The sequence below is a fragment of the Hippocampus guttulatus genome, chromosome 1 (assembly GCF_054856545.1).
Source record: "Hippocampus guttulatus isolate MCC_2025c chromosome 1, RoL_Hgut_1.0, whole genome shotgun sequence".
NCBI lineage: Eukaryota > Metazoa > Chordata > Actinopteri > Syngnathiformes > Syngnathidae > Hippocampus > Hippocampus guttulatus.
The window spans coordinates 35920882-36209239 of NC_141261.1; the positions used below are offsets into that span (position 1 = coordinate 35920882).

Here is a 288358-nt window from a genome sequence, read left to right on the forward strand (position 1 = left end):
GATATTATGGACTGTAGATGATGAAATCCCTAAATTCCTTGCAATTGTACATTGAGGAACATTGTCCTTACACTGTTCAACTATTTTCTCAAATAGTTGCTGACACAGAGGTGACTCTCACCCCATCTTTGCTCATGAATGAAAATCTCCTTTAATACCCATTCGTGGCACCCACCTGTTCCAATTAATCTGTTCACTTGTGGGACGATCCGAACAGGTGTTTGATGAGCATTCCTCAACTTTCTCCATTTTTCTTCTTTTTTTTTGCCATCTGTTCGAGAGCTTTTTGGGAATGTGTTGCAGCCATAAAATTTGAAGCTTGTGATTACTTGCTAAAAACAAGAAAAGCTTATCTGTTTGAACATGAAATATCTTGTCTTTTGTAGTAAATTCAATTTAATATAGGTTGAATATGATTTGCAAATCATTGTATTCTGTTTAAATGTATGTTTAACGCAACAAGCCAACTTCATTGGAATTGGGTTTGTGGAGGGGGACATTCTTTTGTGATTGAGTGAGCATCAACTTCAATAAATATTCTCTACTAACCATGCATGGTCATTCCTGCATATTGAACACTTGTTTTTTTAAGCACAAAGTCCAAACAGAAGTACAATGACCTTGTAAATATGTGAAAGTCGAGCCTCGTTTAGTAGCATTTTTTTCTTATTTGTTGTTCAATTTTAATTTCCGCAAGTGTTGGTACTTAATGGGCTATACCTCTTTGTTATATAAGGGTGAAATGTGTGTTATGACAGTAAAATTCCTTGAGTCCTTGAATGCACTTTTCATCCGTAACAAAAACCCAAGCTGGCCAAATCCCCCACCGGTTTTAAACAAAACTTCCCCACTGAGCATCTCATCATCCCCTAACAGGGCTGTTGAGTGATCCGTCCATGCATGCAAACTGGGTGTGCACTGGCAGTGTTGACCAGGATGACTATTCACATGACTTGTCAGGTGATTCATGCTGCCGGCTACCTGCCGTGCAGCTGGAGACTGTCTTGGACATAACGGTCTGGCGCAGGAGGTGAAAAAAAAAAACCTCTGGTTTTTGTACCGCAGAATGTAGTCAGATATCTCCAGACAGAACGCCCAAGGAGACTCTCAGGCTGGATTTATGCCTTTGGTGTTCATGCATGAATCTGAGTGAGTGTCTGTATAATTTTTGACTGTCGATATAGTTTACTTACCTTTCAAACAGCCCATATTATGGACCGTTGTGCTTACAGTACATTTAATGATCATACATTTCATTATAAGAACATTTCTGGGTACTTGAGGACACGGTAAAAAAGCATAGCCTAAATAGCAGATGATCAACAATGATAAACCAAGTATCCGAGCGTCTATTGATTTGAATATTGCTGCTGTAGATTGCGAATTTCTCCATTGTGAGACAAATAAAGGTGTTCTTATTCTATTTCTTAAGAGTGGGGAGTTACCACAGCGTTACCACATAGTCACCCAAATTTGTATTCAAGTGACATTCAACATGTCATAGTCCAGGGGTGGCCAACCCGCGGCTCACGAGCCGCATGCGGCTCTTTGGCTGGTTTAATGCGGCTCCCGGGCTCTCACACGACAAGCCTCAAAAACGCCTCGGCAGTGGCGATGCCATTCAAACAAGGCGCTAACTTCACAGAACGTACTCCGTCAGCCTATCATCAATCCCGTTACTTGATTGACATAGAGAGCAACCAATAAGATGACTGCATCACCGCTCATGCGCAAACAAGGCCGCTAAGCGTTAAGCTAGTCAGCGAATTACCTCTGATTTTAAGGCAGGGGTGCCCAATACGTCGATCAGAATCGACCGGGAGCCAGCGAACTGGTCCCAAGTCGACCGCAAGGGGTGGGAGGAGGAAATGCGTGGGAAAAAAAGATTTGTTTGTTTGTATCTTGAGTTTTCATTCATTTTCGGCCCGTTCCGACTGTTGCTCATTGTGGTGTGCGTGCATATGTGCGCGAGTGCACTGGTGGGCACCCGCATGAGTGCGTGCGTGCGAGCGCGCGCGCGCGTGTATACTTACACGTGCGCGTCGTTCGTGAGAAGTTGGTCGCTTCAAAAGTCGATCTTTGGCCAAAAAAGTATGTGTGTGTGTGTGTGTGTGTGTGTGCGCGTGTGTGTGTGTGTGCGCGTGCGTGTGTGTGTGTGTGTGTGTGCGCGTGCGTGTGTGTGTGTGTGCGCGCGTGCGTGCGTGTGTGTGCACGCGCGTGCGTGCGCGAGGAAGGGTATGATGTGGCTCTTTGCAGTAACACAGTACAAAAAATTGTCTCTTCGTCTCTGACTGATTGGCCACCCTTGCCATAGTCGATCCAAACCTTCACCAAGTCAAACTAAATATTTTTGTGAAAAAACACTTCAAGGCCATACATCTAAAACAATCAAATGGAAAACAGTATGTAGAGCGGTATCTGAGCCTAGTGGCTTGTGCTGCATGACGACATATCCTTACACTGGCGTACAACCTCGCTCATTCATCACTGTTCATAACCTCATTATAAACCGATGGCCCCCTGTAGCAAGGTACAAAAAATGTTGCTACCTAGAGACTTTACACGACTCTCTCTTATGCACCTGTAGAATTGCACCTGAGTCACTTTGCCGAGACTTTAGCCCAAGTATATGAGCTAAACCATCAGCCCCCCACTCCACCCCCAAAAAACAGCCAACTTGTTCTGTGAAAGGGAGATGTATTACTTGGGTTGCATGAGTCTGTGTTTTAGTCACGTGTGAATATACATCACAGCTCACACATGGTGCAGCTGGTCAAGGAATTGTGTGTGTGGGCCCCAAGACTTGGACAGTACGGAAATTAATGTGAATGACTTAATGTGAAGTCTGTCATGAGCGCACTGTTGATTCGACGGCATCAGCTGTGCCTCATCAAGGAAACCTTCACCGCCAGGCATTCCCTCTTCCGTCATGGCTGAACTCCGCCACTTGTATTCCAAGCGTTCCCTTGTGATCCTCTTGAAACTCATTTATCTCTATTTCAGCCACAACTCTATGCCGCTTTCTTTAATTCTTTTGCGATTGTTTCATTTCTATTCCATATTTGTTTTTTGTTTTTTTGCCTTTCTTTGGCTTCCCATCATTTCCTAGATTGCTTATCCTGTTCTGATTCACAGGAAAGCTGGAGCCTTTCTTACCTGGCTAAAGGTGACAGGTCAAGTACACCCTGTACTGATCACAGGTTGACACATAGAACCCGACTCCCATTCAGACATACATTCCTACCGATAGTATATTTTGAGTGTCCAAGTAATCTAGCATACATAATTTTGGACTGTGAGAGGAAAATGGAGAAACAGGAGAGAACCCACACCAGCACAGGCGGTACCAGACCCGTAACAGGTACAAACCGATGATTTTAAAACATGAAAACAGACACAGACTGTGTTTATTTTGCTTTCTCTTCACTCATCAGTTTGACTGGTGGTCTGAGATGCAATATGATACAGTTCATACAGCGGTGTTTTTGATTTTCTGTAAACATGACCTTGGTCTCTTTTGGCCATGAATTTTCTCACACAGCATTCCAGACACCCATTTTCCGAACCGCTTGATCCTCACTAGGGTCGCGGGGGTGCTGGAGCCTATCCCAGCCATCTTCGGGCAGTAGGCGGGGGACACCCTGAATCAGTTGCCAGCGAATCGCAGGGCACACAGAGACGAACAACCATCCACACCCACACTCACACCGAGGGACAATTTAGAGCGTCCAATCAGCCTGCCATGCATGTTTTTGGAATGTGGGAGGAAACCGGAGCACCCGGAGAAAACCCACGCAGGCCCGGGGAGAACATGCAAACTCCACACAGGGAGGGCGGAGCTGGAATCGAACCCGGTACCTCTGCACTGTGAAGCCGACGTGCTAACCACTGGACTACCGGGCCGCCCGCATTCCAGACAGATATTTCTTTTTCTTTATCTCCACATTGTGTTCTTTCCTGTCTGTCTTCCTTTCCTCTGTGAAGCCTGTGTATCATATAATCACAATCACTGGCTGTTAAATACAGTCAGTGAAACCTTGTGCAATCAGGATAGCTTAGTTAAAGTTAATAATAGGCAGGCAGCTGATGGGGGCCTGACCCTCACACAACATCATCCCGAATCAGATATTGATGTGGAAAAGGTAAATTAACACTTCCTCAGGGGAGAGGACCATTTGAAGGCTGTGGACAGCCCATTACCTGCAGTTTAATATTCATTTGTCACGTTAGAAGATAACCAACGTTTAAATGTGCCATTTTTTCCAGGATTACGAGGTGGTACTATTGTGTTGACAGAAATGTGTCGACTTAGGTGTTCTGTGTCAGGGGCTTCATTAAAACCCATGCATGGCATGCATAATTTTTTTTTTTTTGCAACACAATGCATGTCAAGTGTACATGATGTGTACCTGCATGGCACAAGGGTTTAAAGTCTATTTGGACAGCATTTTGCATTTATTTGTATTTTAATCAAGCGACTCAACTTCCTCTATACTTTCCATCCCTTCTGCCTTTGCTGTGTGTCTGCTGCTGCAGTGTGTTGTGGCAAACAGGCCCATGTATCATGCAATCCATTTCTCTTACCCAATTAAAGACACATTAGGCAGTCGTTTTGGGTAATTATTGCAAATGTTCCCGCCAAAAATAAAAACTGAAATTTAAAACTTAACTCCCCAGAACTTGCATCCATCCATCCATTCTACGATCCGCTTTATCCTCACAAGGGTTGTGGGCATGCTGGAGCCTATCCCAGCTTTCTTGGGGCAGTAGGCGGGGTACACGTAGATGAACAACCATGCACGCTGACACTGAGGAAAATTTTGAGTGTTCCGTTAACCTTCCATGCATGTTTTTGGAATGGGGAGGAAGCGCCAGTACCTGGAAAAACCCACACAGGCTCGGGGAGAACATGCAAACTCCACACAGGAAGGCCGGGTGTTCGAGTGGTTAGCGTGTCGACCTCACAGTGCAGAGGTACCGAGTTCGATTCCAGCTCTGGCCTTCCTGTGTGGAGTTTGCATGTTTCTTTGGGTACTCCGCTTTCCTCCCACATTCCAAAAACATGCATGGCAGGCTGATGAAACACTCTAAATTGTCCTGAGGTGTGAGTGTGAGTGTGGATGGTTGTTAGTCTCTTTCTGCCCTGCAATTGCCTGGCAACCTGTTGACGGTGCCCCTGGCCTGCGGCCCAAAAGGCAGCTGGAATAGGATTCAGGACGACCCGTGACCCTTGTGAGGATGAAGCGGATCAGAAAATGGATGAATGGATGTATGATGAAATAAAAGTCTTAAACTCACCAAGTCCCATTCAGCAATTGGTATCTCACCAAAGTAAGGACAGGTTGCAAAACACAGAAAAATAATTCCTTCTCAAAATAGGACTAAATAGTGAGGCTTCCCTATATTTTTCTCTTTTGTCTCACGGTCACACTAACATTTTGTCTTCATCAGCAAGAACAAAATAAAGAAAAAAGCTACTTGCCCTTCAAAAAAAAGTGCAAATGATTTAACTTGTGCACAGACCAAGCACTGAGTGGGATGGGGCACCTACTGGCAGAGCCCAGTCGTGAGCATGAGGACCCAAAGCCAGTTATAAACTATTATAACATTCCCTGTCAGTACAGCAAAACGTCAGAGGAGCATTAACCTGATGAACAATCTAAGGTCAGACAAAGGGGCTGTCCTTAACATATCCAACTTATTGATGATTTGTATCAACGGCCCTCCAACTCAAAATATACAAAGTGTTAGGGAGGGGCCAGTCAGGCAGCCTCTTCAGCCAGGGTGCTCTGCACCTCACACCTGATACTCGTCAGCTCATCACCCACCTGTTGCCAATCTGCTCGTTTGGACGGGTATAAATTGGCTCCCAAACCATTCCTCAGTGCAAGTTCGTGCTGTCACCACCTGTCGTGAGCTCTGTTGGCATCACCTAGTGATGGGTCCATAAGGCCTCATGAGGCGTGTCGACACAATGACACACTTTGTTGATACTGTGCTGATACTGTGTCGCTGACCACTGCCACCTGCTGGACCTTCAAAATCCCTGCAGCCAACCCACTTGACAGACTGAACAGACTGATTTGATGATGAAGTGTATACAATGCACTACCTCACTCTACCCACAATAGCCACAAGCGCCATTGTTTTTGTTGTTGTTTATGCTGTTTATATTGTCTATACTGTTCAGATTACATGTCTTTTTTATACAGTGTAGCTTCTATCCTTTCTTAGCTGTGTGTGTTTAATGCACAGCATGTTTGCATGCATATATGCACTGAGGATTGAGAGGAAGAAATTTCATCTATGCTGCATGTCATACATAAAGCATATTTGACAATAAAGATGACATTGACCCTTGACAATATCATTCACATCCATGCATTCATATTGTATCATTCAATGTGTTTCAATAATGTGAAAATCATGTGAATGAGGATGCTTGTGGGCTTTGTCTTCACAAATTTTGATTTAGAAAAATAAGATGCTCCAGTGTTTTAAATGTCAGTCTATTGCGTTGAATGCATGCTATTTCCCCTGTTGTGGAGAACACACACACACAATGGAATAAGACATGTCAAAAATCCGAGAGGCACTTGGTGAGACAAGGAGATTTTAATAAATACCTTATTCTCCAAAAGGAGATCAAAATGGCTCTACACGGCGGACAATTTGTGTTTGTCCGGAAGCTGCTCCATAATTGCACATACTGTAGCAACGTCACTCGAGTGAAGCGTGGCTCAGCAGTCGATAGTCTGCTGCTCTCTGCTGTGCGCGCGTGAGCGCGAGCACGTACTCGCGACGCCGACCCAACCCACGCCACATATTAAGCTTTGAACTACGACAACAGCTGAGCTAGCCTAGCCGATGTAATGATGGTCAGCAGACAAGGTTTACGTTTTATGTGACTTTTAATAACAACGTGGCAGAGTCATCAAACATGCGGTGTACTACTTGCAGTCGCTTTCTGGAACTCCCCCGTATAGGCGGGACCTCTCAATCAACTGGAGTATGACGTACAGTACAAACGTTCATAAAGCACTTCTCATATAATAATAGCCTATTATATGAAAGCCGACATGACGCTCGAAGTCAGACGGACACATTTTTTCTGATCATCAGTGTGTTTTCCGTATTGCCCAACATATACTTTTATTCGAGCGAGGGTGAGGTCTGGCTTGTTTCGGCAGTCGGCATCGTGTCGCCAGACGCACTTCCTTAGATACACTGTGCGGGCTTTTGCTGCGTCAACGCCCCCTGCACTGAGTTGACGCCCCCTGGGCTAAGTGGCGCAGCCTGGACTGTGTCGACGCAGCCGATGTAGTCTAAATGATTTGGTTCAATGATTTGTTGTTTACGATGATACTAATGCAGCGTGTTATACCGGAGACAAATTCCTTGTGTGTTCTACATACTTGGCCAATAAAGATGATTCTGATTCTGATGATTCTGATTCTGATTCTGATTCTAAACTGCGGCGGTGCAGTTCACGTGTCAATCACGTGACGTAATGAAGCAGCACATGCACCAACACGTGGTTTGCTCTGTGAGCCCGGCGCATGCGTCAACGCATCGGGGTCGCTGGACCCATCACTAGCATCACCTGCAGTTTTCGTTTCCTGTGTGGGCATTTCCCTGTGGACTCCTCGTGCTTCCCCCTGAACTTTTAAGTAAGTCCCAGGTTTTTCCCTGAGTGAGGTTTTAGGTTCTTGTGTCGACATTTCCCTGTGGATTCTTCGTGCTTCTCCCTGAGTGACATTGCACAGACTCTAATAAACCACGCCAAGTGTTGGCTTCCACCATACCTGCCTGTTGTCGTGCAATTAGAGTCACATACAAACCCTGACAAGTTTTGCTAATCCAGCTGCAGGGCTGTGCACCTTTTGGATCTCAAAGGGTCCAACAAACCGGGGATTGAGTTTCTTGGCACCTGACTGAAGCGGAAGATCCTTGAAAGACAGCCACACTTTCTGCCCTGGTTGGTACACCGGTGCTGGACAGCGACGACGGTTGGCACCTTGATTGGAATGTTCCGTCGCTCGGAGGAGGGCGGTTCGGTCGACCTCCCAGACACTGCGACAGCGGTCCAGGTGGCTTTGCACTGAAGGAACTGCCACTTCAGACTCCTGTGTAGAGAACATGGGTGGCTGGTAACCCAGAGAAATCTCGAAAGGTGAGAGCCCAGTGGCGGAGCAGACCAGGGAGTTGACTGCATATTCGACCCAGGGGAGAAACCGGCACCAGGAGGCAGGCTTTTTCGCAGCGACACAACGGAGGGCAGACTACATGCTCTGGTTCATCCTCTCAGTTTGCCCGTTAGCCTGGGGGTGATATGCTGGGGAGAGACTAACAGAAGCGCCCAACCCCTTGCAAAATGCCTGCCACACACGGGAGAGGAATTGAGGTCCTCAATCCAAGACAATGTCCCTGGGAAGGCCATGCAGGCGGAACACATGGGCCATAAGGAGCTCAGCAGTCTCGGAGGCTGATGGGAGTTTAGGCAGTGTCACTAGCTGAACTCCCTTGCTGAAACGGTAAACCACCGTTAGGATCACAGTGTTACCCTGAGAAGGAGGAAGTCCAGACACAAAGTCCAATGCCACATGGGACCAGGTCCAAGCGGGTGTAAGAAGGGGCTGCAGGGGCCTGGTGAGAAGCCTTACTGCGCAGACTGTGCAGGCCCTGACAAACTCCTTAACATCTTTCCTCATGGTGGGCCACCAGAACCTCCAAGCCAGGAAGGTGAAGGTACGTACGATGGACACCTGGGTGGAAAGCAAATCGGCTAGCGTGGCCCCACTGGAGTACCCGAGAGCGAACAGGGTTCGGAACAAACAGCCGGCGAGGAGGGACGTTGCCTTACGCTCCAATCCAGCTCCAAGCAACTCAGCACTGACAGAATGCCCTTGTCTGTCAAAAAGCATAATGGCAGCTTGAAGGCGGGAAAAAAAGAAGTCGCATCACAGTTACATCATTTGGGAAATGTGTATTGGTTAGCGACAAATATCAAAATTAATTGGTTGTGGGTACTTTTCCAAAAATATTTGGATTTTGTGGCAGGGGTTGGGAGGTGGGGGAGTTTGCAGGAAGCGTGTGTGTGTGTGTGTTTTACAGTATTCTGAATAAGAGAGGAGGGTTTAGCTCATTTCCTACCATAGCCCGGTCCCTACCTTAGATTATATTGGTGATTTCCACATTATTAAAGACGACAGTCCTCTTTTTGTTTTATTCTTCATTTAAAAATAGAGCACTTATCTTCATGCGGGTTGTGGGTGTTGATGGATCCTACCCCAGCTGGCTTTGGGCAGCTGATGGGGTACACCCTCAACTGATTGCCATCAAATCGTAAGCTTAAGGGAAGTTGTACTTGAATTGTTGATTTCATAGTTTGTCTAGTCTGGCCCCTGCTATCCGTTGTGGCGTGACACTTGTCAGAGCTTTTCTTGCAGCCTTGCCATCAACTTCCCTCAGTGGTCCATTCCCTGTCTGTCCAAGGATTGTTTTTATGGCATATGATTCGTGATTCTCGCTTCTGATGACCTCCTCTGGTTCAATTTCGTTCGAAACATTGGTCCCAGTGAATAGGTCTATGGCTGCATTGAGGTTGGGGATTTGCACCCGCTATAGATGAGGCCATCTGTCAATGTCCTTTTGATGTGGAACATATCTCTCAGTAACCGAGAAAGCTTCTTGCAATAACACTTCAGGTTATCCTATGAAGTTGCAGCTCTCCAGGTGGCTAAATTTGCTATGACATATCTGGAAACTGTCCTTTGGCCTCCCGTGGTTGTAAGAAGAATGTCAAATTTTCTTCGATGCAGACTGAGCTCATCCATAAGATTCTCTATTCAAAAAGTCTCTGTGCTGTCCGGATCTAGCAACGCATATGAAGCAAACACCTTGTTCCTCTCTTGGCTTTTTTTTGGACTGGAACAATGACAAAGATGTGGTTTGTAATGCAGGGCCCACTGTCGCCCTTGCTTACTTTTGGAATTACCCTAATCAGTAGAAGCCAGGACACCCAACATCTACACCCGCATTCATCCTTATTTGCATACCTCATCTAAACATAATGTACTGAGACTTAATGTACTGTATATTTTTGCAAAACTGAGATTTAGGGTTGTTGGGAGAAGTCATGTGATTTGTGATATTAGTACAATCTAAATCATGAATTTATTATAAACGCATCACTTTTCTACACTCATTCCTTCAATTCCCTCTTAGGCTAATCTATGAAGCACGAAGAGGACACCACACCATTCCCACTACCCTTAGTTTCAGTCATGTGACCGAGGGTGCACATTTGCAAGTTCTACCACAGTTTGAAGCAGACTACAGCTGCAGCTATTGGATATTTTGGTATTAGGATATCCTGCTGACATATTTATCAAATAATTGGGTATTCAAATAAAACCTTTTTTTTTGTCCTGGTTAAATTACCGAAGACAAAAAAACAAAAACAACAACAACAACAAAAATCTCTTGATAATGGAGGCTGGTCCAACTGGTTTTCATTTTTAGGTATTCAACATTTTACACTTAAATGTAAACTGTGCATAGCACCACACTATTTTACTCTGAAGAAACATGAGATTGTTGACAAATCACTCCCCATTGTTTTTGGTCTATTATTGCCACTTTTCCATCGCCCCAAACAGCCCCACACCACTCCGCGATGCCAGGCACCACACCAAACGGCCTTCAGTTTTTTTCCATTATAACAGGCACTCGGTGGGATGGGGCCGGGATCAACTGAACAGTGCAAGCTTGCGTGGCTGTTTATGGAACAGTTGAGAGCGAAAAGAAGAATCTCAAATGTAATGAGCATAAGGAACGAGTACCACAAATAAAGCCATCTCCGCAGTGCGACTCCCGTCTCTCTGTTGTTTGTTTGGCAACTGACTCCCATGATTGCTGGCAATGGACGACAGCTGTGGACTTACATATAATGGGCTGTCACTTGTCTAGCGCTTTTCAACCTCGGGTACTCAAAACGCTTCATATTGTTACTTTTGTGACTGACTGACACAGCATCAAGAGCAAGTGGGGGTTTAGTATCTTGCTCAAGGACACTTCAACCTGGTTACAAAGGTGGGGGATGGAACCACCAACCCAAAAATAGAAAAGTGGAAGACCATATGACAGAGAGGCAGAGCAGGCAGAACGGCGCTGACCAAAAAAAGTCCTGTCTGCCATTGTCAGTCCGTCATTTTTTTCAAGCCTAATCAAACTGTAATCGTCAATCGGTCAATCCATCGTGTTATTTTAACTGCGATTCCATCATTGCTTCCACCAGTCCTATTGTCAGTCGTCAGTAAAATGGGGGCCCAACGTGACGCACTGAGAGGTCAGTCAGAGTTGACTCGGTTAGTGTCGATTACATTGATGGATGAAAACCCACTTCCGTCAGTGCCCCGTCCATCTTTTTTTTTTTGTCATAACTTGTCATTCATCAGAAAACAGGGCGGCCATCAGTGGCAGAGTGACAGAACTTATGTCAGTCCGACAGAATGCCCACCTCTGAACTTGAATGTTTTAAACCAAACTTCCCGCTCAAAACAGTATTTTTAATCTCATTGATCATCTGCTACTCATTGACCTTGTCCTTAAGGATCCTTCAAAGGTTCTCAATAGAGTTGATGGTCACGGGAGGATCGGGGCCACACACAGACACACACACACACACACACACAGACACACACACACACACACATTTCTCTCCTTTTATGTTCATAGCAGCCCATGATGCAGACGAATTTCTTGCGGCATAAGCTAAATAAGCTGAACCATCATACGTAAAGAAGACTTTGTTTGGCAAAGGTCTGTTCCTAATTTTCTACCATGGAAGACATGAGTCAGAAACGCCACATACAGTTTCGAGGTTATTTTCACACATTCAGGGTCTCGAAAGGGGCCAACCAGTTCTTTCCCCTGCCTGATTCTGGCTCAAAACCTGACTCTGCTACCTCCCTGCTGATGTTGCAACCCTGTTGAGACATGGTGGCCCCCATTGGCTATGCAGTCTCCCATCCATCTTGACCATCCAGGTTTGCATGGCGCCCATCAGTGGATAATCTCATGCTGCAATGAATACCTCTGCATCTTTGGCTGGCAAGGGGTGAAAGTCATTGTGTGGCCCCATCCTCTCCTGACCTCAAACCCTATTCACAACCATTTGAGCATCATCAGGCAAAGATGTGTGATAATGTGTGTTGAGTTTATTACATCTCTTAAAAGGCGGACGACTGATGTGATGTGCACTGCCAGCCAGACGGGCATCCTTCAGAGACTTGCTTGCAGAAGCAGCGCCTCATCTTTAGGTGTCTTGTTCACATTTAAAGGCTGCAACCAGAAATGCAGTTCAGTACAGACCTTCACAGATCAAACGTGGGGGATCTGCTGTCTTCCTTCATGCGTTTCTGGCCTCCACAGGGAAAAACATGCTGGGAAACATTGGTGAATATTGACATCAAAAGCATTCTTTTTTTTCCAATCAATGTAATTTATACAATATCCACATTGAAAATTTAAATGTTAAGTAAATGCCTGATAAGTTATCACATTAACAATAATCATGACATTCATAGTTGTGATTCGGCTGTGTGTATTAAGGGTGTGGAAAATAATCGATATTAATCGATGCATCGATGCGCACGTGCGCGATGCGAGTGCATCGGCTCATTCACTGGGTATGACGCAATTGACGGGTGAAATCTAGATTCATCACGATGCATTGGTGGGTATCGGTAAAATCCGATTCAAGCACCGTTTTATTCATGTTAAACGTCACCTATCTGCCCTTTCCTAGGCGCAATGAATGCACCATCATTATTTTGCATTTTGTGTTGAATACGGACGGAAGCCGTGAGTCACATACGGTGCAGTACACTACTAGCGAAACACTATGGAAGTTCGCGCAAGCAGCAGCGAGGAAACTACTATATTTAATGCACCCGCAACATTCAGATCTTATGTTAGGAAATACTACGGCTTCGAAAAGAAAGACGGAAAGCTTGATAAAAACCTCCGTAATTTGCAAAGAATGTCACACTACGAAGCCATACAACGGCAGCACCACAAATATGCAGACCACTTAAAACAGTGGTCACCAAACTACGGCCCGCGGGCCGGATCTGGCCCCCCTGAACAATACCAGAGAGTCTTTTGATTTATTTTTCATCTATGTATATTTGTATTTTATCATAAAATTTGGCTTTTGCAATAAAATATTCCTTAGTTATGAACTATTTTCATGATTAACTATTAGCTAGTAACAATTTCATAAACACTTATAGCGTGACATTTGTTCCATCCTTCTGCGGTCTGTGCCGTTATCTGGCAACCCCAGAAAAAAAAATCCTAAACCCGTCCCTCTCAAAGAGAATGTAATCATGGCGAAAAGGTGAGGTAAGAGAAAAAAAATTATTCAGAATACAGGGAATTTAACCCAAAATGGAGAAACTATTTTTTTTTTCAATGCAAAGAAACGATTGTCTGTCTCATCTGTCGGTGGCGGTATTCAAAGAATACAATCTGCGGAGACACTATGAATCCCGTCACAACAACAAGTACGATTTTTTGCATGGGCAAATGAGAGCAGACAAACTGTCAACGCTAAAAAGAGGAACGTTAGCTCAGCAAAATACATTTGTACGCCAAGCTCAGCTGAACCAGCCATCTGTTCGGGCTAGCTTTCGGTTTGCTCAACTGATAGCAAGCAGCGGTAAGGAGAGTTTGTCAAGAAATGCATGAAGGCTGTCGCGGAGGTGGTGTGTCCCGAGAAGAAAGACGTCTTTAATACCGCGAGTGTATCAAAAAAGTTATTTGATTTTGTCTGGGTTTCTGGGAAACAATACATTTTTACGTCTAGGTACTCTTGCAGTCACACTTTTGCTGTTACAAACTGACCCCGGCCCCCCCATCAGAGAAGCGAAAAGTTATGTGGCCCTCACAGGAAAAAGTTTGGGGACCACTGACTTAAAACGATGGCACCACATCACCGACAAGTTTCCCGCCCCCTCCCCACCTCCCTGTCCAGTTCCTCGTTGGACACCGGAGAAACTCTTGGCAAACCAGGTCAGGATCAGAAAAAAATCGCCTCTTATTTTGGGGGGCCCCTTGCAGCTCACTGTGACCGCGCAAGGAAAAACTATATATGGATGACTCTTTTGGACATTTCATTTTGACACTCAGTGAGAGTGGTCTGTGTACGCTACAATACACACAGCAGCTTTGAGGCTGTGACTGCCACATTGTTTCAATTGTATTTTTTTTTCTGTCCTATGGAGATGGATATTTCATATAAGACACTCAGTGAGAGTAGTCTGTTTGTGTTTACACTACAGCAACAGCTGTGAGTCTCAGGTGCCAAATTGTTTACATTTTCTTTGCACAAAACCCAATTGTGAAAGGGCTTAAATAAGTTGTTTTACACGTTCTACTGTTTATAAGGAATAAAGTGGTATACTTTTTGCAATACCATACTGAATTCCATCTTTTTTAAACTTTTTTTCTTTGCGTATTTGCATCATGTTTAATTGCACAATATCACAACAAATTGCATTGTATCATATCGGATCGCATTGATTTGAACTGAATGTGTATCGCGTCGTATCACATCGTGAAGACAGTGAAACGTATCGCATCGTGTCGCCAGAAAATTCCATGTATCGTTTAAGTATCGCATCGCTGGTAGTGCATCGAGATGTGTATCGAATCGTCCTCAGTGCTGAGATTCACATCCCTGGTGTGTATAGATGTTAATAATGGAAATATCAATGCTATCTGATTCTCTGAAGAAAAAAAAGCCGGTGAAGTGACAAACTAATGACTTGCGGATCTATGGCGTAGCATGTGCTGTAACATGGCTTTGTTATAAAAATGCCATATGGCGTTGTTAAGTATTTCCATAATATTGATAATACTTTCACCCATTTCAGGTTTTATATTCTTCCGTCATGAAAAAAAAAGACATTTACAGTGGCAGTGGCTGGTGAATGCGAGCCACCTAAATAAGTCTAGGAAAAGCTCTCCGGCCGAACTCAGATCAAATTTCTGTTCACATGTATACATATGACCTAAATCATATTTTGAAAATATTTGAAGGAAAGTCGCAATATTTTTTTTGTTTATGAACGGGAGCCGGCTCCCAACGGTGACTCTTCATAGGCAATGATTTACGATGATTCTGATTCTGATTCTGATTCACAGATTGAAGCTAATGCTAACTAGTGTTCGTATCTTGTCACGTTGACAGCATCTCTGTGGCCAACTAAACTTTTACCATATGACCAGTTCATTGCAACATTCACTCATTCATCCATTGCATCAGTGCTACAACAAAACAGAGTTTGTTTTGTGACAGAACAAAACAACTTACTCTAATTTTGTTAGCGGTATCCTCCTTGTTGCAGTCCGGGGATGACTGCCCAGTGTGTTTGGCGTGATCCTAGATTAATAATAATAATAATACATTTTTATTTGTAAGAAACTTTCACAGCACTCAAGGACACTTTACAACCAAGAGCAAACAATAAAACCACAGATAATATTATAAATAAAAGAAGAGATAGATTTAAGTCATATATGCAAGTCTGAATAAGTGGGTTTTGAGCTGGGTGTGACCGTATCCTTTCGACTTACCAAAGCAGTAAAATTGTCCTTCAGCCATGAGTCTCATTTCTTTGTCCTTCCCTCACCCATTAACCATTTTTGGTCGGAAAATGTTGCACGCTTCTCTTTTTTTCTCGTTTGTTTGTTTGTGATTCCTTATTCTTTTTGTTTATTCTTTTGGTGTGTGTGTGTGTGTGTGTCTGTGTGTGATTTGCATTTCAGGGCCAACGTAGTTTGGGGTTAATGGTAAAGCGGCATAGTAAGGGTAGATGTTAAATATCTGCAAAACGGTTTAGCTCCTATCTTAGTGAGATGTTTGGGACAAGAGTCACATGTATGTACAGCAACAGCAAAAACACTTGTGACTTCTACTGGTGACTTCTTCGACTACAAATTGTCGTTTCTACAGGTAGAAACAGGTAAGTGGTTAACTTTGCTTCAACTATCAATATGTTTTCCGCACCTACATCATTTTTGCTACAAATAAAAATTTACAAAGTACTTTTTTTGCTGATAAAAGTTATTTCAACAGCGACAAATGTAATTTTTTTCATACAAGTGCTGTTTGCTACAGCTGCTAAATTATGTGTTGCTACAACTAAAAATGTATTACATTTCCATTGTACAAGAACAAGTTGGCATGAACTTCATATCCAGCTGGGTTATACGAAAAGCCAGCAAACATGTTTTGAAAATTATACCTGTCCAAACAACTTAAGAAAGGTTTTTGCCAAACACGTCCTCATGATCAAATTTTATGTTAGCAAACAAATGTTTCAAGTGTAGACATTGCAAGGCGCAATAGGAAGTGGGGTGTGGATTACTGGTACTGTATAATCACATGCAAAAAGACTTTTTTTTCCTGTAAATGATTTCAGAAAAGTGGATAGAAAGTAATCCATTTCATTGACGCGCAACCTTAGAGGCTCACTGGGACTCAACAGGCACACAAAACCGGTATGTTTAATATAAGGATTGGCAGTTAAGTTTGCTTTATTACATTTATAATAATCACATGGGAAATGATCTCGGGAAAGAAATGTCTTGAAGAATGTGATCATGTACAGTATGTAATCTTAAGAAAATGTTTTAACTTGTTCCAAGAAAGAGATTTGATTTCACAGAGCAAGTAACAGAAGAAATGTCAAATATTGAGAAATGTCACAAAATCAATACCGGTATTTAATTGGACCTTTTATTGCCTTGTTTTTTCATTCTAGCGCTATCTAAAGATATAATGATTACACATTTCTATTATTGAAATCAACCAGCAATCTGAGGCTGTTACATTTACTGTTGAAGTTTCAATGGAAATAAAATGCCCAAATGAATGGTGTCAGATTTTAGCTGAAAGTAGAATTGGACAGTCACTTTGGTTAAAAACAATACTGAATATAACGTAAGGGTCATGGAAGGGATCATTCCTAAAATGTCGATGAAGAACCATCAGGAGCAAATACAGTCACTGCTGCACCACAAGCCTCAGGGGCGTTGAGTACCGTGTGCATGATTTAGCGATTCTTGTTTTAACTGAATTATATATATTTAATTGATGAAAGATGAAGTTGGATCCAGCCATGAATTTTAACTTGGGCCCCCCAAAAATTATATGGCACATTAAGGACTGACAACTTCATGTTTCAACATACGGTATTTTATGGCATTACATTCGAATGTAAAATACTGCTTCTTCACAGATGCTGACTTTAAGAGGGTTTTGTCAGATTTTCAAAGATTAGTTTTACTTTTTTTTTCATAATGCCCACCATTGTTGTAAAGATACTAATTACAAGGTCCATAAAAGCAAACAGTGGTGTTGCAGGCTTTGCCTGGTCTCCATCACACACTGTGGCACAGCACATTTACAGGAGCCACATATTTGTCCGTGCAAAACAATGATGAACTGCATCTTAATGTTGGGTTTTTATATGTCTCCTGGGGGAAGCCTCATGCAGTATGTACAATTGAATAAACTTGTAGCAGACGTGTGCACATTTTCAGCATGACGTCTCTGATCCACTGGTGAAAGGACACTTTGATCCTCTCCTCTTTCATCTATAAACTGCTTCAGACAACAAGTGTATGCAGAAAAGTGGTGAAGATTGCACGACTGTCTGTGTCCTATGTGTTGTGTTGTGTTATTTTTGTTATTTTGACTTCAAAATGGCGCCGCGAGAGTGGCTGCCTTTCCAGCAGCTCCTATATTTTGTTGTTCTACTTCTTCCTTTGATAACTTTGCTACTGTGAATTGGGAATTTCTCCATTGCGAGACTAATAAAGGTTTTCTTATCTTATCTTATGAGACTTTGCTGGACTTTCGACAAAACTTGTTGTGTATTGGAGATTGTTGTGGATATTTTTCTGCACAGAGGTATGTGTAAGTGAACTGTATTCTTCTCTTATATAAATTGATTGGGAACTTGATGTTGATCATTGGAATTTAGGTTTACTACCAAAGTTCTAATTGTACTGGGTGCGCCCTAAATCTCAAAAGAATTTCATTGAATTTACCCTTGGCCAAAAATTGATTATGAGAGTGGAAAGAATTTTACTTTTGTCTCTTTGTTGTGTGTGTGTAATGCTGTTTACTATTTTTCTTTCTAAAATTGCAATATAATTCAATTTGTCTTAGTTTCTCATTGGAACTCTCCACAAAACTTTTGCAGACAAACCTACTGTTCCAATGAGGTGCCTTATGATAAATAATTATAGATTACCCTTATGTGTCGCAAAAGTATTTTTCATGCTGATTTCATAAATTGCTTTACTTTTTTTGTAGCACATAAGGTTTTTGAGATAATTCCTTTTTGTTGTTTGCTTGTGCGTGTGTTTTTGAAGTTTGACCTGTAACAGCTTGCGGAATACGGTTTTACCCTCGGTTGTAATTGATATAGCTATGACGTTTCAGGGGAAGAAAATCCACCTGTTGCTGGATCTAACTCTTAATGTTATTGTAATCGCTCCATTTCTGCCTAAAAAAATTCACAGTTGGCAGTATCACGTGTAAACAACCGCTCGGGTCTTTGACGGCGGTCGTGACGTCCTGTTCTTTCTGGCAGCGTACGCGCGTCACTACTGGAGCAAACCATTTGGTTGCTAGGACTCGGGGGAACCAACCTGCCGTGTCCAACTCCATGGTGCACGCAGAGGTAAACTAAAATAATGTCCATTTATCCGTATTTATATCTCGCTTTCTTGGAGCTCTTAAGCATAACGTCAAATGAGTCAACTAAGGAACACATATGATTTTGCCCTGTACATTACGTTTCAGTTTGGTTTCGACGAGAGGATGGTGAACCTGTTACGCGCGTGTTTGCCCGTCCGTTTTATTTAGGTTAGTGAGGACGGTACCATGTGCTTTTTTTCACATATACTGAATACATAATATATTAAGCGGCCGTAATTGTGGTTGTTTTAAATTGCAAATTGAGTTGTCCATGTTCAACTGAAACTGAAATATTCATTTTGAATCATTCTATGTCAAAGCTTCAAACGGAATCAAAAAGACCAAAGCTTGGCAAATAAAGGGACATGAACTCATATGGCATGATCTTCATTCGTATACTATAGCTTTTTTGTACACTGCCGAAAGATGTTTGTGCATCAGGTGCACAATATTGATAAAGCACACGTGCCCGATGCGGTGAGTCCTTGGGGAAAGCACATCTTAGGTCAGTTTGGCAGCCAAAGCAAGGATTAGAAATGACATTGTCATTTCATCATTCATACAATGAAGATTTGTGTGCATTAGGCTCGTCTTTGAAATTGGAAATTTTGTATTGACAAACCGCACCGAAAAAAAATGGAGTGATGTTTACTCGGAAAGTCAAATTTGCAATCAATTTTTTTCGGTATGTTGTACTTGCAAAGTATGAGTTTATTAAAAAAAAGGTGGAGGTTGGAAACCCACAAAGTCCAAGTTGGGGGACTGAATCACCTGAGTCAGGTGGGAGGAGGAAATGGGTGGGGAAAAAGAGATTTGTTTGTTTGTATCTTTAGCTTTCATTCATTTTCGGCCCGTTCCGACTGTTGCTCATCGTGGTGTGCGTGCATATGTGCGCGATTGCACTGGTGGGCACCTGCGGGGGTGCGCGCGTGCGAGCGCGCGCGCCCGTGTGTATGCTTGCGTGTATACTTACACGTGCGCATCGTTCGTGAGTTGGTCGCTTCAAAAGTCGATCTTTGGCCAAAAAAGTGTGTGTGTGTGTGTGTGTGCGCGAGGAAGGGTATGATGTGGCTCTTTGCAGTAACACAGTAAATAAATTGGCTCTTCGTCTCTGACTGGTTGGTCACCCCTGCCGTATATGTTTAATCACCTCCATATATTACATACACAGCGCACAACTGTCACGTTTGCGGGTGGTGGTGGACCCCAAAAAGCAGGCAGAAGGGAGGAGCAGGGTGTACTTGAAGAAGTGTATTGATAAAACACAGAGAAAACTAAATCCAAAAACAATCATAGTCCAAAGTAGCAAACAAAAATGGCAACTGAAGCTAAAACAGAACCGTGACCAAAACATTACCGAAACAAACCTTACAGCAGCAAAGGAACAGGAAACAAACGAACATGACAGAAGCAAAGAGCAAACAATGACCCAACAATGAGTGGTCTGGCTGGGAGTCCTTTTAAAGCACTAATTACCTAATGATCAACAGGTGTGCAGCTGCAGGGGGAGCCCTACAGTGCCACCTGTTGGTCCCAAACCGAATCATGACAACAACAAATCAATGGATGACTCGTTTTAAAATCAGAAGTCAAGAATAATGACTGTTATTGTGGATTACATACTGTATGACAATTTGAAATTCTGGTTCAGACTTTAGCAAGCATCATGGAACTTGACATGTTTGATTTGCTTTCGCTGGCCACATAAAATGATGTGGCAGGCCAGATCTGGCTCACGGGCATTGACTTTGACACCTATGATTGAGAGTATTCCATTAACCTGCCACGCATGTTTTTGGAATATCCTCCTGACTACCAGTAGTTCAAATTTGTCCTCTGTAGAGGACATTTGTGAACCTAAATATCTCCCACCCAGTGCATCCAATCGCATTAACTCCTTGTGTTACTCTAAAGTGGACATTCAGTGCTTTCCAATGATATCAAATTTGTAGGGGTTAGAAAAAGTAAGAAAATGGCTTCCCTCAGTGCAAGCACTTTTTATGGGAAGAGGAAAAGTAATACTTTTTATCAAACACATTTTGTCTTGAAATGTTGTTGTTATTTTAACTATAAGACTCTTATGAACACGTTAAAGTGTTGTTTGAGTTGTTTTAAGTGTATTTGAGCCTGTTTAAAAAATGTAGTGGAATTTCAAAAATTTCTTTTGGAGTAGTCCAATTACTTCACATAGATTGGGGAATTTCAAAATAAATGTGATTGGACAACATTTTTTTTCCTGGTAGTCAGGAGGTTAAGGGAGGAAACCCACGCAGGCACAGCAAGAACATGCAAACACCACACAAGAAAGCCGAAGCCAGAATTGAACCCTGCACCTTTGCACTGTGAGGCCGATGCGCTAACCAGTTGCCCAAGGTACCGCCCTGGCTGTGGAAATGCTAAGTCAAATTTGGATACTATATTAAAGGGCAACAGATGAGAAATCAACATTTTATTTTTTTATTGTTTACACCAGATGTGTTTCTTCATCTGCTCCACACCAAGATTATTTTAATTAAATATTAAAGTTTCACAAAAGTAATGGAACAGATCAACTTGAAATAGATTCAAATAAATAAGACTTAAGTTTGCTTGCAATAACGGCATTATGTCATTTATTTATGTAGGTCACATTCACAGAAGAGAGATGGCCATTTTGTTTTGAAAAGACCAATCATGAGTGCATCTTGCACTTGCCTTCTGTCTGCAAAAAAATTGCCAGTCATGGCTACAACAGTGTCCTTGTTGTTTTTTTTCTTTATCTCTGAACGAAGGGTCTCTCTTATCTTTTCAGGTGTCTCCAGACACACCAACTGTAACGTTCTATATCAGCTCTTGTTTACGGAGAAGCACATGACCTTAGCTGATGAAAAAGGCCTGTCACAGCTTACTGCCACCTTCTGCTCTGGAGAGGTCTTGTACAGTGAAACTCCTCTACAACAAAATCATGTTTGCAGCAAGAAATTTTTCACATCAGGGGGTTTTTCACTGTCGTAAATTTGATCTCAGATGTAAACACACACACACACACACAATCGTACAGTATGTGTACTCTAATTTTATTCCAATAGTGCATAAGTATGAGCACACACTGATTTGACATTTCATATAGTTAGTGTAGAAAGAAAAAAAGGAAAGAAATTGCGAAATTTACGATCAGCATTCACTTTCACTTACTTCAATTTCTTGGATAATGTCTTTTATTTAGCTTCCTCCATCTTTCATTTTGATCACTTTTATTCTCTCTTCTTGTCTTGGCTGCTTGACATCCAAAGGTCCGTTATGCAGCCATTTTAGCAATGCAACGTTCTTGCTGCGTCTGAAACTAACAATCATAAATACTTCCTGGACTACCGCGCATGTGTAAACCAATAAGATAAGATAAGATAAGAAAGCCTTTATTAGTCTCTCAATGGAGAAATTCCCAATTCACAGCAGCAAAGTTATGAAAGGAAGAAGTAGAACAACAAAATATAGGAGCTGTTGCCATTTCCGAACGAAGCAGTAGAGCTCGCTGTTGGATAAGACTTCGTTGTAGTGAATCTCGTCACAAAGCAAGAGCAGTGAAAACGATTTCGTATAACACAACAGGGTTTTTTTTCGTTGTATGGGGGGCAGGAAAGTGGGAATGGTGTTAATGCATGAAGATTTTTTCACACTAGGGGGTATTTTCGCCCATGTTGGTTTCGATGTAGAGGAGTTTCACTGTATCTCGAATTCATATCCAAACCCATGCAGTCGTGTTGACAGAAAGCAATCATGTAGTTTTGAGGATTTCACCTGTCATGTTAAAACTAATCATTCAAAATGTTAATCAGTAAGCATGAATGAATATAGCAGGAGGCTTGGGTTGATAAAACAGACACACGTGTTGTCTCCCATGAGATGACACTGGAGTTAAGACTTAAGGAAATTTTTTCATTCAGACAGACTAAAGGTCAAACAAAATAAGATGAAAATAAAGAATAAATGAGAGAAAATAAAATCCAACAAGATAAAATAAATAAATAAATGAATAATAAATGGTGGCCCGGTGGGGGTGTCGGGTTCACAGTTCTGACGTGCAGGGTTCGATTCCGGCTCCGGCCTTCCTGTTTGGAGTTTTCATGTTTTCCCCATGCTTGTGGGGAAAAAAAACATGCGTGGCAGGTTAATGGAACACTCCCAATTGCAGGACAGTGTTTTACTGCTCCTTTATTCAGCTTCTTCCACATGAATCTATTAATAATCAGATGTGGGCATTTAACAAAATGAAAAACAAACACATCCAGGCTCCCCCTCAGAGATAAGGTGAGAATCTTGGTCATCGGGGGGTGGGGGGGAGAGGGGTCTCAGAGTCGAGCCACTTCTCCTCCACGTTGAGAGAAGCCAAATGAGGTGGCTCGGGCATCTGATGCCTCGTGGACACCTACGTGGTGAGGTGTTCTGGGCATGTCCCACCGGTAGGATGACCAGGACACGCTGGAGAGACAATGTCTCCCGGCTGGCCTGGGAACGCCTTGTGAGGGCTGGAAGAGGTGACTTGGGAGAGGGAAGTCTTGGCTTCCTGACTAAAACTGTTGCCCCCGCAATTCGACCCCAGATAAGCAGTAGAGAAGGGATGGATGGATATCCGGTCCGTCATTCGTCATCTGTCAGCAGCCTGGATACCATCCGTCATCGTCAGTCTGTCATCTTTTTCAAGCGATACTGCAATCGTCAGTCAGTCCGTCAGAAAATAAATAATGTCATAGTCCGACTAATGGAAAATCTAATGTGATTAAATTGTTGTGTGGCGTCATGGCACTATGAGTTAATGTATCAGCCCAAATACACACATAACTCATACATTTCACATACACTTATTTGCCAAACACTTTAAATGGTGGCTGCCTGCTTGTAAAACCCCCCAAAGTTTTAATTTAAAGTTTAAAATGGCTTTCCTGAACCTGACTTCAGCTCCGTATTGTGGCCAAGGATTAAATCCAGTCGAAGTAGCCTGAAAACCTACTCCCTTCCGTCTGTTCTCATCCTCTCGCTTGCTTCTGCTTCTTCTTCTTCTTCTTCTTTTTATTCTTCTTGGCTGTTGATTTGTGTGAATGCCAGTTTGATACACTCATCTGAAATAATTCAGTGTTCAAATTGCATTTACCGGTAATCAGGTTATTATTTTGTGTCATTATTTGGGCTTGTTAAAATAAATTAATAAATAAAATCAGCTAAACCAACCACCAAAATTGTTTGCCATCAAAATTCCTGCCTCAAAACGGGGTGGGGGCAATTACCCGAGTAGTTGATCAGACAATCTATTCTAAAAAGATTCATGAGTGACAGCTCTAGTCATCGACAGTAATTCATGACGTTCATTTCTATGAAGACAGCGCCCATGTTCATAACTTCTCACCTAAATTGTGAAACATCAATTCCAATATGCAGCACTTTATTTCTATAAATCTCTACAGTTTATATTTTCAAATGATCATTTATACAATGTTCCTAGAAAATCACAATACCCAATGAATGGGGAAGTATTTTTGGAACAGGCCTGCGGGCTACTCGTGGTCCATGGGGGCTACCTGGTGCCCGTCCACGTTTGTGACTCCTGATCTAGATGATCAATCAGTGAATCTTTTTTTTTTTTTTTTTTTTTTGGGGGAGAAAAAAAAAAGCAATGTAATTTCCCGTGCAGACTGAGTGTGAAGCTGGTAGCGCACTTTCCATGCGGTCGTGCTGCCAAGAGTACAGTCATCAGAGAGGCTGACCAAAAAGAAAAGAGAAAGCATGTAAACAGTTTGCGGACAAGCTGGAGGGCACAAGTGCAGCCTGTGGCAGAGCTGCATGATGGACTTAGATGGACGGATGATGCAGCAAAACTTGCTGACGTGCCCACTCCTGGTCATGTGGTGGTAAAGAGCCGACCTTACAGTCCTCCTTCGCCTGTGCTCTACGGCGAGGCGCCGTGGTTGGCTTACAAATAAGTAAGCAAAAAGCACCTGGAGAATGGTTCTAACCAACACAATTTTGTGGGCATCCATGTTGTGTCTCATGAAAACACAAATGCGCATGAAAAGTCAGAGCATTTTTGTAGCAGGATGACGCTGTAAATCTCCGGTTACGACTGTCCACACCAAGTGCGGTTCAGGAGGTATCTATAAATCCCCACTTTGGCCGGAGTTTTCAGAAACCTTCATTTTTTAAAAAAGAAACTCTGGGGATCACAGGACAAACTGCAGACAAATAGCTCCCGTTTGCAAAATACCCAGCTGCATGTAGTTAAAGCACAAAACCTTTTCGTTTTTTTTTCTTTCAAGGGGCTGTGTATGTAACCAGCGATGACGTCCCAGTCGCTGCCACAGGAAGGGGAGATATTGCTGGACAACGTTCAAAAAGGAATACCCCCGAGCCAGACAACAACAGAAATCAACAAAGTTGGCCTGCATGCCAGGGGCCAATGGGCCAGCAAGACTGAGTTCCTTCTGGCCGTGGCAGGCCAGATCATTGGCTTGGGCAACGTGTGGAGGTTCCCTTACTTGTGCTACAAGAATGGAGGAGGTAAAATAAATGCTGGGAAACGATGCAGGAGTGAAGAGATGTAGAAAGTAAATTAGCTTCTTCTGCTCACCCATCATGCCTTAGCTCTTAGTCGCAAATGCTTTGATAGCTTTCATGGGGTTTATTGTGTTATTGGTGTGTCCAGGTGTGTTCTTTGTACCTTACCTTTTGTTCCTGGTGCTGTGCGGTGTTCCCCTGTTCCTCCTGGAGACTTCGCTGGGCCAGTACACAAGCCTAGGCGGGGTCAGCGCCTGGAGAACCATGTGCCCAATATTTGGAGGTAATTTTGTACTTTATATTTATCTGACACAGACGCACAATCGGGGGTGCAAGGCCATCTCCAATTGCCCACGCCCTATACACGTCCAACTACATCACCTTGCAGTCCTAATTGTGATGCAAATGTGTGGTCCTGCTAGGATTGGCCGGGAAAAGATTGCCGTATTTTCACAACCATACAACGCACCACATTGAAAGGCATAGTGTCAGTTACGAGTGCCATTTCTGTATTTCACACATACACAAGGGGCACATTGTATTATTGGACGCTGGCATGGAAAAACAGCAGCCCAAGCTGTCTCCCAGTCTTAGTAAAGCTGTGTTCGCCATCGCTCCCACACTGCTTGCAACTTCACTGTCTCTGGCTGCAATCTTTTCTTTCGGCTTAAAAGTGAATAAAATATTTTGTCACACAACAGCTGCTTTAACAGCTCTTTTTATGGAATCAAAACAGAGCAATATAACATTATAAAGTGCACATCTAAGGTAAACTAGTACTCAGCCTATAGTGGATTTAAGCCATGGTTGCATACTTCGTTTTTCTCAAGTTTGCTTTGAACATAGCAGCCAGGCTATGTTGATTCTGTTGGTCCTTCTTGCGCGGAAGTTTCTCTACAGTTTTGTGTAGACATCATTTCGGATGACTACACTTGGTTCGATGACAACACTGAAGACGTTTTATTTTTGCTAGGTCGCTACCACTGCACCGCTGAACTTCACCGTCACTGTCAGACGAACACAGAGAAGCTCCACCCGCTCGATTTATATGGACACGGAACACTGTAACCTTCCACACAAAATAGTTCCAAACAAGTAACAATCGCGTCAGGGGCATACATCGTATACCTGTGTGATACAGGTAACTTTGGTCTTGTCAGTGGAACAATCTGGTAACTGTTTAAAAGTAAACTTTCCATTCATAAACTCTTTAAGTATCAGTTTTCGGTGCCGTGGCTGGCAAAACAAACGTGCATGGACCTATGCAGTGCGGTAGTTGTTTTGTTTCTGGTTTATTTATAGACGTAACATCCGCTGTGACGTGTGCCGCGTTAATCATCGCGAGAAAAGATTTAATCCCATTAAAATTCATTCAAATTAATGCCAATAAAAACGCGCTAAACTGACAGCTCTAATATATATATATACAGGTATATATATACAGTATATATATATATACAGTATATATATATATATATATATATATATAGAGAGAGAGAGAGAGAGAGAGAGAGAGAGAGAGAGAGAGAAATACCAAGGGCTCAGAGAGGAGCTGGAGAGAGCCTGGAAGGTAAAGGTGACAGTCGTGCCTGTGGTGGTCGGAGCACTCGGGGCAGTGACCCCCAAACTAGATGAGTGGTTGCAACAGATCCCGGGAACAACATCGGACATCTCATTCCAGAAATGTGCAGTGCTGGGAATAGCAAGGATACTGCGCAGAACCCTCAAGCTTCCTGGCCTCTGGTAGAGGACCCGAGCTGAATGAGGGACGGACACCACCCGAGGGGGGGTGAGACGAGGAATTTTCATTTTTTTATATATGCGGTTGGTAAGGCATCGATTTGGCGTACGGGAGACGATGGTTCGAATCCCGCTTGGGGCAAATGAGCACATAACACCATCCAGTGTGGGTTCTTGGGCAAGATCCTTCACGCTAATGCCTACCTCATAAAATGATGAGAGACAATAAAACGAATGACATCGCCCGGCCAAACAAAGTCAAACAAACAAACAAAGTCTGCGTCAGGTGCTGGGTAACCAGAGCACCTTGATGAAAAATGGGCTACTGGAACAAAGCGGCTACTGGAACGATGGGCGAGATGTGATAACATGGCTCTGTTGGAATGCTACTACTCAAGCAACCCTAGTCAGAGGGGTTACATGCAGAGAATGTGGACTAAATGGTTACTTCGAAACCCACAGTCACGGTTGACCATGAAACAACTAGTAGCTCAGTGTTCCAACATCCACAAACGGCAACTGCTGTCACAACTTGAGATTGATGAGGTAAAACGCAGGTTCCATGGTGAAGGGCCCCAGGTTGCCAGATCAGAGGAGGAGGTAAGCCCCAATGAATGCTGATGATGAGATTGGGAGGCCAGCCCCAATGAATGAAATGCTGAGCGAGGCAGCAACTGACCTGAAAGTTAAGATCATAGAAACGGATTACAACGGCTATGTGAAGTAATAATCATAATACATTTTATTTATAAGCGCCTTTCAAGACAACCCAAGGACACTTGACGGAGGCCCAGAGAGGTGTGATGAAAAGGCCGATACCCATGAGGTACATCTAGATCACCATACCTGAAGCACTCGAAACTGCCAAACAAAGGCTCCAAGCCTTGTCCAGCCGCCTAAAGCGTTACACGAAAGAGAATGAGGCCAGACGAATAAACAGGCTGTTCGCAACACAACCTGCAAAAGTGTACGCTCAGTGGCAGGGTCCTAACAACAGAGCTGACCCACCAAGACTGGAAACTGAAAGGTACTGGAAAGGCATATGGGAGAAGGAGGTTGCACATAACAGCAGTGCACAATGGCTGGTGACCCTGAGAGAGGAGCACAGCAACCTCCCTGAACAGAACCCAGTTTCCATAACAGTGGCAGACATACAGGAAAGAGCCTCAGATATGAAGAACTCGACAGCACATCCACACCTACTGGCTAAAGAAACTCACAGCACTCAATGAGCGCCTCGCATCACAAATGAACCAGCTACTGAGGGATGGGACTCACCCAGGATGGCTAACCGAAGGGCGAACGATCCTAATCACGAAGGATCCCTCAAAGGGTGCAGACCCATCCAACTATCGGCCAATAACCTGTCTCTCCACAACATGGAAGCTCATGTCAGGCATCATTGCGGCAAAGATAAGTGGACACATGGATCAATACATGAGCGAAGCACAGAAGGGCATTGGTAGAGATACCAGAGGAGCCAAACATCAGCTCCTGGTTGACAGAACAGTCGCACAAGACTGCAGGTCCCGACATACCAACCTGTGCAGAGCCTGGATTGATTACAAGAAAGCCTGTGACTCGATCCCACATACATGGATCACTGAATGCTTGGAGTTGTATAAGGTGAACAGTACAATAAGAGCCTTCGTTGCAAACTCGATGAGGATGTGGAAAACCACACTTGAAGCCAATGGCAAGCCACTTACCCAAGTGTCCATCAAATGTGGCATATACCAAGGTGATGCACTCTCCCCACTGCTGTTCTGCATAGGACTGAACCCCCTAAGCCAAGTAATCACCAAGACAGGCTATGGATACCGCCTCAGAAATGGAGCTACGATCAGTCACCTCCTCTACATGGATGACATAAAGCTGTATACTCAGAGCAAAAGGGACATAGACTTCCTGATCCACACAACCAGGATCTACAGCAGCGACATCGGGATGTCATTCGGGCTTGAGAAATGTAGTCGGATAGTGACTAAGAAGGGCAAGGTAGTCCGCACTGAAGGGGTCTCACTCCCTGAAGGAACAATAGCAGACATTGAGGACGGCTACAAGTACCTCGGTATACCACAAGCCAATGGCAACCTCGGACTGGCAACAAGGAAAGCGGCTATGCCTCACTCCAGTGAGTGAGGCAAGTCCTACGAAGCCAGCTCAATGGCAAGAATAAGACCCAGGCAATAAACAGCTATGCCCTGCCAGTGATCAGATACCCTGCAGGAATAATAAGGCCAAAGGAAGAGATTCAGACCACGGACGTTAAGACCCGAAAGCTCCTAACCATGCACGGAGGGTTCGATCCCAAATCCAGCACCCTGAGACTGTACGCAAGCCGAAAGGAAGGTGGCCGGGGACTAGTGAGTGTGAGAGCCATTGTCCAGGATGAAACATCCAAGCTCCATGAATACATCAAGGAGAAGGCTCCAACGGATGACGTACTCAGAGAATGTCTCAGACAATGGGAAACAGAGGATGAGGCACTGGAAGAGGGACCATCATGGGAGGACAAGCCCCTACACGGGATGTACCACCGGACCATAACTGAAGTGGCTGATCTCAAGAAGTCCTATCAGTGGCTAGAGAGGGCTGGCCTGAAGGAGAGCACAGAGGCACTCATCCTGGCTGCTCAGGAGCAGGCCCTGAGCACCAAAGCCATTGAGGCTCAGATATACCACACCAGACAAGACCCAAGGTGTAAGTTGTGCCTACACCTCGTGTTCCAGAAAGAAGGAACATGAGAAACTCGAGAAATACCAAGGGCTCAGAGAGGAGCTGGAGAGAGCCTGGAAGGTAAAGGTGACAGTCGTGCCTGTGGTGGTCGGCGCACTCGGGGCAGTGACCCCCAAACTAGATGAGTGGTTGCAACAGATCCCGGGAACAACATCGGACATCTCAGTCCAGAAATGTGCAGTGCTGGGACTGAGAGCTGAGTTAGCCTGAAGCTGTGTATGCAGCACAAGCACGGGAACACCACATGACTAACGTTATCCTAATTTTCAATATTAATATCTTGAATGTTCATATGTCAATGATGATACGAGAACAAGATATAGCCCTAGCCCTACCAGAGAATAACGGTGGCACTGCGTGAGGAAGTCTGGAGTGGCAGGGAGTTCTGTTAAAATAGCACAGGACATGTATGAGGGTAGCAGAACAGCGGTGGGGTGTGCTGTAGGTGCGACAGGAAGTTGAATGTGGATGTGAGCCTGCATCAGGGATCAGCTCGAAGCCCCTTCCTGTTTATAGCAAGGCTCGAAATAAGTGGTCTCACATCGCTGTTTACGATGTAAAATGTGTATTTTCAAACAAACCTATGGAAATGCTTCTTTGTTTGTTTATTGAACATACAGTTTAAAACACACAGTCCAACAACAAATTGACAGAAGTGAAGGCAAGCAAAAATTGTAAAAAGGAAAAGAAAAAACAGTCATCATCACAATTTTATGTTCAAAGGAGTAGGAAGAAGTAAGAAACTTATCTAGTCCTACCCCTTGTTGTTAATAATCAACATATCATCAAATGTTTTTATCCTTATGTGTATTGTACTTATCTATTTACTGTACTTATCTATTTACTGTACTTATCTATTTATACAACTTTCGGTTTGTATATACAGTACATGCTCACTCTTGCACATTTTTATATCAATTTTCTCATATTCATAATAAATATTACATTTCATTAATACATTTAATAAGTTGATCAATGTAATTCTGACGTATTACTATATTTTATAAATATATGAAATTTATCAGCTTAACTCTGATTTGTGTAGGTTTTTTTTTACTAATCTTTTGAATTTGTTTTTGAACTCGACAAGCGATTTACTCATTTTCAGGTCTGTTTCAAAATTATTCCACAGATTGACACCTATTACTGATACACTGCTAAATTGCGAGTGGGCCAACATTTATGTGGCAAAATGCAGAGCTGCCAAAAAAGTTACAGAATCACTGAGTGAACGCTAACTTATACCATCACAAATTGTGATAGTCCCAACTATTTAAAAAGTTAAATCATCAGAGAGCGCGCCACTTGCCAGTGCTTGTTTGGCCTATGGCTCCTCACCCTATGATTTTTTTCCTCTACCCCTTTGTGTGTCACTCCGAACCCGTCTCATGTGAGCCTGCCACTAAACACATGATCTTTAACTGGTTTGCTCGGCTCTGTTCAGTTTGCACATGCTATTTCTTGACATACAGTATATGCGTAGTGATGTTGTCGTTTACACACTTGAAAATGGTGATTACCAGAGGTTGTCTATGATGGGAAAACTTGTTTCAAGCCATTTTTAATTTCTTTTTATGAAACCGTTGCTTCAATAAGTGTTAAAACAATCGGAACTACTGTGCTCAATAGATGAATGAACTCTATCTTGATATATCACGTGATGTTTACATTGATCTGCATGTTACAGCGATGTAAAAGGAGCTACTACTTTTCGGCTCTGATGAACAAAGGGTGACTTCAGTCAGAATGAACGGGAAAAAAAGTCTTCATGTAAAGCCAGTGAATCGTGTAATTTCGAGCACTTTGTCTTGCTTTTGAAATCACTTACAACTATCTGTCGATGATCTTTAAATTATCTCTGTGAGCTGACGAGTATTTATCACAAATGATTTTTAATATTCATGTTACGACCGATAGCCCCACGGACTGGTCCCAAGTCGATCATGAGGGGTGTAGGGGGCAATCCATCCATTTTCTCATCCGCTTATCCTCACAAGGGCCACGGATGTGCTGGAGCCTATCCCAGCTGTCTTTGGCTGCTTTGGGGACACCCTGAACTGGTTGCCAGCCAATCGCAGGGCACAAAGAGACAAACATGAAGGGAAACTTTCTCTCTCGCGCATCAACATGAAACAACACGTCTTTCCACAACATGAATGCCCATGTGGCTATATTTTGTTCTTTTCTTTTCTTTTTTTTTTTTATATATTTTTTTTATGAATACTGTATTTTGGAAAAACCCCGCCAAGCACTAAATTGGCAAAACGAGAAGTTTGTTCATGTGATCAGATGGACCATCGACTGTAATTGCGTAAAATAGCAATGTGCTTCCACCTCCGTCATTCTTCTTGACCTTTGTCAGCTTTTATAGATGAGCCACAAATGGTGAATATAGAATTACAAACTATTAGTCAAATTTTCAAACACAAGCATCTATTACATTACACGAGCAATCCAGAAATGATCCACACACTTTCACATACACAGAAAACAAGTGTCTTGAGTTTTCAGCGAGGCATCCCTTAATAGTTCAAGACGCAGCCAGGTATAAGCATATTGGATTGGATTGGATTGGATAAACTTTATTGTCAAATGTACTGTATGTAAAACATACAGCACAGATGAAATTTCTTCCCTCTCAACACAAAACAAGAGGAGCCGCTGCGGGTGGGGTTTACAACAGTATCCATCCATCCATCCATTTTCCGAACCGCTTAATCCTCACTAGGGTCACGGGGGGTGCTGGAGCCTATCCCAGCCGTCTTCGGGCAGTAGGCAGGGGACACCCTGAACCGGTTGCCAGCCAATCGCAGGGCACACAGAGACAAACAACCATGCGCGCTCACACTCACACCTAGAGACAATTTTAGTGTATTCAATCAGCCTGCCATGCATGTTTTTGGAACGTGGGAGGAAACCGGAGCACCCGGAGAAAACCCATGCAGGCCCGGGGAGAAACTCCACATAGGGAGGCCGGAGCTGGAATTGAACCCGGTACCTCTGCACTGTGAAGTCGATGTGCTAACCACTGGACTTTACAACAGTACTTAAAAGTATTTATAATTCCACATGTCACTGTGGATGAAATAAATAAGCGTCCCCTCTCCATCACCAAAATTCATCGAGCAGATATGAAGTCAGTCAGCGATTGAGGAAGCTGGCTCAAAAATGCAAGGGGCGGAGCTAAGCACGTGCCTACCATTACTGTAGTAGTAAAAGTAGTGTCTTTGTGATTGTCCTGCCAACAGTCCAGTCCTGTCTCCCGTTGAAAACGTATGGAGTGCAAAATTTGTCAACGAAGCACCCAGACTGTTGAGCAACTGAAGTTGTAAATCAAGCTAGAATGCAAAAGAATTCCCCCGATAAAGCTTCAACAATTTGTGTCCTTAGTTCCAAACCAGATATTGAGTGTTATTAAAAGGAAAGGTGATGTAACCCAGTGGTAGACATGCCCTTGTCCCAGGTGCCAGCTTTTTTGGAACGAGCTGCATCAATTTCAAAATAAATATATAATTTTCCAAAACAATAATGTTTAGCAGTTTGAACATTAACTACAGTATTTTGTTTTTGCAGAGCATTCAATTGAATATAGTTTGGAAAGGATTTGCAAATCTTTGTATTCTGTTTTTATTTACATCCCATCTTCATTTGAATTGCGTTTTATAGTTATGGGTCACCATCGCTCACCAGATCGCAATAAGATGTTCTTTTTCTTGTCTGTCTGCAGGTCTGGGTTATGCCAGCCAGATAATGATCCTGCATGGATGTGTGTACTACATTGTCATACTGGCTTGGGCTCTGCTCTATCTGTCCTACAGTTTTCAGACTGCACTGCCCTGGTCACACTGTAACAACTCTTGGAACACTGGTCAGTCAGTGAGGTAGCCGCAGGCAATTCCACATTGAAAGCTGTGTGATGTCGAATGGGTATTTGTCTGCTTCCCTCCAGATGCTTGTTTCATGTTTGATCACCACAAGCAGACATCCAATGTGAGCAGCCTGCCTCACAACGCCACTTCCCCTATTATGGAGTTTTGGGAGTGAGTGTCTCCTCAGTTATTTTTATTTGTATTTTTTAATTGGAATAACTGTCTGTATACTGTATGGTGCAGGCGAGAAGTGCTCCACCTCTCTGATAGTTTAGACGAGCTTGGTCCTATCAGCTGGAAATTGGCATTGTGTCTTGCTCTAGTGTGGCTCGTCTGTTATTTCTGCGTGTGGAAGGGCATTAAATCCACAGGAAAGGTGAGTATAAAATGCCTTCACTTGCCCGAAATGTATTTAATAGCAGCAGGTATTCCCCGAGACTTGTCCGACCGGTTCCACCTCATTTTGCAGAGTTTTTCTGTTGCTTTCAATGCTCATTCTTGCCAATTCCTTTGCACTGTGTACTTTCTAGGTGGTGTATTTCACCGCGACCTTTCCATATGTTATGCTCTTTGTGCTGCTGGTGCGTGGTGCCACTCTACCCGGAGCAGCCCAGGGAATCATCTACTACCTTAAACCGAACCACACTCGCTTGGGTGACCCACAGGTAGAGACAGACAATCGCGGCCTCGTGGTCCAGATTTCAAAAACTTCAACTGCAGATTCTATCAAATGATACATCGGCAGGATATGAACGTTTGGTAACAAAGGCCCGTAGCTTGTACAGAGTGCCTTATCTTGACTGTCTCCCCTCTTTGTAGGTATGGATGGATGCAGGTACCCAGATATTTTTCTCTTATGGAATCTGTTTGGGGAGTCTCACAGCCCTTGGCAGTTACAACAAATACAACAACAATTGTTACAAGTGAGACACTTTGTCATACCGTCATACACGCCGCCACACAAATCAGCCAGTCATTTCGAGACCATAAAATGAAATGGTAGAAGCTAATGGTCAGACGGCTTTCAGAAAGAATGAAAGGAATGGCCCGGGGAAACACGTTTGGAGACAGCCACACCTTGAAGACAAGCCTCAGCTACCCAATTTCCCACACTTCACTCAGTCATGCTCAAAAACAGCCAAGCACTCTTAGCTTTGGGCTTCTTTTCACAGCTAGACTACAATGCAAGGCCACCAACTCAGTAGATACTGTCGCCAAGTACACTTGAATATACAGTGTACAGTGCTCCCTCACTTTTCGCGAATGATACATTCCACGGAAGCAGAAGATTACCCTAGTCATGGCACGGCACATTAATCCATCATGATTGTACTTTTGGCTACTATGCGGTGTGGGATTCTGGGTTAAGATTCAAAAGAAACAACCTCGTGATGAAGATGACATTTTGTCGTATTCAAGCGCTGCTGAGGTGCGGAGTGGGACTTCATTGAAATTCATTGATGAGCGCAACTCTTTACTCTCCTTGTACAGCATTGCCTGCCTTGGGGCACTCCGAACAACTGAACGGCACATTTGAACAACTTTCTGAGTTTCCGAAAGGTCTGATGACGCAGCGCGCTCGGGAGCGTATTTCCCCACGCACCCACAATGCGCGAACGTGACTTTGCGGGAAATGTGCTAATATTCATGGTCTCGGTTTTTGTAAAACAATTCCCCATTAAAAATATATACAGTATATCTACATTTTTTTTGACTTCAGTAGATGAACCAACGGTCACAAAAATCTGTGATGGAGTGAATCCTTAATAACTAAACCGTAAAGTAGTCAGGGAACACTGTACTCTCGGGGTGCTCAAAATTCTTGGACCTAAAATCTACTTTTCGATCAACCAACCTCCTACGATCGACCTGTTACCACGCACGCGTGTATACGGACGCATTTGCCCTGATTAGCAACAGCCATCAATGGCCCATAAGATGTATGAGATAGAAAAATAAAGTCGACACAAGAGTTTGGGAGTTTGTGAAAAGGATTTCCTGCCGACCTGAGTGGAAGACCTGACGCGGATGCATGCGACGCACTTGTACAGCCTGCTAACTACTATCGAAGCTCACGCGTACCGTTTTAAAATTCTTCTCCCAACCCAAATTGCCATTCTTTGCCTGTGCCCTTGGTGAATTGTACACGAAACAAACTCTGAATAAGGATAATGATAATGATAAAAGATATAGCGCAACAGCTACGATCACAAGCTGCAATTGCAGACTGCTGAGCGCGAACAACTTCCGGTGACGCTGGTCACATGCCACCGTAAGTTAAAGGTGACCTGCTTTATTTTTGTTTATTTTTTAAATACTTTTTGTGAAAGTGAGACTGATAGGATGGTTCGGGTGCCGTGTGCATCAAAACAAAAAGTATATTACTAACATGCAGAGACATACAAATGTTTGGGGGGGGGGGGTTCCTCTACACCCCTCGCGATCAACTTGGGACCATTCCGCGAGCTACCGGTCGCTCGCGATCGGCGTAAGCGTCACCCCTGCTGTACTCTAGTTTGTGTTAAAAGTTGACATCCAAGATTTCCTTCATTGCGTGTGCATGTGGCTGTGTGCAGGGACTCGTTCCTTCTGTGCCTCTTGAACAGTGCCACCAGTTTCCTGGCAGGGTTCGCCATCTTCTCAGTGCTTGGCTTCATGGCGGAGGAGCAAGGAGTGGACATCGCCACTGTGGCTCAGTCAGGTGAAAGCAGGACATCAAATACAAATTAACCAAGTATCTTGTTACCACACTAGTGCCCCCTAGTAGGATACTTTTCGTTCTGCTTTATGTTTAGTGAGTAGAACAAAGGTCCGTTTGCCCCAAAGGAAACGATTTTCACAGTCGGAACTCTCATCATATTTCACAGCCGCATATCACATGAGCCGTTAGTGCACCTCAGCAGACCTCATTTCAGTCACCTTCAGAGAATCGACTCGTGACTCGTTGCAGCTTTAGATTTATTTTAAAGTTCGATATGTTCTCGTTATTTGTGTCATCACAGGGCCCGGCCTGGCCTTCATCGCTTTCCCCAGAGCTGTAGCCATGATGCCTCTTCCCCAACTCTGGGCCATCTGCTTCTTCCTTATGATCATCATGCTGGGGCTGGACACACAAGTGGGTGGCGCACACACACACACACACACACACACACACACACACACACACACACACGCGCGCACACACTATGATATACAGGCATGTTATGTGAAGCTCCTTCAGCAAAATATTGTCTGAAATCTTCTTTCTGAGGTGTAGTTTGTGAGTCTGGAGGCGCTGATGACATCTGTGACCGACTTGTACCCCCATCTGATCAGACGCGGCTACCGCAGAGAGTTGCTGCTGCTCTTTATCTGCCTCGTATGCTTCTTGATCGGGCTGATTATGGTGACGCCGGTAACATGACCTCTGTGTGAACGCGTTGAACTAACCTGGCACTTTAAATTTCATGATATTGAGTAGTCCACTTTGTGTGTGTGCGTGCGTGCGTGCATGTGCCTTTGTCTTCCTGCCGGCGATGCAGGGTGGTCTGTATGTGTTCCAGATATATGATCATTTCTCCTGCAGTGGAGCCAGCCTACTGCTTCTCTCCATCTTCCAGTCTATTGCAATTGGCTGGATCTACGGTAGGAAACACAGTCACGTGTTTTGTGCGCTCATGCGTTTTAAGTCCGGATTGTTGAAAATTCAACCTAAAACATGTGGCAGAGCAGGGAGCAGAATGACATAAAATCTGTTTTTGCGATTAAATTATTCACACACTCGAGCTTTCCACTTCCTCCCTTCCATGGACATTCCACTCAAGAGTCAGTAGACCGAACATGGCCGTAGCTTCCCCTCTGGTGCAAGGAGACTGGCTCAAAGCCAGGCTCTTGTCTGTCTCCTCCGGACCTTCAATCAGCCCTTGCACTCGCCCCCTCGCCTTCACAGTCTAGTGGCCCCAGGGAACTTTTTTTTAAAAAACAACTCTGACATGATGGAATCAATCATTTAGATACCAAATGTGCAAGAACATGCTCTGCTGTGTCAGTTCAGGCTGAAATTAAAAGAGAAGTGCCCTAGCAGGGGATACTGATTAAGAGCAATGTTAGGAGTGTATGCTTTTTGTTTTCCAACGCTCTCAGCAGTAGGTGAAACGTAGTCCTGGCGTTGAGCAGAAAAAGTTTGAGGGGGAATTCCATCGCAATTTTACCTCCATGACGTTGTTTGACTTAGTTGGCTGTGACAGTCACGACAATAAAACGTCTGGTGAATTTCTCGTCACTGTCAGGGGAGCTTTAGCTTGGGGCCGTGTGAGGAGAGCAAAAAAAAGTTGTGAAGCTATGTCACTCAGCGGGGGTGGTTCATCACTAGCCAGAGCTCAGTGCTTTCTTCAGTGCTTACAGAAAATACACGTCTTGATTTTAATTTCACACACAAGTACACAACTTTTCCCACTCATGATAGTGTTAAAATATAATGCAACTAATCTCCACACCACAACCACTCCTCTTTTTTTTCTCTTTTTTTTTTTTTTTGCACCCAGGTGCCGAGCGCTTTTGTTCAAACATCAAGGACATGACCGGCCACAAGCCCCTGCTTCTCTTCAAGCTGTGTTGGAAATACTTGACGCCAGCCGTGTGCACTGTAAGTGACCTGCCGTGAATCACAATGTCCATCCATCTTATGAAGGTATTTGTTCCCCTTCATCCATTGATGTCAAATCTTCCGTTGTGTGACATGTAGGCTACCTTCCTGTTCTCTTTGGTCTGTTGGTCTCCGTTGAGCTTGGGGAAAGGCTTGGTCGCCCCAGATTGGGCAACAGCACTCGGCTGGCTCCTCACCCTGTCCTCTGTGTCTCTGCTCCCCATCTGGGCCATCTACGCACTCGCCATTACGCCTGGCACCCTCACACAGGTTCTAACTGGTCCTTCGGTAGCTTGCGCTCCTTGGGCCCAAATGTTCTTGACGCATATTTAACTTTTGTGTACTTCCGCCATCCCATAGCGCTTCCACAGGCTGTGCAAACCCACCACAAACTCGTCGCAACCCTTCCAGCACCATCCCGACAACTCCGCCACCTACAGCCTTGCTTGTCCCTTCAGCGAGAAGCCAAGAGAAGTAATTGGCCACATCATTGAGGATCACGTGGCATAGCGGCGGTTCCTGATGCGCTGAAGCCATGCAGATACAGTATGATTAAAGTGGGTGCGGTCTGGCGATTGATTAGTTGAGAATCAACAATGAAACTTCTTCAAAGCCGTTTGCGTTTCTTGTTAGGGGGGAATGGGAGAATGTTAGCACATATGTTATTTGCCCGAATGGGTAAGACTCTTGCACCAGGTATGACTTACATAGCACAATGCAGTTATTGCCATACTTGCTGAAAATTCAGCAACTGAGAAGCAGGTCAGTGGTTTTGGGACATGAGAATGAAACATATCGCTGTCTTTTCTTTACCTTTATAGCATCTTCACATGACAAAGTATCAAGTCAAGTATCAAGTACAACTTTATTGTCAAATGTACACGGATGAAATTTCTACCCTCTCAAGACAACATACAATAAGAGGAGCCGCTGCGGGTGCCCGCGCCGCCATCAAAAGAAAAGTTAACATAAACAGACAAAATAATACAAGACAACACATTAGACACAGACAATCGTGCAATCTTAACCACTTTCCTGCATACACTTTGTTGTCTGAAGCATACATTGTTTATGAGTTCTTTGGGTTCATTTCTACAAATTTGGTGATGAAGTTGGACATTTTGCTGCCGACAAATGCCCGACGTCACGCATCACCAGTCGACTGACTGGACCATGAAGGTCACTTCTGTGAAGCCTGAATGTGTCTAATGGGAAAACCTTTTTTTTCCCCCCTCCATTATATCTTCTGTCTCCCTTTTTACATTCAGTTGAATTGAAGGTATGCCAAGAAGTTTTGGATCCTACTTTATTTGGCCACGTCCTGCTTTAAATGCCTTATTTTGTGCTGTAGGTTTTGTATCTGCCTCATGCGATGGTTGCCCAAGTATGAAGTGCTTCACTCACCGCCCTTTTTCATTTATTTATTTTTACTCGCTTTGAATCAAAACTTCGATGTGCGATTTCTGCAAAGCTCAAACAAATGTGAGGTTAAGAAGCCAACCATTAATCGAACAATATCCCACCACTCCATTGACATGAAAGGTTGTTTTGATGTGTGATGGAAAGACTGCCAGATTTGTTGTTTTTTGTGTTGCTGTATTACAAAAAGGTCTTCCTGACACTTCTCGTATTCTACTGTGTTGTTGTACTCTAAAACTGACTAGAATGTTTAAATCGCCATTAACTACTGTGATTGTGACTCCAAATGTGAAGGAATATTGGAAATCGATATAAACAGGCAATAATTGCTGAACTATTGTGATGTTATAATATATGACACAGAAATTTTGTGTGCCGTTTTTTCAGCTCTTCCTTATTTGCGTATAGAATCAATTGCATATACATGAATAAAAGAGTGCATGTCATGTTCTTCATTTGAAGTGTGTGTCCTCGATTTGAGATGCAAGAAGACCTGAGACAGTGACTAGAAATGCAGCCTACAGTCCCACCCTCGCTGTCCAATGCCAAGTGAACAGAGGCTTGGAACAGCAAGAGAAGATGTGTCAACTCAGTTGAGCCATTCTTCTGTAAGTGTAGTGCCCCTCATACAATTTTCATCCTTATGCAAATTATGGTTTTAGCAATCATGAAAGCAGGTTGGAGAGAGTGCATGTGTTTATTTCAGAATAGCTGGAGCGGGTAAGGGAGTTCTGACAGCACCACTTACAAACAGAGCTTGGCGGTTATGTAAAAGGATCGGCTTGTCAATGAGCCGTATTGGATTCTCTCCTTTTTCAGTCCCGGTAAGTGGCGGGCTGCTTCCATACACGTGGCATGGCACGTGGAGGCCCTCGATAGTTGTTTCGGCGATGTGCTGTGTGCAGCCAGCGGGTTAATGTGTGTGTGTGGGAGGGGGCCTGGGGGGGTAACATTGACGGTTTATGTCCATATGGTTGCTTTGGCATACAATCTCCGTCTCAGATGATTGGGATTAGATGTCATCCAATGGGTGAGTGTGAAATACTAATGGAGGGAGCGAGCGACCATTGTAGGGATTCGAGCCAAAGTGTGTTTGTGTATAGCACCTCTCCACATGTACACACACACACACACACACATCTGCCTGTCATCATAGCAACCTGATCAAACGTCCTCAATCGCACAAAGCTCCTATTTGCTTTGGCTTTACAAACGACTTTTACTGCAGCTAATACACTTGACAGTTTGATGTGATGATCAAGCATCAGGCAGCGGGGGACTCGAGACAAGACCGGAGGACAAAACAGAGATGGATAATGGGGGCGGCAGGATTGCCGTTGAGGGGTAGATTGCGTAACAGCTCAGTGAATTGGACATGCCTTTTACCTTGATACTGGAACCACTGCGGTGGCCAAGAGCTGAATAAAATCAGAGCAAAAACACAGTGAGCCCCAATTGTAACATGTCATATAAACGTGTCTATCTGCGTGCATGAGATTAGGTTGCTGCTGCTACAGCTACACATATCCAAAGGTTAACAACATCACAACTTTAAAAGAGTATTGATGCAAAGACTCCACGCATGCCACGGTTTTTGGACAGAGGCAGAATGCTTTCTCTGACGTTTTGTATGCGGTCGGCAAAGCTTGCAGTGGCACCACGCGGTGTTCCGTGTTTGACTGCGCTTGCTGCTCGCACCCTGGCCCTGAAACTTTCCAGTCAGACATGCACAGGTTGGGCTGCAGATTAGGATGCCAATCTACACGGGCTCTCATCGCTTAATTCAACACAGAGGTAAGGTCATACAGGCACTGGAAGTCGTGATGCTCCCGACTGAAGCCTCATTCTGCATGTTGCAGGCCTCCATTGGTGACTCAGCAAATGAGCAGCAGCGCAGCTCTTTTCAACTCAACTCAACTGTATTTATAGAGCACTTTCAAACAGCCATCGCTGCATACAAAGTGCTTTTTCAAGTTTTCAAGGAGACATTTAATGGGAAATTGACTTTTTAAATTGTATAAAAATAATTGGGCCATAAGAGCAGCTGCTGTGTGCAATTTGAGCATGTCACACACGTGTTAAGACCCCTGGAAAATGCTTCAAATTGTCCCCCCCCCCCCTCCCAAAAAGCAGGGGGCAATTGCTTTGTGTGTCCTTTAAAGTGATTAAGAAAGTCCACACTCAAGCTCCTAATTTGTAAGTGGGGGACTTAATCTCCAGTGAGGCATGTACAGCTAATGCTCTGTGACCACACAGCGCGTCTCACATCATCCCAACTGGCACCACGTCACCAGTTTTCCTAATTCAGAGCATTTCCAGGCTCCGTCACACACCTGCACAAGCCACATATAAACCCACACCTGTTTTGTCACGTTTTCGAGTGCAACAGGATGGCTACTATTGAATGCACATTCACAGACTGCCTTCCTCTCGGACATTGGCCTCTGTGCCGTTAACATCTCCCACGGGAACGATAACTTCTTATTCATGGAACAACCATAAATTATCTAACTAGCTTTCTGGTTTCCTGAAATTGGCCACTTAAGTCGCATTGGAACATCTTGAATTATTTAAAAAGTCGAGCTGCGAAGGTTAAAAATAACAGGGACATTTTTATTTAGTTGCGTTAAAACGGCGTCGTGAGATGGCTGTGTAAGTTGAGGGGTTCGTTGTTTTTCAGTGGATGGCTCTTCTTTACGAATGACAGATGGAGAGATGGAATCCTTTAATGCAGTTTATTAAGATAAGATAAGAAAACCTTTATTAGTCTCGCAATGGAGAAATTCCCAATTCACAGCAGCAAAGTTATAAAAGGAAGAAGTAGAACAACAAAACATAGGAGCTGCTGGAAAGGCAGCCACTCTCGCGGCGCCATTTTGAAGTCAAAATAACAAAAATAACACAACACAACACATAGGACACAGACAGTCGTGCAATCTTCACCACTTTTCTGCATACATTTTGTTGTCTGAAGCAGTTCTAGATGAAAGAGGAGAGGATCAAAGTGTCCTTTCACCAGTGGATCAGAGACGTCATGCTGAAGGAGAAAACGAGAAAGAAAAAAACCTCCGAACGGATGAACGAGAGCACAACTCTCGTAAGTAAAATCACTTCCTGCTTTAACAGCCAATCAGAACCTATCAACATAAAAACATGTCTGAGCAATTATTTAAACAACAGAATATAATTTAGGTATGCTTAACATGAAATAATATGATGCTCAAACATAAAATGATCATTAATAATATGACATAAGCTTACAGCTGTTTTGCTGAGCACGATGATGCTGTTACGCCCCAAACCAGATGGTGAAAAACATTCATTCATCAGTTCGTCATTTATCAAGTGTTTGGGTGACACTTGCGCCGCTGGGGACTGAGAGTCCCTGTGAGGGATACTGGAAGCCCGAGACGTCGGTCCTCCGGTCGGAGCATTGTTCGGACTCCTCTCCACTCTCTCTCCTCTCAGCACTTGAGTGATTTGAGGAAGAGAGCTCGAGCGAAAGGGGGTGGGGGTGGAGGAGTGGTGATTGAGCGCAAAGGGGGCAGGACTTTTCAGCCGTGTCCTATTAAGAGCAAACTTTGTGATGTTGTTCTCCCAAGTTCAGCCCAGCCTGCGCGGAGTTCGTGCTCCGACATTCCCTCTCCATCCCTGCTCCTATCACCGCTTGTGTTGACGCCGTTTTACAGGACATGGGCAGGATGGGCGTTTTGGACCAGCAAATAAGTTGCCTCCTCAGCTTGTCCGCGGAACGTTCCTAAGTCGGACAAGGTCGATGCCGCACTGTGTGGAATGAACAATGGTGAGGCTCCTTGGCGCTGCGGCCGACGGCCTGCTTTGGTTCCGTCTGCTGTTGCTGGGCGTGCTGTTGGAGTTGGAACCCGGTGCCGGGGTCTCCGTTTTCCAAGGTTTCTATCTCCCACCTGCGAACGACTCGCTGCTCACACCGGCCAGGAGGACAGATGGGGTCGTGCGAACTGTTGACCGGATCTATAACGGAGGGGGGAAGGCGGGTTATCTGATCTACCTGGACGGGAGTCGCTTTCAACTGGACATGGAGCGCGATGAGTCGGCGCTGTCGCATCACTTGAGCCCCCGGTATGTCCTCGCTATGATGGGAGGCAGCGCGGAGTCTTTGCAGCGGGACTGCGTCTACCGCGGAACTGTCAACACCAACCCCGAGTCCCTGGCCGTCTTCAACCTCTGCGGCGGAGGTCTGGAAGGCTTCTTCGCCATGCACGGCGTGCGCTACGCCGTCACGCCGATCGTCCGGGCCAAGGGACGCGAGCACGACGCGCGCGCTCTGCAGGACAAGGACGCGGAACACGCCCTCCACGTGTTCACGCGCGAGAGCTTCACGTTTGAAGCCGCGCGCGACGCCCGAGAGAGCTGCGGGACGCGCGACGGGCGCCGAGGACGCAGGGACGCGGCGGGGAAAAGGCGGCTCAAAAGTCGCGACGGGAGGACCAGGCCGGCCAGAGAGAGGCTCTCTGTGGATGATCTGGGCGCGCACAGGCGAGGATGGTTGAGCCGGCTTGTTCGACTTGCGGCTGCCGACAGCTTCATGCGGCGCAGGAGGTCGGTCTCCCGCGCCAGACACGTGGAGCTGCTTCTGGTGGCGGATGAAACCATGACGAAGAAGTACGGCAAGGACTTAAACCACTATCTCCTCACGCTGGCCTCCATCGCCTCCAAGCTGTACGGGCACGCCAGCATTGAAAACCCCATCCGGCTGTCCGTGGTGAAAGTCACCACGGTCACCGACAAAGACAAAGGGCTGGACGTGTCCAAGAACGCGGCGGCAACTCTCAAGAGCTTCTGCAAGTGGCAGAACCAGCAAAACCCGCTCGACGACGACCACCAACACCACCACGACGCCGCCATCCTCTTCACTAGGCAGGTAAACAAACTTCCTTCGCTTGGCATCGCGTCTCGCGGCGCCGGGCCGCTTGTCCTCCAGCCCGCGCGGCAGCTTAGCGCCCAGGTGCGATGCCAAGGCAACGGAGTGACGCCATCCCATGGCTTGTTTTGATTTCGATGGCAGGCAGCTGCTTCTGCTTCCCCGCCGCGTGACACGTTGCGCATTTGCACAAACATGAAAGTTGCTGACGCGTCCCCTTCGTTTCCTTGTGACTCGATGCGTAAGGGACACACATGGAGACCAAAGCTAGTGATCGCGTTGACGATGAGCTGTCATATTAGTTGACCCTTTGAGTCCCAGTCTGGAGAACCTGCTTCCAACGTGCCCCGTCACCCCTTCCAGTCTTCCTCTGTGTGGTGAATTTTGTGTGCTTTACGTTGCTCAGCATCTGTGCACCAGCCATAAAACTGTATTTCCTGCGTGCGGTGTTTTTCTGGGCAGACTCCTCTGTCTCTAGCCTACCCTCCCAGTCCCCTGACACCATTCAAGCCTCGGGGACTGAGACCAGAGGCATTTGCACGCAGGCTTTGCAGACAAAAAAAATTCCCAGGAATTTTAAAATTAGCTGCAGGGTGCCAGAAACCTCCCTAAACAATCCACAGAGACTTAATGAGGCAGTCTCCCCAGCCTTGTATAATCTTCTCATCACTCCAGTTTGCACATTTTTCCCGGTTACTTTTACAGCATCTGTCAGCTGAGGCTGTCAGAAAAACAAACACAGACTGTGTGGAGACCGCGCTAATTTACCCCTTTCTTTCACGCAACGTCTCCCACACAGCCACACCTTCCTGCTCTTGAAGTAAGCATCCAGAGTGGGACTTTGGATTTGTAACGGGTGCGTGTGTTGGGTTGGTGCCGTCATTAATTGGCAAGGGTGTCGAAAGTCGGTTTTGATAAAGAGTCCGAGTGCCTGCGTGCCAACCGCCGACAAGCGGTGTTGACGCTCCGCCTGCTTGGGCAAGCCCGCGTAGGTGTTTGTAGGCGGGGGCCCTTTGCCACAGAAAAAGAGATGAAGCGATGCCTTCAAGGCATCAGAACACACCACGGCCCTAAAAGTCCTGCTGCCATTGCGCTATTATCCATGAAAAAAAACGAGCAACATTGGTCTGATTTTTGTCCCTCCAGCGCATGTCTGGATGTCAAGTTTCAACACCTGTAAATTTCTATGGAACCTTTTCAGTTTCTTCACAGCTGAATCCCAAGAAGCAGGTGAACCCCCTAGATGTCCTGGAACGCAGAACACTGTTGTGATCAAATGCATGTCTTTCGCCGCCGCAATTTTGGGCCATGCCCTTCAAAAGTCCCCAAAAAGCATTCACCAATTTACTTGAACTTTGACCTTTGACCTGTTTACCTCAAAAAGCCCATCCTGATGAATTCTCGTCTGTCGTCTGAGCACTAAAATTGTCGTCACTTTAGCCTGTCAATCAACATGATGGGCAGACCTGCACATCTCGACGCTGCAGGAAAGTCATGAGTCAAACGGGAATGCACAAGCACAAGGTTACTGTTTCCCTTGAAAGAGCACTGCCAGGAAATAACTGCATTTGGCTCAGGTGTCTTGTGGCCAGCTGCATTGTGGGTGAAAAAAGAAATCAAATAATTTCAGCATGTGAGAGAGGACATTTGAACCATTTCTCAATAGTCTCCCTGCGGCCGTTTCATTTTTCCTGTAGATTTTGGCTGGGGTGTCGTCTACTGTTTCAAACGAGTTAAAAAAAAAAAAAAAATAGCGAGTAAAACAGAGGCCTACATGTGAAAGAATACAATCAATACATTTTAAATGATGAATGTTGGGTTCATTGAGCAGACTAAATTGCGCATAGGTGTGTCCACATGGGCCCTGCAAATGGCCGCTGACCAGTTCTTACCCCAGCGCATCCCCCAAAGTCAGTTGAAATCGGCTCCAGCTCGCCCACCACTCTAATGAAAATGAAAACTGAAGAATGTGGACAGAGATGAACGTCGCTCCTGTTTTCTTTCACATATCGCTCCGATATTTGGATGGACGTTGCCTGCGTGTGCTTGCAATCATCCCGAGACGGGTCAGAGTCCGGTCACTTGTGAGATGTTATCTCAAGAGTCACGAACAGACCCCAAAAAATCGGGACGTCTTTGGGATCAACTGTGACATGGCAGTAAAAGCCAAAAGGCCGTGCGATATTATGGGATGCCCCGGGTGCATACCGATCCCTAAATGTACAAAGTCTGACCCTGCCTTGCACGCCTGCTGGCTTTAGCCACATAGTTATGTCATTTAACCTTTTACATGGAATTTGCACGTGCGGCGGTGACTCCTCCCTTTCCTGTGCACTTGACAAACCCGCAACCCACCACGTCCGTGAGTTTTTGTCTCCATCACAGTGTACATTTCCCAGCTCTTGCCGCCGTCGCAGACGGCCCCTCTATTTGTTTTAGCTGTTCTTGATATTTCACACGTTATACTTCGTCTGGCATCTGTTGACGACCTGCAGACAGCGCCTGGAGCCCGAAGCCTCGAGCCTGGCCGGCGGGCACACCGCATGGACCTCGCCCTCAGCTCACCGTGATGCATCAGTGAATTTTAGCTACGCTTCTTTCCAAAGTTCGTCGAGCCGCGCAGTTTGACTTGCGCTCAAAGCGTTTCGGTGCATCCTTTATATGGAGTTAGTCGATAGCCTTCGCTGAGGAGGTTTTCTCCTTTTGTTTGTTCGCCAAGAAAAACAACTTCTCTCCTCCAACGTCCACTCCCCTTGAAGGAAGTGCAGCACGTATATTGTTGCGCGCAGCCAAATGGTTAAAGTTCAACTTTGGCGGTGGTCTCCACTCGATGGAGTCATGACATCAGTAGCTTACTCAGACTTTTAACATGTGCGTCTGGTTGGCTGTTTGTTTAACTCAAATCTCAGTCCGGCTCTCACGCGTCGGCACACGACCCGCCCGACTTTCTCATCCAGCCTGCCACCTGCTCCCCTGTTATTTCTGCCAATCCCTCCGTAACTCTATGCCGCTATCCACCCACCAACCCGGTACCTCTCTTTCATTTCCGGCATCTCCCCAACCCCATTCCTTGGTCAACTTCCTTTCATTTGTTTCTCTTTGATGACCATTTTGCTTTTCTCCCTTGTCTATTTCCAAAGGGAAAACATTCTTGGGAGTAAAAACAAGCCACGTTTCTATTTTTCTTGTTTTGATCCACACTTGGTTCTGAAAACACAAGCTTTCACCCCGTGGTCTTGGATGGCTTCGGTGAGGAAACAAATGGAAAAGTAATGGGGTGAAGGAGTGTCAGAAACTTTCTCTACTCTCCCACCGTTAGATTCAAAACAAGCACTGTGCTTGGCTGCACATAATGAGAGGAGAGGGCACTCGGTGGCCAGAGTTTCCCTTCATTGGCCATGTGTGTGTCCAGCAGGTACTTGTCAAACACGGTTTCCATTTTGCTGGATTGCACATGTTCATTTCCTGTAAGCACATGTACTGTATTTGTTTGCATGAACAGAAGTCATGTACATCTGTGTGTGTGTGTGTGCGCGCCGTGGTCCCACCCAGTCAGTCAAGTGTGAGTTCATAACACAAGGCAGTTTGTTCCCAACTGGTCCACCCGGAACGGGTAAACACCCTCCCCGTAGAGCCTCCGTGCTGCTACCCAGCAGGCCTGTCAGCACCACTTAACACAATGGTTCATCTTCACGGGACACACCTGTTTTTTATCCCCCCCCCCCCACACACACACACACTTTTTGAGCTCATGCAAGGATGTCTGCTTCCATTCAAGTGTGCACACATACCATTTCCTCTCTGACATGATGGGGCGGGGTTAGCCGTCAGTACACCGATCGATCCTCTGCATGGGCGTGTGAGAATCGATGTCACACTGTGGGACTGGCAAAGGACGGCTGAAGAAACCAACATTGAAGGGCCACTCAAGGCCCTGGGCTGCTTAAAATTCTTTGTGTACCATCTTCGCAGGACCTCTGCGGCCATCACTCCTGTGACACCCTGGGAATGGCAGACGTCGGCACTATCTGCTCTCCAGAGAGAAGCTGCGCCGTCATTGAGGATGACGGGCTTCACGCCGCGTTCACAGTGGCGCATGAGATCGGTAAGCATGGCTACAGTTGTTAAGACACGAACAGAGATGCAGACAAGCTTGGGCTTGCTCATCTGTCAGCAGCTCTGCGGCTGTTGAATGAAAATCACCTGAGTATCACCCGAGGGCTCGTTGCCTTTTCTTTTCTCATTCTTGCCGCGTGTGCAAACCTGTGGCATAATTTCTTGCTTCCGTCGAGCGTGAACAACATTTCCATTCCTTTCCCCGCTTCCGCCTCAGGCCATTTGCTGGGTTTGTCCCACGACGACTCCAAATTCTGCGAGGAGCGTTTTGGCGTGAACAGCGACAAGAGGCTCATGTCCTCCATCCTCACCTCCATTGATGCGTCCAAACCTTGGAGCCGCTGTACCTCGGCCACCGTCACGGACTTCTTTGACGATGGCAATGGTGAGGATGTTCAAGAATCTTCTCGGGTGAACAGAAGCACACATCTGGAGTTATTTTGAAAGTGAAAACTCCCGGGAACCTATAAGATATGTCTGGACTTTCCGCAACTTCCATCCATGTCGGTATCTCTCACTGAGCAAGGAATGTGTAATAGCTCAGCCAAAGATCATATAACCTATTTCAGCGTGGCTATAATGTACAGCGGGAAGACACAGACAAGGCAGAAAAGCAAAGTAACGCTCCGCCGGCATCATCTTATGCTTGACGTTCCGCCTTGTTGCAGCCGAGTGCCTTCTTGACTCGCCGCGTCAGCCCCTGCTGGGTCCCGAAGAGCTCCCGGGGCAGAGCTACGACGCCGTGCGCCAGTGCCGCCTGGCTTTTGGACCAGAATACACCGTGTGTCCCGGTATGGACGTGTGCTCTCGGCTGTGGTGTGCGGTCATTCGCCAGGGACAGATGGTGTGTCTGACCAAGAAGTTGCCGGCCGTGGAGGGAACACCCTGCGGGAAGGGACGCATCTGCTTGCAGGGCAAGTGTGTGGACAAAACGCGCAAGAGGCATTACTCGGTAGGGAGTGACTGCGCTTGAAAGTTTCTGCCATGCGAGGGAAGCGGAGAATGCTTGATAAGACCGAGCCTTTCCTCTCTCCTCTGTGCCCCAGTCGTCCAACCATGGCAGCTGGAGCTCTTGGGGCTCTTGGGGCTCATGTACCAGAACGTGTGGCGGCGGAGTGCAATTTGCCCAGCGGCTGTGCAACAACCCTCCACCGCGCAACAACGGGCGTTACTGCACCGGGAAGAGAGCCATCTACCGGTCGTGCAATGTCACACCATGCCCACCATCGAGTGAGTGCAGCATTCGGTATTTGGATAGGAGTTAACCACGCGAGCAGACCTAACGTTTCTTTTTATGCTGTCGTCCTCTAGATAAGAGTTTTCGGCAGGAGCAATGTGAGGTGCGCAACGGCCCGCAAACAGATCCCAAAGGGGTGAAAACCTTTGTTGAGTGGGTGCCCAAATATGCTGGAGTTCTCCCGAAAGATGTGTGTAAACTCACCTGCAGGGCGAAAGGAACCGGTTACTACGTGGTGTTCTCGCACAGGGTGAGCTTTCGGCCAAAGGAAAATGGTGCTGGGGGATATTAGTCAAACAAAACATTTTTAGGGAGGTGTTAAGGAAACTCTCCGTTTTCAGGTGATAGACGGGACCGAATGCCGTCCTTACAGCAGCTCGGTGTGTGTGAAGGGGAAGTGCGTGCGAACGGGCTGCGATGGCATCATAGGCTCCAAACTTCAATTTGACAAATGTGGCGTGTGTGGCGGCGACAGCACGGGATGCATCCGGGTTGTGGGCAACTTCACCAAGAAAAGGTAAGAGCACAGAAAATTCCGGACCCGCGGCAAAAAAAACATTGAGTTTGGCATACGCACTTGCAGTTGGTGCATCGCAATTGAGCAGACAAATGCGGACCGTAATGTGGCATGAAAGTTAGAAAGAACAAAAAGCGGAAGAAACCCAATGGGAGGCCATGCTTTCAAAGTCACCCATCCTCCGCCACTTTTAACACAGGTTGTGCTTGGATTTCATGTCGATTTTGTACAGTTACTTGAGATGACCAACGCGAGCCCATCAAGTTTTCTTTGCCGACTTCCGTACGCCTGCCTGTTGTGTGCTTATATCACCACCGAGACTTTCGTCTGCATAGTCATATCCGTTTGCCGCCGAGCTCACCCAATGTCCACTTTCACCCTGACAAACAGTAAGGGCTACACCGATGTGGTGAAGATCCCCGCAGGCTCCACCCACATCAAGGTCCGTCAGCACAAGCCAAAAGACCAGACCCGCTACACCGCCTACCTCGCCCTCCGGAAACCCAGTGGGCATTACCTCCTCAATGGCAAGTTTATGATCTCCACCTCCGAGACGATCGTTCCGCTCAACGGCTCTGTGCTCAACTACAGCGGCTGGAGTCAAAGGGATGAATGGCTCCACAGCATGGGCCCCGGGGCCCTTCAAGAAGCCTTGGTCGTCCAGATCCTAGCGACAGATGCTAAAAAGCCCCTGGACGTTCGTTACAGCTTCTTCATGCCGCGCCGAACAACTCCGCAGCAGCCGCCAGCGCTGCTTGTCCCGAGCTTGAATTTGGCCCACGTACGGGGCACGACAACCGACGCAACGAGAACCACCCGCAGTAGCGCCACGACATCTTCCCCCAACCCCACTATCCTGGTTCCTACGGCAACGGCAGCTTCCTTTCTGTCCACACCGCCGACTGGACCCCAATGGGTGACAGGAGTTTGGATGAGCTGCTCCAGGACTTGTGACACTGGTTGGCAGAGCAGGACTGTTCAGTGTAAGGACCAGGGTGGGAAACTGTCCAAGGGATGTTTGCTGGATTCTCGTCCCTCTGCTTTTAAACACTGTCTTGTGAGAAAATGTTAAAATGGTAGCGGGGAGGGGAACAAGACTTTGGAGGACAACGTAAAGTGGATCAAGAAAAGTAGCAAGCGCTGCGTGTTGGAATCATGGACCGATGATTTGAAGACATAATCTACAACCTTAATCAGGGCTGTGAATGTTGGAGCAAGTCTCACAGAGACTCTGCTTGAAGAATGTCTCAGAATCACAGTTGCGGAGCACAAGTTAAGTGTGGACCCTTTTTGTGTGTGTGTTGGTGACTCAACTTTGTTTCAGCATCCAAATGTATTTTGTCCGATGTTGTGTCTTTGTCGATGTGTGTGGATGTGTGTATGTTTGCGCATGTGCGTTCAAGTGCTATATCCTCCCAAGTAAGGGAGACGCACGTCATTCGCCCTGCGGCTTTACTTTAACGCTTTGACCATCCAGTTGAGCCGACGTTGACCAACAATGGACGGGGAAACCCAGACATCCGGTGTTTATATGTGGTGCTTTACACTCTGTCCATCCTGCACAATCATACGACAAAAAGCCGGGGAATCAGCTATACTGTGGTCGAGACTTGCTCAGGTTCTCGAAGTTCCTTCGCTCTGCAATAGCTCAGGAAGAATCTTCTTCCTTACGACACGAGTGTTGACGTCCGAGGGGGTTAAAGTAACAACTGGCAGATTGACATTCTTGGAGGTGAAACGCACATTGCTTATTTTGCTTCATTTTTGAAGTGTGCGCAAAAATGCAAACAAAGACAATACACTGGGAAATTTCCATTGGTGTGCACTGCCTTTTAGCGGGGCGTACACATACCGGTAACGGGAGCAAATATTTTCCGCCACTTCTAATCAAAGTCAGCGAAAGCCCAGTTTTCGGATCTCACTGAGAGATTATCCTGACCAGCGGAGAAATGGTTGTGCGTGCGCTGTGCTGTGTCGATGATCTCAAGTACGATGCATATGAGAATGGAAGACACGCCATGATATCTTTCCGCATCCTGTGGCGTCGCTCATATTTTTAAAAAATGGTCAGGATGTTTATAATCAGTATGCGTGTACCCCCGCTTCACCCATTGCGACTCATCAACTCAATGTAAACCTTCTTGAACGGCGGATGATCTCTACGTACGTGTTGGTATTCCAAGCAATTTGCAGAGCCGTGTGCAACATCGCGTCACCTCATTGCAACACACGCCTTCTTCCTTTGAGGAAAGCCCTCTCGCTGAACAGCAAAAAAACAGCACTGAGCTTGTAATTTATTCTTTGTACATCTGCTATGTGTGAATAACGAAGCAACGAAATGAGGTTTATTTATTGTAGTAATTTTGTACCAGATTACTATTTAACTTTAGGACTATGCAGAATTCTCAGTGTAAGGATATAGTGTTTTTTTCTTGTCGTGGGATGTACATAAAATATCTATATTTAAACATCTTGCGTCTTCTTGTGTTTGTGGGTGTGGGTGCGGGTATGTTTTTAATATGTATTAACCAATACAAACACTTGACAAAGTAAGACAAAATCCACTCGGTTTACTCTGTGAATGGGAAGCCAAAATATATTTGGTTGCGACAGTTCCCATGTGGTGAAAGTCCAATTATGTCCGACATGTATGTGGATTCGAGAGGTAAATGTTAGAGATGAATGTGCATGCACACAAACTACAATGTTTATTTGTCATTTTGTTATTGTTCTCTCCGTTGTACCTCACCTTGTTTGAGTTTAAAAGTAATGAACAGCAGCTACCTGCCAGCACAGTGGTCCATGAACACATCTGCAGTCGAGAGTTCCAGAGTTCGGATCTCGGCTGTGGCTTCCCCAATCGGCATGTGGATGTGCTCTTCTGAACTCAGACTTCCTCCTGCATTCCAAAACATGCATGTTAGGTTCAAATAAGACGAAATTGTCCACGGGTGTGAATGTGAGTTTGAATACTTGTGTGACCTGCTGGCGACCAGTCCAGGATGTGCCCAAACCTCTTGCCTAAGAGTCAGCGGGGACAGGCTCCAACTCACTCATGACCATAACATAGGACAAGTGCTATAGAACACGGATGGATGACAGTTGTTATCCATGTCCTGAAAATTGTTAATTTACTTCGAATAATTGATCATCGTTCATCTATCTATGCCAGCTGCATGTACTGACAGGCAAAACAATGACATGCTCTTCCACAAGATGGCAGAAGGTACAATGAATATGTTAATGTGCCTTTTGCCCTCCATACAACACAACAGTCTTGTCTAAAGTGCACGGGAGCAAAACTTTGGTAGATGTTCAAGTCATCTTGTAGAACAGGGGTGTCAAACTCGTTTTGGGCCACTTTGTAGTTACGGCTTCGCTCAGTGACATTGTAACGAAATGAATGTTTTCTCGTCTCATATTATTATGGATTACTGGTTTTGAAATCAGAAGTCACGGATAATAGTTTGTTCAATAATTGTTCAAGTTACTGCAAAAAGGGTGATTAAAAAAAAAACAAGTGAAATCTCAACATTACTTATTACAGGTGATGATTTGAAATGTTAGTTTTAGCAAGAATCGTGGAAGCTGGCGTGATTCGCTTTTGTGGGCCACATAAAATGATGTGGCGGGCCGGATCTGGCCCCCGGACCTTGAGTTTGACACCTGTGTCGTAGAATATTACTGAAAGTAAACTCTTAAAGTATCTAGCGTTTGCAATACTTGAGTATCGTCAATCGTCAAACGTCATTTGATTATATTCAATGTATTGGATTTTTTTAAGTCGGTGATAAGAACTTTGATCATGTTTAATTGTATTTCATTTACTTTACTGGCATAGAGTAGTAACATATCTGTGAGTTTGCTCATGAGCAAAGTTAGCAAATGGAGCAACAGAGAGAGAGAGAGAGAGAGACACTAGCAGTGCACACATACTGTATGAAAGTGCCTTTTTGGAAAACCAAACCTCCTAACCTTTACACCACATTTCCTTAACCTTGGTTGAAAATGTCATCGGGTGGAGGAGAGATGAACAGCTGCCTCCTTTCAAACACAGGAAAAGACAGCACTGTTTAAATTTAATTCGAATCCACTTTTCCTAACCCACATGACAGCGGGCAGCTGACCCAAGGCTCCAACGTGAAACCGCTATTTTCCAAAGATGGACTACACAAAGCGTTTCTTGGATCCATGCGTGCCTGTCATATTGTGCTCAGTCAGGTTGTCACCGACATGGAGAATCACTTAAGCGGCCGAACGTGTCACAGGAGTGGGCTTTGTGGTTTTGGGGTGCAGAAAAAAGTGGACAACATCAAGTGCAACAATCAGGGAGGCAAAGTACATGTACGATAATGTCAGCTTGAGTAGATTGCACGCTTCTAGCTAACAATAGTTATCCCTACCACAACACAAACCCACAACAGAAGCCAATAATATTGAAGTATTTATATAGCCTAGTGGGTTGCTGAAAACTTGTGTATTCCACTCAACTACTCTTTGCTAGCTTTAAAATAGGAATATGTAATGCATAGAATACATAGCTTCAACTAATGTGCAGTTTCACTCACTGCATGGTGAGGCTTTAAAATATGCATTGACTAAATGTGTTTCTGCGTGCGTGCACGCATGTGCAACTATTCAACTAGCCCTGCCCCCCATGTGAAATTGGTCTGGAACTGTCCTTGACTTTAACCGTTTCAGGGACAGCGGTTACTACAGTGGACAGGGATAATTTTGAGTGTTCCATTAACCTGCCATGCATGTTTTTAAAATTTGGGAGGAAGCCGGAGTACTTGGAGAAAACCTGCAGAGGCATGAGGAGAAGATGCAAACTCCACACAGGAAGGCCGGAGGCTGGAATCGAACCCTGCACACCTGCATTGTGAGGTGGACGTGCTAACCAGTCAACCACCCTTATTAATTCCATTACTATGCCAATGTAAATATGTTCTATCACATCAATGTAATTTTTAATGTAGGTGAAGTAATCGCTTATGATAATATATAATACATAAGAGGGCGTGCCTCCCCTGCAGGAGGCCGCCTTCATCTTTAAATGATCAGCGAGCAAAGCATTGTTACTCGACCTGCTGCCATCTTTTGCTACAGACACCTGAAGTAGACAAACTTAGCACACGTAAGTTCCTCAACAGCTGGCATTGCTGTGTAGAGTTCGCATGTTCTGCCTATGTGGGTTTTCTCCAGGTACTCCGGTTTCTTTCCACATTCCAAAGTCATGCATGGTCGGTTAATCGAACACTAAATTGTTCCTGGTTGCGATTGTGAGTGTGAATGGTTGTTTGTCTGTGTCTGCCCTGTCATTGGCTGGCAACCCGTTCAGGGTGTACCGTCTTCGTCCCCGAAGACAGCTTGGATCGGCTTCAGCATGCCCGCGACCCTCGTGACGATAAATGGCTCAGATAGTGGATGGATGGATGGACACATTTTAAGCCACCAAAATAATGCCTTTGTGTCCAGTAGCCCCATTTGTGAGTAAATGGAGACAAAACCATCAATATTTAAGTATGAGTAGTTTTTCTGACAATTTGGTTTGGTCGTGTGCCGCTACATTATATATGTGCCTTGGCTCAATAATGGAATGAATCATGGTTCCGGTCCTTATGTGTGGAGTTTGCATGTTCTCCCTGTGCTTACGTGGGGTTTCTCCAATGAGTCGTCTTTCCTTCCACAGTCCAAAAACATACGTTAACTTATTGATGACACTACATTTACCATAGGTCACATTGAGTGTGAAAATTTGTGTTCTGTGATTGCCTGTGGACCATTCCTTAGTGCACCCAGTCTCTCATCCTAAATTTGCTGGGGGAGGCTGCAGCTCACCTATCACACGAATGAGGACAAACGGTGAAGAAAATGGAAGGATGCATCATGGCAATTCTCTCTCTCTCTGATGCCACTTGACTGACGCAAGAGCAGTAATTTTTTTTCTCGATCCTCCACTGTAATACAACACCGCCATCTTTGAAACTAAACTGGGAATTGCTGGAAACAACGTTTGTGCATTCTTTAGGTCGTTGCTGACATCTAGTGGATATATGTTGCATTGCAGTCCCTTTTTTTCTATGTTGTTGTTGTTAAGGTGGAAGATTTAAAGGGAATTTGATTCAGCGTTTCAAATGTAGTTTTACAAAAGCTGTGCTACGATGACTATCAAGAAGCGAATATAGTGAGAATAAGTGGTACCGAAAATGGATGGATGGACTATGTACCACTGCTATTCGTTCGATTATTCATTATCATCAGAACAATCTTTATTGACCAAGTATGTCCAACCCAGAAGGAATTTGTTTCCGGTAGTCTGGGAAACACTTGTATCGCAATAACCAGCAACTACGATAAACAAAGACATGACACATGAGTATCGAAAGACTTTTTTAAAGCATTTCTATGACCCAAGCGATTTAATGTTGTTCTTGTTTTTATAAAGACGGGGTAGTTGTTTCTAACAGTTTACATGCATTTCTTATTTGAAGCTAATAAAGTGGAAGTGAGATTTTCTTCAGAATGGTGTGGCACTTATTTAAGTAAAACCCCAGGCTACTTTATTCACGGGCTGTGCAGAGGAGACCAAGTACCGGCGGGAGGGGGAAGAGATCCGCGGACGGGGGCTGAATATGTACGTGGTCCAATGCAGGAGCTGCTTCAGCTGAATTAGCGTTCCACCTTAAGACCTCAGCGGCCCCTCTCTGCTCCCTCTCTCCGAGAAGTTTGCGTTCGGTCGCCGGCTGGCTGTGGCTCAACACAGTCGACTTGGCTCGGAGAAGCCGAGCACGCCACTCGGCGCCCTGCCGAGTGCGACGCGATTTCCAATTCTTGACCTGGTGATCCTTTCTGTTCCCGAGCACACTGCAGCGTACAATGATTATGAACGCACCTCGTAAATGCTACTTTAAAAAAAGTCTCAAATACTGGGGATTTATGGGGCGCAGTCCACACAAGGGAAATAAACAGTGTGTTTATATTTAGGATCAAAACAAACGTCATTCCGGTACTCCACGGGGGAAATGGTCCTCTGTCCTAAACTCCGGTTGTTGTTGTTGTTGTTTTTGAACGATGATTATTATGACAACCTGAAACGTTTTGATTGCGCACAGGACTTGGCCCCTCTCAGATCAAAGGGTCCACAAAAGGGGGTGGGGACACCCGGCCGGGGCGTATTTAAAGTCGGACAATTCTGACTGCCAGTCAAAAAGCAGCGATCCATCTGGGGGTCAGCACAACGAAAGAGCAACGCTGCACCTTCAAGACAAAACCAGACGCTGACATCTCAGTTTTGGAAGAGCAGGGAGTGCGAAAGACCCTTTGGATTTACTACTGAGATCCAGCCTTTTCATTGACTCGGCTAGGCTTTTTGTCAGTGTGACTGTTCACTTCAAATAGTATTTGCACTGGATTTGGGCTCTTTTTAGACTCGTGTGCGCAGTGTGGAAAGTGCTTTGTGGAAGTTGTATGTTTTAAGTTAGTAGGACTTTACTTACGTCACCGCATCAACGTTTCCATCGTTTCCATCTGCTTGTTGGATTGCAGTTCTCCGTGATGTGGCTTATCTGTGTTTCTATTGGTTTCATGGCTGGTCTGTGCGCCGGCGCGACGCAAAGCGCTTGGGAAGAGAGTACCGTGGTGCCTGTCAGGCTCGACCCAACGGTCCGACCGGCGAGTGACAGCCAACCGGATCGAACCCTCTCCCCTGAAGAAAGGCAGAAAGTGTCGGAGATGAGGGTGTACAGGCTGGACGTGTTCGGTAAAGAGATGATCTTGCAGTTGGAGCCGGATCAGACATTTTTGTCCCCGGGGTTCGTCCTCCACATTGTGGCCACTCCCGAATCCGAACCGAGCCGGGAACCCAAGGGCGCAGATGAGTCCGATTGTTTCTTTTCGGGCACGGTGAACGGAGAAGAGCAATCTGCCGCTGCGCTAAACCTGTGCCAGGGACTGAGTGGTGGATTTTACTTTCACGGCCAAGAGTATTTCATCAAACCGCTCAACTCAAGTGACTTCCCCGGTCAAGAGGAAAAGGAGGAGGAGGTCCACCTCATCCGCCGGAGGACTCGGCCAGAGACCGGTGAGGGCAGCGCCAAGTGTGGGGTCAATGAGGACGAAGAGAGGGTGCCAACAAATCTGGAGAAGAAGCCTGAACTCGAAGCCGCCGCTAAATCAGGTCAGACAGGTACGGTTTTACAGTACACCCACATCATATACAGTATATATGTGTGTGTGTGTGTGTGTGTGTGTATACACTGTGTGTATGTGTATATATATATATATGTATATATATATATATACACTGTATATATATAATTCATTCTAAAACGAAATACTTTGTGTGTGGAATGGCAGTTGTATGCAAAAACCCAAACAGTCACATTGTATACTATGTCCAATACCGTAAATTTCCGCGCGCATGTGTGAGTCTATGTGTGTGTGTGTGTGTGTGCGCGCGCGCAGATTTTATTGCCGACGCAGCAACAATTTGACAGCGCCGTCCACCCCGTGCCAACAGGGGCGGAGTATGGATAGGAGTGGGTGGCACAGGCTTTACACCCCTGAGGGGAAATAGGGAGGGAGGAGGGGGAGTCAGGGGTTTAAGCAAGCCACTTGCAGCCCGGCAGTGCTGAAACGTGCTAACTCGCCTCCTGGTACAGAAATGTGTCCCCCTATAAAGGATTTCCCCTCTACAAACTATGGCAGAATTTTCCAGCAGAAAAGGTCATTTTTAGAACAAAGAAGTGGGAGGAGGCGCAATGATGCTGAGTCATGGCGTCCTGCCTCCATCACACACGCAGCGTTCTTTGGAACTCAATATCCATTCAGCCATCTGCTTTTATCAGCAACTTTAAATTTTGTTGATGTGAACGTGTGTGTTTTGGAATGTGAGAGGAAGTTGGAGTACTGTACCTGGAGAAACCCCACACAAGCATATGTTTTCATATTCTTCAACTTTTTTCTGTCCCTGCTCATTTTCACACTTGGACACTGTTTTAGCTGGTCAGAAAAAGTGTAATGACGAATAACTTTTTGAAAAATGGCAGGAGTAACACATTGAGAGATGAGTTGTAATACATTTTCTCAAACCCCCCACCCCATCCCCTCAGCCCACCACAGGACCAGGCGCTTTGTTTCCACTCCTCGCTACCTGGAGATAATGCTCGTGGCTGACCAGTCCATGGCTGAATTCCACGGTGCTGGGCTCAAGGCTTACCTCCTCACCATCATGGCCGTGGCATCCCGCCTGTACCGCCACCCTAGCATCCACAACTCAATCACCTTGGCTGTGGTCAAGCTGCTGGTGGTCTACGAGGAAGAGAGAGGCCCTCAAGTGTCATCGAATGCTGCCATGACCCTCCGCAACTTCTGCCAGTGGCAGCGCCAGCACAACCCCCCCAGTGACCGCCACCCTGAGCACTATGACACAGCCATGCTCTTCACCAGGACGGTAAGTTGGCGGGAGAAGAGAAGAATTGTGAGCGATAAAGATGAGGAAAAGGACTACAGAGCATGTTTGACCTCCTTCATCTGCTCCTTTAGGACCTGTGTGGTGCCTATTCGTGTGACACTCTCGGAATGGCTGATGTTGGGACAGTGTGTGACCCAGACAGAAGCTGCTCAATCATCGAAGATGACGGACTGCAAGCTGCATTCACCGTGGCACATGAACTCGGTGAGTAAGCAAAAAAGTGGCATGTCCTGATGTGTGATAATGATGCTTTGCGTGCACTGCTAAGTGTCGTTTTGTTGTCCTGTCCTGCAGGCCATGTCTTCAACATGCCTCATGATGATGCCCAGCTGTGCTCTGGGGTGAATGGCCCCCACTGGGGCTCCCACATGATGGCCTCTACCTTGTCCAATCTTGACCAGCAGCAGCCATGGTCACCCTGTTCCGCCCTCATGGTCACCACTTTTCTCGACAATGGCTACGGTCAGTGTCTGCTTGATAAGCCGGTCAAGCCTCAACCGCTCCCCCAGCCCCTCCCCGGGACAGTCTACGATGCGGACCATCAGTGTCGGCTGACTTTCGGTGATGACTCCCAACACTGCCCTGACCTGAGCACCACATGTGCTGCTCTGTGGTGCACCGTTACAACATCCAATGGTTTGCTGGTGTGCCAGACCAAGAACTCCCCATGGGCTGATGGAACCCCCTGTGGGCACGACAGCTACTGCTTGGCCGGGCACTGTCTCACAAGGAGCCAAGCTTCCAAACACCAGGTAGGAACTTTACTCCATATTTTAGTATCATGCCTCGGCTTTGACTCAGACTGTAACCTATGCTTGTGTAACATTTGCAGACTCCTGTCAATGGTGGCTGGGGAGTGTGGGGTCCCTGGGGTGACTGCTCTCGGACATGCGGGGGAGGGGTGCAGTATTCCTTCCGTTCATGTGATAACCCTTTGCCAAAGAACGGAGGAAAGTACTGTGAGGGCAAGAGAGTCCAGTACCGCTCCTGCAACATAGAGGCCTGCCCCGAGGCCAATGGTAAGTCAGCATTGACATCACAGAGAAATACTCACCTAAGTGGGATGTATGAAAAACTTGCACGCTTTGATTGATCCGTCAACATTTGCGGAGAGAAAAAAGGAAACAAATCTGACCACCGAAACGTCTCATTGCTCTTTAGGCTTGTCATTTCGGGAGGAACAGTGTCTGGCTCACAATGACATGTCAGCCCAAGTGTCTCTTGGATCCGGGGAGGGTGTTGAGTGGGTGCCCAAATATGCCGGCGTTTCACCCAAAGACCGGTGCAAGCTTGTGTGCAGAGCCAAGGGAACAGGATACTTCTTTGTTCTCAAATCTAAGGTAAGGATTTTTGAAAATATGTTACATTACGTTTCGATTGTCTTGACAACTCTTGGTCACCCTTATGCCGACATGCAAGCCAAATGATCTGGTTTTGTCTTCCAGCACCTTGAATTATAACTTTTTTTTTTTAAGGTTGTTTTCAAACATGCATAAAAATAATACTACAGTACAATACAATAGCTTGTCAAAAGAAATCTGTGAAATGATAAAAGAAAGAAAGAAAAACATAAAATAAATTACGTTACTTGATCCAATATTCCAATTTATAATTCACTTTGTGTCAAAATACCACATTTAACCACAAATATGTAGTTATCTATAATACTGTATTCATTGTCAACGTGTCATTGACCTATCAATATTATACTGTAGTCATTTTACTCAACAATACACTTGCAACCCTCATTTTCTAAGAACAGTGGACTAGCAATTCCCAATATTACAAAACCATATCTTGCCTCAACCATCAAAGTAATAGTAATATGTACGGTCAGTCATTCTGCAGCTAATTCCAACGCCTGTGTTTAACCGCACCCCAATACCTTTCCAAAATATGTTTTAAAAAGTAATTTTACAACTTTTGAACTCGTCGGTCATAGTTGAAGTTCAAAAGTTAATCTATTCTATATTTACACACCACAGATGTAAACACAAAAACATTTCATAGTTATTCTTCACTAGTTTGTTTTTAAATGTTCTTTCAATTACTGCTTTGTTCTTTCGTGTGTGTGTGTGTGTGCTTTGACAATGGGAAAATGCTCTGAAGAGTTTGCAGCAAATACAGTAAAGGCTTTCAATAAAAATACTTCATCCTGTTTTGAAGTACAGTAACTCATTCAAAGCAGGATTTTCATTCCAGTCTGTTCTTGTGTTGCCCCCAGGTGGTGGATGGAACACCCTGCAGCCCCGATTCCACCTCAGTTTGTGTTCAAGGCCAGTGTGTCAAGGCTGGATGTGATCGTGTTATTGGCTCCAACCAGCGTTACGATAAATGTGGTGTGTGTGGAGGGGATGGCTCCACCTGCAAGAAAGTGTCAGGCTCACTGGAGCGTGCCAGGTAATATGCAGGGCATTCTTTTGTTCTGCACATCAAGAAAGACAGACATTTATTTACGGCAAGGCCAAATCAGATTTCAAATGTTGGTTGGATTGTCTTGTTATGGCGTTTGGATTTGCTTTATTATGAAAACTGTCCATAGTTGTGAATGGTTGTTTTTCTCCATGCTCCTTGTGATTGACTCGCAGTCCATCGTACATACCACCACTCACCCAAAGTCAGCGGTAATAGACTCCTGTTACCCACGACCCCGCTAAGGACTAGCACTCTAAAAACGGATGAATAAATAAGCTGCGCTTGCAAAACATTCGAGTCATGGCCTGGCTAAACTAACCAATTGCTGTCTTTGTTCCAGGCCTGGGTACCAAGATGTGGTGACAATCCCAGCTGGTGCCACCCATCTTGATGTCAAACAGCGTGCGCCTGGCAATGGTCGTCATGACAACAGTTACTTGGCAGTGCGTCGACAGGACGGTACCTACCTGTTGAATGGCGATTATAAGCTCATGACCATAGAGTCGGACATTACTGTGCGAGGGGCACTGCTGCGATACAGCGGTTCTTCTGCCAGTCTTGAGCGGCTCCGCAGCTTTTCCCCCCTCCCCGAGGCTCTCACTATTCAGGTACTGTCTGTGGGGGAAGCCCCAAGGCCCAGAGTGAAGTACAGCTACTTTGCTCCCAGACCCAACACTGCTGCTTCTACCAACATCAGCGGAGGTCGTCGGCATTCGATCAACGCCATCCGAGAGTTGGGTGTTGCTGAGTGGGTTCTGATGGAGTGGGGTCCCTGCTCCCAGACCTGCGGAGGTGGTATGCAACAGAGAGAGGTCGTGTGTCTGGATCCCCAAGGCCGTCCATCCAAGGAGTGCCCAGAGGAGCTGCGACCTTTGGCATCACGATCATGTGCCTCTCAGCCTTGCCCCTCCTGGCTTCTTGGAGAATGGTCCGTATGCTCAAAGACCTGCGGCAGAGGTTTCCGAAAACGCCAGCTTCGCTGCATTGGCTATGATGGCCACACACTGAGCCACGACAGCTGTGACTTCAAAGACCGACCGCGACCCCTGCTGGAGCTGTGCTATCAAGGTGCCTGCTAAGGACTGTTTTGACAATCTGACCTCTTTTTTTCTTTTTTCTTTTTTTTTTTAAACCAGTTCATGAATTCCCCATGACTGCATCTATATTTTCCACACCTACACACATTGCCGGAAAGCACATTGACAGTGTCACACACCTGGAGCAACAAAGTCTGCCACCTGTTTTTGGAGTGCAGCAGTGTCACGTCATGACACAAGTGGACGTTCATGAATTTGAGCATGCTGTTTACAATTCCAATGGTATGCTTGTTTGTGAGAGTATGTAAAGGTTTGAGGCATATATTTTGTTTGTCCAAGCTGGGCTGGACAGTTTATTAGTAGTGGAGATCGTTTATATATATATATATATATATATATATATATATATATATATATATATATATATATATATATATATATATATATATATATATATACATATTTCATATTCTACTTAGTCATCCCATCAGGTATGGAAATTGAGTTTTATTCTGAACTATTAGTTAACACTTATTTATCACAAACCTGTAGCACTTCACTTTTGTTTTTTCCAGCGGCACATTGTTACACTCATTTTCTCTCTCTATGAATGCCTCGTATTTTGTCATTTAGCCATATCTCGAAAACCAAAGAACATGTGTGTGCGTGAAAGTGTGTTAAAGTGTGTGTGTGTGTGTGTGTGTGTTGGGTTACATGGGTATATGTGTGTGGAGACTTAACGAGGGACTTGTCTCCTGCTACTACTTCATAAGTAAGTCTCTCTTGCCTTCTGCGAAGGCATCTGTTTGTGCAGTTTTTCCTCTTTTGTACAAATTATCCAAACATATTTATTTTTGTACAGCCTGTTAAATATAATCATGTGGCAATTTTAATATTATTTTTATTTGCTATTGAGATCACAGAAGGAAGTATAGAATATAAAGAGTATTTATGCAATGTTTTATATACTGTATGTATATATATATATTTGGTTCTTGGTTCATGAATAAAATATTGACTCTGGAAAAGTTTGTCCTTTGAAAGTTATGTTACATATCCAACATTTGACACACTCCTGCAATCACACACGTTTCACATTCCTAGTGGCAACAGAAAAATAAAGCTGTCACCCAGAAGCTGAATAACAATGCACATAGACGTATCCCCTTTTTCTCATTTTGAGTCTGACAAAGAAAAACACAGATTTGCCACTCAGGGAGAGACCTACATTTTACCTGCTTGTTTTTTAATGCCTCAGCATCATTACTGCTTGAAAGAAACATCCGGAAGGCATTTCGGATCATTGCTGCAACATGTGGGTCGTAGAGTTGAATGACTGTATTCACCCACGTATACAGAATCTGACATTAACGGTGTCCTGACGGCCTGGGACCAGTCTGGTGCTGTGACGGGGTACATAACTTACAGACAGTGGCCAGTATGAGTTTAATTAATAAAAGGAAATCGCCATAGTCTTGTAAAAAAAATAATAAAACAGGTTACATTGACAACTCTTCTCCCTACTTTCCACTCTCAGGTACTAACGTAGAGTGCTAAGTGTGATGCTATTTTGCAGAAGTGGGCATTTCCTCTGGACAGACGGATGGTCCTTCACTCCGTGGCGGACGCTCGTTTTCCCGATGATGTGGGGAACTTTAAAAAAAATGACAGACTAAGCACTGACGTAGGTGGATTTCTGTCTGGCAACGTAATCGTCACTGACCGGGTCAAAGACCAGTCTGTTAGAAACACACCCCACCTGTCTTGTGTGTTTGTTTGCTTGGCTGACCACAAGCAGTGTTGCTTTCATTGAGTACCTGTATACATGTAAATGCTTTGTGCTTCTGTACAGTAGGTGGCGGTATACACCATCCATCCATCCATTTTACGATCCGCTTATCCTCACAAGGGTGGTGGTGGTGGTAAGTTGTTATCTTTCACTGGATGAAAAAAAACACACGGACGCGAGTCCTATCTCCCTATTTTCCTCTCCTTACTTCCCTGAGCCGGTGACTGATAAGGTTTTGGCCTTGCAGCTGCAGGTGCAATGTCAAAGTCTTTGCTTGTATTCATGTTAAGTCTTGAGAATTGTTGTACTGTGTTTTTAAATGTACGCTACATGAGCTGAGTTTTTTTTTTCTCTGACTCAAACCATCCTCCTGTTGAGGAGAATGGTTGGAGTCTATCTGTTTTTTTCCCCTCCTCTTCCCGACTGTTTCCTTTCACATGTAAGATATCGGGGCGCTTAACACTGACCCGCAAGGCTTCTCGTTCTGTCTCCCCCATGTTGGTTATTGTTATCTTGTCTATGATCCTCTGAACGGGTTGTAACTGGGAAGTAAATTCCTTGCGTGTTTCTTGCATAATTCTGATTCAGATTGAACTCATGTCACACAATTACCCCACGATTGTAAGTATTCACATTAACTGCAGAGACATTTTCAAGGCAGAGTATTACATTTTATGCTACCTGTGGATTGATAAGGAGAGGACACGGGGTTACCATGTTTTTCATGTGTGGACTCGTTGATTCTGAGCCTCTGCAAGAGCAGAGGCAAATGCCTGGACACCATTTAGCAAACATCTGCAACCTTGAACAAACCCTGACGAGAAAGCAACATTCACGACCTTTGAAAAATTGTTCGCAGCTCAGTGGGATGGGAGCTTTACCCAAGTGTAGATGACCGGTTACAGATGACAGACGATAGAGAATGGATAAATGGTAGAGGGGAGTTTTTTGAGATTTTATTTTGGTCATGAACTGTACCAAACAAAGCAAGCTTGCAATGTCCTCTACTAACCTTGTTTACTGTTAAAATGTGGGTGTTTATAATAAAAACATGTTCATTTTCTTTGCTCTGGCCCAGCATTTATTAACATGTAGCATCTCAGTGTCAACTCCTTGTCACACATTTCCAGCTTCAACTGCAACCAACTGTACCGCTATTTGTGTCACTGATAATAACCATAAATCATATTGAGACATCCTTTCTCCTTTTTTTGAAAGCTTCTCTCTGACAAATTTGACCTGGTACTGAACAAACATTGCGCATATTTCCATATTGACACAAAAACCATGGCAATATGAACAATGCAGACACACTATTTTCTCAGTTTACCAGTGCGTTTCCAGCCTCTCAAACAAAAGAGCGCTTGAGCCCAAAAAATGTTTTTCATCTACAAATAACTTTTCCGCAAACTCAAAGTGTCTGATTAATAGTAAAGTCCTTGTAGCATGTGTAGAATGTGAACAATACTATCACTTGTATTTTGTCATTGGCCTGTCTCTACTTGACGGGCCCATATTGGGAAGGCTCGTGCGCGATTTGGCTCCTACGCAAGGATACAAATCTCAGAGTTTACTGCTCTTTCCCACACCCACTCCTCCGCCTTCTCCCTCTTTTTTCTCGGGTAGGAGAACGAAAAGCTCAGCAGGTTTAGAGTAGAGGTGTGGGAGAGACATGGGGGCAACTAACGGTGCGGCTTCCAAGCATTGTTTTCTGTTTTGATGAGTTTGGGTGATACGTTTTGGGGAATAATGATGCAGAATTCAACCATGTGACTACTGCGAAGCGTCGCAAAAGGAATTGTTTGAAGACTAAAGAAAGGAGGAGATTCATGGAAAACCCCTGGAGGGAGGACACAGGCAATGAGATGGAAAAGACTGAGAAAACTCATTTTTACTTGTTTCATTGGTGATGGGTTTTTTTGGGGTGAGGGGGTGTCTAATGGTATTGTCCGGTGGTTTACTGGTTAGTGCGTCGGCCTCATACTGCAGAGGTGCAGGGTTCGATTCCGGCTCCGGCCTTCCTGTGTGGAGTTTGCATGGGCTTCCCGTGTCTGTGTGGGTTTTCTCCGGGTACTCCAGTTTCTTCCCATATTCCAAAAACATGCACCATAGGTTAATGGAACACACAAATTGTCCCTAGGTGTGACTGTGAGTGTGAATGGTTGTTTGTCTATTTGTGCCCTGCAATTTGGCTGGCAGCAGGTTCACGGCGTACCCCACCTACTGCCCGAAGACAGCTGGGATAGGCTCCAGCATGCCCCGCGACCCTTGTGAGCATAAGCGGATCAGAAAATGGATGGATGGATATTGTCCCTCAATTTAGGTTATGAACTAAAATACTATTACTATGGAACTGCTTTTGTGACCAATGTGTTGGTTAAAAGCCAAACCTTGTGTTTAGTGTGTGCGCGCGTGCGTTCCGGCCTGATGAGCTGACGCTGCAGTTGGCCACATTGACCGACGTCAGATTGGTGTGTAGAAGCCTAGAAAAAGGGGTGGGGTTGAGGGGACCCCGAGAGCCTATTTCTAGTGCTTGTTGAGCCAAGGCGTGCAAGGACCACCCAGGAAGCTCTCTTGCTGACAATCACATGAAAGTATGTTAGAGGAATCTATGAGCAAAATTGTATCATGTTTAAAGTTTCATTTAATCTGGGCACATCTAAACGTTTGGGTGCGTATCCAGCACCCCCAAATTCCTGTGCACAAAGCCGGAGGGCTGTTGAAGTAGACAATTAGCACGTCAATACAGGTGGGCGATCACAGGGGAGAGGGCGAAACTCGGTCACAAAAGGGGAATGAATAATTCGGGAACAGCGGTTGAACAACAAAAGACGAGTTGAGAACACCCGTCGCGCCCAGGCGACATTGGCCATTCGCAAAGTCTGCAACATGCTAATTCGATGTAGACCAGCCAGAAAAGGCGCCAATGTACTGGTGGTTCAAGTTGGAAAAACAGGTAATCAATCACTACCGAGGAGCCGGACCGGGGGTGCGGCATGCAAATATCGGGGGCAGTGTTTTTCTTGTATTTTGCATATGTTACAATAAAATGTCGAACTCGCGGTGGCGGGACTTTGAGTGTGATCGCGGAGCAACTAACCGTCGTTCGCTCTCAGAGATCCGCTTCCGCCGATATTGAAGACAATTTTCCTGTGTGCCGAGTCATTTCTTTAACTTTGTCCGAGAAAATCTCTGACAAAGTACCACACAGATTTCATGCTCTGAGTTGAATAAAAAAATGTCCTTCATGTGACCCTTTAAAGCCGTATCTCAACAAGTGTTGGTTTACAAGTGTTACAAACAAATGTTGGTTTTTCCATCAGTGTTCGTTCACTGTTGCAAATGGTCGTAATGAAAACAGTTTTTCTTGTCAAAGAAATTTGACATGTTCAAAATTTGATGGTGATAATAAAATCTATTTACAACAAAACTGTTTGGGGGTGTCTGGTGAACACTGTTTGCAACACTGAATGAACCCTGACAAAAAACAGAATGCTATGTGCATGCACTCAGTGAGATACAGACTATTTAGGAAAATAATAGGTTGCGAATGTCAGTGTAACATTTGACATTCTAAAACTGCATACCCTCTCGACTTTTTTGTTGTCATAGCCACAAAATAAATCCAGAGGCAGAGGGAGGCTACCTTCTCGTCCACCGGTGTGAACCCCAAAGTACAGCCACTGAGCTCTTCCCTGCAAGAGAGGTGACATTCCGTGTCCCTCAAGCTAGCTTTTGGAGCCGGGGATCAGACCGCCAAGGTGCCTTTGGCCGCCGCCTAGTTCAATTCACACCTGACCCTTTTGGCCCCTCCCATAGGTGGTGAGCCCATGGGAGGGGGGGACCCACGTTGGCTCTTCGGGCTGAGCCCGGCAGGGCCCCATGGGTGTAGGCCTGGCCACTAGGGGCTCACCAGTGAGCCCCACCTCCAGGTCTGGCTCCAAAGCGAGGCCCTGGTGACCTACGTCCGGGCAAGGGAAAACGCTATCCAATTTTTTCATTCCATTATAAGGGGTCGATGAGCTGCGCTTTGTCTGGTCCCTCACCGAAGATCTGTTTGCCATGAGAGACCCTGCCTAGGGCATAAAGCCCCAGACAACTTAGCTCGTAGGATCATTGGGACACACAAACCCCTCCACCACGGTAAGGTGACAGCTCACGTAGGGGTGTCATGGGACATGGAGCTTATCCCAGTTGACTATGGTAATCTGGACTGGTTGACAGTCAGTCACAGAGCACTTACAGAGACACACCACAGTCACCAAATGGGAAGTGAACCCACTCTGCCTTCAACGAAGTCAGGCAAACATACTACTCCACCATCTGTGACTTCTTCTGTCAGTTTCAGCTAATTTCATGAGAGGTTGTCTTCCTCTTTTTCTGATGGAGAATAATTTTAGCCATTTGTGAAAGGTGCCATACAAAAACAGTGGCATTTCCTCTTCTTGCAAACTCATAATGCCAAACATAATACTGTAGAGTGATTAATAAGTCAAGGATGTCAATTGCTTAAATTACTGTTGTTAAAATGCATGCACTGTATTGTGGTGGCTCCATTATAAACTGCATGCATGGTGTGTTGCAGGTGGTAGCGAAGCCCAGTGCCACGGCTGTCCTGAGTATTTCTGCGAAAGGCCCACCACCTTTGCGCTGCTCCGAGCTCAATTATGTAGGCGGCATGCTCTTATGCAACGTGAAACGGTTGATTTCAGGAAAAAGTGGGTTTAAGTTTTGAGTGAAACCGCTAGCTCACTTAACAACTGTCTTTTAATTTACCAGAACTTGACTTTGCTGACATGCATTTGTGTGGTGACTCAAGTACTTCTCTCCACTATCACTCCCAACGCTGACTCTTTTAGGCCTTCTTCACAAATTTTCTTCAATTTGTAGCCCGCACTAAGGCTACATGCTGACTTATTTTGACATTGACAACACGATTCACAGGCACCAGAATTGCCCTGTTCGTGCTCACGCCCACGTCACACCGCTGACTTATATCAGAAGATGCAGTCGGTCACTGTGGCAACAACCTAAAAGTGTTTGTTTGATATTGCTTCCTCCTGCTCATGTGTGACTGTTTGTGTGTTCCAGGGGCACTGCCATTTCTGGCAATGTGTTCAGTGTGGTCTTTCTACTGGACGCAATGGCAGTCTTGTTGCTGTGCGTGTGCATGTACATGAAAAATGGACATGGTGCCAGGATCGGTGTGTTCAGCACATCATGCATCAACACTGTGACACAGGTTTGTCCCCACTCAAATTACAAATCTCCTTCTGTATCAGGTTCCATTGAAATGCTCAATGCATGCTGCAGTGTTATATTCCATAATCTCTATTTTTGCTTCATTAGTCCTTTTTCCTGTCTCCTTAATGCAGGGGTTGGCAACCCAAAATGTTGAAAGAGTCGTATTGGACCAAGATAAACAAAAAACAAATATGTCTGGAGCCGCAAAAAATAAAAAGCCTTATAATGAAGGCAACACATGCTGTATGTATCTATATGAGCTGTATTAGCCTGCTATCAACATGACTAAGTTGGCTACAAATACACAATGAGCGTTCATGATTAAAAGTTTTTTTCCCCCTGCAGTTCATCCTGTAGAGGAGGGGTGCCCAAACTTTTTTGACGGAAGATCTACTTTTCGAACAAACAACCTCCCGCAATCAACCTGTTACCGCGCACGCGCGCATACGCACAAACTTACACACGCATGCCGTAATGAGCAACAGCTATAACGGCCGCTAAGATGAACGAGGCACGGGACGCACCTTTGCAGCGTGCTAACTATCGTAGCTCACGTGTACCGTTTAAAAAGGTTTCTCTTGGCCGCCCAGATTCCCATTCTTAGCAAGTACCCTCTGTGAATTGTACATGAAAGGCAGCTGTTTTTATTTATTTATTTATGTGTTTTTTTTTACAACAGCCCCCTGACTGACATCCCGCCCTGCTAATAGAAACGTGTGTCGCAGGCTATGATGCAAATATTCGAAATGTTGACATTTAATATTTATTCGACACATTTTTACAGCATTGGAGAACGTTAATAATATTTGCGTCATGTTTGTCCTCCGACAGAAACCATTTTAAAACAAAAAAAGATATACTTCCCTCCCATCTTTTTCCATTTTTAAACATTTTTGAAAAAGCTCGAGGGAGCCACGGAGAGGGGGGGATAAAGAGACGCATGCGGCTCAAGAGCCGCGTGTTGCTGACCCCCGCCTTAATGTGACCAACAGCCACATGCTGAGAAGTAAATTCACTCCCCTCCATTTAAGTCTAACACGTATAACATATTAACAATTGTTTGAAATCATAGAGAGATTTTCATACACAATACAATGTTAACACTTGAGTGAATGAACTGCACAAGCGATGGGGCATGAACTACTTCCTAGTTATTTGGCCGTTTTGTAACAGTTTGTTATCACCAGCTGTCCAAACTACAGACATGGGTCAGTTGCATTTTTTTTAAAGTCTGACGTGTAGTGCTACATGCTGAGCCCTTTCATGCAGACAGTGAGGGTTCAATTCCTCGTCAGTGCCCCTGTTGCAAAAAAAGCTTTGACTCCCCTTATTGTAATTTGTGACCGTAAGGGGTGGTGTTGCCTATGGCATGCACTTTAGGAGTTTGACAGCAAAAGGAAAGAAGAGTGCTTAAGTTAAAAGTAGGGGTGTGCATCTCTCTACAAAAGACAATTTGATGTGGTTTATTAGGCATGTGGTGTGAAACGATGCAAGGACTGTTCTATTTGAAAGTGCAAAGATTCGATTCGGTTCAACTCAGTGGGATTACGATTCGGTTTGGGAAAGTAGGTGAGAGTGAATGATGCAATTACTTTTTTGTTTTCGTTTTATATACATTTGAGTAAAATTGTCAGGACTGTATATGTGCCACTTCCTCCTAAGTCAAAGATATATCTGTCCAATAAAATACAATTTTGTACGTATCTCAATAGTATTGTATTGTACATTTGTGGAACAAGTGGAACGATTCGATTCAGTTTGATTCAATACACTCGCATCTTTTACATTTTCTGGTTCAAATCAGTTTTTGTTACACCGCTAGTTAAAAGTGTAAATTAGGCTTTGTCAAAATGTGATGGTAAGGACTTGGATTGGGGATAGGTGTAAGCACAGATTTAACAGCTCACTGTATCGCTTCTGGGATCACAAATTCTGACAACTCGTTCACTTTTTTTTTCCCCCTGTAACGCTCCAAAGCTCGGCCATAGCCAGTCCCATGATTATTTAAAAAAGAAATGGTGGATTGGATCAGGATGGCAAGGAAATCGATGGCGTAGAAATTGTGCCAAACAATGAGGCACAATTTTTCAGTACAATAAATGCATCCTCTGTGAAGCTTATCTGCTTTCCCCAGGTAGATGGCAAGATACAAAAGGAAGCATGATATTGGATCCACCTGAGTTTCAGGCACAACTGTTTAGCTACAGTAAGTGGTAAAATACTGGTTTGAAATATTTTCACTCTCGCCAATTAATGGTGACCAGTGTCCAGAAAAGCACCATGTAAAAGCATGATTATTATTATTATTATTATCCCTCGCTGTGTGAGGAACCACAAAGCTGCTCTTTTCTTATCCTGAAAATACTTCTTCAACCACCCCCATACCGGCATGTTTTGTGCTGGAGTGGGGGGGGGGGGGGACTACGACTCAGCAGCAGTGTTTGCAAGTCAGCTTGCAGGCACATCGTCTGCATGTTCATCATTTATTTATCACCTTTCATTCTGCCTTCTTGCAAGACCGGACTGACAATTTGGCTCTGCCATGCATGCCTGTGATCATGTTTCGCACACATTAACAAACTGGTGTTACAGAGTCAGACACTTAGATGGGGGTGGGGTGGGGGGGGGGGGGGGTCTGCAGCTCATTAAGTGGTTAGAAGAATGAAAAATGCACCCCACCTTGGATTTCTTTTGGAAACTAGAAGTCAAGATCATATTTTCAAAGATCCTTGCCTGGCATTTTTAATTTCAACTGCCAGGGGGCTGGACTGCCGGTGTTAAGAAAAACGTGACTTCCAGGAAGGCTTCAAGTTGGAGCTGGGGTTGACAAACTCCTTTTCCTTTCGTCTCAGCTCCTGTGATATTTCAGTGGATAATTGAAAGCAACCGTGCCGGGATTACGTGTATCATATGCGGCTGTACTGTTTGACCGCTAGAGGACAGAAAAGTCTCATTAAATGAGGCGCAGCATTGTAGGGGTTTATTCCAGAATATTTGACATTAAATGTACAAAAGAAAAGATCATTTTGGTGACGTGAAAGTTAACTTGCTTTAACTAAATCTGAGAGACAAAGGTTCCTTATTTAGGAATCGGATGAATTTATAATTTATTAAAAAGGTTTTTAATAAAACACTGATAAAATAAGATAAGAAAACCTTTATTAGTCTCGCAATGGAGAAATTCCCAATTCACAGCAGCAAAGTTATGAAAGGAAGAAGTAGAACAACAAAATATAGGAGCTGCTGGAAAGGCAGCCACTCTCGCGGCGCCATTTTGAAGTCAAAATAACAAAAATAACACAACACAACACATAGGACACAGACAGTCGTGCAATCTTCACCACTTTTCTGCATACATTTTGTTGTCTGAAGCAGTTATAGATGAAAGAGGAGAGGATCAAAGTGTCCTTTCACCAGTGGGTCAGAGACGTCATGCTGAAAATGTGCACACGTCTGCTACAAGCTAAGTTTTGAAAGCAAACACGAAGCTGTAGCGTCCATTGACGAAAAGAGATTCGTTCACTTCTCCTGTCCCACGTAATCCGCTTCAAACTCCAAGCCGCGACTCCCAGTTCCAAATCCGCATCGGCGCTCCGCGCTAACATTTATCCGCGCATCTCTACCTTTTAGCATCGATAATGTTTCCTATTATTTTCCTTTAGCTCAGGCTCCTGCAGTGTCACACAACAAATCTTTTTTTTTCTTACTGGCATCAGTCTCCTGAACATGACCATAGCCCTAACATTAGTTACTTCTCCATTATTTGTGAACGTGTTTCGTTCTGATTAATATCGGTTTCACAGTTTCATCCATCAATTCATTTTCTATACCGCTTTCTTATCCTTGCGGGACTGTTTTGAAATGGAAAACCAACCACAGCAACCCGAGGTAACGGTTATGTAATGTCGGCTGACGGTGCAACATAACGCAATCTTTACGTCTATTACAAGAAGCAACATATTGATGTGATCACGGACATAGTTTAACTAAATATTTGAGCAAAAGCTATCCGTACTTTTTTTTGTATTCTACCCAGGTCCGCCACCTCCATACACCTGCGACGTTGAGATGCACCGTCCACCTTTCACATCGATTCAGTCAGGGCCGGCCAGCAACTCCCCTCCTCCTCGTTACTCGAGGTGCACGAACAAATGATTGCATGGATCTTCAACGAGTGGCTGAAATGAAGCTCTCGTGGCCTGGTTATGGAAGCAAGAGAATGACCTCAGGTGTGTTGAGCAGGGCTCAGTGCAATAATGATTCAGCACTGAGGTTAGCTGAGCGATGAACTGTTCGCTGAGTAGATGAAAAACGACCATGGCGTTGAAGAAATTAATAATAATTTAATACGATGTCGGAAAGGACAATGAGGCACTGCAACTTGCTGTGCTAGCCTGCAGCCATAACCAAACGCTTATTAGGCTCTGGCTGTGCACTTCAAAGGGTCTGAGCTGCCTTTTTTAAAATTGAGGGGAAATGGGTGAATGGACTACTTTTCCAAGCATGAACACCAGGAAGAAAATCGTCACAGTCTAAGAAATCGTTTTTTTTAAATGAATTTTTTAATTCTTTCATCAGTCCTTGTTTCTGGAATGTAACCAGGTGGAAAATGCATTTCTGAACAAAGCAAGGCAGGGTAGAAAATGATATTTCTTTTCCCACTTTTACTTGAAACAATGTGAAAAGAATGAGGGTGAATTGAGGTCACATGCTGAGTCATTCTGAAACTTCAATATTGTGAAACATTTATCACATGAAGTGCAGTAGTGCTGATTCAAACTGCTGTTTTAATAACGTGATTGCACCGTGACTCTGAATGGTGGATGGGACGTAACCGTTTTTAGTGCAGAAATGACTGCCTTGCTTGGCTTTAATTATTGGTATTGTGAATTCAAGATGCAACAAAATGTGGCAGTAATAGTCAACTGGGCTTCTTTCTCAGCTTCTTCCTGTTTTTTCATTGCCAACATGAATGTGTGCTGTTTACCCTAAAAGGTCAAATTGACCCATTTTGAAATGCAAAACTCAGAAAAGAACATTTAATTACTCAATAAAAATGAAGACTTCTTCTAAAATATGTTTTTACCCTGGTATATTAAATAGAAAAAAAGTGTTTGTTCTTTTATGATTATTGCAACCATTCTTCTTTGTTACACACACACACACACACACACACACACACACACACACACACACACACACACACACACACACACACACAGAATGGTGGTGACAACAGAACACTTCTCAGTATATTTTCTGGCTGATGATTTGGTCACTTTTCAATACGTACTGGCAGTGCTTCCAATCAAGGGGTAGCATGAGACAGAGTCTTCAACCAACACAAGTGGCTCAGGTGGTGCAGTTCAAACAGGAGGGTACATCAATTGCTGTGTCTGTCAGCGTTGTGTCCAGAGCATGGAGCTCTACCAGGAAACAGGCCAGTACATTACGAGATGTGGAGAAGGCTCTAAGAGGGCAACAACCCAGCAGCAGGACTGCTACCTCTGCCTTTATTCCAAGGAGGAATAGGAATAGGAGGAGCACTGCGAGAGCCCTTCAAAATTACCTCCAGCCGGCCACAAGTGTGCATGTCTCTACTCAAACGGTCAGAAACAGACTCCATGAGGGCGGTCAGAAACAGACTATGAGGGTGGTATGAGGGCCTCAGGTGGTGGTTGTGCTTACAGCTCAACACCGTGCAGGATGTTTGACATTTGCCAGAGAACACCAAGATTGGCAAATTTGCCACTGGCACCCTTTGCTCTTTACAGATGAAAGCAGGTTCACACTGAGCACATGTGACAGAGTCCGTGGAGAACATTATGCTGCCTGCAACATCCTCCAGCATGACCGGTTTGGCAATGGGTCAGTAATGGTGTGGGATGGCATTTCTTTGGGGGTGGGGGGGGGGGGGGGGTGCTCACAGGCCTCCATCTACTCACTAGAGGTAGCCTGACTTCCATTAGGTACGGAGATGAGATCATCACACCCCTTGTGAGACCATATGCTGGTGCGGTTGGCCCTGGGGTTCTCCTAATGCAAGACCTCATGTGGATGGAGTGTGTCAGCAGTTCCTGCAAGACAAAGGCATTTATGCTATGGACTGGCCTGCCTGTTCTGCAGACCTGAATACAATTGAGCACATCTGGAACATAATGTCTCACTCTGTCCACCAATGCCACATTGCACCACAGACTGTCCAGGAGTTGGCGGATCCTTTAGTCCAGGTCTGGGAGGAGATCCCTCAGGAGACCGTCCGCCATATCATCAGGACCATGCCTAGGCATTGTTGGGAGGTCATACAAGCATGTGGAGGTTCACACTTCTGAGCTTCATTTTGACTTGTTTTAAGAGTATTACATCAAAGTTGGATCAGCCTGTAGTGTGTTTTTCCAATATAATTTTGTGTTTGACTCCAAATCCAGACCCGGGTGAATTTTTTTTCTATTGATAATTTTTGTGTGATTTTTTTCAGCACATTTAACTATGTAACGAACAAGGTATTTAATAAGAATATTTCATTCATTCAGATTTAAGATGCGTTTTTAGTGTTACCTTTATTTTTTCGAGGTGTGTGCGCGTGCATGCCAACTACCAGCAGTTCTCACAGTTTTCCCGCAAGAGTTGAATTTGAATCCTTTCATGTGTTTGGAAACATTTGGAAAGAATAGAACTATCTTGATTAGGAATTATTTCCAAATGTTTGCTTTTTTCTGACCGAAAGACAGACTTAGACAAGTGGATACCTGCGTGAACGCGCGCGGCTCGATGACGACAGCTGGGATGTGCGCGCTTATCCCACTCCTCCGTGGTCACGTGATCCGACACGGAGCAGCTGTGCAGCTCAGGTCTCGAGCCTAGTCTGACAACGGGAGACGTTGCAGGCGCTGAACGTACGTAGTCGCGCACCCACGAAACCTGTAACTGTTCGGAGAACTAGTGCCCACAGGAGCGTTGTGTCCACGAAACGACATGGGGGATCGAGTGGCTTTAATGCTGCTGGCCATTGCGGCGGTGACTCTGGCTGCCGAGGTAAGAAGCTGTTTTCATTCCGTTACAATGCGGCTGTCATTGGAACTAAACCCGCTAATGTTAGCCACAGCCGGACCGGAACCTCTACGTCCAAGCCTTTCACAACATCTGAATCTTATCATCAAGGAAGCCCCCAACGGGCTGCTAATGACCATTGGCTGGCAAACGGTAGAAACTACAGTCTTATAACATTTGGTCACGTAGACCCTTATATATCAAAGCTAGGCCATAACATACAATTTTGGAGATGATGGCCGTTTTAACTGTAAAAGAACCGGAAGTGTACCTTAGGCATTGGCTTCTCCAACACCGAAATTGACTTTGATATTTGGCCAAGCACAAACCGCATTCAAATTGTTATCAAGCGATAAATATGAGAGATGCGGATGCCCCGTAATGCAATCATGTTGTGTGACCACATGAGTTTCTTTTTTATTGTGGTGAAAGCCTCAGGTCAAACCTGTGGCTGCAGCCCCCTGCCCCTTCCGACCATTCGAATTTATGTTTTGATTTTTAACCTCGGAGAAGTAGCTTACGTTTGACCGCAGTGTCAGTGAATTTATACCCTGTCACGTTTATCTTGTTACGACTAAACGTGACAGAGTGCCTTTTCCGTTGTTTACAAATAATGTTCCGGTTATTAAGTGAAAATGTTGTACCCTTGTCTAGGAACCGAATACTAATTTTAGGCGAGTGGGCGTGTTTTGGAGTGAAATGAGGCGACACGACTAACGCATTAAGTGTTAAAGATCCCCACGGCGTTAAGACGCCAAGCAAAGCGACCGTGTAGACGCGACAAAATGAACAATGTGACTGACAAAGCGAGGCATTTCAGTCGTTTGATGGAGAAAAGCGAAGTAAGATGGCGGCGGTGCACTGCAGCATTAGGGTCGAAAGAGCTCAAGAGCTGGGAAGCCACGGACGCTATTGTTGCATTCCTGCCCTTATTTTCTGTTTAAGATACTGCCAAATTGTGTTCACGTACTTGACCACGTAGCTTGCAAAATGCAATTTCCTTGTAAGATGTCAAAGAAAAAAAAGCACATTTCTTCTTTCTTGACGCACACTTAAAAATGAAGCACGTGTACGTAGGTCGGAACGCGCATGAGTCCTTCATCACCCAACTCGTACGCAGTATTAATGTCATAATTCGGGCAAACATTTCAAAGAACATTTTTAGACCAAAGCATACACATTCCGAACAGTAAGTGCAGCGGTAGCATGGCAATACTTTCTCATGGGCCCCGTGACGCCGTTGTGCTGAAAATGACGAATAAGGGAGTCGTCGTATACCGAGGACCCGCTGTAGTTCAGCCATTGAGATTTTTAGTCTCCCCTTTTATTCAGACTGTATGTAGCCAGCATGCATTACTAACAGAGATAAGTGCATAAAAAAAGACTCAATTGATGACCTTTGTCTAGAAGGCTACAAGAGTTTGCCATTTGACACACACTTAAATTAGTTTGCAGGATTTTGCAAAACGACAAAGAAACCATTGTAGAGGGTCGAGGAAGGACACAATGTCAGTGCATATCCTGGTACAGGTGTACATGGTGGAAATATTAATTGCGAGCCTTCAAGACTTCAAAGACTTCATGAGATAACATGCATTTTATGCAAAATAGGTGATTGACTGTAATGTCATAATTCGGGTGATGTATTGGCATCAGTCAGATCTGCAAAATAAGATTTCACAGCAAACACAACCTCGTTCATTCTGGGGTCTGTGTGTGTGTGTGTGTGTCATTTATTTAATTTTAACATCTCTTGAATTCTAAATTGCTTTCATTATCTGAACGCAGATTCAGCCATTCACGGATGCAATCAAGAGGCAGGCGTGTTGTTTGAACTAACCCGGAAATAGCGTAGCTGTTGACAGACATAGAAAATGTTTGCTTAACCAAGGATATGAGATAAACTGCGTTCGTGACGAACGTGATTTGAGCCATGCTCACAACCCAATACATATCAAGTCAATCCAGTTTTTGAATCTGTCCAGCTGAATTTCAGTCAAATGATTCTAAGAATGTGCTTACTATGTCACATACGGCAGGTAAAAAATGGACAAACAATTCAGGAGAAAATAGTACAATATAGCCAGCTTTCAATATGAGCGGAAAAAAAGCAGGCTAGTACTTGGTGTAGATGCTAAGTGTATAGACCTGAATGGCTAGCGATGTTCATGCTTTTACTTTTCATTCGTGAAATTATGTGAACATGTCGACATAATGTAATATATATCTCATAATATAAATGTTATATTTAATGTTAATTAGGTTTTTAAAATAGTTTTTTTTGGGGGGGGGGGGTTAATGATCATTTTATTCCAATGCATTTTCGCTATGGCTGTTGATTAAATATACAAATTGTTTGATGTAGTCACTGTTGTTTTATTCGGTTTGCCCATGCCGCATGTTGCCGCTGATGCTCGAAGGTCACCACAGAAATTCTGGCAATTGATATGCCCCATGGCTTGACACACATTGTGTTTGGTGGCTCACATTTTCTTGATTATTTGTACTTTTTGTACTTCTTTCCATTTGCTTCAGCAGCTGCTTCTATGACTTTTAATGTTTGGCCTTGGCAGAGTGAATGGTGAATGGGGTTGGGCATTGTTTGAATTTGAACATGTCCGATTCTGGTCCCTTTTTGGGTCAGGTGATGTACGATATCCCAAAACAATCATTGCCTGTTTAGCTGTGTGTGTCGGATTATTTTGCATAATTTTCTCGCCTGACGCTTGTTACACTTCTTTGCTGTTCAAAATTGGACGCACAAAGCGCTTCCACCAAGACCTCTTGTCGAGTGTGCTAAGTCACGCAAAGCACTTAATTTCAGTCTTTTACTATAACATCTTTCCCTCTGTTAATTACTCCTTATAATCCTTTTGTGATTATTCACCGCCATGGAGGCTGTAATTACTGATTTAAGAGCAAAACTGCAATGTTTTTATGCGCAGTCGTAGCCAGCTGTAGCTCATTGCTAGCTAGCTGCTACGACAGCTGCTGATGTCATCTCGACCTGCCGACTAGAAGACAGCAGGGATAGGCGCCATTATGCCCGCGACCCTCGTGAGGAATAGCGGATTAGAAAATGGATGGATGGATAAGCGATAAAGAAAATAGTATATTGAAGACATATATTACTAATGTGATTTTTTTTTTCCATACGAGTCCTGAGTTTTGATTAGACTTTTCAAGTCTGCACAATAAATGTTCTCAAAATTACATCACAGTACAGAAACATTTTTGTATGCCTCCTGTTTACAGTGATGGCGACATTTGGATAAAAATATGACGGCGATCGTGCTTCTCTTTACATTTGATCATTTTATTTTGCAGCACCACTGGATGCATTTCTCTTTTGATACAGGTCTATTTTATGTCATTTCAAAATAAAGTGAGAAAATGTAACCAGTCATAGTATGCTGTATGATATTTATTTATTTAATAGAATAAGTGAAAATGTATATTGTGGTTTGTCTGTATGGTGTTAGGAAATGGCCTATGTTGTGATAGATGTTTTTTTCGTATCACCCAGCTCCATTTTGAACATTTCTCCACTTCCATATCCCTGCGTCTACACGCCCCTTGTAAACAGTTCCCGTGGAATGAATCATTTGGGCTGCACCTAAAGCAGGGCAGTGTCTTTGTTCCTAATCCTTCGCTTACATGACGCATGAACACTCTTTACTCTCTGAGCCCGGAAAAAACCTCAAGGATCGAAATAATGAGAGAATCACAATTAAACCCAACTCGAAAAGACGTGTCGTTCTTAAAAAGCATGTTTAGGCTTGTTTGTGCCCTGAGAAAAACGCACAGCCCCAGGAAGTTGCTTTCCCCGGTGGACACACCTTACGTACGTTGTGGTCATGGACATCTTAGGAGTTGGATGCCTGCATTTGTGTGTGTCAAAATCATCCATCCATCCATTTTCCGAACCGCTTGATCCTCACAAGGGTCGCGGGGGGTGCTGGAGCCTATCCCAGCCATCTCCGGGCAGTAGGCGGGGGACACCCTGAATCAGTTGCCAGCCAATCGCAGGGCACACAGAGACGAACAACCATCCACGCCCACACTCACACCTAGGGACAATTTAGAGCGTCCAATCAGCCTGACATGCACGTTTTTTGGAATGTGGGAAGAAACCGGAGCACCCGGAGAAAACCCACGCAGGGCCGGGGAGAACATGCAAACTCCACACAGGGAGGCCGGAGCTGGAATCGAACCCGGTACCTCTGCACTGTGAAGCCGACGTGCTAACCACTGGACTACCGGGCCGCCCGTGTCAAAATCACAGGAAACTAATTTAGTTTGAAACTTTTCCATCATACCTTTTGACAACAACATGAATTTTGTCCCAGGTCAACAACAGGTCAAAACTATGTCAAGACATTATTGCTCTTGTTTATAAATGAAGTTACGGGTAATTGTTTGAACATTTCAAAGTGAATCGTGTTTGCATCAATGTGAGCAGGTTAATTTTCCTGTGATATGCCACAATGATAGTGTAATGTGGAAATGGTTCTCGATTTAAAAAGTGACAGCGACAATAACATTTATTTCTGTCGGGCTGATCACATGTCGTGCCTCTCATTAAGTTTTGATGTCTGGTAGCTTGCTTACCGTACTTAGCCTCTGTATATTGCCTATCGGTTGAAGACATTGACAAAAGAAATGTGGTCAAGAAATTTTGAATTTTATTCCCATCTTTTTTGTCCGTCTGTATCTTTTTCTGTTTGGAAATTGTGACCAACTATTTACAATGCTTTGTAATAGTGTTATTTATTTATTTACTTACTGTACTTACTTACACTAACGTTCAAGCCTGTAAAATCCATGAGAGCAGCTAAGCATGGCACAAATTGCACCTGCTGTTTTGTCACGAGGCCTAAAGCCTTTTAAAACAATTCCTGCAAGCTTGAAGGTGTACTATTAGGCATGCACCTATCCACTGTCATTAGTAACATTTCTTTTTTTTTTCACCTCGATTCTTATGCGTCCGCAGAGGATATCTTGTTTACATTTGATTTGAGTAAAGAAATACACATTGACCATAAACAGATGACCATAATTAGAAAGTCCACTTGATCTGAACAAAGAAATATATGGAAACAATTTGAATTAAAAAAAAAAAAGTGAAATGAATCACAGCTGTTGTTTACTTTTTTCCGGCGTGGATACGATGAGGGCCGATGAGATCGTCCATTTGTACATCAAAATGCTTTAGTTTCGTGATGATTTTAACACACTCAAAATCTGATTCCAATGGTTAATTTGGAAAAGTTGTACTCCAGCCTGTCTTCCTTTTTTTTCTTTTTGACACGAATTAGTGGGACTAATATCAAGCAAGAAGCCTCAATAATGTGCTCTACTGGGCCCAAAATGTCCATTACATCCTGCTTCTTGTCCGCCAGTAGCGTCATTCATCACTTTCAGAGTGTGTCAACCACCTGTAAATGTCAGCAGTGTGCTGCCCGAGCATGCCCTTCATTTCCCAGCTGGCGAGTAGGCAGCTGTTAGTGCCAGATGTTATTAATAATTGTGAAGTGAGTTGTACCGATCTGCCTCCTTACTCAGCACAGACGGCGGCTGTGCGCGCTTCAGCCTGTCTGCCCTTTCACGTCCAGATGATGGTGCGGCCATGCCTTTATAGTGCAGAGATGAAAGTCCTCTGGATTTTCCTGGAATTCCGGTTTTTCAAATTTTTATGAAAATTTCTCCGGAGAATTGAAGAAAAATTGCCTAAAATTAATCCGGATATTAGCTGACAACATTGAACAAACGCGCGTTTGAGTTCGTTGTTTGGCTTTCACGAGCGAAGCCATGTTGAGGCACTACCACTAGTAACAGTGAATAGATTTTCGTCTCTTTATAAACACACTTGGTAAACCCCAGTGGAGCGAATAAAAGACACTGTGGACAAGACAGTTGTTGTCGTAAAAAATATATTTGGACAAAAAGGAAAACACACAGATTGGCAGAAAAAATGTGTCCGTCCGACTTTGAGTGTCGTCTCGGCTAGCTTAGCTTAGCTGTTGTCGTGTGTGACGTCGGTTGCGTCGGCGCTGATTGGTTGAAATCAAAAGACGCGCTTGCGTACATGTTCGCGCTGACGCACGCACAGCAGAGAGCAGCGGACTATCTACTGCTGAGGCGCGCTTTGCTTGAGTGGCGTCGCCACAACAGTAATACCCTCGCCTTGCCAAATCTCGGAGATTTCGAAATTTTGGCGAGAACGGAAGCTACAAAGGGTGCATGTGTGCACACAAAAGGAAGATTAATCATTGAATGTCGAGTATTTGAATAGCGTTTTGTGTAAACTAATTCATACGTGATCGGCCAGGTGTGTGTGTGTGTGTGTGTGTGTGTATATATATTTATGTATATACTGTATATAAAGAGATTTTTTTTCCCCTGAATTTTCAGGAAAGTCCACTTTCATCTCTGATAGTATTGATGCTTGGCTCTAGGGTTGGACAATTAATATCAGTTTGAATTCCATCCATTCTCCGAACCGCTTTACCCTCACAAGGGTTGCGAGGGGTGCTGGAGTCTATCCCAGTTTTCTTTGGGCAGTAGGCGGGGGACACCCTGAACCGGTTGGCAGCCAATCGCAGGGCACACACAGACGAGCAACCATTTGCGCTCACACTCACACCTAACGACAATTCGGAGTGTTCAATCAGCCTGCTATGCATGCATGCTTTTGGAATGTGGGAGGAAACTAGAGTACCCGGAGAAAACCCACACAGGCCCGGGGAGAACATGTAAACTCCACACAGGAAGGCCTGAGCCGGGATCAAACCCACGACCTCCGCACTGTGAGGTCAACACGCTAACCACTGGACCATCGGAACACCCTCAGTTTGAATTGTAGTTTCGATTTTGGTTTCTCTCGATTTCTCAAACGTTATAATAGATGAAAAACGATGCAGAACGGCATGGTTCGTTTCCAAGTCCACCTTCTATCCAAGTTACAGACTTAACGTGAGAATTGCATCTTAGAAGGGAACACATTGCAAGCCCACTCCCGACTCATGTAGCAGGATGGTTGGATGACATCACAGAGAGGCCAGTCACAAGGTGCAGTCACATGTTTAGCTACTCTCCGAACTTTGTCGCTTCAGACACGAGGCAAGGAGCAAGTGCAAATGCTCTGAGGCGTATCAGGATCTCCACAGTGATAAAGTTGATTGCATTTTGTTAAGAGGTTGAGCACAGTCTTATTCGTAGTGGCACAAGCCAAACAACAGAATTGCCACTGCATGGTAACCATATGATCAGGACGCGGGATATAAACTGGCACCTGGCGAATCTTCTCTGATGGTTTGTCGCAATGCAAGCATTTGAGCACAAAATTCAGTGTGCTCGTTGAGCAGTGTTCTTTGTCCACAATATGAAAAGGAGCACAGGTACAACGTTGAGATGGTCTTTTCAAACAAAGACTGTCAGATTAATTCTGTGATCCTGGGGCTGGAAACTAGCGATTGTCACAACACTTTCTACTCGTCCGCGGTGCCAATTCAAAACATTGCTCTTGTAGTCACGGACTCAACTTTTTCCCATTTGTGCTTGGTTACAAAAGACACAGTTACCTGTAAGAAAAGCTACCATTCTTCTTCTCCCTTGTTGATCCATGCCGCTTTTTCCGAACTACCGGTACTCTAGGAGCGACTTCAAACTGTTTTACAGCCTCCACTCTGAAGTAATAAAGTTAAAAATGGCGCTGGTCAGATAATAGTTGTCATAATGTCAAAACTTATCGAGCAATTTTATATGCAGGAAAAAAATGTGGTGGCTATTTATGACAAATATCGTATGTGTTGTCACAAACTGTATCATGACTGAGCCTCTGGCGAAAGATCCCACAAATTTGGTCGGGCATTCAATTGCAACATCCCAATAACCATTCATTCATTCATTCATTCATTCATTCATTTATTTATTTATTTGGAATCATAAAGCTTGCTCTCACATGGCTACACAAATAATATACACAGCCAGAACAATGACAAATTCCTTGACTAGACTCTCTGTTCCCTAAATGTTGCAGGATTGTTCCTCTGGTATTCCAGATGGTTTATGATTGCCTTACTAGACCTGTTTTAGAACGGTCTGAAGTGTTTCCATATGTATCAAGTATGGTACCACTGCCAGTTTGAGATTCCCACCCATGCTGAATTGACAGGTTTGATCTGGTTTGAAATACCATCCATCATTTTCTGTACCACATATCTTTTTCATGATCACGGGGCAGCTTCAGCCTTCCATCTGAGGTCTGGGCAAGAGGCTGGAGGTACACAGACTCATTTCCTGTTTTTGTGTGTTATTTTTAAACACATTTTTACAACATGTACAGTGCTTTGTATGCACTCACGGTTGTTTAAAAATGCTCTATAAATAAAGTTGAGTTGAGTCGTGCGTTCATCCCCCTCATTTATTCATTTTCACTAACTATCAGATGCTGACCGCGGTTGGCTGCCAACCGGTTCAGGGTGGACCCCACCTACTGCCCAAAGACAGCTGGGATAGGCTCCAGCACGCCCTTGACCCTTGTGAAGAAAAAGCGGTTCAGAAAATGAATGGATGAATGTTCGATGCTGAGTCATGCTGAAACAAAAGCCGTAGAATAAAAATGTGTTTTAAAAGTAGACAGAGAGGGGTTTTGCTTAATGTTTAGCGGAAGGTCATTTCAAAGAGAGGGACCAGCAAGACTTGAGCGGAGTTTTAAAATGGGAAGTCTGATTCTTTACAGAGAGTCCTAAATGCAACACATAATTGAGTGCCCTTGTCTTTTTGTGAGCCAGTGTGTTTACATGCACAGCCACAGTACCGTACATTTGCAGCTCAATCGACACATCAAGTGTTACCTGAACAACCTGATTGTGAGCGAATAATCGGCTGCGTCTGTGTATCTGTGTTAAACTGTTTGCTTGAAGTGATCTGGTGCCGTACAGATTACACAGACACACAATGATGAAATTCATGCTCCCAGGTGACGTGAGTAAAGGTGTTGCCTCGGTTGCCACAGTGACGATGGCAGACAGAATTGTCGGTTTCCCACTGGTGGGGTGGGGGGGATGAGTTTAGCTTCAGGCTCAGTCTCTATGGTAATTATGATGAACGGAACATGGAGTGCCTCCATCCAGATACACTTGAAAATGGATTTCAATCGTGTGTGTGTGTGTGTGTGTGTGTACATATATTGGAGAAGTAAAGACAGCCAGTGGGAGGGACATTGTGGTAGTTTTCACAGGAAGCTAGCATCATAGTCAAATTGATAATTGAGCATTTTGCTTGGCAATAGGGATGGACATGCGTTTAACACGGGTAATTTAACAGACCACCTGAACCCCCCCCCCCCCAAAAAAAAGAAAAATCGTTTAAATGTCTCACTTTTGTTAAAAAAAACAAACAAACAATTTCCCCCTCTTTAATACATTGCCGAAATTAGGGATTGGTACTTATCAGTATCATGAGATCCTCAAAATCAGGTGTCTCAGACTTGGGCGCAAAAAATATATATATATAAAATCGATCGGGACATCGCTAGTGTCTAATTAATTTCATGTTCTGAGTTCAGAAAGAACTGCTATCACATTTCCTGCCAACAAATTATTGTATGAGGCTCTTAACTTACAGGGCTTTCTTAATTTATGTGTGCATGAGGGAGCCTCATGCATTGCAAAGCTGCAAACGTTTATTTTCCAATTCTGTGCGTGTGTGTATGTCCGTCATCGGTGGCCACTCAGGGTGTGCATCTCTGCACAAAAGATGATTTAATACAATTCTTGATACTTGGTACAATACGATTCAGGAATGAAACAATTGTGGAGTGATTTGACTCAGTGATGGGTTGATGAGGCGTCATGAAGAGTGTTGACACAACGACATACTGTGTCGACGCTGTGTTGAGACATCAAAATGGTCCCACATGGCAGACAAATTTCCATTTCTGGGCCCGTTCCGTGATCGGCAAACACATCAAGCACCCGTGAGTTTTGACTCGTTTCAGCAGTTGCATCGCCTTGACAGATGCGCTTCCTTATAAACACAGTTTGGTGGGTTTTTGCCAAGTCGACGCAGTTCATGCATCGGTCACATGATCGTCTTAAAGCGGTACGGGCATTGCTCTGTGATCTCGGCGCATTGGTTGCTGGACCCATCACCGTTTGTTTGTTTATTTTTATTGAACAAATAAAACACAATACAACAATAAATTGACAAAAGTGAAAGCAAGCAAAAATTGTAAAAAGGAAAAGGAAAAAAACTGTCATCATCACAATTCTATGTTCAAAGGAGGAGGAGGAAGTAAGAAACGTATCTAGTCCTACCCCTTGTTCTGTAGCAATATATGAGTTGATCGTTTTTCAATACAAAAATAAAAGAAAAATCAACATATCATCAATGCTTTTATCCTTATGTGTACTGTACGAATGTCTCTATACAGCTCTCGGTTCATATATACATACTCACTCTTGCATATTTTTATATCAATTTTCTCATATTCATAATAAATACTACATTTCATTCACACATTTAATAAGTTGATCAATGTAATTCTGATGTATGACAACGTGATTTTCACCTCATCATCATCGGTCACGGCTCAAGCCACCAGTCAAGGTTTCCTTTGATATAGGGGCATTTTTACAGTGCGGTGCATCAAGATATGGTTCCACAGCAACCAACGCCCAACTCGGGAACGACCTCCGAGCGGTGTTGGGCGTGCCTTCGGGCTACGAACAGTTCCCAGTCAACGGCCGACAACTGGGTCTGCAGGATACCCGGGTTGCTGCAGCTTTAGGAGCCGCTTTGGGACCCAGTTGGAGGTCGCTCAACAACAACAACAACAGCAACCAACAAGGGGCTACACACATGACGCATCTTCTTTCTCACACGTAGGCCTTGAAAGGCTTTCATGCATTTTTTGGCACGATAAGAACGCCCTTAGCGAACACTCAGTGTCATAAACCCACTTTATGATTCAATTTGATCTTGCACGGCTATAGCTTTTGTCATGTTTTATTAATATGGAACATGTAAAAGCTGTCAAAAGGCCCAAATTCTCAAAGTTAAATTCAAGGAGCAACAAATCATCAGCTACGTCAACCCGATTTCTATCTTGCATACATCTCTCCGAAAAGACGATTCTCTGTGATGCACTAACGTGCTTCAGATGCATTAATTACAACTCACTTCCACATTCCAAAAACATGCATGGCAGGTTCATGAAACTCTTGAGATTGTCCTTGGATCTTTGGTGGGACAAGAAATACCACAGATGGTATGCCTGCACTTGATGTAGTCTGCCTCCCCCACCCCACCCTGCTCCCCACAGCAGGCATGGGCCACACTGATAAGGCTGCATAATTAATAGTGGAGCAAGACGGACGGACAGCCAGAATTGTGGGGGGCGGGGGGGACACTTCATAGAATGAGTGTTCGCTAAGGGTGTTCTTATCGTGCCAAAAAATGCATGAAAGCCTTTCAAGGCCTACGTGTGAGAAAGAAGATGCGTCGTGTGTAGCCCCTTGTTGGTTGCTGCTGTTGTTGTTGTTGAGTGACCTCCAACTGGGTCCCAAAGCGGCTCCCAAAGCAGCAGTGACCCGAGTACCTGCAGAGCCAGTTGTCGGCCGTTGACTGGGAACTGTTCGTAGCCCGAAGGCACGCCCAACACCGCTCAGAGGTCGTTCCCGAGTTGGGCCTTGGTTGCTGTGGAACCATACCTTGATGCACCGCACTGTAAAAATGCCCCTATATCAAAGGAAACCTTGACTGGTGGCTTGAGCCGTGACCGATGATGATGAGGTGAAAATCACGTTGCATGCATTTCATGATTTTACTTTCCTGCTATTTGCAGTTTGTCTTTATAAACTGCATAACAAAATGGGTCAAATTGTCTTCGCGTTATCGACCCAGAATCATAAATAAGATAACTTAAGTCCTCCAACAGCTGCAACGTACAGTATGTCTTGCTTTCATGTTTTGGATTGGATTGGATTGGATCCCTTTGGCTTTTTCATTTTTAAGAGACCAAGGGCACCATTTACGAAAGATATGTGTGTGCAAAAATAGGGCATCAACTTGATTGCGCATGCAAACCAATGCAGAAGTTGATCTACTCCCTTCTCTCCTGAATAAAAACTGCTCAGTCGTCCCAGGAGAGTGTGCGTGTTGCTTATCTGAAGCGCTACCTGAAGTCACCACGAAAGGAGGAAAAAAATAAGACTGTTGTGCTGTAGTTTGCTTGGGGGATATCAACTATGAACTTGAGTCTCGAATCAGCTCCCACACCAGCTCCCACACCAACCTGGTGCCCCCACCGACCGCATGGGTCTGTTCTTAAAATAGCTCATCAGTCTGTCTTGTGTCAGCACGCAATTTAGAGCGCGCTGTTTGGGATCTTAGTAGATCAGGCCTCAGTTGTTGCATGCAAAGCTTAAGCCACTTGAATTTCGGCCATGCAGTGTAATTCTGTGATCCAGGTTGGTTGAATGGCCACTGCCTGCATTTTGTGTTTGGAAATCAGTAAACAGGCAGCTTTGTTCTCCGCGAAAAATGTGCCTAATTGCATTGTGTTCTCCGTGAGTCGTCACCTTACCGTGGTGGAGGGGTTTGTGTGTCCCAATGATCCTAGGAGCTAAGTTGTCTGGGGCTTTATGCCCCTGGCAGGGTCACCCATGGCAAACAGGTTCTAGGTGAGGGGCCAGACAAAGCACGGCTCAAAGAACCCTTATGATGACAAAAATATATGGACCAAGGTTTCCCTTGCCCGGACGCGGGTCACCGGGGCCCCCCTCTGGAGCCAGGCCTGGAGGTGGGGCTCGTTGGCAAGCGCCTGGTGGCCGGGCCTACACCCATGGGGCCCGGCCGGGCACAGCCCGAAGAGGCAACGTGGGTCCCCCTTCCCATGGGCTCACCACCCATGAGAGGGGCCAAAGGGGTCGGGTGCAATGTGAGCTGGGCGGCAGCCAAAGGCGGGGACCCTGGCGGTCCGATCCTCGGCTGCAGAAGCTAGCTCTTGGGACATGGAATGTCACCTCTCTGGCAGGGAAGGAGCCCGAGCTGGTGTGTGAGGCAGAGAATTTCCGACTGGATATAGTCGGACTTGCCTCCACACACAGCCTGGGTTCTGGTACCAGTTCTCTCGAGAGGGGTTGGACTCTCTTCCACTCTGGAGTTGCTCAAGGTGAGAGGCGCAGAGCAGGTGTGGGCATACTCATTGCCCCCCGGCTCAGTGCCTGTACATTGGGGTTCACACCGGTAGACAAGAGGGTTGCCTCCCTCCGCCTTCGGGTGGGCGGACGGGTCCTGACTGTTGTTTGTGCATATGCACCAAACAGCAGCTCAGCATACCCACCCTTTTTGGAGTCCTTGGAGGGTGTGCTGGAGAGTACTCCTGCTGGGGACTCCCTTGTTCTGCTGGGGGACTTCAATGCTCACGTGGGCAATGACAGTGAGACCTGGAGGGGCGTGATTGGGAGGAACGGCCCCCCCGATCAGAACTCGAGTGGTGTTTTGTTATTGGACTTCTGTGCTCGCCACGGATTGTCCATAACGAACACCTTGTTCAAGCATAAGGGTGTCCATATGTGCACTTGGCACCAGGACACCCTAGGCCGCAGTTCGATGATCGACTTTGTAGTTGTATCATCGGATTTGCGGCCGCATGTTCTGGACACTCGGGTGAAGAGAGGGGCGGAGCTGTCAACTGATCACCACCTGGTGGTGAGTAGGCTCCGATGGTGGGGGAAGATGCCGGTCCGTCCTGGCAGACCCAAACGTATTGTGAGGGTTTGTTGGGAGCGTCTGGCGGAATCCCCTGTCAGAAGGAGTTTCAACTCCCACCTCCGACAGAGCTTTTCCCATGTTCCGGGGGAGGCGGGGGACATTGAGCCCGAGTGGACCATGTTCCGTGCCTCTATTGTTGAGGCGGCCAATCTGAGTTGTGGCCGTAAGGTGGTTGGTGCCTGTCGTGGCGGCAACCCCCGTACTCGCTGGTGGACACCAGCAGTAAGGGATGCCGTCAAGCTGAAGAAGGAGTCCTATCGAGCCTTTATGGCCTGTGGGACCCCAGAGGCAGCTGACGGGTATCGACTGGCCAAGCGGAAGGCAGCTTCGGTGGTCGCCGAGGCAAAAACCCGAGCGTGGGAAGAGTTCGGTGAGGCCATGGACGCCGACTTCCGGACGGCTTCGAGGAAATTCTGGTCCACCATCCGACGTCTCAGGAGGGGGAAGCAGTGCACCACTAACACTGTGTACAGTGGGGATGGGGCGCTGCTGACTTCGACTCGGGACGTTGTGAATCGGTGGGCAGAGTACTTTGAAGACCTCCTCAACTCCACCAACACGCCTTCCTTGGAGGAAGCAGAGCCTGGGGACTCTGAGGTGGGCTCTCCTATCTCTGTGGTTGAAGTCACCGATGTGGTTAAAAAGCTCCTCGGTGGCAAGGCCCCGGGGGTGGATGAGATCCGCCCGGAGTTCCTCAAGGCTCTGGATGTTGTGGGGCTGTCCTGGTTGACACGCCTCTGCAACATCGCGTGGTCAACAGGGAGAGTGCCTCTGGATTGGCAGACCGGGGTGGTAGTCCCTCTTTTTAAAAAGGGGGACCGGAGGGTGTGTTCCAACTACAGAGGGATCACACTCCTCAGCCTCCCTGGTAAGGTCTATTCAGGGGTGCTGGAGAGGAGGGTCCGTCAGGAAGTCGAGCCTCAGATTGAGGAGGAGCAGTGTGGTTTTCGTCCCGGCCGTGGAACAGTGGACCAGCTCTACACCCTTAGCAGGGTCCTCGAGGGTATGTGGGAATTCGCCCAACCAGTCTACATGTGTTTTGTGGACTTGGAGAAGGCGTTTGACCGTGTCCCTCGGGGAGTTCTGTGGGGGGTGCTTCGTGGGTATGGGGTACCGAACCCCCTGATACGGGCTGTTCGGTCACTATACCACCGATGTCAGAGTTTGGTCCGCATTGCCGGCAGTAAGTCGGAATCGTTTCCAGTGGGGGTAGGACTCCGCCAAGGCTGCCCTTTGTCGCCGATTCTGTTCATAACCTTTATGGACAGATTTTCTAGGCGCAGCCGAAGCGTTGAGGGGATCCGTTTTGGGGGCCTCAGTATTGCATCCCTGCTTTTTGCAGATCATGTGGTGCTGTTGGCTCCTTCAAACGGGTCTCTCCAACTCTCACTGGAGCGTTTCGCAGCCGAGTGTGAAGCGGTTGGGATGAAGATCAGCACCTCCAAATCTGAAACCATGGTCCTCAGTCGGAAAAGGGTGGAGTGTCCCCTACGGGTCGGGGAGGAGATCTTGCCCCAAGTGGAGGAGTTCAAGTATCTTGGGGTCTTGTTCACGAGTGGGGGCAGGAGGGAGCGGGAGATCGACAGGCGGATCGGTGCAGCGTCTGCTGTGATGCGGACGTTGTATCGGTCTGTCGTGGTGAAGAAGGAGCTGAGCCAAAGGGCGAAGCTCTCAATTTACCGGTCGATCTACGTTCCAACCCTCATCTATGGTCACGAGCTATGGGTCGTGACCGAAAGAACGAGATCCCGGTTACAAGCGGCCGAAATGAGTTTCCTCCGCAGGGTGTCCGGGCTCTCCCTTAGAGATAAGGTGAGAAGCTCGGTCATCCGGGAGGGGCTCAGAGTCGAGCCGCTTCTCCTCCACATCGAGAGGAGCCAGATGAGGTGGCTTGGGCATCTGATTCGGTTGCCCCCTGAGCGCCTCCCTGGTGAGGTGTTCCGGGCATGTCCCACCGGGAGGAGACCCCGAGGAAGACCCAGGACACGCTGGAGAGACTATGTCACCCAGCTGGCCTGGGAACGTCTCGGGATCCCCCGGGGAGAGCTGGAAGAAGTAGCTAGGGAGAGGGAAGTCTGGGCTTCCCTGCTAAAGCTGTTGCCCCCGCGACCCGGCCCCGGATAAGCGGTAGATGATGGATGGATGGCATTGTGTTCTAGCTTATCTCATAAAGCACCACTGCCAAGTCAAGCCAAGTCTTTCATTTTTGCTGTAAACTCAAAACACCAACACCTTGGTACCCTTTTGTCACTCAAATCAGACAGCTGGAGCAGTTAGCTCCAGTACGCTAGTAGCACATCTGTGGGGAGTTGGCTTTGGAAGCCAGGGGGGTCGCCGTTCCCAACTCACTGCGTCCCAAATTAAAAAGACAGCAACTAAATGCTGCAGAGACGTCGGTCTGCTTCCTGGCCACTGTCAACGTGCGTTTGAGCAAGGCAGCCCAAAAGGCGCGGCTCTGAATATGCACCTATCACTCTGATGGCTTGTGTGTGCCTGATCCGGTTCTCTGTTTGGTGAAATAATAACTGTCGAAAGGTGCGTAAATCTCATTGAGAGTTCGAGGAATTGCTTGATTGCGGTGATTGGTGGTGGTGGTGCTGCTGGTGATTTTTGCTTTTCTGCTTGGCTCCCGACGAAGGCGGACGCTTTTTTGCTCTGCTCCTGCTCCTGTCCCCCCCCCCCCCCGCCGCCCCTCACCTCCCACCCCTCCTTGCTCGCCCCTCAGTCTATGTGCTGTCCTTGTGCTGTCTTTTCCTAGCCTCCGCCGTATTTTTTTCATCCTAAAAAACAAACCATGGAATTGGTGGGCTGGTCTCTTGATGCAATCGACAAGATTTTCTCGACAAGAAGGGCAGGCAGTGGGGAGCCTGCTTGCCCCTCGGGACATTTGCTGCTGGGCACACCCTAGATCCATGGAGGAAGCGGAGAATGGTGTGCCTATCAATACTGTCCGTTGAGGAGGAGGAAGACATCTACATTATCAACCTTCTGATAGCAGGTATGCTGCAGTTTGGTGTTAGTAGTTTCCTGTTCTATCGCAAAATCCAACCGATGGGAGCAGCTTTATTGGAAGTGAAGAAGCTGCCGGTCATTCTCGATGGTCTAGCGCGAATGTCCAACACTCAGATTCAAGCGGTGACTGAGCTCAACCGCAATTGCGTTTCTGGAGCGTCTCCGTACGATCGACAACAACATGGAGAAGTTGGAATTCTCGCTTCGAAAAGGAATTGAGGATTTGGCTGATCGGCGCCAGTGAAGGGATGCAGCCATGGACTCAAGGCCACCTGAAATTGTTGGCGGCCGTCCCTCCAAAACAAACAACGCTATCTGGACCCTTTCCCCTGGATGGAAGTATGCATGGAAGCTAGTGCCCCCCACCATCACCCCCCTCCTTCTCGGCCATGGACTGATAAGCCAGGACTGTCTTCATGAGCAGACCTTGACGAAGCAGTTGTGGCCTGTACACGCATACACATACACAACTAGACAATCACACGCGCATACACATCCTTATTATCACCGTCTTCATCGCTCCGATTCTTTTCCCCCGTGACATGGTACGATCTGCGGAGCGCAAGGTGGTCCGTGCAGCTGGTCAGAAGTGCCGCGTCGCGGTCACCCCCCCCCCCCCCCCTCCTTCCTTCCTTCCTGGGCAATCGGCCCCCGTCAGGGACTTGCCCCCCCTCCCGGGTCCCACACCCGGTACGACTCTCGCTGGTGCCCCGCGAGGTTCACACTCAGTGCGGGCCTCGGAAGGGCCCTCGCCTGATTTTTGTTTAAGGAGGGTTGTGGGGCGGCTACTCCCACTTTCCTCCGTTCCAGCGGGGTGAGCCCTGGGCGCCTCACCTTCCGGTGAGGCCCCACCTCCTCCCCCGCCGGCTGGTGGGCATTTAGCCGCAACTGGGGCCCAAGAGCCCCGGCGTTCCCCCCTCGCGCCACTTGGAGGCATCCCACCACGCGACCCCCCCCCCCCCCTTCCCATTCATCCTCCCCCTCATTACATGTTATGTCTTGTGACCTGTTGTAACTGTCATGTGCTTATTTATGTGCTAAGGTCTTTTTTTTATCCTGGACTTAAATTATCCTCAGAAGAGGATCGTTCGAGCGTGTTTTTTTTCCCCTCTCCCTACCTTGTGGTTTCCTTTCTGAACTCTGACTGTAAATTTCCCCATTGCGGGACAAATAAAGGATATCTTAATCTTAATTGCCTCACAAGGTTGTGCAACAAAATATTAAGTTCAAGGTCGTATCCCATTCACTCAGACCAGTTTCATTACTTTATTTTTGAGCTAAATATAGTTGGACCACAAAAACAAGCAGCGCTTGGTTTTAATTCGTGTTTAGTAAACATTTATTGCCTCGACTACTATTGACAACTTTTGTCAATTTCAGCTTATATCCGTGTCCAATGTATTTTCTTTGCTTTATGGAAGGTACTGACAATTTTGTCCTTGTGTGCGGCCTTTTCAGGCAAACTCAAAATCTGAATCTGACAGACATTTAACGCTTTTTGTTTCAATAATCAAAGTACAATAATAGGACATTCTGTACCTCGGCAACAAAACAGACCTGTCAGTTACATGGACCAATATTCTTTGCTAAAAAGAAAAATGGAAAAGGTTCAAACAAAATGTGGCCTTTTAAGTTGCATAGCATATGCTGATGTAAATACCTCAAAATAAATTGGCTCATTTTTATCGTTTGAGGTCAGTTGCTGTATTGGGTGGGGGTTGGTGGGGTGCTTCATACTGTTTTTCACGAGATAATCTTGCAATAGTTTGGGAAGCATTTCAATTGCTTTTATAGCATCATGTATAATTTCTACTGCAGTAGAATTTGCACACCTAATGTGCCCGGAGTTTCTGCTGACCTAAACGGAACTATTTTCTCCGGGTCAAGCTCATATAACATCGGTCCCAGTTCTCCTGGTTTATTCCCTGCAGATATGTATGACAAAATATATAATGGCAGACTCAGACTAATGGGAGATATTTTCTCTGACTGGGTTGCGGTCCTAATCCTCAATTTCCAGACTAGCATCTCCCCCCCCCCCCCCGATCTTTACAAAAACAGGACCGAGAAGTAGGGATGCCCCAATCACATTTTTTTGCACCTGAATCCGAGTCCAAGTCGCTTGATTTTGAGTTTCAGCCAATACCAAGTCCCAACATCCAATCCCTATGCGGTGCAATTCAATGGAGAAAAAGACCACATCCCACTTGTCTCACTTATCTTTCTTATTTATTTATTTATTTATTATAAAGATAATGTATATGCCTGTAAATCGGCAGTGGTTCAAATCAAGTAAAGAACTAAAACATGAAATTGTAGAATTAAAATAATATTTAAAAATCTGATCTTTTTAGCCGATACCAATCAGCTGAAAAATCACACTTACCCCTGATTTCCGATCACATCGATCGGATTGGGGTGACCCTACTGAGAAACAAAGCTGGAAAGGATAAAGACAGAAAAACAAGTTCCTACAATAATCAGCATTTATGCTTTGCTGTTGACAGGCTTTCGGTCTGTCTGTGCAGTCGAGCGCAATGATATTCTTGCCCTCACCAAATAAAAAAAATATTTTCCTTGTACATTCGCTTTGTGCTGCATCTCATTGGGACTTTGAACACGAGTTTTGAGCGCCTATCTATAAATTCAGTTATACTCTGTTGATATTTGCATTTGGGTTGTCGACAGAACATTCTCTTAGTCTAAATCAGGGGTGCACAATCTTTTTGGACCGAAGATCGACTTATCGATCAACCAACCTCCCGCGATCGACCCGTTACCGCACACGCGCACACACATACGCACGCCATCATGAGCAACAGCCTGACACGTAGCCATACGACGCACTTTTGCAGCCTGTTAACTATCGTAGCTAGATTTCTTTGCTTTGCCCGTGCCCTCGGTGAATTGGACATGAAACAAACTCTGAATGAGAATCATGATAACGATAAAAGATATAGTGCAACAGCTCTGATCACAAGCTGCAATTGGAGACTGCTAAGCGCTAACAACTTCCGGTGACACAGGTCACGCGCCACCGTAGTTTAAAGATTTACCTTCTTTATTTTATTTTTTAAATACTTTTTGTGAAAATGAGACTGATGGGATGATTAGTGTGCAGTTTATGTACATTATCACAAAAAATTGGATGGCAACATCGGCTCCCCACTCTCAAAACCTGCTTCTTTTTTGCTTGCATCCACCCGCATCACCTCAAATGCATCAATCATGCTGCCTGGAACGAATTTGCATCCAGACTTCATATGTAATTGTGTTGCAAGAATTGCTCAGTTTGCAATCAGTCTGACTGCAGCATTCGAGAGCACAGGATTAATTAATTTCAGGGCATATTGAACCTATACTGTACTAAGCACCAACGGTGAAATAATTGCTTCCATGATTCATAAATTAGCAGTGTTTTCAACCTTCACACTTATTAAACTGAGAATCCATCCTTACTTGTGAAGAGGACTTCATCCCGAGACTGCTCTGAGTGAATCAGTCTGCAGGGGAAAGGAGGCTCCATCTCATAAAACAACATTTGTTTGCCTGCCAGGGGCTTCAATACCATTAACAAGATTAGGGAGAGCACAATGGCACCGGTCCTGGTCCCTCTCCTCTCTCCCTGTGCTGCCACCCCTCACTATCCCCTCTGATTTTGTACAAGCTGATTTGGAAGTACAATGCCAACAATGTTTTTCTGCAGCATCTCCGAAAATGTCCACCCCCTAAAAAAAGTATTAAATTCAGGCAGTCTTCTGTTGCAGCTCACACACACCACTACACTCTATTGCTCTTGCGATGACAGAAGTGTCCCATATTTGACTCAACAGAGAGATTGTCTTTCACATTATGTTGAGGAAGAACATGAAAAAGCCTGCAAGGGCACAGAGGGTATAAAACTGCATTAATGTTGTAGGGTGAGACTTTAGCAATTTATCATTGTAAATTGTCTCGTATGATTAAATCACTGCTGTGTTTAGAGGTTGCCAAGTTTAATGTTACTAGTGTGGTGCCAATTCACAGGACAAGTTATCTTATGGCGCTTTACACATGAAGCAGATCAAGGAGCCACACTTGTCATGCATTATACATAACCTGTGTATGTATTTAAGGAAGCTGTTTAGCCTCACATGAGCAAGCACTTGTTGACAGAGGCAAGGAATAACTCCCTCTCAGAAAGAAACCTTCATCAGAACCCGGGGTCTGATGCATACCATTCTGCCTTCGCCGGTTGGCTTGAGATGAAGAGCAGTGGTTCTTAACCTGGGTTTGATCGAACCCCAGGGGTTCGGTGAATCGGTCTTCGACGGAGCCTCTGCCATGGAGGTTGTGACACACCCGACTCAACATGTCAATTAGTTATGACACGCCCGCTTGGCCATCACTGGCTGCAGATGATCACATGACATTGCTCATCCAATCAGTGCTGCAGGAAATTTAGTTAGCTTAGTTGTCAACGTGTGACTGTCGTGATAGTACGTCATGCACTGTTCATTTTGTGCAAAATTTTAAAAAACGTGTGCTTATGTCCTGAAATGTTGACTTTTTTCTCTTTTTTAATAAATGCGTTTTAATGTCTTGAATTTGTAAAATACAGGATAGATTTTTTTTTTTTCCACGAATGAAGTTTTCGATGAATATACATTTGAACTGGTTGGGTTCAATACCTTGAGCAAGGTCAAGAACCACTGGACTCGAGAGACATAGAGAAAACAGGATAGAGGGGTTTGGCAACGAAAGAATAACAAGCACAGTCATAGCTGTATCAACAACAGTACAGTAGTGGTTCCATGATGATGGCACAACGGCAATACTGGTCCGCTTCCATTACAGCTGTCCTCACCACCACTGATATAACAAACCGATAAAGGTGAAGCCACACCTCCGGAAACAGGGAGGACAAGACACAGGACAAAAGCGAAGACAAGGGAAACATGTTAGTAACATACGACATCAATGGCAATACAACAAAAGCTTACCCAGCAATACCTGTAACTCGGGCTGGGTGATCTGACTGAAAAGTATATCACGATGAAAATTAAGATAAGATAAGATAAGAAAACCTTTATTAGTCTCGCAATGGAGAAATTCCCAATTCACAGCAGCAAAGTTATGAAAGGAAGAAGTAGAACAACAAAATATAGGAGCTGCTGGAAAGGCAGCCACTCACGCGGCACCATTTTGAAGTCAAAATAACAAAAATAACACAACACAACACATAAGACACAGACAGTCGTGCAATCTTCACCACGATTAAGGACACATACAAAAAAAAAGACTCAATTTAACTTCTTTGATTTGAACTTAAAATTAGGATAACATGCAGATGATAATGACAACGTGAGCATGAATGTTAAAATAGGAAGCAATTTAACTTTTGTCCCTCAGTATGATTGTGAGCATGACTGGTTACGAACTGCAAATGAAGTGAATAAAAAATAAAAGATCCATCAGACTGATGCTTCAAGATACTACACCGACCAAACACGAATGTCTGGTAAACGCACAGACAGCGACCCATTGTGAAACTCTGTGGACGATGACTTTCGCCGCGGGTGATCGGTGGCGCAACAAAGCTAGCTGCTAATGGTAATATAGAATGCGCTGATGACTCTTTTTGTTGTTGTTGTTGTTGTCGTTGCTATCGTGCTAGTAAGTGGCAAGCTTTCAACTTGTTTAAAAGAAAACACATCTGCATCAACGGTCGTGATCACACAGCCCAGCGCAGCCGTAATGTTCCCATCAAAGGCAATGCATGTCCATTGAAAATACGCCTTGCCTTGCTCATGTTTCAACGGATTTTCGTTACGCTTAATTATTTTTCCCGCCAAAGCATGTGTTATCAATACAAAAGATGCATCCTTGTTATTTTGGGTTTTGTTCCAACCTCAAACATGGAATGCGCCAACATTTTGTTCATACTAGCTTAAACGTTGCGCTTTAACTGTCACAGTTCTGGTTGATTTATGTCACAATGCTCAACAGAGCGTTGCTCGTAAAAATCACAATTCATGAAGCACTGGTTGTCAGTAGAGATGGGCGTTGAGGCCTTCCTTCTAATTGTGTCGAAACATATTCGGAGCTTTGATGCTTCACTAACCACAACTCTTACTTGTCAGTAAAAGATCAAAACAATCCCACACTTTAGAACGTCGCTTTCCACTGGTGACCATTATTAATATGACCCCCAAAAAACATTGTTCAATAATGTTATGGTTATTACACAAGTTGGCGCCAAAACAACCTGTCTAATCAATGACAGCCACCAAACCATTACGAGCCGTCAGTCCGCGTTGACGTGTGATGCTTTTAACGTAATCGGACACATGATATAGCAGAAGGATCCAATCTCCTAAGCACTATTTCGAAGCCATGTGATTCAGGAAGGCTGACGCAAGCTTTGGCGTTATCGGGTTCATCTGACCATCTCGAATTAACAGAAGCATAGAATCACCTTTTTTTACTGATGCATGTACATAATGAAGAAAAGCTTTGTTATTGTTTTCTGTGACGTAAACTATGAGAAGCTTATCTGTGTAACATGGATAAGGGACGTGAAGGGGTGAAACAACCGGCCAACATTGGCCGATTTGCAGATGATTGTAGCCCTTCTAGCATTGGCAACAATCGGTAGGGTTAATCGTCAGGCCGATGAATTGGTCAGGCTTTAGCTTTAAGTTCACTTTCGAATAGACAGAGGGTGTGTGCCCCCTGAACTATGTCAGAAAGATGTTTCCAGAGGAGGTTATTGCTCCCATTCTACTTGTAATATTTTTTTATGAACCAAAAGTTAATCTAAGCGTTGGGAGCTGAGCTTTCTACAAGTTTGAGTGATAGAAGTAGATGGATCGGGAGCATTGAGGCAATTTTCAGCATAGTTTCAGTGCAGAAGAGAAATGGGTATTTTTTTTCAATTAAGATGAGTAATAGGCACTCCATTACAGAGGGCCTTTCTGTTAATTTTACTCTTCTTGTTTCCAATCCCGAGGTACTATAAGTGTTTCATGCAACAATGGCGTCTGCCCTCATGCTGCATTTTCCCAACAAATAGAATTTGACTGCAGCCAAGTCCTCTGTGCTCAAAACATCTTAGTAAAATCCCTCTCGCCCTGTCTTCCAGGTGCCCACAGATGGCTTGACAGGACTGCTGGCTGAGCCCCAGGTGGCCATGTTCTGCGGGAAACTCAACATGCATGTCAATGTGCAGAATGGCAAGTGGGAACCAGACCCCACAGGCACCAAGAGCTGTGTTGGTACCAAAGAGGGCATCTTGCAGTACTGCCAGGAAGTAAGAGGCTCCAAATCTATTCTTGTATTTTCTGTTGGTAATCTTAGGGGTGTGGGGGGGATAAGCGAACCGAGAAGCAGTCAGAGAAGTAATTTCCTCCCAGGGCATTTTCATCATCTCCACCTTTGATGCATTCAGTACTTGATCTGTATTTAGCATATTGTTCGTTGTTATAACTATGGTTATTTTTGTCGCAGCAAACAAAATAGAAAGATGCTACAACATATTTTCCATTTACTTGGTAAAATAAGGCATATTTGGCCACACATATTTTCCAGCAGATTTACTGCATCGCCTTATTGTGTCGGGAAGGCGTGGACATAAGTGCATCAATCTGTTGTTGTTAAAATGACAGAAGGAAAAACAATTAATATGCAAAGTGTTTTTTATTGATCATAAACTACAGTGTTGCTGTCGACACAACACAGTTTAAAGACATGACATTCATGTGAGCTTCGAGGAGGACTATGGAGGTCAAGACTCGGATCTGTGGAGACACCACACCATCATAACTACATTTAAAAAGTACCACAACGTACAGGTCTTTGAGAGGAGATTTCCTTTTCAGAGCAGATCGAGAAGGATGCTTTCAGAGATCAACAGTGTGATAAACTGTGTCTGAAAACCTCAGATAAATTTGTCACATGTGCAGGTTTATCCAGAGCTCCAAATTACCAATGTGGTGGAGGCCAACCAGCCCGTCAGCATACAAAACTGGTGCAAGAAGGGTCGCAAGCAATGTCACAGTCACATGCACATTGTAGTGCCCTACCGCTGTTTGGGTGAGTTCATCTTCATGGGAGGAGTACCTTGATTCACAGATCCTTTTTTTCCCCCAAGCATTTGTACCTGGGGTTGGCAGACAACTGCAAATGACAGTTTGGATAGTCCAAACCCCATTTCCAGTACAGTTGGGATGTTGTGTAAAATGTCAATAAAAACGAAATACGATCATTTGCAAGTCCTTGGCAACTATATTAAGTGGATACACTACAAAGACAAGATATTGAATGTTCAAACCGATCAACTTTTTCTTTTCTCCAAATACTCATTTTGAATTTGATACCAGCAACACAATCCCAAAAAGCTGAGTCAAGGGCATGGTTCCTGCTGTTTTGCAACACTCACTTTGCATTTCAGAACTGAGGACACTAACCATTGACATTTTTTCGGTGGATTTCTTTGTCATTCTTGCTTGATGTACGTCCTCATTTGCTCAACAATCTGAGGTCTTCGTTGTGGTAATTTGTTCTTCATAATGCTCCACCTATTTTCAATGGGAGACCAGTCTGAACTGCTGGCAGGCCAGTCTAGTACTCGCACTGTTTTACTCCAAAGGCATGCTGTTGTAACAGGTGCGCAGCTGGTTTCTCACTGTCTGCCTGATGATGATATGGACCGTATATGATGAAATCCCTAAAATCTTTACAATTGTTAAATGAGAAACATTGTTCTTACAACGTTGGGATGTTTGCATGTCCAAAGTGGTGAGCCTCGCCATTTCGGGGATGCCCCTTTTACACTCAGTCATGACACGCACCGGCTTTCAATTCACCATTTCACCTGTGAAATGTTTCAAACGGGTGTTTTTTTTTTTTTTTGCATTCCTCAACTTTCCCAATCTCTACCAGCTTTCTTTGGAACGTTTTGAAGGTATTCAATTAAAAATGAGAGAATGATTGTCTTAAAAAAATAAGATATGATATAAATTGGTTTGAACATCACCGAACGTGTCATTGTAGTTTATTCAATTACATAGAGGTTGAAATGGATTTGCAAATCATTTAATTGTGTTTATTTACATTTTACACAAGGGCCCAACTTAATTCAAATTGAGGTTTGCAATTAAGTTTAATGCATTTTTCTCTGGAAGAAAAGAAAATGTTTCAGTGTTGGGAAGCAAATGAAACTAATTTGTTTTGATGGTAATTGGTAAAGTTATGTTTGCCTGCTGTCAACATTGCAGTCAGTCAAGCATCGGTAAAGGTACTGTTGAAATTTGTTCTCTGGATGTAACCACTCTCTAATGATGCCAACGCAAGCCGTCCATTTATTGCGTGTTAAAATATGGGTGTTTTCCATGCTGCAGTTGGAGAATTTGTGAGCGATGCCTTGCTGGTTCCTGACAAGTGTAAGTTCTTGCATCAGGAGCGCATGGACCAATGTGAGAGCCACCTGCACTGGCATACTGTGGCCAAGGAAGTGAGGACACACACACACACACACACACACATACACATCACGATTGCATCAAAGAGCAAAAAATAGATCTTTCCTCTCCCACTGTCTTTGTCATTCTGGATTGAATTCTTTAGTCCTGCACAGACCGGACCATGAATCTCCATGACTACGGAATGCTTCTGCCGTGCGGTATTGACCGTTTCCGAGGGGTGGAGTTTGTGTGCTGCCCAGCAGAAGCTGAGCGCGACGCTGACAGCGCCGAACAGGATGGCGACGACTCCGATGTTTGGTGGGGTGGAGCAGAGACGGACTATTCTGATAACAGGTACTTGATGAACCTGAACGCGGTGTGCAGAATTTGAGAAAGATGAGAGATCCTGTCACTCAGCTGAGCAATTGAAAGACTCTAATAATGTAGTTAACACACATTACACGTTTCGAGTAAAGGTGTTATGGTCGGCCGATCTTTCCAGCTCATCATGGAATTGTTCAGTGCTCACAAACAACTCAAGTGCATGTGCCAACCTGCTGCTTTTCCTCATGACTCGACTAACCCAAACACAAGGAGGAAATAACAGCAATGCACAAAAACATTGAATTATAAAAGGGGGAGGTCTAAGTGTTGAGTTGACAGGTAGCATTATTGTTAGTTTCATTGTGAGATGATCATAGGTAGCATGCGGATGAAGTTGTCGTCTGAAGTTGACATAAATTCATGTGGGGCTTTTCATTTTTTCATTGTTTTCTCCACTGTTCATTTTCCAAGGTGCAATCATTATAGTATCGTCAAGAATTTTAAAGTGTAGTTTACAGCTGATTGGTGGCCAGTGGAAAGCCTTTTGGACTGGAGTAACATGTTCTCATCTTTGTTCTGGCCAGAACCTGAGCCGCATTATTCAGAATAAACGCCAGCTCTTTGATGCGCTTTTGAGGTAGTCCAGTCAGGAGAGAATTAAAATAATCAAGTCTACTGGAGATATAAAAGCATAGATGAGCGTGTCTGGGTCTGCTTGGAGCATGCAACCTTTTATTCTGGATCTTTTTCTGCTGGTAAAAGACTGTTTTAGTGGTTTGTAGCTTGAGACTTATTTCTTCTCATTTCTTTAGCCGCCTATGTGTCATACAATCCTTAACTTCATTGAACCGCGACTCATTCAGAGGAAGGCATCTTTGATAGCAGATAAACATATCAGACCAAAGTGAAGACAACGGCTCCATGAGCTCAAATCTACATCAAAACTGTTTTTGGAATTGATGATGTCGGCTCCAAAAGTGTTTGATGGAGGTCAAACTTGCCGAGGGAGGAAAGAACGGTACAAATAAATCATTGAAAGCCTTACCATAAACTGAATATGACATTCTTCCCCCTTGGACGAGTGTCTGCAAACGTTTGACCTCAACTGTTCCCCAAGGACCACATGAGTAGCCGCGTGAAGGTCCCTAAAATAGCTCATCAGTGATAGGACATTTTCATTTCCTTGGAATATTGAAGAAGTGATCATTTCAACACTTGCAGAGACTTATAGAAATCGAGTGCTGGGCAGTGTTACACATTTGTTTCCTTGCTTTTTTAAGAATTTTTGATTGTTACTGTTACTAATTATAGCGTAAAAACATTCACGTGATCAATGTCTGCACATGGATTGAAAGAATTGGTGATTATTAATAACTTACCATTGAAGAACATCGGAGCAAATCTTTGATGCCAGAAGTGTGTGTCAAATTGGTAGCCAAGAAGTTGCTCTCAGTGTCAAAAAAGGGTTGGCGAGTCCTGCCTTGAGTGGCTGTGAGCAGTACAACGTTTTTGTCAGAGCTATTCTACTGAATGGCAGGCGAAGATGGGAATCATCTTGGCATGTCAGCAGCTTCAAGTGATGAACTGTGAAAAGTCAAAGCCACACATCCGGAACCAGCTGCACTCTATATTCTGTGTTTGCGGTTGATTCCGTCGAAAGATGGGGCCGTGCTATGTCGGGCTGTTAAAAGGTGAAGCCAAAATGCATGATTAATGATAAATGATGGACAATGCTGCAGAAAGAATCAACTCAAATAGTTGGGACATGAATATTGAGGACGAGTGACTTTCTGTCCTCATCCCCTGCTTCATTTGTATCGCCATTTTTTTTTTCCCCCTTCCCGTCCATGCCTCCTCATTGCGCTTCCTCTCCTAGTATGGTGCGGGAGCCAGAGCCAGCAGAGCAACAAGAGGAAACCAAGCAATCTGTGGCGGAGGAGGAGACGGCTGAGGGAAATGATGAGGCAGAGGATGCGCTGGACAATGACCAAGATGGAGATGGGGAGGAGGACGAAGAGGACGAAGAGGAGGAGGAAGACATGGCTGCCGACACGCTTGACGACGACGATGATGACGACGACGAGGCAGCCACCAATGTTGCCATGACAACAACCACCACCACCACCACCACCGAGTCAGTTGAGGAGGTCGTCAGGGGTGAGTTAGCACTTCACTGGCGCGCGTGTTCTAGTCTCATCTCATCTGGGAAGTTGTATTTCATAATTTCCTTCAAGTGTGCGTATGTTGGCGGGGGGGTTGGGAGGGGATGGGGGTTCCTTCTTCGCAGATGTATATGACATGATTACTGACTTGGCTCTATGCAGTGGATGTGGATGATGACAGGTTTGTGTGTGTATCCTCCAAGATGTGTGCTGGGCCAGTGCAGAGACTGGTCCATGCCGGGCCATGCTGCCCCGCTGGTACTTTGACCGCCAGGAGGGCCGCTGTGCTCAGTTTATCTACGGCGGCTGCGGAGGCAACAGGAATAACTTTGAGTCCGAGGAATACTGCCTGTCTGTCTGCAGAAGTGTCAGTAAGTTCTGCCAGCAGCAGATGACCCAGACCAGCTCCCCTTCTGACAGCGTGCTACTTGTTTGACTCTAACCTCCTGCAAGACGCTCACTGCTCCTTCTGAACTTTCCCGAGCTCCTGCCTCCATTCCTGGCTAATATTTTAACTCTTCTCTGCCTTGTGTGTTTTTCATAACATGTCCTTCATTCGACCTGACTTCATGTTGCCGTAATTTTCATGCTGCTGCAACTTATTTCAAGGTTCATGGTTAATGCCCGTCAGATCATGAGAGAATTTCAAATAGTTACTCACTTTGATTAAGTCCAACTACCAGGATGCTTCATTACATGAGGAGCTGCTTCATTGCATGGTCTGTCCCACTGACCCCCTCTGGCTCGACATCTATTTTCATGACAGTTATTGGATGTGTGTGTTTTTTTAGGGTTGTGAGCATAGTCAAAGCGAGAGTTTACTGCAGCAGCCTATCAATGCTAATTTTCACACAGGTGCGCCTCAGCCAAGAGTCGAAACATGTCCCGAGTCGAAAATTGTTGTGGCTTGCCATGAATGTGCTGGTGATTTTTTTTAATTTTAATTTTTTTAATAGAGACTGTGTTTTTATAGTTTGACTGCCGTTTAAGTGTGCTCTCTCATAGCGTGTAACATCGTGTGATTGTTTTTTGGTGTCTTGTGCGGTCATGCACTCTCAGACGACATGACCAATTTCAATTGATGTCTGACCTTCATGCCTACACACACACACACACAGACAGACCACTTTTTGATTGGTTTTACTAAAGATAATCAACTCTGCTGATTACCAGTAATTCAGGTTTCACACCGTGTGTCTTGGCAAGAAGTTAACAGTCATGGCTGTGGGATTAATTTGAGCTCAGTATATTTGGAGATACTCCACCCTGCTTTTTACAGCTGTATAACTGAGTGGGGGTTTTAAATTTGTCATACACAGGATGATGGGCAACGTGAGGTGTTTACTTTTGCTCGTTTCCTTTAGAACGATTCAGGTTTCCACTCACTATCATGTTTCCTTCCTCTCATGACCTATTTTGAGCTCTCTGTCCTCATGCAGCCAAATGTGAGAATACAGGGATACTTTATTTGTAATCCCATCCGCCTGTCTTCGCTTTTCTTTCCTCGTGTTGACATAGTGCCCACAGCCACACCCGGCTCTCCTGATGCTGTGGACCACTACCTGGAGACGCCTGCTGATGAAAATGAGCACACCCATTTCCAGAAGGCCAAAGAGAGCTTGGAGGCTAAGCACCGTGAAAGGATGTCCCAGGTATGCATAGAAGGGTGGCTTTTCCCATCATATAATACTGTAATCCTTCGTGATAACGCGGTTCACCTTCCGCGGCTTCGCTGTTACGCGGATTCTTTCAGTGCAGCTTTTTTAATGCTTTTTTTTTTTTTTGAAACAGTGAATTGTGTTCTGCATCCTGATTGGCTACAGTCTCCGCACCTCGTCTCTGTACAGCTTGCCAAATTTACCTTTTGTAAAATTTTGGTCTTTGGTTTCATTGTATCAGTGGCGGATGTTGGTCTGTCAAAGGAGGGGAAGCTCAAGTTCGGCCTACATCATAAAATGTGTCGGTTTATTTAAACGGGAATTCTACTCTCCGTTCCTTTTCAAAAAAATGAAAAGGATGCCTTCACCATAAAATCGGTAATTGGAGATTCAGCCTCAGACAGATCATCCAATCATCATGCAGAAAAGCTGAGCTTCTGGGCCAGCCCATAAACGCCCACTGTCCATAGACTCCCAGAGACGCTGAGCGTCCGATGGGCGGGACAAAACCAGCATTTATCCAATGACTCGTCTCGTTTCAATGCATTGGGACAATGAACTCTCTCGACGCCCAGCGTCCGCGCGGTCTACGCTCAGCGTCCACACAGTTTAAAGCACAGTGAAGCTGCGGGAATGAATGAGAAGAGAGTCGCGTCTTAACCAGTAATAAGCTGATTCGGAACAAAAGTTGAGCGCGTTGTAGCGCATATCTAGTCAATGACATGTCCACACATATATTTGATCACTTACTTTTTGACATTTTAGGGGAAGCTGAGCTTCCCTTGCAGTCTTCGAGCAATCGCCTCTGCATTGTATACATAGTTCAGTAGTGTATAAAAATAAAGCTGACTATCAAGTACCAAGTACAACTTTATTGTCAAATGTGCTGTATGTGAAACATTCAGCACATTTGAAATTTCTTCCCTTTCACATGTTTTTGCTTTTTAATTTTTTTTTTTTTTATAAATCCTACTTCACGGATTTCACTTATCACGGGTTCTTTTTGGAACGTACCCCCCGCGATAAACGATGGATGAGTGCATTCAGTCGCTACTTTCCTGACAGTTGTCAATAAAGTCTATTAATAAATTCAATTGTAGCCCGAAGGATTGCTTTTGGAGCTGAGAAAATGAACAGTGTTTTCTTTTTTAATAGGAAATTGAAGGCAGAGAAGTTATAGCAAAAAAGTGCGTCCGTTAATCCTCCCATGGGTAGGATGCCTGCACAGATTATGATGATTTATTTATTTATTTTTAATTGCGTTCCTTAATGAAGTGGTTCGCAGGAGATGGTGCACGCTGCACAGCAACAGCTTCAAAGCTTCAGACGAGGACCCTTTGTGCAGAACTTGGAATGACATTTCCTTGTGCTGGAGTTTGTTCTGGGTGTTTGTTTTTGCTTGAGTGGCTTCAGGCCCCGCATCATCAGGTTGCGCACGGTTGACTTCCCCTTTATAGACGCTGCTGTGTGTCGGCCGCGGGCCTGAGCTCAGCCTGTGAGTCAGAGAGAATGCAACCAAAAAAATAAGAGAATTCACACTTGTGAACGGCATCTCTCTGCGAGCCTGCAGTGAAACATTTATGTCAATGTGTGACTCCTGAGAGACAGTCATTCCTGCGGATGCTATTAGTACGGAATAATTTGGTATTATTTTTCCTCCACTTGTCTCTGAAACCATACAGTATAATTGCAGCAGTTGTTCGGTTAGTTTTCCCAGCCCAGACACACATTGGTTCCAAAATCGTGGGCAGAAAAGCAGTGGTGCAGCAAACAATGTCGTGTTGTCCTTACAACTCTGCTCATAGAGTGCAGAGTGCATATGTGCATGGCATATTGGGATGGGTGTCATGTGTTGTCGCTGTTGTTTTCCCTCAGTTTGGTGGCAGCATATTCCAGCAGTCACACTAATAATTATTAGCAAATTCCAATTGAATGGACATGACGTCTCTCGACTTGTGCTCAGGTGATGAGAGAGTGGGAAGAGGCTGAGAGGGAAGCAAAGAATCTTCCACGCGCAGACAAGAAGGCAGTCATCCAGGTAACGTCGGCATATTCTGAATGCCGGCTCTGCAGATTGTTGACCTAGCACTACTTGAAATGTTTCAACTGTGCATTTTAGCGTTTCCAAGAGAAGGTCGAGACACTGGAGCTGGAAGCAGCCAGTGAACGGCAGCAGCTGGTGGAGACTCACATGGCCCGAGTGGAAGCTCTTCACAACGACCGCCGGCGCCTGGCGCTGGAGAGCTACCTGACCGCCCTGCAGCAGGATCCCCCCAGGGTGCAGCACACACACGCGCGCACACACCACCATCTGAAGTATTTTCAGTGTTTTCTTTCCTTCTCCTAACCTGCCACGTTTGATTTCCTTTAACAGTCTCGAATCATTTTGTTTACTGTTTATTTATAAATGAGATATTTTGAGTGGCCAACTACCTGTCTCGTCCTCTATTGCTTCCTCTGTCTTCTAAAGCACTGAGACCAGACTGATGCGCTAATGGAAAAGCTTTGCAACTGACTCAGAAGCTTCAATTTCACACTTGACAAATTGTCGTTTCTCGCCAATGTTTCCAATCATGCTGTCCTGAGCCTGCACCTCACGAGCTGCCGTGTTCCGCTTGTCGCAGCCTCGTCATGTCTTCAGCCTGCTGAAGAAATACGTGCGCGCCGAGCAAAAGGACAGACAGCACACCCTGAAACACTTTGAACACGTCCGTATGGTGGACCCAAAGAAGGCGGCGCAAATCAGGCCTCAGGTATCGCACACTCAAACACAAAAGTTTGCACTGTGTGTGAATTTGTGAGCAAATTGAGATGAAATCATCATTATTTCGGTATTCTGACCTTAAGTGACATCTTTGTTTGGTGAAGTGCCCCAAGATTTTCCTAATGTGAAAATGGCTTGCTGGGCTCAATAAGGGTTGCGAAACACTGCATCTAATGCACTTTGTGTGTGTGCACGCGTGTATGTGCGTATGATGCTGTATAGGTGCTGACCCACCTGCGTGTCATTGAAGAGCGTATGAACCAGTCATTGGGACTTCTCTACAAGGTGCCCGGTGTGGCTGACGACATCCAGGACCAAGTTGGTACGTTTCACGCCACTCTGTTCTCGAGAGTTTCATTCCCGTCGTGTTTTGTAGAAAATGGGACATTTCATTCCTGACAAAATACCGCAGATTCTTCAGCTGTCGGATTCCTGCCAAATTCCAAACCTTTGTGAGACAGATGTGAAATGTAGCGCTGATTATGTTACTCGTAACAGCGGGATTGAAAGCTCTAAATTCCAAGCTTTTTTTTTCTTTTCTTTTTGCTGATAAGAACTTTGCAGCTGTTTGACCCAATTCTTCAGCGCATTCAAATCAAATTGTTTGTCGGGAAGATAAATCTGCTGGCCACCCCGCTCCCCTGCTTATTGGAGTTGCATGCGTCACACAACCATCTGTGTCTCTGAGACTGTGACAGTCGGTACGGCATTGTGGATGATGCACACAAACTCTTGCCAGAGGAAATGCAAAAACTGTTGATACATTCTTGGAATCATTCGCGTGGGGCTGGACAGTGAAATGTGTTTCTTTCAAGATTTCACTACTTGAACCGACAAAGAAACTATCATGTATGTGCATTCTTCATATTTATTGTGTGAAACCGACAATGAAAAGAATAATCCAGAAGATTCTAACTCTCATCCTTGACCCATCCATCCCCTTGTGATTTCTCCTCTCTCCAGAACTTTTGCAGAGGGAACAGGCTGAGATGGCCCAACAGCTGGCCAACCTGCAGACAGACGTGAGGGTGAGCTACGGTAACGATGCTCTGATGCCCGACCAGGAGCTGGGAGACGGCCAAACCGAGCTGCTGACTCAGGAGGACACGCTCGGCTTGGGAGGAGTCGGCTTTATCCATCCCGAGAGCTTTAACCAGCCCAACACCGACAACCAAGGTCTTTTCTCCAACATTTGCTCATTTGTGATCGTCGTTTGCGATAGTGGAAGTCTGTCCTTCAAAACGTAGTCTTGTCCTCCTCGCTCCAGTTGAACCCGTGGACTCTCGCCCCAGTCTTGAAAGAGGTGTTCCCACACGGCCAGGTGAGCCTGCATGAAATGTTTATCCCACTGTTGTTTTGGCAGTCTTGATTGGGACAACTCACTGTTATTCAGATTGAAATTTCCCAAACACCGAAGACAGTCAAGGTCTCCAGTTCAATGCATGAGGATAATTAGACACACGGTCAATTTAAAAAAATCAAAGTAAAAAAATCACAGGTGTACATGCCTCTTTATAGCTGGGGATGCGGTTGTGTTCAGAATTGACCAGTCACTTTCAAACTCCAGTTAAGTGGGAGTCAGGACAAACGTGGCACAGTTTTTTAGATTGCCTTTGACCCAAATAATGTTCAGACATTCCTGGCATTTCCTTTGTCACATCTTAAAGCATAAGCTGCTCTCCGCAGAGAGCTTGAACAGCATCAGGGGGGATGTCGTTGTTCATCGTCATCTCAGTCAGGGAAAATGGACAAAAGAGTTTCAAGGCCTTGAACATATCACGGGGCACAGTGAAGACAATCTTCATCCAGTGGAGGAAAATATGGCACCACAGTGGCATTACCAAAAACTGGACGTTGCTCCAAACCTGATGAAAAGACGAGAAGAAAATGAGTCAAGCTGGCTGCCAAGGAACCGCAGGAATTTCTGGCCAGGACGTTCTTTATGACTCGGCTTCTTTGTGCTTGGGCAATTATACAGTGGCAAGAAGGGCAGGTTTATCTGATAAAGAGAAAAACGTGCACCGGCTACATTTTGCAAAAGAACACTTGAAATCTTTCAAGCGCATGCTATGGTCTGATGAAACCGAGACTGAAGTTTTGTGCAAACACAACATCGCTCATCAACAGAACAGCCCCACATGCTTTGGGGCTGTTTTTCTTCAGCTGGAACTGGGGACTTAGTCAAAGTGGAGGGAATTCTGAACGGTTCCAAATTCCAGTCGCTGTCAGCACAAAACTTTGAGGCTTCCGCTAGAAAATTGAAAATGAAGAGGAACTTCATGAGCATGGTAATGACCCAAAGCACACATCAAAACCAACAAAGAATGGTGCATGTGATCGAACATCTGTGGGGTGATCTAAAAAGGGCTCTGCACAGAAGAGAGTCTTGCAATCTGACAGATTTGGAGCATTTGCGAAAAGAAGAGGTGGCACATATTGCCACATCAAAATGTGCCCCATTATACTTCTCCCCCAAAATACTGAGTGGAGTTTTAATTTATTCTAGGTTCACCTTCAAGGTTTTCGATTTGTTTTTTAACTCATTCACTCCCAAAGACGTTAAACGTCTTTTCAGACTTGGTCCAGAATTGGCTGGTACTGAATGAGTTAACTGAGTTGTTCAAGTTTTAAGCCACATAAAAGGTTGCTTCTGACTGTCACGCTCGATAATACAGTACTTTTCCTTCTCTTGCCAGTGACTGGGATAAAAATGGAGGCTATTCCCGAACTCCGAATGGAGAAGGGGGACAGACAGAGTACTGAATATGAAGTTCACCACCAGAAACTGGTAAACAAACTTTCCCCCTCTGACCCTCGCTCCCGGTGCACGACGGCGTGCAAAATCCTCCGTTCTCAGATCAGACTTGTTGTTTGTAGATGCCAATCTAATACACTGCACTAAACACCACAGAGGCTGTGGAGTTCCCAAAGTCAATCATCTCTCTAATTTGATATCCAGAAAAATGTTCAAATCAGATGTAAAATTAGGGTGTCTAACATCTCATCACACACAATTCCCGGCTGGTGAATGCATGCGTGTCACATGACAAGTTTCTCTCCGTCAGGTCTTTTTTGCTGAGGATGTAGGCTCCAACAAGGGTGCCATCATCGGGCTGATGGTTGGCGGCGTTGTCATAGCAACCGTGATTGTCATCACCTTGGTGATGCTTCGGAAGAAGCAGTACACCTCCATCCACCATGGAGTCATCGAGGTCAGAAGCAGCTGGCGCGTGTATTGGGGCGGGTGATGGGCAAGCTGTTCTGGTCCCCCTTCATGAATGTTGCGCATGTGCACGCGGGTAACCCAGCAATCTCTCTGGCTCTGCTCCAGGTGGACGCCGCTGTTACCCCCGAGGAGCGCCACCTGTCGAAAATGCAGCAGAATGGCTACGAGAACCCAACCTACAAGTTCTTTGAACAGATGCAGAACTGAGGAGGGGGATGTCCTATCCACACACACGCACACATTTCATTCCACACCTTAAGCACCTTCCCTCCCCCTCCCCATCCCAGAGTAGAGTGACGTCAGCAGTGTGGCATGATACCAAGCAGTGACTGAGTATATGGAGCTTTTGTAGCCCGCGTTTCTTCCACTACTGCCTGGGCGGACATTGTGGCCGAGCCAATTTGCACGACGTTTGTTCACTTTATTGGAGCGACACGCCTTTGACTTAAGAGAGTTTTTTTTATTATGTCGCTCTGTTTGGGCCTGCTGATGCATGGGGGTGGCCTCACCCAGTGTAAGCGAACCCACCATTAATGGAAGAAACCTGTCCTTTCAATACAGATCCAGAGCCATTGTGTTGTTGTTGTTTTTTTCTTGGCTTGTAGGTGTGAAAATCCAAATCTGGCCTCTGATCAAGAGGGCTACGGTTACATTGCTCCATGGGCCTCATGTACTCAATTTTCATGAGGGGAAAAAAAACATCATTTAGTTTGTAATCATATTCGTATAGGATGAAGTCAATCGACATTTTTCCAGAAATGAGGTCTGGTCTTTTTGTTTCCCCTTTCCTGCACCACTGCTGCACTCTACTCTCTGCACTGGAGAATAATTTGTGTAATTTACACCAATAGCCCCCACCCACTACCCAGCTTCCCTCTTTCCTCTTTTATTTGTGCATTTTTATGACAGCTGGGCTGTGTTAGGTGACACAAGGCTCTTAAGGCTAAATATCTAGAGTTGATAATGAACATGTTGATGATGATGCTAGTGATTATGTATTCTGAATGAGCTGTGTTTATTTTTGGTTTCTCTATAGGTTCGATTTAGTTTTTAAAAAAAAAAAAAGGAATGAAAATAGGGGGGAAAAAAGATGTCAAATCATTTTTTAAACTTGTGTGTGATGTACTGAAGTAATGCTGAAGTTGTAGTCGTTCATATGTAGTGCATGACCACGATGACAACAGGATTTGGAAAGAAAAAAAAACTGCTCTCTCGAACCTCTCACTTATAGATTATGCTAGCAAGATTGTACATTTCGTATCCTCTCGTGATCTCGTGACTTCAAACCATGGCGAAACATATATAAATATAAACCTCCATTGACAGGCTCTGCTTTGATATCTTACCCACACTTAAACCTGATCTGTGATTTTTTGGAATTTTAAGGGTGGTTCTTTGTTTCGTTTTTTTGTTCGACATTCTCGGTTTTCCTGAAGAAGGAGGAGGAGCTGGCTTCATCTGTATATTATTTTCATTTCATTCAATATTGTATCATCGGAGATCCTGATATTAGGGGCTCGACCCGTTTTCAATTTTGCTTTGAAGTTCAACGCTTTGGTTGTTTTCCCTGCGAGGTATCATATCTATCTGGGTGATGGTTTACAGGAATCTAGCAAAGGATGGTTTAGACTTGGGTGTGTACGTTTTGTCATTTTTAGTCTGGTGTTTTAGCTATCTTTAAGCTGGCATTTTATCCCACAGTGGTGGAGTCATGACAGATATATACGGTATATATATTTTTTCTGTCTGCTGAGAGGACAGGTGGAGCGCCGACGGGAAGGAGGGGAGTCGTGAGGGAGGTAGAAAGGAAATGACTTGCAGTTCTGGATGGATAGTCAGGCAGTCTGTATTTATAATGGGTTTTTACACCATTTGCCACCCCCTCCCCATCCCAATCCCCTCGCCTCTCTCCTTTGCCTTTGTTTATCTTCAGGCATGCTACTCACCTCTCCATGCCACCCATGCACATTGGAGCTCTGTGCTGTCTGCGTCATGATCATTGTGCCGGAGCTGGGAGAGAAATTAGGAAGGAATACCTCCAAACATTCATTGGATTCTAATGATAAGCAACAGTCACAAAAGCAGACAGCACTTTTTCACAGGCTTCTCGCATCCCATTATCACATTGAAAGTAAAGTGTGACCTCTCGCTCTGTGAAACATTTTAAATACTTACGAATGGCCAATTATCTTTGGCAACATTTGTTGGCATGCTTACATGCAAGTTCTCACAAGAAGCACGACAGATGGTGGGGGAGAAGTGGAAGAGGGATTTTGTTCTGTTGATTGCTTTGCTTTTTGTTCGCCGTGTAATATTCTGCAGGCCATTTGCATTGACTGGGGAAACGCTTTCTACACTGTATTCCATAATAAAGTTTTGAATGTACCAACAGATGGTGTTTTTTGTTTTTGTTTATTTTTATTTTATCAAGCAGCATGTCTAAAAATTGTTTTCACCTCAGAAATTCAATATACTGTCTAATAAATTTCCTGTATCTCTGTTTGGAACTGCTGCCACTCTGGTGAGTCTTGAGTGTCAACGTTTCTGTTTGGAGTGAGCATCCCCATGTTGTACCTGCGCAGACGTGGATTTCCTCCAAAGACAATACACCTTCCTGTTACAGTATAAAACATGCTTGCGGGGTTCTCTAAAATTACCTTGAGTGCGTTTGTATAGTTGTCAGTCTCAGTGTGACAATGGCTCTCATTACTGATGACCACCACTCCTGGATGAGTACTAGCTTAGCTGTAAATAATGTGTAAACTATCAGAACTTGGCTAATATCAAATTTGCATACACATCCTGTGATGGGTCCAGATGGTGTCCAAGTCCTATTCCAGGATCTCATTGTCTACCCCGGAGCAGATCCTTCTTCCTCAACCCATTATATACTGTACAGCCGGGTCAACGGAAGCGTGGAATGTAGTGAAAATTTTTGACAGGGCCAAGTTTTTGGAACAGACTGCAAAGTTGTTCAAACGTATTGGGAAAGTCATTCGAACCTCTTGGTAAAACGTCGGCGAAAGGATAAAAACATAGCATTTCCCACCCATAATGGCATGAATTTTCCCAGAAAGCTACATTATGAGTAAAAAAAAAAGGTAATGTTTTTTAGCGCTTGACCAATATGTTCCAACAACTTTATTAAACACGTTGGAACGACTTTACCAAGACATTCGAACAAAAGAGCCCAGTCAAAAACGTTGACTCCACATTGGCAGTTTCCAAGTTTCCATATGAAAAATCGAATTTACTCAAATTCACTTTAATAGCGTTGTCTGTTAGAAATAATAAATGCTGTTCTTATCGGAAGACACTAATTATGTTCATGATTTCTCAATCATTAGGAAACATGACTATAAACCTAAGCCAGTGTTTACATTTTCGTTTGATCACTTCTGCAACATTCTTTGAAAATCACAATGTCTCATCAGTGGTGAGCTATTTTGCAATGCGCCCGCGGGCTAGTCGTGGTCCTTGGGTGCGCCCTGGTGCCCGTGGGCACCACGGTGGTGGCCCCTGCTGCACAGGGTACATGCTGATCTACTGATTCACTGTCAGATAGGCGTTTCCAAGAATGCTAAACCGAGCCTGCAAGAACTGATCTCTGTTCAGAATACCGTTGACCAATAAGAGCTGAGGAGTTTGTGTTGTACAGACTTGTCAATGTTACTGTGATGTTGGCCCGTTCATAATCATGTGTTTTTGCCTCTTGCAGCAACAGAATGAAATTAGTTTAACTTTGTTTAAATTGTCCTTTAGTTCTTAATGCACAGCTTCGAAAGGTAAAGGAGAACCAAAAACCCAGGCTTGAGCAAGGTTTTGAATGCAGAACCATGCAGAAACCACTGACGTGGTAGGTCCACCACAAGGGCAGGTCTTGTCTTAGTTGTTACCAGGCACCAAGGATTCTCACAAAGGTGTGTGCCGTTTGCTTACCCATAAGTTCTTCATGTGAATTTAACCCACAAATTAGTTTTTTTGTGCACTCCTATCTAATCCATAGCCTCATGTTAGCATTTTGAAGAGTCTAATCTTTCATTTGGTAGTTTCTGTGTCTATGTAGTCATAAAATATTCAGTCAGCCTCGAAAGATCAATCAGAATGCCCTAAATTGGCTGGCGCACAATAGGTTCTCTTGTTTTCTGTTTGTTTGTTTTTTTGAATGGCTGGGATTGAAAAAGTTGATATTGAAGCACCTACGGTCCATGAAAGTAAGCAGGTAAGCGAGCTCCCAGGTTGTAAAAGCACCTGAAGCACTGTGGCAGACCTTTTGGTCTCTGGAGCTGGATTTGCCACCATCCTGATCTCAAGTTTTGCTTTCCCATTTGCATAAAGGCGAACGTGCATTTCATAGTTCAATGCCCAATGGTTAAACAAAGAAAAAAAAGAAGTAAAACATCATTAATGACTACGTCCATTAAACACAAAATGGAAAGGAAGAAAGGGTTTTTAACAATTTTTAAACACATTTTGAAAGACTCCAAATCCTCTGATATTTAGTCACCTGTGAACATTTTCTGATTTAGTCCTCCATGAAAGCAAATTATCTTTGTGTTTGGTCCAAAACAACATATTAATAGACTGAAATAATAAATCGAATCCACATTTTTGCCGATTTTCTGACATGCATAAGCATGCAGTCATTCCCAAACATGAAAGAGTTCTGGGGGGCAGTTTAAAATCCTCTGAGACCTACAAAACCTTAATCACAACTGCCATCAGCGGATGTGACCAGGATAAATAATTCCCAATTACTGTGCCGTTTTCATAACTGATTTCCATACACAGTCCTATTGCATTGCAAAGCAGTGAGCACAAATAAGGAAAGTTTTGGATTTGTTTGTTTTTCAATAAAATACCTAGCAAGTGCAGTCGGGAAGTAATAATATCAAAATGAATTTGCGGCGGATTGACAATATGATGACACAAAGTATATTACAATGCTCTTAACCTTCTATGCGAAAGGGCTTAAAGGTATCCGACGTCTCCCTATCAGTGGACTTTTCACACTAAGAACCGACTCGCTCCATTCATTGTCCAATAACGCTACCAATTTCTTTTTTCATAAATTGTCCACGTTGTCAACACTGCTTGACTCGACTCCAATGACGGCACGTTGAGCGTCACTCTGCGTACTACATACAGTATGAGTTAAAAGAGTGTGTCATCGATAATGGGCGCGCCATTGAATATGATGCGTTCAGGCGTGGCTCGGAAATGCCTGAAACAGCATGTAAAAAAGGAATTTAAACTGTTCTTGTTGCAGTAAAAGTGTGTGTACGTGAAGTAAATAAAACCGGGTGTTGCAAGTACAGTACAGTACTTGATTTGCTTGCCCTTTGATGGTGACCCAGGCACCATACTTCCGGGTTTGAAAAATAGCCATCACAACTCATATTTCAAAAGAAATTAGATCTAAGTTCTTATGAAATATGAGAACCAACAACAAAGTACTGTACAGTAGTTACTCTGTGGCAATCAGTAGAATAGGAAAGACTTCTTTCACAAAGTTAGCAAAGTCTTGAACAGTCAATTACATTTTCAAATCAGCGTTCAGTCTTAATCCCATAAAATCTGGTCTGATTTACCATTAGACATAAGTGAACTAAGCGGCTGCTTGACAACCCCTTCACCTGCCCACCCCTCCCACCAAAAAACAAAACAAAAACAAAAACGTCTAAACGTGATTCAGCACTTTTTTTCCACACACGAAACACAGTATTAAAGAAATGAAAGAGGTGCCTTAAACATCAACTTCCTACATCCAAGTATAGCGCATATAGCATTACTAATCAAGCGGATATGCATACCTGTCAACTCATACGGTTTAGCCATAGTTCATACGGATTTTGTGGTGAATCTTACGTATATGGCCGTATCGCACAAATCATACGGATTCTGAAAATTCCGCCCCCCCCCCCCCCCCCCAACAGGTAGTTCCGTTTGCTTTTGCCCAGAATGGTGATAGTCTACTCGAATGCTTTCATTTCAAAAGTAAATATGAATGGATGCTGTAACTTCGAGCCGATGGGTCAGCATTTGGAGTTGGTGAAAAAAGTAACGCAGGAATACAACTCTGAACACAGTAATGCCACTAAGTAGAATGATGATTAGACATTAACCAGACATTGTATTATGGAGATCTACAATAAATATCATTGAAAATTTCGTGGGTTTTTTTCTGCCGTTATTTTGACATATAAAATGCTTTGGTATGTTATAAGGATTTTTTGCTCTTTATAAGGATTTTTTTGGTAGTTTATACAGGTTGGCGCTCCGAAAAGTTGACAGGTATGGATATGACACTGAGGTGGTGGGATGGGGGCCCCATATCACATTGTGCTTCGAACCCAATAAAGGCTTAAAAGCCAGCACTGGATCTGTCTTTGAACATAAACTGGTTACGACATCTCCAATTTGGAGACTCCAAGCAGGGACATTGAACACTCAAAGCAGGGTCTATGTACAGTAGATGTTTGTGGTGCTTTGACTCCGAAGACCACATCTCGGGCCCACCTTGGCCACTGTACTAAAATTCTCCTGCACATGCCTGCTATAACAGATGGATGGCTAGAAGTACAGTCAAAGATGCCATCTGACAATGCTCAAGAAGGATTATTTTGCTGTCATAAATCACAGACTACTAATTAAATGAAGTGTGAAATTTATGGGAACATAAAAGGCCATTCAAGACATGGACAAAACATTTTTGAAAAACGGACCATTTATTTTATAATTTGTATTCTGTTTGCGAAAAAAGCAGGTACTGAACCATCACATGATTTTATTTGTCAAGCTCAGCATCACCGGAACACTTTTTATAAGATATTTTATTGGTCATACATATTGCTGTTTGGCGCAGCCCTGTTACTGATACTCAGACACTGGGGGGAAAACCCCGCAGCGGCTCCTCTTGTTGTCTGTTTAAGAGGGAGGAAATTTCATCTGTGCTGTATATTACAGCACATTTGACAATAAAGATGTACTTGATACTTGATTATTTATAAAATCATGCTGAATGTGAACTATAGTCCAATTTCATTTGAATACTATTTTAATATTAGTATCACATAACTCCAATTATATTCAGTAACATATTAAAGCTACATTTTGTCTGAACTACTGTTACTTACACAAGAGATACATGTTTTTGTACTTTGTGTGCCAATTATTTTGAACCCCCCCAAAAAAAACAGTCCAGCCCACCGCGACCACTGATGTCCCACAATCCACCGCGCGCGGTCCTCCACATTAGTTTGCTGGGTCCCAAGTGTCAAATCCAAGGTGAGTGTTTCCCTAAATGAATGGTACCAACTGTTTTACCGGTCTCCGTGTGCTCAATACGAGGTTAAATGAATGTGTGTGCACTTCGAATACCTGTCGTTAGCAAAACTCACAAAATGGCTGAAGAAATCGCTTCTGTTTCCTGTCGCGCAAGCTAAAGATAGCATGCGTGTCCGAGTCGGTAAATGCAGCAAAGCTTAAGCTAACTAGCCTTTAGCAAAACTCAAACGACCTTGTATTGAACATCGGCGAAGGGCTGTTATAAGGAACTTCATGAATAAACTGTGATCGTAGCAAGTCTTGTCGGTGATAGACGAACGTGTTTCTGTAGTTTTGCATTTCCCGAATGAGGCTAATGTCGTATTATTCTGTACGATACACACGACCAGTACACACATGCTAACGCTTTGCCAATGGATTCAGTTATCTTCCCCGTAACGAAACCTAAAATATTCAAGGAAGAGCGTACTGTTAACACTCGGCGTTTGGATGTCGGTGCATATCTGAACCTTGGTCTTATCGTCGGTCACCAAATGAGGTTTTGGTTTTCGTAACGCTTCCTGCGTCCGCCTTCAGATGGCGCTCCATGCCTTCCTCCAGCTATCTTCCATGCTGCGTTCTGCGGCCAGTCTGACCCTGCGCAGAAACATTGGGCTCTCTGCTGTCGTCCTGAACCGGGCCAAAGAGCTAGACCCCGTGCAGAAATTGTTCCTGGACAAGATCCGTGACTACAACACCAAGAGCAAGTTAGTCATTGATGAGTGAAAAACAGCTTATTTTTCTAACACTGTAGGTTCAAGTGTTCAGTTCCACATTTGGAAGAGGCGCTGACAAAAGTTGGATCCCCATTGTGTCTCAAAGTCGAAATTGTCATTTGAACCATGCAGTCTAAACCCACTCTAATGAGTGACGCATGAACGGAAACGTTGATGGAAGCTGCTGTTTTCCTTCATCTTTGTGTGCCCTTTTCTTTTCAACTTTTGATTTCATGACTACCCCAGGGCTTCTGGCGGCATTGTGGATGCAGGACCCGCATATCAGAAGAACATGTCCGAAGAGGTTTCCAAACTGGAGAGGCTATATGGTGGGGGAGACCTCACCAAGTTTCCCGACTTCAAATTCCAAGGTGGGAATTTATTTGCCTGTCTCTATTTCACTGTCTTGTCCTTTGACTGAAAGTAAGAAATGTGTATGTTGACACAAGGAAGCACCATTTCCTTTTTCTCGAAAACTGTCTGATTGTTAGTTAACGTTGACGACGGTTCATGTTATTGTGGATGATTACCCGTCCAAGTAGGGCTGGGTGATAAGTATATCATGATCTAAGTATTTAAAATTGGTCGATTTAATGATATTCATGGCCTTTTTTTCCTTTTTACATTTGAAAAATAACGACCTAGAGAAAATAGGCTGAATTTAGGAAATGTTATTGTAATGTACGGTTCTTAACCTTTTAATAAGAGGTCAATACACCTATGGAAAAACATAAACTGCCCGATATAAATATTTTATTCCTTTTTAACCAATGTGCTTTGTCGGGCTGGGCAATGTGGCTGAAAAGTGTTCACCTCAGGACTACTTTTTGTGGGCTCATGATTGCAATATTCCATTCATATTTTACTTGTCTGATTGTAACTAGGGGCATGTTCAGAATTTGATTCTGATGCCCGAGCACGACTCTTAGATAGAGCGGGTGTGTTTGAAGAGTTACTCATTTCCGAACGTAGCCAGTGCGGGCACCGGCACTCTGTAAAATCTAGTGGCAAATTCGAGCAGCGCACTCGGTTTCTGAACGGTCAGATGAACGTGCACGCTCAAAGAGTATTTCCGAACGTGTCCGTGAGTGTGATGCCAAGGTTTGGACATGTTAACACGAGTGGTATAGCAAAATCTAAAATGGGGAGCTCCTGTACTTCAAAACATCATCTCCATCCGGTGATTAGTCTGGTTCATATGCAAAATGTCTTCTTACGAGAGTTGTACTTTGTCAACTGGTCATTTATTTGAATGAAGTTACGCCCCACATTCGTTCCGTGTGAGTATGCCACATGGGCATTTCTTCATTGGTTTAGTTCCTTCTCCGTGTTTGGAGGCAGCAGCATGCTGCCTACAATACGCACCATGCCGGGGTTGGGGTTTGTGTTCTGTTTTTCATTGTGTTCAAGGTATCTTCGATTGATATCGATCAAGTGTCGATCGTGATACATATTGATATTGACTTATCGCCCAGCTCCTCCATCCAAGCCATTTTCACACGGCCTTTCACTGTTACATTCGGAAAAAACCTGACCCACTTAATGCTATGCAAAAGTTCTGAACATTCCTATTTCCCTCGTTCCCTTTTTTGTTTTGTTTTTAAAGTGATGTGATCAAGCATTCTTTTTTTGTGCTGTGATTCATTTCCATCTAAGAATAGTCAAGAGTTGTGACCTCATTCAAGCGAGATAACTTTAGACCTCAAGTTGTTTTGGGACCATTTTATCTCGACGCTTCAGGTTTTCATTTTGTCGTTTTTCTCTTCATAAGACGTTTCTTCTGTCATCCAGGTCCATCTTGTTTACTTTGCACTAATGTTTCTCTTTGTTTTATCCCCTTCTCCTTAGACCCCAAGTTTGATGGCGTGGCTAAGTGAATGCTGTTCGTCTTGTAAATCACCCATGTATTATATTTAATAATAAAAAGATCAAAGATGGTTGAATCTTTTGGGTGCTACCGGAGAGTTGTTTGTCATGACACAAACTGTCGTAAATGGATAAATAATGCATGGCTACTAATTGACTAGAGCAGGGTCGGGCAACTCTGGTCCTCGAGGACCATTGTCCGGCCTGTTTTCGATGTCTCCCTTCTCCAACGCACCTGATTCAGATCAGCTCATCAAGAAGCCCTACAGAAGGTGGAAACAATCCTGATCATTTGAGTCAAGTGTGTCGGAGGAGAGAAACATGGAAAACAGGCCGGACAGCAACCCTCGAGGACTGGAGTTGCCTAACTCAGGACTGGAGGAATTCTCGCCAATGTAACAGCTCAGCATATCCCGACACATGGAGAAATTATACAGGTTCATTTATATTGTCCCGGGCCACCATTGGATTTGTTCTAGGAATGGTTTTGTTTTGTTTTGTTTTTTGGGATAATACGTATACCGGTAATTGTTTAAGAATGCATCCAAAATTTCAATAAAACAAAGCCAACTGCTTGGAATGGCTAAAATGAATGCAAGTTGCCACTCTTAAAATGGAATGCAATCAAATGAAACCCTATATGGCTGCATACCCTTTTTATAGATTATTGAGTGGCGTAAAAGTGGTGTTTCCCCTCCAGCTTATAGTAATCCTATGGATGGAAATTCACTGATAACAAGTGCAAGCAAGCCAAATGTCAGATGACCTAGTTGAGGGTCTGCTGTCGCTTTGAATTGGTCTGCAATGACATCACTTTAGGGGAAAGATCTGCGATGACTTTTATCCTCTCCGGGATGAAAAGTTGTGTCACACGGGGCACATTCCCATCTGACCTGTTACCTTTCTGCGCAGCTTTAATGTCAAGCCCTTGAGACGCACCGAACAAAAGCTTATGTGATCTGTGGAAATTGTGATCAAGATGGAGAGAATGAATAAAAATAGAACGGCATAATGACATTTTCCGTTGGAATGTCGGCTTTGAACTGTGGCGCGTCAAGCTGGAAGTCAGCATATGAATTTCTTGACAATCTTCCTGGGAATACAGCAGTAACGTCACCATGTGTGTTGGGATGCAGATAAAACAAACAAAACCAGCACGACACCCAAGCACGTTACCCAGGGTGTAAACCTAAAAGCATGTTTTAAATAGAAAACTTTTTTTTTATTAGTGATACAACATTCAAATAAAACAATTCATTCACACTGTCTAAAAACAGACACACCTTTTGATTAACTGGCACAAAAATATATGGACAGAAAAGTAAGGCAAGTCTTTTACAAAAAAAAAAAAAAGAAAACCAACATCCATTGATAAGTTTGACAAATAAAAAGGCACAAGGTATATATTGTATATATCATTAAAAAAAGACCATGCAGGCACATTGGGATGGAATGGTATTGGTCTTTATAAATGACTAGAGTGACTTATTTTCCTGGGCTGGGTTTTGTGTTTTAACTCTTAACACAGTGGACATGAGGCCCTTGAAACACTGATGCCCCGATGTTACAGAATGGCCAGCGGAGCAATACTGAGGTAAGCAGTATTTTTGTTGTTGTTTCAAAAGATCGACAATGCAGTGGAGCATCATCTTAAGAGGATTGATTTAATGCAACATCGTTCTTAAGGGAGCCCGTCTTTGGTAAACGACAACAGTAAAAACAATTAGCCTGTTTTAGGGAGAAACCAAATTGGGGGGGGGGGGGGGATCCATATCCAATGTAGGCCACCAGGGGGTAGCAGAGCGACATCAAAGTACAGGAGATGGACTGGAAATCCACAAATTAGGCAGAATTGAACAGGCGATGCACACAACAAAGCAAGAGTATCAAGCTTTGCAAATTGGGCCGTCAGCGCCCCACTAAATACAAGAGTGAATCCCCCCCCCCCCTAAAAAATGACATAATTGGAGGATCAAAAGCTCATTCGGAGTCTGCAAGGCTGAGAATGAATCCGGAATCCAGTATTGGCACCTTATCAACAGCGTAACTGATGTCTTGTCAAGAGGAAGACCAGCTTCTCAGAGCATGAATGACTGCGTGTGTTTGAAATCCTGCGGCTGAAGCACACAGAAAAGTGGGGGTGAAAAAACACAGTACAATACTGTACATCACTTTGGGTGCGCATGCTCTTGTTGAATTATGTGACCTGCGATTAGCAGTTGTGTTTGAAATACTGCAGCATCAACAGAGTTAGCTTATCTCTGCAGTTGCTGTTTTAATAAAACCTTTATGGTCTCCTTTGAGGACGGTAAAATGGTTTCCACACATCTCGGTTATTGGGACGAATTTGAGCTCTTCTGTGATCAAAGTCAGAAAACCCACAAATGTTTCTGATAAAATTTGCAGTGTTTAATCCTCAAGTGCGGGGATGGGCTACGGGTGGCTCCCGACCACACGGAGTGGCTCCCTGATAAACAATTGTCATTTAAAAAATGAAAAAAACAAGTTTGTTTGTTTTGGTTTTGGGGTGGGGGAATGTTCGATTTATTTATTCATTTTTTACAAACGGCAACAATTCAAAAACCGCTGGTAAATATACAGTACAGTGGTACCGCTACTTATAAAATTAATCGGTTTTGGAAGACATTTCTTAACTAGAAGATTTTGTATGTAGAGACGTGTTTTCCATGTAAATGGCCTAATCCGTTCCAAGCCCTTTCCTTTTCTTTTCTGATTGGTGTAAAAAATGATCTATTAATATATTAATACATAACAAGGGGTAGGACTAGATACATTTTTTTTACTTCTTCCTACTCATTTGAACGTATAATTGTGCTGTATGATGACTGTTTTCTTTTCCTTTTTTACAATTTGACTTTACTTTTACTTTTTTATTAGTGTATATATTTACAGTATATGTTCAATAAACAAGAAAAACAAACAAACAAACAAATGGTGAGGATCGCCCGACTGGTGAAGACTTTTTCTGGGTGATTCATATTTACGTAAAACTATCGGAACTCCTCATGGCTCGAGGGGGCGACTGACAAGGACGCTGCATAGACACAAATCTATCCATCTCAGCGCATAGACACACTCGGTAGAAGTACCTCTTAACCAATGAGATGCCAGGATGATGATCGGTAATAGCCAATGGCAGAGCAGCTAAAAGTATGTTGCGTTCAGGAAATTCGGAGCTGCGATGGGACTGTATTTATACCTGGCGATCTTGAAATTTCTTTCGCAACAAGAGGCACTATTTTCCTGTTGAGGCGTTTCGTAACTTCAAAATTTCGTATGAAGAGACGTTTGTAATTGAGGTACCACTGTATATGTTTTCCATGGGAGTGGGGGGGGGGGGGGGGTTATTGGGGAGAATATCCCCCCCATAAAAAAAATCGGTGTTTACACAGAGGTTGACATATATTTTTTGCAGATTTTGAATGAAATGCAGGAGAAATATCCATCCATCCATTTTTATCACACATCATTAAAAACACACCTGTTCAGGACTGCGTACAACACTTAATTCTTCAATTTTTTGTGATTTCATGTCCTGTTTTTATATAATATTTCTCTTATCTATTTTTATATTGTATTTCCTCATTGTCTGGAAAGTGTCCTTGGGTGGCATGAAAGGCGCTTTTAAATAAAATGAATTATTATTATTATTATTATTTACTGATTCGGGGCACACCTTGAATTTGTTGCTAGCCAATCACAGGGCAGATGTAGACCAACAACCATCTGCGCTCCCATCACACCTAGGGACAATTTGGAGTGCCCAATCAACCTACCATGCATTTTTTTTTTTTTTTTTGTATTGTGGGAGGAAACCGGAGTACCCAGAGAAAATCCACGCAAGCACGAGGAGAACATGCAAACTCCACACACAGGAAGGCATCTCTGCACTGTGAGTCGACCACCGGGCCGCCCTAGAAATGCATTATGAAAAATAAAATGCATTAAGAGCCATATTTAAAATGTCATTTTTGTCTTGCATTTGGTTCGGAAGTATGTGTGGTCCTATGCGTCCATCGAGTAACGCTGATGAAAAATGCCCATTGCCCGTGATTTTTCTTCCTACAATTATAAATCTTAAAGAAACAAACCATAAAAAAAGCAACAGTTTACTACAACCCACGGCCAACGTTCTGGAATCACCAGCACTGGAGGAAGTTAAAGTTAAATTGGAAGAAAAAAAAGCAAATCACAGACATGACAGAAAACCAGAGTCATTTCATATGGTAAATTTCGAGCTTTCAGAAACACAAAGAATTTTTTCAAAATGTGCTGCTGAGTAAAAGTTATTTGTTGAGACCAAGCAAAGGGAAAAAGGAAATTGAAATCATGAAAAAAAACCAACAACAGCAACACACAGCACTAGCACTTTTTCACTGCCTCTGGCTTTCATAACAGCTCGCGGACTCAGGCGTGGATTTAATGAGTGATGATGGTCGCCTTCATCAATCTGGCTCCAACTTTCTCTCATTGCTTCTGCCAGATCAGCTTTGCAGGTTGGAGCCTCGTCATGGACCATTTTTTCAACTTCCACCACAGATTTTTAATTAGATTGAGATCCGGATGATTTGCAGGCCATGACGTTGACCTTGTGTGTCTTTCTTCAAGGATTCTTTTCACAGCTTTAGCTCCGTGACCAAATGCATTATCATCTTGAAAAAAAAGATTTCATCCGCAAACGTCCTTTGAATTGATGGGAAAAGTGTCCAAAACGTAAACGAGCATTTATTGAACATGTCATGACAACCATCTCCCTCGTGCCAGCTCCATAGTCATCAACGACTGTGGAAAGTTTCACGTTTTCTTCAGGCAGTCATCTTCATAAATCTCATTGGAACGACCTCCAGCATCATCACTTTGCTGAATGCAGATCCGCCTTTCATTCCTGACTATGACTTTCATCCAGTCATCCACAGTGAAGGATTGCTTTTCCACAGCCCACTGTGGGGGTTTTTTTTTCTGTGAAGGTGTTCATGATGGCGTCTGTTTAGCTTTTCTGTATGTAAACCCCATTTCCTTGAGGCACTTTCTTACAGTTTGGTCACAGACGTTTACGCCGGTTTCCTCCCATTTGTTTTGCTCCATATTTTCTGTTTTCAAGACATCTGTCTTCAAGATTTCTGTCTTGACGCTTTGATGTCTCTCTTGGTTTGATGAGCCTGCTTGCCTTTGTCAACCTTCCCCGCATCGTTTGCATTTGCTCCAAATTTTAGACAGAGCGGATTGTGCAACATTGCGTGTTGATGTAAAAAGTTTGATCATCCTCTCCTTTGTTTCGAAGGCCGTCTCTCGCCACGATTCATGCCAGGCCAACGGCTCTCAAAGGTGTGATCACTCCTGTTTCAGTGCAGACCAACGAGCAGATCTAATCTGATGCAGCTGTTCGTTTTGGGAATGGAAATTGACAGGGTGATTCCCAATTTTTTTTTCTCCTCAGAATTGAGTGATTCCATATTTTTTTCCCTCTGCTTGGTCCAAAAATGTAACTGCTGTAGACGATCCTTTTTTTCCCCCCCTGATTTTTTATTTTCGTGTTTCTTAAAGCCAAACATTTGCCATTTGAAATGACTTAAGTTTTGTGTCTTGTCTGTGAATTGACTTTCTACAAATGTAAACAACCGAATGAACATCCTCTGACACTGCAATTCCAAAATATCTTCCAGGAGTTGCATTTACTTTGGCAATCCTTGCGTTGTCAAGACCGAGTCTGGCCGAGCCATGGACTCCCCTTGATTGTGACAGCAAACAGACCGAAAGAATTACGGGTGACCTGAAGCTGGCATTGCTGCCAGACAGACACAAACCGTGCCTCACAAGTCATTCATCACAAGAAAAACAACAAGAGTTTTCTACCAGGGGCAGAGCTCCATGGCCACCACCACATCTAGAGGAAAATTTTGATACCAGTGACTATTGTACCATTTTTACATGGATGCAGCATTCTTAGACAGCTGATACTCTGCCAAAGGGGTGCCCAACACTGTTTAGAATTGTGAAGAATTCAGAGATTTTTGTGTTATTGTGCATTTTAGATATGGTTTGAATGGATGCGCCATTGATCGCAATATGCAATATGGTGCGGGTAATCGGGAACAACTGATCACCCTGATTGGCTGTTCGCGTGCGAATGAGAGCATGAGATTGAAGAAGGTAATGTGACATAACCCAAAAGCGAAGCAATGGCAAAGAAGAACGACATTATCTCATAATTTAACTCCGGCAAAACATTGTTTTTTACTTAGATGTGGTCCTGTTTGTACTATGAGTGTGTTGGACAAGATTCTGTGTTTGTGTGCAGTTTATTTCACGAAACCCTGACTGTGGATGGTAGGGGTAACAATGCCTTCTTGGGTACACGTTGGGTTGCGAGAATGTCAATGATGGACACCATCAGTGTGGTGGTGTTATTGTTATTGTTATTATTATTATTATGCTGTCCACCCAGCTGAAAGATTTCTGGCAATACCCCTGTTTGCAATCACAGTGTTGTTAGCAACTAAGCTAACATTCATCTGAGCTTCCTCTGTGTCTTTTTATTATTACAATCCTTTATTTATATGCTCAGGCTACGTCTATGGCGAATACACAATTACGGCTTTGCATCATTTGATGGCATCTTGGTGCCAATCAACTATGTTGAACTGAGGAGAGGTGCTTCATTGAGTCATAGCCTCGTCTCATAGAAAAAGAGTGCTTTGCTGCCATGATATCAATAGTGAATTATCCCCTGCAAATCCATTCACTGTCCGGAATAATCATCCGTTCATCCCTTTTCTGTACCGTTTGTCTTCATCAGGGTCATGGCTGAGCGCCGCCTATTGCAGTTGACTTTTGTGCAAGAGGCGGGGCGCGCACAACCATCCATTCACACCTATGGACAATTTAGAGCCTTCAGTGACCACCACCAGGAGAAAACGCTCGCAAGCACTGGGAGAACATGCAAACTCCACCCGGGAAGCCAGGAGATGAGATTCAAACGTGAAATTTCATCGGTGCTGTATGTTACACATACAGTACATTTGACAATAAAGCTTATCCAATCCAATCCAAAACCTCAGAAGTGTGAGCCAGAGACGCTAACCACTCGCCAAGATTCTGCTACAGTGCAAGTGCATTGAAAAAAACAAAACAAACTTACTTCTTGAGGTGGAGGGATATAGTTGACATTGGACCTAAAAGACAGAGCGATGATGAGAACCACTTCAGAGCATTTGGCAAGAGAAGAACCTTGATGTTTGTTGGCCTTATCCTGACTCATATCTTGTCCTGCACAATAAAGCATATCTATCGGTTTTCCCTCAGCGTTACACTCACGTGTCCTCAGTTCTGTTCAGGTTTTGGCTGCTGATGTGAGAGGCACCGTGACACTCGGAGATCCAAAATGACCTGTTGGGGGTGGGGCGTGGTCAGATTGACGACTTTGAACTTGCTCCAGTAGAGGGCCTGATTTGGGAACGGCACCGCACACCATGCTTTGTATCGAGTTGAGATCATTCGCCTCACATGAACCCCCATGCAGCCAATCAGGATGCGACAGCGCCAATGGAGATGCAAAGGTGAAGTGTTCGAGTGATGAGCCATTCACATGCAGCAATCCGACCCAGGAATGTTTTTTTTTTCTCTTTTTTCAGAATTTGCTTTAGCGTTACCCAACCCTCCAGTTTAGAGCTACTAGAATTTGTCTTTGACTGTTTCTCAAAACACTGACATGTGAGGGGATCTTGCTCAAAATCATGTCCTCTACAAACCTCATGAGTTGGCCTCATGTTTAATTGCACTCGGCATTTCATTGAGAAAGTCAAACTACATCATTGAGCTGCTTCCTTGCCCTGTTTAATCGTGCATCGGAAATTGTGTTGCATTGTCTCGGAGTCTTTGTGAAAAAGTGGGTTCTATAAATAGGAAGTTGACACTGACAGCTCCAGTTAGCTCAGTGGGATAAGCATCAGACTTGAACCTAGACAAAGAGCTCTCGCATCAGCGCGGCCTCTCTCTCTCTCTCTCTCTGTCGAATGCTGCGCAGTAACAAGCGAGTAATCAAATAAAGTCAAGAGAGATGGGTCGGTCACACCAGGGCGTGCATTTCTGTCTCTTTGGTCAGCCAGGCCTATACTGTGCTGCATAACAGCATCCTATCGCTGCGTGTTGTTATGGCAACGTCTTAGCAGGGATGAAATAATCCATTTCAAGTCACAGTCCAATCAGTTTAAGAGGCTGCAGTGATCTCAGATCTCCTCGCTGATTAACAGTCACTAATTATGGTGCGATTAAGCCAAGTCTGATTGTTGCTCTCGTCCAGGGCCGGCTCATCTGTTTGAGCAAAGCATTGACATGGGTTCACTCAGTGAACTCTGCAGATACAGTGTTTATCGTACATCTGTCTGCGCCAGTCGGCCAGCAGAAAGCAATCCGCCGCCGTGGCTCATAAATACACACATACTGTACAGACACACGCACAGGCACAGCTGTCACTCCGCTCAGGGCTGACTCAGCACGCAGACGCGCGTCTAAGTGCGACAGCCACCCCCCTTGACCCCCCTTCTTCCCTTCAATCCTCTGTGTTTCCGATATCAGGCCGTGTTTGCTCACGTCAATGTTAATGCAATCACGGAGCTCTTACCTTCCTCTGTGTCCTGCTGGCGGGATGATCCGGCGCAGTCGTGGAATGGAAAACAAGAGTGGACATCACTTTTTATTTCGCAAAAAAACAGGCCCCAAATCATGAATGTGCCGATCGAGCGAGCAGAAAGTGAGCCTCCCGGAATAAACGATGGCACAAGAGCGGCACCAGGCGAGACAAACTCACGGGTGAAGAAGCCGTTGCGGTGCATCAGGAACCCGCCGCAGCCGCAGACCAACACCACCAGACAGACCACAACAGCTGCCACCACTACTGCGGTGATGTTGACATCCTCTGGGAGGAAGAAAAAAAAAGGCCTTCAATTTTTCAAACTAAGTAGAAACAAATTAGGGATTGGTGGAGTCAGTAAGTCAGGTTGGGGTAACACAGGGGTCGGCAACCCAAAATGTTGAAATAGCCATATAGGGCAAAAAAACCCCAACAAAAAACAAATATGTCTGGAGCCGCAAAAAAATAAAAGCCTTCTATAAAACTTACAATGAAGGAAACACATGCTGTATGCATGTAGGAGACTGGACTGTCTCAGAATTGTTTATGTTATTCATTCCTTTGTTGTGTGTTCACAAACACCCCCATAGAATTTATTTTGTAATTTCCTCGCTTGATTTTTTTGTTTTGGTGTACTATTTTCGCTTTTCTTAGTGTCAGTGAAGTGATCATTAATTTCTGTTTTTCTGAGACTGTCTTTGAACGCCTCTCGAGACGAAGAGAAGGGTGAAGGCACGGAGTCAGACGCAGACGTGTCTGTGTTTGTCGAGACTGTTAAAAGCATAAATAAAGTGTACGTTTAAAAAAAACAACACCACAGCTCTCCTTTTTCGGAGCTGCAACATGTATCTATATCTATTTGAGCTATATTAGCCAACTATCAAAATCTTTTTCCACTTTCAAACATTTTTATAAAGCTCCAGGGAGCCACTAGATGTCGCTAAAGAGCCGCGTGTGGCTCTGGAGCCGCGTGTTGCCGACCCCCGGGGTAACAGAACCAAACTCCAAACATGCATCTTATGTTAGAGCCGAAAATTGGAGCCTTTATTCAATAGCCGAGTGCAGTTTTTCATGCTACTGGCTAGTTGGTAAAGCTGAACTCTCTTTAATATTTTAGGAGCATGGTGAAAAAAATGCTAGCGGGCTTTTCCTCTCCACTGCTCCTCTGATTTTGTCCAGTGCTGAAAGGTGTGGGTGCACACACACCTATGGTCATGTGCCTGCCCTCACACATCATGGGCTTTCCCACCCCGTTGGAAGCCCGGCAGTTGTAGCGGCCGGTGTCTTCTTTAGCCACAGCTTTGAACTCCTGCAGACCAGACGCAGACCAGACTGAGGACTGATAAATGAACATCTGACAACACCGCGGTCCTGCCATTGAAACAACAATGGCTATCTCTCGTGGTGTTCAATGGCAGTTTTATATTTTCAAGGACACAATCAAGTCCTCTCACTCACCAGCACTCCAGTGTGTGTGTTGATAAGATAGGTGGCATTGGCGTGGCGTGGGGGGATCATCAGCTGATTGTCCTTGTACCAGGCGTACGTAGCAGGTGGGATGCTCTGCTGGTCTCTACAGCGCAGCTGCACAGCAGAGCCCGTCACAGCCGAACTGGGGATTTCGCAGGATGGTGTGTTGGGAGGCACTGGGGGAGCGAGTGAGTGAGTGAGTGAGTGAGCATGATGTGCGAGCCATTCTGATGAACATTGCAACGCTCAACTCAAAACCTTTCCATCGGTCGTACCGAGGACTCTGAGTGTGATGTTGGTCTCTCCCAAATTCACAGAATCAAAAGGAGCACTGATCTCACAGCGGTACTCGCCGGCATCCTCCTGGGTCACCCGGCGTAACGTCACCGTGGCCCCCTCGATGCTCGCCCGCCCCTCAAATGGGCCTGAGGTGAAAAGGTAAGACCGCCGAACACGTCACACACTTTCATCAGAACAGCGTACACAGTATGGGGTGGGCAAACTTTGTGCTCAAGGCACAAAATAAAGCATGTACTGGATGGTGCTTTTATGTATTTATATATTATATAGATAATATATGTCGGGGGGGTTTTTTTTTACGAATGACCTTTTATATTATTTACCCAAAAAAAATCAGTGAAGCGACTTCAATGAAAATGTAAAATTAATTAAGTACTTTATAATTCACCAATTTTAGGAAAAGATGATTCAGCCAATGCAACAACTATTACAGGAGTCTTCATCGTGTGACTGTTGGGTGGGCCAGATGAAAGAATGGGGCCCCCGGGCCATGCTTTGCCCACCGGTGGGCAAAGCATGATTCACACCAATGACCCGCAACGTTTAGTGGTGTGAATCTTCATGTCAGTGGATTGGCATGTGAGCTGAATGAAGCCAGCAGCTGAAATTACTTGACAATGTAAGAAGCCCAACTCTCTTTCCGATTAGCTGCAGTAGACTGTGGCCAGGTGAGGGCTGTGATTTATTATTTATGCCCCCCCCCCCCCCCATTAAATCTGCTTCCCGAAACCTTAATGAAGATGGATCCAGGGTAGGACATGTTATGCCTTGGCAGAGGTGACAACTTGAAACATCACCGCCATTACGAGAGGAGTGAACTCCTCGCAGCAGGCCCACCAAGCTGATTAAAGCAAACGACCCGTGTGTCAGCACCTCGCCATAAAAGGCAACGGGGGGCGCCTCCTCACCTCGGAAGTGTCCGTCAAAGTATACAAAAGAAACATCTTTGCCCTTCTTCTTCCACTCGATTCGTGGATTCTGGTCCCTCTCAGTGCGGAACATGCAGGACAGCACTGCATCTGAAATAGGCAAGTCTTGAGATATTTATGGCACCAGTCACAGTAGAGAGAAAAAAAAAACACTTTGGTTCTATTTAAAGCCTTATCCTGTCAAAGTAGCATCAAGTCGAGAGGGGCCAGAGATGGGCTGCTCCCCCCCCCCCCCCGCCCCCTTCTCACCTGAGAACTCGTGCACCTCCACCTTTTGTTTGTTGGTCGATACGGTGACAGGAAGGGAGGGGGAACCTGGAGGTGGCAGAGAGGAGAACACGGAGAGTCAACAAGGAGACAAACGGAGAGGTGGGAGCACTGTCTGCAGACCGCAATATTTCTTCTCATCCATTAGGGGGCAAGGTGAATTGGGTAATGCGCACCACCTTGCCCGCCAACTGCACGAGGAGAATGCTTAATGCCGCTGTCGGCCACTGTTGCTTTAGCGAGTGTGTGGAGGCGGGATTATTCCCTGGTCCACTTTAATCCCGCTGGGTTAAGGAGCAGCTCGCCGTATGTCTACTTAAGCGCAGGTTAATATAAGGGCACCCAACACCTCGCAAAGCTCAGTGCCGCTCAGCTTTTCCAGGTTAACCTGCTCGACAAGAGCCTGTTAGCATGATCTCGGCCCCAAAGATGTCAAGGTTGGCTTCCTCCGCCGCCTGCCTGTCACTGATACCGCTCATCCAAACAGGAAAGGGAAGCGGGCGCGGGCTCTCCTGCATGCTGATTGGTCAATTTGACAGGTTGAATGTGGGTGAAGGTCACCTGAGGGGGAAGCCAGTTTGAAACATCGCACATGGCGAGGACATTCAAGTGCTGCCGCATGAAAGCTGCTGTCCCGTAGGTCAGCAAATTAAAGATGAGCCATGCGTTTTTTCTTTTTTTTTTTTTTATAAATATGAAATGAGCCTCAAGAGAACTTGCTTGGCATTAAGGCTTCGAAAAAATGTGAGTGTGAAGCCGGTTGCGGACATGATTCAGACAGAAAAATCTCCCCCGGTCTAATTCTGACCGAGTTTCCTGAGCTACTTCCCGTCGCGCTGGCCCATTGTTCGGGACTCATTGTGATCGGAGGCCCGAGCACATGGACGAAGGGCAAAAAGTGCGGACGCAAAGCAACAGGAAGGCAGACGGGTTCGATTGACTTTGTTTTTCCTCTTGGGAGTGCGTGCACCGATACACACTCGGAATGCAGCCGGCCGCGTGGGCTTTTGAGACGATTTGCCGTTGGACTCAATTTGCGCCACCCTCACTTGTCAAACTTTCAATTAAGAGAATTAAAACCGCATACTCGCACCGCCCTCCCCTCCCCTCTCCGTGCAACGCGTCGACTGGCGGAAGTGTAAAAGGATTAGGATTGTAGCCACGACTCACGCACCCCGACGGCCTCGCAGAAACATTGTCTCGCTGAAGGAACCGCCCGAGGCGGGAGGGTGATACAATGAGATTAAACGGGGACGGGAATGAATGACAAAGAAGGGGCGATCGGCCCTGAGAAGAGATGACACGATTTAAAGGGGGGTGGGGGCGGGGGGAGCGCAGGGATCCGGAGGAGCATGAATAAAAAGCGGGATTGAAGGCAAGGGAGATCCTCTCAGACAGGGAGACAATGAATGGGAGAATCTCCTGTCACACAGCGAGGCACGGCCCGCCGCCACCTTGAAGGGTGTCTCTTTGAGCGCAGGCGGCCGAGCTGACAACCGACCGTGTCGCACGCACGCACGCGGGGAAATGAGCAAAGCGTTTGTGCCCGCATGTGAGGTTTCGCTTGCTTTGCGCTACCACGACCGCTGTCAGCTTCGGTGGCCTCAATTAGCCACGATGGTGTCGGGGCGGACAACGAACACATGGCCTCCTTAGTCACCGGTGTCATGCTAACGTGGCTATAGCCTACTTGTACTTTAGAAAAAGACCGCAGCAGTCAGCTGTGATGAAAACAAGCCGGAGCCTGGGATTTTGCTTCTCCGAGGAGTTTTCTTTTCAAGAAGTTGTTCTGCACTTGAGAGCAACGGCACCCTGGTGGCACCGGGCAGGACGCCGGCGGCGCCGATGGGCCCGTCGCGCCTCCGAAGGCATCAGCCGAGCACTGCGATAGCTCAGACTCACCGAGGGACAACCGCCCGCCTGCCTGAGCAAAAAATAGAAAGATGGCACGCTCACTGCTTGGCACACAGCTTTAGCCTCATTACCGGAGTGTTAGAGACGGGCCGGGGTGTTACCCGGTCTGTGGCGGGGTCAAAAGCATGGCGCAGTCATAATTAAGGCACTTATTCAAATGAGCAGGGAGGAACACGCGGGAGAAGGAGGGAGGTGGACCCACAGGAAGCGTCCCGCCTGGCTGTGTGGTAAAGATAACGGCACACGGGTCAGAGGGAAAACCGGGCCAGGAAAGCCTGCGCTGCTGTTTGAACAAAGCCCCTCTGTAACCCTGCAGCAACAGCTGTCCCAGGATGTGTGTGTGTGTGTGTGTGTGTGAGAGAGAGAGGCAGGGGGGTTAAGATGTTGCCTCAAAGACCCACCCTGAACGCTTCCTGCTTGCTCCCAGCTACAATGCAACCCGCGTCAGCGTGCGTGGCCGCAACAACAATCAGAGAGCGAGACGATGAGTGAGGTCCGCCGGGTTGCAACCACACAAACACCCGCGCGCACGCCCCTCCGAACTCCTGACCTGACAGGTGGCAAAATGAGGAGCTAAGTCAAATGTGCGTCACTCACTGCACTGTCTCATCACATCCATGTCAATGCCACGTTGCCTGCCACTTCTCCCCCGCAGTGCCACAGTGCTCACGCTGCCTTCCCTCGTGTGTCAGATTTCTTCTTCGCATGTTCATGTTTTGTCCCCCAACATGAACACGCGCGAGCACACAAGCGCGCGCACACGCGCCATACGCTGTGTTCCAATATCGGCTTTAAGTCTCTGATGGCAATCCAGCCACTGACCGAGGCAACGCCAAACTGCTAACACACTCGGGCTGCCAATTAGAAGTTGTGTGGAACCTGCCATGGCTGGAGCCTCCACGGAGGTACCAACCCGACAACTTGAGCGCAGTATTCATGCGACTGGCCTGTGGAATCAAACATTCCTCGCGTGCGAATTATTGTTCGGATTCTTTTTTGGACAGAACACACCAAGCACGGATGCAAACAGTTCGTCGTGAGGGGAAATTCTAGTGGCTCACTTACATTGCATGAGTAAAATGACAATGGGCACACACAGGGACGTCCCCTCCATGGTCGTCCACAACTGTAGCTGAGTCTTGTCTTCTCGCGACGGAGCGACGAGGCGGATCCGAAGCCTCAGCTTTCTTCTCGCACTTATTCCCAACTCTGCGATAATTCATCCAGCTTCCAGGGGCGACACTCTTCTCTCTTGGGTAAGGTGGGTGGGGTGCCAACGACCGGACCGACCCGCCGCCGAGCGTCTTTCGGCAGACGAGAGCCGACGAGCGCGGCGCGCCTCGCGGAGCCTCCGGTGGCGCGATGCCGGCGTCCTGGCCCGGGGGGGGGGGGGGAGAACGGCGAGCCGCGGGTGAGAGCGAAGACGCGGGTCAATGTCCTCTCTCGTCGATCGCTTAAGGTGGAGATGGAGATGGAGGTGGAGGGACGGGGCGGGGTGGCGCTTGCCGAACGCCAGCAGAAGCGAGAGCGCAACGCCGTGTCCAAGACGCGCACTGCAATGCCAAGTGGACGCAGCACAGACTGGGCATGGTCGCGCTGAGAACAACCAGACGTTCGCGTTCAAGCTAAATCGATACAAGAATCAAATCACAACAACGAAAAGGAAGCATCTTTCTCGAAGTCTTTCCGCTCAAGTGAAATGCGATAAGGTACAACTTATCTGGACATGAACTCGGTTTACGACGCTCCCGTCATACGACGTTCTGGGTGACAAACAGCGCCGTCACGTGCCGCACAGCAAGCAGGAGCGTTCCTACACCAATTTTACTCAGGTGACCTCTGGGGATAGATGCGTTTTCAGAGAAGCACATGGTCAACCCCCTTCAAGCATCTTAACGCAACACGCAACCATCCAAGTACGTGACAGCACACGGTAAACCAAAGGGCCGATGACCTTCAGGAATTAGAATCAGAACCAGAATCATCTTTATTGGCCAAGTATGTAGAACACACAAGGAATTTGTCTCCGGTATGACACGCTGCATTAGTATCATCGTAAACAAGGACATGACAAATAGGTATGCAAGGACATTTCGTAATGTAAGTGAACCGTAGTGCGGTGGTACCACCCAGTGACAACTGTGAGACAATGTGCAAAGTATCAAGCAGAGCTCAAGTGATCAGTGGTAGAATACAATACTATGACAGTTTGTACAGTTGGTGCAGAAAATCATTGAACCATTTTAGAGTGACCAGTAGCAGTATTTGTTGTACAAGAAGAGTGACTACGTCAGTGACTGTTTAGGGAGTTAATGGCTAGAGGGAAAATGTGATTGATTTTTTTCCAACGGCCGGTTGAATCCCATGGCGGCTGCCTCCCCTTTCCTCTCCCCGTTGGCAAATAGTGATTAGTGTCAATGTATCCGAATGGCTCCGCGACATCCCAACTTGTACGTTTTCACCGTAATTTATACGTTTTTTTTTATCATTTCAAATCATGTACGGCGTATTACAACTTTTATACGGGGGGAAAAAAAATTGTGAACCGATCTCACAAAGACCATTTTGGCTCAAATCCAGATCGTCTCACCTGCTGGTAGCCAACGACAATGCCGTTGTCGATCGCTACTCTTGTCACAGCAAACCAGCAAAGGTAATCCTCATTCGTATATTTTTTTTCATCGCTGCGTACGGTCGGATTGACAAAGCATGATGTGCGCATGCGCGGTAAACCGTGTACGGGTTTTGGTTGCTTTGTAAGGGGAATTGTAATCATCTATAAGGGCAGCCATTAGCCGAGGTTGACTGGTATGCAATCCCGGTTGTTGTGCCTCAGTGAAATTTCAGTCTGCCTTTGAAAAATTCAGCACACCCGCGCATGAACCTTGTGCGCATATGTGGTGCAGAAAATGGTTGGTTGGATGGACAGACTTTGAAGAATTTGGAGCATCAAAGCACCAGCGAAAATCGAATCTATAAAGACCTACTCACAATGAAGTTTACAAAAAGCCTCTCGGTACGCATTGAGTTTGAGTATCTTGGTGACTTATTAAAGAAAACAGAATTGACAGAAACTGCACGTAAGCTTGCTCCTTTAAGTCAGCCATGGAAAGGCAAATCAATGTGTTATACATATTTTTAGTGGTTGAAGTGGGGCTAAGTAGAGATGTCCACATACTTTTTGAGGCCAATTTTTTTGACATTATTTGCAATGTATCCACAATGATTTTGAATGGCATGCCTCCTACTGATTGTGAAGTGTCCTTGAGTGTTTTGAAAGGCGCTTGTAAATAAAATGTATTATTATTATTATTATTATTACTCCTCGTTTTTATCAGGGTTCTGATTTGGTAATAAAACCAAAAAAAAAACCTCAGCAACAACAATTGAAATTCCCAGTCCAAATCTATACACGTTGAAGCCATTATTTAGCTATTTGCGTTATTAGCTTAACGACATATCGCGGACAGATATACTTTGACTATGGTGTGACCTCGACTTGAACTGCCTTAGCGACGAGAATAATTTTGACACCTTTGCAGACAAAGACCAGACAACACTGAGCATGCATCTCCTTGCTGACTTGCGGTTTCACACCCAGTTTTATTCGAACCTGCTAGAGACAAAAGTGCTGCAGCAATTATGTTATTCGTAAATGAAAGCATTGTTGGACAAATGAAAGCACTGCAACATCCCAGCTCGATCACTGCAATGCCCTTTACTTTGGAGTCAGCCAATCCTCCATCAAGCGTCTCCAGCTGGTCCAGAATGCTGCTGCTCGACTCTTGACTTATTTGTTTTCAAATCTCTAAATGAGCTCGCGCCACCTTACCTCTCTGAGCTCATCCGCCCCTACACACCTGCCCGGCGCCTCAGGTCTGCGGACCAGACATTATTACAAGTACCAAGAACTAAACTGAGGCTCAGAGGGGATCGAGCCTTTTCCATTGCTGGTGCCTCTCTCTGGAATGACCTCCCACTGAACATTCGGCAAGCCCCCTCGGTGCCCATCTTGAAAACCCGCCTCAAAACTCATTTGTATTCTTTGGCATTTGACTCACCATGACTCAGATTTGATCTTGGTTTTGCTGTTTGGTGCTTTCTACCATCTTTTTTCGACCATCTTTGTGACTGATTTGTTGCTTTCCTGTTGTATCTGTTAGTTTCTCCATGTACAGCACTTTGTATGCAGCGATGGCTGTTTGAAAGTGCTCGATAAATACAGTTGAGTTGAGCTGAGGTTTAGTAAAAGAAAATATTTGGAACAATCTTGGGAAAAAAAACGAAAGCATTGGAACAGTAATTGAGGAACCGAAAGTGAAGTATCCATTGGGAGCTACGCTTTGTTTAGAGTATATAAGACTTGCCTTGAGAGATTGCCGGCGTGCATTTGTGCCCAGATCACAACCGTTGTTTGTGTCACGCTTGTGCCCTGAACGTTCAGATAACAACTTCTTGGAACAACTTCTCCATTTCCAGCCTCTGTTTTTACACCTCACCTCAGCCCAAATTCAAACGAACACGCGGAGCACTCGGAGGACGCAGAGGACGGCGAAAGGATCCCGCCGCAACCACAACATCCTCTCCCTCCCGCGCCCCCTCATCAATGTCAAAGATGAATGTTGACTGGAAGGGCTAGCAGGGAATGAATTACCAGTGATTTTTGACATTTGTTGATATATTACAGACCAAACTAGGCACTGAATCCTCATTTTTTGGAAAATGTTTTAAATAATCGTTTGCAGTCATGGTATGAAGAACGTGTAACTGACGTAGTAGTTGAACCTGGAGCCCAGAAGTGGAGCCTTTGCATTCATCTCGACTCGCTCTCAACTTCAAAAAGTTTGAGTATATCAGTCGCACGGTTACAATTTGAACCAGCACTTTGTTTTTACAAAGCATCTTTTGATTTGTGCCTTTGAAAGGCCACGTTGCGTTGAATAAGAAGAATGATTTCATTAGTCACAGCGTCACGTCCATTTTTTCTGACATTAGCTGATTACAATTCAGTGTTGGGCTGACAGAATGAATTGTGACTGCATGTCCCAACACGGGAAATCTTTGACCTTTGACCTTTATCCTACATACATGAAATGCTAAATGTTTTCAAGCGTAGCTTTGCCACTTGCAGTTTCTCTTGTGGGATTGTATTCTTAGCAGAATATGTGCAGTGCAAACTATCTTTTGTTACATCCCGGCCCATCTGTAGAACTTCTCCGCTAACTTTGGCAACAGCTGTAGTGGAGCTGGAATTCGGTAGTTCTTCTGAGCTTGCTATCCGAACGGTTCAGCGCCGCATTGTCCTTTCCATGTCCCCACATTGGTCCTTGAGTGTCACCACATTTTGAAGGCTGGACACCGCACCTTGAAATGAGGTCACTTGATCGGACCATGTCAATATTCCAGCCATCATGTCATGTACACCCGCTTTGATGTGGTCCACTTCAGTTCATATTGCTGCCGCATTATTTGCGCCCTCAGACGGCAATCCTTGGAGTTCCGACTTGAGTGCACGAAAGTCAGCCACCGATGCGCTTGTCAGTTGGTCTCTGATTATTTGTGAGAAATCTCCTCTCCGGGAAGAGAGAATTTCTTCTTTGATCCTTTCAGAAGCCATCTCAGAATTTTCAGGCAGGATGGGTAAGGTGGATCCGACGCACTCGGTGTACGCTCGTCATTTCTAATCGGCCGCGAGTTGCTAGTACGACCGTTGATTTGTTACTTTTGAAGCCCTCCGCCATTCCGCTTATCGCTTTTCGTGCAGGTCTGTCACTTGTCTCTTTGTGTTCCCTTCAGCAAGTCCCGGGATGGTTCTTGGATATATTTATTTGGCTGTTTTGGGTGAAAAATAATCTCAGGTATGCCGGAGCTCTGAGAAATGCTTCCTACTGTATCAGTTGCTCACAAGCATCCCAGTTTTATATTCATTCATTTTCCGATCCGCTTTATCCTCACAAGGGTCGCGGGGGGTGCTGGAGCCTATCCCAGCCATCTTCGGGCAGGGGACACCCTGAACCAGTTGCCAGCCAATTGCAGGGCACACAGAAGCCAACAACCATTCGCGCCCACACTCACACCTAGGGACAATTCAGAGCGTCCAATCAGCCTGCCATGCATGTCTTTGGAATGTGGGAGGAAATCGGAGCACCCGGAGAAAACCCACGCAGGCCCGGGGAGAACATGCAAACTCCACACAGGGAGGCCGGAGCTGGAATTGAACCCGGTACCTCTGCACTGTGAAGCCGACGTGCTAACCACTGGACTACCGGGCCGCCCAAGTTTTATATTCCTTTAAAGATTATTTATTTTATGTCTCCATGTATTTTATCGAGGATTGTGATGGGCTGCAGCCATGGCCCTCTGCCCTTTGGCTCCGTATCAGCGTCCTGGGGCTGTGGGCTGTTGTCCTCTCCTGGTGCAGATGGTTGGTGTTTCCTCATTTGGATTCTTTGATTGCAGCCCTACACCAAAGGGTGACTATCGCATTATTTTTAACCTGTCTGTGTGCATGTGTCTGTAGCGATTGTAATGATTAAAAAGCAGTTTGAGGTACTTTTTTTGGCTTCAGGGAAAAAAAAAGTCTGATCAGGATTTCAATTAAAATTTGTCAGGGTCCAGTTTCGCGAGATTTCTCAGGGTAAACTTTGGATTTGCTGAGCTGACCCAGGGCGCATTTCCTTATTTATGATTTTGCAAATGCATTTTCTTTTCACTGATTTCTTTTTTGGACCATCGTTGCGCCGCATTGGAACAGTAATTGGGGCGCGGGAATTGAGTGGGAATTGTTTTCATCTCACTAAAGGACATCAATGCAAGAATCATGATCCCAGAAACAGACATTTTAACCTGTTTTGTTGTTGATGCTTGCAACTCAAAAAAAGAAAAAGTGCCAAACTTTCAATGTGAAGCACCATCGGAATCTCAGGCCTCCATTTTAAGTGACGCTGGACTGGCAAACTAAAGTCTTAGTAAATCAAAACAGGAAGATGCACATTTCAAGTCAACCCGTGATTTCAGACCAAGTCAAACTCTTATGTGGACTGAGGATCAATTGCTGTTAATTGAATAAATCAAGTTATTGTATGTGTTTGGTCAAGTGGCCGCTTCTTTTTCCTCACATAGGCAACACTGTCACAGACTGCATACGCACCCAGTTTCTAAGTTCGTAAATCAAATGTAGTTTGTGAATGGAATTTTGAAACAATGACTGGACGGACGGCGACTGACCTTTTCTCCCAAAAGCCAGTTCAAAACCGTTGTTTCACATATGTATCCGACGCACAACCCCACAAAGAGCAAATGAGTGTTTGCCCCGATAATGTGGTTTTGGGGACAACGTGAACCAGCTTTTAGCAACATTTTGGTTGGAAAGATCGTGATTCAACGGTAAACAGAGTTACTTGAAATTGAGGCTCGATGTTTCGTGTGATGCTTTACTTGAAATGGGAAAGGAGGAGAGTTTTGGCGCTACGGGTTTCAAAGTACAATTTGTACTGAAACGTAGGCCTGAGGCGTTTGTGGCTGTTTACAACATATGCAAGTTTGCAGTGTTCTTTTATTTTAAAAGTGAACTTTAGATGGATTTGAAAAGCCTTGTGTATTTCCGTGTTTGGGACTTATTCATGATGGCGGCCCGGTGACCGACTGGTTAGCGCGTCGGTCTGACAGTACAGAGGCGCAGGGTTCGATTCCAGCTACGGCCTTCCTGTGTGGAGTTTGCATGTTCTCCTCGGGCCCGCGTGGCTTTTCTCCGGGTCCTCTGGTTTCCTCTCACATTCCAAAAACATGCGTGGCAGGCTGATTGAACACTCCAAATTGTCCCGAGGTGTGGGTGTGAGCGCGAATGGTTGTTCGTTCCTGTGTGTGCCCTGCAATTGGCTGGCCACCGGTTCAGGGTGTCCCCCGCCTACTGCCCGAAGACAGCTGGGATAGGCTCTGCCACTCCCCGCAACCCTTGTGAGGATAAAGCGGAACGGAAAATGGATGAATGAACCTATTCATGAAAACAAACCATGAACATGTGAAATGTGCCCGGTGCCTGGTGTTCGAGTTGGCTCGGGTGGGGGCACAGTGGACGTCTGGTTGGCACAATAGACTTACAGTGCAGAGGTTCTGGGCACATATGGCCTTCCTGTGTGGCGTTTGCTGGTTCTCTCCGTGCCTGAGTGGGATTTCTCCGGGTATGCTGCTTTCCTCCCACATTCCCAAAACATGCATGGTAGGATAACTGTAAAAAAAAAACACAAAAAAAACAGTCTTGCCTGTGGTCGTGAGTGCAAAATGCAGACACAGATCAAAACGATTTGGAATTGGGGTTTGTGTTTCAGAGACTTGCGTGTTAATCTGTGGAGGTGGTAATGGCTATTTTTGGAGTTCTACACGTGATCCTGATTTTTCATTAGTTTCAGTTGTTGCTGCAGCATTTGCGGGGTCGGGGGCTTCTCCTCTCTCCGCCTCTGTGTAATGTTGTTTACTACCCTTGCCCACTCGTGATGCGATGTGACTGTCACAATCACAAATGATCTTAAGCCTGGCAGATCAGTGGCCCAACAGAGAATTACTATGCGTAAATTGAACCATCATCAAGTTGACTGGTTGAGCGGAATTACCGGGAAACTTCCCACCTGACCGACTGGTCGAAGTGGGCACATTAGTGACTCCCTGCTACCAATGATTTTGAAGGTTTGATACTGTATGAGCCACAGTGTGGCGACCGCAAGTGTATCGCGGCGTGCGTCCTCAGGGTGTGATGGTCAGATTTAGTCGGGTGCGGGTTTGAAGCTTAAGTTGGAGCAACAGCTGCAAAACGGATTTTTCTTGCCCTTCCCCTTGATGATTCTGTGCGTAAAAGAGTGACAAGTCTCCAAGGAAGTTGCGCGAGCTGAAAATGTTTCAGCAACCTGAGCGACGACTTTACAGCCGCACTGCCTTTTGCTTTCCATGCAGCTCAAATATCAGGAGGGGATTTGGGAAGTGATGAAAGGTTGGGAATTGCACACGAACCCGGAGATTTTCTCCCTCGCCAGTTGTCTCTCAGCACCTGCACTGCCGCACATGGCTGACTGAAGAGAAATTAACTCCGCGCAACTTGTCTCATGCTTCATGTCATGTCTCAATCGTGAGTAGCCAAGCGCCACAGCCGCGTTACTCATGCGGTAGTCATGTCCTGGCAGCAAATACATGTTTGCAAAACACTTGGAGACCATAAATAAAAACCAATCGAATGGAAAAACAGCAAAAGTCAGTGTGAATGGAGCCTACCTATGATGATGTTGATTTATGCAACCGCACAAACTAATTGACACCGTTGTGAACTTGGAGCCCCATCGAACTTTCTGCTTGCAAAGAAAAGGTTTTTTTTGCGTTGTAAAAAAGACACCGGTCTGCAGAGGTATGAACACTGTAGGAACATCAGACCAACGTTTGTAAAATACGACCAGATCATCACCTCTTTTTCCTCTGGTGGGTCCTTTTTTTTCATATTCAGCATCTTCAGTCATGGAAGGCGTTTTTTTTTTTTTTCTGAGGTCACGGCAACCTTGACTACCAAGGATGCGCAATAAAACTGCCCGGCATGTTGCCTTTAAAAGAAGGGGGGTGGGGGGCGGGGAACAAAGGCATGAAGATTAAAAATAGATATGACAAGTTATTTTTCGATTTTCCGATCAAACTCTTGGCAGAAAAGCTAATGAGTGATACCCCTTCAGCATTGTCACTCAACATAAACATCATGAACAAGGAAAAGTGTATGAAGCTGACAGAAAGCAGGAGTGTTTGGTGTCATGTGTCAGGGGGTGGCGGTTGGGGGGGGGGGCGCTGGAGGTGTAAACACTGGCTCACACGGTAGCCTCAGAACACACTTAGACAGCCACCTGTCAGACAAGTGACACACGCGACAGCTGACAAGACAACCACTAGCCCTAATACACACAGACACTGCGTTTGTTGCCGCGAATCGCTCTAGCACACATGCGGAACACGCAGCGCCAATAGCTCCAACTCAGACAACTCAACAAAAAGACCATTGATTTGATTTCATTGAAAACAAGTGGAAACGATTTGGCAGTTTGTTTTGTCAGTTTTATTGGTCAGACAATACAGGGCAAGTGTGTGTGTGTTTGTGCGAGTGTGTCGACAATTCTGGTGTTACTGGCTGCTTGATTGTGGAGTGGGAGCAGCAACAGGGGACGGAGTCACTTTCTCAGGCGGCTGCACCTCCACCTGTGGGCCGAAAACAGTTTTAAAAAAAATTCACAGCCTTTTTATCCTTTGGGTCAATTAATCGACTACATATGCTGTACTTTCCAATTATTGAGAGGACCTTCATGGCTTCCGCCAAGTTGGCATCTATCTACATAAACCGGGTTTACATGGAGCCTTTCTTGGCTACCGATGAGAATGAAGCCAAATGTACACACAGACTGAAAATGCTCCATATAAACGCCTCAGTTGGAATAAACGGGCCTCACCCAATGGGAATTTCAATCGGGAGCGTGGTGAGATGGCGGCCGGCTGGAGAGGTGACGCACATTGACGATGTAATCCATCTGTGCGGCTCGGTGCCAGATGCTGCGCGGGCAATCGGAATCGCGAGGCTGCTCTTAACGTGAATGACGTCAGTGTTTACAAGAGGGGTCTTCGATCCCGTTTTCCATCTCTCCCTGCTGCAACACAACTTGATTCAAAATGATCAGGATCATGACCTAGCTTCTGCAGGCCTTCCTGATTACTCATCATATTTGAAATCGCAGTGTTGCAACAGGGAGAGATGCCAAATAGGCAGGACAGCGGCAGTCGAGGAACAGGATTGAAAACCCCTGGTTGACGCGCTTGAAAAAAACTGGCAGCTTCCAACCGGTGCTGGTCAACGATGGGAAGGCTTTTAACCACTTGTAACCAAGGTTATAATAATCTTGGCTTGTTCACGACAGTTACTTTTTAAGACCGTTTTAAGTCACTTTAAGTAGGCCATGCTTTCCCGATGCGATCATTTATTGTCGTCCCAAACATAATAAATATAAATATATTACTTTTTGAATGACTTTTCAAATCTTCTGGCCGAAATGATGCTCAAGCATGCTCACATTCTCCTCAAATAGGGTTTTTAATATTGGTGTGTGCTGTCCTGAAGAAACAATGGCAAAGGACTTTTTGAGCCTCATTGACTCCTTTAATTTAGTGCAGTGTCTGACTGTCCCCCCACACATGAACAAGGGCACACTTTAGATCAGGGGTCGGCAACCCAAAATGTTGAAGGAGCCGTATTGGACAAAAAAAGTAAAACACAAATATGTCTGGAGCCGCAAAAAATTAAAAGCCTTCCATAAGTCAAGTCAAGTCAATAGTATTGTAATGAAGGCAACACATGCTGTATGTATCTATATTAGCCTACTATCAAAATGACTAAGTTGGCTACAAATACAGTACTATATTTTTCCCTGCACTGCATCCTGTAGAGCAGAGGTGCCCAACTTCTTTTGACCGAAGATCTACTTTTCGATCAACCAATCTCCCGCGATCAACCCGTTACCGCACACGCGGTAACGTGCATACGTACGCACTTACACACGCATGCCATTATGAGCAACAGCCATACCGGCCGCTAAAATGAACATGGCATGGGGCGCATACACTCATGTATACCGTTTAAAAATGCTTCTATCGGCCCTCCAGATTCCCATTCTTTTCCAGTACCCTCGGTGACTTGTACATGAAAGGCTGTTTTTAAATTTTCATTTATTTATTTTACAACAGCCACCTGACTAGCATCCCGTCCTGGTAATAGAAACGTGTGTCGCAGGCTATGACGCAAATCTTCATTGACAGAAATGTCGAAATTTAAATTTTATTCTACACATTTTTACAGCGTTAGAAAACGTCAAGAATGTTTGTGTCATGTTTTTACTCCTACATAAACCATATTAAAATAAAAAAATGTCCCTCCCCCATCTTTTTCCATTTTCAAAGATGTTTGAAAAAGCTTCGGTGAGCCACTAGGGCTGCTAAAGAGCAACCTGCGGCTCCAGAGCCGCAGGTTGCCGACCCCCGGTCTAAACGCATTACCAACCTTCATCAGCAAGGCAGCTTCTGTTTATAGCTCTACGACTGATTGTGAGAGTGATACTCTGACACAAAAAGGACACGATAACATTGCAAGCTGGGTACAATGACGTCCCCAAAAGCCATTAAAAAAAAAAAAAAAAAAAAGGAGTGGCAGCTCTCCATGCTACTCCCGTGTGTGTAAAAACTCCACCAAGAACTGATCCACATATTTCCTTTTGACGTTCATCCAATTCCATACGTTTGTGTTAAACAAAGCGCGCGTTCAATTCCCCAAATAACAGTGGCGCTGTGCAAAGGAAATGTAGGCCATGGAGCATCGTATGTCATCGGCTGCCAAATCAAGCGCGCCTATTAATGAGTAGTCCTTTTCCCGCACTACACACTCAGTCGCTGATGCACAGAGAGTGCCAAAGAGGCTGCAGCAGTAGAATAGATTCTGCCTAGATGGCTCCATCCAAAATTAACTCAGCATAGTTTAAATAGCAAGGATTTATGCATCTTTGCTACTTCAGTCAGAATCGACTTGTGTCGCGATGCACTTCGCTGAGAGAGTCTGGAGAGATTTAAAAATAGTTTTCTTGGCTCCTTCATTGGTGTGTTTGATGTCAACTTCAGATACAGGCGGTTTGTCCTTCATATGAGAAGGATGAGAGTCCCTTCTCAGTCTGTGCCAGAAACATAAACGCAAAGCTATTAAAAAAAAAAAAGGAGGACATTAAATCCTAACCTCTGGATAGAGTGTGAAATCTGGAGTGATGAGGGGCATCCAGGGTAAGGGCCTGGCTGGATTTAGAACAAGCGGCTAATTTGGACTAGCATCAAGCATGCAGAGCCGAGCGTTGCCTCACTCGTAACGGCCCTGCCTGAGCTGGCAGCCTCGCTTTAGCTTTTGATGTTTTCTCTGTTGGATGCGCGTGTGAAACAGGGATGTTTGCTCTCACCAGTTTCTCTGCCCGCTTCCTCAGTTTCCTCCAGACTGTGTGGTGGGCCTGCACGAACGAGACAACGTGAGAGGCAGTCACGTGGAGAAACGATTGTGGGCAATCACACGTGACACTGAACATATCCGAGTATACCATTGTGCTATTGCAGGGGTGTGCAAACTACAGTCCAAGGCCCATTTGCGGCCCGCCATTCCAATTTCAGCGGCCCACAACATGACCCAAAAATATATAACACTAAAAATGTCATCTGACATAGGCCACAAGATTAGTTAAAAAAGGTGAAGGTGGGCAGTGACAAGGGGAGGGTGTACTGTGCAACTTTTCTCTATATTCAAAGATACAAATAAATGTAATTTATCTTCAAAACACCGTAGTGAATGAAGAAGATTCAATTTTTGAGGCAAAATTTGTTTCTTTCACTTTGTGCTCTAATGGCTGATTTATGAAGGCATCACATTAATGATCCTCGAGTAAGTGTTTGCAAAATGGTCACCTTAATACAGGGTTTTTTTGTGTGTGTGTGTGGGGGGGGGGGTTCAGAATGAAGAAATGGGATTCGGCTGCTGCTCAGTGCAGAGATGGATCTCCTCTGTGAGACAGACATTTGTTGGCCACCCCAAAAGCTTGGAAAAAAATCCTCAACTATTTACCTGAGGACCTTTCACAGAAAGCTGATGAAATTAACTAGACACTACAAATAATATATCATTGCTTTCTTGACTGAATTTAGCGTGTTTCATAACGTTGAAGAATTTACAGGTGGCCCTTTTATCCTTGCATTTTTTTTGGATGAGACTCCTGTGATATAGCTATCCTCTAAACCAGGCATAGGGAATTCTGGATCCTCGAGAGCCATATCCTGCATGTTTCAGATCCCTCCCCACGCCAACACGCCTAATTCAAATGATCAGGATCATTTCAGGGTTCTAAAGAGCTTGCTGGTGACCTGATTCAAAAGCATTCTTTTCCCTTGTGTTGTCATTTGCAGTGGCAGATCAATGAAAGTAGCATCCATCCTACCTCCAGCTGAAAAGGCAGTGAGAGGCCCTGCGCGCGGCGGTGGAGGCCCCAGCGCCCTCCGCCCAGACTGTGGAGCGCCGTCACCTCGTACTGAAAGCACAGGCCCGTTCTGGCCACCAGGGGGCCCCCGCTCAACAGAACATAGTCGCCACATCTAGGAGGTAGACAGACAGGCAGAGGGAACCGTAGGCCGGATTTTAATTAGTATTATTTGACAGACCCACACATGAAGATATACAAAAAAAACATCTTGCATTTGACTGTTTTAATCATATTGTGTGTGGGGTGCTCAGAAAATCTCAATACAGCCCCCCCACACGCAGATGTCTTTCACCACAAATCCTATCCTATGAGGGGGGGGGGGGGGGGCTCTTGCGCGATCACATGTGGCTTCACAAACACACAGACGCCCAGACTGCTCAGAGTATTCGCCAATGGTTTCCGAGTGTTGTAAAGTGGCACTGTAGGCAAGGAAGTACTTTCTGAGGAAAATACTTCTTGACACCATATTAAAAAATAAAAATAAAAACATTGGGAGTTGGCCGCCTAGCTACGGAGCCCCTCAAGGGGAGGGAAAAGTCCTTTGCGTTCTCTCGCTATCATTGCAAGATTTCATTTTTTGTCATGCATTTTCCCTCACAAGAGCATGCTGCATCTTAGTTGTTGTTTTTTTTTTTTTTTTTTGCAACAAGCTTCAAGTTCAGCACTCATTTCTGGAAACACACATTTTTTTTTGCTGTCTGTCAATTTGAAAATAACTCCTCAGCGCGACATTATTTTGACTCAATTTTATTAAGATTAATATATATATATAATATTTTGAGCCACTTTGCAAATGGAGCCGTGAAAAGCCCTGCATCTCACTCATGGAAGTAAACCAAATTAATCCTGCATGATCAAGCCAAAATTCAAGCTCAGACAGAACAAAGGCTCATTTTGGGGACTCCACACAGGGAGGCCGGAGCTGGAAATTGAGCCGCTCGGTAACTCTGCACTGTGAGGTTGATGCGCTAAGCACTGGACCACCGGGCCACCCTTTTGTTTTCCAATTTTGCACAGATACACATATGTGTGTGTGTGTATATATATATATATATATATATATATATATATACACACACACACACACACACACACATATCTATCTATCTAGCTATCGATAGATAGATATAATCCCCCCCCCCCCCCCCCCCCCCACATAAATCTCGTGGTGAACTAATATAAAATGCAACAACCTAAATTGCATTTTGAAGTAAGTGCAGCACAGGACCTCAGAGAGAGCAGACTTGGCAAGCCCAGCACCAATTCTTCAGCAGAGGTGCAAGCAAATGTCAACACAAACGACTTCTAGTGTTCCCTCAAGTGACCTTGTGCATTTTATTTGCTACACATACTGTCGTCATTGTTCCAAGCAAATTTGTGAACGGGTTACGCGCAACCCGTGTAACATAATTAGCGATTACTAGACCAAAGATTATGTATTTAAAAAAAGGGGGGGGGGGAACATGTTTTGCACGTTATTGAAATGAATAGTGGGGTTTTCAAATGAATGAACATTGAACAATAAAAAATAAAATAAAATTACACACTGTCCCGTTTAAGGGAGGCTTAATTAATTTTACATGTGAGGTTTGATTGGTCGTCATTAATTACCGGTAGTTTAGCTTGGAAAAATGCACACAAGCTGAAAAACACGCCCCTATAATTATATCCACAAAGAAAAACAATGCCGTTTTGCATTGTAAACATTTAGAAAGGGTTGACCAGAATCAGCAAAACAAGGTGGACACCAGCATTGTATTCCACAACGTTTAAAAAATGTGTACTTATGCAAGTTTTGTCGAGCCCACGGGTGCGCAAGGAGAGGCGGGCGCGCGCACTTGTGCTGTGAACATTTGAGCCAAGAGGAGTTGTTTACGATTTGAGAGGGGACACGCCACGCAGGTCCCATTAAAAAGCAACGCCATGCTGAGGAAGTATCTGTGCTTCCTCTGAGTCTCAACCCTTTGCGATCCTCCCCGCAGGCGGTGGCTTGTTTCTCGTTATGGCCATAAAAATTAAGCCGCTGAGACAGCATTCTGTCCATTGTAATGTACAAAGTAGGACGACATAGTCTATTAATTCCAGCATGCTCTATGCGTGTGTAGCTTGCAAATGAGCACCATGTCCGCTCCACTTCCTGGTCCCACTAGTTTTCCCAAAGTCTATTTTGTGCCAGCCAAAGACCACTCGGCGCCGCATTTTTCACATCTCTCGCTAGAGTTAGTTCATAGCATTGCTGGAAATTATATTGCTACTCTCTTTCAAGATTAACAGACATTTCCAGCATCGCTGTGTGTGTCTGTCATTGTGCAGTCTAGTCCAAAGTTGACACACGTTACGGTTGTCAAGTGACGTGTGCACTGAACACGGCAGCCAGCTATATTATTTTTAAAAACGTTTTTAAAGTTATGACATGTAAATAAAAAAAATGGTCACTTTTCAAAATTCATTTTAACACCTGCAAATGGTATGCATACTGTATGTGAAGCATCCCTTTAAATTTTACAAATGCTGAGGTGAGCAATGCAAGGAATCGGCCTGGATGTCACTCTTGTACACACAACCTAAAGTAACGGTTTGTTTAGCCAAAAAAAGAAAATATAGTGCAACATAAATCTAATGTAGATGATTTGAATATGATGCAAATACACATTTGACAAGGATTAATGTCCTTTTGACTTGATTAATTAATTGCAATGTGCCACGCCACTTTTTTTTCTCCCCCGTATATTTACAGTTGACCACCGACATTGGCGGTGAGCGGGAACCAGGTCAGCATGCGAAAAGCAAAAATCAGAGTATAATTGATACTCATTGAAATGCACGGAGGGGTTCTGCATGTATACATTACAAAGTGTTTAATTAATCGGCAATCAGTCTTTTTTTTTCTGCCCCAAATCGGCATCAGCCTCAAGAAAAAACATCTTGGTCAGAAGCCAGTATACAGTGGCGGCCATCTTGAACCGGGAATCCCACAATGGTCCTTCCCTCACCCACTTCTTTTATTTCGATTGAGACTTTGGGCATGAGAACTAAAAGACAAAATGCATTCAAAAAAGACAACAAATGAGGGAAGCATGGGATCATTTCGGACTGAAATGTGCACCGGTGTCATGTAATCATTGCCATGCAGACCTTGCTCGAAGGCGCCCACTTGGTTACTGTGACCTCGTCTCGGGGACTAAAGGCGGCTTCTTTACAGTGGTATTAATGTTGATTCTATGAATTATAATTTTATGACTACCATTGAGTTGTGGCTTGTTAATTTTATTCGTGGTAACAAGTGCAGGATATGCCTTTGACACTTTTTGCTGCTCATTATAATTAACCCCCCGCAATATATGCAACTGCATATACTGTATGCTGAATAAGGTGGCTGTGCTATTTAAAATATGAAAAATGATCAAACATTTGATTGATGTTTGATTCCTATTCAAGGTGTTATAAAAACGTTAGTCTTCAATGTTAAACAAATGCTTATAACAACAAAATAACACTTTCATTGTTAAAATAAGCTTTTTTTTCTTCACATTTTCAGCTTGTGGTGTGCCGCGGGATTTTTTTTCCATGAAAGAAATGTGCCTTGGCTCGAAAAAGATTGAAAAACACCGCGTTAAACTTTGATTTCAAATTACGTCATTCAGACGTGTTGCAATTGCTAAGATGTCTGTCGCTCTCTTCACTCTGACGCAGTTCGGTGAGGCAACTTTATATTGGGTAAAGCAGATTTCAGCTATTTTAGAAGTACCGGTATCTTTTGGCCCACAGTATGTGTTTTCACACCGTTGTTGAATCAGGTGCATTGGAGGAGGGAGACACAGAAAAAAAATTCAGCATAGGGGCCGCCGAGGACCGGTGATGGCGAGCACTGGTCTAATATAAAATTAAACGACTACTGCTCCAATTGACAAGATATGTTTAGTTTGGGTTTATTAGGTCATGCTGTGAGCGACCAAATTTCAGAAAATGGAGAAAACTAATCATTTTGCCACGAGCCTCAAATGGGCTGAAAACCACGTGATCAGACCCGAGTTCCAATAATGTGAACTGTTGGGGAGATCCCTACAAATCAGGGGGGGTGTATTGTATATTGTGGGTAGTCGGAGCTGGGATTCGAACCGGCGGCCCCTTGCCTCACTGGACAACCCGCTCAATCAACTGACCAGCTAACCTCGTTTAGCTCTAATTCATCCAAAAAACATCACTGCTTCATTTACTCAACTGTTAATTCAACATTTGAAACAATATTGAATTTGTATTGTTTTGTGTCAGTGTCCTCTTTTCACACAATGTTGTGACAAAATCACTGTCTGGTTTGAGAGCAAAAAAAGCAAAAAGAACTTTCTAGAATAAGCTAACGACATCTAATTAATGCGTTTTCAAATGTGACTCAATCTCACCACACGCATACATACAGATCTGCGTCTGGGTCTTCTGCCCCCAAAAGTCACATAAACCACTCCAAAAATAAAGACTGGCAATCTATACAGTCAAAGCAAAGAGAATAGTTGGTCTCCATCTGTCACAATAGAAGTGTGTTGATTCTTAAATAAGAAAAATAATTTATGATGGCAGCTAGTGAAGTAATACGACGGTTCCTCTCATTTAAATCCAAGAAGTGGGAAGAGTGAGCCCTGGCCGTGGAACATTCATCGTGTTCATGATTTGATTCACTTGAGTTTGCTTTTATGTTGGCGTCGTCGTCGTCCAGTCTTTGACTTATGTGCTGTGCTTGAGTGAATGTAAACAAAATCCGATCAGATGTGTCACTTCAAAAGTGCTTGCAAACGTGGACATCGGCATTTAGTGGCAAGGAATCGGGAACTTGGGCCTGTGGTGTTCCAAGCCAATTCCAATGAAGTTGGGTCGCTGTGTTAAATATAAAAATAATTTGCAAATCTTTGTTCAACCTATCTTTTGTTGAATACATTACAAAGACAACACATTCAATGATCAAACTGATAAACCTTCTTGCTTTTAGCAAATCATCATGAGCTTTGAATTTTGTGGCTGCAACACATTGCCAAAAAGCTGGGAAAAGTGGCCAAAGAGACGGCGAAAGTTGAAGTATGTTCATCAAATACCTGTTTGGAACATCCCACAGGTGAACAGGCTCACCGGGAACAGGTGCCACGGTTGGGTATCAAAAGAGATTTTCATTGAAAAGCAACCATGGGGCGAGGTTCACCTCTTTGTGAGCAACAGCGTGAGAAAATAGCCCAACGGTTTAAGGCACACATGTCAAACTCAAGGCCGGGGGCCAGATCCGGCCCGCCATGTCATTTTATTCGGTTTCACTGTCGTAATGGCCCTCCGAGGGAAGACGCAACTCCAAAGTGGCCCGTGACAAAAAGGAGTTTGACACCCCTGGTTTAACAACAATGTTGCTCAACGTCCAATTGCAAGGAATTGAGGGATTTCATCCTCTACGGTCCTCTAATATCATCAAAACGTTCAGAGAATCTCGATATATCTCGAAATAACTTGTAAGCGGCTGGGCCGAAAAACAAAAACATTGAATGCCCGTGACTTTCGATCCCTCATGCGGCATTGCATTGAAATTTTTTTTAAAAAGGACATCGATGTGTAAAGGATATCAGCACAAGGGCTCAAGAATACCCCCCACCCCCGATAACAGGAAATACAGTTTGGTGCTGCATCCGTAAGTACAACTTAAAACTTGACCATGCAAAGTAAAAGCCATTTATCAACAACACCAAGAAGCGCCGCTGGCTGTTCTGGGTCCACAGTCATTGAAGATGCAACAAGGAAAAGTGTTGTGTGGTCTGTCGAGTCCATATTTCAAATTTGGGGCGGAGGGGCAAATTGTGGACGTGGTGTCCCCGGGGCCAAAGAGAAAAAGGATCATTTGGATAGTTATAGACGCAAATTTCAATAGCCAGCATCTGTGATGGTATTGGGCTGCGTTAGTGTCAATGGCATGGCTAACTTACACATCTGTGAAGGCACCATTAAAGCTGAAAGGTACATACAGGTGTTGGAGAAACATACGCTGCCACCCAAGCAACGTCTTTTTCATGGATGCCCCTGCTTATTTCAGCGAGACAATGCCAAACCACATTCCGCACATGTTACAACACTGTGGCTTCTTCGTAAAAAATGACAGGTACTAGACTGGCCTGTCTCCCATTGAATATGTGTGGCACATTCTGAAGCGTAAAATCCGACAACGAAGACCCTGGGCTGAAGCTGTACGTCAAGCAAGAATGGGAAGGAATCCCCCCGCCCCCAACAAAGCTTCAACAATCCATGTCCTCAGTTCCCCAAATGTTATTGAATGTTGTTTAAAAAAAAGTTGATGTAACACAGAGGTAAATATGACCCTGTTCCAGCTTTTGGAGAACGTGTTGCAGCCATAAAATTCTATTCATGATTATTTGCTTTAAAAATAAGAAATAAAGTTGATCAATTTGGACATTAAATACCTTCTCTCTGTAGTGTACAGTCAGTATTCAATTAAATATAGATTGAACACGATTTGCAAATCATATTATGATTACCACAACGTCCCAATCTCATTGGAATTGGATTTGTAAAATTCTATGACATGAAAACACTCAAAGCAGAAAACGTAATCAACTGCTCGAGCTGACACGAAGGTGTTTGTTTCGAAACCGATGCTGTGGGGATGGCGCGGCATGTATTTGATGGAGTAGGTCTTGCACTCAATATTGCAAACAAAGTTTTAGCAATTCTGTCTGTCCCTACAGTAGATGTCCACTGTTCCCAACTTGAATGTTCCGAAGTTGTGCAGTGTTGGTAGATGCAGCGTAATCTAAAGCTTTACAAAGAGAATTCTGTATGGAGCCGTGCTGTGGAGTGCATGCATTGTCACCTGTAAAGCATCACTGTCCCTTTGGGATTCTGGGCGGCCCTCTGCTCCACCGCTTCCTGTTGACACCTGACACAGAGAAACTACTCTTCAAATTGAATGTTTGACATCAAAAGAGAGAAGAAGACAGGGGACGGGGGTTTAGTGGTAGAGATAGGGCGGTAGCCATCTACCTGCTGTGCGAGAACACTTCGAGTGCCACCGAGGGGTCCACCTCCAGAGGCTCCCAGGGCAAATCCTGGAGGATGAGCTGCTGAGCTCCTCTTGTCAGAGAGCGCATCGACTCCTGGAGCACAAACACGAGCATGTGAGCCCCTGTGAGTTCTGAAAGGCACCAGTTGATAAACCAAAGGAGCAAAACCTCAGAGGGAGTCCAAGAGTCCAGCTGACGGTCCAGGACCAAGTCACAAAGAAAAGCCCCTGAAGTCACTGAAGAGAATTTATGAGTGAAACAAGCTGCGGGGCAAATCCAGGCCAGATCAACTATGAACACTGAAACCATAACGCAGCAGCTACCTGGCACTTCTGGTGTGCTGAGCAACTCCACGGACAACTGGTCCTTGAACGCCGTCTCCAGCACGTGACCGAGAAGGGCAGCACAGGAGCGCCAATAAGCCTGTCGATGGGGACAAGAGGAGAGGCTATTTCAAAAGGGACATATTAGGGGAAAGGAACTTTTTAATAACTTGTATACAAAGAGCTGGCTCTCTGGAATCCCTCTCCACTTGGAGTGGAAATTTAACATTTAACAGTGTTAACTTGTATCTCTAACTAACTAACTCTGAAAGTGTTACGATGCAAAGTTCGTTACTTTGCAATGTCATTTTCTTGTAAATCAGGCTGTAAGGCGTCCCAAGAAGAAGAAAATGGTAGAAGAGGGGGCCCCGCTGCTTGGGGAGACGCTCCATCACAGATCTGGAAATGGTGTTTCTCCATCAATTGTAGATAAACTAAATCTCATTGTTGTACAAATACTTCTGTTGTCTTGGTTTCCCTGGACAAGACACGCCCATCAAGCCTGAAAATATACAAGAGCATCTTCTTGTCTGGCAATTTGTCTGCGAGCGAACCCTTTCACAATTCCGCCACACTGGCAATGGATTTTATTTTTTTTTTGCACATTTTTCAGAATGGTGAAGTGCAATGTTGTAGCAACTACAGATGAATCAAGTTGATTAAAAAAAATTTTTTTTGCATGCCTGACTCGCATACTTGTATCACCCTCCGATACTTCTGATGGACTTTCGATGCGTAATCTGTAAATTCATGCGCAACCGCCAAAGAGACGTGATTAGATGAAGTCTGAGGGTGGGGAGTTCTCATGAGACACGTGAATTCCAAAAGGACAACATTTGCAAAGTACGTCACATTTTAAAAACTGTGAAATTAACTGGTGTAGTGGATCCGGAAGTCATACTGATCCTTGGTAGTGACGTGTCCGGGTCATTAACATTAGGAGCAATTACATTTGCACTCTCTATTTAATAATCCACCCATCTATGTTCTACAGCTGATCTGGAGTCAGACTGTGGGAGCAGCAGCTCACCAGTCACTTCGTCCAACTCTTTTTTTTTTGGGGGGGGGGGGGCATTCCCAGGCCAGGGAGACAACTCTCCAGTGACTGGCATGTCACTTGTATGGACTTCATGAGCGACATGGATCAAATAAACCCAAATGATTCAAAATCTAATTCACCATCACCACCATTAGAATGACTGCAGCTGTTGCGAGTGGCGCTTTCGGATAAACTCCAAGCTGCCAGTCCAAAGACGCTCTGTCACACGGCTGCCACCAGCAAAGCACGGAAGCCGTTAATTAAATCAAAAGGTGCAATATGATATGGCCCCCTCGAAAACACTAGGCTTACTACAGTATCCGTGTGTGCAGTAGAGAAAAGATGTTTAAGTCTGTTCGAGAAGGTGCGCCACATTTCACGGGGAATGACCTGATTTCAGGGTCGGTCCAACCAGAGTGTGTAGATTTTATGAAGGCGCCTATAGGTGGGTTAACAAAACAAAAAGAGGGGGTGAGCAAAAATTCAGAAAAAAAGTTTTTACGCTTGGCGAGGGTATCAGCATATTGATAAAAGGAAAATGCTAATATTGGAGATGGAAGGAGGTTTGTGAATGAACGATGATACCGCGTGGCACATTTTGACCGGATATTACCGGTACATCATACGTACATATTGTAGTCATAAAAAGACAGGCCTGCATTCCTATACAGATTGAGAAGGCCATGGTGGTCTCCTTCACTCCGATAGTATTCTTAACATAAACAATCTTCTTTGCCATCTCCTTGTTGTTGACAGTCGGCCGAGTGTCTTGTGGCAAAGAGAGAGACTGACTCACATGACATCATCTGATGGCAGAGTCGCCCCTCCTCTGAATACAGTATTCGCAAAATAATAACAAATGGAAACATGCATATGTTGGATGTTCGTTTTGCACATTTGTACTAAATTTGCCTTGAAATTTTGAAACATTTGGATAGAAACCCCATTACACTTCTCTGACGTAAACACACAAGAGAATATGCAGCCAATTTGTATCGATTTTTTTCCTCTCCGTTAATTTTTTTTTTTTTTAATCAAAATGAGGAAGTCAGGATTAATGGCAACAATTTGTACGTTTTGGAGTGCACAACTTTTCCAGCGGCTTATCAGCGTGATTGAGTGGCGCTTTGAGTTATTTGGCTTCGTGCTGTCCACTGCCAGCATTTTTAGACACAGTAAACACAACGGTCTGTCCTCGTCTGTCTCCCACTGTAGTCACAGTGAAGCCAAGCCTCACATACGCTTCATCATATTGCCTTTTCTTGGCTTGCGGGTGACTCTTTTGTCTCATTATCTTCGCCTCTCTCCGCCTTTCTTTTCATGTTGTCTCTTGAGGGTTTGTTTACTGCACTTCATATCACCTGCTTGGTGCAACAAAAAAAAAAAACACACCAGAGCTAATATTCCCTGCAATTACACTTTATTCTATTTTCTTCGGCCAAAAAACGCATGCTCCCCAGAGTTACACGGCTGTGAAGTAGCTCAAGAGGGAGGAGAGAAAGAGGACATTTATGTGGAGAGGGGAGACTTGTGGATAGCTCCCAGGAGAGCAGACGATGCAGAGCACAGGGAAAGCTGGGAGAGGATGTTCAATGTGGCAACCTCTGAATAGGGTTAACTCGAAAGCAAATGAAGATGTCAAGTTAAATGTATGAACACAAAGCTGACATTAGTGTGACCAAGACTCAAAACGTTTTTTTTTCCCCAACAGTTTTGCTCACCAATGACTTGATTTAAAGGTGTAAATTTCTACTTTTGAGAAGTATTTATTTGCAGGTTAATCCCAGGGTCTTGAAGTAAGGCTTTTATTGAACAATAAAAATATGACAATATAATGGAGGTTGATGTGAATGATTTGAATTCTTTTTTTTTTTTTTTACACAGAATCAAGTGTTTTTATGTCTTAAATTCACATTGTGTATTTCAATAAACTAATTCTTTGTCTGGAAACATTTTCAGCAGGCCAAGTTCAAACACAACTATAAATTGAAGGAATATCATTCCAAAAGTCGATGACAATTTCTCATAAATCTTTTTGTTGTATGTTGAGCTTGACAGTAAACTTCAATTGGAGTGCCATTAAAGAGCTCAAAGCACGCTTAGGGACGGGAGAATCACCCTGCATGCAATCACCATTTGCTATGCAAGCAACATGGTGCCTTCAGGGTGCTTTCTCAAAGTTGTTGCAAACACACTGCACCGTAATCATTTTTCTGCGATTTGAATGTTTTGAAGATTGGGACGCCAAAATCATTATTATTATTTATATAATTATTATTACAATTTCAATTCATCGTCCAGCCCAAACATTTTATTTGTTACAAATGTATTTTTGGGTTGTTCTTTTCAATTAAATCTAAATTTGAGTATTGGTGGTTGAATAAATAATCAATCAATCAATCAATTAATTATCATACTTATTAACTGCACACACGATGCACAATTATGATTTAACTGTATAACGACCCTGGTTCTTATAATTTTATTTTGTAAAATATTGTTAGGAGGCAGCCCGGTTGTCAATTGGTTAGCGCGTCGACCTCACAGTGCAGAGGTTGTGGGCTCGATCGAGGCTCCGGCCTTCCTGTGTGGAGTTCTCCCCGGGCCTGCGTGGGTTTTCTCCGGGTGCTCCGGTTTCCTCCCACATTCCAAAAACATGCATGGCAGGCTGATTGGACGCTCTAAATTGTCCCTAGGTGTGAGTGTGGGCGTGAATGGTTGTTCGTCTCTGTGTGCCCTGCAATTGGCTGGCAACTGATTCAGGGTGTCCCCCGCCTACTGCCCGAAGACGGCTGGGATAGGCTCCAGCACCCCCGCGACCCTTGTGAGGATAAGCGGATTGGAAAATGGATGGATGGATGATGTTGGGGGGGACTACTTTAAGTGACAAAACACGTAAACAGTGTTTGCACCAGTGGGGTGGGGCGGGGGGGGGGGGGGGGGGGTTGCAGCATAAACACAAGTGCAAATGGTCAGAATAATGTAGTGTACAACTTCTGCTTCAATTTGGATCAGGTATCATCTCCTAAATTACATTCAGTTTACCTGGTTGACCAATGTGGGGTCGCTGTCTTTAAATGTGAGCAACATGAGCGTGCAGGAGCGAGTGAGCGGCTGGTGGAGAGGCCACGGTTCGCCATCCACCAGAGCCAAAGCAGAATTGGTCGCATGATGCTCTGTTAGGTCTGCGGGACACACAGAAGGGTGTTTTTATAGTCCAGTATATGAGGAATGCATGCAAAAGAGACCAAATATTGATCTGAAGACTTGCAACCAGTACTCTTAACTCACGCATGGCACAGCTCTGCGGTGTAGACATTCCTCTGTTCATGATGAGCAGAGTACCATCCAGCCCCGCGCCCTGCATGGACACCTCGATCTTCTCCACACGGGGGTACAGAGCCCGCTGCCGGGCTTGCTCTCTGGAGAAGACTGCATTGCGGTGGCTAAGAGCCTCGACACGCGCTGCTGCTGCTGCGACTGCAGTCGACCTGAAACCTGCAGAGATGGTTAAAATTGACAAGTGCTGGAAAGAATATATATCAAAAACACATAAACTAGAAGACATCTTAGCAACTTTAATACATTAATAAAATAATCTCTTTGTGTACATTTTTGGTTTTGATCCTTCATTAGACCACATACAAGACCATACACTACAAGGGGTTCCAAGTTGCGGAACTCTGTGCCCAGCGGCGTAGGAACACGTGGTCACGTGGTGCAAAAACTCTGTACCCGTTTAATTATTGTTTTGATTGATGGCGTGATAATATTATGGAGTAATAATGATTTTCATACAACTATTTAGTGTAATTTACTACTGCGTTACTGTGGATTAGAGATAAGACTACGGCGCGTTCCGACTAGCTGAACCATAGTCGTAAACTGAGGACCTCCTTTATTACGACAAGTAAACAGAGTTAATACAATTAAGTGAAAGTAAAGGTTGTTGTCCAAGTTGGGTTCGACTTTGTTGATCCACTGTCTATTCCGGCACGCAGAACTTTACTCACTGGTACTAATGTAGCTTCATTTAACAATAGCTACAAATTACTAGCAGTTTGCAACTTACGGCGTTGGAGGTGCTGGCATGCAGCCCTGATCAGCATCGTGAGGAATTCTTCGATAATAGCATGCAGATCGCACAACGTCTATTCCAGTGACCTAAAATTGAAGGACGCCATGACAGGTTCATGTGCACTGAAATTGGGTCCGGCAAGGAACTAAAACCTGAAGCTTCAGTTCTGTTTGGCCCCAGAAGCACGCCGCAGTTACAATTATGCCCAATAGACGTCGCTGTTAGCTTTGAATTCTATGTTTACGTCAACGACCCCCGACTTGGCCGTGCAGACGGAAAATCAGGGCGTGTCAATGGCACATCACACATGTGAACTACCACCCGCGCAAAGGTTTGAATGACGGTCATTTTACCTCAGTGCTCCTCCAAATTACCTTGACCAAGAGTTGCTCTATTTTTGGATTGCATCCAAATTTATTATGTTGGCCGTGATGTCTCATGTCACGTGTCCTCCAGTTTTATTCTGTAAATGGACATTCATGACACTTGAATGAAATTTGACAAATGCTGAAGTTTGAAGGTCCAAAATCAGCAGTAAGTCCTGGAGCTAATGGAATCAGCAGATCGGGGACATCATTTACAGGAAGGAAAAAAACCATAAATCATCCACTTCACCAATCCTCTTCTCAGCAGAGGAGGGCCTGTTTTCACTAGAGACTGGAGGACATCTTGAGTTTGGAAGGAAGTAAATGATAGCCAGATGGAAACATTTGGAGACATTTTCTGCTCCATATTAATAACTTGTACCACAGTCTTCTTTGTTGTTTGTTGAATCAAAGGACCAATAGACTAACAATGCACATTTTGAGTCTTGATTTTCAGCCTCTTAACCAATGTTTAAAACATGACGGACCTCGGAGCAAATCTTTTATTTTTGTCATTTCTTGATTATTTCATTTGAAATATTCTATACATAGGCTATTTTGGTGAGTCTGTTTAATACTGGGCAGTATTTAATCTTGAAATCATTAATCATTAAATTACACTGGTTCACAGTTACTTATGAGCAAGCAAACGATTGGGGGGTGGGGGTCTATGAAAGCTCAATTAGGATCTGCACATGGGCGCACATGGCATTGAGGACGAGGATGCCTACGATCCGTCCGCTCTACCTTTGCCGCATAAGGCCAGAAGAATCTCCAGTAAAACAGAGGACGAATGTTCCTCTTCCATTGGGACAGGCATGGAGCCTGCAGAGCATGTGTTGTGCACCAACTACTGATGCGTTTATGTTACACCCAAAATGTCGGAATTTATCATTCTTAGTCAGATTCTTAAATCAATCTTCTTCCTGAGCAAGGCAAACAAATCTTACAAGCCCGCCATAGACTTGATGTTATCTGCTACTCATGTAAACATGAGTTACATGTGTTTTACTTGTGACGTCCTAGCGCCCTCTCCCTGCAGATTTGCTGAGTGCGGTGTTACGTGTTAATGGCTGCCGTGCCATGGGCCTCTTGTAGTGATGTTTCTCGCCTTAAGTTGCTGCGTGGTCTCCTTCTGTCTCTTTTACTTGACATGTGCTGCCGTCTTTCGCCAGCATTGTTATTTGCTGTGTGCCTCGGCTTGTGATGACTTTGAGCATGTCCTCTCGTATCCCTGCTTCTCACACGGGAGTTTCGCGTCTGCTGCACAGGTGGCGTCCACGCCCCATTCTCTCGGCTTATCTCTATTTCGTGTCGGGTGACTTTTGGCACGTGTTGGCCGTGTGCCGCGAGTGGGCCCCCTGCCTTTGGCTTTGTGCGTGCTCGCCCTCTGGGCCTTGTTCGCGATTGAGTGTTCCCCCCTTGAGTTGACTGTAGTTCCCTCATTGAGGCCGCGGATGACCAAGTTGACCACTGTTGAAGGTGCCGCAGGTCCGCCCGCGTTGAAGCTTGCCAGTGTGTTGATCTGGATGTTGTCTAAGATGTGCCTCAGGCACTGCAAGTTCTGGGGCAATGGCTGTCGTTGCTTGTGAGGGTGATGGGCCCGTTACAATCCTGGGCAACAGAAATGCAGGAGTTCTCGTTCTGCTGTCCGCAGTCCCTCCAAGAGGAAGTTCTCTGCGGCACGCCAGCTTGCTTTGGAGGTGTATCACTTCCATACCGAGTCGGAGGAAGTGAAGTCCCTCTTGCGGGACCATCTCCTTCCTGCCTCTACTGCAGTGTTGGGTGCATCCATCCCACCCGTGCTGGTGCTTGCCTGGGATGTTGGCACTGTTTCTCGGGCTGCCTCTGGGGATTTGTGGGTTGAGTTGATCTCCACACTCCCCCTTTTGCCATTGGGGGTGCGCTGTAATTCTACCAGGGGTGTTCCTATGTCTTAGGCTGCCGTGAAGGATGTACCCTTGGAGAACATTTGTGCTGCTGCCTACGAGGTGATGAATATTGGCCCTGCTCGGTATCGGCATCTATTCAAGGACACGACTCTCAGCCTCGATAAATGTACTATTACTCATAGTGATTCAGCAAAAAAACCTCTGCACTATATTTAATTGAACACTCTCTTTTCAAATGCACATTAAGAGTATAAGTAGAATTGCGTTCTTTAGAACCGATGCAATATCACTCAGACACGTCCCATTTGTTCTCCTGGTGACGCAGAAATCATAATTCATGCGTTTGTTCTGACTCATCTCGATTATTGCAACATATTGCTCTCTGTTCTTCCCACGTCCTATGTTAAAAGCTTGCAGCTTGTACAAAACACTGCAGCTTGACTCCTGATGAGGACAAGGAAGTTCAATCACACCACCCTGATACTCGCCAACTTGCTTTGGTTTCCGGTCCATTTGAGATGATTTCAAGGTTTTGCTACTTACTTATAAAGGACCTTGGTATCTTGTATGTTCCGCCCGAACTCTTCGTTCACATCATGCTGGTCTTTTAGGCATCCATTGAGCCAAAAGGAGTCCACAGGTTCACGAGCATTTTGTAGGCGGCACTCCAGTGCTCTCGAATTGAATTAGAGCTGCTTGAAATGTTTGAAACCCACCTTAAGACTCATTGTATACAGTAGTCTTGCATTTTGTTGAACTTGGTGTTGGCCTGTTTGATTGCCGCTTCCTCTGTTTGTCCTTCCCCCTCCTCCCTGATTTGGAGAGCGGGGCTAGGTCATGATGACCCAATTGGATGTTGCTGTAACGGCTTCTGCTCCGATCGATATGGACATGATGCACACCGAGCTGGACAAGAACTTGGTCAACTACTCGGAGACGCTGCTTTGAAGACTTCTTCATTGACTAACTGGGGGCTTTTCTATCATTCTAACATTGTATAACAGCCATCTCGTTACCTCTGGGTCACGTGTCCTAGACGCATAATTTTCTCGCGGGACGCACAGTTCCAAATAATGTGCGTTTTTGGGAGCAAGGAAATTTCTCAGTCAAAACTACAACAACAACAAAAAACTACGGCAGGTCTGAGGATTTCACGGTAACGATCGTTACCGGTAGCGTGTCGTTTCCGTGGCGTCATTTTGACGGTACCGAAAAAATGTTTAACCATAAAAGTCACCGCACACGAGTTGACTGTACGCGATCAAGTCTCTGAGAGACTCTCCTATATGATCAACGCGATTTCACTGTGTCTGTATGTGTGTTTGTGGTGTGTGAGTGTATTTCTTCTAATTTACTTTCGTTTCGTTTTGTTTTGAGTGTTGGGGGGACGGAACAGATAACGTTATGTGCGCATGCGGGTTGCTGTTTTAGTCCGCAAACTGAGGAATCGCGCGGATGAAAGTTTGAGATGGCGGCAAACCCCCAAGGTCTACTAATTATGTCATTTAAGAAATGGGAATGCCAGTCTGATTTTTCGTATCAATTGTCCGAAGGGCGTATCACTAAACTCACCTGTGACGTATGCTCAGAACACGAGAGCGAGATACGAGGAGAGGCACGATTACGAGGCAAGTTAGTCATTAGATTGATAGGCTAATCGCTATGAAAAATATTATCAAACAGTATTGGTTATTCTATAATTTACTGGTTGTAGCATGGTAACTTCAGGAATAAAACATTCGTCACAAGGTGTAGTAATGCTAATGTTAACTGTTGGTAGAACTAATGATGATGTGTGTTAGATTCTTTCGTCAAATTGATTGTCGATTACACATGCATCGTCTTGGGAAGAGGATGTCAAGCCACATCAATACTTACCTGTATTAATGATTACCAGTAAATTAATCTTTGCAGTGTGAGATTGGAAAAAATACTCTGATTTTGTGGTATGCTGTATTCATGATGCCATATGAGTACAACATATTTTGATCCCTTTATTGTCATGTTTCGTTTTGTGACCAACAGGTGGCACTGTGGGGCTTTTCCCTGCAGCTGCACACCTTTTGGTCGTTAGTTAATTATTAGTTGTATAAAAGGACTCCCACCTGAACACTCAGTGTCGGGTCATTGTTTGCTCTTGGCTACTGTCGTGTTTGTTTGTTGCTGTTCCTTTGCTGCTGTCATGTTTGCTCTGGTAGTGTTTTGGTTATTGATAGTTTTTGTTTCAGTCATGGTTTTTGTTTGTTACTTTGGACTTTGTTTTGGAGTTAGTTTTCTCAGTTTTAAATACAATTCGTCAAGTTAGTGATGGGACGATGATACCTCAAGGAGTGCATTGACCCACTTCACAAACTGTGTCAGCACTGTATTGACACTGTGTTGGTCACCCAATAGTGACCCCTGCAGTCGTTATAAAAATCATTGCAGGTAAAGAAATTCCTTGTTTGTGTAAATGCAAAACTGAGTTGGTATGTAAAATATAGTAAATTTGAGTTACATTTCAAAATTTTAAATTATGTAGAACATATTTGTTAAATCATGTGAAATAAAAGACAAAAAAGTAATTAGTTTATGAATTTTTATTGCGGAACAAAAGTTTTTGGAGTGTCTTTGCTCCAAGGCGATTTCTCCTCTTAGACACCAGCTCCCCAGCCTCAGAAAATACTCTTTCACATGGTTCAGATGACGATAATGAGCAGAGAGTTTTAAATGAAAGTTGATGCAGATGTGGATATGTTTTCTGGTTCCATTTACAATATTGTAAAGGGTCTTGGTTTCTGGGTATGTTTGCTTCTGACAGGCAGCGTTGGACTTCAATTATGGAGGATCTCGCAATTATAAGATAAAATGAATAAAGCAACTGTAAGGCTATCATATGTATAACAGGTCATTCACTTGATAAACTGATCAAGTGGGTGCAATGCGCCACCGTAAAAAAAAAAAAAGGGTATAACAGTATACAATGCTCAAAGGAGAAAAATATTTACCAAGATTAAAATTATTCCACACTGGGAAAACTTCTTAGAATGATCCATAATTTCGCAAAACTCCAGCCAACAAACCCACAACATGTTGATACAGTTTGTGTCCTTATAAACACACTTTGGCGCAGCACATTCAAACGATTCAGTTTCTGTATTGGTCACGTGATTCTTTCTTAAAGCAATACACGCACCGATACGGGGTTTCACTCTTGAGCTCTCGGCACTGTGCTGACGCACCAGTGTCGCTCGTCCCATCACTACGTCAAGTACACCCTGCTCCCCCCTCCTGCCTGCTTTTTGGGGTCCACCACGCAACGTGACAGAATGACCCGACCACCTGGACCCCGCAGGTACTAACGACTGGTCCCTATTCCACCATGTGCCTGGCGGAGCACGTCTGCGGCCGACACCCTTTTCCCCTTCAGGCAGCGCTGGTGATGCGGCTGTCCCATGTTCCCCCTTCAGGCAGCGCGGGTGATGCGGCTGTCCCATGTTTTTGTCTCGTCAAGCCGCGTCTATGGTGGGCCGAGCCCCGTCTGCGTCCACGTTGAGCCGAGGCTCGTCATGTGTCTGTTTGAACTGAGTCACATTCACGTCCACGATGAGCCGTGCCACGTCCACGCCCACGTCAGGCCGAGCCCCTGCTCACGTCCGGCTGTCCCATGTCCCCCGCTACATCGAGCTCCGTCCACGTCAGGCTACGCCCAGCCAAAGGGTTGCCGTCGCTTCTTGTTCCTGTTCTCCGGCGAGGCGAAGGTCGTCGTCGTTTTTGTTCCCGTTCCCCGGCGAGGCAAGCCTTTGGACAACTTTGGGACGTCTGGGATCCGTCCCTTGAGGGAGGGGTACTGTCATGATTCGATTTGGGACCAACAGGTGGCACTGTCGGGCTCCCCCCCTGCAGCTGCACACCTGTTGGTCGTTAGGTAATTAGTTCTATAAAAGGACTCCCGCCCGAACACTCATTGTCGGGTCATTGGTGCTCTTTGCTCCTGTCATGTTCGTTTGTTGCTGTCATGTTTGTTCTGGTAGTGTTTTGGTTATTGATAGTTTTTGTTTCAGTCATGGTTTTTGTTTGTTACTTTGGACTTTGTTTTGGATTTAGTTTTCTCTGTTTTAAATACAATTTGTCAAGTACACCCTGCTCCTCCCTCCTGCCTGCTTTATGGAGTCCACCACCACCACGCAACGTGACGTTTATTTTGTTGAATAAACCTGGCGTACACAGCTGCTGGGATGTTGTTCAATGTTCATTGTTCATGGGTAGTTTTCAAACATTTACCCTTGAAACATTATACTTTTGAGTTTCAGAATTCTTGATTCTGAATATCAGTCAAAATATTCCCATTCCCATGATGAACATTTACGGAACCCAAAACTAGTTACCGTGGTTTCCCATTGGGTAATCCGACGGAACCGAAAAACGGTTACCGTGAATTTCCGAAATCCTCAGGCCTGCGACTGAATTATTTCAATTTTTGCAGCATTTGTTTGTAATTGTATGTATATGTTTTTGTTTGTGTTATTATCATATGCAATTGAATAAGTAGACCATTTCAGAATTCAAAATTTGGGACTTTCTAAATGCATAATGGGACTCATACTTTTCTGATCAGCGAGTCCCTGGGACTCGCTGCGGGTAAACTGTAAAATTATCACTGGTATAGTACAATATTGGATCAAATGTTGCCCAGTCAGCATCTATTGCAGCCTGGTCATCCTGGAAGGGGGATTCTCCCATCTGCGACCCCTGCTCAAGGTTTATCATTTTTTCCCGGATGTTTTATTTTTATTTTTATTTTTTCCTTGATTAAGGGCAATATAAAAAAAGGTGACTTGACTTGACTTGGTCGTCGCCAAGCAGTTTCTCCAGATTTTATACTGTGGTTTTTGACAGTTCTCTTCCTCTGGGCATTATTTTTGGCTCTTCAGAGGCTTTTCAGTGAGGCTTGTGTCTAGGATTCCTTGTGACTTTGCTGGTATTCGTCATACCGTGCTTTAAGCACCACCCATGGTGGTTTGGAGGGATGTCATAGAACGGCGATTACCGATGTAACTGCCGTTCTTTGAGTCCCGAATGACCGCCAGAGCATCATGTCACTCGGAGTCCTCGTGTTCACGTGAGAATGTTCTGAGGGACTGTCTTCCGGGTGCCGTGGGCTTTTTTATATGCCCTGGGTTATCTGGGGGTCACTCATGACATTTATTATTAAGCATTCTTGAGCTGCGCATTTGCGAAGGGATATTTCATGCTTTAAGCATGGCAATCCAGACTCATCGCTGTACCTGTGATTGAGTCTAGTCATGGTCTCATCAAGTGCATTTCCAAGGCGGGGCAAACCTCAGCACAAAGTCACCAAAATAAAACTGTCAGAAAAGAGCGGTCGCAACGTCGAAAACCCCCCAAGTCTTCTTTAGAAATAAATGCTTCCAGTGCTGTCAGCTGTTGGGGTTTTAATGACTCTCTTATTTTTGTCGTTATTTGAAACTGATTTAATGCTGACTGATGTGCACAAACTTCTTTTCTGCGTGCCATTTTGATGAGTTGTGGACTTCCGCCGCCGAAGAGTGACGTTGCGCACAAAGGATACATCACAGCAAATCAACAAATTTGATTGGACACTTTGTTTTGAACTGGGGGAAGGCAGGCTTTCCAGACCCACTTTCTTCGTTTGATGAGAGCGAAAATAGAATGCCTAGACAACATGTACATGAACAATGACTTGAGCAAGGCGAAATGATGCGACATCTTGACGTCGGGTCCACGAGGTCCTCAAATATTTCCAATAATTGTGATGCCAGAAAGGTGCGCAGCAGCAAAACTGGGAATGCCTCTGCCACCTGCTGGACACGAACAGAACATGATCATGACACTTGGGGGGGGAAAAAAATGAAATTGTTCTTTCACTCCTTGAAAAAAAGAAATATTGTCTTTCGTTTTACATGGTCTTTTAATCCCCTGGCATTTAATGAAATACATAAATAAATGAATAAAATACTATTCAACATGATTAGATGTAGCTGGGGTGTTTCTCTTTCAGTGTCCACAGTGTCACACAGTAGCTCCATGGATATAAGCAGAACTGGAGTAAGTATCCCGTGGATGCCTTCGCGAATATTTTTTCGGCTAAGTCAGTCGGGGTTCCATCTCTTGTATACTGAGCTTGCGCTTCGCATACATTTTTTAGATCGCTCTTTTGGTTTTGAAGCTCCTCAACTTTCTTCTGTAGAATAGTGATTTTTCACTTGTTTATTTTCTTGCGGCCGATGCATTTGCTTCAACAGGTTTATCCAAACTTTTCTACAGTTCAGTCTGGCCATCCACTTTTACCATCAGAGCGTTTTAATATCATCCAGTTTGCCCTTCATTTTTTCTTAAGCGCTGGGCTTTTAATGGGTGTATGACTCTTGATTTAATTTGCTCGCTTTGGAAGTGTTACCATCTACCTCAGGGGTGCCAAAGTCCAGACCTCGAAATCCCCGATCCAGTCTGTTTTAAATGTCTACCGCTTGCTGGTGAGCTCGCTGATCATTTGAAAAAGGTGTGTTGGAAGAGGGAGACATTGACAACAGGCTGGAAAGGGGATCTTGAGGACCACGCTTGACCTACCTCAAGCTCTTCAATGTCGCTGTCTCCGAAGCAGAAGTGTCGTTGTGGTCGGACATATTTACACACAAGCCATCTTAAGGTGACCCAACGTTCCTGAAACCGTAGGTATTTAAGAAAATATGCTAAAAGGGGTCCAAGACAAAAGACTTGGGTTGTCAGAAAAGAAAATGAAAATTCAAGGACTAAAACAAAAATAATTTGGATCCATCTTGGATCCTGCCCCTTCAAACATTTTTCCCTCCTGTCGTTCCCCTCGTCATGCCGACGGGATGTCTGGTGGGAGGAGCTGGTACACGTAAACTGAGGATTTAGGATGGTGCGAATAAAGACATGAGATTTGACCCATATCTGCACAGACAATCAATGACAAATTGTGAGTGTGTGTTTTTTGAACTGTGGGATGAAACTGCACACAGTTCGGGAAAGGAATACAAACCAGTGTGCTACATTGGTGCGTAAAGAGTTTTTTATTTTGGTTGAAAATAAGTGTTGATGAGAGCCACTAAATGATGCAATTCAAGATACACTGTCACTATCATGTTCGGCGTACGAGGCATTTGTATCGTCTGTAAGGTGTCAAGTGACTGCGCATTTCAACAATGATTGATTGACATTGTCTCTTTGGGGGAGACTGTACTCGAGATCAGCGTGAGAGTATGACTTCATGCGCACGTCATCCGTATTCGTGACATTTGGGATTTTCCGAGTGAATCCCCTCAGAAGGTGCAGCTTTTGACTCCGAGACATTCATTCATCTCATCATTCATTCATAGTTAGGCGGGCCGACGAGTGGCCCGACCTCTGGGGTGACAGCGTCACAGTGGTGCTGCTTGACATCTGTGTAGAAATCTGATGTTTGGTCTATGCACCCTCATTAGGAGTGTGAAAGGGAAACCGGAGAAACTGTGTCCATTTGCTGCTCTTTTCTTTTTGGCTTCCCAAATTGATTTAGGGCTCCAATCCTCTTTGTCGATGGCTTTTAAGGTGGCTTTGGCACGGCGCCGCCTTTGGGGAAAGCCCCTGAAATTGGCTGTTTACCAGGAGGGGGCTGATGGATGTGCGAGTTCAAAGGAAAATCCACCCCGTGCTCGAGGGATGAGATTTCATCTCACTTGTCAGCCTCGCTGGGCGCTTTCCTACATTTCCCAGCATGCCTCTCAGCCAAAGTGCATTCCTTACACAGCAAGATTCTTCCTTGAGTCCTCTCCAACTTCAATCGTTCAACGTGATTTTAATTGCCTTTGTTCGCGTCTTCGGATCCATCAGCCCGGAGGCCCCGGCGGCAGGCCGACGGGCTGCTACTGTACGCTGCAGGCGGGGCAGCATGCCTCTCGGCGGTCGGGCAGTGGGCAAAAATCCATCTGCCGCACAATCTCAGTGAAAAGCTCGTCCACCATTGTCTTGCTCTTGGCAGAGGTCTCCATGAAGGGGCAGCCCCAGTCTTCCGCCAGTGCCTGGCCCTCGCCGGGCGACACCTCCCTTTCGTCCTCCAGGTCCACCTTGTTTCCCACCAGCACCACCGGCACCTGCTGGTACCTGAAAAGAGAAGACGGAGCCACTTGTCATACCTGCAGTGTACTCTGTTTTGGATTAACACGACGACAGGAACTTCCCGAGGAAAACTCAGTGATGCAGTGAGTGTCGGCCTACATATTGTCAGTTGCTGAAACCGCAAGAAGGACGCACATTGGAGCAAGAGGAAAGCGACAAACGCGGCTCCTGCGGCTTCCCAGGAGGCTGCCAGCCCTCCGTGGGTGTCTAATATCTGTAGACGGTCCCATTAGTGAACTGTCACGACAAAAGAAGACTTCTTTGTAACAACGCCTTTGCTTGGCATGCAAGCGGCACATCGATTGCTCGTGTGCAAGACACGGGTCTCTCTTCAGCGGAGGAGACCAGGCTGGAGCGAGTAATGGATAACAGGTTATTGATGTCAAGGCCTCTGACACTTTTCTGTCAAAATGCATAACGAATGAAGAATTACAACACACTTACATCCACTTGAAATCACTTTTGCGATATAAGGGGGAGTGGGGCGGGGGGGTTCTGTGACTGGTCACCAGTCAATCGCAGGGAAGACAAAGAAGGCAAAGAAACATTCCCGCACACACAATGCCTTGCACAGAAGTCACGCGGGTGTTTCACCACATCTCAGTGACTACTTGAAGAAACCCGCGATTACAAATTCTTTATTGTTTTTAGTGTCCACTGTGAGTGCGCTACACAGATTGCTGACCTCCTGCCTCTGCTTTTGTGAGATGCCGGAGGGAAGGCGCATCCTTCAGAAAGAAAGGAAGAGTGGCACGGACAAGCTTGTCGTCTGACCTGTGTGTGCAGTCAGGGTGTGAACAAGGAGAGAGCCACGTGGGCAAATGCAAGCTGACAGTCTCTCAGGAGACACTCTAAATATATCTCCAAAGGCGCAGGGAGTGCCGGCTTCTCCGTGGTCTGGCGGGTGGAGAGCTCGCTTCGCTTGTTTGTTGCCATGCCGGGCTGCATGCTGGCACTGTTCTGCCTCGCAGGGGTTAGTTGCATGATTTCCGCAGCCAAGTGGCATTCCTTGGACTGCTCGTGTTGTCCGAGTAGAAATGCAGTGGCGGGTCAGGGATTCGTTGACCAAATTGTGCCCACTTCCACAAATATACTGCAACAGTTGGTGCCACTTTCAGCTTCTTTTGTGTTTTCTGAGTGAGTGCGAGACATTCATTGAAGGCCATGCGCATCAGGATTACTTTTCACCATTTTCATTTGTATTTCATTGATTGTAAAACCCATAGAAACGCTGCCAAAGATCAGGAGTGTTAAGTGGGCCCCACCAGTTTTTAACACCCCCCAAAACTGACATATTTGCTTACTGCTCTTCTCATGTTGTATCGACTAACCCCGACCTGGAACGACAAGCATTGTGCCAAAGGGCATCCAGACTGCTGAAAAATACAAAGAAGAAAAGGAAGAGCAGAAGAAGAAATACAAGAAGCTGGGCGAACTGTTTGCTTATCTGGTGGTTGCAAACTCTTACTCCTAGGCATTTTTTACTGCGGTGAAAGACTTTTGAGACATATTACACAAACACTCAACACAACCAGTTTCTTCTCTACTTTGTCTGTCAACAATGTTCTGCTTTGGGTCGATTCCCAATTGGCGATCGTTTCATTTCACGTCTTATGACAGTCACAGAGTCTCTCGCTTATTTGAACACAAAAGAAAGTGTGAAAATATTGAAGCCGTTTATTAATTAAAATTGTGTGTTTTTTTTGAACAAGACATTCCACTCTCAACACTGCCGACACTGAACGATAATCGGTTGGGATAACAAACGTGCAAAACAAAAAGGGCGTTTCTTGAATTTGATTCCAAAGGATGTTTTACTGCTTTGAACGTGAATGCAATGCCATGTAATTTTTCAAATCTATTCTATTGATTATTATAGCGATTAATCGAATAACCTGATAACATTTTATTTTGCAATAAAGTGTATTAGAAAAGTATTTTTCTCCCGGTTAAGGTTTTTTTTAACCAATTATTGTTGCGTGGTTAGGTATTTAGTGATGAAAAAAAACCCCCAACTAAACAAAAATTAGGCAATATCACACAAGAGAAAATTGTTATTGTTCTCAACAGCTTTTGGAAACTGTGTAACTGGTTTAGCCATTGTTTTCCAAAGTAAAAGCAGATGTGACTGAATCTTACTCAGTACTTTATGTCGGCCGGTACGCAGCGGTACGAAATGCTAGCACTTGTCAATTTCAGCCTCAAGCCTACCGGAACTTTTAAAGGCATACCGGGACCTCACATGAGCCCACAGTACCCTCTCTTGTTCTATTTCTCTTTAGCACTTTGTGATAGTCATACGACTCCATCAGTTATTCGGGTAGCTTAAAAAAACAAAACAGTTTATTCGGCGAGTGTGTCCAGGAATGTATGTCAAGTAGACTGTAAACATACTCATAACATAACAGGCTGCCAATGCAAAGGCTAACTTCAAAATAAAAGCTCACCAAAAATACATTGACGCCAATGGAAAAACCTTAATTAGCTTTTATTTTGCAGTTGGCCTGCCTGGGGGCATGACGGCTAGCTTCACTTGATTTTCGACATTACTAACAATTTTTTTTCCCCTTTTCCATTGTTGCTACCAACGTCAACATGACGCCATCCCGAAGTCAAATTCAATCACTAATTTGGGACGCTAAGAGACTTCGCTGTATGGTACAGCACAAGTCTTTCCCATTATTTATTTATTTATCTATCTATTTTCTAGCACAAAGTGATTAACTTAATGATCTGCTGTTACCCACCACTTAATTTATTGGGCAGCAGTCGCGGCACTTCTTTTTTTTTTTCACATAAAGCACTGGTCTTATTTTAATCAAACACGAAAGACAATTAATAACTGCTAACTTTCATGAAGGACTACAGAAATCAGAGAACTTATTGCTGAGAGGCTGATACCAGAGGATGTGGACTACTTTAGGTTAAATAATGTCTCTAAGGCTCTCAGCCAGGGGTGTCAAACTCATTTCACATTGTGGGCCACATACGGCCTCGGTAGATGTCAAGTGGGCCGGGCCATTAAAATGATACCATACTCTGCTATCAATAACCAAAATAATATATTTCCTTTGTTTTGGTCTAAAGAAGCACAAGCACATGAGGAAAATGTTGAAAATTAATAAACAGATCTTTTACAAAACATTTCATGAAGCTCTTTAGATTTCTTCAGGCAAATGTGCAATTTACTTTGATCATTCACAGATATGTATTGCAACTGATCACACTGATTGCACAAAGGCGCACAAGTAATTGCTCTTGAAAAATATAGTCATGCATGTTTAAGATTAAACGAGATTTATAAAGAAAGGAATGTTTAAACCATTTACACGTGTGCATATATAATCAAAATGTAATCCCCACCTACACCTTACAAACTAAGGAGAGTGCTATTAAATGTGTAAAGAATAAAGTATTCACATGTCCTTGATAGCGTCTGCTATGTTGGGTCTGTCTCAGTGACAGAGGCTGCCGTTGTCTTCTTCTCTGATAAAAAAAGACAGTGTGCCCCCTAGCGGATACTCCCGAATTGCACCTTACTAAAAATATTAATTCCGTGTCTTTTTGGCATTTTTTTTTTCACTTTTAAATTATCCTGTGGGCCTGATTGAACCTCCTTGCGGGCCGGTTCCGGCCCATGGGCCGTATGTTTGACACCCCTGCTCTAAGCGATTACTGTATTATTGTCGCTTCATTTGATATTCTATTGATTTAGAAATTCATTGATTAGTTTTGACACCTCAAAATTCTGTCGGATAATCTCGCGTTTGTGTCCCAACACACTGGCAGAGTTCGTGATTCCTATTGTCTCAGTCCTGCCATAATACCCGTCAACTTGGTGTAATTTCAATTGTGCTAATATTTCAGATTTTCAGTGCGTTCAATTTACTGTACAACAAATTTCCACTTGAGATGCCGTTTTCTCTGCGGCTCACATTTCAGGGCGCAGATAGCCTCCCGATGTTCGTGTTTGCTGTTTATGAGGCTATAAGGCTGCAAACATGCTGCATTGTCATTAAAAGACGCATGAGTTAAACTTTAGTCGTATCTAATTACCGCTGAGGGCTGCCTTTCTGGGAACATACACAAAGGGAAGCAGTGTTTAGAACTCGCCTAACCCCCCCTCCCCCAAAAAGTTGCTCGTATCCTCAGGGCCCATGTAACCTTATTAAAGCTACCTGCTGTGCGAAATAGCCATTTTACAAGCCCCGCAGCAGCAGCAGCAAGCAAGCAAAAGAGCACGAAGGCCTTCAATGCTGCAGTCTGCATCTGTTACAAATTAGCACACACACACACACACACACACACACACACACACACTGCGACCAATGTGTGCAACATACAAAATACACAAACAAATCATACACTTTTCCAAGTTGTGTAAGGTATTGTAGCAGTACTCAACAGGTCTCCTCGAATTCTGTGCTTCTCGGCATTACTGCGATAAAAAAAGAGCGATTGGGCCAATTTCAATCACGTTCCCATTGTCCTGGACAAAATCGGAGGAGTATTTTTTTAATGTCTGAACTACACAGATAATACAAGGACCATGTTTAGTGAGCGGCAAACACGCCTGGTTGCTTTAATGACTTGCTTTTTTGTTGATGGCCGCCGCTAAAAGCCTGAGATCTAAATGCTGCTTTGAGGCCACGCCAGAGGGCCCCCTGAGATGCCTCGTTTTGGTCTCCACCCTGTTCCCGTTCCCATCCTATTTGACACAGCATCAGTGCGGCGTGAAAAGGCGACTTTGAAGCAGCGTTCCCTCCGCCGACTCAGCTCACGCACAGCGAGATGATCCGATTGTGTGAAAAAGTATGGAACTGGGCGTCGCCAGACGGCGCATGCTCGCTCGCACTCTGGCAGGGAACAGCATGCAGCCTCGTGTGAGAGCGAGGTCTGCAGCACACATTTTTTCCCACATAAGAGCCCCGCATTCCAGTTTACATGACTCCCTAATGGGCGCCTGATGTCTTTTTGGCTTCCAACACAACTCAATTCCATTAGGTTCTAGTGAGCGGGTTCATGCAACTTCACCGCATGTTGTTGGCTGACTCAGCACAAATGTGGATCAGCAAGGAGGATCATCTCCTAAAGGTTCCATAACGTGTTGTCGACGGCCTGCGAGCACAACGTGCACACGGCGTCGTAACTGTCAACGATGGGCCGTTTGAGGCCCTTTGTCAGCTGCAAAATTCATCTGGTGCTTGTCGGAACATCTGCGCCAACGGGAAAGCTTTGTTTTTCTGCAACAAAAACAGACTCCAGCTTTCACTCGCGAGTCATGATCATTATTATCATGAGACCTTGTGGGGCCCACGAGCAAGCAAGAAATCATCAAGTTTGTTCTTACATGTCTTTGAGTTGGTGGTGTAATTGAGATGACAATCAGAGCACACAATCTCTTCCCACAATCCGGATACAGTACCTCTTTTAGTACCGTGAAATGGGCCTCCAGCCTGCCCAAAACTAGTCGACAAAGTAGTCATAAAAACGGAACTAGAAGAAGCTAGGCTATTGCGTCTGGCAACAGTGTCAGGTCACTTCCTACTTTGCTCTAGTTCCGTTGCACATCACAATCATGGAGGTCATGGATTGGCTGACCTATGTGTTGACCACACACACACACACACACACACACGCACACACACACGCACACACAAGGATTTGTCACCATATATATTTTATATATTTTTTTTCAACATGCATCATTCGGGAATACTCTTAACAGACCCCACATCACAGAATAATTGCTAAGGATAATCTTACAGGGCTCTATTTTCGTAGCATGACGCAAGCGGAAATGCTAGCGTATCCAGATTTTCGTGCAGGCGCAAGGCTTGCTGTGCCATTGCGAATTTGTCAGACTGCTCTGCGCCATGCTGGCACATCTTAGGTGTCATTTGACAATTTGGTGGCAGAAAGCCCATCAAATCTTGCGCCTGCTGGGACCATGCCTGAACTGGGCGCAGGAGGCAGACCGCTGGTCTAACGGGATTTTTTGTGAATTTGTTCGGGCACAGGCAGACGGATCTTGATCCTCGTGGACATGTGCGAGGATGTCATCATATTTAATTCATAAATATACTAACAGCATCAAGTTATCATAATCGAGTTATCATAATCACGCGGCGGAGACAAATGGTCAGGTTTCGCGTTTTACTACTTCTGGGTACCGATTATGCGAAGGACTACCGTATTTTCCGCACGAAAAGACGCGCTGGATTATGAGGCGCACCTTCAAATAATGGCCTATATTTTAATTTTTTTCATATATTGCACGCACTGGACAATAGGGCGCAATCTACAATGCATCCAATAGATGGAGCTACAATCAAGGAAATGCAAACAACGATCATACGTCAACGAAACTTAAGTTATAACAGTTAGTGCAACATTTTATCACGTAGTAAAAGAAATAGTGCAAAGCAGTAACAAGAACTCAACGTTGTTCAAATATCAATTTTCACACCACGCCCAGCCTTGTTCAGTTGTAAACACACAAAAGAAGCATGTAAAGCTAACTTTTTTAGTTCATTCATCATCGGGGAATCCCTGGACTCCTTCTTCCTCCGTGTCCAAATTGAACAGCTGAGCGAATTCGGCATTCAACATGGCCGGCTCCGCCTCGACAAAGTCTCCATTTTCAGAATCGGTGTCGCTCCTGATGTCTGGCAGTTCAGTGAGAATTCCTGCCTTCCTGAAAGCTGGGACCACGGTTGAGATTGGTATATCAGCCCAGGCATTTACAAGCCACTGGCAGATAGTGGCGTATGTGGCTTGGCGCTGTCTTCCCGTCTTGGTAAACGTGTGTTCGCCTTCGGTCATCCACTGCTCCCACGCAGTTCGCAGTCGAGCTTTAAAAGCCCTGTTGACACCAACATCTAGTGGCTGGAGATCTTTTGTCAATCCACCCGGAATTTCGGCCAGCACTGAATTACTGTCCTTCACTTGTTTTTTGACGCCATGGGTGATATGGGAGCGCAAAGAGTCGCAGATCCATAGGGATGGAGCTACATGAAAAAAGCCGCCCGGCCTCTTGACATAAATTTCTCTCAGCCACTCACTCATTTTTTCTTCATTCATCCACCCCTTCGAGTTAGCTTTGATGGCGACGCCGGTTGGAAAGTTTCCTTTTGGCGCGGTCTTCCTCTTGAAAATAACCATGGGTGGAAGTTTCTGGCCATTAGCCTGGCAGGCGAGAACTCAGTGAAGGATGCTTTCTCATTACTTGTGTTGCGAACAATCACCGTGCGCACTCCCGTTTTATCCACAGTGCGGTGAACAGGAATATCAAAGGTGAGTGGAACCTCATCCATGTTGACGATGTGCTCTGGTCGGATAATTTTTTTCAGTGATGTTATTTTTGCAGTAAGCACGGAAAGTGGCAAGCTTTTCTTTGTCGTCTTGAGGTAGTTGCTGCGAAACAGTCGTTCGTGTGCCGATAGAGAGATGACCTCTTTTCATGAATCGAAAGCACCAAGAAGGACCGCCGAATTCATTTCTTTTAAGTTCCCGTGCCAGCGCTTTTGCCTTTATTCGAATTGTGACTGTAGACAAAATAATACCTTGTGCTCTCTGCACAACAACCCATTGTTCGAGTTGGTCCTCTAACTGTGGCCATCGTGCTTTGTTTCCACGGAAGCTCTGTTGAGTCTTCTTTACCTGGCGCAGGGCGTCTTGTTGCTTCCGCCACTTCCGCACCATTGATTCATTCACATTGAACTCTCTCGCTGCTGCTCTATTTCCCTTTTCAATAGCGTAACCGATCGCTCTAAGTTTAAAATCGGCATTGTACGCGTGTCTCTTGCAAGGAGCCATTTTGGGACGTCAAATAATCAAGCCGGAAATATTACCGTAATGACCATACAAAGACGCACCGGATTTTAAGGCGCCCCGTGAGCTTTTAAGAAAATGGAAGACTTTTCGATGTGCCCTATAGTGCGGAAAATACGGTACCAGTTTGTACACTTCTGAAATAACAGATTTGCTCAAAACACCCTTAATTAAATGGTTCTAACTAGGATATTCATGTCAGTGAAGACACTGATCACATCAATAATTTCTCACAATAACTACACCAATCAACAGCAAATTTCAATTAAAGATGGCTTTATGTATACCTAAACATTGTTGATGGTGATTTCAACATTTAAAAAAAAAAGTTTTTAATCCATTTCTAGCAGAGCACATTTTTGAGATATTTTAATATGCACATTCACCGGACCCTTCATTACTGAAAAATTAATATATATTTATTTCAATTTCAAATTTAAAAAAAAACACATTTATTAAAAACAGAAAAAATTAAATAAAATTTCACGAGATAAGTATACTTTTTTTTGTATGACGTACTATCACGACAGTCACACGATGACTACTAAGCTAACCAAATTTCCCACAGTACTGATTGGACAAGCAATGTCATGTCATATGCAGCCAGCGATGGCCAAGCGGGCGTGTCATAACTAATTGACATGTTGAGTCGGGTGTGTCTTAACCTCCGTGGCAGAGGCTCCGTCGAACCCCTGAGACCGATTCACCAAACCCCCGGAGTTCGATCGAACCCAGATTAAGAACCACTGTATTAGATATATTAATGTTAGCATGTCGTTAATATTATTCTGAGTATAAAAAAAACTGATGTGCAAGAGAAAAAAGGGTAGAATTTGGCAGAATCAGCACAAAACAGTCATCAAGAAAGGTTTACGTGCATCACTGATTAAAAAAATGTAATAAGAATTTTTTGACTAGTGTCATCAACAATGATTTTACTCGGTAAGGAAAAGATAAATGTCAATTTGCAACACAAAATCACACAATTACAATATCCCCTTTTACTAATAATGTTAAAAGAGGCCAGAGAACAATTAATGTGGTCTTTTAGAGCTTACTGGTGACGTTTGAGGTCTTTAAGGGACAGTGTGTAAAAATGTGTTGATTTTTCAATGTTCATTCTTCCAAAAACCCACAGTCAATAATATCCCCAAAATATGTTCTGCCACGTCAATGTAATTTTTTTTGAAATTGTAAGTTAAGTATTATATTAAATTACATAGGGCACGGCTACTCAACAGTATGGGCTACTTGTTTCGCCGCCATCTTTCTGCTACGGATACCCAAAGGAGACAAACTTTAGTGACTATAGTGCTGAAAGTCATGACTACAGCATGTGTAAAAAAATAATGTCATGTAGTTGCTCCGTCTCTTGAGGGAATACGAGAAGTTGTTTGGGATGTACCTTTGCTTGCATTTCTGCTGAAGAAATTGTTGGTAGGCTTGCGAAATGTGGTCTCTCTGAAGCACCATAGTGCACGGGCTTCAAAATGGGCGGGCTTTGAGCTTACGTGTCGGTGCATTCTATTAATTCACCATTAGAGGGCACTAAATTCTGCACACTGTGCCTTTAAACATTAACCCAACAAATGTGCTTTTTTTGTGATGCCAGTGATGACATAGACATTTATGGATAACCATAGAACCAGAAATAGAATTAATATTAGAGAAGGGATTAGCTGCTAATAGCAAACAGTACTGGCTACAAACTCGCATGAAAATGACCACCGAAGCTTGTTAGCAACATTTTGACTGCGCTAAAAATGGGTACTGTTTTCTATCTGCAACCAACAATGTGACGTGTCAGTTCCTCAAACAGGACATGCCAACATATCTCAAAAAACCTTAACCGATACATAGGGAGGCAGAATTTTTTTTATTGAAAATCTATTTTAGAATGCATACATCCATTTTCTCAACCACTTATCCTCACTAGGTTCGCGGGTGTGCTGCAACCTATGCAAAATATCAAATAAGATGCTGGAGAAGTTTAAATTGGTCACCCCTATTCAGTGGTGGAGCGCCATCTCTGCTGCCGACTGACTATCATGTATGAACATACATCAACCAACACTGCCTTTAAAACTGCACTGAGTAACAGTAATGCCTTCCTGTTCCCTCTCCATCTGTCAGCTGTCTCAAAGGGCGACTTTGTACTTTTATTTCACACCGGTTAACTTTAAAGTTTATACTTGCACTGTGTACTTCAGGGGTGCCCGTTACGTCAATCGCGATCGACCGGTAGCTCGCGGACTGGTCCCAAGTCGATCGCGAGGGGTGATGAGGAGGGGGAAAAAAAGCAAACAAACATTTGTGTGTCTCGGTGCATGTCAGTAATATATTTTTTGTGTTAATGCACACTGCACCCTAATCATCTCATCAGTCTCGCTTTCACAAAAACGATTTAAAAACGAAAATAAAATAAAGCAGGTCATCTTTAACGTACGGTGGCGCGTGATCTGCGTCACCGGAAGTTGTTAGCGTTCAGCTGTCTGCAATTGCAGCTTGTCAACAGCGCTGTTGCGCTGTATCTTTTATCGTTATAATTATTCTCATTCAGAGCTTGTTTCATGGACAATTCATCGATGGCACGGACAAAGAATGGGATTCTGGAGGGCCGAGAGAAGCATTTAAAAACAAAACACATGAGCTACGCTAGTTAACAGGTTGTTGCTCATCATGGCATGCGTGTGGATGTGCGTGCATGTGCGGGGTAACGGGGCGGTCGTGGGAAGTTGGGCGATCGCAAAGTAGATCTTCGGTCAAAAATGTTTGGGCACCCCTGGTGTACTTTAATAACATTTTCATAATGGTGAAGGTTTGAGCTGCGGCAATGGTAAATAAATAAATAAATATATATATATATATAAAAATGTTGAACCCTCCATTCTCACATTCCAAATGGACTTTTGCAGCATGCAGTGCACTTTGGAGGAAAAAAGTGAAGGGTAATCAAGTAATCAGACAGATGTTATGATTATATAAGGAGAAGCAGAGCTGTGTGAAATAGAAACATGAACTATTCATGGGCCACATGCACACTTGGTAGGCACACAACACATGGAGGACAGTGTCCCAATAGTCTTTTATTGTATTTATTTCACGCGACTCTCCTGACTGACGTATCAACTACGACACGGTGACGCAGATGTGAGGATGGTTACGGCTGACAACCTACTGCTTTGCGGCAGTCCACATGTGGCTCAACTCCATTTTGGAGGGTGGGGGGGTGTGCACCTCCAAAAAAGATTCTGAAATATGATTTTTGATGCATGGGGTACAAAACGATTCGAGGCGAGTTAGACTTGAAAGTGAAATGATTCAATTTGGATCAACTCATTGGGATTACGATTCGTTTCGATATGGTATGACTCAATTCGAGAGGGTATGATGCAATGCCTATTTTTTTATTTTACATACATTTAAATGAACTTGCCGTAAATGTGCCATTTCATTCTAAAATACAGTATATCCCTCCAAAAAAACCCCCCAAAGAAAACAGTTTGATAAATATCTTGGGATATTTCAAAGTGGAACGATTCGGTTCAGTTCAATTCAATGCACTCACATCTTTTAAATCAAAAATCGATTTTCTAGTTGAAATTGTTTTTTATTACACGCCTGAATGCTTTGTTTTGTAAAATATGCCGATCGTAAAGCAATTGCCATGGCACAGCCAGGGACGTGGCTAGAATATTTTCAGTGGGGTGGCCAAGGTGACACAACACCTCGGTGAGGATTGGCCGTGCATGTGTCTGTCATCCTTTATCATCCTATCCACAGTCAGGGTTTCATGAAATAAAATTCACACATCCGGAACAATGCCCATCACACTTATAATCAAACTGGAATAACTATAGGGGTGTTCACACGGCAAGATTTGGTCCGGTGCTACGCCGGGGCTGCCCCAGTAGAGCGTTCACACGTGCAAATTAGCTCCGGCGTAGCCCCGGAAAACAGCTTACACCGGACCAAATTTGATCCACCTCAGGGAGGTGGTTTAAAAATTTGCTCCGTCGCAAATGCTTGTTTGCGAAACAGCACCGGTGTAAATTTGCACGTGTGAACGCAACTGGGTTAAATTTGCTCCAGAGCAAATGCTTGTGAAGAGTTTACGTACGGCGAGAATGCGTTGCTTTCGCGCTCTGTCGGACTTCCGTCATGTGTTTGTTTAATAACGACATAAGACTTGGCTGGTAACATCATTCCTTTTGTAGGAGACTGGACTGTCTCGGAGTTGTTTGTGTAGTTTGTTCCTTTGTTGTGTGTTCACAACCCCCCGCCCCCAGTGTTGTGTCCAAGGACCGGCAACCCGAGGCCAAGGCCAAGGACTTGGAAAATTTTCCGGGGCAAGGCCAAGGCCAAGGACCAAGGTCTTGCCTCCGAGGCCAAGGCCAAGGACCAAGGACTGATTTTGAAACTAAGCCTAGCCGAGGACATGTATAAAATAATGCTAGCATACCACTTGGCAGGTCTTCATGATTTGCAACACCCCTCCATCATAACCCTTTGCACTCCCTAACGCTTGAATGAAGTGTTTTTATTCAAAGAGTAGAACAGTCAGGGTACGTGTTATTTATACTGAGAAAAAAAATAAAATCATATGGTATACATTTATGAATTAATGTTTTAGTGCAGTAGTTTCTTAATATGAAGTAAATCAACACTCAACAGGCATGACGTGGCACGGAACACAAGTTGAGAAATGACTTTGCATAGAAGTCAATCACTGACTGCAGAAAAAGCGGTAATCTCTCAGTGATAATTTTACAGTTTACCGGCAGCGAGTCCCAGGAACTCGCTGATCAGAAAAGTATGAGTGCCATTATGGATTGAGAGAGTCCCAAATTTCGAATTCTGAAAGGGTCTACTTATTCAATTGCATATGATAATAACACAAACAACAACATATACGTACATACAATTATAAACAAATGCTGCAAAAATTAAATAATTCAGGAGCAGGCCTGAGGATTTCGGAAATTCATGGTAACCGTTTTTCGGTTCCGTCGGATTACCCAATGGGAAACCACGATAACAAATGTTGGGTTCTGTAAACGTTCATCATGGGAACGCATTTTTCTATTTTGACTGATATTGATAATCAAGAATTCCGAAACTCAAAAGTATAATGTTTCAAGGGTCAATGTTTGAAAACTATGCATTAACAATCAACATTACATCAGCAGCTGTGTACTCCAGGTTTATTCCAAAAAATAAATGGATCAAAAACTGGTGTACTCATGTGGCATCATCAGAGTACTTTTTCCAATCTCACACTGCAAAGATTAATTGACTGCTAATCATTAATACAGGTAAGTATTGATGTGGCTTGAAATCCTCTTCCCAAGACGATGCATGTGTAATCTACGATCAATTTGACGAAAGAATTTAACACACGTCATCATGAGTTCTACCAACAGTTAACATTAGCATTGCTACACCTTGTGACGAATGTTTTATTCATAAAGTTACCATGCTACAACCAGTAAATTATAGAATTACCAATACTGTTTCATAATATTTTTCACAGCGATTAGCCTACAAATCTAATGACCAATTTGCCTCGTAATCGTGCCTCGCGTCGTATTTCGCTCTCGCGTTCTGTGCATACGTCACAGGTGAGTTTAGGGATACGGCCTTTGGACGATTCATATGAAAAATCAGACAAGCATTCCCATTTCTTAAATATCGTAATTAATAGACCTTGGTGAGTTTTTTTCGCCGCCATCTCAAACTTTCATCCGCACGATTCCTCAGTTTGCGGACTAAAATAACAACCCGCATGCACACATAACGTCATCTGTTGTGTCCCCCCCCCCCCCCCCCCCCCAACACTGAAAACAAAACAAAAGTAAATTAGAAGAAACACACTCACACACCACATCACATCACAAACACACATACAGGCGCAGTGAAATCGCGTGGATCACACTGTCAATTCAAGTGCGGTGACTTTTATAATTAAACTATTTTTCGGTACCGTGAAAATGACGCCACGGAAACGACACGCTACCGGTCACGATTGTTACTGTGAAATCCTCAGGCTTGCCGTAGTTTTTTTGTTTGTTTGTTTGTTTTGCCTGAGAAATTTCCTTGCGTCCCAAAAACGCACATTGTTTGGAACTGTGCGTCCCGTGGGAAAATTATGCGTCTAGAACGCTGGACGCAGAGGTAACGAGATGGCTGAATCTCTAACCATTCTCTGAGTACTACTATTATTACCACTACCACTAATACTACATTAATTTAATACCTTCAACTTCACAATAATAATAATAATAAATAATTAAATCAACCATGATTTTTAAACTATGTATTATCAATATTCATTATTCCAAACATGAGAAAGCATTCAGCAAACATAACTGGAATCGAGCAAAAGGACTCCAAATCCCAACGGCCAAACCCATTATTGACTCCAGCTGTAACGCAAATTACTTGATTCAAACAAACATTCTAGTGCGACCGCACAAACGTGACGACTGTGCAAAAATAGCTAAATAAAAGACATCACTGTTACAGAAAGGCTTTACACGCTATTTAAACTGCCGATCGCGAACGCAACAAAGCGTGATTGAAACTACCGGTAACTGTGATGCCGCTCTTTACACGTTGCGCTAACTGTCACCTGTCAGTGGCAGACCTGCCTCTTTTAAAGCGACAGAGTTAATCCATCAATATGGGTTTCCTTCGCGATTTTTGCGATCCTTATGCAAGGGATTCGAGGCTCTAATTCCTCATTGTGTCCGAGGACCGGCAATCCGAGGCCAAGGCCAAGGCCAAGGACTTGACTCCCGAGGCCAAGGCCAAGGACCAAGGACTTGACTACGGGGCCAAGGACCAAGGACCGCCCCTCGGTCCTCGAGCCGGTCCTCCAGGCCAAGGACCGGCTCGAGGAACACATCTCTGCCCGCCCCCCATATAATTTATTTTGTGATTTCCTCTCTTGATTTTCTGTTTGGTGCATTACGTGCATTACATTATTGGTGCTTTTCTGAGTGTCATTGAAGTCATCGTTGATTTACGTTTTCGGGGGCGGTCACTCTCGAGCAGAAGGCAACGGAGACCGAGAAAGAGAAGGACGTGCCCCTCCAGTAGTCGCTTGAGTTGTGTATACGTTTTCAAAAGAACCAACACGACAGCTCATTTGTTTTCTGTCGTTTTGCTCCGCTGCAGAAACTGCCGTGTGAACGCAAGTGGGGCTGCACCGACGCTGTGCCGGTGCTGACACGCTCAGCGGCTTTGTACGTGTGAACGCTTCACACAATTTGCTGCGGTGCAAAATATATCGCAACAAAATACATCGGTGCAGCGCCGGCGCAAATGTGTGCCGTGTGAACCCCCCTTATGTAAAAAAGGACATTTTACTGAGCTTAATTTACTAGGTTGCAGAGATGTAACGATATCGGCGATATCGTGATATTAATATTGCCACGATACTGTCATTGTCATGTTACGACATTAAAAGCACTACATCTTTGTCAAAAACATTATGTTCGCCCGATTCAGCCGAGCACAGCAACACATGACACTAAAATGACAGGGCTAGCCTATTCTTTGTCACTGCTGTGATCAGGAACACACCCAATATGATCCTTTGTTTTTCAGTATCATGAGCTTGTTTCTTTTTCAATATCATGAGCTTTATAATAATAATAATAATAATAGATTTTATTTATAAGCGCCTTTCAAGACACCCAAGGACACTTGTGACCTTTTTTACATTGCTGACCTCCTCACAATATTGTGATAATCATTGTATTGTGAGGTCCGTATCGTGATAATCTTGTATTGTGATATTTGGACATCGTTACATCCCTACTACATAATGCCTTTTTCTTTGAAGTGGCTTTGCTTTTGTGTTCTCTCATCATCGACTGCTATCTCAAAGCACTCATTCGGTCTCTGACAGCCAATCAGAGTGATCTCTTGTTACAAACAGCCAACACCATTTTGCATACTGCAATCAATGGCTCATTCATTAAAATCATATTTAAAAAGCGAAATGACAGTAACATTTCTTCTTTTTTCACAATTCTCAATGTTGCTTTTTACTTGTTTTTGTCCCCCCCCCCCCCCCCGTTTATATTACTAGTGTGTGCAAGCTTGGGATACGTGCTCATTTTATTTTATGAAACCATGATTGTTGATGGTCTGACAAACAATTAATTCTCGGCCATGTTGTTTGCTTACTATGGTATGAAAGTAATGATTTTGACTGACGTTGACTGTAAGATTTGTATGTTCTTTAGTCAAAACAGAGTTTATTTTTTAAATATGAAGGTAATATTACAAAAAATAACTGTGGCAGTGGGTCTGTCGCTCCGCCCCTGGCAGTCACCCAAACTAGGGGTTGACTACATATATAAAGGATTGCCATCATAAGTAGGTTGTAGGCTGGACTCTTTTCAGAGTGGGGAGGGGGAAAAAAATCACTCGTAAAACACCTTACAACCCAGGACCATCACTTATGATAATCTTTAAGAGACATCTGATAATCAGGCCTTTCATCTCTTCATCTCAGGGCACATACAGGCCACTGTTAAAAAACAACCGTGAACATGCACAGCCAAGACAAAAGTACCCATGGAAAAAAGTGCACATTCCTGGATCTTGTCCTCAAACTGATATAATGTGATGTCATTGTGCCTCCTCATCTCATATGTGTAGATCACAGTGAGCTTTGAGCGTTTGAAGGCCTCATCGGTCTAGTCACATGATGTCAAAAAGGGATTTTTTACAGTCTTGTCATCTGATGAAAGCCATCCAAGATAAGGCCCAACTATGCTGTGGGGTTGTGGGATGATCTCAGTGGATTTATTGAGTAATGGTCTGAACTAAGTGATCAGAAGCACATCCTGAGTTGGTCATATGTATGCGAGTGTATGACCGCAGAGTTCATCGGCTACTTTTCAACACAAAATGTAAAAATAGTGCACCATTCCTCATTAATTTATCTTCTTCCCAGCATTTTTTCCCATTCAGGTTTCCCTTCCAAGTACAGTACTGAGCAGGCCTGATCCTGCTTTGCTTCTGAAGTAGGTTTGTAATACGGTTCTATCTATCTATAAGAACACACCTTTCAAACTGAAGCCTTACCTCTTGACCCTGATAATCTGGTCTCTCATGGGCTTGATGTCCTGAAAGCTCTGCTGGTTGACCAGACTGTAGACCAGGATGAAGCCCTGGCCGTTCCTGATGTAAAGGTCCCGCATGGAGGCAAACTGCTCGGTGCCGGCCGTGTCGAGGATCTCCAGCACCGACGGGGACGAGTCCACCTCGATCTCCTTTCGGTAGAAGTCTTCGATGGTCGGGTCGTACTTCTCGATGAACGTTCCGGTGACGAACTGCACGGTCAGGGCCGACTTGCCCACCCCGCCGCTGCCTAGCACCACCACCTTGTACTCCCGCATCGCGCCCCGCTTTCACATCCGGCACATCCCGACCTCGCGTTGTGCGCTCACGCCGCGGCCACGACGCGACGAATGCGGTGCGGGCGGAGGAGATGTTGCATTCAGCCTCTACGGAGACGTTCCCACGCTATCTGGAAGGAACCCCCTTCCACGGGCATCCATAATGCAATAGGCAGAAATAAGACTGGCTATAATTAGAAGGGAGCCGGCTGCACATCTTGCTAATGTGCTAAAACGACATTTTTTCCTGTCTCTGTGCTCAGCGATGATGAGTGGAAGGAAAAGCAGATGGTTTTTTTTGTCCCCGACAAGACAAAAAAAAGTGCAGGGAATCCACGCCTTTTGGATTGCCTGCATCAGGCGGACGTTTCCGGCATGTCACGTAAGAAAGAGGGGAGGTGACTCTCAACGGACACTTCATTAGGTACACCCAAGAGACGGAATAATAGGTTACTCAATTTTACTTGACACGTTCAGGAAAATACATGTGTTTATAAACGACGTTCTCTCTCATTTTTGGCGGTCAAAGTATTAGAAATATAGTATGATACAGTACAGGGCACAGAGGCCCTCGACGGTCCCGACATACGACCTTCACGTAGTTTATTGATACCCGAGAACAATCTGCCGTTAACATCTTTTCATTTGACCGTTGCATATTTATGACCTTGAATTATTTTTTTTAATCCGGATATCGACTGTATGATTTTACAATTGCGTTAGAGTAGGTTAGTTCCGATTTACGGATGGATTTTTGTCGTCGTAAAACGAGGACCATTCCGATATTGTTCAATTACTCTTTGGCACAGTATCACGCTTATTATGAATAGTATTTTGCGTATTATTTCAACTGGCCCATCCTTGCCAAAATATATTCAAAGATCAGTGTATTGGGTGAGAGAAAATACACACGCACATATATATCTATATAATATATATATATATACACACAGGTATATATATATATACATACAGTATATATATACACTGTATATTATATATGGCGGTGAATTGATATTGATAAAAAAGAAACAACAAAGGAGACATTGATTTTCTTTATTTCTTTCTTTCAATAGATTTGACATTACCTCGTTGGAACCAACGCACATTTGACTATGAGGAACATAATATAAAGACCCCCCCCCCCCCAAAAAAAATAAAACAAATGTTGACAGCAAAGTCATGAGACGTGTGTTTGTCCTGTTTGGTTGGGCGCACAGCAGCAAGGATGCCACCCAGTCTCCCGCGCGTCGCCCTCTGTTGGCCAAAACAAGCCAATTGTCGCCTCGTCACGCAGGGTCAACAAGTTCCACGCATCCTTGACTGTTTGTTTACTCCGTTGTCGTCAGCCCTTTTGGCCTCCATTGAATAAACATGGCTTCATATAGCAGTCATTATTCCTTTATTTGAAATAAAATGAAAGTACGAAGGGGGTCAAGAAAAGAACGTCTCTTCAAATAATTTACCGACCCCCCTCCCCCCCAGAAAACTATCTGCGCAATGGACTTGAGCTAAGGCAATGAGTTTGGATACGCTGAGTCTGTTCAGGGGACCAGCACTTCAGAAAGTTCTCCCGTTGGCCTTTTAACCATCCACCGTCCATGCTTAGGATACATGTGAAGGGCTTTGTGGGTAACAAAACAAGGACATCTCAAGTGCAGGTACTGCCTCCCCCCTCAACTACATTCAGTTTAAAACACGTCGTCTCCATGTAACAACATGATCGATTGTTGCACGTAAATGTCTCGTGCAGTTGACAGGAAACAGTTTAATCAATGTGAAAAGTGCAATCCTGAACCCTTGCGTTACACTGAATACAACAAGTCAGTGTGGAAGCCTGAATGTCCTTTGTCAGGCTAAGTCATCAACATTTCATTGACAGGTGTGTACATATTTCTATATTCATATGGTGATTCAGTCTAGTGAGAGTCACAGCGCTACAGCGGCTGTTGTCTTCTAGTGAAAATATTAGTTCACTGTTACAATCTCAGTGAAGAATACGAAATGTTAATTTTTTTTTTACAATCTACCGTGTGTACAGTGTCCTAGGGAAAAAGTCAACTAAACAATGTCTTTTACAAAAATACCAAACTGCAACATTTGGTTGCCACAGCAACAACTTAATATTGTTATGAAATACTAGCATACTAGAGTGAAAAGTACATCTTAACATTTTTTTCTTTTTTGGGGGGGTAAAATGTCATCAACACAAAACACATAATTTTGTTCTCCAACAATACAAGCAAGTCTATTTCTACTTCCTCATTCCTGCAACACCGTTCTTTTTTTCTTCTTCCCAGCAAGAAGGCCATGTAGGTCCAGTAGCTTTCAGAAGTCAACGGAAGCTTCCACTTCCACACCACCAACTATGCATGGCGTGGCACAGCTCAATAGGTTACATTCAATTCATAATGTGTTTACAACATAGTAACTAACAAGAAGTTGAACATAAGTTATATTACAGCAAAATATAACCTTGTAAGCCCCAGTCATAAACAAAACACACACGCAAACGACGCAATGCATGAAGACATTCGAGGAGAATGAAACCCAAGGTTGTGGATTGTCGATGGTCATCAAGCACCATGAAATTACATTTGTTTTTGGCTAGAACGAATACAAATGAAATCATGTTTTTAAAAACATCTGACAACAGGAAATATGCCGATTGGTTAAAAAAAAAAACACAGGAACATTTCATGATCTTTGACTTGCTTGAAGTGCAGGTGAACTGGGGGTTGATAATACACATAGCACAAACTTGAAATACTATTCTATATTCAGAATATAAACTACATATATACATTAGACGCAAGTTGTTTCCCCTCCTCACTCATATTTCTCTTGTAAACTACTGGCAAGAAAAGATGGTACGTTGTGAGAGATAGTTGGGACTTCCAGAAAGACACATGTGATGTCAATGGGCAGTTGGTATTGAAAACAAAACAAAAAACAAATATGACACCAGCTTGTCTGCAACTGGTCATGATTCTGGTGAGCATGTTTAGGCACTTCTACAGTTTTCTAAAATGAAACAGAATTACGGGCGATGGCGCAGTTAGACGCGTGTAGCCCTCCGAGTTCAAGTCTTGAAATCGTTGCCGATTGCACCGTTGTGTTTAGTTCTTGAAAACCCCACCAAAACACGCTGTTGTCGCCAAGTCCGCCGTGTTCTGCCGGCAGACTATCCGTTCTCATGCGCACGCACATACACACAACCTGGCTTAGGATGTCTGGGACGAAACCCCATCAAGCCCTTGGCACTGACTTGGAGCCCCGGGCCGACCAGCCCCACCCAGCCGAATGCTGTTTCAGGAGGCGGCACCTTGACAAATTCACATGTTGTCGGTGGTGTTCCGAGCAGCTTTTGGAGGGTGAGGGGGCAACAAAAACATCTTCTCCAGGTTGGACTTTGGCAAAGCGCTTCCAGGGTTGATACGATGCAGGTCACACTTAAATAGGGCATCAAGGGCAGATGGATTCCTCCGTGCTGAGGAGAGCGACACTCACGCCCCACCGGAATAAAACACTTTGGGCCGTCAACGTGCGTCTGTGTGGTTACTCACAAGGTTTCCGTGAGTGCACCATACATCATAGTGCAAATCAAGCATCCATATAGATATATTTATAATATATATATATTTTAATTATTTTTTTTACAAAACAAGGACAGAATTTGCGTGGAATTTTGTCAAATAAATATGAAAGAAAGGGTTTAAATGACCAGTGTGGTGTGCCTATGTTGCGAGTACGGTAATACAATAACAATATCTTTGACTCTTACGGTCACTCTTTCGAAAAATACATACACCCTACATAGTGTGTGCATGTGTGTGTGTATGTGTGTGTGTGTTCAGCCAACACTGCAGTAAGTGCAGTTAGTGTTACTCTCTCAGCATGCAGGGTCGAGAGCTAAGGTGGTATTTACACATGGGCAGTTTGAGGTTTTCTCCTGCAGCTCCTTGACACGCCCGTTTGTGGCGCTTACTTTAGGATGATCTGCAAGGGAGACACACAAAGACACGGAGGAACATTTCATGAGACATTCGACCCAGCACAGGAGCGCATTTTCTTGAGAAGCATCCTGATCCATATTTGTATTTTTGCCGATCTATGTATGGCCTTGGAGCCATATCCAATCACTCAAGGTCACCACAAGGGGGCGGGGACTATCCCTTATGGAAGGCATTGAACAATTGGCATGCACCACGTATCGCGGAAATGACACCATTTCTCAAGCCACAGGCAGAGCGTGGCTCTTGGTCTCCTATTTGCAAAACGATAAATAAAGATGGTAAACTCAATATCTTTTTTAGGTCTTGGATGCCCATCAAGGTTCCTGACGTAAAATATACGCGGCGCACAAACTCAGTCTGCCATTTTACTGCTTGAGGTCATTTTGTCTATCGTCTTCACAAATGCAGAAAGGTTTTGATGTAAAATAAAACAATATAACTGCCACAAATGAAGTCCACAAAAAAAAAAAGAAGATAATCTTTGATCATAAGATAACCGATTCCATGCATGATCATTTATGGGTCAAAGCTGAACTGGGGCCACTTGCTGCTGCGCCCACCCCCCATCAAATCTCAAAATATTCCCTGCATAAAATACAGACATATCCACTTCATGTGTAAAATAAAGTTGTCCCGAGAGAAACTGGAACCCCTCCTTCTTGATGACCAACTCGTTTATCAAAGCTAACAGGAGCAATGTGTTTGGAATCTGCTATTTCGTTCTCTCTTTGTTTCTTTCTTTCTTTAAAGTCAGATTACATTCAAATCTGCCACGGGTTTAAGACTGTAAATGCCCCGTATGACCGGAAGGGATTTAGTCATTAATATTTGTGAAAGATGTTTTTAGGTGCCTAATCATCTGCAACAGTGTTGCGCCAGGCACATCAAAAATATCTCGTATGACAAATTAAATATCTCATTTAAAATGTAGGGTGGATGGGCGAGCTGGGGAAATCTAATGACAACATGATGCTCAAGATGATCTTTCAAATATGTTGGTACCTAAATCATCCTCCAATCCTCGAATAACCGTTCAGGTGCAATGACGCAGAAAAACAAAACAAAAAAGAACCATTGAGTGAAAATCCATCCAAATGGGGGCTGTTGTTGTGAGTGACAGAAGGGGGCGCTGTGGTATAATTTGTCAACTGACCTGTTGTAGTAAAAGTTCCACGGTGACAGTAGATGTGGGCCAGCTCAGTCTAGCCTTGACTAGCATTGTTTGGATTCCAATTTCTGTCCAGCCCTTTTTTTCGAGTTAACTCGTTCTTTCTGCGTGTATGTTTTTTTTCTGGCTTCCCGTGACAACCCCGAAACGTGTGTGTTTAGTTTGCTGCAGACTGGTGGATCTGCATGCTACTGTTAAGTGTTGTCTGTCTTATGTGTTGACCGGTGATCAGCTCAGGGTGTACCCCACTCTCACCCTAAAGTGCAGTTTTTCACTCTTCACGTTCAGACTTACAGGTGATTACCGTGCATGCATAATGGTGCTTTTTAACTTGCAACAAGGACACAGAAAGGAGTGAAACCAGTATGTCCTGAATGGTACTGTACATATGTGAATGTGCAAACTGCGTGTGTTTGCATAGTGCACAAGCAATGCAGGGGACCCCCAACCCCAACTCCGCTCCCCCACTGCTGCAAGATGGAGGGACGTAAAGTATTTGACATGATGTGGGAACTTCAAAAAAACAAACAAACATGCACAACAGAACCAGGAAGTGGTACAACATAACACAACTACTACATTGCAAATGTGGGAGCTCTGAAGAAGTACTTGAGGAGAGCGCCTAGAGGGGCTAAGCATTTCTCAGGAAACACGATCGGCCACCCCGGAGGAGGCTCTGCTCCCTGGGAAAGCCCCACTTTCCTGCGTTCACACCAAACAGGTGGAAGAGACAGATGGGGAGGGGCCTCAGCCGCAGGTTACGTATTTGTAGTTGGAAGGAAAGACTTCTTCAGAGCTCCGGGGACTGATGAAAGAAAACTTTGAAAAGAGCAAACCTGATTGGCTTGGGCTGTTGCTGCGTAGGGGACACTTGTGGCCGGAGTTGTTGCTGCAGAAACAGTAGCAGGCGTAGCACTGTACATCATTGGAACTTTGTTTTGAGGATGAGAAAAGGCAGAGGGAGAGGGAAGGATTTGGTGCAGTATGACAACCATGGAAACAGGCGTGTCACGTGCATGGTGATGCGTAGCGTTTGTTGATGTTGTTGCAGATGGTGGTGGTAAAGGCGACGGATGTGACAGTGAGCCAGCAAGCCATCGTTAGGGTGACACCAGCAGATGATGTGCAACCATTCACAATGCAAAGCAACGAGGGAGGAAGAAAAGAAAAAAAAGTGAGGAGAAAAGAAGAGACAAGCAGATTACAAACACAAGTTAGGATCTTCTTTCTTTACACGGAAAATCAATTTGCTGCTTTTCCAAAGACTTCAACTACAACAAACCAGTGAGCCTTCCGGCCGCAGAGATTTGAATTCATTTCTTCTATTTACACCAAAAGAAATACGGCAAAACTGCCCCTCTTCACGCAAATGCAGATTCACTGAGCCTTTACTCATGTAATGTGATTTGTTAACTTGGACATTTTATTTGTCCCATCCTGCACCGAAAGAGTTATGCAGAATTGTCCCTCTGGCTAGCTGACTTAAAATTCCCTCTTCAACAAGCTGTGAAAGAAGTTGCGTCTGTGTTTTAAGAAAGAAAAATACATAATGACCATTTGACTTGTGTGGTTTACACTGAGCCTAAATCATCGAACAACATGCGATGATCTTCTGCAGTTATTCCCCGTGGTGAATCTGTGTGTGTGTGTGTGTGAGAGAGAGAGAAAGGGCACATAAGCGTTAGGGTCAGAACCTACCAAGACTGCTAGCAGGCGTCATGCACAGGACTGACCCTGGTGTGTTCATGCATAGAGAGAAGAGAGGGTGGGGGCAGGGGCGTACAGGTTAATTGACAGGGAGGGGAGTGACAAAAGATTAGACAAGTTACTGTGTTGATGAAAGCGAGCGAAGGGGTTCCCGTTGACCAGTTACAGTCGTGACAAAATGGGCAGGCCTAACCTCACCATTTAGCAAAGGCACAGGTGTCAAACTCCCGTCCTCGAGGGCCACCATCCTTCACGTTTTAGACGTCCCCCTGCCCTCCTCCAACAAACCTGATTCAAATGATCAGGATCGTTATCAGGCTCCTGCAAAGCTGCCTGATGAGCTGGTCATTTCGACTCAGGCGTGTTGGGAGGACAAAACATGCAGGACAGGGACCCTCGAGGACTGGAGTATGACACCTCTCAGCTCAGGTGACTTCACCAGCGCTTTTAAAGTTATTTTAATTTATATCGCTGCTGGATTGTTTGACATTGCACTTTTAAAAATCTTTCTATTTTTGCAATTCCCTCCTCACCTGTCTGGAAAAAGAGAAGGAAAGTGGGAAGACTATCGAGTTGGATCTCAACTGCAGCCATACTTGAAAATGAAGATGGTGCTTTCCTTTCACGCAAAATATCACATGAAACTTGAGATAGTCTCCGTGATGTTGTGTGCAGATGGGTCACGACTGTGGAAAAAGCCCAGCCATCTGCAGGCATGAGCACACTAACCTGATTGCAGATGGCAGACTAAAGACTAATGTACTAGCCACAGTTCAGCTGGATCAACAAGGTGGAGGCTAAACAAAGACAATGTCATCTTTGAAGGCCAGAGCAGCACCAATCGTGACGGAATGAAGTTTCACTACGCACTTGCGGCTTTCTCATGGGAGTTTCTGCATTAGAGAAGCCCGAATTTATTTACCCAACGCCTCGCAGGGGAAAAAGGGCCAAAGTCAGGGATTGAAAAGACATACGGGGGACCCTCCAGTCCCCCATATGTCTCCATCGTGACTGGTCACGAGAGGATGCCTGCCCGTCTGCACTTACCTGTGGGAAAGAAAGCGGGCTGTTGTAGCTGGGCACTGGCCAGCGCCTGCTGGTAGTGCAAGACACTGGGGTTAAATAGCGAGCTGGCACCGTTGCTCTTCTCCAGTGCCGCTCTCTTTGGTAGTGGCTGAAGGACGCCGTGGGGAAAGGCCTGGCCACCGGGGAAACACACGAGCACACACACAAGAGAAGAGCGGTCCATTTACACGTCGAAAGAAATCAACGATGAAAGAGGCAACTCTACAGTTTGACTAGGCTCAGCACATAAAAGGCAAGAATGCAGGAAAAACTACATCAAAAATATTCAGAAAATTTGCACAGTCAGAAATATCTTATCATTAAACTGGATTTTGTTTTTCCTCATTTCATGAATGTATCATCTAAGCTGCAGTTGCCACTGGCGTACAGTACACTATGAAACTTCCAATTGCATTACAGCGTTTCACAACAAGCAAAAGAGGAAAATTAAACTTTGTGAGTGGCTACAAGTACAATTAAAGAAGCTACATGCAAAGCAAAAGGTGAAAGGTCAAAGTACCAGGTCTACAGTTGCCTCGAGGGGTCGCTTCATTGCTTTGGCAGTCGACTGAGTCTTTAATTAGCAGGCAGCGAGCACATGATGGCAGTGGGCCAATGGGATTCAAGCGTATTAACATACAGGTAACAGCAAGCAGAGGTGCATCATGGGGGGACAGCATTGCATTGTGGATAGGTGAGAAGGAAACAAAACAAAAACAAAAAGAATCTGAATGCAAGTATACCACATACAAAACCATAGACATGCGCATACACCAAAAACCCATTGAGTCTACATTAAACATTTGCTACTTCTTGAATTGGAAATACCGTTGGACAAAACGAGACTATGTTTTATGTCATTTCTACCGGGCAAAGAACTTAGTAGCGAGACTTACTATAACTTTTGTCGGAAACAAAAAGCATCCGGATAAACAAGATCAACCGAACTAGGAGCTCTTCTCCAAACTGGATGATGTGAGGTAGTTGTTTGTTTCAAGCCATCCTGCAGCATGTACTCGATCGTGTCATTTGAGCCGAATTCGACAATTCAATGTGGAGCGCTGTTCATTCTCCAAGATGCTGTACATATTCGGGCGGGAGGATCACAGCTCTATGAAGTAGCAAGACAAAAGTTGTCCATGCAATGATGACGCAGCTCAAAGAGATGGAACGCAAAGGTCCGAAAGGGGTCCGCGCGGACGCCTTCCTTTGTGTGTTGTGTGCAAATGACATCACCGTACTGTACTGATGCGCTGTGACATGAATAAACAGCGAGGTTAGTTGAAGATGGAAGATGGCGCTGTGCCGTGAGTTGAGAAGCAAAGGCGGCGGGCAGCACACCGCTGCGTATGAGGGAGCAACAAAAAATGTGGCACACTGAAACAGCACCAGAAACAGAACATCGCCCCTTTACTTTCCCCGTTTTAGTCTGCTAATGTGATTTATGGGCAGTGATATTTACAACAGTAAGGCGACAATGGTTTTATGGGTCTCTGCTTCGGCGAGGACAGTGGGCTCAAAAGAAAATTGGATGAAAGGTGCTGACGAAACGAAATCAACCAAGGTTAGGCTCCTCACCTCCAGCACCGCATGTAAGCGCGGCTGGATAATATCGAATAAACAAAAGATAAGATGGGGCACCACATTGTAATGTGAGGGGGGCTGAACGGAAACGTCTGTGTGGCAAATGGGGATGTTAATGAGTTGAGGGACTGTGCAACGAGGAGAGGATTGCACCAAGGGGTCATCACTTTGCCCCAAGTGGCCTTATGTACTCTACGTTTGGGGTGAGTGGAGCAGCCGCATGGCACGATCACACAGTTGCCTAGCCGATTATGGCGGACGGACACGGAGAACAAAGCAGCAATGACGCTTGCCAGTGAGCTGGCGTGCCGGGCAGGGTAAAACAGACGGGCGTGGCGTGAGGTGTTAGACAAAGTGCAGCGGCTAACAGGAGCGTTAGAGGGGAGCCTGGAGGATGGCGAGGCAACGCTAACACTCATAGCCAAGCATGTCCCCTTATTCTGCCAGCATTTCCACCTGTATGTTGGCCAGTTGAGGGATGTGATGTGACTTTCGCATCCATCCTTGATTTCATTAGCACTGATCTGCTGAGAGCTGAATTCATCACGAGCAGGGAGTGGTGACGGCAGGGTCGGTCGGGGGTGTTCTAGTTGCTGACTGAACCGAGGGCGTTGTACAATGAAAATGCTCGGGTAAGAACAGATTGTTCATGCGGTATTATTTTGAAAGGACCTCACTTTGGGAGGACCATTGTTAGTGAGCCGAGTGTACACTGGAACCTGCCGGAATGAGCTTGCGGAGGTGGGTGGGTGCTTGACAGAGTAATAAAAAAACAGGGCTCCACATTTAATGGTACTGTGGGGGTGTCACTACGAGCCACGCGCGTGTGTGTGTTCAATTTAAAGGAGGTGGTGCATCTGTTACACTGGGAATGTAAGAGGCTACCAATGTTTAGTTTATTTTAGCAATGCTATAGTCAGGCTATGTTTAAAAAATATCAATAAAAAGAACGTAAAAGTATGTGTTGATTAGGGCAGCGACATTATGATTCTTCAGTGGATGATTTCATCGGTCGTGACTTCCAAAAGTGAACATGAAATCCTCTCACAGCACCTTCATCTAAATCCTCGCCAAAATGTAATGAATTTTTGATCTAGGTGTTTGTATTTTTTGCATGATCCAACTAATTGTATCCCTCCTTATATTTATATATATATATATTACTTTTATATTTTATAGATATTTATATTTATATATACCGTTTAATCATGTCAATATTGATTGCGATGAGCATTCAACTATGATCAGCACTCAAACAAGACCGCTAGCCCACAACTTTTGCGCTGTATTGTAGGGTTGCACGAGATTGGAAAAGCATGCAATGTGTAATATGGGTGTTGAATTTTGCAATAACAATGGTACTGTGATATTCAACATGTACCTAAAGAAATGAAATTAGTATTACCTCTCCAAAAAAAAAACAAACATATTTTTCATGCGGCACAAATAGCAGGCTCCATGTATTCTTAGCTAATTGTAATAACTTACAATTAAGGTTACCAAACTAATTCCAATTAAGTTGGGACGTTGTGTCAAAAACATAAATAAAAACGGAATGCAATGATTTTCAAATCATTCAACCTATATTCAACTGAACATGCTGCAAAGACGAGATTTTTAAAGTTCATTTTTTTTATTTTAGCAAATAAGCCTCAGCTTTGAATTTTATGGCTGCAACATGTTTCAAAAAATCTGGGACAGTTGGCAAAAAAGACGGAGAAAGTTGAAGTATGCTCATCAAACACCTGTTTGGAACATCCCACAGGTGAACAGGCTCACTGGGAACAGGTGGGTGATATGATTGGCTAGAAAAGAAGCTTCCCTGAATTACTTACTTTGTCATTCACAAGCAAAGATGGGGAGATGTTCACTTCTTTGTGAACGTACAATTGCAAAAGGAATCTAGGGATTTCATCATCTATGGTCCATAATATCATCTAAAGGTTCCGAGAATCCTTAGAAATCACTGCATATGTAAGTGGCAAGCCTGAAAACCAACATTCTATCCCTCAGGTGGCACTGAATCTAAAACCGACATCATTGTGTCTAAGATATAATCACATGGGCTCAGGAACATTTCCAAAAACCAATGTTACTCAATACAGCTCTGTGCTACATCCATAAGTACGAAATAAAACTCCACTATGCAAAGCAAAAGCCATTTATCAACAACACCCAATAGCCCAAGCTCATCTAAGCTGGCCTGATGGAAGTGTTCTATGGTCTGACGAGTCCACATTTCAAATTGTTTTTGGAGATTGTGGACGTTGTGTGCCCTGGGCCAAAGAGGAAAAGAAGCATCCTGACTTATGGACGCAAAGCATCAGTGATAGTATGGAGCTGTGTTCGTACCAATGGCTTGGGAAACTGACACATCCGGGAAAGCACCATTAATGCTACATACAGTTTTTGGAGAAAGATATTTTGCCATCCAAGCAACATCTTTTTCATGGACACCCCTGCCTGCTTATTATACCAGTCCACATTTGGCATGTGTTACAACGGCAAATGGCTTTGTCGTAAAAGACTGCGGGTACTCGACTGGCCTGTCTCCCATTGAAAATGTGCGGCACATTACGTAAAACAACGGAGACCCCTGACTGCTGAACAGCTGAAGCTGTACATCCAGCAAGAATGGGAAAGAATTCCACCTACAATGCTTCAACAATTAGTGTTCTCAGTTACTGAATTTTGTTAAAAGAAAAGCTGATGCAACGCAGTGACCCTGTCCCACCTTTTTTGGAACGTCTTGCAGCCATAAAGTTCTACGTGAGTGATTATTCGAAAAAGTTGATCAGTTTGAAGATTAAGTATCTTGTCTCTGTAGTCTACTCAATTGAATATACCGGTAGGTTGAACATGATTTGCAAAACATTGTATTCTGTTTTTAATCATGGTTAACACATGATCTCAACTTTAATGGAATTGTGTTTGCAGCAATGCTCTCAGATACTGTTCTCCTATTGGATGGCGATATGCATTTGATTGGTCAAAGTCAGATAAAATCATTATCAAAATTCTAGATGAAACTAATCGCACGTCTTTGCAATATGTGTCATGAATGTCTCATTATCTCGCTGACGATATTTGGTCGATATACTGTGGAGCCGTACCGTACTCTACAGTAAGTATAGCTTAAACCTCCCACATTCTATGATATGCTCTATTACAGTGGCCTAAATTTGTCCATCAAGACTGTGGCGCTGTGCTCTCACCATGGCTGCTGTCGTAGCGACGGCTTGTGTGGCCTGGTGTTGGGTGGCCTTGATCTTGGCCTGCAGATGGGCCGGTGGATGGAAGTACTTGCATTTCTCACGGGAACAACGGCTCTTGATGTAGTCCATGCAGACGGTAACTGTGTTGTCACTGGTGTCGATCATGGGGCTGTCACACGGGTGGGCAAAGCGGCAGTCCGTCTCGCCGCGAGCACAGTTGCCCCGCTGGAACTCGCGACAAACCTGACCCCACACACACACGCACGCGCGCACACGCACGCACACACACACACACACACACACACACACACACAAGAAATGACAGTGAGAAAAACAGGGTTCAGACATGCCAAGACTGCAACAATACATCACAAATCATTCATCTCTTCATGGATTTAGTTTTCTTTTAAATAGAAGTCCTTTTGAAACGGAATGCATGCCACGCGACCGAGGAACCACGAAAGCAACCAGCACTGAGGCCTGAATCACAGGAGGATCCGCTTTTCATTGGCATCTTGGGGGCCTGTGACACACCATGACGCGGACACGCACACACGCGGATCATTTGCAAAGATCCATGCACATCATGTTCACAAACGGTCTGTGTGGGAGTGCATACATGTCTCTGAGGGATGCTGTTTCATTAGTGAGTTTCATTTATAGTAGTTGCTAAGTGATAGCGCTCGCAAAGATAAACACATCGAGGCATACACCTCCGCATCACCGAGTAGATCTCATGCAGAGATGGCAATTGTTTATCTTTCCAAACGTCGAGGGGGGAAAATACTTCACAATTAATGAAGTTCTAATTCAGTATTGTCTGCCAGTGGGTTGATGTCATCTCATAGCCCACTGCCATTAACTTTATTAAAAACACATCAGGTTTTATGTAAAGAATGACAACATTTAAAGATAAGATGACTATCTGGTCTGTGCATGCTCTTTCTTATTTAAATGTGTAGTGACGTTGTTGTTTACACACCTGAAAATGGCATTGTCCGACCAGAGCTTGTCTGCCATGGGATAACTTGTTTGAAACTACTTGTAACTTGTCTTTATCAAGCTGTTGCTTTAACAATTATGATGACAATTATCAAGGCACAGAACTATCAGCTGAAATCAGTGTTTGTGCCAATTTCCTCAATTTTGGGGGATTGATGATCGGCCAAAAGGTAAAACCGATCTTCTTCACCAATCTCCTCCCCTTCTGCAGAGGTCTGACAAAGTCAACCGTTGTCCTCTTCTGCTGTTTTAAAGATGGAGAATTGGTGATCGGCCACATAATCCTGATTGGTGCACCCCGAAAGACAATCACGACTACTGTGCTAAATAGAGGAATGAACTCCAGCCAGAAAAATCACGTGATGTTTACATCGCTCTGCATACGTCACACCACTGTAAAACAGCTGTTTTGAAAAAGGTAGTGGCACATGTAAAACGGCATATCAGAATACTGTACATCACGTCACATGGAAACAGTTGACCAGAGATCTTCAGTCGGAATGATTAAAATTGGAATTCCAAAAAAGTCTTCACGTAATACCGGCTAAAGAGAGGAGGTTTTGGTCAAAGCCGCACAGCCTTCTCAAACACACACATATTTTCGGTTTTCTATTCTCAAAAAGCCTACCCAGTGTGAACCATGCCTACAATAATAACAGTTAGAATTGTTGACTCACGTGAAGCTGGAAAGGATCACAAAAGTATCTCAAGGATTTATAATAAAGCACAACAGAGGACACCTCTGCTGTCCCACCAAAAACTGCTTCAAGTTTGATTTTTGCAGAACAGCGCCTGCAGAGTCAACGTCGTGGCAGTCAGAATCCTGACCTCCACCTGATTAAGATGCTGCGACATAACTTCTGAAGAACGAATTACACCAGGCAGTAGACATCCCAGGAATATTGCTCAAAATACAACATATATTGTCTAACAGGCAACAACAGGAAATGTTTGGTTGCAGTTATTTCTGCTAAAAGGAGGCACAATCAGATCATAAATTCAAAGGTTCACATACCGTACTACAAAGTGTTACTTTATTTACAAATTTTTACTGTCAAGCAAAGCGGGGCTGTGAAAATGCTGCCCATTACAGGCGCAAAACACAATCGCCCCGGGGCTGTCCAGCAACGAAAGTCAAATGTGTGGTTGGAATGCACACGCGTGAGGGCGGGGCGGCCTGCCGGAAGACAGAAATGGGGGGGTTTGTATGCGAAGTGGTGCGCAGCTGTTGAAGGAGCAATTGAGACCGAAAAAAGAATCTTGGGTTGAGTTCCTCTGTTTTTTATTTGCCGAATCTCCCACCATCACCAGTAAGGGATGACAGGACCGCACGTCCAGCTGGCTATGATGTCACATCCCAAGAGTTATAGAGAGTTTATGGGATGCCACTGTGTAACTAGCTGCATTCGGCCTTGTTTGGAAGGTGAAACAGTGCCTCCTGATTTTTCAGGTTAATCATTTTGAAGAAAATGATCTGCCGTCTGGTGGCCATGGTAGAATGTGGAGACCCGCAGCTATTAAAACGAAGTGGGTAATGAATTTATTTTTATTGTTAAAGTTAGCCGTTGCAGATTTTAATCAGGTGCATTTTGTAGTCCGGAAAATCCAGTACATTTTCCAACCTGCACTGTGATGTTTACATGTTAAGCTCAGTAAAAACATGGAAACATCTACCGGTACTTGTTTGCCTATTGTTGTGACTTAAATGAAGATCATGTCAAATTTCATTATGCAGAAATCTCCAAAGGTTTTTCTTTTTTGTCTTTGTTTTCCAAGAATATATAGCAGACGTGAGCCACTCAGACCCTTCAAGACAGAAGAAATGTCGAGATGGTTACCTCAAGCTTGTCTGTTCGCAACAGTTTTTGATTGCCGGATGAGGCAGTTGCCAACGATGCAGGTGGGCTGCCTGGGACGATCACAGGGGTGCTGGGCAAGATTTCTGTGGGTACCAGGCCCATGCTGTGTGACATGGGGGTCAGGTATGGCGTGTAGCTCAAACCCGCACTGGAGCCGAGACCCTGGCTGACTGGAAAGGTCTGCTGCAGCGGAAGGATAGTTTACAAACACACATTCATTTAGACACAGCCATAAAGCAGAATTGAAAGAGCAGAGCAGGATGAGGTCAGGATGCGCCATTTCCTGGAAGCAGGACTGACCACAGGTTGCATGGTTGTGCCGGGAATCATAAACTGCATCTGATGGGCGAGCATAGCAGCCGCTGTCTTCTGCTGGATCAGATTATTGCGTCCGTTGATCTCCAGCTGGGTTTTCAGGTGGGCGGGCGGGTGTAGGTACTTGCAGTTCTCCCGCGTGCACCGGCCCTAGCGGAAGGACACCCAAACAAAGCTAGTCAGTTATATTCATTGTATTATTATTATTATTTTTTTTTTGTGGAAACTTTGTGGGAAACATTTGCTGTGAAGCGCAGCATCCTCTGTTTGCATCCTCTCATCGATCAGATTATACGATATATTGGGGGACTTGCATTCATGATGATTTCTATTAATTGCTGCTGCTTACACACAAAAGGGTTTAGGTGTTTATACATGTCTATTTTTCATTTTCATTTCTTGTCGCAATATTGCAATCATACCTGATTGACATAACAATTGAAACGTTCATGCCATTTTATCTGTAATATACCACTCATCATTGTGGGACTGGGTGCATGAGGTGACACTGCAAAAGCACTTTGAGTACCTTTCATGGTAAAAAAGCACCATTCAAGAGAAGCCCATTTAGCATCTTTCGTTTCTCTAATGGCAAACAGTAACACAATGTGGGACTTTGATGCAGTGCTAACTGTGAGCAGAACCAAAGGAAGAAAGGTTATGAAGGAATGAATGGAGAGTGAAAGTGAGTAGAGGATGACAGAGGGACACAACAACGCTGAGAGAAACATGCTGGCCATGAGATCACACATCTTGTGGAGGGTGGAGCCAAGTGAAGCGTGATGAGAATCACAAAGGACACAGAGGCTGTTCCTGCTGTGTTTCATGTCAATGCAGGAGGAGCAAGGAGAATCATGTCTTCCTGGCTCCTGAAAATAACTGATAATCATCTGTCACTTTCAACCAGGTATTTATTCCAACAATATCCAATATATGGAGTACTGGTACTTGATTTAGCTGTTCTATCGGAGTAAATTCTAATCTGATTCAAAATAATTTTCCAACGTCCATCTGTTTACATACATGCTGTCAGCCATGCTGAGTACTCTGCTTTAATCAAGCTGAGCTCAAGTGAAAATAAACCAACAAGAGAAACCTAACCTGTGTCTATTGTAACTCGATAACACATCACTCGTTTGGCATTGTTGCAATATATTTATTCCACCCCAAAGTCATTCAAAATGAAAATAGAACGACAGCTCGAAGGCTGCACAAAGCTGGTGGAGTGCAGAGAGAGCCGCAACGTTTCTGTAATGATGAGCAACTCAGGCTGACTGACCTCTACACCCCGCAGTGAGCTGCTCAAACCTCCTCCTTTTATGCTTCACGTGAACCAACTCACACCTGCCCACACATATGCATATTAAATGCCTGGATCACAACAAGCATCACCCACGCACACCAACACTGTCATGCTTGAGGACACACGCACAAGCAAAGCGGCCATGTCCAGCCTGGAGGAGTAAAATGTTTGCACTGAACCTCAAAAGTACACACATGACACGCAGGTACACATACATAAGGAAGCTAACACATACGCAGATCTGACTCTGTGGCTTTACGCAGCTATAGATCGAGCAAAGAGTCCTGCACATTGATGTGATTGCATATCTAACTCGGCGGCACTTGGATGACTGCTTAGCACCTCCGCCTCACAGTGCAAAGATCGTGGGTCCGATTCCGATCCCTGGCCTTCCTACATGGCGTTTGCATGTTCTCAACCGTTCCTGCGTAGACTTTCTACGGGTACTCCAGTTTCCTCCCGCATTCCAAAAATATGCATTATAGGTTGAGTGAATGCTCCAAATTGTCCCTGAGTGTGATTGTGAGTGCAGATGGTTGTTTGTCTATGTATGCGCTGCAATTGGCTGGCGACCAGTTCAGGGTATACCCTGCCTACTGCCCAAAAAACGAACTATATGAGGTGACATCTGGTGTACCTCAAGGGTCCGTGCTTGGCTCTAAGCTTTTCATATATTACATCAATGATATGGTTTCAGTACGGAAATGTGTTTGTGCTAAGCTTGTTTCAGATGTTGCCAAACTTTATGGCAAATATAGTCATTTTGATTCTGACACTGATTTCATTCAGTTATTGCTATGCAGTTTATCGTTAATCTCTGAACACGCATTTGGAAAAGGCATTGGATTTTTAATTTTTTTTGTAGTGCATTACAGTTTTGGTAACCCAAAGGGATTTTGAAACAGGTGGCATTACAGTCGCTGGTAATGAGTGCATACCTGTCAACTTTTCGGAGCGCCAACCTGTATAAACTACCAAAAAAATCCTTATAACGTACCAAAGCATTTTATATGTCAAAATAACGGCAGAAAAAAACCCCACGAAATTTTCAATGATATTTATTGTAGATATCCATAATACAATGTCTGGTTAATGTCTAATCATCATTCTACTTAGTGGCATTACTGTGTTCAGAGTTGTATTCCTGCGTTACTTTTTTCACCAACTCCAAATGCTGACCCATCGGCTCGAAATTACAGCATCAATTCATATTACTTTGGAAATGAAAGCATTCGAGTAGACTAGCACCATTCTGGGCAAAAGCAAACGGAACTACCTGTTAGGAGGGGAAAAAAAAGAAGGACATTTTCAGAATCCGTATGATTTGTGCAATACGGCCATATACGTAAGATTCACCACAAAATCCGTATGAACTATGGCTAAACCGTATGAGTTGACAGGTATGTGAGTGAGGTCTGTTACTTGGGGATAGGTTTTTCTGAAACGTTCAGCAACTGTGAAAAAAAAGGTATTGAGTATGGTCTACAGCTGTGGTGTCAAACATACGGACCGCGGGCTGGAACCGGCCCCCAAGGAGGTTCGATCAGGCCCGCAGGATAATTTAAAAGCGAAAAAATGCATAAAAGACATGTATGATGTAGTAATGAATATTTTTAATAAGGTGCACTTCATGGAGTATCTGCTAGGGGACACACTGTGCTACATTCGAGTGGCATTGCTCCACTGTTTTGATCAGAGTAGAAGACAAAATTGTTTTGAGCAGAGAGACAACAGCAGTCTCAGTCTGTCACTGCAACAGACCCAACACAGCACACGCTGTCAATACAATACAATACAATACATGCTGATTTATATAAGGACATGTGAATATTGTATTCTTAACATATTTAATAACACTCTCCTTAGTTTGTAAGGTGAAGGCAGGGATTACATTTAGATTTTATATACACATGTGTAAATGGTTTAAAAATTCCTTTCTTTATAAATCTCGTTTAATCTTGAAGAGCATTAAGATAAGATAAGATAAGATATCCTTTATTGGTCCCACACTGGGGAAATTTACAGCCTCCAGCAGCAAGAATGTAGGCAGAAAGAAGAAGAAAAAACAAACAAACACCGTTCAATTAAGTGCAATATAAATACAAAATGGATAAATCGCAGTGCTATTTACAGTTGTTTTCCACATCATTTAATTATTATTAATATTATTGTTGCTATTTTTTATTCAGCAGCCTGACAGCAGTTGGTAGGAACGAGCGTCGGTATCTCTCCTTCTTGCAGCGCGGGTGTAACAGTCCCTGGCTGAAGGAGCTACCTAATGCTGTCAGGGCGGGCTGGAGAGGGTGGGAGGGACTGCCCATCATAGCTTTTAGCTTAGTTAGCATCCTTCTGTTGCCCACCTCCTCCAGAGTGTCAAGGGAGCAGCCCAGGACAGAACTGGCCTTCCTGACCAGTCGCTCCAGTCTCTTTCTGTCCCGGGCTGAGATGCTGCCTGACCAGCAGACAATGCCATAATGGATGGCCGAGGCCACCACCGAGTTATAGAAAGTCTTAAGGAGCGACCCCTGAACCCCAAAAGACCTCAGTTTCCTGAGTAGGAAGAGTCGGCTCTGTCCTTTCCTAATCAGGGTGTCCGTGTTTGTAGACCAGTCATTACTATATTTTTCAACACAAATTACTTGTTAAAGTTTGTGCAATCAGTGGGATCAGTTGCAATGCATATATGTGAATGATAAAAGTAAATTGCACATTTGTCTAAGGAAATCTAAGTTTTTTCATGAAATGTTTTGGAAAAGATACTGTATGTTCATTACGTTTCAACATTTTCCTCATTCTTTAGACCAAAACAAAGGAAAAGACATATTATTTTGGTTATTCATAGCAGAGTATGGTATAATTATAATGGTCCGGCCCACTTGACATCTACCGAGGCCGTATGTGGTCCACAATGTGAAATGAGTTTGACACCCCTGGTCTACAAGATCATTTAAGCTTTCGTTATCTTAATTTCACTCTGTTCCTCGAATATGCATTGTTGGATTGCATGAGAGGGCATAACTTCAGGTTAAATGACACTGTAGCTGAAGATTTTCTTCTTCTTTTTTTTTAAATCATTACATTTTTGTACCATTTTGGAAAAAACAGCACTGTGTAACTTGCCTCTCGCCCAAAGTCAGCTGGGATAGAGAGGCTGCAGCATACTCATGACCTCACTAAGGATAAGCAGTACAGATAATGGATGGAGAGAAGAAATTCAGTCAAATTGTAACTATGCCTAGAATGTTTTGTCTAAATGTATGCAATGCTTTGTTTTTGTTTAAGACAAAACAAGTCTGCACCTTTATATCTTCTGTGAGCAGGAGAGTGTGTGGGAAGGTGCAGTAATGTATAACCGTGAGCATGCCGAGATCTGGACAGCATCCATCGCACAATCTGCCGGGGTAGCACGTTGTCAGCATTGTGACCTACAGAGGTCATCAAAACCACACATGCACTCTCGCACTACACCCACACTCCTCATTTTGTACATTGTGTGGAATATAAAGGGATGAGTTAAAACGTGGCTGAGCTCCTTCGGAGAAGATTCATAAGGTACGACTCAGACAAACTCAATGCAATGCCCTTGGACCTCTGCTGAGTTCATCGTGTCAAACTATGAGTGCCATTTTCATTTCTTCAATTAGGTTGATTTATGTGTCTCTATGGAGGGTGTCAATCTAGAATCATTTAAACTAATGAATATTTCATTTGAAGATGAGTCCAAAAATGAGGTGGTATTTCTAATTGGTGTGATTCTGGCAGACAAAGAATGGTCATCAAATAACAATACTATGCACCCACTGTTTTAAAATGAGACATTCATCCAAGTGAGCGAGGTGTTAAGCGCTGTTATGCATTTTAGAACACACGGCTATTATCCACATCATGCCTGTCTGCTCAGCATTTAAGAGTAAAAACATCGAACACAATTATTGCATCGTGACTGTGTGGCATTTGGGCGCCTGGGATTAGTGAATACTAATGCTCATTTATCAGAGGTCTCTCGTTTCAGGCAACCACAGTAGAAGATAGAGTGTGGTCCATTGGTGGTGCAGGTCCTTTAATAAATGCTTTCAACCAGATTGGGCAAAAACATCCTTCACAGCAAACACCAGTCATCCCAAAGTTAGATTCCAACTTAGGCAACCTGACAGAAGCCAATGATACAGAGTCAGAAACAGATGACACCCATTTCTCATGTTGCAACCACTTCATATCTTGCAATTCTTGTAACTGGTGCCCATTTGTTGGATTCACATGCTCAAAAGCAGGGATCCTTAGCTGCGGGCGCCACCACGAGGGCTGTGAACATTTTTCAGATTTACACACCCTGAACTGGTTGCCAGCCAATCGCAGGGCACACATAGACAAATAACCGTCTGCACTCACATTCACACCGAGGGACAATTTGGAGTGCCCAATCAACCTGCCACACATGTTTTTGGAATGTGGGAGGAAACCGGAGTACCCGAAGAAAACCCACACAGGCACGTGAGAACATACAAACTCCATACAGGAAGGCCGGAGCCGGAATTGAACCCTGCACCTCTGTACTGTGAGGCCAACACGCTAACCATTTTTTTTGTTCACCATCTTGACTAGACGTTGACATGAAATTTGTTCTTCTGGCAGCTTGGCGGGCGCCATTAATTGTTCACCATCTTGTTGTAAGTGCAGGCTTGTACAGTGTACAGTACATATGAAAAATGATGCTATTCCTTCCTATCTATCGAACCATCTGTCAATGTGACAATCACATTGTAAAATGTCATTCATTTGACCAGGTTTTAGTTTGTGAGACCTTACTCGGATTGTGGAGTGGTCACAGTTAGAGTCCCGGAATAGAAACGTCAACTAGCTGTTGGGAGTCTGCTTCCTGACTATTGACGAGGTGCAAGAGACTTCCTCCGCTAGCTGCCGAACAGTTTACGCGCCCCTTTCACTCTGATGCACCTTGCATGCCTCTCTCTGTGTGACGTCGTTCTCTGCGTGGTGTGCAACGCAAATATACCCGGGCAAAACAATACAACTGTCCTCGTACCCGTTGCCATTGGAAGGAGGGATCACCACTGTTTGGGGAGAAGATGCTAAGATGTGTGTCAAATGGAACTGTGTAGATCTGACATCCCCAGTCTGGACTTCACCATGACATCTTCATGAGTGGCACAAACTCTCCCCATCTCCTCCATCGGCCTGCATGAATGGTCGGTGTAATAAGTGCTGCATATCTGTGGGTGGCAGAGACACAAGAGGGCCAGTCTTGATAGCAGAATAGCGCTTCAGTTCGCCACTGTAACAATTTGCATTTTGCCTTCAAAGGCCGCTCTATCCCCTGCTTGATGGGGACACAGAATGCTTGCTTGCCTCAGGAAACTGAGGTCTTTTGGAGTTCAGGGGTCGCTCCTTAAGACTTTCTATAACTCGGTGGTGGCCTCGGCCATCCATTATGGCATTGTCTGCTGGTCAGGCAGCATCTCAGCCCGGGACAGAAAGAGACTGGAGCGACTGGTCAGGAAGGCCAGTTCTGTCCTGGGCTGCTCCCTTGACACTCTGGAGGAGGTGGGCAACAGAAGGATGCTAACTAAGCTAAAAGCTATGATGGGCAGTCCCTCCCACCCTCTCCAGCCCGCCCTGACAGCACTAGGTAGCTCCTTCAGCCAGAGACTGTTACACCCGCGCTGCAAGAAGGAGAGATACCGACGCTCGTTCCTACCGACTGCTGTCAGGCTGATGAATAAAAATAACAACAATAATAATAATAATAATAATTACATGATGTGAAAAACAATTGTAAATAGCACTGCGATTTATCCCTTTTGTATTTATATTGCACTTAATTGAACGGTGTCTGTTTGTTTTTCTTCTTTCTTCTTTCTACCCACATTCTTGCTGCTGGAGGCTGTAAATTTCCCCAGTGTGGGACAAATAATGGATATCTTAGATTGCGCAAACCCTCGTAAATGCAATTGAGGTGAATGTTTTGTTGTGTTTGATTCACTTAAGTCTTCATTTTTGTCACCTTGGGATGTTTATACCATCACTTTCATTTTGAAATAAACCTTGAACAAAACCTAGAGTACTGTGTGGAGTTTTGATTTTTGTGACAAAGTTGTGGACGACGAGGAAATGATTGGCACGCAGTGCTAAGCCTTCATTAATTACGAACCCAGAATAGTTGTAAAATAAATAATGTCATTTTAAGGAGTGTGCATAACAATGTTTAACATTTCATCCATCCATCCATCCATTTTCCGAACCGCTTGATCCTCACTAGGGTCGCGGGGGGTGCTGGAGCCTATCCCAGCCGTCTTCGGGCAGTAGGCGGGGGACACCCTGAATCAGTTGCCAGCCAATCGCAGGGCACACAGAGACGAACAACCATCCGCGCCCACACTCACACCGAGGGACAATTTAGAGCGCCCAATCAGCCTGCCATGCATGTTTTTGGAATGTGGGAGGAAACCGGAGCACCCGGAGAAAACCCACGCAGGCCCGGGGAGAACATGCAAACTCCACACAGGGAGGCCGGAGCTGGAATTGAACCCGGTACCTCTGCACTGTGAAGCCGACGTGCTAACCACTGGACTACCGGGCCGCCCAGTTTAACATTTTTATTTACCTAATTATAATAAAGTAGGGCAAATAGCAGCTCATTGAAATCAACCAATTTGTTCTTTATACTGTGTACTGTAAAAGCATTCAATTGAATGGTCTGGAGACCAGTTCAGGGTGCACCCCACCCTTCGCCCAATGACAGCCGGGATTGTCTCCAGCACGCCTGAGACCCTGATTAGGAGAAGCGGTTCAGGAAATGGATGGACAGAAGCATTAAATGAAAATGGAACACTATTGAGGTTAGCATGTTAGTGCGGCCCTTGACAACTGCTCCCATTTCTCACATTTGGAAAATGAATTGCCCACCCCTGGCGTAGGTTTTTCATACATTACAGAGATGACAAAAATCATTGGACACAAATCTTAATCAATTGACGTATCAGTAAGGGATTGGGCAATTCGAAGCTTTTAAGGTTGTGGAAGCAGTTTGGAAAGGTGGACTGTGTGTAAATGTGGATGAGTTTAATGTGGAAAAACTTGATTTTACCCCTGACCTCATACACATGCAGTATAGCAAATAAACGGATGGATAAATGTCAATCAATACTTTTACTCACCTACAATGTCTCATTACAAATAAACTATCTTGTGTATCTGATCTGGATGTAAATACACTTGAAAATAAAATCCTGGGCAATCTGGCACAGGGTGTCTTTGAATTGCAAGGTACATTGAAATCTCAAGACGATCAAGGCATTCTGTCACAAAATAACAAGATGTGCCGCAGAGTTTCTCAAAGAGTTTGGTCTCAGTCAAAAGTCATGAGTCACTGACATGATAATGACCCAAAATACTGCCAAAAACATTCAAGAACGGCAAAGAACAAAACATTTCTTTCTCACTGTTCTCTGGTGACCTTCGATGAGCTCAGACGGAAATGCTATTGACCAGAGGTGGGCATTCCGTCAGTACTGACGGAAAGGACGTAAGTCAGTCATTGACGGCCGCCCAATTTGCTGACGAATGACGGAAAACTTGGGGTTTTCGTCCTTCAGTGTGACTGTCACTAACCGGGACAAGTACCAATGGATGTCACAGTCCATCACTGACGGACGCCCGGTTTACTGACGACTGATGGAAACACGCCCCGTTTGACTTGGGTGTGTATGTTTGCGCGGGTGAACACAGCAGCTTTGCTTGAGTAGACTGCATTGACTATGTACAACCTTTTCTGTTATACGTCTTCAAAAGCAGCGTACGCATCAGTTACAAAAAAACAAAAGACACACGTGTACATTTCAAGAGTTGCTTTTCATAGTGTCACTTTTTTTTATAGTTTGGGAATAGTTTCAAAGAATAACAGCATGCCTCGCTGTTGTGTGTATGGGTGTATGAATTGGAGTGGAAAGTGATTTTTTGTTTTTTTTTCTCCTCGATTCCAAGAGAAAAACACCGGAGGAGCCTGTGGCTGCAAGCCATTCAACACAGACTGGACCGAGGATGTAATCAGAAATGCCTGTTTGTGGTGCTGATTTCATCTTTTGGGAAAGTTAGCGTGGCCATTTGGTTTAACTTCTCTTGAAATCTTGAGCAAGTGGTCAGGAATTGTCGAATAATGGCAAGGTGTTTGCTACTAAGTGCTCGCTAGTACCTAGTAGCATTCATCTTCGTCGTAGCCGTTTTACCCTGGACATCCTAGAACACCTCAGCAAATTTGAATTTGCCCTGTGTTCCGAATGGAAACAAATGGTTACTCCTTGTAAATTTCCAAAATAAAGACAGTTTAGTCCAACAAATGAAACATCCACATTTATCAAAATGGTAAAACAAGCACTCACAATATGTGTTACTTGATCTCAACCATACAGTGCCCAAATCATTTTAAAAAGCCAAAACATCCACTTATTTGAAAACTATTTATCGAAATGGAATAAGGCTGCAACTACCAATTACTTAAATTATCAAATAATCTCTCACTCATTTTGGACATTAAAAAACAAACTTTTTCATTTCCATCCATTTATTCATAAAACAGGACATCATTTCAAATTGGCATTGTAGAAAATGCACCCAAAAAATAATTATGACTCTGTCTGTGGTTTAGTCTGTAGCATGTGAGAAAATAGGCACAACCCCCCCCCCCCCCCCCCGAACATTGTTTTCCAAAGTAAAAGCAGGTGTTTGGAAACACAAGCCTCCTGTAATTCACTCTGCTCCCATTGAGGGCGACAATAATCTATGAATATTGACAGTAGACTATCTGATTTTACAAGGATTTGTACAATTTTAAACCTGCAGAAAACAACAACAGCAACAAAGAAAAAACGTCAACATGCCAAGCCGTGTGCATAACCTATTTTGCACCTTTGCTGTTAAAAAGGCTTGAACCACAGACAAAGACTGATTCAAATCACTATTTCCTTTGGAAATAACACAGTGATACTCGGGGAAGGTCATGGGCCGCCAGTTTTGAAGAGTTGGTCATCTCTAATCCAACTCAAGGATGGAGCCCTGCTTTAGTTAATCTGATCATCTGTGACCTGCTGAGACATGGAACCCACCATCCGAGCTTCTCTAATCTGCATGCACACAATACGGTCCAGAACACAGGCTCATTATCTAGGAATCCCCTTGATGGGCTTGACAAACCAGTCCCAGGTAAAGATCTGCAGACCTCGAGTGTGATGTTTGCTGCAAGAATAAATGTGGCATAATTCCTTTGTCATACAGGAACTGTAACAAGCTAAATCGGTGAGAATTCATCGAAATAGGTTACCGGTACTCACATTTTTCTTTGTCCTACTTTAAAAGGAACCGTGACACAATCCCAAGAGAGAACAGCGGGCCTTCTGCTAATTTTGCAACAGTTTCAGTCACTCCTGACATTCAAGGCAGTGAGTACTGGAGCGCTCTAAAAATAAAACCAAAACCTACTACAAATGCAGATGAGAATAAAAAGAAATAGACAAAGCTAGAACATTTGGATCTTGGTGCCTCATTCAAACGCATGTCAGGGCATGTTGAGAAGTTTTTTCAATCCATAGGACAGATGAAGAAAGATAATGAGATGGAAGGAAGAGCGCAGATCTGTGCATCAAAGCCTCTTTGGAACACACTCAGCAGATAGGGGCCCAGGCATGGATGCTTACTCCCCCACTTTAGAGATTAAAGCTTTGGTTGCTGACAAAAGAAAGTTTAAAGAGGTATCGGTTCATAATTCACAAGAGAGAGAAAGTAACCAAGAATGCAGGTAAGTCAAACTCATTGCAATTGTGAAGAGGCCACATACAGCCTCATTTTGAGGTCAAATAGTCTGGGACAAGTAAAATCATCGAGTAAGGTCATCATTCACCGACAAATAAGGATATTACATTAGGGGTCTATTTATGTTGAATCAACTATCACTTTAAAAAGCAACCTCCCATTTCCCCCAAAAAATGGTGCAATTTACTTCAGTTTATCATCAGCATGTCTTTATTAAAACTATCACAGGCATTGCCTCTAAAGGCACAAAACGAGGTCACATTTAAATATAGTAGTGTGGTTCTTCAATCAACTATCAAAAATCTAGGAATGATTTCAACTGCATATCCTCCACATTACTTATAATTCTCAAAACCTAAATTTCCTCGTGAAAAGTACAAACTAAAGTGCGAACAATTTTAAATGTTTACAAAAAAAAAATTAAACCTGTAGTTCATGTAGCAGAGCACAGTTTTAGCAGACACTGCGACGGAAGAACAATGTCGACGATGGAGAATACAAACACCGGGTAAGTTAAATTACACACATTTATTTTTAGTAATCAATGTTCACTTGGTCGTCACAAACAAGCTGGTAGGGGGGAGATGCGGACTGGAGAATCAAAGAGGTGTTCAAAGACAAAATCAGACATGAGTGCTGAGCCGAACAAACTGACGATATGTCTGACATACTGTACAATCCATCTTTTTTGCTCTTTCCGACAGGACAGACCTCAGTCTTGGGGGGGGGGGGGGGGGGGGGTCACATGAAATGCATGAGGGGGGGGGGGCAAAATTATTACTACTATTACCCTACAGACAGACTACTTACTTTGCTGCATATTTTTGAATATCCATAATGTATTCATTCAGGGGCTGTGGATGACCCCACTCTGCACGCCACTGGCCAGGAGTGCATGAAGGCGTGGCAGAGAATGATAGGAAAGTGCAAGAGACTGCAAGTGGAAAACTTTGACTTGTAGTTTGAATTTCGCCATTCCGGCGAACGGTGATGCAGAACCCCTGGCAATTTGATGACAAAAACAATCGACTGGATTTTTAGACACACTGAGAGAAGGTCTAAGTGCAGGCGCAGTTAGGGTAATGCAATTTTTGGTGGATTTGATCGAGGCGCAGGAAAACAGATTTGGCGCTTTGTGAATGCCATCCTACTTTATTCATGCATATGACAACTACGTGGGATAGTCACTCTGAATCACTGGAGAAATCGATTAAATGACCAATTATGATCATTATCATCTTTAAAATGTTTTAATAGCAGCCCCCCGATCGTGCGACACCGCTATGGGTGGGTCACATGGAGCACGATCCGGGGTCCAGCCTCCAAATGTCAGGAGTGTGGCTGACGACATCATTTTCAAGAGAAGATCTTGCAGTTTACCCGAAGAAATGCACTTTGTGTGCAGCAATCTCATTCATGGTCCCCAGCACGTCAATTTCTGCTTCTGCAATGTCAAGCACTGCATGCGCTTCGATCGGCCTGATTTTAACGTGAATTAGGGGAGTCGCTTGGACTGGCCGGCAATTAGCTACATTCCGTTTCACAATACCCATGATGGCGCAAATGCACTCTTTCACCTGTGCGGAGGAAAATACCAACAGAAAGAAAACTCCACCTATGCGCTTAGCTTGAGACTTGCGTTGGGTACGAAAATAGTTCCACAATTTTCATTTCCGGTTCTCACATTGTACCATTTTATGCTTGTCACACACATCATTTTAATGAGTACACACAGATAATTCCCTGCGTACTGAACTGAGGTATACTGAGGTGTACGGGGGCAGTCTAGCTATTGATTTCTGTTGGACCTCAGAATTCTATGTTTCTCTCACTCTCTCTCACCCCCCCCCCCCCCCTCCTCCTTTTTTTTCAACTTAAGCATGAAGAGTCTGCTGGGGACTCAAAAAATACAAATGTTCAGATGTTGTTGACTGCCATTCACCCTTTCATGCCCAAAGGGGAATAGAGCCTCGCCTTGATCAGGTTGTTGTTTGACGGCTGTGATAGGTCCCCAAGGATGTTGCTCTTGTGGGTTGAAGGCACCCCGGGGCGTACGTGCAGTCGAAGAAAACAAACTGCATCAAGTGCAGCTTCAGTAACAGTTGCACGAAGGTAGCTCTTTATCAGCCATATTTGATAACTCAAAATGGAAGGCACACTTAGAAGCAGTGTCGTGGGACTTCTCTTAGCTTCCGATTAGTGAAGACAAATAATGCGAAAAAAATTTAAACTGCATGAGGTCAAATACTCCAAAGTATCAGTGGTTGGTTGTTTGTAGGCGTTCTGTGACTGACTGACAACCCGAAGTAAGCTGGTATAGGCTATAGTTACCTCATGAGGACAAGCTGGAAAGAAAACTGATACATGGATCAGTTCTTTTCATAAAAACAAGAATAGGTTAACAGTACCGGAATAGGGTTAACACGTTTGCATATTTTGATAAGTCCTGCAATAGGATTGCCCTCAAGTGCCCTTTAGTGGAAGAGACACGATCAATACAGCAGGGTCCAGTGACTCAAACAGCCTTTGAGCTTCAGGCTGGGATTTATTTGAATACCACTGCACGCAAGTAAACATATTGATCCTACTTTTCAGCCATGGCATAACCTTTATGTTCCTGATTCTTCAAAGGAAAGGAAATTCTTAGAGGAACGCTGGTTAAAAATAACATTCATTCGTATACACAGCATGTCCAGTATAAGTGGCAGTGAAATTGAAGGAAGCTACAAATTCCAGTAGTTGCATTCAGGTTGGGGCCCATCTTGAGTTTTTTGTGTTCGAGTTCTCTGTACAGTATGCGAATCAAGACTTTAGTACACAGTGGAGTGAGTCTCCAATTGAAGGGAACGATCAAGTTACATAGTATAATATATAGTATAAATAGTATTCAAATGAAGTCATTTTAACCATCAGTGCAAACACTGTTGCACTGTCCCTTTAACTTGTAGGTCAAGTGGAGGTACAGGTCCAGTGTTCCTAAAAGTGCTGCATCTATCAAGTGAACTGTCATGTTGAGAGCAATGCATTCTCATCTTTGTGTTTATCTTCTCTACTCTGTAGCACTAGGAATAAAATAATAATCGTTAATATTACTTCTGACACATTTCCACATGAGACTGTGATGTCATGCTAGGCCGGGGTTCACTCCAGCCTGTAGACTACTTAGACCAGAAATGGATAAGAATCTATTTTGGTAGCAGGCCCCAAAAGATTGCTTTTGTTGCCTCATTACAAGGAGCCAATTAAGAGGAAATCTGTCTCATTATAAGTGACGGCCCCTGGGGACAGTTGCCTGTCTGTTGAATTGTTTGTAACTACGTAATACTGTCTGCATGCATGTGGGAATCTTGTGTCTCTGCAAATGTGTCCCTTTTTTACACTGAAAGGAGACACAAAACAAGTCTTTGGGGAGCAGTCAACATATTTTCAGGGAAGACACTAATCATGATGGTCCATGCAACAAAAGCCTTATGCCAGGGTGCATTGAGAGGAACCTACAAACTGGTATTTGTACGCATCTCTGACCTCTGAAAGATGCGTGGCCAGATCTGCTGATTTTTCCATGCATGATGGTAGGAGTTGCCAGTACCAAATAGTAGAGAGAAAAGCAGACAAATAAACGCCAAACTGAGATGCAGAAATTTGATGAGGACAACCCAAGGTTGTCGACGAAAATGACAAGACTCAACATCAATTACGAATCCAAGCAGCACTTAAGTTGATACATACATTGAGGCTCCTGCCCAGCTAGAGAGAAAAGCAGACAAATAAACGCCAAACTGAGATGCAGAAATTTGATGAGGACAACCCAAGGTTGTCGACGAAAATGACAAGACTCAACATCAATTACGAATCCAAGCAGCACTTAAGTTTGTCATGATTCGGTTTAGGGACCAACAGGTGGCACTGTAGGGCTCCCCCGGCAGCTGCACACCTGTTGGTCGTAGGTAATTAGGGCCTTAAAAGGACTCCCAGCCCGAACACTCAGTGTCGGGTCGTTGTTGCTCTTGCTACTGTCATGGTTGTTTGTTTGCTGTTCCTTTGCTGCTGTCATGTTTGTTCTAGTAGAGTTTTGGTTATTAATAGTTTTTGTTTAAGTCATGGTTTTTGTTTGTTACTTTGGACTTTGTTTTGGATTTAGTTTTCTGTGTTTTATCAATAGACTTCTTCAAATACACCCTGCCCCTCCCTCCTGCCTGCTTTTTGGGGTCCACCACCACCTTGCTACGTGACAAAGTTGATACATACATTGAGGCTCCTGCCCAGCTCCCCACATATCTCTACGGTGTATGCAGCAGAGACAATACAGCAGTAGAAAGAGTTTCTGTGCGGCTGCCTTCAACTCACCAAGTGTGAGGATCGTCCGCAGTCTGGACAGCGGATTGAAACTAATCATGTTTTACATCCCAAAAAAACGAGTTCTTTGTCAGTACCGTGGGTTGCAGAGTGATGGAAAAAGAGGATGACTCAGAGCTAGTGGGTGGACTGAAACCAGGTGAGATACTGGTACAGCAGATGGGCAGATTTCTGTGCGGATTCTCTCCCAACACATTAAACAGCTAAGGAGGCGACCTACACTATATTCCTTCTCATCAAGCCGGCAATGGACACATAGAGGGAGACGATCGGGAGTACAAGAGACTGACAAAGGACTTTGTGGACTGGTGCCAGCAGAATCACCTCCAGATCAACCCTAGGAAAACTAAGGAGTTGGTTGTGGATTTCTGCAGGAAACAGTCCTCACCTGCCCTGATGAACATCCAGGGTACGGGCATAGAGAGGGTGACCTCCTACAAGTACCTGGGTGTTCTTCTAAAAAATAAACTGGACTGGTCTAGTAACACGGACGCCCTGATTAGGAAAGGACAGAGCCGACTCTTCCTACTCAGGAAACTGAGGTCTTTTGGGGTTCAGGGGTCACAACTTAAGACTTTCTATAACTCGGTGGTGGCTTCGGCCATCCATTATGGCATTGTCTGCTGGTCAGGCGATTGGCTGGCATCCAGTTCAGGGTGGACCCCGCCTACTGCCCGAAGACAGCTGGGAGAGGCTCCAGCACGCCCACAACCCTCATGAGGATGTTCAACTTGGTTTTGAAATTGATGGCGTTATGATTTGATGAATCTTTGCCCTATAACTTTAATGCCCACTCTAACAGGGTTACTGTGAGGATGTTGCAGGTGGTTTTGCACTGTGGATTAGTCAGTGAAATTGATTCTACTATTTGTTTTTGGAGGGGGTCGGGGTTTGCAATCGGTACCAACCTAACTGAGAGTGCTGAGGTGAAAGACTTCTGAAAAAGATTACGATGGCAAGCAACCAATTAGGTTATGGTTTGCTTGATTAATCATTGAAAGTTTTGTGGGTGGTGGTCGAACAAATGTGTTAAACCCTGTATTTTGTCACTTCTAAAGTCTACAACAGAACATCACTGAGCACTCACAAGCTTCATCTCATCAGAAAAGAAGAGTGACTAGTAAATAGCTAAGATAGCCACATATCGTGGTGCATCTTAATAATCCTGAGGCAGGATGGCTGCAGAAAGCCGACCATTCGTGTTTTTAAGGAAATAACTGGACAGCCCCTGCGATTGGCTGGCAACCGGTTCAGGGTGTCCCCCGCCTACTGCCCGAAGACGGCTGGGATAGACTCCAGCACCCCCCGCGACCCTAGTGAGGATTAAGCAGTTCAGAAAATGGATGGATGGATGGACTGGATGGATGGATTTTTTTAAATTGTTTAAATCAACAAACATCTTAAAATAACAGAATTATTTTAGATTACATTGAAAAAAATGTTTGTTGAATTTATTAAATTTGTGTTGAATTTACTTTTTTTTTTTCCAGAAACGTTTTTAAGTCGATGCATAGTCTACTTTAAAAAATGTATCTCTGGATCCAGCTAATTTTATTTTGTGTAACCACTTAGCGACATAGAATTGTGTAAATTCAACCCACCATGTTTTTTTTCCCGTGCATGTTGTGTATTGGATCAGCGTTGAGCCCTGAATGGATCCTTGGAACTTAAATCGTTAAAAAATGATTGAGAAAAAGAAAGATGGGGAAAAGTTGGGGATTTAGCATGCCGAAAGGTCAGAAGCTTGCACTTGGGAGTGATGAAGGACTGCAGAGGTCATAGTGGTCAACTTCCTTCTACTCTACCCAATTCTCAGATGTCGAAATTTGTTGAAATGAGCCAACAGGGGCTTTTGTCTGCAAATGAGGAGGACCATTCGTGCAATGGACGAGGTAGGATCTCACTCAGCCTCGTGAGTACCTCATTGTGTCTGTGCAAATGACCTCAGGGATCCACTGGCTCATACCGGACTGCACATACACACGTTCCCCACCACGTTTGCTTACAAAGGGTGTGGTCCATTGCAAGAGGATTACATAAAGGAATGCAGCCCAACCCATCTTTTTAAACATGGAACAGGGGTCTAAGAGCAGAAGCAATAGGTTCATGTACACTAAATGGCCCTTTGGGTAAAATCATGGAAGTAGAATGGCACTAATGAGAGGTGGGAGAAATTATCATTCGTTCTTTCCATTTTCAATTGGCCATCAAAAAACAAACAAGTAACTTCCATTTTTATTTAAGAAAAAAAAGTACTGTGGTTGTAATATTATTGTAAAGAAATTATTGGTTCTTCATGAAATGTAAGTCACGGTACCACTGCATTAAAATCAAACTTTGGTGTCTTGTGGACCGTCCGTCAATTTCGCGATTTTGAAATCCATCCATCCATCCATTTTCCGATCCGCTTCATCCTCACAAGGGTCGCGGGGGGTGCGGGAGCCTATCCCAGCTGTGTTCCGGCAGTAGGCGGGGGACACCCTGAACCGGTTGCCAGCCAATTGCAGGGCACACACAGACGAACAACCATCCACGCTCACACTCAGACCTAGAGACAATTTAGAGTGTTCAATCAGCCTGCCATGCATGTTTTTGGAATGTGGGAGGAAATATATATATATATTTTTAACAATTTATATCCATCCATCCATCCATTTTCCGAACCGCTTAATCCTCACTAGGGTCGCGGGGGTGCTGGAGCCTATCCCAGCCATCTTCGGGCAGTAGGCGGGGGACACCCTGAACCAGTTGCCAGCCAATCGCAGGGCACACAGAGACGAACAACCATGCACGCGCACACTTACACCTAGGGACAATTTAGAGTGTTCAATCAGCCTGCCATGCATGTTTTTGGAACGTGGGAGGAAACCGGAGTACCCGGAGAAAACCCACGCAGGCCCGGGGAGAACATGCAAACTCCACACAGGGAGGCCGGAGCTGGAATTGAACCCGGAACCTCTGCACTGTGAAGCCGACGTGCTAACCACTGGACTACCGGGCCGCCCTAACAATTTATAAACAAATGCAAAAAAATGGGGTGGCCCGATGGTCCAGTGGTTAGCGCGTCAACCTCACAGTGCAGAGGTACCGGGTTTAATTCCAGCTCCGGCCTCCTTGTGTGGAGTTTACATGTTCTCCCCGGGCCTGCGTGGCTTTTCTCCAGGTACTCCGATTTCCTTCCACATTCCAAAAACATGCATGGCAGTCTTATTGAACACTCCAAATTGTCCCTAGGTGTGAGTGTGAGCACAAATGGTTCTTTGTCTGTGTGCGCCCTGTGATTGGCTGGCAACTGGTTCACGGTGTCCCCCCCACTGCCCGAAGACGGCTGGGATAGGCTCCAGCATCCCCTGCGACCCTTGTGAGGATAAGCGGATCGGAGGATGGATGGATGGATGTAAAAAAATGTCCTTGCTTTATTGTTTTCAAATAAAACAGTAAGGACGAACAGTTCTACGATCAATAAAAATAAATATTGTGAACCTGGCAGGCAGAATGAAAATACATCCAAAGGCTGTCATCATTCTATAGAATTTGATTTAGCCAATCAAACATTTGTTCTGTCCCTTGCTGAATGTACACGTTTGAAACACTCCACAACCATAAAAACCATAACTGAAAGTGTCCAAGTTAGATTAAGATGACATGCCTGTACTATACGATGGAACGGCACTCATTCAAGGTTCATGATTGGTTCCTGGCGCAACGTCGACCCATGACAGCACGAATAGATTTATCCCGTGAGCTGATTGGCATCTTTGCAGCCCCACCCAGCACCTTTCCTTGTGTCTCATCAGGCTGTTGACTGTCTGGCATTCTGTTTCTTAGTGTTAGGGTTGCTACGTGCACGGCAGAGAGAGAACGAAAGAGAGAGGGGTGGGGGGTGAATGGGCTCGTCCCACAGCAGCAGCACTTTGCCCTTTCACTTCCTCCTCCGCAATACCGATTAATTGTCTTATAAACTCATCGGCTGAGCGAGGATAGCAGCCCAGGAGCTAGCTGGAGGCTCACGGCGACGACACCGTCAGAGCGTCAAATGAGAGCCGCCTTCTACGCCACCAACACAAGCCTCTTCACCTCTCTCAGGAGGCAATGCTGATGAATATTAATTACTGTATAAGGTTTTATAATTACAGGTTTAAGTAAATACATGTACTGCTATAGTCTCTGTCTCAAATATGTAAAGTATAAATACTGTTTTCATATTTCAAACATGCTGGTATCCACAAAAACTTTCACAAAAATTTCTAGGGGAGCGGCAAACCCTACTTCGTGGTTTATTACTTATCGTGGCCGGTTTCACTCCCTATTAACCGCGATACGTAAGGGATCACTGTACAGTTACACAATGTATAACATGCCTACATGCATCTTAACAACAACAACAAAAACACATACTAGTTATGGCCACATACCGTTTTGCCTTCAAAACAGGAATTTAGCAGTAATTTGAATAAATCGAAGCTCTTGCCATATGCACCTCACGCTTTCGGTGCTTTCCTCAAATTGGCATAACTCCTCATCAACATTAACCACTTCTTGCCACTCAATACAAAATGTAACATCAGGAGGGACAATAGCCTGAATTATCATTTCAACATCATGTAAAAAGGTACATTATTTTATATTAACATGAACTTAGAATCACGACAGTTACAGTCAGCTTTTTTGTTACTATTCTCTCCTATAGAATGAAACCAAATATCAAAACCGGTTCTTGTTGCGAACGGAAATTCGGCAAGCTGTACAGAGACGAGGCATGGAGACTGAAACTGAAGCAGCGAAGCCATGAAAGGCTTTTGTGATATCACAAAAACCTGACATTTGTACAGGGGTGTGTACACTTTTGATATCCACTGTATCTAACAGTCAACCACAGTATAACCGCTCCAAGTCTTGGGGTTCTGTCCCAGTTTCTTTGGCTATTTGTCACTGTCAGCCCCCGATCGCCCAGCCCCCTCATATATCTTGATATGAATGGGCTTTTTCCTGATTGGTATCATATTACTTGCTGCAAGTTGCCCATAGCATACTGCAGCACTCCTTGATTTTGTGAGAGCAAAATATTGCAGTACAAAATGGGTAGGTATAGGTCAGTTTGTGTTCATGTGTTTACAAGGAAGCAGGAATAAAAGTGCACCCTCATACAGATGATGGACAGGTATGGCAACATGAGAAGAACTTAGCATATAAAACTTCACATGCATACCTGTGGTGACAGTGAACATGACAACAGACCTCTCTGGCCTTCAGCTTCATAGGTCAGGATGATCGGCTAACTGAGGCACGGCATTGAGCTAATTTGAGCATATGACAGCATACACCAGTTGACCATTAGGAGCTTCAACGCAGTAAGTTTTAGTTGGATTCAAATTGTTCTTTTTACCCTGCTTACTTTACGATGTTCGGATGTCCTATGAGGTTGTGTGATACAGCTAACTACATTATTGTAAGAGAATATGCTTACCTTTAAAGAGTCAAAACATGCAATCACTCTCCCATTTTCCACCTGGCAGCTTTTTGATGGGTGGGCAAATTTGCACTCTTCGTCACTGCGTGAGCAAGTCCCTCTCTGAAACTGCCGACACACTTCCAGGGTCAGCCATTTTGTGTCGCGTATAGAGGCAATATTGAGAGCCATGTCTGCGTCGCTGGCTGAGTTGGAGCTGCTCAGTACAAGGAGGAGGCCCGTCCTCTAGGGAGCGGTTACAATGTATTCCAGGAAAAACAGTAAACAGGTGATGGAAGTTGCAGCTAAAACGTAACCACTTTCACTCAGATAGTATAGGACTGGTCTCTGTTGGACAGGAAAGGCAAGGTAAGGGACTGGGGTAGTCCTGTGCATTAACAGGGCATGGGATCGCACTGCTGCCGTGGTATTTGCCAGTTAAACTGTGGATTGTTCATCATTCGGCAAGACTCAAGCGCAACCGCAGGCAAAGCAGACGAAGCATGCTCCGAGATGAGTTCAGTTGGTTGTCCTAGTGTCGCCAAGATGTCCAAAAACGGATGATGTCTCAGTGTTGGAGAAGAAGTCGACAGGGTTACATCTGAGTGTCCTATTGCGACTCCAGGTGGCCTCAGGAACTCTTCGAAACTAGTCAGGGATCACCAAGTAGGGATGTCTCATATGGAACTTTCTATCAGCAATCTAGAGTGGAGAGAGCAAGATACACAGAATGAGAACATTGGTGGGATCTGAGATGTTTTTATCTCTTGCGGCTACTTAAAATAGACAGCAGTCAGTCGGTAATGCAACGCTTACTCAACAGACAAAGCAGGGAATGGCAAGACCTTCAGTGATGTGAGGCGAGGGACAAGACGAGAACCTCTGGATTTGACTCGCCCCAGTATAGCCATGCTGGCTTGATGGTGGAATCAAACAAGAAAAAACACCCAGCACAGAATTAGTCTGGGCAGCTGTCCAGTAGCAAGAGAGTGACTGAGGCAGATGCAGATGCCAGTGCTAGACATGATCACGACACAGGCTAGCTTGAGATCGGCTCACTGACACGTCCATTTACGTGCAAGGGGCAAGTGTGCACCATTCTACGGGGACCTTGCCCCTTGTGTGCAGTTGTGCGATCACAAAGTGTTTGACAAATTACATGTTGACAAACCTGACACTTTCACAAATTCCACTCAAAGCAACAGATATGACTTTCAATGCACAATGCATTCGAGTACACGATGTGCTTATTAACGGTTCACATATTTGGTGTTGTGATTCACCATTGTATCATTATTAACAATAATATCATTCCCACCTTGCATGAATTGTACAACTATTTCTGTTGCATAAGTCGACTTAGTGTTGAGTACTTGTTTGGCTTGTTGTCGATCAACTTCTCAAACGACAAACAACATCACTGTTTATCTGGGTGACACAGGTACGGATCTTGAAGGAAGTTTTTCCTGAAATAGTCCACCAACAATAAGCTGCTCCAACCCTCTTGAATCCAGGCCATTGTCTCACCGAACCTGTCCCACTTGTCTTATCACGGCTGATGAAACGAGAAGGCAAATGGTTCTGAAGACCAGTTTCCCTCTCCAAGGCATGATTTAATTTCACAACGTCTCCCCGTGGAGGGAGGCAATCGCCGTCGAAGAGATAGTCAGGTGAAAATCACGCCAGAGTTGACCTTTAACAATTAAACCTCAATTATTTTTAGAACTCATAAAAAGTCTGGAGTGAAGCTACCCTACTTTGTCAGAATGAATGAAAGGGAAATGGTGCCATTTCCACTCCTCTTCCTAATTGCGATCATTTTCTCTTCCTCAAATGATTGCTCTGTGGCCTGGGAACACATCCATCACATAGTTTTAGGTTTTGGGAGGGACATTTGAGGGTCACAAAAACTGTCATTCAAGAGGTAAAACTTGAGATTGCGTCAGCCCACTCCAGCAGATAACTTTGGTTTTCTGTTGTTCAGACTCAGGTCTGAAGACATCATAAACTTCGTTTGGCTTAGCCGAGTTTAGCTCTTGCTCGTGTCTGTCTTTGTTTACACAGAGCTGAACCAGTGGTCTTCAGACACCATGCAGCAATCCAGGAAGGGCCAGATGGTCCCACACCCAATGTTTTGATCTCAGAGATTAACACACTCACAATAGGAACTTCAAATCTGTCAAAAGCATTCTTATAGATGAATATTCAATTATATTACAGATTAATATTCATTCAAATTCACTGAATGATGCAAATAATGCTGGACATTGGACAGTGAGAACCTGTTTCAAGGCTAAAGACAGTGTTTAGAGTTTGTGTGCATCTCTGCGTCGAAAGACGGAATGACCTGTGAAGCAGGACAGACATACTCTATACGAATGCACCACGGTAGTGCACCTTATGGATTACTGATGCTTACTAAGGCCAGCTGGCAAGGGCATTATCTTACTAGGCTGCTTAATTGTATGAGAGTCAGCGCTACTGGGGTCTCTCGTGTGAAAGTCATATGTGTGACCTCTGAATACCTCATACAGTATGAAACCTATTAGGCTAGTAGATGGGCACTCTATGACAGTGTGCTGCAATCTATCTAAGATACCTTTGCTCACTGTAAACTCTGTGACTAAGTTACTATGGCAGCGGTCCTGTGTGGACGGCAGAAAACAAACCTCAATTCCAGTGAAGTTGGGATGTTGTTTAAAATGAAAATGCAAAGAGAATACAATGATTTGCGGGCGCCGTGGATCAGTGGTAGGGTGGTCGGTCGATTCCCAAACGTGAGGTTAGGGATTTGATCCCCGGACAATATGACCAAGTGTCCTTGAGCAAGATACTGAACCCCCAGTTTCTACTGATGTGTGTCATCAGTAGGTGAATGAGTAAACAGTATGAAGTACCTAAGGAATTGCAAATCCTTTTCAACTTTGATTCAACTGAAAACAAAGTCCATTAAAGAAAAGATATTTAATGTTCAAACCGACAACTTTGTTTTTTGCAAAAAATAAATAAATAAATACCGGGACAGGGGCATATTTTACTTTTAAAAACATTTCAACAAACACTAGAGAACTGAAGACACTGATTGTTGAAGCTTTGAAGGGGGAATTCCTTCCCATTCTTGCTTGATGTACAGCTTCAGCTGTTCAACAGTCTGGGGTCTCCATTGTCATATTCTACACTTCATAAGGCGACACACATATTCAATGGGAGATGGGTCTGGACTGCTGGCAGGACATTCGAGTACCGTCACTCTTGTACTGCAAAGCCACACTGTTGTGTGCAGAATGTGGTTTGGCATTGTCTTGCTGAAATCAGCAGGGGCATCCGTGAAAAAGGCAGCACACGTTTCTCCAAAACCTTAATGAACCTTTCGGGAATAACAGTGCCTTCAAAGTGCAAGTTGCCCTTGCCATGGGCATCAAAGACACTGCCTGTTGAACTTTGCCCTGATAGCACAACAAGCATGATTTCCAAAAACTATTTTAAAATGTGGACTCTTCAGACTATATTTTGGGTATAAATACAGAAGGCAAACATTTCCACTTAAAAATGAACGACCAACAGGTTTTAATATTTATAATAATAATAATAATACATCACATTTGTAAGCGCCTTTCATAACACTCAAGGACACTGTACAACCAAGAGCAATAGTAAAACACAGATAAAATAATAAACAAAGAAAGAAAGATTTAAGGCGGGTAGGCAAGTCTGAATAGGTGGGGTTTGAGCTGAGTTTTGAATATGGAAAGAGAGTCAATATTACGAATGTTGGGAGGAAGTGAGTTCCAGAGTTTGGGGGCAGAGCGACTGAAGGCTCTGCACCCCATTGTACTGAGACGGGCAGAGGGTAGAAAAAGGTGGAGGGAGGATGAGGACCTGAGTGAGCGAGAGGGAATGGAGATTTGAAGAAGATCTGACAGATAGGGGGGCGCAAGGTTATGGATGGCTTTGAATGTATAGAGAAGTAATTTGAAGTTGATTCTAAGTTTGACAGGAAGCCAGTGGAGCTGTCGGAGGATGGGGGTGATATGATGGAAGGAGGGGGTTGTCGTGATGATCCGGGCTGCTGAATTCTGAACAAGTTGAAGTTTATGGAGGAATTTTTGATGGACACCGAAGAGGAGTGAGTTACAGTAGTCAATACGGGAAGTGACGAGACTGTGAACAAGGATAGCAGTGGTGTGAGGAGTGAGTGAGGGACGGAGGCGGTTTATATTGCGAAGGTGGAAATGAGCGGACCGGGTAATGTTATTGATGTGGGAGTGAAAGGATAGTGAACTGTCAATTTAGATAATCACCATTACTTAAATTTAATGTGTGCGTAGTAGCACACTATTTCCCTCTCTAAAAACATTTGTGAGATTTCACACAAATCTCCCTCCATATTTTGATCTTTGCGACGAAGTGACATCACAACTCCAGGAGCGATTTTGCGAAAACAACACACTTTTGAGTTAGCCTGGCTTGTTAAAAAGTGATCAACAGGGACGGTGACTATGTCAGGCTGTCAGCATTAAAGTGTCATTTACGTCTATTAAAACTGCCTTTGATCTGACAGCTCTCGCTGTCTTGCTTGCTGAGTGGCTATCTGGCTAGCCGCTAATGCTGGAGCCGGTGATAAATGCTAGCAAAAGGCGCATCCAATCCAATTTCAGCATAATTAACTCTTTTTTGAGCACCCTATATTAGCGATTGAACATCCTTTCAGGATGACATTGTGATGTTGACATTATTACAGTCGGAGATGAGTCATGTCAGCGATTACGCTGCTGGGAACAACTTCCAAATAAAAGTGAACCTTGGCATTGATGTCCAATATTATTTGGTCAAGGAAGATCTACTTGGAAGTTGGCCGGTGCGTTGCTGTCATGCAAAGCATGAACAATTGTTGCTGTGGTTAGCTTGGCTTCTTCTTTCTGACAGTGTTCACGTAAATAAGCGGGTACTTGAGGCAGAAAAAGTACCTCAAACATTTGTGTGAGTGTGTGTGTATGGGTGGGGGGTTGCAGGAATCCTATTCAAAATTTATTTATTTAAAAATAAATAAATAAATAACATTGATCAGATTGAACATTAATACCTTGTTTTTGTAGGATATTTAGCTGAATATAGGTTGAAAATGATGAGCAAATCATTGTATTCTGTGTTCATTTACATTTTACGCAATGGTAGGACTTCACTGGAATTGGGATTTACATACGTAGGTACTGGAAACAAATTACTGTGACAAAGTTGCTCATAGCCATGCAATCATGTGGCTGCATTTCCACTTACTGCTATTTTTATTGTGGAAAACCACTACTGTGGAGTCATTTGCATGGCCAAGAGGTAAAAAAAGGTCAATGTTTTTCAATGCTGCGACGACTGGACCACATTTTCAAGACGAACTGGTAAAATGTTCCATTTCTGTGTGCAATGGAAAAATGAAGGCGCTTTGACGGCCACGTTTTCTCTTAAAATGACGATATGTTTCTGAAAGCCTAGCCTAACTTTCAAGGTGACGTCAGTGGCTTGTTTGCTTGTAAACTGTTCCTTTACACCTTTCCTCCACGCAGAGAGAAAGAGCGATGGTCCATGTGGCTTTAATACAGTGCTAAATTGCATTTGGCATAAGCCTGGGCTCCTGGAGTTGACTCCCAAGTCCCATAAGTACAAGTGAGTGCGACTTCACAAGGACTAAGCTAACGTTCAGACGCAACGCAAGAAGCATTTTACAGAGTCAGCAGATTGGCATACTGCGCATCATAATAGCCTTAACTCGTGACCCAAATGATATGGGCAGAGCCTCTGTCCTTGTTCGATGAGATGACCTACCACTTTCCATCACGCTTTCATTTTAAAACCCGAAATGGGCTGCATCTGGGGCATGTACCTGTTATTAGGGTGTAGTTACACATACTATTTTCAGGCCTTTGTGGTTGTTGAACATGACAATATTAATTTCAAAGCAACGCTTCCAGTAAAACATGCAGTGCCTTCATCAATTCATTTCAGTTAAGTTTTCAGGACATTATGTCTCCACAGACATTTGGCAGAGACATTTTGTGATATTTAGTGACTTTTCGTAGGCTTCTCATGACTAGTCCAACACACACACACACACACACACACGCACACACACAAAGGGACTAGCTCACAGTAGTGTTTTTTGGACAGTTTGTCCTATTCGTTACTTTGCTGATTCAGTCATTTCGGCTTTGTCAATGCTCTCTGCTTAGGGGACGGACCAGTTGCAAATCGCCACACGAGTCCTTCAATGAATGGTCTATTTTGTAATTTTTTTCATATATTGGACGCACCGCATTATAAGACGCAATCTACAATGCATCCACTAGATGAAGCTGTGCTCAAGGAAATGCCAACAGAACACTACACTACACTACACTACACTACACCCTGATTTATATAGCGATGATAAGATGACAGCAAAATAAATTGAATAAACCAGCGACTCTGTTCACCTAACCAACAGCACGTTATAACATTGACTCGTTAACGTTGAACTCTCTTGCCGCTGCTCTATTTCCGTGTTCAACTGCGAAACCGATCGCCTTAAGTTTGAACTCTGCGTTGTAAGCATGTCTCTAGCAAGGAGCCATTTTGGGGTTGACATATTACCGTAATGGCACATCGGATTTTAAGGTGCACTGTGAGCTTTTAAGAAAATGGAAGGCTTTTAGGTGCGCCTTTTAGTGCGGAAAATACAGTACACACACTAATAAAAACAATACAATAATAATAACCACACATGATCTTCCTCTCTATTCAAAACATACCGTAGTTCTACTTCTCCCTTTCATTTTTTTGCTGCTGTAAATTGGGAATTTCTCCATTGTGAGACAAATAAAGTTTTCTTATCTTAGTTCTCTTCCCCCTTTCCTTAGCTGTTACTACACGAGAGAGATGAAAGAGTCTCTCCTTTGAACATTATGAGGGCAATGGGATCATGGCTAAGTTTCAGACAGAGTAGTTTTACAGTTAAAAATTTCCACATGTGGCATCTCTGAAAGGAGAAGACATGAACCAGACAAGATGAAGATATTTACAATAAAATGTCATGAATTTGGTTTGTGTGTCTAGAATGTTATTGCTCTCGCATTTCTTTAAGCAATTGGGTGATAATACAGTAATCCTTCGTTTGTCGCAGTTAATGGGGACCAAAACCACCCGCGATAAACAAAAATCCGTGGTAGCGACCCCCCCTCCAATATTATGTAGGTACATGTACATAATATTTATAAGGCCAAATTTAATGGTATACATGCATGTAGAAGTAAATTTTGAAGTAATTAACATGAATTAATGCTGTATAATAATAGATTTAAACATACAAACCAAGTTAGGTTAGTTTATGAAAAACAAAATACAATCAACATAAAAAAAATCAAGTCCGCAAACGGTACGCGAGAAGCTGCGAAAGTCAGCAAAACAACAGCGAGTCACATAGAGCAACATATACAGTACTGTACTACATGTAATTTTTTTTTTTTTAAGTCCGCAACAAGTCCGCAAACGGTCCGCGAGGAGCTGCGAAAGTCAGCAAAACAGCAGCGAGTCACATAGAGCAACATATACAGTACTGTACTACATGTATATGACTTTTTTTGCACTGAAGCCGCGATAAACGAACCGCGAAATAGCGAGGGATCACTGTACTGATGGCATGACCGTTTCGGTCATTATAATCGTGATTAAAACGTTCCTATCGTTTCATCGCTCGGTAAGTTTGGCAGACATACGATATCACCCTGGCCTTTTAGCATCCACCAAGATGCCCAGATACTGCGCAGAGTTGACATGTGAATGATGGCCCCTTCTCACTCCAAAGACAAATTACAAAAGACTGTGCACACTAAAAACGGTGAGGAAAATTTTGGCTGGCTTTAAATTACACAATGCTAAATATATTCGAGCTACGACGTACAAGGAAACATTCACAACTATAACTAGCAATGATTTGCCCCCCCCCCCCCTCACACACACACATGAAAAAATATGTAACCCCTGTGGCAAACAAAAAACAACTCCTGACATTTGCACTGTTGGCAGAGTGAATCCACCGCTGTGATAATGCCACGCTCTCGCTCAGGCAGGTGTTGGTTCAGAAAGCCCATTACAACCCCGGGAAACTACAGTAATGGTCCTAACTGGGAGGTTCTCATTTTCAGCCTGACACTCTCACACAGTTAAAACACCGCCTCTCCTCCCACCTGAACTGCCGCGCAGCACACTGCAGCAAACTGCAGCAAACTCTTGAAAAATGCTTTCCCCCACCTCGTTTCAGCAGGTCCCCGAGCTTGGCCCTCTGCTGTCCCCAACACAGGAGGCACCTTGTGTGGCACCGGGCTTCAGCTACAGTGCGGCTGGCTTGTTGGCTGTCTCAGCAACTGGAGTTAATGACCATGTGAACTGTTGTCATTCCTCGCACGCTGCCCAGTGCTGCAGCCAGAGGTCCATGCCGACATGGGTTCCCTTCTCAGTATCTGTCTCACGCTCAGCCACGCAGCAAGCAAGCGAGCGAGCAAGCGAGCAAGGCAGGCAGGCTGGCAAGCGGGCAGGCAGTCGGACATGCAAGCATAAAGCAGAAGAGTGCCGACTTCAACTATTCGGCTGAAACATTTCCAGCTATCCCACCCACCGCCCCTAACACACACACACACACACACACACACACACACACACACACACACACACACACACACACACTTCCTAAAGCCTGCCCCTTCTTGCCCACCAGCATGAGACACAGCACCGCCCTTTGAGAGCTCCAGCCAATGGGAGAAGAGCAGCTATGAATCAATGCCGTCTTTGCCTCTCTATTGGAAGACAGAACGCGAACACTGCGCTTACAGTAACATCCTCTGAATGCTAACTTGTCGAGGTATTTCCCCAATTTCATGCCCCGCCGAACGAGCCTTTATGTCATTCCTATCTGTCCAAGCTATGTCATATTGAACAACTATGTCGAGGAACTCTGCACGCACCTCTCAATGCGCCACCCCTTCAGTTCATAAGGATGATCCTCTCTGTCCTTGTCTGTGTTCTATTGATATGTCACACCATCCCCCCCCAGGAAACAAGAGTGCCGCACCTCCTCCCCTCATCATCCAGACAGATACTCCAATTACTCGCATCTCTCTTCATCTGGACCTCTAAGCAGTCTTTCACATAGAATTTTTAATCGTAAATCCAAGTTTACTGGACTGGATAATCGCGGTCCATTGAATGTTGCTGTCGCTGGCGGCGGGTAGGTCCACCCAGTTCACCCCCCCCCCCCCCCCCTCCATCCACTTGATGACATACCGGTTGGCATCATGTGAGCGGTGAAGCCGGGGCGTCGTAGAACTGCTGAGTCAGAAAACCAGATTCAATCGAACAGCTGTCCCGTCAGTCTGAGTCTCATACAAAGTCTAAAACAAAGGCTGTGAATGACACAGCAGCCTGGGTGTTTCGTTGATATTGGTGTGCTGAAAATGCTTTACAATCCTCTGATGTGCAAACCCAATTAACAGTCTGCCAGGGATGTTTCCACTGGAGAGAGATTCATTCAGTTGTTTACTAGAGTAATGTATCAGGAAGATTGAAAGGACTTATGAAAAGACGCTGCTCATTGCTGTCGGCATTCTGTGGGAAACAGACTGTCACACTCTGCGATGATGTGACACGCGGGTAGGTACGGTTTTACATATGCTTTCACCTTCTTAGACCTCCAGTATTAGTGCTGTCTTACCTTTCAAGATCATAGTACCACAAAGGATCTTTACATTCTCAGAGACCATCGCATCAGTGCTATACCCTCGCTTCTTCCGAGGACCTAATTTACCAAAATCTCGTATCCCACTGAGGACCCAACGTTTGGGTGTATCAGCAAAGGTAGCGAACGCGCGTTCACGTCAGCGTTTGTTCAAGGGTGCGAACGTTCGCCAGACCTTCTCCAGATGTTTGCCAGATGTTCGCCGACAGTTTTAATGGTTCTTCTTGTCGAGGGTTCAAAATTCCCTCGCAACAAGAAAAGTACAGGCGAACGTCTGGAGAACATCTGGAGAATGTTGGGCGAAGGTTTACGACCTTGAACGAACCTTCGCGAGCCTTGCTGAGACCGCAACATTTGCTACCATCACAAACGTTTGACCCTCAGTGGGGTACGGGCCAAAGGTTTGCAAATGCACAACTGGGCGCTAACTTGAATGCACATGTAAACAGATGAGGAAGCTCATCTACTGATGTGTATTCCCAGGTTTGAATTTTGCCAGATGCACCAAAATACTGAGAGAATGTTGGTGCTGCTGGACTGTCTGCGATGGGATGGCTGCAAGAACCGCGTGGACCTTTGCGTGGAGCCGTGTCCATCCCAGAGGAGCTGTGACTAAGAGTCAACACTAAAAAGTAGAGTGAAGCGAGAGTGACGACTCGATGGGACCGGAAAATTTGGGCCAATCTTTTGGTAGCATGTTTTGTTCGCCAACAGACGAACGATGGTTTGTTGAAGGCCTGAGGTCGCTTGTTTACTTTCAAGCGTGGCTTGGTGGTGAGTGACGTCATGTGTGCTGTGATCACATCTATGATGCTAGTGCCTAACACTGGTCAAGGGAGACTCTCTCATCTCTTGGATCTACTAAGAGTTAAAGAGAGGTTGGGTAACAAAAGCTCAAGTGAACTTTGATAATATCAAGAAGATTTTGTCTGATTTAAATTTACACAGTTATTATTATTGTGTGTGTTCATGTTTTGTTCTTATATTTTGTGTACAGGTTGTGTACATGGTAAATGGGCCTTCACTTATTTTATGCTTTTCTACCTTTGGTACTCCAAACCCCTCATTTACCTACTGATGATGCAGCATGAGGAGCAACTGAGGGTTCTTGCTCATGGATACTTCGCCAAGGTCACAATGGTCAGGGATTGAACCATCAATCTCTGGTTTCGTAGACAACCACTGATCTAAACCACGCCCTACATCACATTGTACAGTATGTTGAATGTGTTTATTTGTATTTACTTTTGCCTCATTTTACTCAAATGTCTACAGCGAGAGATTTGTCTCTAAATTATTCACACAAGTACATCTGCAATTTTCACGTGTTTTTCAGATCCCTAAATATACGTGCGATTTTCACCTGTATTTATTTTATGTCGTGAGTTCTTATCATCTGTAAATATTTTATCATGCGTGTGAATTGTCAAATGGGCACTTGTCGATCAGTGGACATTTATTTTTGGACACGAACGCCGTTTCAAAATATTCAGACACACACGGGTCTCAGGTATTGACGGGTGTGGAAAGGCCATCCCTACCCCGTCCACTGGAAGCCAGTGTTGCTGTCTCTGCTGCACGGGAACTAGCCATCTCCTGTTTCTAATTTAAAAATTGGAAATGGAAAAAAGGCCAATGAGCCTTTATCTGAACTTTGATTACTATGTGTTTATTTAACATAAGTCGGGAAACTTTCCATTGAGTTTATTTTTCCTTCAGACAGTAAACTTTCTTCTAATTCTCTTTGTTTGCTGCTGCAATGACAGAAGAAGAAGCGGCAGCAGCAGAAGCTCTCCTTAGCTGTATACCTTTTTTATAAACTTGCACTTCTGAAGAGTATTTTTTGTTCCCTGTTTTTCAAGTTCCAAATTTTAAACGAGAAATGGGAGATGGCTCATTACTGTTCAATGGAGACAGCAAACACCATGACATTTGTGTAAAAATAAATAAATAAATAAAAAATAATAAACATTTGTGTGAGTCCGCTGATCCACAAATGCAAATTCAACAATTCACACTGAGAAATTGAATATTTACGAATGAAGGGTTATGTGTAAATCACACATACATTTGTGACTGAAAAACATGTAAGAATCATGCATATATTTGTGGATGTCAAAAATCACATGTGAACATCATGAATATATTTGTGTGAATCATTTCGAGACAAATCTGTACCCAGACTGTCTGCAGCCAGGTTGACATTGAAAAGAGAGGTTGTTCACAATCGCCTTACATTGATATACAGTATATATATATATATATATATATATATATATATATATATATAAAAGTTGAAATGCAATTAATAATTGTTGTGTGCATTGTGGGTGGAGTACTTGCGAAGAGATTAATTTAGCATGCAATCCAATGGCTGATTTTGCGTTTCTAAATTATGCGGCTAAAAGGCAGATGTAAACAGCACTACTCAAGTATCAAGTACAACTTTATTGTCAAATGAGCTGATGAAATTTCCTCCCTCTTAAACAGACAACAAGAGGAGCCGCTGTGGGTGCCCGCGCCGCCATCAATAGAAAAGTTAACATAAAATGGCAAAATAATACAAGACAACACATTAGACAGAGACAATCATGCAATCTTAACCACTTCCCTGCACACACTTTGTTGTCTGAAGCAGTTATAGACGAAAGAGGAGCGAATCAAAGTGTCCTTTTCACCAGTGGATCAAAGACGTCATGCTGAAATGTGCATACGTCTGCTACAAGCTAAGTTTGAAAGCAAACACGAAGCTGTAGCGTCCATTGATTAAAAAGAGATTGGCTCTCATCTCCTGTCTCATGTAAATCCGCTTCAATTCCAAGCAAGCCGCGACTCCCAGTTCCACAGACGCATCGGCACTCTGCCCTGACGCTCCTTTCTTCTCATCGTCGGCTCCTCAAGCCATGCATCCATCCAGCCGCAGACTGTCCATCAGCACCGACCTTTTCGCTGAACAAAGCGGGGCTGTGAAAATGCTGCCTATTTCAGGTGCAAGACACAAGCGCCCCGGAGCTATCCAGCAACTACAGTCAAATGGCGCCAAAATTCCTTCCAATCAAAATCAGTGCTGGCACACGTGTGCCCCTGAGAAGGTGCAACCACCAAGCACAGATTCTTCTTCTTTGATGAATATCATGGCCAAAAATGCTGAAAACAGTCCACAACGGGTCCACACGACGTAACAACAACACCATGTGACCAAACAAAAGACAAATACAACAAAAAACGCAAGGCTCTTGAGGAGCACTTGCCGACGGCTGCCTACTCGGGCGCCATACTGTGTGTAACATTGACAAGGAGGCGCCTCAGACGGGGAGATCAGACATTTCCCACCCGTGATAACATTTTTGAAATGCCAGGCACAAAAATTATCATGACTTCTCGTCTACTCAGCAATGCTATTTTGGAGCCTCTGAATGATATCAAGGCTGGCTTTGAGCCAGTCACAAGAAGGAGTCATGCCAGATCGCCTATGACAAACTTTTCAACTTCCTTGCATCTGTGTCGCTTCAGTGAACTGTGAAAATTAGTGCTGGCCTCTGCAAAGGCAGTTTTTTTGGCTCTGCTGTCACAAGTTTTAAATGCAAATTTTCATGAAGCATGGGCAGATACAATCCATCCAATGGCCACGTACTCAGGGTGAATTAAATCAAATAAAACACTGGTTTCATGCAGCTGCTGTCTCTTCCGAAATTATCAGAGTGAAAGATTTCTTCCTTGGCTTTTCTACTATTATTTCCAATTCCATGACTTCATACCTGACTTTGTGCTTGCAGTGCTCTTCCAAATGTTAATCAGCAGAGCTATAAAGCTCAAAACCTTCTTCCAAACATGACTATCTCCATCAATTTTACACCTTTGGCCAACAGCGTGGACGATCATTGATAGTGAGTGAACCTGTAATCTGGCGGCTGCTATTTGGGAGCATCGTAAAAGTTTGTAATCTTAGTAGACAGTATTGCTTCATCTGATGCCTAAATAATGGCATAGAAGAATTTCAGCTCATGTCCAATTTCCCCCAGATAACTAACTACAGGCCGCCTACCTCCTAAATAGATTTTTCCAGCAGGAAAACAAACCACACAAAACAAAAGCCTTGTGGACAAACATGCTGAGCCACTTCCTTCCCTTATGGCAACCCCTCCCCTCTTATCATCACGGTCCTCTGTGATCCCAGCTGGCCTGGCTCACTCGAAAGTAATTTCATTTAGAAATTCTGGGAACTGAAGCAGCTTTTTACCAAAATGGAAAAAAAGGCAATTCTGAAAACAATGGCTAATACCACCAGATGAACATGCGTGAGAATGGCCGTCAAAATGTATAGAAACAAACAATTGGTTGGCTAATCATGACAAAGGAAACCAAGCTCCAAATAGGCCGCTAAATGCAGATCAATGAAAAGGCAGCTGCCTTTTTCTATTATTAGCTGTAATCGAATATCAAGCAGTTGTGTTTCCTTCCGCTTGAAACCTATTCTGTCACACACTCAACCCACACTGACTAGTTTATTGTATTTCAATCTGAAGTCAGGCGGCCCGGTAGTCCAGTGATTAGCACGGGTTCAATTCCAGCTCCGGCCTCCCTGTGTGGAGTTTGCATGTTCTCCCCGGGCCTGCGTGGGTTTTCTCCGGGTGCTCCGGTTTCCTCCCACATTCCAAAAACATGCATGGCAGGCTGATTGGACGCTCTAAATTGTTCCTAGGTGTGAGTGTGGGCGTGAATGGTTGTTCGTCTCTGTGTGCCCTGCGATTGGCTGGCAACTGATTCAGAGTGTCCCCGCCTACTGCCCGAAGACGGCTGGGATAGGCTCCAGCACCCCCCGCGACCCTAGTGGGGATCAAGCGGTTCGGAAAATGGATGGATGGATGGATGGAATCTGAAGTCAATTTAATTCCGGCATGGGCTGTTTACTGTATTAGTTTCCACTTTTGGTAAACAATCCTACTTTCCCAAAAACGGCAGGGTGCTTTGCAGTTTACTGTCAGTGTTGGTGAGAGGAACATCAACAATCTTCTGGTCAATTCCAACTAGAACTGGTGCTTGTTTCACTGTGCCTCATCTTTCACAAGTACGAAGTACAGTCATGCCATTTTCAAGAGGATGAAAAGTAAAAGTTATTCACACGATCAAGGCGTGGACGTATCCGTGTTCTGCGTGCCTACACCAGAGCGCCTTCATTTTATTGTGAGTAACAATTAGACAAGATAACATGCACTAATGAGCATATTCCGTGAGGCGTTGCATCTGCAGTCGTACGTCAGAATAGCCAACAACATGTTGATCACTGTCAACTTAATGCACCAAAGCACCTGCTAGATATGGATGATGGCTTTATATGCTGTCGAAACCAAAGTGAATGAGAGTGCAGAAGGTCCACTGCCCACATGTCTGCTTTCACTTGTTCCGTTCCCTTTTATCAACGCCCGGTAGACGTTGCACTAACGAAGATATTTGGAGCGATGGCAAAAGCAGCTAACGGCTAAGCTAACTTGCTTTCCCCCTACCTGATGGCGAAACTGTCACATCCAGCTGCGCGTGGCGGCGCGACTCTGGCGGTCGGAGGTGCGGGAGCCGCGACCCAACTAACGACAATGATCAAGCAAACGTGACCATCCTCACACCTCCCGCTGCTGTGCAACAGGTAACTTTCTGGAAGCGTTCCAAGTATGCTTTACTAGGGTGGCTGGCGCCAAGATCGCTAGCTCGCTCACTACTTTTAAGGCTCAGGAGGAAGCAACAAGCGATTTTGACAGTTCATGGACGCGAGTAAATGCGTTTCGCAAGGGGGTTGCTCCACGCGTCAAAACAGTACTAACACATTAATAATCAGTAAATAAGCACATATTACGATACATTGTGATTATTACTGAGCAACAGTGCACTTATTTTACATTCTTAGTTCATTAGGGGGGCAATAAAGAAACTTTGAACCAGTAAGAGAAATAATAACACCCTACTGTAAGCATGGATCAGTCCTTGCAGAATCAAGGGTAAAGGGGGAGGGGGTGCCTGTTGCCTAGGAAACAACATTGAATCTCTGACGGAAAAGATGTGGCCACTGATTTCTGACAGAACAAGTCACTGTCTGTCTGTCAAATAGTATGACGGGAACACTAAACTCAATGAATGTATTCAGCTTTAACGCCCAATAAGGCACATTTACGTCATTCCCTTTGGATGATGATAATAACTATAATAATTCAACCAATTATTTATTATTAAAATCATTGGTCACAACTAAATCCACGCAGCACATGACACAATCACATTTTCATCTCACAATAATTATCTCATAATTTTCAGAGGTGTCTTAATTTAACAACATGTTTGCTGTTAAAAGCGGTTCTAGTCTGCAATGGTGTATAACTACCAAGCAGATGTTTGGAATATTTAGATAATTTGATATCTATATTATACATGGTCAACTGGTAAACACATCTGCCTTACAGTGCAGAGGTCATGGCTTCGATTCCAGGTCCCGGCCTTCCTGTGTGTTGTTTCCATGTTCTCCCCGTTCCCGCGTTTTCTCTAAGTACTCCAGTTTCCTCTTACTTTCCAAAAACCTGAAGGGTAGGTTAAGTGATCAGTGTAAAGTGTCCTTAGGTGTGATTGTGGCTGTTGTTTGTCTCTGTGTGCCCTGCGATTGTCTGGTAACCAGTTCAGGGTGTACCTCCTCCTACTGCCTGAAGTGAGCTGGGGTCGGCCCCAGCACGCTCGCGACCCTCGAGAGGATTAATCAGTTCAGATAATGGATGGATGGCTGGATGTAATGTTGATGATGATTATGGTGTTGATTAATAATTGTAGTTGTCTTGTATCCAATGTGGACGTATCGGTATGACTGCAACATACTGTGACACTAAATTACAAAGTTTATATATTTGACTTGTAACACCTTTCCCTTTAGCAAATAGCACGTGACAGTTTGAAGTGTGTTAAAATATTTCTGGAATGAACACAGACACAAATTTAGATGCACTGACTGCTATCCTTGCTGTGCGCTTTCCAACGAGTGCATGAACAATGCACAGTGCGAATGCATGCTGCTCTGTCGGGGTCAAAGCGGAATGCCGTTCGAAGGGAACATCACAGGTTGTCTGGACAGACATCAGGAGATGGACACCATGAAGACATTACTGCTTGACATTGTTGGGGCGGATTTGACAAACAAGAATTCAGGTTTAATTTCTCAGTGATTTTTGAAATGTAGATGTGGAGAAACATTAAGTATGATTCATACAAACCAAACCAATGTATAGAAAAACAAGGAAGAATTATGGGTAATGGCACACATACTGGAGATTGAGCTCCCTTCCCAAGGCCAACTGTATTGATCTTAATACAGGGAAAGAATTTGTTGGGGCGGGGGCACTATTCCTGGCATACTTCTCAATTTTTTTGTATACACCCACACACTTGTAAACAACCACAGAAGCAAACCATGAGGCTTGAGGCACTGTACTTTTCTTGTGCACAGCTTGTAGACATTTTCCTTATTTACTTCAACGTAGAGCAAAAGCCAGTTGCCAAGTTGATATACAGAAGCAAACATTTGTGTCATCCCTTTTGACTTTTCCCTTCCAACTCCGATTTCAGATGGCATATTTAACAACACTATTTTGATCAATGACTGGTTAGCATGTCCCTCTCCCTGTGCAGAGATGCAAGGTTCGATTCCAGGCTCTGGCCTTCCTGTGTGGAGTTTGCATATTCTCCCTGCGCCTGTGTGGGTTTTCTTCGGGTACTCCGGTTTCCTCCCACATTCCAAAAAAATGCATGACAGGCTAATGGAACACTAAATTGTCCCTAGGTGTGAGTGTGAGTGCTGCTGGTTGTTCGCCGATGTGTGCCCTGCGATTGGCTGTTGACAGCTGGGATAGGCTTCAGCACACTGCAACCCTCGTGAGGATAAAGCGGTTCAGACAATAGATGGATGGATGGATATTTTGATTAACTGCACGTAGGGTCTGTTATTTGGCATTACTGTCTGTTTAAGGAGGAAAATATAATTGTCGGTGCTATTCCGGTGCACCTTTGAGGCCAGCGTAACGACGAGTCTTGAACGCAAACAACAAGACAATGGCTTCTTTGTATTTTCTGTTTATTCAAAAATAAGGTATACAAAAAAGGGTTCTCTTTAGTTTGTCTAATTCGTTTGTTTGTTTGTCTGGTCAAAAAACTGTATCGCTTCTTGGCTTGAGCTGGCCTCATCTGTCTCTGTCTTGCTCACTCCTTCTCCACACTGTCCTCATTTGCCAGTCACGTGACGTCACAACAAATAGTTCCGTCAAAGAAATATTATAACATGCATAACATAATAATGACAATTATTTCTACTAAGTTATGAAATATGCCAATTGAACATATCAATAATACACTCAAAATCCAACCAATATCAAATTGGCACCTACAATAATTACAAAGGAAACATCCCCAAACAAGTGGTTACATGTCCGATATTGGAAACAAGAAATAGAGCACTTTCATTTTGTTGTCAGTAGCACGAACAAGAGAATGACTTAAACCAGATGTGAACATAAAATGGTTCATTTTACCATGGATTCGCTCCACATCTGTGACTGGAGCATTGTGCTGATTCGACCTTGTGGTCAACGAGCAAGAAATTATTCACCACAATTAGTTTGTGATCCCAATTCGACATTGTTTGCCCCAGCAGGCAAGAAACAGACACTCACGCAAGCAGATATATATTAACATACTCACACAAAAAGAGCCCATACTTTGACTCAGAGTGGCCCTGAGTTACAGCTGCACACTCATATGGTGGGCAAAGCTTTTCCATCAAGGATAATATTGATCGTGGACGTCACCAATTTAGAGCGTATACCTGATTATGAAAGCTTTTAACCCAAATGCTTATTGCAGCAAATGTTTAATGGAAAGAGCTTACCGCAGACTCAAAGCTCAATCGACTGTGTGTGTGTGTGTATGTGTGTGAGAGAGAGAGAGAGAGAGAAATGGTGTGCTTATTCTTACAGTCAATTTGATGGATTGTCAGGCGATCACCTGAGCAGTTTGCCGACTGTGCCTTTGATGTGCAGACTGTATAACGCAAAGAAGTTCCGTATTGAAAATGCAAGCACGCTGTGGCAGGGCCAGTGTATTCAGAACACCTCACAGCAATTTTGAGGCAGACTCCACTTCATCATAAATCAACTGTGGCAGCTTTACTTGTTTTACCACACCCAGGGACCTTCCTCACTTGGCCTGCTGATTTTTAAAAATAGGACTCTTTCAAACATGTCATCAGCACTTGTAAGATTACATATGGCTGGATTCTTTGCCACGCGTATTAGCTGAAATAATTTCGGGAATGTAAGATCATCATTGGCTTTCATCATTTGTAAACAAAATTGTGATTACTTTCCGTCATTCTTTGATCCTCAGACAGTAAAGGCAAAGCATGCATTATCACCATGACAACGTCATACGTGGCTTCTGGCACATCAAGGTTGCTGAGGGGTGTTCAATTGCAATAAGAACCAAACAGTGATGATTGCTCTCAGCTGGGAATCTTGGCTATAAATATCCCATTTTGTTTTGTGACTGAACTTCAGTTGACTTCTTCCCTGAAATTGCTTGACAGAAAAAAAAAATCAATGTGCCTTCATAAGCTCTTCCACCACAGTGCAAAGTGCTTCCAAATACAGTATAGGAATGTGTATTATGCATGAGCTTCATGCTGATGCAAGGCCAACGGCTCAGCCTAGACTCCTTGATGTCTGAACTGGCCGTCATCACCATCGAAAACTTCCCTGTGGTCTCAACTTGGCAGTCACTTAGCTCAAAGTATTGATACTTCTCTCTCATGTTCAATAATGCACTCAGGATCAGGGAGAAGTCAACTTTGTCACTCTCACATGCATGCAAACACTCATAAAGACATCAGGTTGGTGGTAGTAATTAAGAATTTCATATGTTGCCAAGCTGTTGGTGCTTTGAGGAATGGGAATATTGCATTTGATCGGTGAGGCTGTGATTATACACACAGTGCTCTCATACATTTCTGTCAGTACAGAAACAATAATAAGCTGTCGCTCGGCCACCCGTCAGCTTGAAATATTGATGCCTCCGCCGCAAGGCCGCTTGGTGCTGCCGCAAGTTGGAAGGACAATATAGTGAGTTCTTCTCAGGCCCCAAGTCTGACCAAAGTGCTGCCTGGCTCTTTCAGAATTATGATGATGACACTGCACTTGCACTTGCAGATCTCGACAGAATTTTTCCAAGCTTCAACCTTGAATGACACGTCACTAAATCAGACCCTACTATACGTTCCCTGTCAGCAAAAGGTATTTGATGTAATACTGCCCACAGAGGGAAATCCCAATGATCGTACTGAATGTGATTTCTGATTGATGCACAAAAACTTAATGGTTCGAACCACTGCCGCGCTAGACATCACATGAGACCTCAACAAATCTCATCAGACCCCAGTCAAAAGCATGAAGGCATTACTCTTGATGTCTTTTGACATTTACTCCAAAAGGAGAAAAACAAAACAAAACATGAGGCATTGTTCAGTGAGGAGTGTGAGAAGAAAAACATACAGTACTGCAAGTTAGTTGTCATTTTATTTAAAGTTTTAAAGAAAATTGTAATGATGGTTGTGTTGCTGGGGATTTATTTGATTGCATCTCAACAACAGTAATTAACTTTTTTTTTGGTTTTGTTTTAACTGCAAAACTTAATTGTATAGTTCTTTTTTCCCCTCCTGCCCTTTCCAGGCTTTGAAATATAAACACATTAGTTTAATAGTACAGTATAGTGCAGTGATCCCAAACACTGTACCACAGCACATTAATGTGCGCCATGAGATTTATCAGGGGTGCCGTGATAAATGATCAAACTTCACTTAATTAGTCTGAAAACGTAGTTTGTCTACAGTCGCCCGAAGCACCACATGGCACAGTGTCCATTGCCATTTATACAACCAAGCTTTGTGAGCAACGAAACAGGGGCAGGTTTCACTCTAAACAGTACATTTGCAAGTACATTAAACCAAATTATTTCACAAGATTGATTTTTTTAGACATTTTTGTTTGATGAAGTGCAATGAGATTTTTCGAACGTCAGATATGTGTCATGGCACAATAGGTTGGGAAACACCGGGTAGCGATCCGTGTTCCTCGCATGCCTGGTTACTCTCCTTTTTCAGGTTTTCCATCTGCTTGAAAATGAATTGCACATTGCACACGTTCACCGTCACCATCGATTTCTAAGTGGCCACTCTAGCATCTTCACTCAGTGCCCCCCTCCAAGAGCTGTGATTATTATATTACAGTAACCATGGTGATTTATATGATGCATGATTTCCAGTGGAAATGTATTTATGGAGGAGAGTGTGGGTGGAAGCTCACTGAGTGTGTGTGTGATTTTGTACAGGAAAGAGTAGTGGATATTAAATTTATTATATTTAGCACAAGTGTACCGCAAATAATCACACATTAGCTAGCTGTAGAAAAGTCAGTGAATTATGTTTAGAATCTCTCTCTCTCTTACACAAGCGCGCGCGCACACACACACACACACACCACACACACACACACACACACACACACACACACATGCACCCACACACGCGGTTGCTTGAGCTTTGAGTCTAATTTCTTCGTTCATAAACTGTACAAACGTCGTGTAGTGTTGCGCATCAAGGCCCCTAATATCAATGATGAGTTTATGTCTCCATCTAGTGGTCAGATATTTAAATTGAACATGTTTAAAAAAACGTTCTTCCGAAGTACAGTAATCTTTACGTTTTCTATTTTTGTAGCCTATTGAGACAATCCTGCGAATGTTTTACACAAGTAGAATAACTAAATAAGGTATCTACAGTATATTTACTGTAGTGTCCAGACGAACTGAACAAATACTGTAATGGTATTTATGTAAACTGAAACTAAAAACAAAATAATTTCGGTTGAATGTCTATGTTATTATATTATACGTTTGACTTTAAATGTGTAAGATTTACGAAAGGGAAAAGTGGTGGCTTCAATGGGCAGTGATGATCATTGATCATTCCCTAAAATGCATTTATTTGTTTTAGCTGCAGGGGGCAACATTGCCCTGCCGGAATGAACACTGGTTTTCTTTTGTCTGTTTTCTTTTGTTTTTAAAGCGGGTGGGGCCAGTCTGTCAAATAGAGACTTTATGAAGAGACCAAATGAATCTCATTAAAGTTATGAATTGGTATTTTTTATTCGCAGAGAGCCGCTATTTGCATCAACCTAACCAAATGTAATACATCTTAAATTTCCAAGCTTTTTTTTTTTCATCAATGTGAATGTAGTTCATATTCTCCATTTAGTCACATTTTAAAATCCCTTAAGCAGTCAATCAACGCAGTGACTGAGGCGGTTCGTACTGAACAGGGGCATTGCTAGGCATAAAGCTCTATTAGGGCACAACCCTCCCCCCTGCAGTGGTCCTTAAGCACAGTGTCCACAGCCCAGTACCGATTTGCAGACCACACAAATTTTGAAACCATAAATAAAATCTGGGAACAATGCCTTGCTATATCTTCTTCATCCCACACACACGCCTACACACACTGCCAAAGGCTCACTGCTGCACTTATGAAAACTATTACTTGAGATGTTAATGAATGTACCAATATCTTTATCCTTCTAAAATTATTTGAACAATTCTGAACACTTTGAACACTTTAGCAAAGGCATATCAAAGCTGTTTTTGCGTCATGTTACCAGACCTCAAAGTGCATTGTGTGCTCAGTGTTCTGCACCCCATGCTGTGTAGGTGGGCGCAGTGACAGTGCGAGCATGGATGGCCCCATGTATGTGTACAAACTTCAGAAAGTCCAACTTTGATTTGAAGAGGGATTCTGCTGTTGTCCCAAAATATTTCGAGCATCTTGAAGAAAAGAGAAAAGAGTGTGCTTGCTACATTTGGGCAGTTGCTCTAATACCGTATGGGCCCGAATATAAGACGGTGTTTTTTGCATTGAAATAAGACTGAAAAAGTGGGGGTCGTCTTATACTCGGGGTCCAGACGTTATACCCATTCGCGACGCTAGATAACGCCAGATATCATTGAAGCGAATGCTGAACTTGACTCCCCAGGCCAAAGTGAACCCCTGCCACGAAGAATAAAAATAAAAATCGCGGTAGCACAAAGAAGAAAAAGAAAAAATAGCGGTAAGAAAGAAAAGAGAAGAAAATAATAGAAGAGATAACAGAAAATGGAGAAACGTAGCGACAATCTGGAGAAAAGTGGGTCGAAGATCAGCTAGGTTAACCGGCAGCTGAGGAGAAGTTATGATGTAAACTTCAAGATGATGGTGATAAATGAGGCAGAATCTTCAAACAATTGCAAAGCGGTTGTGAAAAATGGTGTCATAGAGTGTAATGTACGGAGATGGAGAGCTCAAAAAGATCACCTAAAAATGCTCACAGTCAGAGAAAAGCTTTCCGTGGTCCTCTGAGCGGCCGCTTCCAAGATCTTGACAGGAGGGTGTGCGCGTACGTGGACGAGAAACGAAAGTACGGGAAGCCCTTCAGCAGAGCTGTCATTCAGCTCAAGGCCGTGCATATAGCCAAAGAACTAAACATAATGTGATTGCACTTTAGTTTACATATTTAAATGTTCAGATATTAAGATTTGAATGAGGCAAAATAATATGCTTTTTCTCTCAAATATTTTGTTATAATCATTTGTTTCAGATGTACTGTAATTATTTTCTGTATAAAAATTACTTTGGTGTTCAAAAAGTCGTTTTGAGTCTTGAAAAAGAGGGGGTCGTCTTATAATCAGGGCCGTCTTATATTCGGGCCAATACAGTATTTCCATAAAAAATGAACAACTGTGTTTGCCAGTTAAAACACTGAGCTGTGTATGAAATAAGTGATGAACAGCCATTTGCAGGGACAATTCCAATGCTTTACGTTAACACTTACTTTAATGTACGATTTAGCCTCAACCAGAATATTCAAGGAGATATATTATATCTTTTTATGATCATTTTTCCTTTTCTTAAGACAATACGGTTTTTATTCACCTTTACTAGCATCAGCAGAGCTGTCATGCAGTGGTGAATGTTGAAAGTAGTAGAGGTAAATACAAACCTTATTTTCTTAAGAATAGACATATACAAGAAACAAGATGAATGTCGTTAATCAACATCTTTCTATCTCAAGCTCAAATGACCTGTTGTGACAGTCAGAGCAGACAGAAAAATGAAGATTGGTATCAATTTTAGCATTTGACAGCAAATGCATTGTTTGGCTAAGCGAAAGGATCATTGTCAGAACAGGATTAATGTCTTGCAGCATGGCTAATAATGGAACATAATTGTTCTGTGTAAACAAATTCAAACAGAAACTGTATCGATTTGGCCTCATCTGCAGTCCACTTAGTGATGTTTGGTGAGGCTGGGACGAACCAGCAGCACTATTTTTCTCAAGTTACAAATAGAAAGGATTTCCACCTCATCTTTGTTTTTGTTTTGGTATTTTTTTTCAGCGTCGTATTTAGAACAGAACAGCCCCTTTTAAAAATAAGGGTATTCAAAAGGAGTGGAGTTTGCCTACCCATCATTCACTAAATTAAGGGCAATGCTGTGGAGCATATACATCAACAGTAGTTTAGGGGAATAATAACATAATCAATCTTTACATCTCTACATGAAAAGCAGGTTGCTACATGCATCTTTCATTCGTGGTTCTACATATAACATTAAAATGAAACACAATTTAACTCAGATGCAAGTTGCCACTTTTTTCATTCATGGTCGTACACTTAATATTAATAATAAACTAACTCCAACCGAGAAGCAGATTGCTCCATGCTTGTTCGTTTATGGTCATAGAAATAACATTAAAACAAAATAAAACTGTCAGGCAGGTAGCATCATGCTTATTTTGTTTATGGTTGTACAAATAATAATATGAATATTAAGACGAAAAGTGGAAAGTAAGTTGCTTCACGCTACTGTGTTGAGCAAGAGCATTGGTTCTTACCTTGAGATTTTTTTTTCATTTCTTCCGTTGCATATGTATGCAGAAAGTGATGTTCATGAAACTTTTTGAATTGCACCAAGTTTTTAGTGGCTTTGATTTCTCCATCAAGACTGTTCCAGTTTTCATCTTTTTCTGTTTCTACGTGTCATGATCAACAAGTTCGCTTCATTTTTATGTGCTATCGGGTCCCCGATGCCCAACATGTCATTGCAATGACCTTTTAGAGTGATATATCAGCCTTACGTCGAAGATGGAGCCCACCTGCCAGCTCTGCTTGACGCACAACAAGCAGAGGAGGGGAAAGGAGGAAGGAGGGGAAGGTAGCATCCGTCGCATTCATAAATGTAGGGAAACAATGCGGGAGTCTGTGACTTTTTACAATTGCGTAGCATTGTTTTTTTTCTCGTATGCCAGTATCAGTCCAATGACACCTGGTACTGGTGCACAGCTCATTAATACTGGGGTGATGCCTCTGGTGGTGGCGAATTTCGTGAAAATCCCCGATGGCCGATTCATTTCAGTTTTGTTTTTTTCCGACCGCTTGCTATTTTCATAGTTGCTCTCTTTTGTTCATAGACTCTTGTTTCTTGTTATCCTAGTATTGCTCTTTGTTTTTTGTGTTCTTGGACTTTTAACTATTTTGTGTGAGTATTCGCGGTGTTCTTTTCAAGCTTGCCTTTGCAAGCGCTTTTGGTTTCGTGCGTTGTTTTTTCTGGCACTTTGTGGTCAGCGATTTCAGTTCATACTTTGTCGGTGCAATTTTCTTTAATCTTTTTGGAGTCACACTTTGTCTGAGCCTCCATCTTTGGAATCCTGTAACATTATTTGGCTTTGTCACAACCGAACAATATGTTTTATTAATACACACAGCCATTTATGAACAAAAACAAATGTATAGCCTACTATTCAACAAATACAGGCAAATACCAGTGCATATATTAAAGGTCAATGTCAATAATATCAACAAAGCCACAAGCGCAATGGCCGCGCACACGGCACTTGCGTGTCCACATGGCTGGCACAGGCGAGTGACTCGTCTGAGTTCAGCGTCTGACACAAGCATGACGTGTTTATGCTTCGTAGGAGCGTTGTGATTGCTTGACAAATAGTTTAAGGGAAGCAGCAGACAACAAACCGTGAGTGCGTCACATCTGAGCCCCTGCCTCCAACTTTGGGCTCGTTCTCACTTTTTGCTGAGATTTGATTTACACTGGTTTTCCTGCAAAAAAAATAAATAATAAAATATCATAGATCAGCATGGGGCGGCCCGGGAGTTCAGGGGTTAGCACATCGACTTCACAGTGCAGTGTGTGGAGTTTGCATGTTCTCCCCGGGCCTGGGTGGGTTTTCTCCGGGTACTCCGGTTTCCTCCCACATTCCAAAAACATGCATGGCAGGCTGATTGAACACTCTAAATTGTTTCTAGGTGTGAGTGTGAGCGTGGATAGTTGTTTGTCTCTGTGTGCCCTGCGATTGGCTGGCAACCGATTCAAGGTGTCCCCCGCCTACTGCCCGAGGTCAGCTGGGATGGGCTCCAGCTCCCCCCTTGATATCCAGTTGGCCCAAGTGCAAATTTGTTAGACCGGTGGTCGACTAGTTAGTGCGTCCACCTGCCAATGCAGAGGTGCAGAGTTCGATTCCGGCACCTGTGTCACTTACTCCCAACTTTGGAAAATAGCCGTTGACAGATGCACAAGTCTTAAAAAGAGATTAAGTGGCGAATTGCAATAATTGCCTGCTAAAATGCGCAATCTGATATTATGTTGAGGGAATCATCCTTTCTGTCCAGGCCAGGTTTCATTACTGTGTGTGTGTGTGTGTTTTGAATAATTCCATTGGCCCAACATCAAAGCATTGCCTGATTTTCATCAGTAAATTTTCCGTACATTTCTTTTTCCTTGTGAGTTATTCGATATTATTCTTTTTTTCTTCGCATTTCAGCATCTCAATGATGAAGAGGTTAAGCGGTTCATAAAATGGGTGGCTAGTTGGCATCCCTCATCGGTTTCATCACGAAATCAGTATACAGTAATACAAGTTCTATATTTACAAGAAGGGTTTAACAAGAGATGATTGTTCAAAATCTTATTTTCCTTCTTCCTAACTGGCCCATCTGTGCAAAATGCCATAGCAGGAAAGTGTGACAGGAGGAAGGTCGCGTATACAGGATGATGCTGTGGCTGGACACAAAATATGGGTCTCACACACATGGAGGGAAGGACTCGTAAGGGACTGAAAGCAAGAGGATGGATTGTTGAGAAAAAAAACAGGATTTTGTCTCTGTATGAGGCAAATGCAAACCAAAATAGATGCGGTGACAGCTTCCTTTATCAAGATCCAGTGGGAGGGCTTATTCAGTTTTGTGCCGTGAGATAAGGGGAGCTTTATTTATTCAATGCTGATAGTGCTGACACACTTTGAATGATAAAGGGGTATATTTGTGTGGGGCACACGCATCCACTTTCAAAATGCCAGTCAAGATTAAAGGTCACAACCTGGAGGTTAAAAATGTGGGGTCCATATAGGAGAATTCTCTGAAGTTGTGTCTGTGAACTTCTTCCTCTTTCAAGCAGACTCGTGCACCTGGGTGTGAAGATCAAACGTTATTTCGCACGTTCCCATTCTAGCATGTGGAAAAACAAAATCCACATCAAACAGAAAGATCCGATTATTTTCATCCATTGTTTGCAGAAAAAAAACATCTAAGGCAGAAATAAACGGAAGAGGTGCCTTTTGTTGTGGTTTATCTTCCCGGTGGTTTAAAGGAAGGTGGTGGGTTCATTTTGGGAGGGAGTGATTCAGAGTGTGTGTTATTTCTGGCCAACAAGACATCTGTTCTGTCGTATATCACATCCGTGTAAACTGGCTGGTTCAGATCCTCCCCAGTTTGTTGATTTGTTTGTTATTTTGTTATTATTGTCTGTAATTATTGTCTCGCATGTTTGGTGTTTGGGTCAGTGAGGCACCGCACAGTGCTGTTGGCACAGCTGTGCTGGCGCCAAGGGGAGTGAAGGCCTCCAAAGAAGCACTTTATTACCTATTAAGGAGCACAAGTCGAAAACTCAACAATCAGTGGACATACTGGCCGCGTGCCGTCCTATTGAAATGTCTCCATTGGTTGTTACTACCGCCCCAGCGTGAAAACCGAGTCCAACAATAGAGTCAACTAGAAAACTCTGAAGATCAGAGGGGGCGTGGTGGTCCACAACAGGGATGTGTGAAAAGGCGGTAAGGGGTGGGGGTTCCTGGGGTGCAGCAGCCCTGTAGGTCCAGCCACCGCTTTCCTCTTCCCTCTTCTGGGAGGGACCGCAGTGTCAGTTGCAACAGGAAAAGCCTGAAGGTCAAAGCACAGGCCTTTTGTTTTCCTGCATGTGACGGACGCCTGTCTACTTTAACTTCCTCTGTGTGAGGAAAACACACACCTGAGCACAGAGGAACACAGTCCGCTGGAGTCATTTTATCACCTCAGCCCATAAAGCCCATTGCAGTTCAGCGTCCTCCCAGGCAAAGACACATGGGCACCATGATAACAGAGCTGCTGCCTTAAAAACAAGGCAAAGTCTTCTAGCATCTTCAGCCAAACAATTTCAACATATTTTACAGCAGATAAAACGAGAAAGCTCAGAAACCCTGGAGACACCCACTGGTGCCTCTGTACTCTGATTAAGGAGACTGCCGAATGCATATAATCAGCACATTATTGATAGTCTTAATGAGAAAAGGCTCTGAGTCACTGCAGCCATTAGCCACAGTAAGAGAGGCTTAATTGTTTTGTGTGCACGTGTTGGTGCGGCTGTGATGCTGTGCGGCGTGCACGGCTGCCTGTGTGAGGACTGGGCTAATTAAATCCACTCTCTTCGTTAGCAAAATTCCCCTCTCTTAATTAAGAGGGTTAATTATGGGCAGAGCAGAGGTCATGTGCGTGTCTGCGTGCACATGCATGCTCCACACTTGAGTAGAACGCGATAGCTTCTAAAAAGCCCTGAATTACACTGTGTGCTTACACGGTTTTAATTTTACACCTTTCGATATTTGTCAGTGCAGTTCAATAAAGGGGGCGGCATACTGCAAGTCTAGTTGTGTGTGAAACATGTGAATGTGTGTTCAGTGGAGCAATGCGGACAGCACCACACCCACGTAATCTCTCCACGAGTGGCCCACTCCGATTAAGGGAGTTGTCAGGCTCTCTAACTTGCTGTCGGTCCATTTCACATCACGATTACATTCAGTGACCCGGCTGAACTCTGTGTTGGCTGCCCACTTAAAGATTTGCATTCATTAATGTTGAACAGGTTCACCTTTTACGATTGACAACCTGGACCTTTTGATGGCATCTGAGGTTTCTTTTTCGTTAGACAATGGTCCATATATATATATATATTTTTTTTTTGTGAGGGAAGAAACTTACCTCGGTGGCAGTTTCGGCTGTCACTTCAGCCATCATCCGAGCTGTCACTACTTCCTTGTGACGTATCTAAAAAACAGCTCATCGGATTGGGGAACTTTCAAAGTAAGGCTCCCCGACCCGGTAGAGGCTGCAAACCAACACCCCCCACTGCCGTTGTTGAAGCAATGTGTCCCCGTTGATGGTGCTATCTCCAGGGACGCATTGCTTCGACGACGGCAAGGGGTTGGCGCGCACCTTAGCTAAATTTAAAAAAGTTCTCGCTAAAACTAAAACTTGCACATGCTTAGCTCATTCCTTAGTCCACATGTGAAAAAAATAGACACAGGAAAAATTTAGGGAAATTTCTTTTTTTGGGGGTGAGGAAGGAGTTTTTTTGGGGGGGTGCTCAAATTATCTTGGTGATTACAGAGCCTTCTTTATCATTGGGCTCAACGAACGTACATCATGTTGATTGTGTGTCTGTTAAGCAATATTACATTGAGATTGTTTTTGGTAATGTTTTATCAGTTAGATGTTAGCCAAGCTCGCTCATTGTAATGCGCTCAGGGAAATTGCAGTTAAGTTTAACATTTATACAATTATACAATTTCTCACAAGATAAAGTTGACTTGAATGCATCATCAGTACAAATGTGATTTTTACTGGATAAACAAACAATGCAGCCAGAGTTGAAAAACATCAGTCTGAATCTTCACAATTAAATGATTACTCAGATACCAACTCGACCAACGAAGCAAGCTTGCGCTTCAAGCCTCTCCCCCAAGTTTCGAGCAAGCTTCGACTCTGACGACCTACCGAACTGCTGCTCCAGCTATGAACCAAGTCACTCAAAAAAGCCGCAATCTACACTGAAGAAACACTGACTTGGCCTTCCTTTAGCGCAAAAGTTTTTCGGCAATCAACAGAAAGTCCCTTCAACAAAAAGGAATTGTGAACAGAGGCATTCTATGGTAGCTAAGTCTTCCTTGGCAACAGCAAGCTTGTTTGTGTCAAGGCGCAGAGCGCGAGCATAGACCGCCTGCCCTGCAGTGGTGATGTGGTGCTTCACGCCGTGCTTCGACACAGCTGCCGAGAACGTGGGTGTGCTTAGGTCAGGCAACTTGGAGAGCAGGCCATACGGATCGCTGGTAGCGAGCTTGTTTGACAAGCATAGCGCCCTGTGTATGTAGCAAAAGAGACATAGGCCAAGAGTTTGTATCATCCACACACAGCCTAAAGGCACAAAGCAAATCCATGCCCATTAGTGGCGTAGAAACAGCAGCCATAACAAAGGGAGTTGAGCAGAAGAGGTGAAATGGATAATAGGCTTTTCCAAAAAAAGTTTGCTGTAGCTAGTGCAAAGTGGCACTTTTTGTACAATGTTATCCTCCTGTTAGTATATTATACAATAAGTCCTATACGCTGCAAAACCGCAGCCATTTTAAGTGTTTTGAACAGAAAGCGTTCAATAGGTCATTATCATGGTATTACATTGCACCCAGAAGTCAGAATCGGAATCAGAATCATCTTTATTGGCCAAGTATGTAGAACACACAAGGAATTTGTCTCCGGTATAACACGCTGCATTAGTATCATCGTAAACAAGGACATGACAAATAGGTATGGAAGGACATTTCGTAATGTAAGTGAACCGTAGTGCGGTGGTACCACCCAGTGACAACTGTGAGACAATGTGCAAAGTATCAAGCAGAGCTAAAGTGATCAGTGGTAGAATAACTATGACAGTTTGTACAGTTGGTGCAGAAAATCATTGAACCATTTTAGAGTGACCAGTAGCAGTATTTGTTGTACAAGAAGAGTGACTACGTCAGTGACTGTTTAGGGAGTTAATGGCTAGAGGGAAGAAGCTGTTTAAGTGTCTGCTGGATTTGGTGCGCATGGATCTGTAGCGCCTGCCTGAGGGGAGTAGCTGGAAAAGGTGGTGGGCAGGGTGCGGGGGATCCAGGAGGATTTTCCATGCCCTTGTCTTCATTCTTGCAGTGTGCAAGTCCTCAAGAGTGGGTAGGGCGGTGCCAATGATTTTTTCCGCCGTCCTAACTGTCCGTTGAAGTCGGATTTTGTCCTTTTTTGTGGCGGCCCCAAACCAAACCGTGATGGAAGAACACAGGATTGATTCGATGACTGCCGTGTAGAACTGACGTAGCACCTCCTGTGGCAGGCCATGCTTCCTCAGCAGCCTCAGGAAGTACATCCTCTGCTGGGCCCTTTTCAGGATGGAGATGGTGTTGACTCCCCACTTCATGTCCTGGGAGACTGTGATTCTCAGGAACTTGAAGGTCTCAACAGTTGACACAGGGCAGTTGGATAGTGTGAGGGGCAACTGTGGAGAAGGATGTTTCCTGAAGTCCACGATCATCTCTACGGTCTTGAGCGTGTTCAGCCCGAGGTTGTGTCGGCTGCACCAGAGCTCCAGCTGCTCCACTTGTTGGCGGTACGCAGACTTGTCGCCGTCTTTGATGAGACCGATGACCGTGGTGTCGTCTGCGAACTTTATGAGTTTGACAGTTGGACTTGTTGAGGTGCAATCGTTTGTGTAGAGGGAGAAGAGCAGTGGAGAGAGGACACATCCCTGTGGGGCTCCAGTGCTGGTGGTGCGTGTTGATGATGTTGTTGCTCCCAGTCTCACCTGTTGTGTCCATCCCGTCAGGAAGCTGAGGATCCACTGGCAGATCGTAGGGGACACACCGAGGTGGAGAAGTTTGGGGGTGAGGAGTTCCGGGATGATGGTGTTGAACGCAGAGCTGAAATCCACAAAGAGGATCCTTGCGTAGGTCCCTGTGCTGTCGAGGTGCTCGAGGATGTAGTGCACACCTATGTTGACTGCGTCCTGCACAGACCTGTTTGCCCGGTAGGCAAACTGAAGAGGGGCCAGCAGGGGTCCGGTGACGTTCTTTAGGTGGTTCAGCACAAGGCGTTCAAAGGACTTCATGACCACAGACGTCAGGGCGACAGGCCTATAGTCGTTCAGTTCCGATGTTGCCGATTTCTTGGGAACTGGGATGATGGTCGACTGTTTGAAGCAGGATGGGACCTCACACAGCTCCAGCGATCTGTTGAAGATTTGTGTGAAGACCGGAACCAGCTGGTCAGCGCAGACTTTCAGGCAGGAGGGGGACACTTTGTCGGGCCGCGCAGCTTTCTTGATCTTCTGCTGCTTGAAGAGCCGTCTCACGTCCTGTTCGTGGATCTGTAGTGGAGAAAAAGAAGGTGGGGGGGGGGGGTAGATAGAGTACTTTCTGGTAGAGGTGGGTGTGTGTGAGAAATGGGGGTGTCCTTTTCAAATCGGCAGAAAAACATGTTTAGTTCATCAGCAAGACCCTTATCGTTCGCTGTTTGGGGGGATGGCATTCTATAGTTAGTGATTGCTTTCAGGCCATTCCATACAGATGCAGAGTCGTTAGCAGAGAACTGGTTTTTCAGCCTCTCTGCATAGCTTCTCTTAGCGATGTTAATTTCCTTTGTCAATTGGTTTCGGGCGTGTTTGTACAGTGCCCGATCTCCACTTCTAAATGCGGCCTCTTTCTCTTTCCTGAGTTGCCTGAGTTTGGGAATAAACCATGGCTTGTTATTGTTGAAGGAGCGGAAGGACTTTGTTGGTACACACATGTCCTCACAGAAACTGATGTATGATGTTACAGTGTCTGTGTATTCATCCAGTGTGCCCGTTGAAGTTTCAAAGACGCCCCAATCAGTGCAGTCTAAGCATTCTTGTAGAGCTCTTAACAACCGGTTTAGCACATTTGAGTTTCTGTCTGTATGTAGGTATTAAGTGGATTAAATTGTGGTCAGAAAGACCGGAAGCCGGGTAGATGTAGCGCGCGGAATCCGGGTGGCGGTCACTGAGCCAGGTTTCAGTGAAGCAGAGCGCTGCAGAACGTGCAAAGGTTTTGTTGGTCTTTGTGAGGAGAAGAAGTTCATCCATCTTGTTTGGCAGAGATCGTAGATTAGCAAGATGGATCGATGGGAGCGGGGTTCGAAATCCGCGCTGCCGGAGCTTGACGAGCACGCCGGCTCTCTTCCCCCTCCTCCGGCGGCGTTTCCATGCTCCGTACAGCGCAGCCGCTCCGCTCGCGATTAGCTCCGAAAAACCTTGTGGGTTTTCGTGTGCTGGTGAAAAAAGACCGAGCGTAGACTCCCCAATGCGCAGCAACTTTTCCCTCGTGTAAGTAAGCCGCTCAGGGTCGCCAAAAACTAACGAAAATGACAAAAACAGGGATAATACTAGGGAGCGTGTGACCGAGGCTGCCATACCTGTCGGCGCCCGATGATGATGGCGGTGCGGGTACCCGCAGCGGCTCCTCTCCCTCTCCTGTGGTTGAGAGGAAAGAAATTTAATCTGTGCTGTATGTTGCACATAGAGCACATTTGACAATAAAGTTGACTTGTCGTCATGATAAGAGCATGCGTGACGTCACACACATCTGCTATAAGGTAAGTTTAAAGTAAACAAGAAGCTCTCGGGTCCATTAATGAATACAGATATTGGTTCAGTTCTCCTGTCCCACAGAGATTTGCTGACCACCAATACAAAATTCTCCACCGGTCTCACACTCACCATGGTGATAGCGTGCGCAAAAGCGTACAAATGCATGAACAAGCATCACGTATGTTGGGGCCTTTCAGTATCCTATCAGTGGGTAGAGCAAATGGGGCAGGAGTTCAGTAACCTCTGCCACTTTATCAACTTGGGTCCTGACACTGTTCGCACGCATCAGCAGCACGAAAAATAAGACACCAGTTTATACTTGGCTGATTCCTCTTAAAACTGTCCCTGAGTTTTGTATGTGCCATAACCAAATACATAGTGTGATGGAGGAAAAATTGAACATTACAGGAGGCCCATTTCGTGAACATTGTGCGAAGATTACAGCTAAAGTATTTTCTTATATTGCCTCATTAACGAGCCATCACATATTAAAAAAAATAAAGTCCCACCTCATCATTGATTCTTTTCAGGGAAAGGCCTACGGGTTTTCTTCCCTGTGTCTTGGAGTCTGTCATGCCTCCTTGCCGGTGCATCATTAGATATTGCTTTTTACGAGCCTCTGGTGTGTAGGCAATGGGTGGGCGGGTCAGTGTTACCCGGGCAGTAAAGCAACGCATCCGACGGCTGTGCACATAGGAGCAAACACCCCATTAAATCAGGCCTCCACATATTACTGTAATAAAAGCCTCCGCTTCGCTTTTATGGTCTTTTTAATTATGTCGATTCATCTTCCCGGGCTCATGAGCAACGGCTCATGATGAGCCCCATTTTGCGAGGACTCATCCACTGGCAGAATGCTAGAGGGAGCTGCTGGGCCAGTGGGGGGGATTACAGGGAGAAGCTAAAATATGACCGTTGTTACAGGCATCACATTGAGTTGTTGGGGTTTTTTTCTTTCTTTTTTCGCAGCGTGGAACTAGTGGTGCTACATTTCCATTTTGCCCATGGGGTCGTTTTCCTGGTTGAGGTCTGAAGTGAGCACACGGTGCACACTTGATCTCTTATCTTTCATTAGTCTGGAACTTTAAGTCCTGCGTTTATCCATATGCAGCGCCAACCCACTGCAGATTGATGAAGCAATAACCTTCCTTGGGAAAGGCTGCACAGATTTTTATAGCCAAGCCATTTTCCGCAAGGTTGGACATAACCCCTTTTAAACTCAATCTGCTCATAACACTGCAAAAGGAACCGAGCATTCACCTTTGTACTCCATATGTGGAGTAGAATTATCATTTACAATTGCGGAGGATTAAAAAGAAGCTGAGGCTTTGGCACAATCCTTTATTTTCCTCAGACACAAACCTTTACAGTGGGTTTGTGCAGGCCGCTGCAGATGGCAGCGCCAATGACAGCAAGCAGCAGCCCGGCCAGCACTGTTCCCACTGTACATAGCGTGGCTAAAGATCGGGAGGAAGCTAAGGAGAGAGGATGAAGAGCAACATGGCTAAGAATGAAGTCAATATAAATAATGTCTATGCTGTGGCTTTCTACCAGCTCGAGCGACTTCTGGCATCTGAAGAGAAGAACATGTTTCTGGCTGCGTCACGTTGTCCGCCTCCACTTGGATGCGGCCTAGATGCGCTGTCCCCTCCCACTGCACATGGGGAAGTAGACCTGCCGCTCCAAAAACAGAAGGGTAACAAGCACATCAGCGCATTCAACCATAAGTGGAAAGTGGAATTTCCTCATGCTGCCTTTCTGTCAACATACCAGCATCCTCTCCAAGGTCCCTTCTCCGTCTCTGCTCACTGCAGCTGCTTTCACAGCAGCTACACACCTTGTTGTCCCCACCTGAGGCCACCCACCTGCCCCCAGGTGAATATTTATAAAACATTTAAAAAAAAAAATCTCACAACATGAGCTTGCTCAAGACATTGCTTCAAGGAATCGCCTTTGTTCCCACTCACCTTTTGGCTTCGGCTAAAAATGAACAGGCTTTGTGCTGCGAGTTGACTGGAGCAGAGACTGTCGTTGCTTTCAGCAGACATGTGATGTAAAGCTACGAGGGAGCGGAATAAACGTGAGATGTTGCACATGAGGGATGCTTTACTAATACTGCAGAGAAAATGTATTCCTTTTGTAGTACACTCGTGACACAAAGTTAGGGATATTTGGGTGACATTTTAAGAGGAGCTTAAAAATGCACTGTATAAACTAAACTGCATTTGCCCTGAGCTATTTCAATGCTCATCCTGACTGTTTCCGTTACCCCACCACCCACCCACCTTGTGGTTCTCCAACAAGAAAAACAGCAGAATTCACAACAGATGTTTGGTCCATGAATAACTCCTAGGGCATCCACCTCTATGCCTTTGTGTGATTCCTGCCTTCGACAAGCTGCCGTTGCCGCTCTGGGACCACTTCCCTCTGCAAATCTCCTTTTTGTGTTCTCACAGTGGTGCGGCAGGGTTTATCAACCGTCAGGTGTCATCTTGCTCTCATGGTGCCAAAATGTGAACAGTATGGGAAAGTGGTAACGCGGTAGCCGTATTCCTACTTTGTCTCTTCAAACTTAGACACCGCATAACTGCTACGTCTTGTGCGACAGGCTACATTTAAGTTAAATGTGTGGCAAGACTGTTGGGAAAAACAAGCAGCTGGATGTTAGTAACGAATAGTCGTTACTCTACAACGTGCCATTTGTGTTAAAAATAGGCCCTGCTCAAGAAGGTTGTTTTTGACCAATATTTGATTAAAAATCAATTATTGTTTTGTTTTGTGTTTTTTGTTATTGTAAAGTGTCCTTGGGTGTCTTGAAAGGCGCTTATAAATAAAATGTATTATTATTATTATTAAATAAAACACCTTTTAGAATTGCAAGATGTAATTTCATTATCAAGTAGCGGAACCCTAATAAAAGTACTTCTGAGGGGAAAGAAAAAAAAAAGGCATCGGTGGAGCCCAATCCACCCCCCATAAATATTTGAATCCTGTACCTCCATGTCAGTGTCAATCAAAATTTAACATTATTTTTTAAAAAGATTTGATAGCGCCCTGTATCGTAACTCAATGTACTGGCAGACAATGTCTGCATTTATTTATTCCAATTCTCACTCTACATAGTATTTCAAGCAAAGTAATCCCCCCTCATGAAAGACAAAAAGATAATAGGCCGCTTCCAAAATATCAAGTTTCTCTCATCACCTGAAGGGAAAATGGGCTTAAATATCTGGTTTGGGTAGTCTCGGGTTTCCAACAACAAAGCTCACGCAACCAGCACTTACCGAATTCTTGTCATCTTGGTGGAAAGTGAAGGCTTTCAGCTGGAAAGCAAGTTTATTCTCACTGCTTCTCTGCATGAAGTATGACTTGTCGCCCGTCAGCTTCGCATCTATTAGACACCTTAGAAGGCAACGAGCAGGTGTGGGATCCATAAAAACAGACGGTCACACTTCAGTTATTCACTGGCAATCGACTAAATGCTGAATTACAAGTCACAATTGGGACGCTTTTAGAGACAAACCAACAGTTGGCACTTCTCACCCATGATTGTCGACAAAGACATACGATGGCTGAGAATTTGGGGAGGCGCTCATCGTGGCCACGCAGCTGTCAACATAGACCCTCAGCGGAACATGATGGCCCTGGGGGGCCGAGGCTTCAATTTGCATCATCTCGCCCACGGAGTAAACACCGGTGGACCTCTGCAACTGCCACTCCTCTAATCAGTCAATCCGAATACAGAAGAGATGTCATCTTGAGGGCACTTGCACAATCTGATAAGATCAAGATGCATCAGATACACCCATGATCAGACATTCACAATCACCATCAACAATTATGACACCGTATGCTATGTACACATGGCACAAAATTCATCACCACTGTGTGTAGAAATGAATGAATCCAAATGACGGATGATTGAAAAACTATAAAAACATGCTTACGTAGCACCATTTGTTTAGAAATCAATGTGGGTGTAGTTTGTACTGCATCATACAGACAGCAGCTGATATTTTCAAAATACATTACAGGAATTTTCATACATAGTCCAGTTGCAGAAGTTTAATAAGAGTTGATTCTCAATGAATTTGAACTGGGTTTGCTGCTGCCACAACGAATGATCACAAATGAAAAGAAACGTGTAAAGTTTGATGTTCAATGTTAGCTTAATGATTAACCTACACCTTTTTTTCCCCCACCAAGTATGGCGTTCATAGCAATGAAAAGGTGTTCCATGAGTTGGAATGTTGGAACACAGTCAATAGTGTACTGTTTGCATTTACAAAAATTTGGAGTACACCAAAAATACACCAAAGGGAAAGTAGATTGGGACACTGAACAGAGAGGAAGGTAGAAAAGAAAAGGCGCATCATGTCACAGGTTGATGATATGCATATTGAACATTGGTAAAGCTTTGTTGAATCAGTTTAAAACTTTTGTTTAAATAAATTGTTGACATTTGAGCAGCCCGGTGGACCCAGTGGTTAGCGTGTCGACCTCATAATGCAGAGGTTCAATTCCAGTCCGGCCTCCCTGCGTGGAGTTTGCATGTTCTCCCTGGGCCCATGTGGGTTTTCTCCGGGTACTCCGGTTTCCTCCCACATTCCAAAAAAATAAAACGTGCATGGCAGGCTGATTAAACACTCGAATTTGCCCCTAGGTGTGATTGTGAGCGAGGATGGTTGTTCGTCTCTGTGTGCCCTGTGATTGGTTGGTTACAGGTTCAAGGTGTCCCCCGCCTACTGCCCGAAGACAGCTGGGATAGGCTCCAGCACCCCCCACGACCCTAGTGAGGATCAAGCGGATTGGAAAATGGATGGATATTGACATTTTAATAAATTGTTTATTTTTCAACATAAAAGCACATCTAATTTTGTTTGCCAAGGACAGGTAGTTACCCAGATAACACAAATTTCTATTTTGATTTTATTTATTTTAAACACCCTGTGCAGTATTAGAGGCAGTATGATGCTTTGCAGCCGTACACCAATGCAAACTACAACCACAATGAGCAACATTATTAAAGTGTCAATCAAAACTGAAACCGATGAGAGCTTTAAAAAGGTTCTTAACATCAATATTTGGTCTGGACTGGGCCTCGAGTGGCAGCCAACCCGAGTGAATAGCTAGCTAGCCACCTGACTGCAATTCAAAACCATTTTCCTTTTCAGGGTTTGTTTTTTCACTCACCTGTCATGAGCCTCAGGGAGAAGTGGAGCTGCTGCTCCGTTAACAGGCTGGATGCAAACTCCTGCCAATGAGGCGCAATGGAATCACTGCTGACCTGGTGCCTCCTTTGACAGTAAGGGCAAAGCGTGAGCTCATGCAGGCAGCATTTTGGGTTTGTTCTATGAATGTTTGTATGATGAGAGGGGATGGTGCCAAAAAAGCTTCACCTTGGATAGTGGCATTCAATTAGCACCTCTGAAGGGTTGGTCTTAAAAATTGAAGTGCTGCCAACTGGCGTTGGAACGTAGGTGAGCAAAAAGGTATAGACGAGGGCCTCTTCTGTCATCTAATGAAGAAGAGGTACAGGAGCTTTGAACAGACAGGAAATAAAGCGTCCCCCAAAAAACAAAAACTAAAAAACTGCCTTCTTTGTGCTGCCACAGCCGTGAAGCTCTGTCTGGAAACGTAGCATGTCATCGGCTACGTCGAGCAGGCTGCAGCCTCCTAAGGTCAGATCACTTGGATGAATCAGCTGACCGTTTCCTTGAAGGAAAAAAAAGAGTAACAAGGTTCAAGTCAGGCACCATTTACCTGAGTCTATTTCTTGTCCTGCTCCAGTCAATAACACTCAAAGCAAGTGCAGCTTTCTTCATGGGTGGCTATAAAGACAAGGCCATTTCTCAGAGTAAAGGGGAAAAAAAAAAGGACAACCTATTGATCGCCAGGCTTGATGTCTGGGCCATTTGCCACAATCAGTACAGAATCTTGTCATCACAGTCTCTTCAATGTTGCAATTCGAGCCTGCTCAGGGGAGATTATGCGGAGAGGTTGCCTCCTCTACTCATATTCAAGCATAATTGTCGTTAATTTGAGCTGGATCACCCCTTCCAATTAAAACAATTTCTCCCAGTTGGGTTTATAAAATACTCAGACCCAAGATAAATTGTCACATAAACCTAAATTAATATTTCTAATCCAAGGGCAACAATCTGATTGGTTAGTACAGGTCGATTGATCCACAGACTCTTCGATTTTGACTTGAAATAGAACATGAGCCCAGGAGGAAGCTTGCCGAATTTCACATTGGTGCCAGACACGAATAGAAGAGCAAAAGCCATTTCAACATTCACTGTCAAAACAAGAGTTTCCCGCCACCTTCTCACAGATATGTTAACAGTTGGGCTAACTTTTTGTTCTTCTACTAATCCAGTGGTTCTTAACCTGGGTTCGATTGAACCGCAGGGGTTCGACGGAGCCTTTGCCACGGAGGGTAAGACACACGTGACTCAACACGTCAGTTATGACACGCCCACTTGGCCATCGCTGGCTGCAGATGATCACATGACATTGCTTGTCCAATCAGTGCTGTGGGAAATTTAGTTCGCTTAGGAGTCAACGTGTGACTGTCGTGAGAGTTTGTTTGTTTATTGAACATAAAACATATATACAGTAATAATTTGACAGAAAATAAGGTAGATAAAAAAAGAAAGAAATCAATCTTCATACAACACAGTTATTATGTTCAAGGGAGTAGGAAGTACAAAAAAAAAAAGTATACTTGCCTATTAAAATTTTATTTTCTTTCTGTTTTGAATAAATGTGTTTTTTTAAATACCTTGAATTTGTAATATGTATTATATATATTTTTTCATTAATGAAGGGTTTGGTGAATGTGCATATTAACTGGTTGGGTTCGGTACCTCTAAAAAGGTTAAGAACCACTGTACTCATCTTTGTATTTTTCAGCAGTCTGGATGCCCTGTGACACCACATTGCCTCTCACAGGTCAAGTCTTGCTACTATGGCAGAAATCTGGCTTGGAGAGGGAGAGTTGATAATGCAATGTGGAGCGGCCGTGTTGTGTTTTTTTTGTTTTCCCCCCCCACAATAAAAAAACAAAAAAACAAACAAAAAATGTTCCAAACCAAAATTATGTGTGTACCCAGATTAAGTAAGCAGTTACCTAAGAAGTTCCGCTTGACCTCGATGATGACCTCTCCCTCACCACATTGCACCGCCAGGCTGTCGGCTGGCACAGGAACCCACTCCCTTAAGTCAACCACCATCTAAAACACAATTCAAAGACCTTCAAACTGCACTTTGACAAGCTGTTGTGCATGGAGAAGGAAAGTATAATTTCTCGAAATACCTTGGGATCCACCTCAGTGGGCGGCTCAAGATCCGGGCCTTGAATTAGGGTCTTTACAACGTGATCCTGGAAAGAGGGCTGCGGCTCACTGGCTTGCTGTATTTGCAGAATCTTTGCACGCTCTTCAACGGCGGGCCTCTTCAACTGATGGATCCAGAGCCGCCGGCTGGCAGGGAATGGATCTTGTTTGCTGGGCTCCGTCCTGTTTGACTGATGATCTGTTGACTTTGGCTGCGTTGGCAGTGGTGTCCATGTCCACGCTCTTGCATTTGGGGTGCTAGTGGTGTTGAAGTTTTTTAAAGCAGTACAAAGACTTGCACCTGACAAAAAAACCCCAAACAAAACTCCCCAGAAGCCCATTACAGCGACCAAACCAAAATAGGGTTCAAGGCGCTTGAATGGAGCAGCACTGCTTTTCTTTTTTTTTTTGGACCAAATAAAAGATATGACAGCTTGGCTCAGACTCCACCCACACCTGATGACTTGATTGCATTCCAGCCTGCAGGACTCATCCTTGGAGGCATCCAGCATGCCTTTAAAAAAAAAAAAAAAAGATTTGCAAATCAGATGGTTGGCTGTGCACTTGAAAGGTCACATGAATAGATAGACTTGATAATTTCTTGCTTTCTGTTTGGGGAAACTGCATAAAAAAAGCAGATTCAATTATGTAAATTGAATAAATGGAGACCAGTCAAAACAGAAATCATGCTCAGCCAATAAGCTTGTTCACAAATCAGTGAGGATCTTCGGCTTCGGCCCCATGAAAAAAAGAATATAGAATACAGTATGTCACTATCAATGATTTTACCTTGGCTGACAGAAAGCAAGGGGTGGGCCTTGAACCTGTCACAATCACACACTTAGGACGGGGAAAAGAATCCCTGTTATCAATTATGCAGTGAGGTGTGACAATACTGAAATATTTTTCCTTTAGTTATTTGTAAAGTGTCACATGATGAGGTCAATTTTCCTCTTGTTTAATGCCCGCAGGAATTTACAGGATGACAAACCTGAAGTCATAAACACATCCCCCAAAAATAAAACAATATTGGGTTGAACCTCTTATTAAGGCATTCATGAGTACCGAAAAAAATAAAACATACCATCAAAGATAGACTATGCAAATTCCATACGAGAAGGACCGAGCTGAGATTTGAACGTTTTAATTGGAAGTGAGCGGTACATTGGAGTGCCTGCCCATCCATCAAGTGTGAAATTAAACAACTAATTACATCTTTTGCTGTTTTAACATTTTGAAAACGTATGTAAGCAGGCCCCTCTGAATTTTGGCGAATTGTGACATCATGGTAAAAGTCCCTGTGAAAAACAAATAAAAGTAAGAAAGTGAAAAAAACCCCCTTTCATACACCACAGAGAAGAATATTGTCCACATACATGCCAAATTTGATTAAATAAAAAATTGCCACGACCCGGTGGTCGACTGGTCAGCACTTCGGCCACACAGTGCCAAGGTGCAGGGTTCGATTCCGGCTGCGGCCTTCCTGTGTGGAGTTTGCATGTTCTCCTCGTGCCTGCATGGGTTTTCTCCGGGTACTCCGGTTCCCTCCCACATTCTAAAAACATGCGTGGCAGGTTAATGGAACACTCTAAATTGTCCCTAGGTTTGATAGTGAGTGTTAATGTTAAAACTGCGATTTATCCATTTTGTATTTATATTGCACTTAATTGAACGGTGTTTGTTGTTTTTTTCTTCTTTGTACCTACATTCTTACTGCTGGAGGCTGTAAATTTTCCCAGTGTGGGACAAATAAAGGATATCTTATATCTTAATGGTTATTGTTCGTCTATGTGTGACCTGCAATTGGCTGGCAAATGGTTCAGGTTGTCCCCTGCCAACTGCCCAAAGATGACTGGCATAGGTTCCAGCACACCCCGCAACCCTTGTTAGGATGAGCAGATTAGAAAATGGATGGATGGATGGATGGATGGATAGATGGAAAAAATGGCCAGGTCTGTAAAATGATCTTACTTGTGAAAAACGGATTCTCTCAGCTTTCGCATGGTGGGGGCGTGTTCACTAAATGGGCTGCCTGATCAACTTTCAACAATCAATCAAATTTGTCTGTCCGTGTAGCATGTGCCCACACCCATCCTATGCGAATGAGCTGCAAAAGTATTTGCGCTTAAAGACTCCGATAGCGTGGAATATATCCCACTGAGTCATCGCAAGGCATTTCTACGCCGCAATGAGTGGCGCTCTCCACAACAGCTTGGGTGCTAACAGGCTGGTGGAAACTCATTTAATGTCACCTCGCTTGGTGCTGCATTGCTTGTGTCAAATAAAAGAGACACTTTTGGGAAATTTATTAAACACAGTTATTCAGTCTGCGGCTCACATGACAGGCATTTCCCTTGTGCAAGGAATATATATTGCTCACAATATGAACTGATGATATATTGTACGTGGATTCATATAGTGTTAAAAGTATGTTTTCATATATTATATCAACATATGATATAATATGTAGGCGGCACGGTAGGCAACTGGTTAGCATGTCCGCCTCACGGTGCAGAGGTTTGATTCTGACTCTGGCCTTATTATGTGGAGTTTGCCTGTTCTCTCCATGCCTGCGTGGGTTTTTTTCGGGTACTCTGGTTTCCTTCCACATTCTAAAACATGCATGGCAGGCTAATGGAACAGTCTACATTGTCCCTAGGTGTGAGAGTGAGCGTGGATGGGTTTTTTCCTCTGTGTGTCCTGCAATTGGCTGGCAACCGGTTCACGGTGTCCCCCACCTACTGCCCGAAGACAGCTGGGATACTTCAGCACGCCCCAAGACCGTTGTGAGGATAAAGCGGTTAAGAAAATGGATGGATGGACATAACACATGTTCTGTTAACTCATGACACCAAGCTGTTGTGTAAATTGCGGCGTCCTGGGAAGACGTATATGCTAGTGCATGGAAAGAGCTAGCTAGCTAACTGCATGCTGTAATGGTAGAAATGGGCAAAATAATTCTAATTAAGTAACTCGCAATTGGGCCAAATAGCTGCTGATGCAAAGTTACCCAGTACTTATATCCTCCTACCAGGAAAACAAATGTTGTCCAATTACATTTATTTTGAAATTCCCCAATCTATGTGACGTAATTGGACTACTCCAAAAGAAATTTTTGAAATCCCACTACATTTTTTAAACAGGCTCAAATACACTTAAAACAACTCAAACAACACTTTAACGTGTTCATAAGAGTCTTATAATTAAAATGCCAACAGGGAAGCCATTTTCTTACTTTTTCTAACCCCTCCAAATTTGGTATCATTGGAAAGCACTGCCAGCCATCTCCGGGCAGTAGGCGGGGGACACCCTGAATCAGTTGCCAGTCAAGCGGTTCAGAAAATGGATGGATGGAAAGCACTGAATGTCCTCTTTAGAGTAACAAAAGGAGTTAATGCGATTGGAGGCACTGGGTGGGAGATATTTAGGTTCACAAATGAACTACTGGTAGTCAGGAGGATATAATGGGGAGGAATGACTCAACTGAACTTTCTATGATTGGACGATCATGCTGCTTACTTGCCGTAAGGAGAAGTGAAGCCACTGGTGGCCAATCTTAAGTTGGCACTCGCGAAGTCCACCGAACATGAATTGATTTCTCAACACCGCCCTTTACCTTATTTTCTGTCTCTACGGTGGAAAAAAAATTGCCACCGTGTGTTGTATACGGTTCTACCAATAAGTCTGTGAGAAGCTCAAAATGCACATTTACTCAGTGAGAATGTGATTTTCAATTTTCTCTTCTAAGGTACAGTATGTCTGTGAGTGCTCCTCAAAGATTCGTCAACAACATGTCGTCAGAGTCATCAACAATGAAATGAAAGCAAATCCCATCAGGAGCAAAAATCACTGAAATGTAAACCTAATCTCTTGGTGTCACCAGAGTGAGATAGATATAATATACTCTGAATGGTCGATGCAAACAGTGGAATTCATTCTTTGAGAGTCTCACATTACGCCATCCAGGGATCCTTGCGTAAAACACGCACTGATAACAGTGTTTTGAGGTGAAAAAGGTAACAGAGGGTAGTAGTAACAGTGGCAACGTAAGATGACTAGGCTCTGGCTTCCCCTGTGACGGGGTTTTTTACAATGCATTTTAGCCATGTGCTCCGCCCCAAAAAATAAAATAAAAAAATCAGGAAACTGAAATGTCAAAAACCGTTGCACTAATGCACTAGCTCTGCAACTGCGTACAACTCACTTCTCAGGCCTTGCGCATGTTTTCAGTAATTATCTTCAACATGTAATATGTATTTAGAATGAAATTTCAGATTTCACTTTACAGGGTCTTAAGCCAGTTATTGCATTCATTTGCAGTACTGGAATGTTCGCAGAGGGGTAAACATCCCCAGTTTAGGTCAATCAATCAATCAATCAAACTTTATTTATGCAGTACTTTTCATACATAAAAATGCAACTCAAAGCGCTGTATAATGCTTTAAAGCATTTCATACTTACAAAAAACAAAACAAAAACGTGGGAGTCTCAAGAAATGTGCCTTAATACCACTAGCAAAAAAAGGTGTTAATTTTTATTCGATCTGATCTGACCAACAGAAATACAAGATCTTTCACTGTCAATTGCCCAAACAGAGGCTGCTGCTTTTGGAAAGGAGCTTTTATCCAATACCGATCATTGGCAAGACAAAGAAAGGAGGTGTGTCAATGCGGATGCGTTTGTGTGTGTGTGTGTGTGTGTGTGTGTGTGTGTGTGTGTGTGTGTGTGTGTGTGTGTGCGCGCGCGCGTGCGTGTGCGCGTGCGTGTGTGTGCATGTGCCAGGCCTCTCCTGCACATCTCTAACTCATTTCAGCTACCACTAATTTATTCCCTGGAGGAGGAGCCACCAATTCCATACACACAAAGCAACATCCCACCATCCTCTGCTTCCGGTAATCTTGTACTCACATGTACAGGACAGAATGACCAGAATAAATTGTAGAATGTTGTCAAACTATGAGGCAGATGCAACTGCAAAAACATAAAAGCAACGCACCTTGGCAAGCAGCACAATCATGTGGACTCCTGTTATGGAACCACATTAATAACATGTTGTGGGTGAAGGATTATTTATGTCCGTTTGTCAGCTCGGGTGGGGCATTGCGCGGGCACCATTTTAGTAATGTCTGGGTATTTTAGCAAATCGTCTGCCTTCGGTCAAAGATAGACTATGTGCACTGAGCAAAAATAGTGTGAGGGTGTGAAAAGAAAGTGAAAAGGCCTGAAACAAGAACAAAAATTATGGGGGGATGGAGTGTAGGGAGGAAAATGTGAAAACAAAGGAGGGGAAGAAGAAAAATATGACTGAGGTCAGTGAACCTCAGGGTTAGGCACAACAGACGGCAGCTCGGTCCTGCGGGAGCGGTGTTGAATGACAGCGTCCACGACTCTGATTCACGGCCCATCGGCAGCCATTTCCACACAAGGTCGCAAAAGTTGTTTCCGCACGTTTGCAAAGACATGGACGGACAGTTGCACACACACGCCTACCCACAAACATGTGCTCACGCAGGCGCTGTCCATTACACATGGACGCACACGCTAATGGACTGTTATTAAAGACATGCATCACACCACGTCGCCCACGACCACACAGAGACGAGCAGCACATTGCCTCCAGACACACACTCATGGAATTTCTGTGCACAGCTATATCGTTGAGCAAAGAGTCCTCAGTGACAGCAAGGCTATCACACTTCATATCCGGCTGTGGGTGCAGCCCCAAAAACTTTCCAGACAGTTTTATCACATCATCCATGACATTCCTCTTGAAAGGGTAGTTGGGAAAAAGCGTTATTTCACACCGTGGCCTTTGTCACCATGCAAAGGTCTCTAGCGACGGATGATTGACAGGTGACACCGCTACATACGATGGAACACGTGGAGACTATGTGGCAGAGGAATAAATCTTTCACCTTCGCTGAGCATCACGGCCTTCGAACTTTCTCTCAAGGGAACGGTTCTGCTGTTGATTGAAATGTGCATTATTTAGCACCTATGGAAGACAGAGGGCGGCCCGGTGCTCGAGTGGTTAGCACGTTGACTTCACAGAGCAGCGGTACCGGGTTCGGTTCCAGTGGAGTTTGCATGTTCTCCCTGTGCCTAAGTGGGTTTTCTCTGGGTACTCCGGTTTCCTCCCACATTCCAAAAACATGCATGACAGGCTGATTGAACACTCCAAATTGTGGTTTGGTGTCCCCCGCCTACTGCCCGAGGACAGCCGGGATAGGCTCCAGCACGCCCCTTACAAACCTTGTGAGGATAAGCGGATCAGAAAATGGATGGATGGAAGACAGAGTACCATTAGATTTATTGAGCATTGAGGCCTTTTTGTTGTTCATTCGGTGCTAGACCATTTGAAATAATTTTGGTACTAATAATGGGGCCTAATAAATGTATGGTGTTAGAGCCGCGTCAGAAAACTGTTCACCCCAGTTTCCTCAGCAGTTTATTTATTTCAGTTTTCCAGTGGACATGCAGAACAAGTAGACACACAGCCAAATGAAGTTATTTGGGGTTTTTTTTCAACACATACACACATGCACACTCACAGCAGGGTGAAGTAAAAACAATGTGGGAAAATATCAATGCGGTCTGTGGGACTAAAAGCTACACAACACAGTGAGCTTCCTCCACCGAATGGAACCGAGACAAAAAAGCAGCAGGCTTGGAGGATTGGGAGCGAGGGCGTTTGATTATTTTGTGAGTGGACTGAATTGTTTACAACTGTTGAACTGTATACCAAGACAGCATTTTTGCAGCCAACACAACCATCAGACACCAGACTGACAAGCGATGAGCACATTTTAATTTTTTTCTGTCGGGGTAGGAGGGGCCCTCCTTTTGTCAGCTCCAAGCAACCCTGGTGTAGTCACCCCCGCGAACAATCAAAGGCGAGCGCCGCGTCGCAATATTTTACGTAAGGTCAGAAAATCATCAGTGCAGATCACATTCATGGTTGATTTGTTGATTGGACTAGTGGGATACTGTATCTTGTCCAATCAGCCCTGAGTAAGATCCCACACGACGGCCCATGTTGCTGTTGTGTTTTGCTATGTAGTTTTTTGTTCAGTTTAGTAGTTTTTGTGTGTGTGTGATTTTTTTATTTGCTATCGTCTTTAGTTTTTTGTTGTATTGTTGAGCTATTAAGTTTTGTGTTTTTTCATTTGCTATGTTTAGATATTTATTTTAGTCGTATTATTCTTTGCTGTTGTCTTCAGGGTTTTATTTATTTTCTGTTCTTGTGTTTGTTTGTTTTTTAATATGTTCTCGTGTTTAGTTTTGTTGTTGTGTTTTGTACCTGAGGACTACCATAATAATCAGTACATTTAATGTGCACATTTTGAATTCGTCTCAGTTTCAAGGCTTTTGTCTGATAAACAATTTGTCAGTGATGCAGTGAACGGCAGATTTAATTTGATTGTCTGCGAAATGTATCTCAGTTGGTGTGCGAGCTGTGCTGCCTTCTCTTACTACTGCAGGTGGGTGCATGTGTGCATCTGGCCGTGTCGGCAGTGATGAGTGGAATCCCGTCGGCTTGGCAATTATAACTAAATGGCACAATCGGACATGATGGATGACTGTTGCCTTTCGTCGATTGTCTAGACAAGGTTACAACAGAGTGGGAGGTGATGAAATATTTATGTTCTACCCTCTGCTCCAACCTGGTGCCACAGCAAGATCTCAAACTCATGTTTGGTCTGGTTGTGGCTGTGGGTACACTTCGAATAGTTGATGTTATTGGACTTGCACTTTTGCAATTTCGATAAAATGGTATATACAAAGTAAATAAAAATATTTCTCAGGCTACTACAGGCTTCAATAAAAACGGCAAATTTCAAGTTTTTAAAACGCCAGCGACGTTAAGTCGTTGCCCTCCATGACAAACAGGGTATGTGGAAAGCGTTTAAAATGTTGATTTATTTTTCATCAATAGGTGGCACTGTGGGACCAAAAGTTTCTTTCTTCTGGCTTGCGACTGTGGGGCGGAAGCAAATCGTTTGTCCAGTCCACAATATTGCAATATTGTAAAAATGATATGTGCTGTCTGCTATTATTATTCCTCAGACTACCTTATTTCTTTCTTTCTTTCTTTATTCCTTCTTGTTTGTTTTTTACTTGTCCAATTCAGAGGACACCAGCTAGAAAGGCCCTGCTCTTAGAAAGAGTCCATAATTGATCACTTTGGTCAAATGTCAAATTGATGGAACAAGGAGCATGATTGCATTAAATCACATTGAAGCAGCTGCCATTAAAAAAAAAAAAAAAAAAAAAATCTCTGATGTTTCAATTAAAGGCAAGTGGACCGCTGCGTACATCAGGAACTTGCCTGTGCTGTCAGCAAAGAACACATGAGGCCAAAAGGAGGAGCGGCCCGCTCAGTTTTACTTTGTCATTACCCAGAAGCCTGAGTGCTTGCCAAAAAGTGAGAGTCTCCACAGGGGTAAACCTCCGGTGAATGCGAGGTGAACACAGGTGAATGTCAGATGAGCAAAACAGACATCTTTGCCTGAAGAGGTAACAAAGAATGAGGTCAGTCAGGAGCCGTCAGTACTTTCATCACTGGTAAAAAGAAGTTGCAGCCGCAACAAAAGCGAGCGGAGAGGTATTTTGCAATGCAGCACTCATGCTCCCTGGCATCCCGTCAGAGGAGTCTTTGAATGTCCATGTTCTTCCTGATTTGTGACATCACCAAACTCCATTTTCCCATGAGAGCCTCGTTACCCACGATCCCAGAGGTTGACAACATTGTTGTCATCACTCGAAACGTTTCTTCTTTTGCTGCTCTTTCTGCTTTGCCAGTCACTGCAGGCGTTGCTGTCAGTCGGCAGCATCAGACAGATGTTCGGCGACAGAAAAAAGCAACACAAAAATAGACGTGATCCCGGAGACAACGTCAAATGAGGTCTTCAGCATCGCTTCTGACCCGGTTGTGAATGCTCACTGCTGCACGTGGACCATAATAATCATACTCTTTTGATCACACTCATATTTTCACAGACACGGCTAACATGCGCTTGATTTAGCAGGCGTGGAGATGAGAAAGTCTCACGTGCGGCAGCGTGTCAAGAGGGACTGTGCGTCCTCATCTCATTGTTGACTCGTTTCTGCTACCCAAGGAAATGTCCTCGGGCATTGTGCAAAGGGACCTCCATAATACATTCTTAAGTCTTTGCCCCTGCGTATGCGCCAGTTCGTCTCTTATATTTTTTCCCCTCAGAGGTCCTTTTAGCATCATAACAAGCCAGTAGCACTCCAGTATGTTCACATCAAAATAGGCATTCATTTTAGTGCGGTGCTTGTTCTCTTTGTGCAAAAAGTAGACATTTGCATAGGAACAATTCAGTCTGGTTTGTCCGAATTAGCGGGAAAATGGCAACGTTTGGTGAAATTTATGTGCCTGTAGCGAAAAAGAACTTTTCAATGTAAGTATCGTACGATGAAATATTTTGTAATTTGTATATGTGTACTTCAATTGATGTTTTAAAAACTAACTCCAGTAATCCCTCACTTATCACGATTAATGGGGACCAGGACCCGATATCAGACATTAGTGTATTTCACTGGTTTGGTCTGTGTCAGCACTAGGTGGATATTCAGCCACACTAGTTATGCACTTTCCCGTACTAGCTGCACAGCAACGCTCACTAGTCACTCATTTTCGGCAACTAATGTCATTTGTGTCCAACTAGTGCTGACAGAAGTCTAACTAGTGACACCTGGAAGCATACTAGCAGTGGCAAATTCCCAGCGAGCCAGCTTTTTGATGGCCACCATGCCACTGTATCAAACTAGTGAGGTTCGAGGTCTTACCAGTTAACTAGTAAGATTTAAAAAGCGTGAACATGTTATCTAGTGAAACGGGATTGTTCTAACACGTTAACTAGTGGCCTATGATTTCCTGCACTAGTTAACTAGTGGGATCTGAAATACTCACTAGTCAACTACTGTAGTGGCAGATAAAACAGTGACTAGTTAACTCGTTTCAGCCCCTTAAAGCCTTGAAAAAGACCGAACTAGTGTAACACACTAATGTCTGATATCAGAGATGTGGAACAATGGCTCATATGGCTTGCCATAACAACACATTTCTCTCCAGAAGTGACACAAGCTTTGCAGTGAGACCCGCTATGAAGAGGAAAACATTCTAAAATCCCTAATAGTTGGGCGATCATTATAGTATTTAGAGAGGTTGATTTGAGCATAAGTGAAGTTATCTACATAAATTCTGGTGACCATTGATCTCAATTTTGGCACATTAGGCGACGTTTAGGTTCCTACATTACGGGTTTAGACTGTCATGTTGCGTCACTGTACAGCAACTGAGGAAGGACATAATACATTAGTGTTGGCTACAAAAGCGGCATTTAAACTGTTTAAAACAAAATTCTAACCATCCATCCATTTTCCAATCCGCTTATCCTCACAAGGGTCGCGGGGGGTGCTGGAGCCTATCCCAGCCGTATTGAGAAAGTAGGCGGGGAACACCCTGAACCTGTAGCCAGCCCATCACAGGCCACACAAAGACGAACAACCATCCGCACTCGCACTCACACCTAGGGACAAATTTGAGTGTTCAATCAGCCTGCCATGCATGGTCTTTTTTGGAATGTGGGAGGAAACCGGAGTACCCGGAGAAAACCCCCACATGGGCCTGGGGAGAATATGCAAACTCCACGCAGGGAGGCCGCAGCTGGAATTGAACCCGGTACCTCTGCAATGTGAGGTTGACGCGCTAACCACTGTCGTGGGGCCACACAAAGTTCCATAGGAGCCATACATTTTTGGAAATGTAAAATGAGACAGGTAAACATGTTTTTCTTCCTTTTTCTTGTCAATTCTGGAGTGGACAATTGAACCAGGTCGAAGCGATATATCAGCCCCTCTGCCGTACTCTATGTGGCTTTAATGTTAGCCATAAATTTGGCAAATAATATCGTAAAACTGAGCTAGGATAACATACAATCAAAGGAATAATTCCATATTAATCCAGTGTGTTCCTATTTGATGATACATCTCAAAGGAGGAAGCATCTTCACCATTGGCTTCACTTTGCCACATCCAACATGGCGGCAACGTCGATGTACTCAAGAAGGCGTCTTTGTATATTTAATGTCAATGTTGTCTCTGATAACGCTTGCTTGCGGTTGTCGCAATTCACGATGGGATCGGTCGGCAGTGCGACGCGAATATATGGAGCAAAGTAAGCGCTGTCTCGTCTGTAGGGTATTAATTGTGCCCCTCCCCTCATGCATTTCATCTACCCCCCTTCAGTCTGGGCTCTGATGACCGCTCTGCCTCTGCCATTAGCCTTTCTCCTACATCGTTATGCAGGGAGGCTTTTTTTTTTTAAATGTGTTTATGTGTGTGTGTGGTGGGTGGGTGGGGGATCTGGAGACGGACACGGACAGAGGACGATTATTCTATGAAAAAGCTAGGTGGGACGATGACGGAAGGGTACCCAGATCGCGGATGCAGGATGGACCGACAAAATAGGGTAAAGCGCCCATCGCTGCTGACCACTTCATCACATGTGCTGCAGTGTTCCCATCGCAACAATCATTTGACACATAGCAGAGACAAATGACGTGGTGAAATCGCCATAGACAGAGAAATAATTTTGGCCCAAATGTCAGTCGTGCTCTGACAGTGAATAACAGAGCAGTGAAGTAAAATGGTTTAACCCTGCTTGTCTTCTGCCATGACATTCAGGAAGATATTTACCTTGTAAAGATCTTGACATTTAACTGTGCGCTCTAATAATGTCCTGAAATATGAATGAGGAGTGGAGTGAGTGGAAAGGAGCCCCTCAGAGCTTTTGTTCATAGATATTGATTGATACAGTGGCAGGAGGGCAAGCTGCAGGCTACCGGAGGGACTCAGGGAGCCACTCTTTACTGATCATCTGTTAACCCTGTCAAGATGTTTTGGTGGTGTCGTGGTTCGCATGGTCTGCCCTACAGTTGAACCACCCTGGGTTTTGATTCTCGGCTCCAGCCCTCTTGTGTGGAGTTAGTCCATGTGCTTGTGGGATTTTTCTCTCACTTTCCTCCCACATTCTAAAAACACGAATGCCTGGCGCCCAAAGTAAACTCAGATGGTCTCCAAATACCTGTGAGCCGAATGAGGACAAATACTTCAGAAAATGGATTTATATTGCTGATGGCACCACTCACTAATCCCCCCCAAGGAAGCTTGCAAATTAGTTTAAAGTAATTTAAACTAAATAAAAACAAACAAACGCCCATGCTAGTAAAACGACGATCCGACACAGAGTGGCAGTCCTTTAAACAGAAAAGAGTGAACGAGATGATGACCAACAAGTGCGATGTGGAGGAGAAGCCCTACAATGCCACCTTGTTGGTCACAAATGGAACAGAACCATGATATTCAGAAAGTAAAACCCCGGCCACAGGCTAGCTTTAGACGCCGCAGGTGCAGGTGCTTCGAGCTTGGTTGAGTAGAAGCATCTGTGGCCAAAGCCAAACTGTGGCAGAGCAAATCCATGTCCAGAAAGTAAAAATCCCAAGCCTCTTTTAGGAAGACGAACAACCATCCGCAATCACTCTCAAACCTAGGGACAATTCAGAGTGATTCACGAATAACAGTGGGACCTAAAATATGAAAAGACTCAGTTTAATTGACATTCAACTCATCAGGCATACAGAACACGTGGTGTGTCAAAAATGTTCAAGACAAATGGCTCAAAAAATATTTCAAATTCAAACGACATTGTGCAGTACACATTTTTCCCTTTTGAAGTCATCCCCTGGAGTCTTTTAAGTTGTAAATGTCGGTCTGTGTTTCAGTGAGTGTTTGTGCTTATAAATATTATTATTATTAAAATGAACTTTTTCACATATTTTCCTTCCACCTTTTAATGACAGTAATTCATTTTCTTCTTTTGTTTGAACCTCATCTATGAACGACCTCGTCCATTTGTCCCGTTCATCAACATGACCCTTGAACACAGAGGTTTGAAAAACTTGCACCGGGCCATGATGTACGTAGCATACGTAATAATGTGCTCTACAGACTAATAAATAGTTTTTTTGAGGAATAGAGGGATCATTTATGACTGTTGCATTTCTCTGGGCTAATTTTTCACTATGCTTTGCTTTGTGTGTGTGTGTGTGTGTGTGTATGGTTGTTTCTGTGACAGCCTGATTTAGAGGCCAGCAGTGTGTTTAATGGAGCAAATGAAGCAATGATCGCTCATCCAATCCCTTTTGCCCGTCCTTCCTCTCTGGCTAGGGATGATGCCTCCATGCACACCAAATCTATATGAGATGCAGGACACACATGAATGTGCGGCACGCGCGCACGCACACACACACACACACACAAACACACAAACGCACGTGCGCCAGGAACATACACGAACAGACATTTCTGGTATTACTGAGGGTAATCCAACAACAAATTTGCTCGAGGGGAATACTTTTTTTCTGTATTTATCTATTTTCTCGACCTTTTACATGCCAATTTGTTTGGTAGTCGGCTGGAAGTAAGACCCAACAATTCCATCTTCATACCCCACTTGAGAAACAAAATCTAGCATACGTGCACACGCACACACACACACACACACACACACACACACACACACACACACACACACACACACACACACACACACACACACACACACACACCTACACACACACACACACACACACCATTCTGTTCCATCCACTCACCAGATCATCCTTTTAAGATTAAGCCGTTTCCTCCCAAAAGAGGTGCAATGTAATCATGAAAGTGTCACATTTCAGCTGAAAAAAGAGGAAATGTTGCCTTCAGGGTCACTCTAAAATTTGTTCCCCTTCTCTCTTGCCTCGCCTACCATCTGGCACCTGTTTCACCTTATAATGCGCCCTCCGTCTCTTTATTCTCCTCACCCAATTCCTGTTCTCTTTAATTGCACCCCTGCATTGGCCCTCGTGTTTCTCATTCCTTGTCTTTCTTTTTTGATGTTGTCTTTCTCGTCCATTCCTCTTTGGTCTTATTACGCCCGCCACTGGCTTCCTTTCACCATTTTTCGCTCCTTGTGACAGAGGTTCAATAAGCAGCGCCTCCAGAGTTGTCTTGCACAGTCAGTGGCCAATTACCCACTCAGTCTCCCTGTCCTCAGGGATGGAGCGGATTTGCAGGATCTGTCGTCTGAGCTGGCACACACACACACACACACACACACACACACACACACACACACACACACACACACACACACACACACACACACACACACACACACACACACACACACACACTTTCAGTCTTGGACACCTGTCGTTTGGGCTCATGTACACCGACCGACATAGTGGTGATGGGATGGGAAAGAAGGAAAGTGTCCTGATGCACATGTGAAACCAGCAGACATCGGTACAAGAGGGTACTGATGAAACCTCTGGAATAAATGTAAATGGTGAAGTCAGTGGTGTGGTCCATTCTGAGTTTGTGGAGCAGCAGGGACCAAAACCACTGGCTGAATTCCATCTGCCCAATTGCAATTTAATGCCTCTGACTGTTTTTCTTTTCTTAATTCACTTACCAAAAAAAAAAAATCAATTCATTTCAATTTAATCCTTTCAGGGACAGCGGCTACTACAGTGGACATCTTATCATGTTATCAGGTTACAGGGTGCATGAAAGTTTCATGTACAGTATATCGTAAATATTTTTAAATTTTCTTTATTAAACAAAATGGCCTTGAAAGGGTTAACACTCACATGTAATTAAGAGTTGAATATGTGAAAACCTTTTTAAATAGGAAAACTCCTCTTGTTGTCTGTTAACTGTTTAAGAGGGAAGACATTTCATCTATACAGCACATTTGACAATAAAGTTGTACTTGATACTTGCTACTTGAAAACTACAGTTACTGAGTTGACTTTTAAATGTGGGCAAATGAAAGGGTTAACCGTTCAGCACAGGACATGTTTTACAGTTTTTTTTCTGACGGCCTCAGGACATTGTTTGTAACTACGGGCAATTTTTGCAAAACGCTTCACAGAAATAAGAAAACCTTTCACCAAATTGGCAAAACATTGTCGTACTCTTGCAAAAGTAAATGAGTCTTGCTTAACTCTTCAACCTTTGTAAAAATTCTCTTAATTAGGAACCTTACAATACGCCAACAACATACTGATGTGAAGAATAAAAAACATGTCCGGCTTTTGCTTTCTTTGTGCACAAGGTGGTAGGCTCCGTAAGTTTGAGGCCTTCTGTCCTTCTGTCATTGTTCTGAAAACACATCAGGACTCAAGTATTTGTATTCATGGGGGGGGAAAAAAATACATTTTTTTTCTTCTCCTCTTCTGCACCACCATGTCTTATTCCTCTGCCTCCTCTATTCGTCACTCTTCCTGTGCCCTCTATTGTACTCCATACCGACAGCTTACCCCTGAGTTATTTACCGTGCTCAAGGTCATTGCAAAGTTAACTAAAAAGTTAGAAAACGGTTTCCTCCTGTGACAGTCAGCTAGACAGGTGGCAGAAAAGTGTAAATAGCTAGCCACAATTGTGTGGCGTTTTGCAAGGAGTCTGTTGATCACTTGGAGGTTGAGTGTAAAACATGCAGCGAGTTGTCCATTCATCCATCTTCTGATGCGCTTATCCTCACAAGGGGCGCTGGGTGTGCTGGAGCTTATCCCAGCCGTCTTAGGGTAGTAGGCAGGGGACACCCTGAACTGGTTGCCAGCCAATTGCATGGCACACATCGATGAATAACCAGCCGCACTCGCACTCACACATAGTGGACAACAACAATACACTCTGAAGTTGTTGCCAGCCAATCGCAGTACTCTGTCTTCCATCCATCCATTTTCCGATCCGCTTTATCCTCACAAGGGTTGCGGGAGGTGCTGGAGCCTAAACCAGCTGTCTTCGGGCAGTAGGCGGGTGACACCCTGAACCAGTTGCCAGCCAATCGCAGGGCACACAGAGAGGAAGAACTATCCACGCTCACACTCACACCTAGAAACAATTTAGAGCAGGGGTGCCCATTAGGTCGATCCTGATCTACCGGTAGATCTAAGACAGGTCCCAAGTAGATCCGAGGAGTGTCGAAGAGAAAAAAAAAAAACAACCATTTGTGTGTCTTTGTACATGTTAGTAATATATTTTTCTGTGTTAATGTACGCTGCACCCTAATCATCCTATCAGTCTCATTTTCACAAAAAAAAAATAAAAATAAATAAAATAAAATAAGGCAGGTAAATTTTGAATTTACGGTGGCGCGGGATTACGTCACCGAAAGTTGTTGGGCGCTCAGCAGTCTGCAATTGCAGCTTGTGATCTTTTATCGTCATTATTCTCATTCAGAGTTTGCTTCGTGTCCAATTCACTGAAGGCACGGGCAAAGAATAGGAATCTAGGAGGGCCCAGGGAGGCACTTTAAAATGGTACGTGTGAGCTACGATAGTTAACAGGCTGCAAAATGCATCGCATGCCTCAATTTCAGGCTGTTTCTCATCATGGCGTGCGTGTGTGCGTGTGTGCGTTTGTGTGTGTGTGTGTGTGTGTGTGTGCGCGCGCGCGTGACGGTAAGGGTAGATCCCGGGAGGTTAGTTGATCGAAAAGTAGATCTTAGGTCCAAAAAGTTTGGGCACCCCTGATTTAGAGTGTTCAATCAGCCTGCCATGCATGTCTTTGGAATGTGGGAGGAAACTGGAATACCCGGAGAAAACCCACGCAGACCCGGGGAGGATATGCACACTCCACACAGGAAGTCCAGAGCTGGAATTGAACTCCGCTGCACTGTGGAGTCGACGCGCGAACCACTGGATTACCGGGCTGCCCGTAAGGTAAATAAAAAAATTGTATATGATAGCTTCATATTCCTGTACCTACACTAATGAAGTGCTTCATTGTTTTGAGTTACTTGATGTGGCCCCTCAAGGTTTGGACGCCCCTGGTTTGAATGGAGACGTTACGCAGTTATTTTTGGATGAACTCATCTGAACATGTGTACAATTTTATTTCTATTAACTTTTCACTTAAAAAAATTCACTTAAATATGTATTTCTCGTGGGCGGCCCGGTGGGTGAGTGGTGAGCGCGTCGACCTCACAGTGCAGATGTTGTGGGTTTGATCCAGTCTCCGGCCTCCCTGTGTGGAGTTTGCATGTTCTCCCCGGGCCTGCGTGGGTTTTTTCCGGGTGCTCCGGTTTCCTCCCACATTCCAAAAACATGCATGGCAGGCTGATTGAACACTCTAAATTGTTCCTAGGTGTGATTGTGAGCGCGGACAGGTGTTCCTCTCTGTGTGCCCTGCGATTGGCTGGCAACCGGTTCAGGGTGTCCCCCGCCTACTGCCGGAAGACAGCTAGGATAGGCTCCAGCACGCCCCACGGCCCTTGTCAGGTTAAGCGGATCAGAAAATGGGTGGATGGATGGATGTATTTCTCTTCTTATTTTGATCCAATATTCCTAATAATAAATGTATGAACTTTGAAATAGTCATGTTTTACTTTCACTGGGGCTGTACTTGTGAAAATCTCATGAAAATAAACTCACTCGAGTTTACAGTGAGCTCCCACTGATGGTCTAACCTGGTGTGTAGACAGACAAAAGCAGAGCAATTTGGTAAACCGCTTCACATTAGCCGCAGGTGCGGTGTGTGTTAACAATATGCCTGTTGTGTCAATACACTGTCATGTCTATTCTGTACTGCAGCCAAGAACACACATTCGCTTAGTATTGAAAATGCTGCACATAAGCTGGTTATTTGTTTTTGATTTGACCCACCGTTTAATTGTTCGTTGTTGCGTCAGTGTTGATGATCAATATGTTCTATTGTTTAACTCGATCGCCCAATGATGACACAGATGTTCAGCCCAATAGCATCGCGCTGTAGTAGTTCCGAGGCTTGCAGTGGGAGGAAGCACAAAGCTCCTCAGACATGGCACTCCTTGAACTTAGACACGTCCTGTGTGCTTCGTTGGACTCAGCAACTTCTTCTTCCGCTCGACGTCTGAGGCACTGTAACAGGGAACCTGAAATTTGAAATGCGAACAATAGTCCTGGTTCCAATCAATTGTCGAGAATTAATGCTGAATCTCAAGTGTATTCTAATGGACACAATTTCTTCATGTGTGTAAAATTGGCTGTTTTTATAAACATCTGCCAATATGAATTTTGAACCATATTTGGCGGGATGGCAGTGTTAATTTAGAACTCCGTTTGTCTATGAGAGAGAGTTTGTCATGGCTGAATCCCTCCTTTCTTTGACTGAAGGAAACATATTCATGGTGGCGGATATGCAGCAAACATGTGAGCGAACAAGACTTCCGGAGGGCAATTTGAATTTGGACCTTAACTTGTCAGACGGTACCTTGAGTCCTTGTGAAACTGCCGCTGCTCGCCTCTTGACTGGTACTCGTAAGAGGGAGCACATAACTCCTACTCTGGCATCGCTTCACTGGATCCCGATACATTTTAGAGTTATTTTCAAGATCCTATTATTTGTCTTCAAATCTCTAAATGAGCTTGCGCCACCTTACCTCTCTGAGCTCATCCGCCCCTACACACTTGCCCGGTGCCTCAGGTCTGCGGACCAGACATTATTACAAGTACCAAGAATTAAACTGAGGCTTAGAGGGGATCGAGCCTTTTCTGTTGCTGGTCCCTCTCTCTGGAATGACCTCCCACTGAACATTCGGCAAGCATCCTCGCTGCCCATCTTGAAAACCCACCATCAGTTGAAGAATAGGTTTGCTGTATACGACTTGAAATTTGGAAGTGAATTTGGGTCACAAAAAGACATGAAAACAAGTGAGTTTCAATGTCGTAAAGCAGACAGCGCCCCAAGAAGTGACCAATTAACATGCGGAATGACTTGGTTTGAAGCTATCGACAAACGTCATGATGGCGTTTTGTTTCGACGTGACAAGTTGAGGCTTAGAGGATTTGGATTTGTTGGCGACTGCAAAATGTACTGTTCACTGTCATCATTTTGTTTCGTCATGTGTAAAAAATGACAACCTGAGGGTCTTTGCTTTCCTTGCTAATGCAAATGAATCGTAAATTAGAGTGATTCTTTCAATTGGCCTATTTTTGGAAAGCTAATCAGCAATAGCACA

The 288358-nt window shown here is 44.3% G+C and overlaps 11 protein-coding genes and 1 long non-coding RNA gene across 29 annotated transcripts; 7 read left to right on the forward strand and 5 right to left on the reverse strand.

Moving 5' to 3' along the window:
• The first annotated feature begins 18677 nt into the window (after window positions 1–18677).
• LOC147211543 (sodium- and chloride-dependent GABA transporter 2-like) lies at window positions 18678–40152 on the forward strand. Its single transcript, XM_086128287.1, has 15 exons — window positions 18678–18764; window positions 25069–25309; window positions 25455–25589; window positions 33513–33653; window positions 33735–33825; window positions 33898–34030; window positions 34185–34319; window positions 34474–34577; window positions 36231–36355; window positions 36657–36769; window positions 36911–37048; window positions 37176–37278; window positions 38178–38278; window positions 38378–38548; window positions 38639–40152. Exons 2-15 carry the CDS (start codon window positions 25090–25092, stop codon window positions 38786–38788), a joined length of 1860 nt encoding a protein of 619 aa, XP_085984413.1. The 5' UTR covers window positions 18678–18764; window positions 25069–25089; the 3' UTR covers window positions 38789–40152.
• A 3163-nt stretch (window positions 40153–43315) lies between these two features.
• adamts5 (ADAM metallopeptidase with thrombospondin type 1 motif, 5 (aggrecanase-2)) lies at window positions 43316–52929 on the forward strand. The gene is made up of 8 exons (XM_086128300.1): window positions 43316–44597; window positions 48570–48702; window positions 48931–49098; window positions 49382–49665; window positions 49760–49943; window positions 50025–50200; window positions 50292–50467; window positions 50858–52929. Exons 1-8 carry the CDS (start codon window positions 43497–43499, stop codon window positions 51537–51539), a joined length of 2904 nt encoding a protein of 967 aa, XP_085984426.1. The 5' UTR covers window positions 43316–43496; the 3' UTR covers window positions 51540–52929.
• Window positions 52930–57701: 4772 nt separating this feature from the next.
• Window positions 57702–63756, forward strand: adamts1 (ADAM metallopeptidase with thrombospondin type 1 motif, 1). 2 transcript variants are annotated; one of them, XM_086128312.1, is made up of 8 exons: window positions 57702–58655; window positions 59581–59921; window positions 60014–60146; window positions 60237–60694; window positions 60775–60961; window positions 61104–61282; window positions 62167–62342; window positions 62698–63756. In XM_086128312.1, exons 1-8 carry the CDS (start codon window positions 58025–58027, stop codon window positions 63434–63436), a joined length of 2844 nt encoding a protein of 947 aa, XP_085984438.1. In that variant the 5' UTR covers window positions 57702–58024; the 3' UTR covers window positions 63437–63756. The 2 variants fall into 2 exon arrangements, with proteins under 2 accessions (XP_085984438.1, XP_085984446.1); XM_086128320.1 differs by having other exon boundaries at window positions 57702–58646.
• Window positions 63757–69065: 5309 nt separating this feature from the next.
• cyyr1 (cysteine/tyrosine-rich 1) lies at window positions 69066–74582 on the forward strand. The gene is made up of 3 exons (XM_086129737.1): window positions 69066–69139; window positions 70275–70430; window positions 74459–74582. Exons 1-3 carry the CDS (start codon window positions 69066–69068, stop codon window positions 74580–74582), a joined length of 354 nt encoding a protein of 117 aa, XP_085985863.1.
• Window positions 74583–77237: 2655 nt separating this feature from the next.
• Window positions 77238–116239, forward strand: appa (amyloid beta (A4) precursor protein a). Of its 2 annotated transcripts, XM_086128331.1 has the most exons (17): window positions 77238–77462; window positions 101395–101562; window positions 102215–102344; window positions 103652–103764; window positions 103878–104068; window positions 105915–106195; window positions 106404–106571; window positions 107719–107852; window positions 109822–109896; window positions 109978–110136; window positions 110483–110611; window positions 110845–110944; window positions 111586–111798; window positions 111890–111943; window positions 113319–113410; window positions 113688–113834; window positions 113954–116239. In XM_086128331.1, exons 1-17 carry the CDS (start codon window positions 77403–77405, stop codon window positions 114053–114055), a joined length of 2316 nt encoding a protein of 771 aa, XP_085984457.1. In that variant the 5' UTR covers window positions 77238–77402; the 3' UTR covers window positions 114056–116239. The 2 variants fall into 2 exon arrangements, with proteins under 2 accessions (XP_085984457.1, XP_085984467.1); XM_086128341.1 differs by lacking the exon at window positions 106404–106571.
• Window positions 116240–121001: 4762 nt separating this feature from the next.
• atp5pf (ATP synthase peripheral stalk subunit F6) lies at window positions 121002–123833 on the forward strand. Its single transcript, XM_086128427.1, has 4 exons — window positions 121002–121135; window positions 121712–121881; window positions 122137–122261; window positions 123739–123833. The coding sequence occupies exons 2-4, from the start codon at window positions 121712–121714 to the stop codon at window positions 123765–123767; spliced, it is 324 nt and encodes a 107-aa protein (XP_085984553.1). The 5' UTR covers window positions 121002–121135; the 3' UTR covers window positions 123768–123833.
• Window positions 123834–124953: 1120 nt separating this feature from the next.
• Window positions 124954–138975, reverse strand: jam2a (junctional adhesion molecule 2a). 9 transcript variants are annotated; one of them, XM_086128355.1, is made up of 11 exons: window positions 138352–138975; window positions 135355–135420; window positions 135085–135195; window positions 134128–134301; window positions 133865–134052; window positions 133613–133715; window positions 132584–132691; window positions 132398–132413; window positions 131092–131163; window positions 130916–130949; window positions 124954–125873 (listed from the first exon to the last, which is right to left on the reverse strand). In XM_086128355.1, the coding sequence occupies exons 1-11, from the start codon at window positions 138398–138400 to the stop codon at window positions 125835–125837; spliced, it is 960 nt and encodes a 319-aa protein (XP_085984481.1). In that variant the 5' UTR covers window positions 138401–138975; the 3' UTR covers window positions 124954–125834. The 9 variants fall into 9 exon arrangements, 7 of the variants coding, with proteins under 7 accessions (XP_085984481.1, XP_085984489.1, XP_085984498.1 ...); XM_086128363.1 differs by having other exon boundaries at window positions 132398–132410; window positions 138352–138974; XM_086128372.1 differs by having other exon boundaries at window positions 134152–134301; window positions 138352–138877.
• An 8369-nt stretch (window positions 138976–147344) lies between these two features.
• Window positions 147345–163997, reverse strand: mrpl39 (mitochondrial ribosomal protein L39). The gene is made up of 10 exons (XM_086128439.1): window positions 163836–163997; window positions 163055–163261; window positions 162809–162948; window positions 158725–158824; window positions 158570–158637; window positions 158382–158494; window positions 158212–158277; window positions 151314–151467; window positions 150291–150338; window positions 147345–147507 (listed from the first exon to the last, which is right to left on the reverse strand). The coding sequence occupies exons 1-10, from the start codon at window positions 163870–163872 to the stop codon at window positions 147433–147435; spliced, it is 1008 nt and encodes a 335-aa protein (XP_085984565.1). The 5' UTR covers window positions 163873–163997; the 3' UTR covers window positions 147345–147432.
• Window positions 163998–173133: 9136 nt separating this feature from the next.
• On the reverse strand, window positions 173134–191858 carry LOC147211551 (ras-related protein Rap-2a-like). The gene is made up of 2 exons (XM_086128452.1): window positions 191176–191858; window positions 173134–174225 (listed from the first exon to the last, which is right to left on the reverse strand). The coding sequence occupies exons 1-2, from the start codon at window positions 191487–191489 to the stop codon at window positions 173988–173990; spliced, it is 552 nt and encodes a 183-aa protein (XP_085984578.1). The 5' UTR covers window positions 191490–191858; the 3' UTR covers window positions 173134–173987.
• A 672-nt stretch (window positions 191859–192530) lies between these two features.
• On the reverse strand, window positions 192531–237611 carry LOC147211552 (muscleblind-like protein 2a). 7 transcript variants are annotated; one of them, XM_086128472.1, is made up of 10 exons: window positions 236625–237611; window positions 228366–229049; window positions 207406–207570; window positions 207085–207285; window positions 204245–204487; window positions 199966–200019; window positions 199428–199578; window positions 198372–198407; window positions 197510–197604; window positions 192531–195488 (listed from the first exon to the last, which is right to left on the reverse strand). In XM_086128472.1, the coding sequence occupies exons 2-10, from the start codon at window positions 228537–228539 to the stop codon at window positions 195474–195476; spliced, it is 1134 nt and encodes a 377-aa protein (XP_085984598.1). In that variant the 5' UTR covers window positions 228540–229049; window positions 236625–237611; the 3' UTR covers window positions 192531–195473. The 7 variants fall into 7 exon arrangements, with proteins under 7 accessions (XP_085984598.1, XP_085984591.1, XP_085984623.1 ...); XM_086128465.1 differs by having other exon boundaries at window positions 207085–207288; window positions 236625–237610; XM_086128497.1 differs by lacking the exon at window positions 198372–198407 and having other exon boundaries at window positions 197510–197562; window positions 207085–207288.
• A 223-nt stretch (window positions 237612–237834) lies between these two features.
• Window positions 237835–239320, forward strand: LOC147211553 (uncharacterized). Of its 2 annotated transcripts, none has more exons than XR_015102777.1 (3): window positions 237835–238019; window positions 238588–238878; window positions 239191–239320. It is a non-coding gene; the product is annotated as an uncharacterized LOC147211553 (long non-coding RNA). The 2 variants fall into 2 exon arrangements; XR_015102775.1 differs by having other exon boundaries at window positions 239102–239303.
• A 23941-nt stretch (window positions 239321–263261) lies between these two features.
• On the reverse strand, window positions 263262–269615 carry LOC147211554 (zona pellucida sperm-binding protein 3-like). Its single transcript, XM_086109004.1, has 11 exons — window positions 269256–269615; window positions 269070–269172; window positions 267531–267649; window positions 267334–267452; window positions 267128–267231; window positions 265478–265655; window positions 265219–265336; window positions 263902–263993; window positions 263705–263799; window positions 263486–263614; window positions 263262–263409 (listed from the first exon to the last, which is right to left on the reverse strand). Exons 1-11 carry the CDS (start codon window positions 269613–269615, stop codon window positions 263285–263287), a joined length of 1542 nt encoding a protein of 513 aa, XP_085965130.1. The 3' UTR covers window positions 263262–263284.
• Between the last annotated feature and the right edge of the window lie 18743 nt (window positions 269616–288358).

Excerpts from the sequence above, each read along its gene's own strand:
- LOC147211543 (XM_086128287.1), top strand. The coding sequence starts at position 25,090 with ATGACGTCCCAGTCGCTGCCACAGGAAGGGGAGATATTGCTGGACAAC. Across the intron at positions 34,031-34,184 it reads GCATTAAATCCACAGGAAAG|GTGGTGTATTTCACCGCGAC; the intron begins GTGAGTATAAAA and ends TGTACTTTCTAG. Across the intron at positions 38,279-38,377 it reads TGACGCCAGCCGTGTGCACT|GCTACCTTCCTGTTCTCTTT; the intron begins GTAAGTGACCTG and ends TGTGACATGTAG.
- adamts5 (XM_086128300.1), top strand. The coding sequence starts at position 43,497 with ATGGTGAGGCTCCTTGGCGCTGCGGCCGACGGCCTGCTTTGGTTCCGT. Across the intron at positions 44,598-48,569 it reads CCATCCTCTTCACTAGGCAG|GACCTCTGCGGCCATCACTC; the intron begins GTAAACAAACTT and ends CCATCTTCGCAG. Across the intron at positions 49,099-49,381 it reads CTTCTTTGACGATGGCAATG|CCGAGTGCCTTCTTGACTCG; the intron begins GTGAGGATGTTC and ends GCCTTGTTGCAG.
- adamts1 (XM_086128312.1), top strand. The coding sequence starts at position 58,025 with ATGTGGCTTATCTGTGTTTCTATTGGTTTCATGGCTGGTCTGTGCGCC. Across the intron at positions 58,656-59,580 it reads CGCTAAATCAGGTCAGACAG|CCCACCACAGGACCAGGCGC; the intron begins GTACGGTTTTAC and ends CCATCCCCTCAG. Across the intron at positions 60,962-61,103 it reads GGCCTGCCCCGAGGCCAATG|GCTTGTCATTTCGGGAGGAA; the intron begins GTAAGTCAGCAT and ends ATTGCTCTTTAG.
- cyyr1 (XM_086129737.1), top strand. The coding sequence starts at position 69,066 with ATGGGTGTAGGCCTGGCCACTAGGGGCTCACCAGTGAGCCCCACCTCC. Across the intron at positions 69,140-70,274 it reads GGCTCCAAAGCGAGGCCCTG|GGGCACTGCCATTTCTGGCA; the intron begins GTGACCTACGTC and ends TGTGTGTTCCAG. Across the intron at positions 70,431-74,458 it reads AACACTGTGACACAGGTTTG|CCCAGGTCCGCCACCTCCAT; the intron begins TCCCCACTCAAA and ends TTTTGTATTCTA.
- appa (XM_086128331.1), top strand. The coding sequence starts at position 77,403 with ATGGGGGATCGAGTGGCTTTAATGCTGCTGGCCATTGCGGCGGTGACT. Across the intron at positions 110,137-110,482 it reads TGCAGCAGGATCCCCCCAGG|CCTCGTCATGTCTTCAGCCT; the intron begins GTGCAGCACACA and ends CGCTTGTCGCAG. Across the intron at positions 111,799-111,889 it reads GCCCAACACCGACAACCAAG|TTGAACCCGTGGACTCTCGC; the intron begins GTCTTTTCTCCA and ends TCCTCGCTCCAG.
- atp5pf (XM_086128427.1), top strand. The coding sequence starts at position 121,712 with ATGGCGCTCCATGCCTTCCTCCAGCTATCTTCCATGCTGCGTTCTGCG. Across the intron at positions 121,882-122,136 it reads GACTACAACACCAAGAGCAA|GGCTTCTGGCGGCATTGTGG; the intron begins GTTAGTCATTGA and ends TGACTACCCCAG. Across the intron at positions 122,262-123,738 it reads TCCCGACTTCAAATTCCAAG|ACCCCAAGTTTGATGGCGTG; the intron begins GTGGGAATTTAT and ends CCTTCTCCTTAG.
- jam2a (XM_086128355.1), bottom strand. The coding sequence starts at position 138,400 with ATGGAGGGGACGTCCCTGTGTGTGCCCATTGTCATTTTACTCATGCAA. Across the intron at positions 132,692-133,612 it reads GGGCAGGCACATGACCATAG|AGGATGTCAACATCACCGCA; the intron begins GTGTGTGTGCAC and ends TCTTCCTCCCAG. Across the intron at positions 130,950-131,091 it reads CTGAACAGAACTGAGGACAC|GTCCAATGTCAACTATATCC; the intron begins GTGAGTGTAACG and ends TCTGTCTTTTAG.
- mrpl39 (XM_086128439.1), bottom strand. The coding sequence starts at position 163,872 with ATGCTGATCAGGGCTGCATGCCAGCACCTCCAACGCC. Across the intron at positions 158,825-162,808 it reads ACCCCACATTGGTCAACCAG|GCTTATTGGCGCTCCTGTGC; the intron begins GTAAACTGAATG and ends CCCCATCGACAG. Across the intron at positions 151,468-158,211 it reads GGGACAGTGATGCTTTACAG|ATGTGGCGACTATGTTCTGT; the intron begins GTGACAATGCAT and ends TCTACCTCCTAG.
- LOC147211551 (XM_086128452.1), bottom strand. The coding sequence starts at position 191,489 with ATGCGGGAGTACAAGGTGGTGGTGCTAGGCAGCGGCGGGGTGGGCAAG. Across the intron at positions 174,226-191,175 it reads CAGATTATCAGGGTCAAGAG|GTACCAGCAGGTGCCGGTGG; the intron begins GTAAGGCTTCAG and ends TTCTCTTTTCAG.
- LOC147211552 (XM_086128465.1), bottom strand. The coding sequence starts at position 228,539 with ATGGCTCTCAATATTGCCTCTATACGCGACACAAAATGGCTGACCCTG. Across the intron at positions 207,571-228,365 it reads CATGTTTTGACTCTTTAAAG|GGCCGGTGCACGCGGGAGAA; the intron begins GTAAGCATATTC and ends TCCTTCCGCTAG. Across the intron at positions 200,020-204,244 it reads TCGCTACGACAGCAGCCATG|ACTCAGTCGACTGCCAAAGC; the intron begins GTGAGAGCACAG and ends TGCTAATTAAAG.
- LOC147211554 (XM_086109004.1), bottom strand. The coding sequence starts at position 269,615 with ATGGGCTTCTGGGGAGTTTTGTTTGGGGTTTTTTTGTCAGGTGCAAGT. Across the intron at positions 265,656-267,127 it reads CTCCCTGAGGCTCATGACAG|AGGAGTGGCAGTTGCAGAGG; the intron begins GTGAGTGAAAAA and ends TTGACTGATTAG. Across the intron at positions 263,615-263,704 it reads GGACCTTGGAGAGGATGCTG|CGGCAGGTCTACTTCCCCAT; the intron begins GTATGTTGACAG and ends CTGTTTTTGGAG.